The sequence below is a fragment of the Zosterops lateralis genome (assembly GCF_965231275.1).
Source record: "Zosterops lateralis genome assembly, chromosome: 1".
Taxonomy (NCBI): domain Eukaryota; kingdom Metazoa; phylum Chordata; class Aves; order Passeriformes; family Zosteropidae; genus Zosterops; species Zosterops lateralis.
In genome coordinates, this window is record NC_139762.1 from 55,342,883 (window position 1) to 55,631,240 (window position 288,358).

At 38.4% G+C, this 288,358-nt stretch overlaps 1 protein-coding gene across 5 annotated transcripts; it reads left to right on the forward strand.

Annotated features, from left to right (window-relative positions):
• The first annotated feature begins 27,328 nt into the window (after nucleotides 1–27,328).
• TNS3 (tensin 3) lies at nucleotides 27,329–182,433 on the forward strand. Of its 5 annotated transcripts, XM_083856218.1 has the most exons (32): nucleotides 27,329–27,468; nucleotides 40,997–41,041; nucleotides 53,905–54,019; nucleotides 68,204–68,241; nucleotides 89,011–89,052; nucleotides 96,514–96,566; nucleotides 97,329–97,500; nucleotides 100,426–100,476; nucleotides 101,688–101,810; nucleotides 103,310–103,374; nucleotides 107,021–107,104; nucleotides 110,115–110,227; nucleotides 111,852–111,912; nucleotides 112,067–112,142; nucleotides 124,681–124,810; nucleotides 125,781–125,846; nucleotides 126,879–126,983; nucleotides 129,472–130,722; nucleotides 140,205–140,383; nucleotides 140,724–140,841; nucleotides 140,945–141,028; nucleotides 161,871–162,042; nucleotides 164,381–165,018; nucleotides 165,645–165,731; nucleotides 167,344–167,472; nucleotides 169,767–169,862; nucleotides 173,243–173,320; nucleotides 175,036–175,113; nucleotides 179,195–179,363; nucleotides 180,335–180,403; nucleotides 180,542–180,568; nucleotides 181,536–182,433. In XM_083856218.1, the coding sequence occupies exons 7-32, from the start codon at nucleotides 97,351–97,353 to the stop codon at nucleotides 181,678–181,680; spliced, it is 4,344 nt and encodes a 1,447-aa protein (XP_083712344.1). In that variant the 5' UTR covers nucleotides 27,329–27,468; nucleotides 40,997–41,041; nucleotides 53,905–54,019; nucleotides 68,204–68,241; nucleotides 89,011–89,052; nucleotides 96,514–96,566; nucleotides 97,329–97,350; the 3' UTR covers nucleotides 181,681–182,433. The 5 variants fall into 5 exon arrangements, with proteins under 5 accessions (XP_083712344.1, XP_083712345.1, XP_083712341.1 ...); XM_083856219.1 differs by lacking the exon at nucleotides 40,997–41,041; XM_083856215.1 differs by lacking the exons at nucleotides 27,329–27,468; nucleotides 40,997–41,041 and adding an exon at nucleotides 43,192–43,296.
• Nucleotides 182,434–288,358: the final 105,925 nt, after the last annotated feature.

Genomic DNA, 288,358 nt, shown 5'->3' on the forward strand with positions numbered 1-288,358 from the left:
ATCTTCAAGACAGGCAAGAAGGAGGAGCCAAGGAACTACAGGCCAGTTAGCCTCACTTTGATCCCTAGGAAAGTGATACTGGAAAACATTTTCATCCTGCCAACCATTTCAAGGTGCTTGAAGGACAAGAATCTCCTCAGCAGCAATCAGCATGTTTCACTAGAGGGAAGTCCCCAGCCCAGTAACATTCTACAATGAACTGATGTGTCTGGTAAATAATGGGAGAGGAGTAGCTACTGTCTGACAGGCCTCAGGAAGGTCTCTGACACTGTGTCATGTAACAGTCACATAGACCCTCAGGTAGGTGCTTCAGAGGCTGGATGGGAGGTGGATTGAAAACTGGCTGAATGGCCATGCCCTGAGGGTGGTCATGAACAACGGAGAGTCTAGTTGGAGAATAGTAGTGTCAATACTAAAAGTCAATTCTAGGTGAATCCTGTTTAACAACTTTGATAGTGATCTTCATGATGGGACAGAGTGATTTTACTGATGACACAAAGTTGGGAAGAATGGCTTTTGGGCCAGATGGGCATGTTATCATCCAGCACAAGCTTGACAGGCTGAAGAAATGGGCAGACAAAAACCTTGGGAAGTTCAGAAAAGAGAAGTTCAAAGCCCTGTACCTGGTGAGGAACAATTCTATACATCACAATATGCTGAGGGTCACCCAGTTGGAAAGCAACTTGTCAGAAAAGGATCTGGGAGTCCTGATGGATGCCAAGCTGGATATGAGCAAATGATATACATGTTGCAGCAAAGAAGGCTACTAGAATCCTGGTTTGCATTAAGCAAAGTATTGTCAGCAGGCACAAGGCAGATTCTGCTCTGATTTGTTTTTTTGGTTAGTTGGTTGTTTTTTTGGGGGGGTTTTATTTGTTAATTTGCTTGGTTGGTTGGTTTTTTTGTTCTTCCTGGTGCTCCAGAGGTGATTGTTTCCAGTGAGTTTCTCTCGGGGTTTAATCTGATTGTTTCTCACCCGAGATTCCAAAGCTGGCTGGTGGTTCGTGTGGGCATGAAGGGAGTGATTTTCCCTCTTGACCTCTGAAGGATTTAGGGTCTGCTGTCTGACTCTGTGTCTCTGTGTTCTGTGCTCAGCTCGATGCTCGGTGTTCGGCGCGAGAATGATGAGGAGTCTCAAGGTCTTGCTTTTCTGGTTTCTCGCGTTGTTTATTAGTTCTTATCTTACTTTTCTCTGTGTCCAGCCATGGTGTTCTCAGCAGCCTGGACACGAGGCGACTCCCCTTCCCCTGTGTCTGGCCAAGATGTTCTCAACAGCTCGGACACAAGGCGACTCCCCTCCTGTGATGGGAGGTCACTACCTCTTATACAGATAACTACGTACCCGTTGTTTACAATTCTATGCCAATGTCTATCACCTATACTAACAGGGTCATTTCTACTTTGATCCAATCCACTGAAACTACTTTGTGCCCACGTCACTGCAGAAGATGGATGCCAAGGGAGAAGAAGAAGAACCCAGGGCACCGCCCTAAAATCACCATCTTGTCCCTTTGCATCTACATTCTAGAAATCCATAACTACAAAATCTTCTGCACAGTGATAAACTACACTATTCTCTGTAACACCTTTGTGACTTGCAATTCTTCTCTGTGTTAGATGTTTTTCTCATGGACCAAAATCAAAGACTGTGTCTTCCTGGGCTCTGTGCCAGGCAAACCCCCCTGCACAGAGCCCAGACCCTCTTTCTTGGGTCCCAGGCCTCTCTACCGAGGTCTGTGACTTCCCAGGGCGCCCAGAGGGATGCTCTGGACTCCAACAAGTTTCTACACTGTTCAGGTCCCCCCTTACCACCCCTTCCACTGGAGCGGGGACCCAAGAAGCAGCTCCACCAACACTGGCGGAGTCCAGCGGGTGTCAGAAGGTGGCAACACTGACCCCACACACTCTTGGCAATTCCTATCTGCCACTAAAAAGGCTCCTACCTGTTTGTTTTTTGTTTGTTTGTTTGTTTGGGTTTTTTTTTTTTTACATGGTTGCTGGTGGTGGGGATCATCCTGAGGAAGTAGGGTACTTCTCAATTTTGCTTCTCTTTGTTCCTGGAGAGTTCCAAAGACTTAAAAATTTTGTATCTAGTGATTATTTACTGTTATTTTTTTGCCTGTTGCTGTTCAGCTTCTTAGTAAATTGCTCTTTTTCCCACTTTTATCTACACATATTTATTTCTCCTTAGTGGTGTAAAGGGAATGGTTAAAAGTGTAAGGAGGAGTAAGTAATTTTAGATTGTCCACCTCTGAAATTGTCTTAAACTAAGATAAGTCATTAGGCTCTAGAAGTGATCTATGTTATGAATGCCAGGAGACCAACTCCTTAGTGATTTCAGCTTTATTAGAGCAGTCTGGGAAGGGGGCCCGTAGGGTGTGCACACACCACTGCTGCTCCCAATATGGCCTGGAGGAGGATGTCAGCTCTGTCATCGGGCAGATCTGGGTCCTCCTTCATCACAGGAGTCCCCAAGAAGGTTCCTGCTGGTGTCAGGTTCAGGGTCCCCATGTCACCCCTGGCTCACTTTGGTTAGGGTGACTAAGGTGAGGGATCCTGACTAGAGCTTTGATGTCGTCCAATGTTCCTTCTGGTTAGAAGTGCTACTTCTACCTGCATGGTGGCTCGTGGCTCCTTGTTTTTACGGGTCTCCACTAGGTGAATTCCCTCTCCACTAAGTCCTGTGGGAATGTGACATTTTTATACTAGGTGATGTCATCCTCCTCCTCATGGTCTCAGGTAGTTCACTCTCTTGGAGGAGAAGGGAGCAGCAGAGACCATACCTGATGGTAAGGGAATTTACACAACAACTCAATCAACCAAAAACTTATTATCCTCATTAATTTATAACATTGGAACTTTGCATCAACTTTCTAACAACTTATTCTCTACAATCTATGTCATAGTTTCAAATTTTCAGGAAAATTAATCCACAAACACCAGAGGTTTATGTCCAAAAAGGAGACAGAGGACTCCTGTAACTTTATTTGAATAAAGGGAGAAGCCATGGGGCATTTCCTCAGGGGTCTTTCAAATTTTTGGAAGACACAGCCTGTTTTTTATCCTAATTCCTGACTGCATGTCCCTCTCTCTGCATTGGCTGAGGTACTTGAAAGGTACAGATTCCCCGAAATGCCTAATATCTAAGACCCCCTTCTAACATATAAATCCCCTGCCTTTGTCTTTTCCTTGTATCAATTAGTGGTATTCTTTATGGAATTTATGGGTCTTCCCATTGTTTCATTTGATGCCTATGAAACTTAGGTCAAAGTTACAAGGTGCTTATATAGCTTGAGTTATAAGATATCAATATAACTTGATACATCTATATAACCTGCTATCAATATTACCTGAATTATAGCTTTTTATATATATAAATATATACATATATAACCTGATACCTATATAACCTGAATCATAGATTTTTTATACCTGTATAACCTGAATCATAACTTTTATGCCTATATAACCTCATATAAATAATTTTTCATACAATGTAATGGCTAGTATATGGTTAACTAATTGCTTAATGCTGAATAGACAAAAAAAAAAAAAAAAAGAAAAAACTTGCCAGGTGCATAGCTTTTGATATAGATAAGTGTAGTACTAGTGAAAAATTGGCAAGTGCAAAGACAGTAATTCACAAAACAAAGAATTTAGGCCGGTAAAGAGCAAGGAACACCATAACTGCAGATGCTCTGAAGACAAAGTTGAAAATTTCAGATGCAAAGAAGACCTTGGAAGCCTTAATCAAAGACCCCTAATTAGCCCCGAACTGGGGAGACACAAGCACAGTGCAAAAGAACTCTCTAATAACCATGAGATCATACTATCTAAATTAGTTCTGGTGTGTATGTGATGATGTTGTAGTGACATAGTGATACTAAGCAATACTTAGTGTATAAATATACCACAGCACTTGACAAAGGTGGGTGAGTTAGGTGGAGATATCCCCCTCACCACCAGTGCTGCAATAAACAAATACCTGCTCTATAGACATCTGTCAATGGGGATTTATTTACAGCCTACCTTTTGGGCATCAGTTTCATCTCTCAGTATTCAATTTTATTTACCAGCAGACCCACAGTTTGTTTGCAAAGGCAAGTCCCTCATTCCTTTCAAAATCATTACATGTCTATGCATTTTTTGTTACTTCTTTCCCCATACTTCTCAGGCTACCAGGGTAGCACTGGTTTATACCTTTTCCTTTGTTGCACTGGAGGAAACTCAGTAACCCAAAGAGAAAGGTTTTGCCCACAATCCCTTAATTATAGTACCAAGAGTTAACCAGAGTAAGGGCCTTAGATTCTGGTGGCAGTTGCAGATTCTCAGCAGTGTGGGTAAAGCAGCTATGCCTTTCCTAAAGCTGGAGATTCAAGAATTAAAATATGTAAAATTATAGCATATTTCTGCTAACTTACGTTGCACAGGGCAGGAAACACTTTTTGACAAAGAAAGAAACATAGTCTCTGTCATTAAGCTTACAGTGCCATGCGTCCACCACATGGTTATCCTTTCTGCTTCTTAGCAGTCTGCATCCTTTCACAGGCAGGGAAAAGAGGTATCTGAAAAACTAAATTGAAACAATTAATCTACACAGGCGGGCAGATTACACAAAGAAGCAGGAAATTCCTGTAGGTTCTCCCCTTCTGAAACTGTTTTCAAAGTCATTAGTGGTGTCAACTTTGCCTGGTTTTCAGTCTCGAGTTACTCGGGTACTATCAGCTTACTTTAGGGGCAGACTGCTGGGAAATTTGCTTTTCTTTGCACAAAAGCATCGCAGCCTCCGCAGCAGACCGCATTGCAAGTTACTGGTTTTGTTGTTATTGAATCCACACTACTCAGTGACCCAAAAGCCCTCCCACCAGGGTAGGGAAGGCTAAATTTGTCCAGCTGGAGACAGAGATTTCCACAGCGTCTCCCTGATTTGTCTCTTTTTTGTTGTCCAAGAATGAGAATGGGTTGACAATCCTGAAGTACACATACTGGCTTTTAATGGGTATGAAAGTCTGATCAACGCTAAATAATTCTGGTTTTGAGTGATGGATTCCCTTTGATTTTATGACAATGGACAAAAACAGAGAAACTGACAAAACAGCAGATTCAAGGCACAACTGGAAATAGGAACTTACCAGAAATCTGTAGAGCATTATCCGTAGAGAGTCTCAAGCCACTCATTCCAGAGGCTCATTCAATCATCTTTGGTTGTGGTTTGCTAAGCAAAGTTCTGGACCTTTGAAGTTTCATGCGCCTCCTTCTGGGTTACTTCTGGAAGTCGGATTCAACAACAGACTTAAATTAATTTTAAGCACATGTTTAAATATTTTTGCTGACTTGTGTTCAGCTTAGCAGTCTTTCTCTCATTTTGCGTATTTAAGGAAGCAACCTCCTCCATTCAAATTCTTTCTGAAAACATCCCATTTCTATTGTACCCTTTTAGGGTTTGTTTCCCAGAAATTAATGGACAATACAACACACAGGTATATAGTATGCACTCAGTAATCTTTACTGGTTTCAAGCTTCCTTTGACCATCTCATGTGTGCACTCTATCTGTGAAAATATCTCCATCACTCTTGTGTCTAACATTTCAACCAAGTAGCTTCAAATAGCCATTTTATTATAAAAAATTGCCAAAGGAATTGCTGAGTCTATGTTTTTCTGCCAGAGTTGCTTTCCTCTGAAGCTATTCACAGTAGACAAGTGAGTCCTTTAAAGGGCTGAATTTTTGCCATCTCTCAGAATTAGAAGAATGAGTGTGATTCCATTTGAAAGCATATACAATGATCTCCAGCGATCTCTTGATAAGCATCATCACAATATTAAATCTGAAAATCATAATTCTACATTTGAAAGAAAAATTAATGCAACAAACCTTTTTCAGGGATTGTTAAATATCAGCTTTCAAGTAACTCTTAGCTCCAGCACTGTGAGTCTGATTTTAGAATCTTAATGAAAGTGGAGGGAAGAGTACTCTTAGTCATGTGCAGTGACTCAGTTGGCACCAGGGTCCCAATTTTGTTGGATAGTCTTGAAACACATATAGAGAAGGCACCACTCTGTGTGACTTTGGGAGCAAAGATCTCGTTCTCTTTTTCATACCAGCACTTATATTACTAGAACTTAGGGATGGGTAACCCTGTCACGCTGCTGTGGTACCTGTTCACCATGACAGTTTTGTCCCAATGTACTTAGCTTCTTCTCTTTGTGGATGCCTGGGGACACTAATTGAGAATCTGCTGCTCAGATGGCTCTCTAGGTATCAATGTTACTCCTTTTAAGCTAGGTTTTGCTTTCATGTTTGTTCTTGATTCTTCCTTTCCTTTTTTAAGATATCCTGAAGGGTCGAGTGAACCTAGCTGTAAGAGAACAAGTCTTTTTTTATGTGACATTTAAAAGGACAGGGGAAGTAACATCAAACAAGAAGATAATGAAATCTCATAGTTTCCTTAGCACTGGTCTACAGGGATGGAGCAGGGGCTGGCTGAGGTTAAGCTGAGTTTACTATAAACTGGAGTAAGCTGAGCTCACCACCCTCATACAAGGTTTACATGAAACGAATGGTCTGCATTTTTCTCTTATTACATGTCATTATAAATCAAGAGTTTCTTCTTTGAAAGAAGCAGTTGCATTTCTTCAGTTTTAAATTAGCATGAGTGATGAAGCAGAGCTAGTAATTCTCAAATTATTAGTTATAAAACAAGTTCAGATGGTGGAGTGGTCTAAAAAGCTGGCGTAGACTCCAGTTTATGCTGCTACTATAGGATAGAAATCATGTGAGCAAGTTGTATTAGTATCAGTGGCTTTATTTTACCTCTGGAACATGAAAAAGGAGGCAACAAACAATAGCTTAAAAATTAGCTTTCTACATTGTTCTTGATCTTTCTTTTCCAGCAGGAAGATACGTAATTATAAAATAGACCATCTGAATTTCTATCACTGGGTGTTTGAAATAATTGTAACATTAGACATTCTGTCTCAGAATATGCTAAAAGGTTTTAACATATATTTGAAGGGAAAATAGCATGATTTTGACTCTAAGAAAATGTTCTAAAGACTTAGGAAGGGGTAGATTTTTCCAGTATGATTACATTAGACAAGTATTTTTCGCTTGGAAAAAAAATGGAATTAAATTGACTTAAAATTACTACTAATGCCAGAGCTTTGCAGTTATGCTATTTTGTTAGGCCTCATCCTTGGGTGTTTTATCAGCTTTCTGTGAGAGGCTGCTGTGACACTGACTATTTAATTCCCTCTTCAGTCCGAAATGGGGTCAGAATTGAATGCAAGGACCAGCCATGACTCAATTTCTGTAGGTAATTCTTCCTCAGCACATCCTAGTGTTACCTGAAAACTCATTGTTTTAATCTTTACTTTTTAACCTCCTCTTTATATTGTGATTCCTTTGGGTGTAATATTGTAAGGGAGGTCAAACTCTCTGAACAAACTTTTGCGAGATCAGACTTTATTGAGAAGCCATTTTTGTGATCTTTTTGGTTTGGGATTTTTTTTGCCCTTGGAAGTTGACTGTAGGAGACATGAAATTGTTCACATATGATTTCTGATAACTTCGGTTCAATGTCCGGTGTTTTTATAGCTCATAATGTTTTATGATAATAAACACCTGTGTTTTGTATTGCTGAAAGAAGAGAAAGGTGTATCAGTCCTGCTGTCTTACATCAGCAAAAAACCAGAGTGAAAACTGAAGTGCAAAGTAAAGCAAATAAAGTAATTTTTTTCAGAGTTGCTTAGTAAATACATAAAAGGCCTTAGGTTTTCCGATCCTCACTGTAATGCTTTTCCACTGAAGCACATTACTTTTTAAGTAACAAGTTATCACTTGTGCAAAGCAAGGAAAGAGTCCAAATGTATCTCTGTAGCATTTTCCCTTGTACAGTAGGCTTCTGTAATGTAACTTAGTATCTCTGATACTATAAGAAAATGTGCAAATGTGAATATTGTACATTAGAGCACAATATTATGCAGTCCATAATCTCCCTGCAGCGATATTCTGACTTCTGGTATGGATAACCTATTTGTACACGTAGAAAGAATAGGAAGAAAAGTAGTTCATCCAGGGAAAAAAAAAATTAGAGGGTTTATGGATTGAATAACAAGCAAATAGCTGCTTTGGCTCAAAATGTTCACATGTCCATAAGTCTTTTCATGGCATAGTGTTTTGCAACAGAAGAGTCAGAATAAACCAGCAAGTCAGGTTAATTCATGTAATGGTGTCCCTGTTACTAATGTTATTAAGTATACATGACACTCTTGGGGAAAATGGGAGTTAGACTAATACAGATTACACTAATACAGATTAATGACCAAGAAGGGGGAAAAGCTTTTTAAAACTTCAAGCAATTTTAGCTGCTTTCTGTTAAGTTTCCAAGTGGTCTCAGACAGGTGAAGTACAACGAAACAGTGATGGCTGTTACTTGAAAGAATTACATACATCTTCAGTATCCATCCTTCTGTCTGACAGCTACAATCAGTCTGGTGGAAAATAGCGTGTTTAGTCTTCAATCAGTATAATCCACTTTAATAGCAGTTTTCAGCAAGAGGGAAATATTTTTTATTTTAGGAAAATAAATGCAGCCTCAAAGCTTGAAAAAAAAATAATCTTAGAGGAACTGATAAGTGAAGAAGATGTAAAACATTTTACTTCCAGAAGAACATTAAGTGAACAGTAGTGTCTTAGGTTACAATGTAAAATGTAACCAAAAGTATGTATTCTATTACCATCTGTTAAAACCAGGTGAGGCAGTGTTCTTTATCTCTTCCATGACCCATCCTCCCTCCAGGAGGATATCTTCTGTTAATGGGCCATTGAGTCTCACTGCAGGACTGATAAAATTATATCATCCCAGTGAGATACTCCACCCAGGGGGAGGAACCAAGCATTCTTACCTTGACATATAATCTGAGGTTTGGAACACCACAAGCAGCCTTATCCACTGAATTCCCAGAGGAAAAGAGCTCCATAACCACCACTGGACTTTCAGAGGAAGATCAAACCCTTCTACAGGATCACCTCTTCAACAGAACCAGATCTGTCGCTCCAAGAGGACTGCAGTCACCATTTAATTGGACTGCTACCAACACCCTGACCAACAGGATGTCAGGTTGTATTCCATTTCTGTCAGTGTTTCTGTATTATTGCAGTTATTTTAATTTTCCTATTAAATTGGTTTTTTAACTTGGGATCTCCCATTGGTTTGCTTTCAAACTAGTACAAGTAGGAAAAAGAAAGTTCCCCCAATGCCTGGGTTACTGCTCGCAAGAGATATTAAACCCACTTGGTTTAACAGTTCATGAAAGATGGTGATAGAATAAATACTTTGTGTACATCCTACACTGCAACCCAGGACACCCATCAAATGGTTATTTGGGTAGAGAACTGCAGACAAGAGAGCCTAGTCCGGCAAAGGAGGTGGGCCAGAGAGCCTGGATGACCGGACAACTCATGGCAATAGGGACACCAGCCCTAGGTGAGTGACTGGGAAACATAATAATGGGGGCTCAAATGTCCTCAGAAGAGGAATCTGTTCTGGACATTCTGCTGTGAATTTTACAGAGGAAGGATGTTAAGTGTGAGGAACGGGCACTGCACACCTTGCTCATTTGGTGTATAAACAATGGCATGAGAGTGAATGCACAGACTGCCTTAGTTGTTGAGACATGGGAAGAAGCACGGTGTGTGTTGTGGAAGGCAGCTAGGAGGGGGACAAAATAGCAACAGAGTTGTTTATGATGTGGTGCTTAGTTTGGGACTCATTGCTACAGATACAATTCGATACAGAGGCAGCATCTACAGGCACCGCCACCACTGCTTCCCCAGTCCAGGTGTCCTGGTTTAGGATAAATTAGGGGAGAACCTCTAAAAGGAGTCCCCTAAAAAACAAACCTCCACCACTCCTCCCCTCCCAGCCCTGGGTTTGGGAAGGAAATTCCTTGGAGGAAAAGTGGAAAAAACCAGTTTATTGGCAAATGAAAAAACACTCACCAACACAAGGGAAAAGGAAAAAACAATGTTCAAGTTACTGTGAAGGGGAAAGTGCAGAGCTTCTTTCGCAGGCCCCAGAGATTCCCAGAATTCTCAGGTCAGGTCCAGAGCCGGTCCAAATCTGTGCGGGGGGGGGGAGGTGGGGGGGTGGAGGGAAGGGGAAAAGAAAAGGGAAAAAAAACCCGGAATGCACCGAAAGCCGGCAGGCAGCAGAGAGAGAAGCAGAGGGAGAAGCAGCAGCCAAGAGACAGCAGCAAAGTGGCAGCCCTTGCCTTGGCGGGGGCGGGAGGGCAGCTGTTAGACATAACAATGTAGTCCACTGTATGGGATAGGAGGCACCGTCAACCCAGAACACCAGGCTACAGCCACAGCTCCACAGCCCGCCCGGGTTTCTGGGGAGGCGCCGCTGGTGCCGCAGCTTCCCTTGGGAGGTAATGACCTCTGCCCATGTGGGGCTGGCGTGGGGCTGACCGAGGGCTGCTCCCGGGCGCTGCCAGGCCCCAGGAGACCTGGCGGGGTTGTGGCAGCACCATCGGGCAGCCCCTGGTGCGCTCTGCGGGGCGCTGTGGTGGGCGCTGCTGATGGGTGAGTGCGCTCCCCACAGACAGGAGCTGCTGGTGAATATCGTCCACCACTCGAGCTTGATTCGACACAATACCAGATAGAGCAGCTGCAGGGCAGGTCACTGGATTTGTGCAGGTTTCCAAGAGTTGTTTTCGGTGTGGTCAGGGAAGGCATTTCAGGGGCATTTCAGCCTTGCAGCTGTTCAGCGCCGGGGAACGGCAGGCTGCGCGCTTTGCTTATTTGGAATAAAAGAAACAGAGTGAGGCTACGCATCCTCTTTATTTGCTATAAAGAAGACGGGCTGAAGCCGCACACTTTGCCTATTGGTATAAAGGAGGTGGCGTGGGGGCAAACATACAAGCTGCCTTTTTATTTAAATGTGGGAGAGTGCGGGCTGCGCTTTCACTCGTGCCGCTGCTCCCTGTAGGCGGGTGGAGCGAGCCCTGCATCCCCCTGCCCGGGTACAGCCGCACCCCGGCGGGTCCGGGGGCCGGGCCAGGTTCCCCTCGGCTGTCACAGAGCACAGCGGTGCCCTGGTAGCACGACAAGACACGGAGGAGGCGGCTGGAGCAGCGGTGGCGCAGGTGGAGAGGCTGCTGGGTGGGAAGGGAGAGCCTGGAGAGAGCAGTGGGAGCGGCGGTGGCTCAGGGCGCCAGGAGAGCCCCCAGGGCGCCAGGAGAGCCCCCAGGGCGCCAGGAGAGCCCTCAGGGTGCCAGGAGAGCCCTCAGGGTGCAGCACAGCCCGCGGAGAGAGCAGGAGAGTTTGCTGAGCCACGGCTGCACCAGCACTGGAACTAAAGCAGCGCGGAGCTCCAGAGGCGGAGTCGGAGCGGCACAAAAGGGATGTAAGAGAAGCTTGGAATAACCAACTAATGCAGCGAAACAGAAAAGAGGTGACTGAACTCAAAAAGCAGAAACGTTATGAAAACGAATATGAAACTGCCCGAGGGGAAGCGTCGAAAAGAACAAGACAAGAGGGAGAGAAGCAGCAAGCAGAGGCGTTGCTTCAGCAAATAGAAGAACTGAAATTGCAGAAGACAAAAGCAACAAAAGCTGAAAAAGGAACAAATGAATTTATTAAAGCAGCAGTGGGAGCTGGAGACAGAGGAGCTCTATTATTCAGTACAATGTGTTTGTTTGCTGGTGAAACATATACATTGTATTTATAAATTGCAGCTTTGTTAATGTTCCATAGGCATAAGTGTAAAAGTTAATATTCCGTGGGTACAGGTGTAAAGACTTTGATATGTGTTTGTTAATGTCTCATAGGCATACGTGTGAAGATTGGGATGATGTGTGCTGTGTGAATTTAGGAAATAAATCAAGGCCACACAAGAGATGCTTGTACTGTGTTTACTTTCTTCTGCAAAGGGCCCTGCAGAGAATGGTAACCATGGCATTTAGAGGGATGTGGGAAGACGTCTGAGCAGCTGGATTGGTTCAGCCACGTTATTTGGAATGGTTTATGAAAGGCCTATGGTTGATGTTCTAGATAGTTAAAAGCGAAATTAAACCAAACAAAAAGAGAGGGTTAACAATTAATGAGAAAGGAATGCAGAATGAATTGGAAAAGGTTATGCCACTGTAAACTTTCTCTGAGTCTACATCTTGAATAACACAGGTAACCCATCTGAAGAAAGATACAAAGTACATGGCAGCAAGAGAGTTTTAACTTAAAGTTTCATATGTGAGGAAAAACTTAAGTAGTGAAATAAGACTCTTGGCTCTGAAGAAAGGTGAAGATCCAATTAATTTAAATGAGCTCTATGATGTTCTTACTGTGACGTGTTGCCTAAAGATTTGTATAACTGTTAATTCTATGTGAAGTATGTGAATGTGTCATAATGTCAATTTACTTGAACGTGGCTTTCTGGAGATGCTGCAACTTTGTAATTAAAAGAAAAGTGGGGGAGTTGTGGGAGAATGGATTGTAAAGGAATATAGTGCTGCAGGCAATCTTGCAAAGTTGCAGCTATAAGACAGGTGAACAGCACTGAAGGATAAGAAGCATGGAATGCTGATGTGTATTTACCAATCACAAAAGAGTAAAAGGACACACAAGTGTTATGTGTATGACAGATGGTATAAAAAGTTGTACTGGAGAATAATAATGTGCTGATGCTTGAAACAATTCTTGGTGTCAGTTGTGTGTCCTCAGTCAGTGAAATGTTTTAGAGAGTCAATTGACACTATGGTTTATCAGAGTTGTTTAAAATATGGGGAGAAAAAGCTGGATAATGCCAGAGCTTTTCATGATGATAGGGTAAAGTGAAGTTTATATCAAAGTCCTTGAGATTTCTACTTATTCTTAGCCAGAAAGTACATTTTTTTGTAAGGACTCCTTCAGACCTCAAGAATTTGCTGTGACAAGAATGACCACCCTAAATCATGATGATCAGGATGTGGTTGTCTGGTATGTCTGAACTGGCTTTTGAAAGCAGAGTTCATTGCTAAACCCTATGTGATGACCAGCTTTGAGTATGACTTGCTCCCTGAGAACCCTGTTGTTAATTCAAGTATATTGTGCTGCTGTACTTGGTTTGTAGATTTTCCCACTAACCCTCATACAGCTGGTCATGGATGCCCTTTCTCAGGAAGGGTTAACACTTATTTGATCCCACTTTTTTTGATTCTGGCTTCAGCCATCTGGTAATATAAGGAACAGTGATTATATAAAAGTGATATTGAGATCTTTAGTTTGTTTTGTAAACCACTTTTCAACCCTGTGGTCTTTAAGAAAACGTACTTACATCCTAGATCCCTTTCAAAGTCACCAAAGCTAGGACTTCTCTGTTACTTCTTGGGCACTTAAGCTATAATAGTAATCTTAATTGTACCTTTACTGCCTGTGTATGAATATGAGCAGTTTCAGTAGCAAGAGTTAAATTAATGCATATGTTTTCACAAAATCCAGCACTTAATCTTTATGTGAGAGTACATTTATGAATGTATTCACACTGGTTGTTACTCATATCTCAAGTTACTTCTGAACCCCAGAATGCATTTTAACACATGGCTAAACTGGTTGTGTATTAATTTTAAATAATGCAGCATTAAGCATTAAATTATGATGATAGTGGATCTAGGGCATACCACAGAGCTGCTCCTTTCCTTAGGTCATGGTATTTACGAGTTTAATTATGCTGTTAGATATGCTGCCTTACACACAGACTGAAGTCAGTAACTTTTTCAGGAGTTGTCACGTATAGAGCAGGATGTATCTTTTTGATTCCCATATGGATTTCAGGATGAAGGCTGGTCATGACTAACTATGGGACAATTAATTGCAATGTATTAAAGTGATAATTCCAGTTCTCACAGCTAGTTGGCTTTGGCTCTTTGATATGTTCTGCCCTGTAGATTGTCATCTACAAACCTTCTCAGCTCTAACTCTTGTCTATGTGTCTAGTTGATGAGGAGGTGTTAGGTGTTATTGAGAAAAAGTATTGTGCCTGGTATAACTGCTTCCTGGCCATGGTATTATGGTGACTGGAAAAGCACCTCCAAATATTGATTATAATACTATCTCATGGGCTGCTGGACTATATATTGAGGCACACTTATTCTGACTTTCATTGACTGACCTCTTTTTATCAACTGGAAAGATGTCATGCAGAGACCTACATGAGAAACAAATTACTTTAGAACAAGGTACAGAACAACATATGGGATCATAACTTGTTTTGTTTTTCTTTTTAATCACACATATAAATGTTTAACACCATGAACTGTGGAATACGTGTGAACCTAGTTCTCACAGCTGAATGCCATGCAGAGTGTGGGAAAACTAGAAAGTTTGCTATAGAGAGAGGCCTCTTCTGAGCCAAACGGATGACATCTGAGATACCAGAATAATGCGCAAGGGGAGGAAAGAGTTGATGATTACAATGTCAGATACATCCAGCTCTCAGGACATGACAGAAATCATAGGTTGCAGATGTAATTGGCAGAGTGCACCCAAAAGTAAGTGCACAGGGACATATTTAATTCTGTGCAAATAGCATGAGGCTAACTGCTTTAGTTGAAGTACTAATCAGGAGTAGAGTTCAGGCTTTCAAGATTATATGGTGCTGTCAATTGCAAAAACTGCAAAAGGTAGCATTGTGTCATGCTTTCAGACAGACTGAAGATAAAATTTGGTGCAGCAATTTGGTTTACTGTATTTATTGTATATTCTTGAAACACTGTCCTTGGGAGCTGAATAGTTGATATCAGCAAAGAAATGCTCTGGCTTTTCTCCTCTGACTTTTCCTGCCTTAGTGCATATTGCATAAGTTCTCCTAGTGTTGTGACCATCTGAAAGGATAGGTGTACAAAAATAAATTTCAAGGAGATGACAATTTTATTTTTTAGCTTCTACCAAAACTAGCTAGAAGATAAACACAAAGATCAAGGGCAGGAAATCCTGACTCCTCCCCAGAGCTGCACATCACTGCTTGGGGTTGCTAGACCCAGAACATCAACCCTAGACCTTTCATTAGGAAAAAAACCCCTGTAATTTGTTCTCTCCCTTCTGGTTGTTGCCAGTGTTACTGATCTGGATATCCCTCAATAGTTGTGGTATCTATTTGCAACATGCATCGTTGGTAGTGAAAGTTTTGCATTGCTAGGAATTGGAGATATGATTGAGAAAGCTGTTTTCCTTGTGAAACCAGAGGGGTGTGGTATTTGCAGCAGCCAGCAATTTTAACCAGCATGGGTCCAGCACTAGGGCCAAATTTGGAAGCCCCACAACCAAATATGGCCACATGGTGCTATTTGGAATTGCCATGCATGTTTGCATCTGGGACACTTTTATATAAGCTATGGCTTCTTACTACATGTTGCAGAAATTATATTTTTAATATATTTGCTCCCATTTCTCCATTAGATTCCAGATAGATGTAGCAGGGAGTTGGTGGGTTAAGAGCCAATTCCAAGGCTACCGATCTAGAAGCACCTAATACTAGAAAGCACCAGGTGAAAACAGCAAATTAATTCTAAGAAAGACTTGCTCCTTACAAGTGGATGAAAGTAAGTAAATCCTAACAAGATTGTTTTCCAACATTTCAGCTCATGATAAAGACATCCTAATTAAGATGAAGTATCAAAAGAAGAAAAGTAAACAGCAGAGTTATGGTTAAATAGGGCCACTGAAGACTGTACCATTTTCCCAGCTTTTGGGATGAAGTTTGCTCTAACCAAACCCTATGGAAATGGTAGGTGAAGAGAAATAACCGTACAAACAAATATTGAAGTCTTCTGGAGTTTTAGTTACCTCTAATACACAGCCATGACAGTTTGGTCAGTGAAGAACAAAGGAAAACTAGTCCCATTGGTGCCTTCTTCCTACAGTTCAGCCTTTCTCCTGTCCCTTGCAATGCACACATTGTTGTTACGGGATACCTGGTTGTGATAGAGAAATGAGTTGCTATGAGAAGTTAAAAGGTGTCCCTGTGAAACTGATTTTGGAATCATGAGAAATATTTCACTGACATTCTGATAATTTATGAAAAGATAGCCTCTTGCTGTAGTAAGAGAGGGAAGGAGAACAAAATCCACAATGTATTAATAAACCAGGAGGAATAAAGAAGTTGCTCTGTTTCTAATTTTTATAATAACTTTTTCTTTCTTTACACCCTGTTCCAGCAGACTTGAATATTTGTAAAAAAACCACTTTAATAATTTCCTTCCTTTTCGGTTGTTGTAACTGTACTCTGTGATTTACTACAGGAAAGGTATTTTATTTCTGACTTCCACAACAGCCTGCAAGCAGATCTAGTGTAATCTGATGCCCTCCTGAAAGGCACAATTTTGGTTGCTGGTCCACCCAGCCATGCTTAATTTATATAAACAAGTTTTATATATCTAAAGATGCCAGAGAAGCAGATGTTTTATGTTTACTGATGTCTTTTGTCATCAGGCACTGGAGAACACATCCAAAGCCACATACCCTTTAAAATTATACCTTTATTAGACTTGCTTAAGAATCACCCTTTTGTCAAGCAAGAAATTTTACTGCTTAAATTACTGATTGGTAGCAGTGCAAGCAGACTCAGTCCTGATTATCTTTTCAGCTCTTAACAGAAGGAGAAACTGATCTTTAGCAGATATTCCTGTTCCCTCTGCTTGTACCCCTGTGTGTAATGAAACTTCTTGATTACTCTCTTGACTTTAAACCTTCAGTGACTGGGAGAGAGTAATGGAGAGAGAGGCTAGAGTAGTGGGGACTCAGAAGTAGGAGGCATGTTTGTATGTGGCAATTCAAAGAGGAAGGCAGAGAGCAAAGAGACCTTGAACAGTGTTGTAGTGTGTAATTTTGCATTAAATATACTATGGTGTATTCTTTCCCCCCACCCCTGGGGTAGTGGTTTAGCCTGGATTGTCTGTCTTCTCTGATACCTACCCCTATTCCCAAATGTTCCCTGCCAATCCTTCCTGGTACCAGCCGCTGTCTGGACCGTCTTTTGGGGGAATCCCCTATTCCTCAAGGCCCCATTGGTCTGTTTATTTAAATCCCATCATATTAGCTTCCCATTTGGTTTATGTTTTGTAAACTTCACTTTGTGCCCCTCCCTGGTCTTCTCCCTCTTGGCCCCTTTACCGCAAACTCCACCCTGATTCTGTCCCTTAAAACCCATGGTCTAGCCTTTGTTCCCCGTCTTCATGTCTGCACGGTATTTGAGTTAATAAAGAAATCTCAGACTGCATGTGAAGCCCACTTTGCTCCTTATTACACTGACCAACAGTGACCACTTAGACAATAGAACCCCTGGGGTCCTAGATTCCTAAGTGCCATATCTCCAGGCACGAGGCTACACAACAGGAAGCACCAAAAGTTGGATGTGAAGGCAGGAGCTTCAAAGAAAAGTGTCAGAGAAGTGAAACAAAAATAGCTGAGTAAATTAAAGATGTGGTGAGAAAGAGACAGGGAGATTGAGCAAAAGATGAAAACCTAAGAAAAGATAACTTACCTCAAGCTGCATAAATTTTTGTAATATGTATATGTTGGCTTAAATTGATGTTTATCTAGAAGTTATGCATCTAGGCTTCCTACTTAAGTATTCCAGAAGATAATGTATTCAACCCATTTTATAACTGGATGCTGCTGTTTGCTGACTACAGAAGGAGCTCAGTTTAAACTTGAAAGACCAGCTTATAGCTGGCTCATACTTGGCAAAATGATTTCTACATAGTGTATTAGAGCTGGAATTTTTTTAAGAGTAAAAAATGTGACTTTCTTAGAAATAACTTGGCATTCTTATAGGATCAGGATGCAACTTGAATCAAACTTACTTGGTCAGCAAACTTACTTGGTGGGGAAGAAAAACTGTATCAAAATAATTTAGCTTGACACATACATTCTTTTTCTTCACCCACGTGTAAGGACTATAACAGTGTTTGGTTTGTGTTTTGCTTTGTATATAGCTACAGAATGAACTCTATTAGCATTTTAGAGATCTTGCCAAATTGTTAGGGTGTAAATATAAGTATAGGAAAGGTGTCTGAGCAGAGCACCTTAGAATGGAGAAAAAAGGTTGTGATTATATAAAAAACTTAATTCTCTTAATAAGCTGTCCCAGTCTTGACACTTGTAATTATGATCTCCCAAAATTTCACTTGCCATAAATGAGAATAGAAACATGAGTTACTCTTATTCAAGGTGAATTAAAGGATCTAAATACATTTCTTTGTCTTCTGATTTCTTATCGAGCAGCACTGAAAGCTATGGCCTTGTCTTCCAATTGAGAAGGAGGAAGTATTGCTGTGAATTCAGTTTTCTTAATCCTGAATACTTATGGAAAAAAAACACTGCTAATTGTTTTTGAGGGGAGAAATGAAGAACTTTTCACATGCACATGCTTTTCCCATGTTTAAAGGTCTGTCTGTAGAGGCAAGTGTTTCTCAGTCCTCTTGTTTCAAAATGGAATATTATGAACTTTTCTTTTTACTTCCTCAAAGAAGTCTTGAGTAGGGACCCACTAAAAAATGAATATAAATAATTTTGTTAAAATGTGGCAAATAGTGTTGGGCACTTAGGACCATCACAGGATTTAGGTTCAGTTGTGCACCTTCTTACTTGCAAAGTCAGAAATATATGTTAATGTTTGCCTCAGCTAAGTAAAGGCAAAAAACCCAATGTAGTTATTTTGCATGTGGGAAAGATTAAAACACATAAAAAAAGAAACAGCATGTAGAATACTTCCATGGGAAATGAATGGAACAGCATGTAAAGTTTCACATTGGAAAGAACTAATCACTGAAATAGATGGCCTTGGGATTAAATGTTTTGTCTTCTTCCCTCTATCACTGAAGACTGAAATGTGCAAATGAAATTTGTACAGTACATTGTGACACAGATAGCTAAATGCAATTTCTGTGTTTTCTGCATGACTCCACATCTGTGCTAAGTGATTTTTATTATGAAATCTGTAAAAAGTGAAATGTATGAATTTGTGCTTGATTCTCCAAACTGAAGCTTTATGTAACCATTTCTCTGGACACTGCTGCAGCATGCTCCAGTACTCCTTGTTATGTGTGTCCTGTTTGAGCAGCCAGCATCTTCATGCTGACTGAAGCTGTGGCAGTGTTTTCTGTTGCTCAGAACAGCATCAAATTTTGTATGAACATGTCAGGTGCCAACACACTGACCTAATCCTGAAGGGAATAAAAATTTATAGTAGTTATTAATCAGTTAATTATATTTAGTTATATAAAATAATAATAATCATTCTAATTAGTTATCAGTAAGTAGGACCTCTGTCTAACATGTGTTAAGAAGAGAGTACATGCTTTTTTCAGGATTAGTGTACCATCTGTCATCTGTTGTTGTAGGGGACAAATGCAGAAGGGTCATCCCTGGCTGCAAGCCAGCAGTGAGTGGGTGCTTGCTGTCATGGAAGGACACTGCAATCCTCTTGCTGCATTGGCACTCCTGAGGCAGGGCCACATTTCTGGGAAATATTTTAAAGTTTCAGGAAGAAGCTTGAAATTTTTACTTTTTTTTTTTTTTTTTTTAAAACATCAAAAAGCTCGTCATTTTAGGACTAATAAAGTAACTTCTCATTTTTATTGTATTCCAGCATGTAGGTGTTTACAATGTTTCATAGCAGTTACCCAAGAAAGTTTGTGGCTTGATCATCTTTCACTATTACTCCATCCTTTTCACTCTCTATAATTAACTATCAATGCCTTTCATTTCCCTGTGTATACTTTCACACTCCCCTTTATCCTTATTTTTCAGGGTGACTGTGCATTATTTTATTTATTGTAACCAAAACAGAAGACCAAAACCATAACACAATCATATACAAACCACCTATAGATAACCTTTATGTAAGTCAAGAAAAGGCAATAGTAAGAATGGCCATGCAAAGAACCCAAAGGAAAGCAAAACCAAACTAAACTCACCACCAAGAACAGATGCAAATATAGCCTTTAGTGTATTTAGAGTTGTTTGAGATTTTGTGGTACCTTTTTTTATGGGGGCTGTTTAAAATAGAACCTTAGAAGTCTACCAAGTTTCTTTTTCTAGACCCTCTCTCCTCCACTTAATGCATTTTTTCAGTAAGTGTTGGGGAAAAAAGGGAAAAACAGTCACAAAAATCTGAGTCATGCAGTTAGGCTACCACTGTAGCCCATAACAATATCTGTTTGATATTGGAGTAGGCATAGGAATGATCCAAAATAACTATAAACTTGATCAAATTTGAAAGAGAAATTCCTATATTGTGAAAGAAATTTGAAGGAGGGATAACATTCCTTATTTTAAATTTAGTTCTGTTCTCTTTACTGAAGAGAAAAAAGCACTGTACCTAGTTCATTTCAGAGGTGCTGTTTTTGGAATAATGTGAGATCAGGAAGATCTGTCAGTATGTAAATTTGATTTACATCAGCTATTCTGGTGACATAGATATGTCTTGGCCATAGCAAGATGTTCCAGGTAACATCTTCTGCTCATAGCTTTGAGAAAGTGGATATTTTTTGCCTGAACTGTTTATTTTATCTTGAATCTTGAAATAATTTGGTGTATTTATAATGTTCTGAAAATAAGTAAATAATACATTAATCCTGGTTTTCTTTATTATAAGGAAAGTTCCTGGTTTGGGATAAAGGCTTGAAAATATGAACTCTCCAGGCTGACAAAACAGATAGCAAAGAAAGAGAATTAAAATGAATCATGGATAAAGGGGAATTCATCTCAGAATTTTGTCTTGCTCTACATTTTAAAGTTGCAAAGTTGGACTGGCACAGCCATGTCAAATGGGCGTCCTTTCAGGGAAAATACCTTTTTCAAAGTTGATGGAGCACTGCTGACACAGCCTCAGTGGAGATGGAAGCCTCCCAGCAGAAGGGTAATTCTCTGTGTGTGGGACATTTTATCTGAGCAGGTGAGATGGCTGTAGTGGCAAAAGACATCCTGTAGACCAGTGCAAAGTAAGTCTGTGGTACAAAGCTGTGTCAGCATAAATGGGCAAAAAGTGTGGGACAGCACCCGTAAGTGGTTCCTAAGCTTTCATCAAGAAGTAAAGGGCTTTCACAGGTGGCTGAGTGAACCTAGAAACAGCTCATGCTAGTGCTTCCTGCCACTTGTCATAAATGACTTACCAGTATGTCTGCTTGTGTAAGACTGGCATAATCTAACAGGTAGGCAGAAAGCAGCTTTTCATAAATGACAAATTGTAAGAAGGTTTCTGTTTTGTTTTTGTTTGTTTGGCTTATTTTTTTCTTCAGTGAGAACCATGAGACAATTTGAGCACCAAAGATGCAATGAATCCTCCATCCCTCTAACAGATTTCAATGAAGACTTTCATTGTGTTTTATCCTAGATTTTTCTTGACTGGATACTATGCTGAGGTTTGGTATTGAATAAGTAGGTAATGTGATTTCCATGTGCATTATAATTGTCACTACGCTAGAAGTTTTCCTCCTCATTCAACAAGTTATAGTTTTGGTTTGTCAAGCAGAGTTGAATGTAAGCTCTGGGAAAATACAACAGGCTGATTTGTGTCTCGTGTTCACTCAGGGCAATGTTGTTCCTCTGTTCTATTTTATTATAGCAAATTGAATGTATTTTCCTAATTCATGTGGCTACGGTTATGTTATTGCAAATCTTCTGATGTTACTGGACAGCATACGCCCACACCAAACTCAAAATTTGTGTTTTCCTTTCTCCCCATATGACTCAAGCTAGGGAGAAAAAGACTATTTTGATTTATAAACTGGAGTGGAAGGGAAAAGATACAGGAGTTTGAAATAGAATTGGGTACCTGGAGCCTGGAGGCAGACATGTCTCAACTGAGAGGAAGGTGTTTGATAAAAAAGTTTTGTTTTGCTGCATCCCACCATCATATTATATATTTGCAGGTTAGATTCTATTCCTTGGGGTCTATTCTTTTAATCATATCATTATGAATTAAAAAGAAGACATCATATTCCCTGAGAAGAGTAACTAACTACCAGACCTATGATTTATGTGAATCATAGATGAGCCATTCAAATCTTTAAAGATTTTTGTACAGCAGACATTATAATGAAAGTTTAGGGATCTTCCTTAAACTGGAGATGGTATGTAGGGTTGTAAAAAGCAGCCAGGAGTTGAATCACTGGACAAAAATTTCAGCTCCTTGGGGCACAGCCATTGGTTTTACATATTACAGAGCTATGTCTCTGTAATATATAAAAGAAGGGATAATTATTACTGTATTTCATTAAACAATTTTCCTGTTTATAGTATTATCCTGCTTCCAGCTAGGACAGGGCTAATTTTTCCAGTAGGCAGGAGGGGGCATGGCTAGGACCATGAGGTTATTCAATACCACCTCATTACCTAGAATGTGGGAAGGAATTCTTCGAATCACTCTCTATTTTGTGCACTTCTGTTATTAGGACTGTTACTGTTTGTTTTCTTATTTCATTGCTGTCTCCAGTATTTTTTCTTATTTGATATTTATTTTTTGTGCCTCCAAGTCTGCTCTCCAGCTGCCAGATGGAGAGGCGGAGTGGGACCGAGTAGAGCAGTGCCTGGGTTTTGGTGGGAATACTAAAGTGGGGAATACCATTCCTAAACCACAATAGGTATTTAAGGAGTGTGGCTCTATCTACCCTTATCTAAAGAATCTCAATGTCAAATTAATGGCTGGAAAGTGAGTTGTCTGTCTCCACATTCTACAAAATAGTGGTGGCTAACTTGCAGTCCGTGAAGGTTTTAAATGGACATGTAAAATCACGGCTACTCATCTGTGAGGTGCTGTATGATTTCACCAATAATTGGTAGCTGATACTTCTGGACCATAACTAGGAGGTAGGATGCTCTGCACAGGCTTGAAGAAAGCTTGCTTTCTCTTCAGTTAAAGGAAATCCTCCCATCTCCACTAATAACTAGTGTACACACAATACTAATGTTATTCATAGACACTAAACATGTACAGCAGATTCTGTCTCAGAGCTGATATCCCTACAGATTGTTCTGTTGGGCCCTGTTTCACTGTACGAAAAAGGGAGGTGGAGGAAGAGAAATACATTCTTTTTGAAGCTCCTGTGCCATAAAAACTCCTCAGTAACCAATGCTTAGAATACATGGAGCAACGTGCTGAGATTTGAGGAGGCATGTTGCAACATCATGCTTTAGCTACTCTGTTTTTTGTTTTTTTTTAACTTTGTGTAGCAAATTACAGAAAATTTTGTATGTTCTGCACTAAATTTCCAGTCACGTTGCACTTAGCATATGATACATGGCATTTGATTCAGTTGCATCCCATCACAGGAGTTGAAGAATTGTGCAATTGATCACTGTGTGTGGAACTTCTGTTTGAGTCCTATGACAGAACTGATTTGAGTTTTGTGAAGAGTAAAAGGCAGCAACTGTTTTACTGTTTATTTAGTTCTCTTTCCTCTGTATCAAATAACACAACTTCACTCACTCAGCATCACCAGACTTTCCTTGAAAACACTTCTGGAGTTGTTATTTTTATTTTCTGGGCTACAGTTGTGCTAGTATATGTTAAAAAAAGCATCAATTACACAATATATTAGAGGCTTTTCTGCAGTATTTCTCTCTAGTTTCTTCTTAATGCTATTTAATCCAAGGGAAAAAAAAAAAAAAAAGGAGCACTTCTAGGAAACTGGAGAATAGCAAAATGTTTACTGGAATAGTAAAGTACCAGGCATTTTTTGTTATATCACAAGGCATCAAGTATTGGATTACATGAATACACATATAGTGCTAATTGTATCATAATAATATAAATGAGCCAACCTTAAAATTGCATAGTCCTGTACAATTATGTTCAGCATGAATATACTGTCTTGTAGTGGGTGATGTAGACATGAATTTACAAGGGCTTGCCTTGAAAGCTGATAACCTGCAAAAATGTAATAATTTATTAGGAATGTGATGAATCAGTACAGGGAGAAAATGTTATAAATACTGAGCAAGATTCTTGTTCTTGTCCATTTTTTATTAAAGAATCAGAGTACCAATAAGAATCAGATAATTGACAGATTTTTCTGCAGCACACTGTAGGTATGGACTGAAGTTATTCACAGTTTAGAGATTTTGTATTTCTCTTTTGATTTTGTACCAACTGAACATTTCAGAAGGTTAATGTAGATTGATGTTTCATTGCTGCAATTGTGACACAATCATGGGTGTGTTTGATAAGTCAGAAGAGTTAACATTAGCTTTTTTACCACCACAGATACCATGTATCTTCTGTACCAGTAAGTCAGTGATGGAAAATAGGTCAGGTGGGTTCATTCCTAGAACACAGAACATGGGGTTAAATATGGTCAGTTGGTTTGGTAGCTTGAAAATTTATGAAATGGTGATTTAGTGCCCAAAGCTGACATATACAGGGGCAATTCATAAATCATAGAATGGTGCGGGTTGTAAGGAACCATACAGATCACCAGTTCTATCAACAGTGCATGAATGAGATTATTATTACTTGTACAGCACTGCAGCTATAAGGATTTGTTTTGCTGAAAATGAAAAGAAACAATAAAGCCAGTTACCAGAGAACTGCTTTTTTTCTTGTTGCAAATAAAAACGTAGTGGCTGTTCATGGCAGGATACAGAGCTGATCTGAGAGACATTTATGAAACACTGTAAATTCTTTTGCTGCTATTTATGTTACATTTGGAGCTACTTAAAGTTAGTGATCTCTAAGACTGAAGTCAGTCTTAGACTTCTTGTTTAATTTATATTAAATACCCTAATTTGAAAGAGTGTACCAAGTTTTAGGAGACTTGCCCAAGGGAAACTTGGTATCTATCAAGTACTCTTGATGCAAATGTGATCTATATATATATATATGCCTTAGGAGTGGTTATAAACAGCATATACCATCACTGTATGTATTTTATGCACATGAAAGACTACTGTTCTGGTTTGTATTTGTGTTATTTAAGCAAAATAGCAATAAGACTGAAATAATTTTTCTGTGCCCTGATTTCTGCATAACTTTCTCTCCAAGTTCTTGGTTGCTGGTAAGAATAGATGGTTAGTTTCAACACAGCAATAACTGACCAAGCAATCCCTCTTCCTTCTGATATAAAAACTTTATTCATTCACCTGATACATTACTCAAATTTGGTTGCTTCTGTAGAAAACAGTGAGAATAAAGCACATCAGGGCAAGTGGTAACCCTGTACGTAAAAAGTATGAGTCACTACCATAACTACTCTTACTCTATTATTTGGAATATTTAATAGTGTTTGTGATGTCATTAAAGTAGAAGGCAAGACTATTTTGATAGCAGCTTAGCATAGCACACAACAGGTTTCTTGACTCAGAAAATTTGTGTCTGAGATGAATGTTTAACGTAGTCAGTGGCAACATCTCTAGGCAGGTTAAAAAACACTGAAACATCTTTAAAACACAGACACAGATTTTCTCCTTTCCTATCCTTCCCCACTCCTAGGAAAAAGCAATGAAGGGAGGAATGCACAATATAGAGGTGATAATTACAGCTGTAAACATATAAGAAGATATTATTTACGACAGACATACTATAAAATGTAAAGAACATTTATGCTAGGCTAACAGTGTAGTATAAATCTTACACACTGAACTCCCTGGTACTGACCCTTCACATTGCAGATGTTGTGCAAAAATATGTTTTTTCTTTGGCTAATGTAGTATGTAAAATATGTGCATCTGTAAGCTGGTATTTGCATATATGTGAAGTTGCCTAAGTTTGCCTAAGTGCAAGCATTTCAAAACCATGTGTCAGAGAGCTAAATCATAATAGTTTAAATTTTAAAAAATGTAGTCATTTCTGCCTTCTTTCCTTGGAGGTCAAGTTTTGAAACTTTTGCTCGAAAGCTAGAAGGGGATTGTAGTTCTGCTTTTGTTTTGTTGGTGTTGCAGACACTTTGACTGTCTATTCCCATAATGTGAAGCATTGCAAAAAACAGACTTAGCTTTGAACTTTGAAATCCATCCCTGGGATCTCTAGAGATCTGTGTTTCTTGGTGGTCCTTTGTCCTCTATGCAACAGAATTGCAAATATTAGCCACTGTATTGCCTAAATCAGCCAGGAGAAGTGCTTAGTGCTAGAATAGGCTGGTTGTAAATCTAGCCTCTAAGAGTAATAAAGTAAGGTGTTTATTATTGCTTATCACTTCTATGAGCTTGTTTCTGGAACAAGCTACAGCAAGGTCATATCAGTGTGGACACTGTTTACAACTGGGTCCTAGTCATATGAAGCATGTTCAAATTCTTTCCTTTGTCACTAGTAATATGCATTCACCTCAAGAGAGGCCTCAGTTACCATCTGATAGTGTGGTGTGTGTTAGCAAACCCAACTCTATTAATTAAATTCCCTTCTGCTTCAGTTAATATTTGATTAAATATATATATGCAAGGAATGGCCTCAGGTTATACCTGTTTCAGCTAAATTTCAAGGTACCTTTAGGGCATGAAATTCTACACCAAAGGAAAGACAAGAACTCTTTTTTTTTTTTTTTTTTTTTTTTTTTTTTTTTTTTTTAAATCTGGGGTAAAACCTCTGCTTTCTGAAATGTGGATCAAATGGACAGTAGTACTTCTGTTTCCACCCTGCCCTTCCTGTGTTATGTTAAGGAAGTCACTCCTTATGCAAGTGGCAGCGGCTGTGAAGCAGCAGGTACAGAGAACAGCGCCCTGTGTGTGTCCTGCAGGAACTCCAGGTGTGGAGCTGCCCTTACCTGAGCCACTTCAGGGGAAAGGTAATTCTTGGTGAGCAAATAGCATAAATATCAGCGCAGTGAAGAACTGTATTTGCATAAACATGTGCACACAGGGAATCTACAGCCTTAGGCAGCATCTTAGCAATGATTTTAGGGATCACCTTTGCACCTCTGGTGCCGCGCTGGGAGACCAACAGGTGCAGACAATTGATTTTGGTCTCCTCACTGTGGAGCTTTGCCTGTGGCTGCTCGCGGGTGTGTCAGCCTCCCTCCTCTGCCGGCGGCCACGCCGAGCGTCCCGGGGAGGGGGAAACGCTCTTGTTCCCGAAGCTGCAGCTCCCAGCCTCGCACTTGAGCCCAAACCCGCCGGGGTCCAGGGAGGGCAGCCAGCCCCGCAGATCCCTGGGGTGGCGGTGCTCTCCTGGCCCGCAGATCCCCCAGCCCCTCCCGCAGGAGGTGGTGAGGCTGCCGGGGGGATGGCACCGGGTCCCGGGGCCGGGCAGGGGGCCGGTGTCCCCGCCTCGGGGTGAGCAGCCCCGGGCTCGGCTGGGCCCCGCTCCTCCCGCCCGGCCCGGCCCGCGCCAGGCGCCTCTTCCCCGCCTCCTCCTCCTCCTCAGCTCCATCGGAGGCTGCTGGCGGCGGGAGGGAGCGCATGGAATAAAAACAAGCGTGTGTGGCGCTGGGGGAGGGGGATCTCTGCTCCCGCTCACCGGCCCAGCCGCCTTGTCCCGTCGCGGAGCCGGGAAAACCAGGTAAACTTTGTTGGGCCGGCGGGATCGGCGGGCACAGGGCACAGGAGCGGCGGGCGGCGCGGGGCTTTGTTCTGGCGGGGCGGGGGAGCAGAGCCGGCCGCGGGACGGGAAGGGGCCGCTGCACTGGGGACTGGGGGGATGCGCGGCCCCGCATTGCCGGGCCCTGGGCTCTGTGTGCTCTGTGTGCTCCCCGGCCTGGAGCGGGGCCGGGCGGGAAGGGCGCGGGGCCCGGGGCCGGGGATGGGGAGCGCCGTGCGCCGGGACAGTGTTGGTGAATCCGTGTTACCGGGGGGGCAGAGGCGGCGGAGCCGTGCCGCAGGGAAGGCGGGATGGCGCCGGGGCCCAGGGCCGTGCCAGGCTCCCGCCGAGGGCCGGGAAGGCGCTCCTGTGTCTCTCTGGCCCGGCCGGGTCCCCCCATGCTGGGCTGCTTACGGTGGGCAGGCTCTTCTCTCTTGGGAAGTTCCTCCAGTCTGTGGGTTTGTCAGGCAGGAGGACTCCCGGCCTGGGGCTGATGTGCCTCAGGCAGCGCGGAGCCGCCTCCACAGGGCTGGCTCCCAGGGCTGAGGCTGCCCTACAGCACAAGTTTTTGGTGTGTGCGATAAATGGTCTCGTCCTTGGTACCCATCCAGATCTGTTCCGATGCCCGGCTTGTCTGAACTGTTGGCAGAGTCTTGGCCATCACTGGTTAAAATTCCCAGCTGCTCGAAACTTTCTGGTGCCTGTTTTAGATAAATTATCCTTACTGAGGATTGAGATTCAGGATTTTTGTGTGTCCTCTGGCAAACGTCTGGGTTTTAAACAGCTTTTGGCATTGGTGCTGGCCAATAGCACAGGCTGGATGGCTCCGGCTCCACAGCTGTGATCCTCCCTGTAGGGTGCTCTCCTCAATGTTAAGGAGTTACACCTTAACCAATAGTCAAATTTCCGAGCCTAGGATTAGGTGAAACTGACAGTATTTTCTGTAACTTGATTTTTTTTGTTTTGGAATGTTACTTATATGTTTTACAGCCTTTTTTTTTTTTTTTAATGCTGAGAAGTGGTTGGTGGTAGCCATTACATTTGTAATTGCAGTGTTTACTTTCCACTAGTTATGAAACGAAACAGTAGCCAGAGCTACAAAGGCTTTGAGACTATTTTATGTGATATTTGATAGGAAATTTCTGTATGCTGCTCTACTTGGACTGATTATAGATGTCTTAAGCTGGCTAACTTTTAAAATAAACAGCTACAGTTAGTCTAGGCTAAGCAGGACTTGCTTAAACTAATGAGATTTCTGATGAGTTTGAAGCTGTGAAAGAGAACCGCTGAAGTATTGAAAGTGAGTTTTTCATCCTACATAGTCAGAATCAGCTTCTTTTTTTGTGTAACTAAATCGATTATTTCTAATACCTAACGTTTATTGGAAGGTTTAATTAGTGATGTAATTTATTGGGAGTACACGTGCTCATGAATCAGGGCTGCATTGCCAAGAGTTAAAACATTACATGATTCAGCTTAGAGTGTGTGTGTGTAATTATTTAGAGAAGGCAGTGGCAACAAGTAGATTAATCAGTGTTCCTTGCAATCTCTGATGTAATCCAGAGTGTATTTCTGCAGGTCACACTTTGTTTTACTAAAACAGCTGTGATATTTTGGGATATCATCATCATTGGCATTGCCTTCTTTGGCCTGCTCTTGTTTTCTGGTCATTCAGAAAATATTTATACCTGGAACACATAATCCACAAAAGGGATCTTTTTCCTTCTCTCTCAGGGCTGCTTGCAGGGTGGCCTGTGAGTCCATTCCTCAGGCTTATCTGCCTCTGACTATAAGCTCTATGGCAGATCAGAAGATACCACTGAGATAGAAATATAATAATCCAGAATATTGGAAAAATACAGCAATTTCTTTTGCATTAGACAAAGCTGATGGGGAGTCTCTTAATCTCTGTTGGCTGACTTTCCTCCTCTGGAAGTGACCATTATGGCAGAGAATGAGTGTGTATTTGTGAGAGATGGGTGGCACTTATTTGGGTAAAACCTTGTTAGTATAATTGCCTCTGTGTCTCCTAAAATATACTCTTTAACAAAAAGAGAGATGGTAACTAGAATAGAGCAGTTCTGAAATTGCAGGACAGGTGTAATGAAGGAAAACCAATATAAGGAAATTATTTTGGAAGTCAGTAAGAATACTATAGAAAGTTAATAATTGGTTAGCATTTAATGTTAGGGCCTACAGGTCAGTTTTATTCCTGGTGAGAATGTCTACTGGCGTTTTTCTGGCTGCCAGTTGAATAACAGGATTATTAACTCATTTGCATTTTGGAAGTATCTTCTGGTCCTTACTGAGTACCTATTGAGAATATACAATTTCTCCTGTAGTAGTCAGCAGTGAATGTGCTTTATGTATCAGCTTCACAAAACTTGTCAGAAATTTACAGCTTTATTTATTTGCCACAATTTTGCTCTTTCAGTGCAATTTAAAATATTGCATGGTTCAGTTTGTGTCCTAATTTTGGCACTGGCATTGGCATCTGGGGTTGAGCAAAATTAGGAAGATCACAATGGAAGTGTTTATATATTAAGTAAGGTACTCATGTTAATGATTTGAGAGTGAAAACATTTGAGTGAAATGGCACTGTAGAGCAATTCTTTACCATCCTGAAATGTCTGACATTTTTAGCACTAAGTGTGGATCTATAAGCTAAACCTGACCAGCAACAAGGAAGTGAAGCCTAGAAAAGAAGAACCTTTGCAGGTCAAGTTAATCTTGGTTCCTGTGCCTCCATGCAGAGGGCTCAAAACAGGACTGAAAGTAACCAGAAGTTACCATGTCATAATGACAGTCTGTGTATCAGCTACACCCCTGAGCTATTGCTGAAGAGTCTCTTGGAAAATATCGAATATCTCTTGATTGACTCTCCAGCTGAGAAGGAATATGTGTGACAGACGAGGTGGGAGACAGAGAGTGAAGTGATTCAGGGTTTTTTTTTTTAATTTTATTTTATTTTATTTATTTATTTATTTAAAGTTTTGTTTTGGTTGGACTGGGTTTTGAATTTTTTGTTCTGTTGTTTCTCCTGGTGTTAGTACCTTTGTGGGTAGAAGGTGGGAAGCAAACCAGGTGACTGGATAGCCTCTCTGAAAGTTTGGTTCCTGCTTAGTTATTTCTTACACAGCAGGCCTGTAACGGGGATTCCTGTGTAAGTGTTTGCAGGTGTTTGTCAGCAAATTATTTTAGTGAGGGGTAGGGAAAGCAAGCATCTGGGAAATGTCAAAGCTATTAAAGGTTTTAGTAGGCCAAGGTCCCCAAAATGAAGCCTGCCATTTGCTGATGAATAAAAACTGAGTTTTAGAAAAACAGCCTGCAGTATTATATTTTACTCCTAGGGATAGAGCAGGGTCTGTTTCTGATAAATGGGAGTTTGAGGTTTTCTTGTGTTTACAGTAGTGTGAGGGAGTCTGCAGTGATAATGGTAATACACTTAATGCGTGTAAGTGCCCCCTCACCCTTTTGTCCCACTTGATTTGGTAGTCTTCTGTATTGATGCATTTCACAGTGTAACTGTGCTTTTACAGTTGCTATTTTTTTTTCACAGCTCAAGAATATAACTGGATTTCCATTTGTTAACTTCTGGAAAAGAGTATAGCTTTTCTGTGCTTGATATATCAAGCCAGAATTTTCACAGTCTGCAGGGTCTCTTGTAGTGATCTGCCAGTGATAGGAAATCAACATTGCCTTGCTTCACAGGGATTATGTGTCCACCTTCCTTTTTTCTTTTGCTCACTGCTCCCTCTCTCACCTTGCCCACCCCACCATGCTACTGTCTAATTACCCTGCAGGTACAGACCTGTGTGATAACAGAATTGAGATAATGAATTGCTTGAGGCATAAGGTGGCAGATAGATATGCAGCAATCTAATGAAAACTGATGTGTTGATGCAGGCTGCTTTCAGTGTACATCCACTGAAAAGGATCTGAGGAAATTAGGCACTACCTTGTTGTGGTGGTTTAGCATGAATGTGAAGAGTTTTATTTTCCTAAAGAAGTCACAGCATGAATTAACGGCTTGGCTGACGAATCAGTGTTGTACACGCCTCTAGAGACCCAGTCTTAAATCAAAAGTCCCAAGTGACTCAGCCCTTTTCCTTTTCCAGCTGGCAAGGAGTTAACATCACCTTGTAAGTCAGAAGTTCAGGCCAGGCCCCCGGGCCAGGGGAGCCGCTGCCCTGGGAGAGCTGCTTGGGCTGGCAGTGTCCCCTCTCTCTCTCCCGGCTCTCCCGTGGGGACAGGAGGGGGATTGCAGATCCACAGTGCTGGTCCTGCTCTTGGCTTGGCTGTCAGACCCTCTGGTCCGAGGGAGGAGAAAATCTTTAGACTCTTTCTCCAGAGCTCCAGGGAGCTGATCCAAGTTTGAGTTACTTTAGATCTGACCAGGGGTGGAAAAAAAGTCATCCCTCATGCTCCCTCTCCCCCTTCCTCCCCCCATCACCTGCAGCCTTGAAGTTCCTAAAGTCAGCTAGGAAAAAAAAAAAAAAAAAAAAAAAAGACTCTAAGCAAAGACATTAACCCTTTCCCCTCCTCCATGGAAGACAGAGTAATTTAAAATGTAGAAAGAGCATTGAAACAAAGTCAATTAAAGAACTAATAAAAACTGTTAGAAGAAGAGATGGAAAAAGTAGACGTTTCTGACCAAACTCCTCTAGATGTAAATGATGAAGAAATAAACTGTTTCTTGTAATATTATAATGCTGTTTGGAAGAATGCAAGTTCTAGACAAAAAGTTATGTGTACTGATATAAATGAAATTTAATTAAGAATTAATTAAATGTCCCCGGCTCCTGGGAAAAAATAAGGAAGGCTCAGCCTTTGAGACAAAGATGATTCTGGAGAGGAAGTAATTAGGCCTCAGCTCCTGGGCATAAAAAAAAGTCTCTGTTTCTTTTGAGATAAAGACAATTTTATAGATAAAAAAAGAAAACCTTTGCTTTGTACTAAAAAAGCATTTTAAAACAGTACTCCAAACATGCAGAAGCCCATAAGCAGCTTGAAAAACTCTTAAATGAGTAAAACTGCACAGAATCTGCAAAATTCCGAGCAGTTGCAGGTTTGTGACATTGAGAGCCACCAAACCTTTTCTCCATAAACTCTAAAGAGGCTCCTCTCCCAAAGCAATGCAAAATTGTGTTTAAATAGTTGCAACTGACTAAAAAAAATTCATAGTTTTCTCTCTGTATTGAATAAAAGATAAACAGTTTGTAGGGGGGAGGAAGTGTTTAAGTGTCTCATTTTTTTTCTTTCTTTCTTTTCTTAGTGTATGTTAATAAAATCTATCTGTTTTACTTTCAAGTTGAACCTGCTTCACTTTTTTTCTCCCAAAATCCTGTCTCCTACTTAGTAAACAAAATTTAGCAAATGTAAAGCTACTACATAAATAGTGCATTAACCAAAAAATTCAAACCAAAACCACTGCACTTGTGTATACTTGTGTATTTCTCAGACTCTATGCTTTGTAAGCATATTATCATTGATCAATAGAAGAAGCGTGTTTACAGCTGTCTTTTTAGTTGAAGTAAAATAGGTGGCCTTCCTTCTTCCATAGGTCTTTCTGTAATTATCCTTTTTCTGCAGCTAGTACTACTAAAATTATTTTGAGAAGATAAGGTAAAAAGATCACTAGTGTGTAATTTGATGAAGGATATTTTTATTTGTGTAATATTGCCTTGTTGGATACCAGGGTCTCTGCTGAAATATTTTCTCTGTCAGTGTTTCTTTGGGCCATATAAAGCATGTTGCACCTTTTTTGGCAGACAAAAACTTCAAGTTTTTGCAAGGCATCTTGGTTGCAAAAATAGGACATTTTTGTGTCCTAATCATCCTTATTCATTTTGATTAGTGCATTTTGGGCCTTTTTCTGTGCACTCAGGTTTCCATATCTCTTATTTTGGTGATTCAGCAAGTTGCTGCAGTTGAAAGTGACTCAGAGGAGACTTTCATCTGACTTGCCACGTGTTCTCTTTAGAGGATGAGGAGAGCCCAGAGAACTGTGATCTGCATTCTGCACCTTCTTTCATGCTGCTGGTCTGCATCAGGATGCTTCTGGTGCTTCTTGTTTTGCAGAAGTGGCTATATCTTCTTTCTCCATTCCTCTGGCAGCAGTAGTGTCAGTGGCTCAATCCTCTGAGATACCAAGTTTTTTTTCCTGTTTTTTTGGCTGTGGTTGTGTTTGTAGTGGTTAGCAGAGATAGCTGGCTGCTCTTAGACAGCTAAGTTGGTAGTTTAGTAGAATAGGGGGATTTGAGGGCAACCCACTGTGAAGAAGTGGGGTAAAACCAGTGTTGGAATCTGAGACTAGACCATTGTGGTAAATAATCCAGTATTCAGAGAGCCAAGAAGAGATAGATACCACAGATACTGTGTTCGGGATGCTCATCTGCAGTCTGGAAGAAAAGGTGGGAAGGAGGTTGAAGATGAGCCTTCCACATCAGAGAACAGTGTACTGGCTTAGAGGTCTTCCAGTCTTGGCTCTTTGTGTGCTGCACATGCAGATTATCCTCTTCCTGCTTCAGTGCTTTATTATGAAGTGCAATTGCTGTAACAGGAGAGACTGAGATATGCTCAGGTCAGGCATTCCTGGCTGCTTTAAACCAACCACAAGCCAGTGGATTACTCTGTTAGAGGTTTCTTTCAGAGCTGGGTGGTTTGTAATGCTTGGCTTTAGCACTGTTAGGTTCTGTACCACATCGTGAGCATCCTTGTTTTCTGCCTCTCGTGGAGCTGGTGAAGAGGGAGACATTATCTGTGTTCCACAGCCTGGTGTGACTTTTTCCCTAATTGTAAATGAGTTAGTCATGGAAATACAACCTTTGTACATGCAAGCTTTTGATGAATGGGTGATAGTGACTTGTTACAGGATACTTTTCTAAGAGTGTCCTGGGAACAGTAGCTATAAAGAATATCTTTGTGGGTATTGTGTACTTCTGGGAATATCTAATTTTCTGAAAATATGTGCTAGGTTTTGTTTACCTGGCGGATCTGAACTTTTCTGTAGTGTTTGCAATTGAAATGTAATTTTTAACAAATTGTTGATGTTGTGCATCTGCCAGGTTATGGATGATTTGCCATTTTAAAATTTATTATATATACATGAAGAAACTTCAGCTGCCTGGATTTTGGTAAAAAACTGTTCCCTCTGGCTTTGATGAATGAGTTGTTACCTGATTATAGCTAATAAACACATAGACTCTTGTAGTGGTCAAGAAATGAGAACCTAGGTCTGTGGTTTAATTAGTTGCTGTTGATTTTAGTTTGTTTAATTTGTGCTTGAAAAACCTTTGAAAACGCTTCCTTTAAGAACACAAAGTATTTCACTAAGTTAGAAATAAGTCATTCCTGAAGCATGCTGTCTTTTTTAAAAGTCATTCAACTATTCTTGTAGTTGTCAGCCACACTCAGTCTTTAGGACTACTTTTATTTTCAGTTGAGATGGATTTGATTTGGAAGACAAAAAGTCAAGTACCACCTGTTACTGCAGGTTCTGGGAAACCTGGCATTTCCAGTGATAAATTCCGTATATTAAGGTGTTTAAGATTAAACTCTGGGGGAAAAAGTAGGGTTTTTTAGTAGTAGATTGGATTTTAAGTAATCAGTGTTTAGATTAGTAGATTTCAATGGCACACTGAGATTGTTATTAGCCTATTTCCTAAAATTTCTCTCTGTTTTGTCTGGTCTAGCCCAAATATTGGATTTTTTTTTTATCTGTAACGTTATAAGCATTGAAAAAACCCCTGCTATTCTATTATTATAGCTGCTCTTGCTCTTTGAGTATGGTTTGTTGAAATAAAAACTCTTTCAAATATCAGCAATATGCATGTTTTAGAAGTGTATCTTCAAGCCATAAGTAAAATATAGCACATAAATATGGGCAAGTCTTACATACTTTATGACTGTGTAAAGAAATGACTGATGATTCTGTAGTTGTTTTCCAAGGAGTTGCATGTTTTGTGCTTTTTGTAACCTTGCAGGTGTTCCCTTTCAGCAGATATTCAGCAGTGGCCTTGCTGCAGTTGATTCCAGCTGTTCTGTGTTATTTTGATAGCTTTTTGTGTTCTGCAGTATTTTATGGATGCTAATATTCTTTTACTTGTCTAATTTCTTTCTGTCTTATATACTGTGATTACATAAAATATTTTGGTGCTGTCCTACTGCTTCTTTGCTGCCTGCCTTCCAAAAGTACATTTAAATGTGTTAGCTTGAATCTTATGTTAAGATTTGTCTGTCTGTATTAAATTACATGTGTGTTTAAAGACACTTAATGATGGGGTAGAGGAGGAAATAGGTTTAGTTCTGGCTTGACACTTAATATTCTTCCACAGAGTTCTTGCCTTTTGCAGCTTAAAAAGTCTTCATTTTCAGTCTAATATTTTGCTTTTACTTCTGTACTGCTTTCTGAACGTGCTTTATTTGTGATATTTTCTCCCCCCTTCCCCCACCCCTAGCCCTGATAAGCACTGGACTTTGCTCCAAGCAGTAGCTTTGCTGAAGCACAATAGTTTTATTGTTAGCGTTGATAAAGTGCATCATGGGATTTATAGTTCCATCTAGGAAATGAACCTCTAGAGGAGTTATGCCAGAAGCCAGTTAAAACTCCATTCCCCAGAAAGTGCAAGTGTAGCATGTCAAAATCTTTTAGCTTTTGCTGGTAGTATCCTTTTGTTTAATGCCTGCTCTCTCTGCTGTGCAAAGGTACTTTGAAGAAAGCGAATTTAAAAAAAATGCAGTTTTAACTTTTTAATTCTGAAACACTTTGACTGTTCCCTGTGTGTATACATGCTGTTACTCTATTTTGTTTTGAAATGCAGATGCTCATTCTGCCGTGAAAAGAGAATAGCTGTTCTCTTTGTATGTTAGGGTCATAGTGGGTCAACAAAGTGACCTTTCCTGAAAGCTGGATACTAGTTAATGAGGCGCTCCAGCTTTCATTATGGCCTGCAGGAGATGGTATAGTGCTTACCAAGAAAGAGGATTTGGGGGCTAATTGGGAAAGGGTGGCTGTGTTCAGCTGTGACATCTTGAATCCAAAAGTACAGAACAGTACTTCTGTGGAAATCCAGGACTGAAACATTGATTCTCAGTCTACTTTAAGACAATAGATTCAAAATGGTCAATGATCATATGCTACAAGATCACATGTTGCTAGAAAGAACTGATAAATAATCAGAAGAATATTTGAGAATTACTTTCTGATGGCTTGTGCTCAATTGTGAAGAAGGGAGCCCCTAGTTCAGTGAATTAACACTTCATGTAAAGACTGAGTTGTCCTGGTTAGTGCTTTTATATGTGTGCTTTTAAGTGACACTATGTCCCCTGCAGGTATGAGATCTTGTGAAAATATAGTTATTCTGCTTGATGCAGAAAACTTGGTTAGACTGAGCTGGATTGAAATGTGAATAAAGTTGCGTTGGTTGTGCATGGCTTGGTTTTTGGTAGCAGGGGATCACCCAGGTGCTTTCTATGAGAAGCTGCTAGAAGTTTCCACCATGTCCAGCAGAGCCAATCCCTGATGGGTCTGAAGATAGATATGTTGCTGGCCAAAGTTGGGCCAATTAGGGATAATGGTAATGCCTCTGTGATAACTTATTTAAGAAGAAAATCAAAACAAAGTGGGGGCACAATGTTTTTATATCCAGAGACGAGGAGAAGGTGAGAACATGTGAGGGAAACAACATGGAGACACCAAGGTCAGTAGAGAAGGAGGGGCAGGAGCTGCTCCAGGTGCTGGAGCTGAGATTCCTCTGCAGGCTGTGGTGAAGCAGCTGTGCCCCTGCAGCCCATGGGAATCCACGGGGGATGCAGAGATCCACCTGCAGCTCATGGTGGGGGAGGTGCCCATGCCAGGGCAGGTGGATGCCTGGAGGAGGCTGGGATCCAGCGGGTGGCCCAATGGAGAGGAGTCCGGCTTCCAGGCTGGAGCAGCCTGTCCTTGGAGGACTGCACCCTGTGGAACAATGCCATATGCTGCAGCAGTTTTGGGAGGACTGTTTGCCTGTGGGAGGGACTCACATTTGGGAATACTTCTGCCCATGAGATTGGAGAAGTTCCCAGAGAACTGTTTCCTGTGGGAAGGGATCCCAAGGTTTTACAGGGGAAGGACTTCTCTCCCTGAGCAGTGGAAGAAGATCTGGAGTGACAAACTGACCAAAACCTCCACCCTTCTTGTGCCTCTAAGTGGAGGCCATTTTGCCCTTGGGGTGTCTTCTTCTGGTCCTTATCTCGGCTCATGAACCTTTTGTTAATTTTTTTCTCTCCTCTGCCCAGCTGTAGCAGGGGAGGGTGTGTGAACGGCTTTCATGGGTGTCAAACCACAACAGTATTCTGGGTAATCATTCTAATTTTAAAGACTTCGACTTTTTGCTCTGGGAGGGACTGGAGGGATATAGTATGTGTGGATGGGAGGTGGTGCACATTCCTGGAGGGGATTAATTTTGAGGTGACTTAGATGCTTTGATCCTTTCCATCTGCAGGTTGGCTTGTTTTAGCTTGCTAATATAGGGATAGCAAGTTCCCGCCTTCCCTTTATGTTTGGAAAATTGCTTATAGCCCACACATGACTCTGTAAATGGGGAGAAATTGTTCATTCTTGCCTGTAGGAAGGCATTTCTCTGTCTGCTGACATGGAGTTCCAGACTAGATAGGGGGAATGCAAGAAGAATGTCGATGGGAAGCAGGGCTGCACAACTCCTAAGCTGCAATTCTTGAAGGAATTTACACTAATTGTCCAGAACAACATCATGTATTCTGCAGGATGAGAGAAGTAAAATTGCTCAGTAGCACTCTGAGCCTCCTCTGTGTCTCAGTGTATAATGTCATGGTTACTGTGTAGAAACTTTAGTGAGTTTAGGAATAATTTATTTATTGAGAGTCCACATTAGTTCACTCTCATGAATACGTTTTTCTTGTTTATTTCAACTTCACACCTCTTAATATGAGTAGAAGGGATCATGTACATTTAGGTGACCTGAAAATAGACAAGGTGCTGGTGATAGCAAATTTTGTGCTCTGCTTCTCAACCAAACATCTTAAATACTGTTAAGCTTGTTCTCTGTTGAACTTGTGTTATCCTGCCTCCTCTCCAGCTGTTCTTTTAAGTCAAGATTTTCCTAGAGAATGAGGATTTTCTTTGTGTTGTATTTTCTCAGAATTCTGCTTGGGTGCTTATTCTGCAGGTAAGATAGCACTGGTTGGGTTATAGAGAGATTTAATCCCCTCCCTTTTCCCCACTCCAGAAGACATTTTGAAAAGTTTTGTATGTGCACATGTGTCATTTGGAACTTTTTGTCTCTCTGAGGATGTTTATTTCTTATTAAGATAGAAACTAGTATGTAAATCAGAGTCCTGGCATAAGCTTATAATCTTTTTTTAGTGGAATTTCTCTCAGTGTTGCTTCTACATTTAAAGATTTTAGAAATTTGTTTTGGATTGGGATCACTCTGATTATTTTAAGATCTCACAGAATTTTGTTCAGAAATGTGTCTGATAAATGCTATGTTCTAGGATGAATAAATGTAATCTGTCCAGCTTTGATTAGGTGACTTACCTTGATGTTTCGTAGTTTGTGGCTCATTCTAGATGCATTGAGGTCCTAAGGAAAGACTATTAAGCATTCTTGTCACTCACCTCACAGAGGTATTTTTTAAAGAAACCAGGGGCAGCTGGTACCTCCTGAACTCACAGTGACTGTCACCTGCTGGTAGCTGGGCGTCTAAAACAGGAGATTGTGTATTTGAGGTTAAATTGGAGTAAACTGAATAAAGCATGGGGGTTTCCTGTGTTTGAGAAATCTTGGGTGATATAGTAGTAAAAAAAAAAAAAAAAAAGAATTGGCAATTCTGCCATCTGCTCCCATTTTTCAGGAGCAGTAAGTGGTTTCTAGTAATTGAATTGCTTTCTTAACAAATGTCACTGAGAAAAGAAGCTGATGACTACAGGAAGTTGAGTGAGTCAAAGAAAATCAATTGTGCAATACCTGTAAAAATGATTTTTGTGAGGACTGTGGTAGGTATTGGAACCTATTATATGAAGACCTTTGGGGGACCTTGGAAGCTAATTGTTTGTTGCAGTCTCTGTGGGAGTATTTGCTTCTAGATTTAGATACGTCAGTTAGTGGTGAAGACGAAGTCTTAGCATAGGTCATAATGCAAGTAAGCATTGGAGTAGATTATAAACTATACAAGTTTATGATGACTGGGATGCATCAAAATGATGACATGAGTTGGATAACTAGAAGTCTAAATTCCAGGTCATCTGATTCTGCTAGAAATTTTCACTTAGATGACCTTGTAGGATCACCTTGCTTTCCTGAGACTGAGCTCACTGGAACACTGCGTTACATGAATGAAATCTTAATCTCAGTTCAGGCAGCCTAATGTTTGGAGGATACTTCACATAAACCAAGAAGTCTTTCAGGGGTTCTCTGCTTTTCACAAAGCTCATTCAGTCACAGAGAGACAGTTAAACACAGCCATCCTTCAAGAGGCAGAGTAATAGAAAGATAATAAATTTTCTGCAAAATGTTACTATGACAAGACATACCATTTAGTCTGAAGACATCTGTCTGTACTTGCAGCACCTGCAAGCAGTAAGAGCAAAAAGGGCATCTGTATGTTGTGGTAAAGGAATTATACAATTGATAGGTTTTGTATATGTACATGTTTTGCATGGAAAAAAAAATTGTCACGGTTGAGTGAATAGAATACAGTAGTTCAGATTACTAAACTGCAGAATTTGGTTTGGCTTAACTTTAAAGAATTTTATCACTTATTCTAAGAAAAATACTTCATTTTTTATTTGCTTGCAAAATGGTATTTCTTTGTTTAAAAATATCCATGCTGATATTTATGTCTTACTACCTGTTCTATCAGCAGTACATTTTGATTTCCAGAGTCCAAGTTGCTCTCATATGTAAACACAGTATGATTGTGACTGTATGGAGAACGTTGTGGGGGAGTGTCAGGTGCACATGGTGAACTGTGGTGTCTTAGGTTGTTAAGGCAGTGAAACAATAACTGGAAAACAAAAAGGTTGGCAGTTGCAGGTAGGGCAAGGTGACAGTTGCAGTCAGTGTAATAACAGGCTGTGAATTGAACTTAAGCTGAACTAAAACTGGTTTGAACAGCTGTCTGACATTTTGTTTTCCTTTACGCATTACCCCGTGCCACCACCCTTCCTTCTGCCCTCTGTAAAAAAATTCAGGCCTAGTGGGATCTGATACAGGTCTGAAATGAAATGTTGCCTTAATTTCTGATAATAATATCAGAGAAGCTTTTTCAGATGCTTTAGTAAACATTTTTATTTCTCGCTTAACTGCTTTTTTGATGTACAGAGGACAAATAGATATACTTAGAGCATACCTATGTGGCTATATAGGGGTTAAGTGCTATTTAAAAATTGTGAGGGGAAGAAGTTTTCTAACTGTAGTGAAGTATTTTTGGAATTTGCCCTGTCAGTTAGTAATATTTCACTAATTAAAGCATCCCTTTATTTAAAACAGGCTCACAGCAGTTCATCTGTAGAGTTGGCTTGTGGGCAAACTGAGGTATGTTCGTTCATCAGTGATTCAACATATTTTATATGCTGATGTTTCTGAAGTAATGCTTTTAACTTGGAAGAAAGTAATCGCATCTGTGCATTCCTTGTGGTTTCTCTACTGCTGAGCGTTGCAGCTTATAAAAAAATTTACTGCCCTACAATCTTGTGTGTAGTGAAAATTAACAAATGAAACAAGCATATAGTCAGTAGCCTCTCTTTGGCTGTTAGTATCAGGTTTGTTTGGCAACATTAAGGTGTTATAAATCTTTGCTGAAAGAGCATTATGAAGGCGTAGTTCTCTCTTTTCCCCTTTCCCTTATGTACACTCTTGCTTAGGAGAACAGTGTGTATTCTGACTGTAGTTTGCTCGATGTGCTTATAAGTGTTTGTAGTAAGTGAGTTCTTGTTTGGAAATTCTACTTTTGCTGTAAAGGAAAGAACAGGGTCTATGTTGATGTACAGTGACAGTTGAAAAATTTAATAAATTTTCCTGCCCTGAACTGCATTGTACAAAGAAAGTCTAAAAGGTCAACGTACAAATCCTGAGTAGCTAACTGTACACTTCCAGGTGGTGTTTTGCCAGTACTGCAGAATCACTGCTTGCTCTTAGTTGCTTGGTTTTATCAAATGGCTTGCTACTTGTTAAGAAGTCTACTTTGCCAGATAAAAATTTTTTGAGAGAGTAAAACTTCTAACCAGCCGGCATTTTGGGTGAAATCTGTTGAGTGATGAAGCCCTGCCAATACTTTTGGCTGGACTGAGACTTGGTAGGTTTTTTTTTTTTTTTTTTTTTTTTTTTTTTTTTTTTTTTTTTTTTTGGTAAAGATTACTTCTTTGTTAATAGATGATTGCAGACATACTTCAGGTTTTGACAAAACAATATTTGTGCTTTCCATTAACAATATTTATAAAAATACCAGCCTGCAGACCTGCCTCATCAACAGACCTGTAAACAAACATGTCCAGGCAATAAAGATGCTTCAGAAGTTTTAGTTGATTTCAACAGCAATATTGATATACTGCATGATGTACTCTGTAATAATGAAAATGTTACTGGAATAATTGGATGTCAAAACTAACTAAGCCTTTTAACTAAGCATTCTGTGGTCTCACATGGTTTTTTGTTATAAATTCCCATGAAATTTCAGATTTTGGTAAGTGTATCATGGGGCTATTGCTTTTGTCAGTTGCTGTGATCTAGAACATTACTTCATTTGAAGAACCTATTCTAGAAGTGCTGTTTTTTTTTTTTTTTTTTTTTTTTTTTCCTGAGGGGGAGGAGGAGTAGTAATGACCTGATAATGAATGAAACCCTCCAAAAAATGCAAGAAAAAAAATCCAGTCTGTGATAAAGTAGAAATTATGAAGCCTTTAAAGGAAACTTGTTTTCTGAGAAAAGAGTAAAAAAGCAGAATACTTCTTCAATATGCCGATATGAAAGTACCCATAGTGCTATAGATGTGAATGGAAACTGAAGATCCCTGATGAAGTGATACTGATGAAATTGGAGAGTATTTGGTAAGAAGAGTGAGGGTTTGTGGGGCTTTGTGGTTGGTAGAAGGAAGAGGTTGGTGTTTCAAGTGGATTCTTTGGGCTGTTGAAAAGGATCATGAATGTCAAGTTAAGCATGTGTCTTGGTGAGTTTTTGTTTACTTGCTGTGATGAGAGATCCTGATTTTAGTGACAGAGAAGTAAATAGGATAGCTATTTAGACGTTTAAACTGCATGGTTTTTTGAGCCAAAAGCAAAGAGCACCTTGGTTGAGTTAAGCAACAGTTGCATTTTATGTAATTGTTTTTTTCTTTATGTAATAGTTTAACTATTTGTCCTTGGGTGAGTGTCCAAGTTAATCAGCTACAGAGCAGGCACTGTATAATAACTCTATAAATGTCTGTTGTGTTTGATTTCCATTTCCGGAAGAGCTTTAGGTCTTGTAGCTGAATGTTATCCTTGTACTTAAGCCATTTTACATTATTCTAGTTCATTCATATGGCAGAGAAATTAAAGTTCCAAGCCTCAGGCCAGTAGCAACAAATCTTTTCCTGGCTGGATGAGAACATGGAGTGGTCCCAGTTGGTTGCAGCCTGCACCTGAATTTATGAAATTTGTCAAGATGGCTATTTTCTTGTACTCTTGCTAGAGGTAAACATTTGAATGGGAATAGCTAACTGAAAAGGTGGAGACCATTTGGGCAGGCTGGCAAAGGTGTTATCCTATCTCCAGCCTATGACTGAAGTGACTGTGAAAAGGATTATTAATAAGGTGGGAATAAGGTTTACTTAATTAAAATTATTTTATGTATAGAAATTTGAGGTTCAGCAGAAGTAGGTATAATTATGATTATTAGCTTGCTACTGATGCATTCTTTTACCATAACATGGTGTGCTTTGCTGCTAAATTTTTCTTATATTTGCTCTCTGAAATAAAAGTAAAGCTTTAACCTGACATGGCAAGTGCTTTCCCTTTCTGTATGACAAAACATGAGTGCATCTTGTGCTTGGCATGTCTGCCAAAGCCTGAACAGCCTACTTTCCATAGTACTGATGCAGGTACCAGAGTATAAAGGATGGTTAGAGCTGGAAGCAGTGTGCAGATTGGAAGAGGAGCCTTATTTTGCTGTTTATCACAGTGAGCAATATGTCTGTTACTATCCCCCTTAGCATTTTTAAAAACTTGCGCATCATGAAAATGTTGTCGTAATATGAATGATAGTTTTAACCAGGAAGTTTTGACACTAGTGCTTGCTGGTTTTTGTTTGTTTGGGTGTGAGTGGTGGTGTGTTTTTTTTTTTTTTTTTTAAATCTTTTTTTTTCCTTTTGTTTTTTCTTTTGTTTTGTTTTTTGTTTTTGTGTGTGTGTATCATTCATGTTCTTCAGTAAAAATACAACCTTCCTAGTACCTGCACTGTTTCAAAGTTTCCTCTGATTTGTTTAGGTGGTGAGTGTGGGTTCTGTATATTATCTGTGGTTAGCAGCAAAAAGGGAATAATCAAGGCTTTGATCCAATATACAGCTTTAATATGAAACACTTGTGTTCAGTGGTTGGTACCACCAATTTTATAATATCAAAAATAAAAAAAATAGAATGTATGCAAAATCTACAGTTGCAAGTAGCATGTTTTTCATCAGCTTGTGTTTTCAAAGACCACACAAGAATACCGGGATAAGTTCAAAATAAATTACTAACCACAAGTTGTCTGCTCTCCAGTGAAACTAATGTATTTGCATCCTGGAGTTAGGATTATTGAGTAAACATTTCTGATTTTTGGAGTGGCACTTATCCTATAAATTTTTTTTGTAGAAGTCTGTGTAATACTAGTTAGATTCTGTTTCCTGAAAAATGGTTGATTATCACTTTATGGAAAAAACTGTCAAAGCTTCAGTAAAAGAGCAGAAAGAAGTGAAACTAGATGTTATGAAAGAAATTAAGCTTTACCCAAAAGTGCACAATGGAGATTTTAATTTTCCACGTGAGGTTCTCTCCTGCTTCTGGAATTACTGAATTCAAAATTTTGTAAGCCAAAAATTTTGAGTCCTCATGCTTAATGAAGTGCCAAAAATGTTTCTATTTTAAGTTGTTATATAAAATATGTTGGTTTAGATTACAGTTTGGAACAGCCGTCACTACATTAAATAAGATAAATTTATAAAAAGAGGAAATAGGCAAGGACATAATTACAGGCATATACACAGAGTGTTCTTTTCAATATGAGTTACTATCATTAGTGCAGATGGTAATTAACTACAGCTGTTTACACACTGAAATAGGAGCATTTGGAAAACCATACCATACCATACCATACCATACTCTGACCTAGAGGAATAAACTGAAGTACCTGCTTTGGTGTGGAGAGACATAGGTGTTAAGTTAATGTTTTGGCCACATATGCTGGTGTGCACTCTGTTCCTTGTTTAGTGTAACACCAGCCTTTCAAAGTGTAACAACCAGGTAGACTTCATGCAGTCATTAATACTGTCTGTGTCAGTAGGTCCTATGAGCAATGCTGATAGTCTGGTTTAAAATAAAGTAGGTAAATAAGGGTATATGTGGGGGGAGGAGGAAACTGATCTGAGATTGCCATTTCTTCATCCTGCTGAATACCTTTAGTGAGATCTTCCTGCAGACTTGGAAAGCTTGTTATCTTCCGCTTTTGAAGATGTAATAACCTCTGACTGATGACCTCCCTGATAAATGCACTTTCAGTGTTTATGCTTCCTTGCCTTAGTGCAGCAGCTGCCGAATGCACATATATATGCAGTGTGCAATTGTCAACTTCCTTACCTGTGTACTTCTGTCCTGGATGTGGATTTTTTTCTGGAGGATAGTGGGTAGAAAAGATATATCTGAAAGATACCACTTCTGTGCTGCACACATTACCTGCTTGAAGTGCTAAAAACTTCATGTCATTAATCAACTTCAACAAGTAGCACACTTGCCTCAAGCAGGATTGTCAGGATAGGAGAGAAAATTCAGGCTGGAGAGAAAATTCAGGCTGTGAGCCTAAATTAAGTGGGTAAAAATACTCACTGCATTAGTATCAGTAATATTTCTTCTATTTCTTAGTGATTGATTTAGTGACATACATCTGCATTCCTCTCAGCTATTTTTTTTTTCTGTCCAGTGTTCTGACACATAGCTACTTCTGTCTGTCCTTCTTCTAGTGCAGGTCTGATCTCTTTTTTTGCTTTCTCTTCCTTCTTTGCAGAATTTGGTAAATTTCCTGGTTGTTCCTTGTTAGATTGCTCCTAGTTGTTTTGTTGGTAGATGTCCTGGTTGGTGGTGCAATTTTTTTTTTTTTTTTTTTTTTTTTTTTTTTTTTTTTTTTTTTTTTTTTTTTTTGTGTGTGTGTTTGTTGTTTTTTTGCTTTAAATTATTGATTTGTTTGTTTTTAATACTGGTTCTTACCACATCAGAAATTGCTACAAGAGAACTCTTGATAGCTCTTTGGTATTTGGCCTTGTATCTGCATTGTGTCACAGGAGGGTTAGGTTGCACATTGCTGCAGTCCTTTGTTACTTCTGGAAACGAGGGAGGAAACACGCATATAAACTCAATGTGTTTGTGTACCTGCACGAATTCATCTGCAGTGGGAAAAGATTCGATTGGAGATTCTTTGTGTAAGATGATTAAAAAACCCCCAAAACATTAGCTGGCAGCATTTTGAGGATAGATGCCTGATGTATCTGAATTTTAATTTTTCTTATGCTCTTAATTTTTTTCTTCTGTGAACAGAATAAATCAAGTATGATCAGATATAGCCTTCTTTCACTGTTATTTAAATAATTGAATTCTAGTCTTCAGCTGTCTAGTTCCAACTATGTGGGAGTTCCAGTCATTATGTAATAAAAGCAGTGTTATAGTCTCAGAGAAAACAAGGTCAGTTCATTTAACAAAGAAGAAAAATAGCCACTGACAAACACTGCACTTTTGTGAAAAGCAAAAGACAGTCCTTTGCTGCTTTCAGACATTTCCTTTCTGTGGTATTTTCCCATACAGAACAAAGTGTTGGTTTACCAATAAGAAGAGGATAAAATAGACAAGTTTTTCATTGTGTGAAGTAATGATTGTCTTAATGGACTGTCCGTCTGTCTCCTAATTGCTATTCCACTTATACAGATGCATGAGCAGGGGAGAAATGGAGGTGTTGAAACAAAAATGTAAAGAAGTGATGAAATGAAAAGATGTGAGATCTGCTGCTATTTTATGTGAGAGGAATGAACTTCAGGCTTCCCTGTTTGTTCCTGTTGGGAGGAGAGGGAGTGAACCATTGCTCTATACAGGTGACTGATTCCTAGGGATGTTAAGATAAAAGACAGCAATGAGGATTTGGCTGGAAAAAGGCAAGAAGGTTGTGTGTCTCCAGCAGATGTGGCACTGCCTTCATTCTGTTGGAAGGAATGTTGGGCTACTGATGGGCATGCATTCAGACAACCCTGGGTGCTGTTTATCTTCAGCAGGTATTACCCACCTCTGTGCAGATCTGGACCTATTATTTTCTGGGCTGAAATCTCAGCCAGATCATAAGGGGAAGAACTTTTTGGAAAATTGCAAACATGATGAAGTTTCTATTTGTTGTTTAAAGCTGGAGATGGTCAGCTTCAAAGTTTAAAAAGGGGAAAGAAATTTATCTAGTTATCAGCCTTTTTCAAAAAATTTATTTTCTTATATTACCTTTGCCTGTTGTAGAACTCATTTTTTCAAAGAAAGCTGATAGAGCTTTGTCTCAAGATTTTAAAACTTTGAGAAGAGCACCTGCGATTGATGAAGGACCTAGTTGGCCTAGGTGAAGGACCTCCTCTGGGGTGAACTGTCTACATAGAACAACTATGAATGAAAGAATAGTACATGAGGCATAGATCTTCTCTCCTATTAGGAAGCAGTGGAGTTATTTCAGCCAGTATAAAAATACTTTGGTGTTCTAATTCTTTTGCCACCATCCCATATTCTTGTCACGTAGATAGGTTCTGCAGTATTTATATATTCACTGGTGATACTGGTGGATGTACTTAAATGTGCATGATAGGTTCAGTTAATGTCATTTGGCTAAAATGCAGTGCTACTTTTGAAGCAGTAATATGTTTTCCAAGAGATTCTCATAAATGGCAGCTACAGAGAATCTCATTTGCTATGCTCTTTGCTATTTCTGGGAAGTTCCTCATTGTATGTTCATGTTATACTTGTGTGAGGCTTTTGGCATAATCACTTTTTATAGTCACCAAGAAGTTGTGGTCAGCTCTGTTCTAAAGACCAGGTTTAAGGGGGAGATGAATATATATTACTTGGACTGTATGCACAGTAGGCATTCTTAAATATTTTTCTAGAAATGAAACCTGCATCAGATGGAGGAGTTCAGGTTCAGGAGGAGGAAAGTTAAAAAATGCTCTCTTACTGTGTGGAGAGTAGAGAAACTCAAAACTATTTTGTTTCATTGGTATAATACCAACCTGTATTCTGGGCCACTCTATCTCATCAGTATTTGTGTGAGGAATGCTAGTTATGAGGAAATGTGGGTAACCTGAAGGGATTTTATTATTTGATTTTTCCCTGGGATCTTTAAGTAACTGGGCAGAAATCATGCAACTTCTGTGGTGCACTTCACGTAAGAAGGAATAGAGAAAGTGGAGAAGTAACACTGAGCAAACTGAACAGAAAGAGCTGAGAGGTGACATTCCTCTGATTGGTGTGCTGGTTTTTTGTTACTCATGTGATTTATTTATATACCTCAGCTTTGCACAGGTTTCGTTTCTTGAACTGGGGCTGACCCTTTTCATGAAGTCTTCTTTCAGTTATGTCTTATCTGAACCTTTCTTTTGGACATTTCTATAGCCTACAAAAGGTGGTGAAATACTTATCTGATTCTATCACCTATGGACATTTCTATAGCCTATAAAAGGTGGTGAAATACCTATTATGCTAATACATTGCTAGGCCCTCCCTCCATGTATTTAAAATAATAGTTGTAAGCATTATATCATCCAGTGCATTTAAAGCTGCCTTGGAGAGTAGAAGAATGCACAAGGAGAGTCCTAGGAAATTGCAGTGTAGGTTGTTGGTAAGTTAGAGGATAAGGAAAAGGAATTTTTATGGCCATAGGTGGGAAGTGAACAAAATATATTTTTGCTTTATATGATTCTGCTGTTATGCTAAGAGGTCATGTAAAATTCAGCAGAGCTAGAGCCTGCCATAGGGAAAGCTAATAGGGATTTGTATGTATAATTTTCTTTTAGCTGGAATGTGGCATGGATTTTAACAAGTTTTGGAAATGGAGAAATAATGTGCAGACAGGCTTTGGCTTCCTCATCAACACAGAGTAACACCTGAAATAAATGGTTTAATTTCAAAAGTAATAATTTTTTTGCAATTTGTATTTTCTCGTAAATACAACTTAGTCACTGCCTGGATGACTTTGTAGGGAACCAATTCTGTTCAGCTAAGTGCCTTTTTTTTGTTTGTTTGTTTTTAGTGGAGCATGTATGTGTGTGAGTATGGTTATATAGTTTTCTTGAAGATTATTTGAAAAGGTTTAATTTTAAAATATTTTCTTGATTATTTAATAGAGGATAGAAACCCTCTGACTGCCTCTTTAAAAAATGAACTGTTATCACAATTGCAGTTTACACGTTGGAAACATGAACTTGAAAAAAACGAATGTTTCTTAGGCCTGTTATTCATTGAAACATTAACTGTTATGTTGTGCTATGATATTTGGGAATAGTATTAGGACTACCTCTTCTATAGGTGTAATGAACCAGTGCTAAGTTTCTGTCAAGAAGGGATGGTTGTATTGGTATTGCCAAAACCAAAGTTGTGGATCTTGACTGTTTTAATCTCAATTGGTTTAATTTCAGTCTGGAGAGTTTTTTGTGTAAACTGCCTTTGACAGAGTTGCTGTGAATTTTGCATATGATGATGTTTAGCCTGTAGCTATGTAATGAAAATGCTCTGTCATGAGTAGTATTTGAAATTCATCATAGCTGAGGATGCATCTGTAAGTTTTTACACAGTCTGCAGAGTTGCATTGATGTAAGTCTGGGACAGAGTTCCAGCTTCATTAGATTTCTGCATGCCACAGAGAGCACAGCAAAATATTTCCAGAATAATTTTCATAATGCTGTCAACTGACACCACATGTAATTACAGCTTTTTCTTTGGGCAAAACCAGAGTCTGGGGCCTGTGGTTCTGCATTGTTTTCTTCCAGGTTTTGTTCCTGTCTTTTTTCCTTGGTGTCTTTCTTTGTGGTTCTCCACTAAAGCTATACCAAGTGACAACAAAGAAACCTTTGTCTAGGCTTTTGTAGATTTCACAGTAGGTTATGCTGAGTTCTTGTATAAGGAGACTGTAAGTGGTGGATACTGAATTTCCTAGATGAACTGTTTAACTGAATTGCTTGGAAAGCCCATAGAGGAATGTACCTAAAATGAACAATAAGGAACAAAATAAACACATTTTAAAATGCAGATGCCAAGACTGCAATGCAGAATATTTCCTAAATGTCACAGAGAAAAGTTGCATTTCATGTTGATGTTATAAATTAAATGGATAGATTGACTAGTTGATCAACTAATGTCAAGACCTACTTACACTGTACTCCAGTATATAAACTGTGGATGATGACAATTGTCTTTCTTTATAATAGTGTAGGTGCCAAGGTTTGCAAAGAATTGTTTGTTAGGTAGTAGATAAGGAGAAGCAGGCCTAGCTAAGGAATAAATGTACAGTGCAGTTTATCCATTAATTTCTTCAAAAGTGCAAGCTCTGCTAAACTCATTTTCAGAAATAGTGACAAACTTGTCCAAAAAGTGGAAAGCTCTTTATGTTGGGTTAGAGAAGTTACCTGCATGCAATGACACTTCTTCCTCCTAGACCTCTGTCTCCTTAAAAGCATCCTCTGTAGTTTCAAAGGCAAAAATAACAATCATGGCAGAGATTTTTCAAAACTAATAACTTTGATGTTTGCCATCAGCTATGTTCCTATGTAATTCTGGAGTTCAGCTGTTCTTTTTCTTTATTTTTTATTTTTGATATTGTCCTGGTTTAGGGCAAGTTTGGGAGGAAACCTCTGAATGGGGTTCCTCTGGAGAGCAAACCCAAATGGCCCCTCCCCCCCCCAGCCAGTCCGGGAAAAGAACTTCCTTGGAGAAAAGTGGAAAAAACTACTTATTTAACAAACAAACTGCCCACAAGCATAAGAAATGAATAATATGAAACAATAAAACCTCCTGCTGCTCTGAAGAGAGATGGCAAAACTGAGAGTCCTTGCTGGGAGTCAGCTCAGCTCTCTCAGTCTCTTATCAGTCCGAGTCCCTTTGGCGCTGGAAAATGCTGAGGTCCAGGCCTGGTGGGCCACAGGTGCAGCTCCTGGTGCTCCTCTGGGTTTTTCAGTCCCGAGCAGACTTAAACAGTCCCAAGAAAAAGGAAAAAACAGTCCAGGAAGCTTCTTTGCCTCAGCTAGCTAGACTAACTAAAAGGGAAAAAAAACCTCTCTGGCCGCTGTCCGTGCATCCGATGAACACACAGTCCAAGGACAAAGAGAAGATGCAGAGGAGTGAACAGTTTTTCAAAACAAACTGCGTGCTGCTTCTTTCCCTGCTCACTCTCAGAACCAGTCTTAAAGGTACAGAATACACAGCACACACAGAACAGACGACTGGGGATACAGGCATCATAGTCACCCTAGGACAGATATGAATCATTTGTTTGACAACTTCTTCCAATTTAACCTGAAGTAACATGCTGCACATTTCATACAGGGGAATCTGTGCCTTAGATTTCTGCAAGGAGTGATCGAAGTGTCTAATTTATCCTGGTTTTAGCTAGGGTAGAGTTAATTTGTTGTCAGTAGCTGTGCTGTACTGTTACTGTGCTGTGTTTTTGATTTGGTATCAAATGGTGTTGGTAACACACTGATGTTTTGTGTTTTGCCAAGTTGTGTTTATACTAAGTCAAGGACTTCTTTCTCCTCCTTGTCTCATGCTCTGCTGGTGAGGAGGTGAGCAAAACAATCTGGGAGAGTGTGTAGCTGGGACTGGTGACCTGAACTGACCAAAAAGATATGTCACACCATAAAACATCATGTTCTATATATATAAAATGGGATGAATTACTGAAAGGATGGTCGATCTGCATTCAGGGACTGACTGCCCACTGGCATCTGTCAGTGGGTAGTGAGCAATTGCATTGTGCATCACTTACTATTTCCTTTTTATAATTATTATTATTTACCATTGAAAATAAAGTAAAGTACAATAATAATTATTAATAAATTATTCTTATCTCAACATACAAGTCGCACATCAAAGAAGGGACCTAGCAGCTGTGTGGCACTTAATTTCCATCTGGGCTTAAATCACAGCAGACCCCTTTCTGGGTTTAGCACCAAAAAGACTGTAATGGGTTGACCCTGACTGGAGAACAGGCACCCACCAAAGCTTCTCTATCACTTTTCTCTCCAACTGGATAGGGAAGGGCTCATGAGTTGAGATAAGGACATAGCAAGGTGACTCACCAAATGCCATCATGGGCAAACTAGGCTCAAATTACAGATGTTAATTGAATTTATTGTTAACAAAATGAGAGCAGGCTAATGAAAAATAAAGTTAGACCTTAAAAATACCTTTCCCCACACCTACCTCCTCCCCCCACAGCAGTCCAAGGACACTGCCCACCAAAGCCTGGTCATGCAAACCCAATACAGTGTGAAGCACTGTATGCAATTCAGTTTTATTTCTCAAATGTTTCATCCCCTGTTTCAGACTTCCAAGGATGTGGACTAGTATATTATTTCTCTCACTAATTTCTGCTGATTAATACACTTTACAATTGGAAAGATTTTCCTGAAAGTCCAGACTAAGGTTTATTCCTGTAGTCTCTAATTTATTGTTTATGGACGTAAGTCAATTATCTTGGCTTTACACTGTGGGTAAGACCAACAATATTTCCTGAAGCTATTCTTAAGATCAAGCTGACTGTGAACCCCCAATGAGCATAGACTCTGAGCCCCTAGGCTGCTCAGTGTGGTCACTTGCTGCAATTTGTGTTCCTTGGGGCTTCTGTGGAGTTTTGGGTAGGCGGTACTTGAAAAGTGTAATTGATTTTTATGACTGTTCTTGTGCCTGTCAGGTACTTGTGTTGTAGTTATTTTTGGAGTCAGTAAACCTTTTGCCTAGAGCCGTGGTGAATTGCTTAAAGCCACAAAGAAATCTTGTGATACCTCTTTACCATGTTACGTTGTGAGTCATACCATGCTGGGAAATGTTCTCAATTGACAGACAGGTGGAAGTCTGGTGGTGCAATGGTCCAGCCATGGGACAGCTTTCTGCTTCTTAGACACTTGTGCTGCTAAGGCTCAGCACAGGTGTTAGTGTTGAATGCAGGATTGTTTGCAGTATTTTAAGGACAGAGAGGTGCAAATGTGAAATGAAAATGAAGAAATGTGAAAAGCGTTTGGAGGTTTTCATGGTCTGGTAAAATGTATTTTTATTTCTGTGTAGGTAACTGATATTTCCAAAAAGTCTGCCAATGAACGTGAATGTTGTTCTGTACCTTCTAGAAAAGATAATTGCTGTCAAAGGCTTTTGGTTGCCTCCTCTGCTTTTCTAATTGTTTTCTAAGTTGTAGAAGCTATAAAATACCCATTGCAGATATGGTATTAACTTTTTGAATTCTGTCCCCAGTTAGAAATTATGTAATTGCATTGTATTTCAATATGATATTTCAGCTACAGTGGAAATAATGCTACTTTAAACTAGTGTATGTTTCTTATGCAAGGAAGAAACAAAGGGATTTTTCAGTTAGCTTTAGTTAAATTGGCTATTGTGATAGGGCAGTACTTATGATATTTTTAACCAGTTTAAACTGAACCAATGCTAGTTTTTATATAGATAAGACCTTAGGTCAGAAGACTGCTGGGTCATATTGTAGACATTATTTTGTATTTCATCTTAAAAGATGAATTATAGACTGAATTGTGAAATTATAAAAAAAAATGAATTGCAGTGGCCATGTCCTGATGTGAACGAGGTTTCTCACATTCTGTTTTCTCCCACACTTGAGAATGGAAAGCTTAGTTATAGAACAAGAGTGAGGATGAGAGAGCACTTTCAATAGCACTACTATTATACTGCTAAATATAACATGACTGTTAAATTGTACTATATACAAAAGTATACTATTTAATTATTTTATATATATATGTATGCTACTACATATAACAAGACTGTTACTTTTATTTTAGAAAATTTTTAGAATTTTAAAATAACTTTTTAAAATTATTTTAGTTATTAGAAATTTTAATTATATTTGTATTTCCCTTAAAATTAAACTTATGACTCAAAAGCTGAGTGAAGTTCTGATGTTTTTCTTGCTTCCAGCTGCAAGAAACAGAGACTTCAAGGTCTCAGACCTTCAAAAATAAATCTTCTAAGAAATCCAGTATATGTGGAATCTGCAAACAAGTAACTGATAGCCAAGAAATTTCCTGCAGAGGTGAGTAATCCTTTCTTGTTTTGTTAAGAAAATTAGTTTAATATTAATGTTAAGGTTTCTAGGAATACATGTTTCTTGTGATTCCCCTTGAACTAAGTTACCTTTGGTTTATTTCCTTCATTTTTACAGTAATGTTCCCTGCTACTGTCAGGGAATAGGGTGTTGTAGGTAATTGGACTTGTATAATCACGTTCTTTTACTAGTCTGCTGTTCAGACAGAATGAGGCAGTGCCTGCCGAAGATCTGTAAGAGGCATGTAAGTGAAATGTGCACAGTGGATGACACATGGCTCTGGAATTCAGTCTACAAATGAGGAAGTATGTGACCCTTGCTCCCTGAGGCATGAAGGATTTATCTATGTTAATTTGCAAAAAAAACCCCCAAAAACCCCACAAGAGCAGTTGTCTATGTACTTTAATTTTTCTATTTTGCATTATGCTCTGTCTAATCCTTAGTCCTTCAGTCTAATCACTCACAGAAAGAATGAAGATCTCCTGGATAACACAGACTAGAGATTTTCTGCCTGCAGCATTCCTGCCTGCACCTTACTGCTGTTTTCCCTCACTCTTCTACCTTGTTGTGTAGAATTGCACATCCTTTCCTCTTCTCCATGGGATACCTGTGATAAAATTAAATATTGGGAAAGCTATCTTGGTTTGGAAAGTCTGCCAGGGAAAGCTGGAGTTTCTCTTGGAATGGAGAATGCAAACTACACCCCCCCCCCCCCCCCCCCCCCTTTTCCAATTATAAATTTGCAGTTAGAGGCTTTCAGGCAAATATTTGGGGGTAGGAATAACAATTCTTTACTGGTAAGTATAACAAAGCAAACAAAACCAACAACTACATTAATAACAAAACTGTACCAAGAACCTTGAGGGCTTTGCTTCATAAAAAACCCAGGGCAGTTTGGTCTCAGTGCAGGAATTCTTGGAACACCAAGCTGGGAACAGTGGAGAGTCCCGGGCTGGCAGCTGAATGGCAGGATGTCCCCAGCAGGCAGGGGCAGGGTGTCCCAGCAGGGCAGGAGGAGGAGCTCAGAATTCCAGGGCAGGTGAGCAGGTGATGGCAGACCTCCCAGGACTGGACCCCTCCAGTGACAGTGAACTCCTCTCTCAGCCAGCAGCAACCCAGCCATTCTCTTTCCCTGGATGCTAAAAAACCAGAGAGCGAAGCTGCCTTCAGCTCCATCCTTTACCTGCCCCAAAACTCCCGTTATCTCCCCCTCCGAGCTTTGGCCACCTCTTTGTTTTGGTCAAGCACTCTTTAAGTACCCAACGCTTAGTCTCCTTGGTAACTTATGGGGAAAAAATTCTTTAGAATTAAAAAAAAAAAAAAGGAACTAACCTAATCCCCAACAGAAGCTCAATAGGGCTTTTCTGCAAGCTGTCCAGGGATAAGGCTTTTGATCCCCTGATTCTGCCTGGTTAATGTTTGACTCCTGTTATTCTAGGTTAATCAAACAGTTTCTTTACTTGCTATATGCATGATTTACTTCCCAGAATGAGAATGTTATTGTCTGCTCATTTAAAAAATAGTTGCTGTTTTCACTTAGAAGTGTTTGCACCAACTTCAGGTTCTAGTTGGATCTTCTTCTCCCATCTCCCCCCTTCCATATTCTTCAGACGCCTTATGATCCCTCTGAGGGTTTGAGAGGGAAGTGTGAGAGGATGTGGAAGGGATGTGGCCATTTTTTGAGCTATGGTGCAGACTGCAGGTGAACAGCTCTATATTCAGCATTATAGCTATCATCATAGGAGTGGTAATTATGTATGCATTTCTTTAAAAATTTCTTCTGTCTGTCCTTTCGGAGGTTGGTTCCAGTGTTCTCAGGATTTAGTTGTTTTCAATTTAGCAGAAATAGTATTTTTGGAAGGAAGACTGTTTAGTGGAGGAACTGCCCAAAGACCCTCTTAGTCAGATTCAGTGTAAAAAGTAGTGTACTAGGAGAGGACCAGAACTTTGATTCATAGACCTACTTAGGCTGCTAAAGACCTCTGACCTCAAGTCCAAGTGTTAACCCATCACTTCCAAGTGTAAGACTGAACCATGTCCCAGAGGGCCACGTCTATATGTTACCCCTGCCTTTAGAGGGGTAACAAGTTACGACGTGGTGCGGACTCTCACAGAGGACAGCATGCAGCAGCAGGGTCAAACATAGAAGGCTCTTTATTATCTGACTTTAATAACTTATATACATTCTGTACAGAGGGCCAGCATTGGCCCAAGGAGGTTACAACATCCTGACTTTATTGGTCACTATGACCATCAGTTAAATTCTTCTCTCAGAGAACAACTATGCAAAATATACAGATAAGTTCTAAAAATACAATATTGTTTACATGAAGCAGCGTGAGAAAGCTGCTGCATAGGTTCAAACACTCGAAAGCAAAAAATGCAGGGGCGATATCTTTTATCTTATAAAAAGTGTCTTTTAAATGCCACTTCCTTCCAACACACTCCTCATTTAAATACATCCATGTCTATGATGCATCTGTGTCTAACTCAGTTTGGGATAACCTTCTCTAGGTTTCTGGGTGCAGTTTCCAGAAGGACTCCCTTGACTTTATTACCTAGCCTCTTTTGTTGATGTGAGCGTCAGGCAGACCCACCATTCTTCTTTGCTGCTGTTACATTTTGATTGATTGTTGTTTGATACTTACCTGTGGGATGGGAGTGCACAGAAGTTAAACAGTGAAGAGATGATTCCAAGTAGTTTCAATTTAATAAGAAACCATTTGTATTTTAACTTACAGCATGTACTGCATAACGGATCATTTTGGAAAAAAAAGAACTAAAAGTTGTCTCTTTCCTTGCTAACACTGCAGGTACTTGAAACATATCCTAATACTCTGAAATTCTTACTAATCTGAAGAAAAATAAACTAGCTGTTTCAGAGCCAAAACCTGGTGCTGTTCTTCTGCTTCTAATAAATTGTCCTTGATACTGCAAGTTGGCATTTCAGGGAGGGGAGGAAGAAGAAAAGCTTATAGTTAAGAAATAGTTTCTTTGTCTATTAAAGAGAAAATCTTCCCTTTTAATAGTTTCTTCTCAAAAAATGACAACTCTTTGTACAGATTGGAGGTTCCTTTCAGATTATATCTTACCAGTTAAAGGAAAGTTACATTTAAGTTTTTAATAGTATGTGGTAGTCATTTTGAGGGTGTGTTTTTTAGCCTTGTTTTGCAAATGTGGTGTGTGAAAACTTACTGTGGGCAATGAACATTTGAATGAAAGGTACCCTTGAATGATGTCCCTTTATCCTTTCATACTTCATTCCATCACAGTAAAGCATACTCAGTTACAGGTTTTCTAAAAAAGCAGGGACAAAATGAAGAGAGTTCAAGAAGGGGAAGCTCCTGGCTCTTTTTCTACATGATAAGGATGTTTGTCTTTGATACAGATTCTCATTATGAATCAACAGCTGTTGATTGATTTCGACAGTACCTGCATATCCTGCAGTAAGCCAAGGACCACATGACTCCCCATGTGTCTATTCAGCACTACCTCAAACTTGAATGCTCTGGTTTGATTTTCCCTGAAGTACAGTGTAATTCAATTCACGGCTAAGCAAATAATACATAATAATATTGTGCATTTACATGGTTAGCGAGAGGCCACTGCAGTTACAGAAGTATTTTGTTTTTTTTTAAAAGCTACTTTCTCTAAATGTTGAATGTTCAGCATTATACCTTATTTGTAAGCAAGCTGTTGTAAGGATGTAATTTCTGTCTTTAACTGTGAATTTCTGTTTTATTTTTATTTTTTATTTTATATATATAAAATAGATGTTAAAAATTTCTTTCATTTTCCTTTCCTTATAAAAATTGTTATTTACCTTTGCTGTGTTGTGATTAAATAATTTTTAGTGTAGAACAGAGAGCTCTGAATCTCTAGACTTCCTGGCAATTAAAGAAAACTGGAGATCAGATTTCGGAGATTTGAGTAATTTTAAATAAGAAAGTATAATTTCACAGCTCATAGAACATTGATGTGATGGGTGAAATATGTGTGAAAAGTTGAAGTACTGTACAGGTGTCTTTGATGAAACTCACCTTACCTGCAGTTGACAATTAAGTTACCTAGTTTAGGTTTAGCTGCTAGTGAGGCCTTACATGCAATACAGAGCATTCCAAGAAGTAATTTTTGGACTTAAAGCAATTAATAGTTGTCTGAATTAATTGAGTATCTGTTTATTAATGTAATGTAGCTGTGAATGTTGGTTTTGGAAATATATATGTTGGAGTGATCCAAATAGGAGATCTTGTAGAATTTTAGTTTCTCTTTTTTTTTTTTTTTTTTTTTTCTGTAGACGTTTTTCCTTGATGCTTTGACTACATTTAAGTTTTGCTTTCTTCCTTTGAAACTTTCTTACTTTAAACCATGTATAAATGTTAGCCAGAGGTGGCAAATTATATTGGCATGTGCTACTAACTGTATTGTGAGCAGAGAAATGCTTACCATGATATTATATGCAAGCCGAGTGTAATAAAGAATACAATTAATTTTCTTGTCTTATTTGTAAGATATTATACATCTGTAAATAGAAATTGTAAATTGTGTTAATAGATGTTTCGTTCAGTTGTTAACTGGTTTAAGTAAATAAGTCCTGGACTGTTTAATTGAGCAGGTTAATGATAGAAACTATGTTCTCATCAATTTGAAATATCTGTGTTTAATCAAGTGCTTTCACATGCTTACAGATAATAGATCAAGATTTGAAAACAGTTGGAGCTATTTTTCCTCTTTAAGAGGTTTGATATTTTCCTTTGAAAGTCACCGGCTTGTTTGTGACTGTGCTTGTGATTGGCTAGTGATCCACTTAATATCTCAATTTTGGGTTAGTTGGAGTTACTCAACTGAAAAAGCCCTCTGTATTTAATCCAATTCATTGCTTATGGCAAGTCAAAAGACGTTTTCATATTAAGACTCATATGGAGATGACAATTTGTTTGGGCATACCGTGTGTGTAAATATATGCGTATTTAATTTTATAGGATTATATTACAGGTGATTTTTTTATATTCTGTTTTTCAGTAAGCGCTAAGACCAGTAACAACTTATGAGCATCTTCATAATGGGCAAAGCATCTCTCTTGTTACAGTCCTGGCAGACAAACTAGAAAGCTTGAAATTTAATTTGGATTAACAAACTAGAAAACTAGAATTTGTATCCTGCTTGGGCTAGTGGCATTACAGCTGGCTCTAAATGGCAGAGTGTGTAATGCAATAGGAGTATTTGTGTCAGCGTGATTTCCACTGAGTAATCCTTGTGAAATAAGATCCTGTAAGGTGCTTACATGGCTGTATTATGAGATTGATCTATCTATCTAGTATATATATACATACACTGCAAGTTCAACATAACTAAACCATCTTCTAGTTAATTATGGCAATGGACATTGGTTGATTAACCATAAGATCATAAATTATGGCAACCCATCTGCTCATGTCAATGTTATAACGTGGGAAGTCTTTGAGAAAATGAAAAGATTGTCATCAAATTAAAGGGGATTTTCATCATATCACTATTTGCTCTCTGTGTGGTGTTTGTACACTTACATGTTCTCTTGAGGATTGATCCAGCAAATCATACTGTCTTCTGTGGGACTGTTTTAAGATGGCTTTGGATCTCTTATGTGTGGTTTAGACTCACCAAGAAACAGCAGAAAACAAACCAGAAAACCATACTATTTTCCTAAGTAATTAACTGCAATTTACCTCCAAATTTAAAGCAGGATATGCAGGTCATAGGATCAAATTGACATGATCTGTTGCTGTCCCTAGAGCACTTTAATAACTTATAGCTTTGGTGAACTCTAAGGAAGAGAGATTAAAAATTGCTTGAGTAAGGCTGAGTTAGGTAGGGACTCAGGCTCTTGCTGTAAAATTTAATTTGACTGTCAGTCTTGTTTGTGAGGATATCCAAGTGAGACTGCATTAATTGAAAAAGAGAAGTCTTTTTAGTGACCCCTCAGAAATGGGGGGATGTTTACCTGGATATGAGTGACACAGAGTATACTGTCCTGGAAAGGAGGAGAGTGGAAAAAGAAATGTGGACTGCAGCCCATCTGTGGCATTGGAACCTTGGGATTGTCAGCCCCTCTTCTCTAGACAGAAGGTGCACACGGTAAATAGCAAGTTCCACTGGATTAGTGACAGGTACTCTAACACAACTCTAAAAGATACGCATTAATATTTCAGTGCAGAGCTTAGCTAGTGAGACATGGAAACTGTGCATCATGGGAGTTATGTGTGTAACAACAGCAGAGACATTCAAGAGGAGGAAGATTTAGACTTACTGGAGCATATAGAGATACAAAAGAAGCCACTGTAATCAGTAGGCTACATAAGGTACATAAGGATTCTGACTGAACGCACCCACTCTGGAGCAGAGAGAGACAGTAAAATTGACATCCTTTGATGGCATATTGTTACCTTAGTGAGAACTTGGGGAGAGAGGAGAAATACAGGCAGAAATCTCTAAGGTAAGTTAATACTAACCAAAAAAAACAACAAAAAAAATACACAGTATAGGATATGGGATTATAATAGTTAAAGTTATTAAGGCTTATAGAAGGCCCTGTAAGAAGGCACAACTGCAGGTTGGACAGGTGGAGGGTGAGAGATAGTTGACTCATGGACAGCACACTGCAGCTGAGCCAGCCAATGGGTATTCTTCTCCTGTTATGTTTGGGCTTTGTCTGGTTGAGATTAAAGATATAAAAGGAGAGTAACTTCTACGATATAGGGATTCCTTTTGCATGCACAAGAGGGTCTGTGCCTTTGTTTCCCATTGCTACAACAAAAGGCAGAGACCTCTATGGGATGTTTAATGTTCACAGCTGTTACATGATGCTGCAGAAAGTTGTCTGTAGAATCTGAGTTCCCTATTTGCTTACCTCAGAAGCACCAAATTATAATCATACCAGACTTTGATCTGTAATTATTAATTTTTTTTAAGTTAACATTTAAATCTTACTTTTAACCTTAGTGCTCCTAAGGTTTCTAAAAAGCTGCAACTTCTTCTTATGGCTAATAAATAATTACATAAAAAGTAAATTTGGTCCCCCCCACCCTACAGTTTTTGCCAGCAAAGCCAATGACTGCTATTTCATCTGATATTCCTGCAATTTTATAAGCTTAGCTCACTTGAAGGGAATGTAAAATTCCTAAGGATATGTGGAAATTAGAATTATCTGCTCTAATGGGAAAATCTGAAATGAAAGTATCTTTAGAGTATATAATTTGATTGTGATGAAATTGATATGCTATGTGAGGAGAGGAACCTCTAAGTAAATATTGATGCATTTCAAAAACAACTTATCCTTCTCATTGGCTTCAAAACAGGGGGTGGGGCAGGGGGAACAACTACCATGGGAGACAGAAATAATGTATAGGAAGATAAAATTTATTTAAAGAAAAGATGGGTGAAGAAAATTTTAATACTGAAGAGTTGGTTTTGCTATGTGAAGAAAACTTCGAGACACTAAGGCAGGTTGCAGGCATAACTCCTAGATACAATCAGGATCTGAACCCTATAAATAGGTAAGAGGAAGAGTTGTTAACAGATTTTGTGCAGCATTTCCATCTCTTGTCATTAATGAGATTTAAAAAATACATTTAGAAAGCATGCCTACAACTAAGTACTTACTCATATCATATTGATGATATTCAGATCATATTGATGATTTCTTTTTCATAGTCTATATTATGTTCTTATCCGGTGATGGTTTTTGTCACGTTTTCTGTAGGAGCTTAGGAGCAACTGTGAATCAGAACTTCCAGGCCCATAAGGTTTTACCCACAAAATCTAGCAACATCTGCCTTCTTACTTATTTTGGAGATCACCCATTTTAAGCTGATCTCTTCTTATTTTTATTTGATCCTTGCTCTTAGCATAATTTATGCAGGATATGTTTTCAAGTGTCATCACAGAAATGCAAGTTCTGGAGATCTTACACTGTCTGCAGCTGAAGATAGAAGAAAAACCTGGAGACAGTCCAGCCATTTTTTGGGTTTCATGTGGGTTGCTGTCTACAGTAAACCACAGTCTGGTTGAAATGGTTTTATGGATGAAATGTTGCAGCATGGGGTTATCTTTTTAGCTGGAGGGAGAAAGTCTCAAAATAACTTTTGTTTCTAAACTGGAGTGAGGTTTAACAATTTCCTAACTGACTGGCAAGTGTAGCTTAAAATGATGGGAGAAGTTTACTGTATGAGTATTTTTAAAAATGTGGAAACATTTCCATTGTTGGTAGTGTTCTGCCTTTATAAACCTTTTGTGGTCAAGATTTTTCTACAAGACAGGAAGAAAGTGGGAATAAAGGAAAAGAAAGGACATGCTATTGCAGCTGTAGAGCCAAAATATTTTTCTCTTAATAAAGATTTTCCACTGTTGTTCTTGACAACAGCAAGTGGAATATTTCATCTGTGGCAAGGCTCATTCATAACACTGTATTTTCTCGCCCCCACAACAAAATGCTGAAACTCTGCAGAAATTTCCCATAAATGTCTGTTACCCTTCATCTTCAAAAACAATGTCACTGTCATGAAGTAGTGGGAGCAATATTCATATGAGGAAACAATGGTTGGCTGAAGATGAGAAAAAGAACAAAATAAAATCAAGGGTAATATTTGAAGCACAGGAAATGCACCAGCAGATGTTGTTGCTGTAATGTGGCTGTTAGACTTGTGACATCTTTGGCATATGACTTTGGTAACTTCTTAAAAATAGAAGTGTTTACTTCTGCATCTAAAGACTAATATTTCCAGCAAGGATACACTTCTTCCACCCCCTACACAAAGTGAGGTGGGGGAAGAAATGCACAAAACTGCCTCACATGAAATTGTGTACCAGCTTATTTTTAATGCTGCAGTTAATTTCTGTGTGTATGATTTTCATGCTGCTTTCCTTTTGACTTTTTTCTTGAGTTGAATTGTTGCAAAGTTGGTATGAATAGGTCAGCAAAAAAAATGTGGTGGTGTGAATTTTTTCTAATAATCTGATCACAGCATTATTAAACACTTGTTGAAATAAAAATAGCCAGTAGCAACATTTCATCCACAAAGTCATTTCAACCAGACTGGTTTACTGTACACAGTAGCCATTTGGGAGATTTTGGTCATAGACAGCCTCCTCTCCTCCTCTGCCCCAAGGAGATCCTGTTGTGGTAGTTGTACTTTTTCAGAAACCAAATCAAGGTATTTTAACAAAAAGAAAATATATTTTCTTCAGAACAGATGACAGGCCTGATATTTTGTGCAGGACATTTCCTACATGAGTGAGCTGTTCGTCAGTAGTATCACTAGCCTAGATATTAAAATAGCTGGGCTCTACCACTTCTGTTACCCTCTGACACCCATTTTCCTGATATTAAGAGAGAAGTCTGGAATTGAGAACTATAAAACTTAAGTCTTGATTACAAAAATCTTTTTGCATGCTTGGTTTAGATTACATTCGGTTGTGAATTTTCAAGGCCTCTTCTATTACTGTCAAAAGCTATCTTTAATAGCATGTGTCTTTCTTTGAGTTGGAGATGCTGAGGGAAAGAAAGCATCTTTCAAACATCTAAGCCTGTGATTTGGTATTTATTTTGTCACCAGGAAGATAAAAATTAATATCCAGGCCTGTACAGTGTATGTTTTTGGAACAAATATTTTATCTTAGGGATTGGAAAGGCATTATACTGGATTACATCTCTTCGATTCTCTATTTATATGCAACTTTCTACCCCAAGAGTACTCCTGAATTATCTCTTTTCTACCCTTGCCATACACGATGTTACTTAAAAACAAACACACAAAAACTTATCACAGAGAATCACTTGATAAAAGCTGTGGTTAAGTGCAAGGTTGTCTTTATAAACAGCCATATTCACTATGTGTGGAGTGTGATGGAATAGATGAAACATACTGCCATAACCTATGTCCTATAAATGCTTAGATATGTCAAGGTGCAGAGCCCTTACCAGACAGAGAAAAGGTTAAGCTCTTTATCCTGGTAAACCATAAATCATTCTGCAGTTAGTTTACAGCAGTAGTTTCTTACTTTGTAAATACATTGCTACTGATTTTCAGAGAGCTTCTTAAACACAAGAACGTAAGAATCAGAACTTTCATTTTACAAAACCTTTGGAGCTTAAGTCTAAAAAATATGATTCACTATGCTTTATCCTTTTCTCTTTACCTTGGCAGCAATATTGGTAACTTGCAGGAGTAAATGCATCTTCATTTTGACACAAGGAAATGTCTCACCCTTACTCCCTTTTTCTCCCTATTGTTTAGGAACTGTTTTGAAGTGCAGTAAATTGACTAAATATGGCTTGGTCTCCATGTTACTACCAACCAGAGTAGGACAGTTGTTCTTGGAGCTGATGCCAGAATCCTTGAACATAAATTTGGAATTCTGGTATTTGATGAGAGCTTGTGTGTGGGATGCAGACATTGAGCTGTTTTGCCAAAGAACTGAAGTAGCCTTGCAGAGTGTGGCTTTAAGTCCTTTGGACTGTTTCAGGCACAGTTTAGAATTGGGATACAGTTAGGCTGTAGTCCTGTGAAGAGCTGAGTGCCATTTCACTTGTAAGTTTTCCCTGAAGAATGCCAGCATTCAATATAACCTGCTTGCTGAGATCTTTTAAATGTAAGTTGTATGTATTTTCCTTAGCATGCTATCAGCACACCGGTTGTTCAGTTATTAATAGGATTTTATATTGCATGTTTGTTGCACTGAAAAGATGTGGGTTGCACGACTGTGGTATAATACTGCTCTTTTGGCCTTTGAAAGTAAACGCCTAGGCCAAGGTAAAACCAGCGTTGATCTGAAAGGGTGCAATCATTCAGGCAACACAGTTTTTTTGATGTAACAGAATTCATTGTATTTAGAATTCATCATAGCTGTGGCACAATGAATTCTAAATAATGAAACATCAAGCAAATAAATTTCTCTCTATGGGTAAATGCTTAATTTGCTAGTGTTGGTGAGGAAGGGATCTCTCACTGTTCATGATGCTAGCAGCTGTAATGGAGAAACTCATATGAATTGCATTGTGAAAGGATATGCCTGGAAAGGCAATGATGCTTCTCTCCAGTACTTGTCTATGCTCAGAAACTTGACCTCTGCAACATGGCCTTATTTCACTCTTTCTTGATGTGCCTATATGCTTCCTTACAGCCAGTTAATAGAACTTTCTTAATATCTTCATCTCTTTCAAATGCTGCTGCTACTTCTCCTGCCCTGCCACCCTCTGCACCCCATTTCCCGTGTGTGTACGTGTTTTGTTTTGTTTTGGTGTTTTTTTTGCCTTTTTTTTTAAGGTTGGTTTTAGCCACTGAGTGTATGTTTACTAAAAACAAGACTTCTGTGTTTTTGGAGTATGTGTATATATGTGTTTCTATATTTGTTGCATATGTTCAAGATATATATATCTGTAAATGTCTACACACACATATATAGAACCTTGTATTCCTAAGAATAGTACCTTACCAGCAAAGAAAAACTTGTGATGCTTGCTGTACCTCAGTATGTAAATTACATAATATGTTTTGAACACTTGAGCATCTGGTAAATGCGAAGAAAAGTCCATTAAAATGGGCCCAGTCATTTAAAGTTTTGTTGTTCTGGGCAGAAATTAGTGAAACTCAGACCTGAGTTACCTACAAGAAAAGGTAATTAGGGTTTGGATCAGTTGTGCCTGGGGATCCATTTCTGTTGTTGGGATGTAGCTGGTGTGCCTTTTAGGAGCAATGTATGCAACTTATGAGCAGTTTGAGATTCTCCTGAGAGGGAAGATAGAGAACCTCCTTTCTGCATCTGAGCACAAAGGAATGCTTTGTTTGCTCCCAGGATCTGCACTGTCAGTGATCTCATTTTGGAATGCTTATTTCTATCCATTTTTGTTATCATAATCAGCTTTTCTAGCTAGTGAAGAAGAGAAGGTAAACTCAGTCTAATCCATGCAAGTACTGAATTTAGATATTATTAGAGTATTTCTGGATGCTGAGGAGGAGTGAAGCAGTCTTTGCGAATCAGGTCTCTATGCTCAGAATGTTATAAACACCTGAAAAAACACACGGTTTGTTTTAGTCAGAGAGCTTTGCCTGACTGTATTTAACTAATCACCTCTGGAAGCTTTAGTCTTTGTTTCCTTTGAATCTCATAAATATGGCAATATAGCTTTGTAAGATGTTGTCATTTTAATTATGTATCAAGTGTCTATGCAGTATTTCTGTGTTTCTTATGAATTTGAATGAGATGTTCCTGAAAGACTCAGTTTTGAAGTTGTTGTCCCAGTTAAGTTCACATCTGACTTGAGTGATTTGTTTCCAGAAAAACTGTAAGAACTGTTGTGTTACACAAGTACAGAAAACAATGATTTTCTTATACATGAAAACTATTAAAAAAAGGGAAAAAAAATCTATGCTTGCATTTACAGTTATCAACATCTTTAATAGCAGTTTTGTGTTTTGGTGATATTTACGATTTGGTTTTATGTGAATCAGTAGCAAAATCATGGAAGTTGTCATGGAATGAAATTTGTTTTGTATTTCATCTTGCCTCACAGAAATCTAGGTTTAAGCATCTATAAAATAGATGAGACCTTGTCTGTAATATCAGGGCTTTCTGACAGATTTACCATTTTATTCTTTACTTTATTTCTGGTTATCTTTGTTTTTGGAGGATATCTCAAAGTAGCTTATAGAATAAACAGACAGTATGTGTCTTTTTAGAGCATCTGTTAGCCTTTTGCAAAGTTAAAGCTAATCACACTGATTTGAAGTATGGATTCTACTAAATAGACAATTTTGATATGTGAAATCACTTCATGAATTTAGCCATTTATCTCCTATGCTGTCATGCAAGAAAATTAAGTTTTTCCTCGTGGGTTAAAAACAGTCTTCCATTTGCTTTAAGGTTGATAGAGTTTTTAAGTGGTGTAGATCATTATCAATGCTAATAGTGTATTTGTGTGAATGGTAATTCAAATGTATTTTGAGAATAAAGAAACTTGATCCTGTAAAGCACTATGAACAAAGAACTTGCTCCTGACTTACAAGTGAGGAAAATAAGTGAACATAGCATGTACAAGATAGAATAGAAAATGTGTCAGTAAGCCTTACTTTTGTTTTCCCCTAAGCAGTGACTGGAGCATGAGGGCTTTTCATTCAGCAGTTAATGCACTTGAATGTGAAATGAGTATGAGAATTTGCTGACCTCACACCTTGGTAGTTCTATCTTTCCTGTTGGGTCAGGCTGCTGTGCAAGCACCAAGAAACAAGCATGGATTTCAACCTCAGTGGTCTGAGGTTACACCCCCCAGTTAATCTTCCAATTGAACCTCCATGGTATTCTGCAGTTTACTGATCTTGGAGACTGAATAAGTAAATTTTTCCTGAATTTAAAATACAAGTTGGCTCATGGTTAATTCATGGATAGACACTGCTTGGGATTAAAGCAAATTTCAGAGTAAAGGAGGAAGTGCATGTGGAAAATCAAATAAAAACCAGCTTGTGTCAGATTCTAGCTATTGTGCTTCATAGTTACTATTGTGCATCATAGTTACATTGCTACTCATCTGGCTGCTTTTAAAGTTAAATGCTGTTTCCTGAATCTAAAATTGTTGGTACAATTCATCCTTCCCTGCTCTTAGTAAGAAGGAATTTAAAAAAAATCAAGTGCTTACCTCTTGAAAGTAATGTCTGCAACACTGTATAACCTGAATTTCATAATCAGAAATTACAGTCTGGCCAGTATTAGTTGCCTGTGAGTTTGAAGTCAATCTGCTTTTCTTAAATCTCTGGGGCTGCTGATATGACTAAGATTCAGAGGTTACACTAGGAACAATTTGATCTTACTATCTGTACTATCTAAATGGTAACACTTCTGGTATATGTGGAGCTTTAAAGGTAAGTGTCAAGATATTCAGCCCATGATGTTTAACCAGACATATGGTATCATGAGGTGATAGAATGCACAGATCTGATAACACTGCTGTAATTAACTAATCTTTCAGGAATGGCTGAAAACTAAATGTTTAGTTTAGTTTTGTTTTGAAATATTTAAATATTTTTATAGTTACAGACTTGAGTTTGGCCAGATCTCTTGTAGAAAGCTGATCAAAAGAAAAGGAGGGGACAATCCACCTACTCTTTTAGTAATATATTTTGTTTTTGCTTTTTTTTTTTTTAGTTTGCAAATATGCCTGCCACAGGAAATGTGAAGAAAAGGTAAGCATGCTTTTTTTGCCTCCCTTCTTGCTGTTGATCTACATGTATTCAAGGTTGAGACAACAAAATCTGTATGAACTAATTAAGAATAAGATAGCTAGCTAATGTTCTTGCCATTAATTAAAAAAAAATAAAATAAAAATCCTACTATAGTTGAAAGATTTGCACCAGTGGTTGAGTTTCTCATTCTTCCCACAGGAAGAGATGTTTAAGTTGAAAACATCAAGTGGGTGAAATACAAACCACACAGTTCTGCTAGAAAAAAAACTGTATCTGAATGAATGAGGTATACATGCTGTTACAATCTGGTTTAAACCCAGAAAGGTAAAGAAAACTAAGTCTCTGTGTATAAACTGGGAAGAACTTGGAAGGTTCAAAATATACCCAAAAACGAGATTAAAACCAAACAACGTTAGATGTTGGTGCCAAAGAATTGTTGTATTTTATTTAATAATAGAAGAGGCAAAGAGAAGGAAAGAGAAAAGAGAAAGAGAAAAATAAGTGTTTATATATAATATGCATATAATATTTCAGTCTCTGGCACATGCACACTTGTATATCAGCCCCCGTGCGTGTGTGTATACACACATCTATACAAATATATAAAATTTGTACAGCAATAGAGACTTAAAGGCAAACTTTTCACATTGGATTATAAAAAGTATAAGCATATTATTAATTTTCAGTGATTACTGTAGATTCCCCCAGTTCAGTTTCATTACTAGATCTTTGTTACTTTAGAAAATCTTCAAGTTCCTTTCACATGAGATCAGTAGTTCCATGGTCTCATGTGACTTACTTTTTCCATTGTAAGATTGGTGTAAATCAGAGACACAGATTCAGTCTAAATCTAGCAGTCTTGGAGAGCTTTATTTTTCCAGAAGCACTTTTGTGGGGTAATATTCCCATCTTTTAACTTAAACTTTGGACTAGTCCTTGTTATCTATTAAGACAGCATATTTTATATTCTCTTCTGGAGGCCAAAGATTTAGACCTAATATCTGTGTTCTTACCTTGATGTTTGGTTTGGTGGATCCAAGATGCATAGCTAAATTCAACAGAAGAATCTTTGCTTTGTGAGGAACTTAGAGATTTTTCAGGACATTTTGGGAAATTCTAGTAAATACAGGTGTCAGTTGGCTGAGCAGCTCCCATTTTGAGTAAAGATGCTACATGTGCATTTGAAAATCGCTGTGTTGTGTGGTATGCTGGGTAAATGCAGAATTCTGGGGTTTTTAATGAGATAAGATGATAAAATACACAGTGGTAATTAAATTTTTATGTAAGGTATTACCTTTTAAAAGGTTTCATCACCTAATACATTCAATAATGATTAGTAATAATACTATAGTAGTGGTGGCCTATTGGTAGAAATGGAACAGTTTAGAAGAAATATGTACTTTTTGTTAGACAGATAATGTAATTGATCCCTCTTTGCACAATAGCTTTGGTTCTCCAGATAGTACTTGCAGTATGGAATTCTGCCAGTTGTATAAGAAAGAATCTGCTTTGTAGATCACATTGATAGCTCACAGATTTACTTGGGTAGGTGCTACATAGAACTAGAGTTTCCAGAAATGATGATATTTAAATGATTTTGGGAACTGTTGTGATTCTTTAAACTTGTTTTGGAGAGAAATAATTTCATATGTGTGCCTTATGTTTAAAACAAGAAACTCTTATGTCAGCTCTCAGCCATTTGAATGTTGACTGTTGAAGAGTAGTATGTGAAGTGCCAAAAGTATATAATAGTCTAACATCAAGATACTGACTGGCATGTTTTATGATTTTTGAATAACTGAAATGAAATTATTAGCATTTTTTATAGAATTCAAAAAACCCCTATGAAAATCAGACCAAATTCAATAATCAATTATTTCTCACAAGAGGCTTATTTTCTGATTTTCAGAGAAGTAGTCAGTCAGCACATAGCTTAAATTCAGAATTTTTCTATGAGTATTTATTTTTTTTTCTGGTTACTCTCTAAAGCTCATGACTTCTGCACCCATCAGTGTATGTAGCTTTAGGTAGTTGGTTGTATAGTGTAAGACTCAGCTGGTACATTGTCTTGGTTTAAAGGACAACTGTCTGCCGAAGAAGGTGGGAACCTCGATTGGAATGGGAAATGTGACCCTCTCCCCTCCAAATTATTGTAACTTTGAACTTTCAAACAAAGATAAGGGAAAAAGAATAACAGTTCTTTACTAGAATATATATATATATATATATACACACACACACATATATACAATTATATACACAAATATATACACACATGTATATATATAACAATGCAAACAAGAACAACAGCAGCAACAATAAACAGAAAATCCCCCCAGAAACCCAGGGACAGCCCTCTCTCGGCCATCAAGCCCGTTCCCCTTTGGTGCAGTTCCGGTCAGGGCCGGCAGGGGCGCTGGTGGCTCCTGGCCGGGCAGGGCAGGTGCGATGATTCCCCCATGGCTGCAGGACACACTGCGGCACAAGCTCAGCTCCCTCTCTCTACATGGGTAATGACAGCTCAGCCAGCAGGAGAGATAGATGAGGGGCTTTCTTTACAATCTCACAGGAGGGGCAGCTGATCCAGGTGCCCCTGGATGCTGAAATGGTAGCTGGTAGCAGGAACCTCAGAGCAGCAGGATAGAACAGCAGAGACAGGCACACCCAGGGTGGCAAACAAAGTGTAGCAAATTCCGAAGCCATAGCAGGAGCCACAGAGTGTCCCTGCAGATGCAGGGTGTCAGATTAAAGTGTAGCAAAAAAAGAAAAAAAAAAAAAAGAAAAAAAAAGGCAAAATAATGGCAGAAAACAAAACAGTGGGGCTGGGCAGTGGCAGCCGGGTTCCCACAAACAGACGGGAGACACTCCCTCCGGAGGTGGGAGGGGATCAGGGTCCCAGCTTTCCCCTGCCGCACCCAGCAGATGGTGGTGTGTTGTGTGACTGTGTGTTGAAAAGGTCCCAGTTCAACAGTTGTCTTAAGAGCTAAGGCTCACTCTTGGTAAGGAGAAGCTGTGCAGGACAGAATTCCATAGTGGCAGTGAATTCTTCCTGCAGCAACAGTCCCACCCACACTAAGACCAGACTGTCTTCCCACTAATCCCAAGAGAAAGCTGCCCAGTTAAGAGACGGTAGCAAACTTCACCCTTCCCCCTCCTCCTCCTCTCATCCACATCTTTTTTGTCCTAAGTGTTGTAGTTGCCATCTCTTAGGCAACACAGAGGAGAAAACTCCCTGAGAGAAATGAAAGGAAAAAAAAAGAAGGAAAAATTCTAACCTCCAACAGCAAGGAGTTGCCTTACTGGCTTGATAGAAGATTGAAAACTGAATGACAGACATCATGAATAACCACAATTTGGTGGAAACAGAATGACAGTATTATCTGTTATGAACATTGAGATTTAACCCAGCAGTTCTGACTGTTTTTTATCAGCAAGCTGAAATGTCTGAGCTTTATTAGAATTTGCTTTTACTACTTCTGTGTGATAATACAGCATTTAATAGTATTTTACTAGTAATTATTTCTAAAGGCCTGCTACCCTGGTCTTGTTCTGTGTAGCTGAGGAAAGCATTTAAAATACTTCCTACTGTTAAAGCGTAATAAAGCAATTTTGTTCTTAGTCTGGGAAGGTTAGTTTTGATGATAAAATATGTATTTAAATGTCATTCTGTACCATTTTATTGCATTATCTCTTTTATGAAAAGGTGGAAAACCAGAAGATACATTTGGAATGTAAATGTTTAAGATTTTATTCTAATGTGTTTTGAGAGAAGGGAAGTTTTTTTAAATTGCTAGAGAGCTATTAAAGTCAGTATTGTGATATATGAAAGTTAGAAATAAATACCATAAATTTCAAGTGTTTCCACGTCAACTTCCAACAAAATGCTCTCAATCTCAAAAATAGGGCGAATTGTGTCCTCACAAAGGGGACTGTGTCTTTACAACATGGCATTTTCCTGCTTTTTGTGGGAAAGTTGAAGGGTCCTGCTTCGTTCACAACTCTTTGGGCTAATTTAGCCTCCTTTGGCTTGCTAAGCAGCATATTCCAGAAGTGTTTGCAAATGTTTTCTGTAAACTTCCTGCTGGAGATGTTACTGCCTTTGGTGTGAAACTTGCAGACCTTCTGTAACAGATTGAAATCAGGTCTGTGCTAAATTGCTGTATGCATCTTAGTATTGCCTGAGGCAAAGAGCTATTTTTCCTTCTTATGATTTAATGCATTTAAGCCTTAAATTTACCTTAGGGAGATGCCAAGAGTCATCCTGTAGATGGATGGTTTTCAACTGTAGGGAGATAAAGAAAAAAACCAAAATGACCCCCAAACTAATTCTTTGATTTTTGCTTTTTTACCATCAAGTTTGACATGTGTCTTCTGCTTTCATATCTTTCTGTGATGTTGGGTAAAAAAGACTGACATTCTGCCTTCTGGTGCCCTTCTCTACCACATTCCTTTTTTCCCTGTAATATGTATTAAAAAAACCCACAAAACCAAACCACACTTCTCCCACATTTTAACCTATGCTTATTGTTTAAATATTGCTTTAATTTTATCTTTCATCCTTTTATTTGATGGGCATAGATCTGTCCCAGGTCTCAGATGTACACTAGATATGGTGAAATCTGTGGGCTGAGCAGTGATATCTGCAGTTTGTTGTGACAAAACTCCTGTCTCCTCACCCTAAAACTTCTGATACTGTTGACTGAAGTGCCATTTATGACCATAGGAACCATAATGCCTGTAACTCTTACCACTATCACTCAGATGTTGGAAGCAGACTGAAACCCTGAGAAACCAGACCAATACTTATGTTCTAGGTCCAGAATTCTGAGATACAACCAGTCTGGTACACAGTGTGTTTCCGTTCAAGAAAATTCAGTCCATGCTGGTAGTTTGTTCCTTTGGGAGAGGAAAATCTTTGCAGAACAAAGAACCCCTCTGGTTCCTGCCCCACTCCCTATCTGGTAATGCTGCAAGTTTTGTTTGGCTTTCAAATGAAGAATGTTTCTAGTGGGGGATTATACCAAAATATGTACACATGGAATCCCTAAAGGGTAGCATAGTTCCCTGAGTAATCTATGCCTCATAAAGCTTTGAGAGGTCAGATTGCACACAAAGAAAGGAGAAGTTAAGTCTCAAACACATACATACAATTGTCAAAATTAGGATTTTTTTTTAGCTGAAGAAGCAGCAAAAGGAGACATTTTGAGCAGCTATACTATATTTTTGCTCTTATTTGTGTCAAATAATATCAAACTATTTTATAAAGCTCTTTCATCTGTTACACAGATTAAATCAGGTGGGGCACTAGCTGGTATTTAGAGTTCAGGTTGGCAAATTAAACCACAGTGCAGAGGCCTAGTGCAAAGTCCAGTAAAATCTAGTTTTAAGGTCTTGGTTCCTGCTGTCTGGTTTAATCCCTCTTGGCAACATCCAAATTCTGACTTTCTTTTCCTTTGTTTCTGAAGTCATTTGCAACTAATTCCATGATTTGAAGAAGAAAGGGACTTCATCTCTGTTTACTAGTTTACACTTATCAAGGGAAACTCATCAATTTTTGCTTTTAAGTACCTTCTTTTTTATTATAGGATTTTTTAAAACCTTTTCCCCAAATAACCCATGTACCAAGTGTCTTTGCCTTGTATGTATTCTTCAGGGAATTGAAGAACTTTCATGATGTAGGTCAGGACTGTGACGTTGCAAAATGTAATAACACAGCATGGAAGAAAGCCAGCATTTCTCATGAGTGTTTTGGAGGGTAGGTTGAAAAAGGAGAATGATAACTGGCAGGGATGCCAGAAGAAGAAAACTAAGCAGAAAAATATGTTTTTCCAGACTTAGCTCCAAAGGTGTAGATTGGAATAAACAGGTGTGTGTGTTTTTTGTAAAAAAAAGAAAAGGTAAGAAAAAAAAGATGTGTGTGTATAAGTGTGTATCTGTGTGTATGTATATATATTAATTCATATTAAATGTGCCCATGAGTTTACCATATAGACTTCTGACAGTCATCTTTGTAACATTCAGAAAACCTCCTAATGTGACTAGAACTTCGTGCTGTTTGTAGGATATGAGTGACTTCATTTTGCTAGTCTTTTCACCCTTTCTCCTCAGTTTTGTAGCATAAGTAGTGAACTAGAGTGAACAGGTTTTTTGGTAGGTTACTTTATAGGTGAAGATTCTTCCCCCTGCAAAAAGGTTTTGTTACACTTAACCTGTGGCAAGCATGCCAGAATTTCTTACTTGATAAAACTGTAGGTTGAAAGAAAGTGATTCTTTCAACTTTTCACTTTTCACTGAAAAAAAGTGGTATAGCTATGTGGTTGAATTGCTTTTGCAAAAGCAATATAAGAGTGTTTGAGATTTGGACTTTGAAATGCAGCTTTCATAATAACTGACTCATTCTTTGAAGATGGTCCTTCCTTTGAAAAATCACATACTTCTTGCAAAAGAAGAATAAAAAGGAAGGAAGATAAAAATGAAATATGCATCTGGAAGTGAAAAAAAAATCATTGAAATGTAACTATTGGTTATCCCAGCCAATGTGCTGTTGTGTGTTGAGGGGGAATTATTGTGTTGCTGTTAAGAGCAAGCGGGGACAGATTCTATTTCCCCAGTGCCAGATATCCTGCCATTTGTTGACTTTCATTTGTTTGTTTGACTTAACATTTATCTCATATTAATCAGTTACTCATTAACTGATGTGACTGATGCTACAGTCATATGAAGAAAAATTATCTGCAGATTCATTGGAATCAGAATTCTTAATTAAAAAATATATTTTTAATCTTTTTTTCATCAATATGGGACTTTTTCAAATTAAGGCTCAATGCAGGAAATACCACACCAGGGAACTGTTTTCATATTAACTGTGTATGCAAGAACAGGTAATTTGTCTTTAAAATAGTTGCTTGATTATTTGTGAATAGACTAACAATGTACCTCTATGTCTATGTGCTGGGCACCAAAGAGGTAACTATTTCTGAAAGTAGGTAAAGCATTCATACATTCTGATATTGCTTGTTGATATGTGAATGTACAGAAGCTAAATCCACCTTGGTGTGGAGCTATGAAATAGTACACTAAAGCATATGCAGTACATTTCTCACAAGAATAAAGAAAGCTGACAAACCAGATTATTGTAGATGTCTTTAAGATTAGCTGTAGCTTCAGTAGGTAGACCAGGAAAGTCTTTCTGAAGTTTGTTGTCTTTGCAGTTGATACACTATGTGTAACTTTTTAAACCAATGGCTGAGACTATTATACTTGGTTTTCTACTTCTGCATTGTCACTGGATTTAAGTCTTGCTGTTGTGCTTTTTAGCTCTGTACTGTTTCTCTAAAGCTTATTTTTTAGTATGTCCCTGACCTTTGAAAACTAGGAAAAAGAATTAGAGCCTCTCATATATTCTCAACCTAGATTGTTAGGATGTCATAATATCCTCTGTTATCTGTTAACAGATAACAAAAGTTTAAAAACTGTGTCTGGATTAACAGTAGAACTTGCTTCAACTGCTCATGAGAACTAAAGTTGGGATACAGCAAGATCTTGACTATTTTGCTTCATCTGGGAAGAAATCTGCTATTTGTATATGGAGTTAGAAGAAAAAAAGTCAGTGCATCTTGGGTGGATCATTGAGTTTCATAGCTCAAAACCAGCAGCAGGACATCAAAGTTTTTAACATGGGTCTTGATTTCTGTAAAAAAGAAGTGCAGAAGACACAGAACCAGAAAAAGATGAAATTTTTTTGTGGAGTCAGTTTGCTATATGTAGCTGTTTCAGGTATGGAGGAGCTTGGGGAAGAAAAAAGTCAAGTGTTATTTTTACTGTTAGCTCTCATCTTCTCATAGACCTGCGGTGTCTGAATAAGATGCCACAAATCTGCAGGGATCTGCAATTCTCTTCTGAAGTTCTTGTCCACTGGATGTCCCCAGTGTTCTTGTGTTAGAAAAAGGGATTTTTCTTAGGCAGTGAATTGGCTGCAATTAGCAAGCACATTACTGCAGAACTGTGTTTTCGTTAGCCAAAGAGGTAAAGATATGCTTGATTCCTCAAGAGTTTTGATCAGTGGATGGGAGAGAGCAGATATTATATTTATGTATGTCAGTGATGACAACTTTATTCCCTAGTGGTTCCAGTTATTAATTACATGAGCATATAAGGTTAGTTCATCTCTTCTACTGCACCACTCAGCCAGCCTGCCAACTCCTTTGGTGCTTCCACTAATTCTTTCTTCCTAGTATATGCAGTGAGTGGAAAGTAATTGTAATTTGATGTTTATCTATTTTAACCTTAGGTGTTGCTAATGAGAACACTAGCAATATCAGTTTATGAGGTAATCACATGGTCAGGACAACTGAGGACAGTCTTTCCTCCCTCGATGCAGGTGTTGGCTGCTTGTGGTGGTGGTGCAGGGTGCATGTGGCTTTGATTCTTTCAGCTGGGCACTCTTCTGAGTGGTGATTTGTCACTTTGGCTTGAAAGGAGAGTTGGTGGTTGTAATTCAAGGTGGCATATGAAGTTTTAGATGCTATATTAGGCAAGAGGACACCAAGGCAGATGATGTCCTTGCTTCCAGCAGTCGGCATGCTATTATCACAGCTTAGTTAACATCTTCCATATATGGAAGTATGCATGTTTGATTGGATAGAGTAGTGAATCATCAGTGGCAGTCACATAATGAGCTGCTGTGATGCAACATATTAAAACCTCTCACTTGCAAGCCCACTGAGGAGTCAGAGAGTAGAGCAGACAAACTGCAAGAGTTCAGTCTGTCCTATTTTCTTTAGGGGTAGTCTAGACATCATGAGCGAGCTGGGACTTGAAGAAAAAAGTGCAACTCTTTTTTTTTCCCTTTTGATACATAATTTATGATTTAAGAACCATTGAGAATTGGAGATAAATCTTTTTCATAACCATTTAGGGAGGAAAATGCTGTCTCTTCCATGCTACTGATGTTAAAAGCTGCTCCTGAGTGTTTAAACTGGAGTGGGTTGTCCTTGTGTAGGCAGGTAGTAGCCCCTTTGACACAGCCTGTGCTGTGTACAGATCTAATATTTTTTTTTGTTCTTGCATCTTGCTCTGTAGCATGGGCTGCATTTTCTTTTTATTATTCTAAGGATTACAAATGACATGAGGCATGAGGCCTCCTCTGCTCAGTGACCCACTCTGTGTACCATGAATTGAGTCATCATAGGACTCAGCTGCTGTTCTGAAAGAGAACTCCACCTTTGTTGTCCAGGTGTGCTGCAGAGTTTCTGGGTCCACTCTACTGGCTGAGAGGCAAATCTGTCCTGGAGAGCCATAATTTTGAAGGTGAACATGTTAAATGAAACAGTTTTCACTGGGGTTAACCTCAAGGTACTTGTTAAAGTGAGCATGCATAATGAGTACTACTGAAGCTCAGCTAAGTGGTGTAAATGGATGAACCTACAGTCTTATGGCTCTGTGTGTGAGATTTGAGGGTGTCTGCTATATGAGATCGTAGAAATAATCTAACACTTGGTTTCCTCTAGGTCATCATGTAATCCAAGTTAGTCATGCTTTCCCTGGCTTTCTTTATGTTTTGGTTTCTGAACATCAAAATAAGGTTTGGGTTTTTTTTTTGTTTGTGATGTATACAGATTGTGTTCTTCATAGGAAGTGTTTTTAATTTGGAGACAAATCTCTGAAGATATGTGAGTCCACAGAATATCTACTCTGCTTGCTCTGCTAAACTCATGACCCAAAGTCAGTTCCAGAACAAGGGTAAGGTGTTGGGAACTCCTGAAGTTCTGGATTTCTTGAAAAACAGAATACTTACTCATTAACTAAAACTAAAGTGATGCTTAAAGAATGTTATAAAGGATAGAGGAAAGGACAAAACCCTTCATGTTTCCATGCATATGTGACATGAAGGAAGGCATTACTTTTCAGTGATTCTGTTTCAGTGATTAGAATATGTGAGCAGGACACTGAGTTTGCATTGAGCTAGTGCTAACCTTTTAGGAAGCTGAAAGTAGATAACACAGCTGAGAGCAGCAGTAGATACTCAGGTTCTGTGCATGATCTGGTTGGTGCCTCTTTGACTGGACAGAGTCAATGCAGCTCAAACCATGCCGCTGGGACATCTCCAAGGGTAGTATCTTTTTTTCCTTATTTTGTCAGAATTTTTTATTCCAGGTTGTGACACTCTGCTTTTTTCTAAGCATCTATGAGCCAGTTAGTGTTTTTGGCACTACTGATATCCATCACGTTTTATTAGGTTATAGGTCAGATTATTCTTGTAGTCTACTATAACCTCTTACTATTTCAGTACTGTGCTACCACCTTTCCTTTCTGGAGGCTTGGCAAATCGAGGGTCTGAAGCTTGTTACTGTGTCTTGTCCCATGCAGGAATCCACGTTTTATGCTTTTATTTGTGTGTTTTAAATATTAAAAAACCTCTCAGTAATTATTTGTTTCAACATGATGTCTCATGTCAGTTTGGAAATACAAGTAGTGTTGTTTAGGACCTGTTATTTTTTGTTGCTGGTGGAATCCATGCTTGGTCAGGATAGGAAAACCTTAAGCCTTTTCTGGCTTACATGGCTATATTTGGTTGTTTTAGCTCCAAGGGTAATATGAGGGATGCCAGGAAGATGAATTGTAACAGTTACTTATTGAACCAGAGCTGGCAGCTGCTAGTGTCCTTACTATGACTAAGCAGCCAACAGCTGATGCACAAGTGTCAGCCAAGAGCTCTGTGTATTGTAGGTAAGTGATACAACCACTGGGAATTAGAAATCCTACATCTCACTTCTGCACTGCTGTGTGAATTGGCCAAGTCACTTTGTACATTTTTGTGTCTTGATTTCCCTGCTGGAACGATAGAGGTAAGTACCATTACCTTATGAACCACAGAAGTCAAAAAGGTGCTTTAAAAATAATCCTGTAGAGCAAAGCTGGGAAACCTAAATCAGGAATTTCTGGTATCATGAGGAATGTATCAACTCATTGGAGGTCTCTCCTAGATTTGACCCAGTTATTTTATGAATTAACCCATGTCAGAGTCTGCTGACTCTGCTAAAATTATAAATAGAAAAGAAACCTTTTCTTTTGTTTGTAGCTCACAGTATTAGGGGCATATTGGCAACTGCAGTTGCTTTCTTTTGTGCTGTGCACACAACCCAAGTATTGATTCTGTAATGGTTATTGTGGTTCAGAAAAAAGTTTAAACATACAGCAACCTGTGGGATATGTTACTAGCCATTAATAATTCTGATTGAACTTGGCTTATGTGAACTTGGTTTATGTGTAGGTGGGGCAATGCTGATAATGTAGTCCCAACTGACTCTGTGACCTGCCCTAACCATAAAGCTCTGAATACTTTTTGTTTCATCTATTACTTAAGATAAAAATTAAAAGGAAAGCCAATGAAAGGCTATTATTTTAGAGATCATTTTTAGATTCCAGGAAATAGTCTAGGATAGCATAAGATGCTTCAAAAGGGCAGTAAGCTAGTCTTCTTCACTGATTTTTTTTTGTCCTTCATGATAGTGTATCTTTGAAAAGAATAAAGCAAACTAAGTCTTAATTCCTCAGAGTCCCATCATCTATGCTGCCAACTTTCTTGCAGTAATAAAGTGTTGTGTGAAGGCCCAAATCTCTTATGTACATGGATTCTTATCTTAAAATTACTTAATTGATGAATGAAGTAATGACTGCATGACTTGTCAGTTTTATGACACATTTAAATAGTGATTCAGCACTGTAATTTCTGATTTAACCTTAATAGCCTTTCTTCTTTCCCCTCTCCATTTTTTTTCTTTTTTTTCTCAAATGATTACCAAAGAATTCTGCATGCCTCTAGTCTGCCATTTAAATATTTCTTTTCATAAGTAGCTGTTATAATGCAGACAGATTAAATGGACACTTACCTGTACTGTACATTTTACCATAACAGTCACTTCAAGCTGAAGTTTGTTTAGCTGTTTTGCTAAGTCTTGAGTAGAAGCTTGATCATTTAGAAACCAGGGAAGAGTGTAAATGATTCTGATTCCCACCCCCCTCTCCTTAATTATGCAAGCCTCTTTTTTGCCTGTAGAAAGAAAAATCAAAGACTTGAACATTCAGGCCCCTCCTAACAAACTAAAACCTGATTTTGAACATTGAGTCAGATTGTGTTCTGTAGTGTTTCAAAATAGGAGGAGAACGGAATAAAGGTAATTGTGGGAGAAATGGAGATTTTTTTTTTTTTTTTTTTTTTTTTTTTTTTTTTTTTTTTTTTTTTTTTTTTTTTGGTATATGTGTTCTTAATTTAGTTTTTTAAAACGAGCAGGAGCATACCTTGAAAAAATTGCTGAAGAAGTGAGTGTGACGTCACAAAGGCCTCATTTTAATTGCCTATCTCATTTTTTACTTGAAATCCATAGTAGTTTATATACACACCTACATACATTCAACCTAGTACCAATATTTTCTAAAAAGAGTTAAATAATTAAAACCTAAGAACTGAAAATACATGTTGATACATAAAAGTAAAACCAAACTCCTAGCTATGTATGAGTAAAGTGAGGAAGAGAACAGGAAACTTTAGGAATATTCAGTACTCTTAACAGTGTTTGAAAGAATGCTTGTCCCCTGTGGCAAAAAAACCCCCTCCTTCCTTTTTTTCATGCGGTTGAATGCAACCCTCTCCAGAAGCTTTGTATGAGAAAGATCATTGAATATGAAAAAATGAATTTTTATCCCTACTGCATTCATTTTTAACATATGTTTTGAGAAAAACAATGTGAGATGATTTGCTGTTTCCATGGAACACAGTCCATCTGTTTTTAATGTGAGCATGAAAGAGATTTTTTGCAAAATGGGAAGTTGAATAATTGTTTGTGGTATTGGGAAAGTGTGCATGTAGATGGCATTCTCCAATTTCATTTTAAGTGGTGTCTCATTATTACTAGAAGATACAATATGTTAAATTTGATTAGTCAGGCATGACCTCCAAACACAGTGGAATATGATGACAGTAACTAAACTGAGCTAGAAACTGACATATAAAATGATTTTGCTCTGCCAGCTCTGGCTTAAATCGGTAAAAGCTTTTGTGAAAAAATTATAAAGTGGGTTTGGTTTGTAATAAGTGTCTGTGACTAATGGCTGATGTTTTCCTGTCTTTCTTCTTTCAAGAAATAGCATGGAAAGCTTATGGAAAACTAGGAACATGCCCAGCTCCATTATTTAGGGAAACTTCCTTTTTTTGCCTATATGCTACATTCAAATTTTAGCTCACAAGACCTGTGAGATGCATGCAAAGCAAGTGTTTTATGCATATAGTAGGCATGATTTAGTGAAGGACATGCTAAATCTACCAGACTTTTTCCCATTACTATGAACTTTCCTGGCTCCTTTCAAGACTGTCCCCAGAGCAGTTCTTAGGAGAGTGCTGCAGACTATAGCTGCCTGTCTTGTGCATGTGTCTACACATCATGGGAAGGGAAATACAACAGCCTTGTTCTGTTCTCTGGCTTGTTTGCAAAGGGTGGGAATACCTGGTGGAGGTTTGTATTTGCCTGTTCAGTTCCTGTTCTGTCACCATCCAGAACCATAGTGTTCATGTCTCCATGAAAACTGTGGGCTTTGGAGAAAGGTTTGTGGAGGGATGTTTCTTCACTTCTGCTTCATACAGCTTTCCTGAACTCACAAGGAAGCAAAGGTGCCTTGAAACGTTTTTTTTTAAGCTCTCTCTGTCTTGCTGTTCAGTTTTACTTTATTAAATTTTGGTCTGTGCTTTTCTCTTCCTTTACTTTTTTTTTTCTTTCAGCTTCTTAAAAAAAAATTCTAATTTTCTTAGTTTCTTGAAGAAGAATAGACTGATGAGACACTCTCTTGAAAAAACCTGTGAGCCCGATTTGAAATACTTGACATGATTATGTTTAAATCTTTTTTTGGATTCTATTCTCCAGAAGAGGGCTAGTGTGGGCCTCTTTGTAATGCATTTCTATGGGGTTTGTTTTTTAGTTTTAGATTTCAACTGCTTACCAGAATAAGGCCATGGACCCCAGGGACGTACAGAGTTGAGGTTCTAAAATGCTGTTTTAAGTGCAGTCAGTGCCTTGTTTGTAAATGACTCTGACTTAGTCATAAGAGGGCACAGAGAAAAAAACTGCATGAATTGACTAACCAAATCCCTCATATTAATGAAATGCAGTGATCCTGAATTGAACTATGCAAGGCACACTAAATTCAAAAGCTGGTCATTGCATTTGCCAGGAGGGAGGGCTCACGTAGTTTCTAGGAATATTAGAGAGTTACAAGAGTTAATAGGAATTTGAAGTCCTGTTATAATACAGTATGTTCAGTTCCAGGCGTTCATCCAAAATGAAATGAAAAGCAGGCTTGCTTTGAACAATCTGCAGAAACAGGGAATCAGCAAGAGGGAAAGGTTTGGTTATTTCCAGAGCCAAGTTTGCCTGCTTGTTTATTTTCTCCAAATTGACTTCAAACGTTTCTGAGTGTGATGCTTTTGCAAGGCATCTGCTTTTCAGAAGTGTGACACTAATTACTATAGCAGATAAATCCATAAGTGCAATGTTCTTCCAAGGTATAGCATGCTTCTTTCTGCCTTTCCAGCTTTCTTTTTCTAAAGAAAAATTAATCCGTGTTTCAGATTCTTCAGTATTGATAGTTTTCAGATGGCATAGAAACCTTTCTTACGTGTTTGACTTCACTAAAAAGGAAATGGGCTTGCATAGGTTCTGCTTGACAGCTCACACTGGAAAAGGGTAATACTCACTACAGGGTGTATTTTTTCCGGTTATCTGCCTACTTTTCTATTCTTTCCTAGCTTATCCTGAGAGTGACAGATCTTATGTCCCTTGTGGAAATGCCTCTGGTTAATCTTTGAAAATGCTTTCTCAACACTGAAATGGGTAAATGGGTAGGACAGTACTAAGGCCATCACTATAAGTAAATGCTAGTCAAACATTGAAATAATAAATGACTGTGATATTAGTTATTACTATGTAATCAAGGACTTTGACTTGTCTTTCAAAAGGAAAAGAGAGTCTTTTAATGTTAATTTAAAAATCAGTTTTTCTTATAGTCAGAATTCATTATAATAAGCACAATGAATCCTGTATCTATGTGGACCTTTCTCTTCAGAGACAACAATGAAGCAAGTGCAACACTTTAGGTAAAATTCTGATGTTTGGTCTGACTGCTATATAATGGTGGTTTCTGTTTGTTAATTGCTTAACTAAACTTCAGTCTCTGGCATGCCATTCCATTTTAGTTCTCTATCATTTCACAAATCATACTTGTTTAATTTAATTTAGGTTTTTCGCATAGGTGCAAAAATTTAGTACTTGCTCATAAGTAAAATAGTGTGGCAGAAACATTGCATATGAACTTGCTTTTGATCCTTTTCATTTAATGTCATTAAATGCTGGAGTCAAACTTCAGGCCTGTTTCTTGGAGAAATGTCACACCGCCACCTGGCAGACTTTGAGGGTGGAAAGGGGGAATTAATTGGGTTTTGCATGTGTTTAAAGTGCAATCCAAATGAGAAGCATTCAGGGCAAGGTGGCCCTACCGATGAGCAAAACAAAGTTAACAAAAGTGAAGAAACTATAAATGGTGTCATTTTATCTTTTGCTATAATGACTTTATTTTTCTTTCAGAGAGGCTGTTTTTAGGGAGTCATTGTCAGAAATCTGTGATGGTTTTCTTTAAAAATGGTAAGAGAGGGAGGTGGGATAATTAGTTTTGGAATGATTTTAGCTCGTTCCATGGAAAAGTTTTTTTTGTTTCTAACCATGTCAATCTAATTTCCTTTGAACTGTCTTTATTGAGGGGTGTCAACAAGGATGTTTTGTTGTATTTGATATTGAAATGCTCTGATCAGTGAGATGTGGAAGTAAAACCATAGAATCACATGATAGTTTGGTTGGAAGGGACCTTAAAACATTGTCTAATTTCTACACCACGGCCATGGGCACAGACACCTTGCACTAGACCAGGTTGCTCAGAGCCTCATCCAGCCTGGAATTGAACTCTTCCAGGGATGGGGTATTCACAGCTTCTCTGGGCAGCCTGTTTCAGTGCCTCGCTACCCTCACAGTAAAGAATTTCTTCCTAATAACTAATCTGAAACTATTGTCGTTCAGTTAAAGCCATTCCCCAGTGTCCTATCACTGCATACGTGGACTTGTAAAAGTCCCTCTCCAGTCTCCACCTTTGGGTACTGGAAGGCTGCTTTAAGGTCTCTCTGGAGTCTTTTCTTCTGCAGGCTAAACAACCCCATCTCTCTCACCCTATTTTCATAGGAGAGGTAATCATCTTCATAGCCCTTCTCTGGAATCTGCTCCAGTGGGTCCACATCTTTCCTCTATTGGGGCCCCCAGAGCTGGATGCAGCACTCCAGGTGGGTACTCACAAGAGCAGAGGGGCAGTCTGCCTTGACCTGCTGGCCATGCTGCTTTTGATGCCGGGATATGGTTGGCTTTCTCAACTGTAAGCACACATTGTTGAGACATGTCAAGCTTCTTGTTCACCAGCACTCCCAAGTCCTTCTTCCGAGGGTTGCTCTTGGTCTGTTCTTGGCCCAGGCTGTATTTGTGCTTGGGACTGTCCCAACCCAGGCACAGAACTTTGGATTTGACCTTGCTGAACTTCATGAAGTTTCACACAGACCTACTTCTCAAGCCTGTCTAGGTCCCTGTGCATGATATCCTTTCCCTCCAGTATGCTCATCACACCAGACAGCTTGGTGTCATTGCCAAACCCTTGCTGAGAGTGCACTTGATCCCACTCTCCATGTCACTGACAAAGATGTTACAGTGCCAGTCCCAATAGCCACCTAAGGAATGCCACTGGTCTCCACTTGTACATTAGGCCATTGGCTGCAACACTGACTATCCAGCCAATTCTTCATCCACCAAGTGGTCTGTCTGTGAAAAATGTCTCTCCAATTTAAAGACAAGGATGCTGTTTGGGACAATGTCAAATGCAATGCATAGGGCCAGGTAGATGATGTCAGTCACTTTTCCCTCATCTGTCAGTTCTGTAATGCTGTCACAGAAGGCCACCAAATTTGTCAGGCAAGATTTGCCATTAGTGAAGCCATGTTGGCTGTCAACAATCACCTTATTTTCCATGTGCCTTAGCTTAGCTTCCAGGAGGATCTGCTCCATGATCTTGCCAGACACTGAGGTGAAACTGACTGGTTTGTAGTTCCCTGGATCTTTCCTATTTCCCTTTATAAAAATGGGGGTTATGTTTCATTTTCTACCAGTCAGTGGGAACTTCAGTGGAATGCTATGACTTCTCAAATGTGATGGATAGTAACTTAAACACTTCCTCAGCCAGTTCCCTCAGGACCCATGAATGTATCTCATCATGTCCCATGGACCTCTGCTCCTTCAGGTTCCTTAAATGGCCTTGGGCCTTGTGATCATTGAGTACCTCAGCCTTTTCCATGTCCTAGGTCACCAGGTCTCTCATATCCTTCCTGAGAAAACCCACATTTTCTATAGTCTTTCTTTCATCTTTTTGTTACTTTGATGCTCTTGGCCAGATTTAATTGTGTCAGTCCCCTGGCTGCTCAGACATTTTTTCTTCTTATGCTATCTGTCTCTACCTTCACCTTTTAGAGGGTACCCTTTTATGTTTGAGTTTGTCCAGGAGCAACTTGTTCATCCATGCAGGCCTCTTGGAATTTATGCCCAATTTGTTCTTTGTAGGGATGCATTGCTCTTGAGCCAGGAGGAGATGTTCCTTGAATTTTATCCAGCTTTCTTGAACCCCTCTTCCCTCCAGGGCTTTAAGCCCACAGCATTTTACCAAGGAGATCCCTGAAGGGGGCCCAGTCTGCTCTTCTGAATTCCAGGGTAGTGAGCTTGGAGTGCATGCTCCTCACTATCCCAAGGATCTGAAACTTCACTGCTTTGTGGTCACTGCAGCATAGGCGTCCTTTGAGCTGCATGTTCCCCACCACCCCCTCCTTGCTGGTGAAAACAAGATCCAGCATAGTGCTTCTCCTTGTTGGCTCATCTGGCTCATCCATCACTTGGAGAAGGAAGGGATCAGTGTGTTCCAGGAGCCTGCTTGATTGCCTGTGTCCTGCTTTGCCATCCTTCCAACAGATCCTGGGTTGTTCGAAGTCCCCCATGAGGACCAGGGCTTGTGACCCTTGAGGCCATTCTGTTTTACTGCAGAAAGCCTCATCAGCTTGGCCTTCCTGGTCAAGTGGCCTGTAGCAGGTCTGCACTGTAATGTCATGTGTTTCTGCCCTCCCCTTTCATCCTGACGTGTAAACTTTCAATCAGCTTCTCATCTATCACAAGGTAGAGCTCCATGCTCATTCACAGAGAGGGCAACACCACCTCCTCATCATTCCTGCCTGTCCTTCTTAAAGAGCCTGTACCCTTCCATTACAAAACTCCAGTCATAGGAGTTTTCCCAGTATGTTTCCATGATGTCAGTAAGGTCATAAGCATGTGTGTTATTCATGTGTTCTCCTTAAGTCCTAGGGTGACTTCATGATGCTTGTATCTCCAGTTGTCTGTTCTGCTTATGCTGGATATTAAGTTCTGCACCATTAAGACTGGTTCTGAGAGCAAATGGGGGGAAAAGAAGTGTGCAGTTTGTTTTTTCCACTTTTCTGCAAGGAAATCGTTCCCTGAACCAGTATGGGGAGGGGCTGCTTGAATCTGCTTTCTAAAGGGACACCTTTGGAAGTTTCCTCCCAAATTTGCCCTAAACCAGGACAGCATATTAGCCATAATATGCTGAGTATACTATTATCATGGTGTTTAATATCTTATATTGAGTCAAAGTATAATGATGGTACATGGGGCTAATGAAATGTGATAGGTATCAAATCTCCTGTTTTTTCTGATTTCTAGTTTTACATGTGGAAAATAATTCTCTTAATACACATCACAGTTTCCCCATGGAAACCTCCTTTTACACATAGTATTAGGAAAAAACACCCCAAAAATGATGTGGTGAGATATTTCAATATTTGGTGATGTTTTCTGTGTGAGATATCAGATCTTTTGCCTATAGAAGAGTATGTCTTCCAAATAGAAGAGAACTCGGAAACTGGAAACAGCATCCATGAGATGAATAGGGAAGGAGGGAAGGGAGGACTTGCACAGCTTTTTACAGGAATTGTAAAATCAGTTTGGCAGTTCTGGTTATTTATTTTAATTTTTTTTTCTTTTTTCACTTGGGTGTCCTACAGATTTATATGTGATCTCTTTGGTGTTTTTTAGGATTTAAAACCAGAAAGATTTATAATTGGCACAGCTATCTCATAGAGTGGTCACCCCATGCCAATGTAGTAAATAATGTTGAAGTTTCAAAAGAAATGTTAAGCCTTTGCTAAAACTTTAGGAATTTGAAGTTTAAGTCTTCAATCTCAATGGGGCTGATAGTCTTGGTTAAGATCTTTAGCTTGAATATTAGAATATACTTTCAAAGCCCCTCTTCATATTTGTCCAGTCAGAGACTTGAAGCTGGATTGTCCACATCTCAAACAAATGTACCACAATAGTTAGCCAGTGAAGGAGTTAATTTGTAATTTTAGTCCTAGTGCTGATGAATAGGCAGCAGGAATATTATTTGGCTTGGGGCAACCATTTTAAAACCGTGAAGAGAACATATGAAAACTTGAGTGTGATCCCGTATTACATTCATCCGTACAGACACTCTGTGTGTATACAAACTCATCTGTTTACCTGAGATGATTCTTTCAGCATAACTTATTTCACCAGTCTTCCCCTTAAGTCAGAAGAAAAAGGAAATAGTGTGATCCTGCAAGTTGGAATAGTTATGCCAAGCCCTGTGCTTTTAGCACTCTGTGTTTCCTCTCAGTACTAAAGTGGAGAGAGCTGTTGCTTCTAGCAGATTGAGAGAATATGAGACATTTCAGTAAAAGCTTGACAAACTGTAGAACAAATTCAAAATGTTAAAAAAGAAAGAAAAGAGCTTCTTGCTTTTTATTCCATGTTCCACCTTATAGCTATCTGAGAAAACTTGCAGACTACACAAATCCAATGCCAAACTGAGAAATGCATGGACAAAACCCCTTTTAACTGTCACACATTTTTTGTAAACCTCATTTATGTCTCTATATGCAACTACACAAATAGCCTACTTAGTTGTTGTGGAAGGGTGGGTGCTAAGTTCAGTTTAAGTATGAACTTTCTGGTGAAGGGCCAAAGTGGGGTGGGCAGTGTGTTTTCCCAAGTGTTCTGCTTGTGCACCTCATGAAATCTCTTTGTACGGAGATCTCCAAGTGAATCCAGAAACCATATTTTGTGTGTTTTGCCTTTTGCTATTTGGATCTGTGTATTTTTGTTAAGTAGCTGTGAATACGCTAAGACTGAAATAATAGTAACTAAAGTTATAGTAATACAGTTGTTTGCCCTATCTATCACCTTTAATCTGCTGAGAAAAACCTTGAAGGTTCAAACAATCCTTGCAATTGGGTAAAAATGCAAAAGAGAGTAGAGTAAGTGGTTAGCAATGTACATCTCCATGGATATTATACCTTGGAATAAACACTCTCAGTAGCTGAGTACTGTCATAGAGACCTGAATATGCAGGATGATAATGCAAAATTAATTTATTTTCTGTATCTGTTTGAAAGGTAGTTAGCTTATTAGTACTGTAGAATGAATATGTACTTCTGAATGATTTTTGTGTGTGTGTATATATGTATGTATGTGCTGTTAGGAGGGGATTTCTTAGAACGTACTTAAACTATCTGGAGAATTAAAGTAATTTGTGTTAACTTTTTTCCTTTTGCAGGCTAATAACTCTGAGGTGGTTAAAAATCATGTAACCAGAAGTGTAAGTAATTTAATTTTATTTATTCTTTTCTCTTTTACTTGGCCTGATTTATTTTCTGGCTCGTGGCTGCTTATTTGCATCACATCTTCACAAAGCATTTGTTGCTAGCCATTTTCAAAGTACGCACTTTGGTTTCTTTACTGTGTGAAATTAGCTTCTCATTAGGACCATTAGAGTTTTTTTCCACCACTGAGTTTTTTTTAGAAACAATGAAATTAACTCTGCATTGCTTGTTTTTAAATCAAGTAGGGGAGAAATAAAGGGAAATACTGTAATCTTCATAGACTGAAGTGTATTCAAAGGCATTCAGAAAGTCAAGAGATCTTTTTTTCAGCAGGGATAGTATTAATTCTTGTATTGTGTTCAATTTGGAATCGATCTTTTAGCTTACATTTATTCCAGTTGCTATGCCATTTCCATTTTCTTATATTTAAAGGGCTTCCTCATGGAATGTTATTTTATTCTTAATATTAACATATTTAAAACAAATACACTGAGTTCCTTGTTTCAGCTAAAGGCTGGCAGAAATGATTCTGCTAGACTCTAGGACTTTATGAGGACATGTGAATGAGGACACTTTCTATTCAAGAGGTTTTTGTGTGCATATAATCTTCTGTTAGTTAACAGGTGCTCTAAATTTGTGGCAAAAGTTTTACTTCAGTTTTGATCACTTGCATCTTAACTAAGTCTGAGAGAAACTCAGGAAATCTACTCTGAAGGCTTTCTCTCTGCTGCTACCTTTTTTTTCTTTCTGGTGTGCACATAACTATCTCTTTAGAGTAAATAGACCACATACATACAAAAACTTTGTGTTAGGTGCTTCTTGGTCATGCCATACAGTATTTCTACAGAGCCTCACAATGTGGTAGGTGTAAATTAATGCAGAAACCTTTACACTCTGCTGTGTCTGTTGTTCTTAATTACATTGCCTGTGGATAGTATTCATTCAGGAAGCTATTTCAAAGCTCTATCATAATTATGAAACTATGCTACAATTGGAGCTGGAGCACACAGATTATTTCAGTCAGCTGAGGCAAGCTCCTTTCCTAATACTTTAGTAGTACTTACATATGGATATAATAATTTTCCCCATGGATTTCTAGTGGAACACAGTAATTTATTTGAGTGTTGACACAACTCTGATTTACTCAGGCAGGTGTGCAAAAGCCAATAGTGCTGATTAGGGCTAGATGCTAACCTCACAAAGCTTTGTGTGAACTCCTACTCTTGAGATATTGTAGAAGTAAGGCTCCAGAAATACAATTTTCTAAATGCGATCATATATACCTGTAAAATTTTACACTAAGTAAGACACAATTACGCCTCATTCTCACGTGAATGAGAGACATGAATGACTTTACATGCATTTAGTATTTTCTCCTAAAGAGTTCTTAGCAGCAGAAATGTGCTATGTGCCTTCTCTCTGTTATGAAAAGAGACCGAATGATGGATAGAGAGCCCAACTGTACAAGGAACTTCCAGGCCATAAGCAGGGCTGCTTTCTTGAATCTAAGTAAGTTGAAAATAATCTTTCAGCCCTGGTTAGTTCCTTCTTGCCCTGGCAGGTTGGTAGAACTCTATAGGAAGAACTCTATATCTAAGGGCCCAACAAACTTGTTAAAATTGAGGTGGATTACAGAGCCCTACAGTGAACTCATTTGCGGAGCCTGGAAGTTTTGGCTGAAATGTTGTATGAAAGAATCATGGGAGCAGCTCTTCCAGCAGCTGAGAGTCAGAGAGAAAGCAAGCTGGGATTTGTAAGTTCTGCAGACACTGCTACTTGCAAAGGTCACATCTGTCTGGACTCCTGCTGTTACACTACACAGGGGAACAGATCAGGATTTTTATGGATCACAGTATACAAAACAAAACTATATTTGCTCTCAAACAAAAAGCTACTGGCAGTAGAAATAAATCTCTTACATAGAGTCAACTAAAACAATATTTTAAATTAATATTTACTGCAGGAATTGATACACAATAGCACAGAGACATTTTTATTTACAAAGCATGAGTATTTTCTGCACTTAGAAATGTTCTAAAGCCAGAGGCCAAAAGATTATGCAAATTCTGGTTCTCATCCAAAATATCCAAACATGTTTCATTTTGTCAGTAGGAATTATTATGGTGCTCAGCCCAATGATCAGTGTAGTTCATTGCCCTGTCTTTTTCTGCAGTCTGCTGGAATGTGTAGAACTGTTACACTGTGCCTTGGAATAGGTTGGGAAATTTCTTCTGATTTCTGTCCATGACTTGAGAAATGAAAGTACATCACAGATCTGATTCAAATGCATTCAGGTATCCTGCTGACAAGTCTTTCTATTGGTATTTTTATTTATGCTGTTTGAATGGTGAACAATCACATGAGAAAAAAAGTTTCATAAAATGAAAATAATCTGTGTAAAGCCCATATAATTTTATACATCTTAGCTAATCAAATTATCTTTCGCTTATAGCAACATTAAAAACAGGCACAAATAAAATACTTATATCCAAAGTAGATACATGTCATTCTTTTAAAATGTCCTCTGACACCTTTAAGTCACAGATGCATCACTGATTTACATTTCAGATAGTTGTAGTTTCTACTCATTGATCCTTGTATCTGTTAATGCTTTCATTCAAGAAGGAGCCCAGGAGAGAAACAGATGAGTTATGTGAGTGCATGTCAGATCTTGTAGCTCTGGGTTTTCAGTCGTGCAGTTTATCAAAGGAGCAATATATATAGTTGATGTACAGCTGACTCAGCTGTTTAGACCAACCCAGTCCTTGAAGCCAGGTTTTCTTATATTCTGCTGAGATAACTTTTAAGCAGATGCTGTATCATTCAACAATACTACTGTATTTTAGTTCAATGCCAGTAACAGGGTCTTAGGAAAGGCAACTGCTTGATTTTTCATTTGGCTTCCTTAGCCTGTCTTTGATTCTAGTCTCAAAAGGGGCAAGTCATAATCCCACATAGTGTTTTTAAGCCCATGCGTGGCCTACATTTCTAGTTTTACTTTGATATTGGAAACTAGTAGTTCACATATTAGGTTTTTGATTTACTTACTATTCCAGAGCTATGTAGTACCTCAGTGTACTGCAGAAATGCAGATGAATTTGTCTGGAGCACAACTGAACTCCCTTTATCTTTTGTCCTTTTCATAATTGTCCTGGTGTCAGAAGCTTTACTACAGAGAACTTTAACCTATGAAACATATAAACCTAGTGAGTTATGTAAGCCAACTGGCTGTAACCCAAGTTTCCTTATTTTGTTCTGGGAAAAGTTGAGAATGATCATCTAGCTGAGATGATGACTTTTTTTACAGATAACTTTTTTTTTTTAAAGACGTTATTTTTTTACTCCATTTTCTCAATTTCTATGAGAGACAGCCTTTCATCATAGGGCAGGGGATGCAGTTAGCAGAAAGGTTATTTCTTACTTCTTCAGTTTCTGGACTTGTGGAGAAGTTGTCTCAATGCCATCTCTGGGCCACATGGTGTGATATGGCCTGTACATGATCTTTGTCATGTTTTTGCTCTGAAGCTATGAAGTGTCTCAAAGTAAGATTATAAAGGTATGAGATACTGTTTGCTGCGTGGGACAAGTATAAGCTTGCTATTTGAGGCAAGCCAGGTAATCCATGATGAAATTCACCCTCTTTGGTGTTAGAAGAAGGTGAATAAACAGGGCTGATCTCAAAAGTCTTTTGTTCAATCTGTGCTTTAGTTTAATTGGTCTGCTTAGCCCACTTTCTATGCTTGCATTGGCAACAGGCTGTACTGGGAAACTTAGGTCTAGTGTCTTCTGACCTGGTGAAAATTATTCAGAATTCAGTATGGGACTGTTTCTTAGCTTCAGTAACATACCTCAGCTGTAGGGGACTCGGGGATGGCGTTGAGGTTTGACACTGGCCCAACGCCAGGCACTAACATGAGTCACTTGCTCACCCTCCCCTTCCACAGCTGGGCAGAGGAGAGGGAACATAAAGTTAACAAAGGCTTCAAGAGTTGAGATAAGGACCAGGAGAAAACACTTCAAGGGCAAAACAGGGTCAACTTAAGGTTGCAAAGTGAAATTTATTACTAACAGAATCCAGTGAGGATAATGAGAAGTAAAATAAACCATCGTTTCCCCCCAGCCCCTCCCTCTTTCCCACCAGCAGTGCATGGAGACAGAGCATGGGGATTTTGGTTAGTTCAGATATTTTGTTCTGCTGCTCTGGGAGAGGAGTCCTTCCCCATGAGAATATGGGGTCCCTCCTGTGGGAGACAGTTCTCCATGAACTTCTCTGGCATGGGTCCACTCTCACAAGCAGCAGCCCTGCACCTGCTGCAATGTGAGTCCCTCCAATGTGCAAACAGTCCTCCCAAAACTGCTGTGGCGTGTGTCTCTCTTTCCATGGGATGCATCATCCAGGGACAGCCTGCTCCAGTGTGGAAGCAAGGGCTCTCTCTCTCCACTGGGTCTCCCACTGGGTCACAGCCCCTTCCAGGCATCTACCTGCTCTGGCATGGGCACCTCCCCCATGGACTATGGGTGGATCTCTGCATCCTCCATGAACTGCAGGGGCACAGCTGCTTCACCATGGTATTCACCGTGGGAAGGGGGGAATCTCGGCTCCAGCACCCGGAGCACCTTCACCCCCCTCCTTCTCCACTGACCTTGGCATTGCCATGTTGTTTTCCTTCACATGTTCTCCCTTCCTTCTCTGACTAGGCGCAAAACTTGTGACTTTTCCAGCAGCTTCCCAGAGGAGCCATCTTTATGGCCCCCTGCTACCAAAAACCAGGCTGTGCAAAACAGATGGTTTTGTCTGAGGACTTAATTTTTGAGAAAGTTGGCATAACAAGCTCTGTTATGAGCCCAGTACTAGGTGCAGGAGCCAATGGTGCTAAAAGAAGCAGTACAGAGTGTGTCAAAGGAGATAGCTGTATGGTTTGAATTTATACTGGAAAAGGGCAATGACACAGTACTTTGGATGCCATGAATTTGCTTATTAATACAAATCTGTGAATAGAAAGAAGATAGTTGTTAGAGAAGCTATTGCCTCTACCTGCTGGCCTTCATACAACTGCAAATATTTGGTCAAGTACAAATTTGAGCAAAAGGTTCCTTGCATTTACTTACGTAGGGATAACATCTATATGGTATTGTTCGGAATATAAAAGTTACTTAAAACAGAATAAACAGGTAAATAGAATGTGTTTACTTTTTTGAAAACTGTTCCTTATGTGTCTGGTTATACTATTGAGTGTACTTGCTACAACAGCATTGCCAGGCAGTCCCAGGAAACAGGTGAACAAGAATCGTTGGGAGAAGTTAACAGAAGAATAATCTCAGGGTGGTCTGTCCCACTCACAACATACCAAGCACTAGTTTCACTGAGTCTATCGTAGTTACAACTCTAAATTTTTAGCCAGGTGTGCTTAAAACACCCTATATGAAACCACTGTTTTTCATTGCCCTGAATCTTTCTACTGCTGTTAGTTGTCAGGAAATTAAAATCATACCTAGTTTTGTGAGATTTTCAGTGTAATTGTCCATTCTAAGATATGCCAGATGGCATTTGCTGTCTTGGAAGATAAGTCAAAATTGTTTTTGCCATTATCCCTCCAGAGTATAGCAAGCAGTAAATAGTGTTTGTTTTCATTTGGATGGAGGTGATTTGCCTTTATGGATGGTCTGCCCTGTGCTGCTGAATCCAGTTTGAAGTTTGGGGAAACTTGTATTCTGATGGTGTGGTGACACAGCATGCATACAGTAAATATATATCTCACTAATTTTTTTTTTTTTTTTTTTTTTTTTTTTGCTAGTGGATTGCATTACCTAATTCTTCATATGCTTATACACTGCATGCTACTAGGATTTATGCTAGTTTATATGGCACAACAGAGAGAATGATTTTATCACTAATTTTCTTACCAGAGGAAGCTGTTTGAAGTGTCTGATTATTCAGGATACATGACAGTTTAGTCATCAAATTTGTAGTGAATGCTAGAAATACTTCTTAAGCAATGGATATATCTGTGACCAACAGAAACCAAGGAAGTGTAGAGTCCTGCTTCCAATGGCTTTCTATTTATAAAACCAAAACAAAATATGCTGAAAGCTATGTCTTGAATTTCAGTTGTTGTTATTTATTTGTTTTGGCACCCATGGTGTATTATCTAAGGCCTTTAAAATTATAAGAAGGGATTTGGTAAAAAGAGGGTGAAAATACCATGAAGTTTCCTCATCTTCTGTTTTCTAAGTAAAGACAGAAACTAGTGAAACTGGGAACAAACACTTACATGAGGTGCACCTTATGCCATCAGTTGTGCTTTAAAATTTGCCAGAACAGTTCACTTCCAGAAATTCTGAAAGAATATATGCCGCTTTCATGCTTGTATGTGTCCTAGCTATTCCCAGATTTTGATACACAGCATCATTTTATGGAAAGTTTTAAGGCATCTTCCATTCAAACACAGCTTATTTGGTTTGGGAACACTTGTTGTGTGTGGCCAAAATAGTTTATCAGTTTTCCAGCTCTAACCCTTAATCAACAAGCTTTATGTGCATGTGTCTGTATATTCAGGGCAGGGAGAGGAGGGAGTACTCTTTCATTTATTGATTTACTGATGTGTGATTCTAAATTTAATTTCTGATTTTCTATATCAAGACATACATATCTAAGTGCTAAATTAAAAAAACCCCACCAAAATACATGAATTAAAAATAAATAAAATAAATATACACAAGCTAAAAATATATAGAGAGATGTCTAAATGTAAAGTGAATATTATTATTTCTTTTTGTTTAATGTTTGTTTAGTAGTAGCTGTCTTTTTGTAGTTTTTTTTTCTTTTCAAACCTATCCTGGAGGGAAGGGATATTGCCCCCTCCAGATGTCTCTTTCTCTCTGTTGCATACAGAGTTTGGGTGGCAATCACATTGGAGCTTAAATCTGAGACAGTTATGATTAGGTGAGACAAATTCTGTTACTATGGTTCATGAGGGAGAATATTTTTACACTTTTTCATTCATAGTTACTATTACTGAACAAATGGAAATACAAAAATAAACTACTCCACATTCTCAGGATAAAATTCTCAGGAGTCTGATACAGAAGTGTAAATTTCAATATTGCCATAAGAAAATCTGTGGAGAGGAACTTACTTTTGCAGGTCTATACAAAAATTCAAGTTACATATTCTCAAAGCCCGTTATGTTTTCTCTAATCTTAATGCAGTTACTAAGAAGAGCACACAAAATGTCACAAAAGACTTTTCTGGCAGCAGTGAGTTGGAAGAGGTAGTAGGAAGTTAGACAAAACCTAGGCATAACCACCATGTTTGCATTCAAAACACAGGGCAATGATCCTCTTGTATCCTCTTGTTATAGTCTTTCAAATCATAAACGAAGAAAAAAGGCAGAAATGTTGACATGGGTGACAGCAAGTAGGGTTCTGGATTGATTTTTCTGCTTTCTTTGTTCCAGAATTCCAGCAGTGCTTTGAAGAACTCCTCTTTCAGTTGTGACAAAATATCACGGCAAGTATTTATTTATTTTATGTAGCAGTGTCATGTGGTGCAGAGGTGGGTTTAGGCTTTGTTATTTGTGGTTGTGATTTCTGTGAGTTCAGTCTTCTGCTATCCAAGTACCATTTTTACAATGCCTTTATGAGAAAACAACTAGGCATAGTTACTGAGCTGATCTTCTGGTATTTTATTAAGAAGGACAAAGTTGTGCCCATCACCTGGAAAAGAAATAGAAGTATTTGTAGACTAACCAGTGAAATTAATTGAATTACATTCATGTCTGTTGTACTTTGGGGTCTGGTTTTAGATTCACTTCAGTTTTACTCAGAGCAGGCTTCAAGATCTGCAGTGTTTTACAGATCACTGGTCAAGCTTCCAATTTGTAAAGCATTTGAGGAATTCTACCGAGAGATGTGTACAGACAGAAGTACCTAGACATTTATATTTGACTCATAAATTTATTGTATTCAAGTATTATTGTATTCAAGTATTATAGTATTTGTCAAATTGCTTGTATTCATAATTCAAAATGAATTATTGGTTGCAGAGATTTTTTCACTACACTTTTGATGTAAAGAATTCTGGTGAAGAGCTCCATTTGTGTTCTGAACTGAATACTTTGAGCTCTGTAGGTGTTTAATGAGTTGTAACTGTAATGAAATTATTGCAAACATCTGATGCATAGCTGTAGGATTCTAATTCTTCTCATTAATGTGCCATGTTTCTTCTTGGCTGCATTGCTCTGAACTACTATCACATCTAATTTCTTTCCAGAAGTGCAGACTTCGATCACATTATGGAGGAAGGCTATGAACTTGACCTCACTTACATCACAGAGCGGATTATTGCTGTATCCTTCCCTGCTGGCTGTTCTGAGGAAATTTACCTCCACAATCTACAAGAAGTAACACAAATGCTCAAGTCCAAACATGGTGATAATTACTTGGTACGTCAGCCATTTGTGATGGATCTTTTGTCATGCAGGAAGACTACTTTATGTCCACATAAACCATTATAAACTAAAAGTGACTCTTTGGTCCATCTTTACAGCCTTGTAAGCAAGTGCAAGATTTTAGTTGTGTTTTAAGCTGCTAGATATTGAAAACACTTTTTTTTGCTGAGGCAGTGCAGTCTCTGTGGTGATGTGGTGATTAGATGTAGTCAAATGCTGAAGAATAATTGCACTGACCATTTTCATTGTCCAAAGCATGCTCTTAAAAATTCACACCCTGTAATGTGGAGTCTGTTCTTTTGTAGCAGCGAGCTACGGCTGGGTTCTCAGGTGGGCATCTGATAGTTTGTCACTGTCATCTCTTCGCTTGTGAAAGCAACATGTAAAAGTTGGGTTGCTGTTGATGTGTTCTGTCCAACTTTTTCTCATTAACTTGTTTTAGGTGCATTTTTTGTGCCATTTAGTTTTCTGGAAATGAAGCAAATGTATAGTGAGCTCTGTGTGCAGATTTTTTTTAAATTTTTTTTTAAAATGTTGACAACAAGCTGGTAATCTCCTGTACTGTTTTCTGGATAGTGCCATTGCATGTATTGTCTCACCTTGTTCCAGGAAGGTGTGGTAGTTTAGCACAGATGTGAGGTGTTGTTTTTTTTTTCTTAGGAAGTTATAGCAGATGTTGACAGCTTGGCTGACCAATTAAAGAGTTAGTTATGCCTCTGGGGACCCCAGGCGGTTGGGGCCGTGTCCTGGCCGGCTGCTGGCGGCATGCTTCCTCCCACCCTATCCCCCATCACCTGCACAGCTTTGAAGTTCAACACCAAGAGCCAGCTCGAGAGAAAAAAAGACTCTGGGCAAAACCATTAACCCTTTCCTCCATGGAAGACAGAGTGATTTAAAATGTAGAGAGACAGCATGAGACGAAGTCAGTGAAAGAACCAATAAAGATTATTGGAAGAAGGTATAGAAGAAGTGGACATTTTTGACTGGACTTCTCTGGATGTAAACCATGGAGAAATGAACAATTTCCTGTAATATCATAATGCTGTTTGGGGAAATGCAGGTTCTAGTCAAAGGTTGTGTGTACTGATATAATTGAGATTTAATTGAGAATTTTGAATGCCCCACCTCCTGGGTAAATAAAGAAGTCTCAGCTTTTCAGATGAAGATTATTCTAGAAAGAAAGTGATTTGAAGCCCTGGCTCCTGGGCTAATAGGAGGTCTCTATTTCTTTTAAGATAGAGACCATTTTAGACATAAAAGAAGAGAATCCTTGTTTTATACTAGAAGAAGCATTCTTAAATAATACTCCAGATATGCTGAGAAACCCACAAGTAGCCAGAGAAAAGCTACTGATGAGTGGGACTGCACAAATCTGCAAAATTCCGTGCGGTTGCAGATTTGGGACATTGAGAGCCAACAGATTTTTTCTTGTAACAAGTGTCTCCATAAAACTCTAGAGAGACTTCTCTCCCAAAGTAAAGGAAGATTATGTTTAGATGATTGCAACTGAGTGAAGATCATAGTTTTCTCTCTATGTTGTGTGGGAAAGTGAACAATTTGTAGTAGGAGAAAGGGTTAGTTTAGAACTTTCATTTGGTTTTTTTTCCTTTTTTCTTTTTCTTAGTGTGTGTTAATAAAACTATCTGTTTACCTTAAGTTGAGCCTGTTTTGCCTTTTTATCCCAAATCCTCTCTCTCAGAGGGAAAAGAGAGTAGACACTCAAACCACTACACTCAATTTGGCAAAACAGAATTTGGTGAACGTGAAACCAGTATATAAGGTGAATTAAAAACAAGGCCAGTATTTTATTTATTTTTTTTTTCTTTTACTGTTTTTTTAGGTAGTATGTGTAAACTGTTAGAATTAAATCCAGGACTTCAAGAACATGAACTTTAGTCACAGTAGAAATTAGTTACTAGAGAGATTCCACTAATGATTTAAACACATTATCTTCTTCTCACAAACTGAGATGTCATAGGTGCATGTGACATGGACTGATAACCTCAGAATGCTGCCTTGGTGCCCTTGGCTTCCCTTGTAATGGTAGCTTATAAGGCACACAGTAGTAATAGTTTGAAGGTGACCTGTGTGTAAAGCTTTAACGGTTCAAATTCACTTGTTCTCTGGCCTTTTCCATGCAATAACAGTGTAAGCTTGCAGTCTCTTCAGTGAAATACCACTTAGTACTTGTTTGTATTACAAAAATCTGATATAATGTAAGTCTGGTTTAGTGTCTGAGAAGGACTGTAGTGTCTGTCTCTGAGAGGGATTGTAGTCAGTTTCTTGTGCACCGTTGAGATTTTTGTTATTTTTTGGTTTAGTTTTGTTCTATTAATTTATTTTCTAATGGGTACTTTGGAAATCAGCTGTCTTGATAAATAGAAAGCTTGGTGCCATCAACTTCAAATATGTTTCTGCAAATTTGCAAGATAACCTGACAAACCAAAGCCAGGTTAGATTGTAGAGAGCTTGTTTTCAAACTACCTTTTGTTTCTCATGTTTTGAATACCTCTTCAGCCTGCTCAAGAGGCACATGTATATCAGCGGTATTAACACTGTACCAGCCTCCCAGACTTGTCACTGTTACTTCTTATGCTCTGCATTATATTGCATGGTAGCCAGGTCTCTCAGCATACCTCTGACTCAAAGCCATGCAAAATAAATTAGATGTAATAGAATTTTAATTGTCATTTTTCAAAATGTGCATTTAGGTTTAGCTTTAGTTTTATTGTAAAATAACTAAATATCTGAAATACATTTGCTAGTGCTGCCTGACGTCAAATGTTAGTTTAGTTTAGTAGAACAGTGGGCAAATCATATCATTGTAGCTTCTTGTAATTTTTATATTTCATATATATCTATTTACCATATAAATTATAGAGTCTTGATGGTTAATATTTTTTCTTTCTTTCTGAACAGGTATTGAACCTCTCTGAAAAGAGGTATGACCTTGCCAAGCTTAACCCAAAGGTATCAACTGTCTTCTATAACATTGCTTTCTAGAGTTAAATACAACTTAAATGGCCTGATAAGCCCCGTAGCTATGCAAGTGTTGATATACAAAGTAAGAGAAGACGTTTTGGAAGATACTAAAAAAACACATACACATCCCTTTTAATTTTTTCTCAAGTTCTGTTTTGTATCTGTTAGATCTGTGTTTTACACAGCTATTCCTGTTGATTTTTTGGACTTTACATACAGGACCAGAAGCCTGTTGTGATTTCTGAAAAACTTCTGTTGGATTATACAAATTGTACTTCAAGTATACTTTCTTTGTGCAGTCACAGGATACTGGAGTTGTATATTGTAATGTACAGTAATGTAATGTAAAAGGATTTCCTTTTGTATTATCTTTGAGTAGTCGCTTCTCTGCCCAGTAGAGGCATAAAGAATGTCAGAATGATCGATGTCTGACTCTTGTTCCTTCTCACCAACTGATGTGTTTGTTGTAAGAAATGGTGTGCAGGTTCACTTCAGCATCTGTTATAAGGCCAGACAGAATAGCACAGATGTGTATTTACAGCAGTAGGTTTACAGAGATAAGCTACCTGAGAAAAGTACTAAAACTCCTCTTAATTTTAATTTTTTGCATTCTTTACTGATCATGAAGGATGTGTTTTTTAATATTAGGCATATGTTGAATGCATTATATGTATGTATTGCATATATTTTGTTAGTAAATATGCATATAATAAAAATAGGCTTGGTAAACTGTACTATATAGTAAATAGAAAATCTGAACAAAATTTTGACATGACTGTAATCATGTTGCACATGAAGAAAACAGATTGAAAATAAAACTAAAGCCATCAAAAATCATTCTTTGTTCTAATTCTGATTGTATTTACTGTTATAAAATACCAGAAATTCTAACTGAAAAATCTTTTAAGAAATCAAGCCCTTCAGAGATATTGTAATTTTTAAGTGGTTGTTGAGGTTGGGATGGAGCGAGGAGGAGGAAGTTTTTTGTTTATTTGTTTTTATAAAAGTACTAGTATCTTAAAAAACAACAAATTCCCTCTTCCACTTAAGAGCCCTGTAAGCATCATGATAATTGCATGATTGTGTGAGAAGGGAAAAGTTATGAGGGCTTTTAACCATGACAATTATTTGAATCCAGATTTTAGTATGTGATACTGGGGTCAAGGTGTCTCTCATAAATGTTACTTGTTTAATTGCAGCTTATGGATGTGGGGTGGCCTGATCTCCATGCTCCACTTCTGGATAAATTGTGCACCATCTGCAAGGCTATGGAGTCCTGGCTGGACAATGACCCTCAACACGTGGTGGTGATCCATTGCAGAGTAAGTGCAGTAGATGAGTTTGTATTCATTTTCAAAAACCTTGTCCTTTACTCTTCTCATTTTAAAAATTAAAAAGTTAGATCTGTTTTCAATGTTGGCAACAGTGTGCCAGATGTTCTGTTGATGTGAGTAAGCTTAAATCCATTGACCTTTCATGCTTGGTAAAGATTTCTTTTTTATTACTGAAGTCCTAGCCCTTGCTGCAGGTATATCATGAATTGATGTTACTTCATCCTTCAAAGGTCACTGTTACTTCTGTGAATGTATTTAGAAGCTTAAGATTTTTCCAGTTTGATGGAAAACTCTCCATATTCCATGACACTCATGAATTTTGTTGCCGGATAAGAATAAGCCCTGTATAGCGGATCATCTCTTTAGACTGTGTATGGTTGAAGGAAATGAGGTCATTAAGGATTTTCTGGATACTTTTGAAAGGCTTTAATTGACAGCATCATTGCAGTGCCTTAGAGCAAAGCTACCAGTGTGCTGTGTTGCCTCCTCCTACTTGCTCACAATAAACAGAAATAAAGAAAAACCTTAGTTAAATTTGGATGAAATGAATACAGAACTGGATTGGTAGCTCTGCTTGTGACACTTGAGGCAAACTTATCTCTGTATCACTGGTAGATGTTACTCTAAACAAAATGGTGTTGTTAATGGGATGGAAACTTCTCTACAAGTTGTGTAATCTCTAGTCCAAAATTTCTTCCAGGCAGAGTGTCATTATTGTACGAAATACTTGAAATTTTACTAGTTGCAGGAATGCAGCCAGGAGAACGGCTCAGACATGGGGCAAAAGAAAAATGAACAAAATATTTCTAGGTGGACAATCATATACAAATTGATAATGCACATTCTTGAATAATGCCTTTTGTTGATATAGGTTTCCAACCACAGAGATAGATACAGCCAACAGCTATCAGCTGAGATACTGAAAGTATTTTGAAATCTGTGAGAATTTTTTCTTGTTAAATTTTAATCCATTTCTCATGTAAATTATATAAAAATAGTTTAGAACGTTGTTTAAATTATCCATAGAAAATCAGTTACAATAAATCTCAGGTGTTGGAGAGGTCAAAATGAGAAAACCTGGCAGAAAGGCCTATTCTTTCTAAAATAGGTATTTTATAGCATTTCATCCTGGGAATTGCAACATTGTCTAGACTTGTGAATGATCTCTGGAAAAAAAAATACAAAATGGGACTAGTTAATCCATTTTTTTTTCTTTTTTTTTTTTCCAGTGATTCCTCTTAATTGGTAAGATTTGACAGGCATGCACATAGAAATCCTACTTAGTGATTTTTTATGTCATTTGTCAGCCAGCTTACAGTAACAGATAAGCTGCTGCCCATTATTTCCACCTTTCCATCAACACAGGGTGCATGAGCAAAAGGACTCTGAATCACTTGTCTTTAAATTGTATTTAGCATGGGTCTTAAATATAATGCCCAATAATGTAATACATAATATAAGTTGTCATTCCCTTTTTCCTAATACAGGGAGGAAAAGGAAGGATAGGTGTAGTCATATCATCGTATATGCACTTTACCAATGTTTCTGCAAGGTAAGTGTGAATAATGCATATTGTATGTTGTTTTTACAATAAACATTGAGAAAAATGCCTTTTAGTTGATTACTGTCTATCAGCTTACCATTTGTCAGGTTTTCTTCTGAAAGAGTTTTGGAGCGTGTCCTTCTTAATAGTCTGCTTTCATGATACTTTTCTTATAATTGTTCTTCCAGCAGGAGATTGGATTAGGTGACAACCTCAGGTCCCTTTGAAACTGAGATCGTACTGGTTTGCAGAAAATTTTTCTAATGGATGTTTTCAGATGAATGATAGAATGTGCAAGAAACCATTTTTATGTAATGATACTATCTATATTCTATTAAACCTATCTATTTGCCACATCCATCAAATGGCCTCTTAAATCAGTGAGAAATTATTCCTTAAGTACTTAAGGAAAACTGTTATTAGAATCTGGAAACAGTGTTTGAATAGAGAATTCTTAAACATTGATCCAAGTGCAGAATGAAGTGTAAGAAATAATCTAGACTTTATTTTGCAGTCAGTTCAAACAGTAGGTGTCTGATTACTTGGTTTTAATTGTTTCTTTTGGAGTGCTCAAATTATGAAATGACAATTGACAATTTATATCAGAAAAGATACAATTTAATAAACGGTGTCAAAAAGGATGAAATGCATTTTGGAACTTCTTGTTGGATTTCTAAACACATTGTTTTCTCTTTTTTTTTTTTTAATATTTATATGCATACATAAATATATTAAAATAAGAATAGACTCTAAATGCCATGGTTAAATCAATTTTGGTCCTGAATTCACACTAGCCTGTCAGTAATAGATTTGATCCACTCCTGTATTTTCTGGAGTCTTGAATCGCTAGAGCTTGATGGCAAATTACTTGTGGATGTCAGTCAAACTAGAATCCTGGAAAATAATTTGTGTTCATTGGGGGAAACCAAATTTATAAGTAATTGTGGACCAAGAAACCAAGTGCATTGTGTACACCAATATGTGCTGAAAAAACCCACTTGCCTCAGTGATTGCCACAATTTCATATTTTGTTGAGAAGTATTGTGAATGACGAAACCTGTCAAGTAAGGGTAGTACAGCTGTTGTGGGGTAATTTCAGCGTTGCATGTGTATTATATGTATTATGCAGTGTTCAGTGTTATTATATAGTCCTTAAAGGTGGTACCTGGCTATAAATATGTTTTAGTAACACCATTACAGTCACATTCAGGTGTAGTTTTGTTAAGCCCAGCAATGAAAGGTATCACCTTTAACCCCTAACGAATTCAGGATTCCTCCAGTGAAGTTGCAGGAGAGGAGAAAACTTGGAAAGCTCTCTTTAAGTTTCTGGTATCTGGCAGCTGCTATCCAAAACTCAACTTTTCTGTGTAAGAATGAGGTTGGGGTTTTCCCAACTAGGATTTGTATATCCCTAGCATTATCAAGACTCGTGAAAATGGTACACAGCAACCTTGCAGAAATTACTGCAGATGCTGCTGTAAGGGTGCCATCTACTGTGTCTGAAATGGTACTTAGAAGACCTTGAAGATGTTCACACTAAAGAAAGTTCATAATTGTCAGCATCCATAGATGTCCTAGTTCTGGCCAGGACAGGTTTTTTTTTTTTTTTTTTTTCAGTAGGCTTGAGGGAATGTGGCCAGTACCCAAAGGTTATTCTATACCACCTTATGTCATTCCTGAGGGTGGGTGGAAGGGGATCCTTCAAGGGAGAAGGGTTGAGAAAGTGTGGCAGAGGGAGCCATCCAGCATTGTCAATTGTTGGGGGTTTCCACAATGAGTGATAATGTTTCCTTTCTTCTACTGTCTGTCATTAGTATTGTTGTTCTTACTACTCATTTTTTTTATCTCATTCCTGTGTCCAATAAATTGTCCTTATTCAAAGATCAAAACCTGTGGCCTTTGTCTTTGTGCCTCCAATTCTCCTCTTGATCCCACTGCAGGGGAAGGGGAGAGGAGGGAGGGAGAAAACAGCTGTGTGATTTGGAGAGTGTCAGTAGGAGCATTAAATTAGGCAATTCCATTCCTGAACCACAACAACATGCCAAAAAAATCAAGGCTTAGTGAAAATCTGTGAATTTATTCTTAGCATCTCTGCTGTAAAGACAGGCTAAAGATTAGGGTTGGGGTTGTTCAGTCTGAAAGAAGAGTAGGCTCTAAGGAGACCTTCTGATGGTCCTCCAGTACCTAAAGGAGGCCTACAAGATGGGAGGACTGGGACTTTCTCAAAGTAAAGCAGTGATATGACAAGGAGGGGATGGCTGTAGATTGAAGGAGGGTAGATTTAGATTAGATATTAAATATAAAGAATAAATACTTTACTGGTAGGGTGGTGAGACACTGGAACAGGTTTGTCCAGAGAAGTTGTGAATGCCTGGAATTTCTGGAAGTGCTCAAGGCTAGGTTGGATGGGGCTTGGAGTAACCTGGTCTGGTGAAAGGAGTTCTGCTCATGGCAGGAGAGTTGGAACAAGATGATCTTTAAGGTCGTTTCCAAGCTAAACCATTCTATGAAAAATCCTTATTGATGTAACCTTTCTTTAGTTGTATGTTGTAGTATCAAATTTTCTCATTTAGGAAGGAATAATGTGCCATCAAATTTAGTGAGGTCAAACAGAGCTCTTTGCAATTGTTGGTACATTCTATTTTAACAAGCAAAGTGCTAGCAGTTTTTGGCCAGTTAGGAATGGGCTGCCCAAATTCTGGATGGCAATGTAGGTGAAGATGTATGGAGATTCATGGTGGATTGTGTGAGAAAGAGCTTTTGGGTCAAGAATATTTAAAATACACACTAAGTAATTTTTAGCACCCATGAAGAAAAGGCTTGACTTTATATTCTGATCCAGCTCCCTGTCAAGACAATTGGCAGATTTCAATTAATTTTTGGAAAGGCATAAATTTCATTTTTATCCTGATATCACCATAGCATGTTACTTGGCATATGTGATTAACAGCATTCATACTGATTTTTGGTACTTCTTTTTCTTTTTTTCTGTAGCCTCTTGCCTTCCTTCACCCAAAAAAGACCCATAAAAGAGGCATTCTGGATAGAGAATAGAGGAAAATGTCTTTTTTGGAATATGTTGCTCCTTGATTGTGTTTTTGAAGAGTTTGTGGTTGTCTGATGTAAAATAGTTCTTTTTCAAAGACAGTCTCTTCCTTGATGGCTCAGGGTACATGAAATAAAGGCTGAATGAATTATTGACTGCTTAAATTAATCTCTATCCTGGTACTACAGTTCTTTCTGAAAAAGAAAATATATTTGTATTTTATAGAGAGAACTCCCCAGTGGCACATTCAAGAAATTATGGCAAGTATCCTTCTTTGGGAGCCTGAGCTGTTTGGTTTTGCCAAAGTTTTTTGCATTCTGATTTCAATATATTCATGTTGGAAGTATGCAATTCAGTTAATTGAATAAGGAAGAAGGTGCTTTTCTCAGGAAGGAAACTATCTTAAGGTATTGAATGAGAAGGTGTCAGTGGAATAAACACTGTCCACAATGTCCAAATTACTACCTAGTTAGGTGCTTCTTTTTTTAATTTCTTTTTTTTTTACTTCCCTCCTTTTTTTCTTCCAAATATTTTTGCATATTTCAAGCAGTAACCTGCTGAATTTTCAAGATAACACTGAAGCAGAATAACGTGTCTTTTTCTTCACAGTGCTGATCAGGCTCTAGACAGATTTGCTATGAAGAAATTCTTTGATGATAAAGTTTCAGCTTTAATGCAGCCGTCCCAAAGAAGGTATTCAATTTATTTTTAATTTATATCAATAGGAAATGTCATCATTATCTTCTGCTCCCATGTCTTACTCCCTTCCCAGCTATGTGAAGGCATTTCCACAAGATCCTCCAGTGCTTCCTGAATTCTCAGCATTGTATCTTATATTAATATTCTTTGATTGATGAGATCTCTCCTCCTGCGTGTGGTCCCAGAAAGGCAAGACCTTTTGTACCACACTGTTACTAAATGAGTTCTTTGTTTGTTAACAAAAAGATGTCACAATCTTGATTGTTCCAAGGTAAATATAAACTCATTTTTCTGTGGCATAATGATGAGTATGGAATGTGTGCTGATTAGTGTGCAATGAAGATATTTTTACTGCTTGTTTAGAGGGTCTGCAGATTATGCACTTGCCCCATGTCAATGCTAGTGAATGTTTGTCAAAGCATGCAATATTCATTATGTTTATCTGTGTTACCTTTTCAGTCTCTCTGTTTGACAAAGATTGAGTTAGGATTCAAAATAATAAGTACTTTGGAAAGTGAACAGTTCGGGGGTTCACTGTGTAGCTTGTTTTGATGACAGGTAATTGAAAGATTCAGTACCAAAAGAGACTGATATCCATCAGACAAGTAATTGTGATATAAGCGAATCTTTTAGAAATATAAAACATCATCTGGGTTTGATTTAGTAATTACTGTGGGGGTTTTTTTTGTCTTAATACATGCGTATGCAGTAGGTTGTTTAGAAGTTGCTTAAATTATAAGAACTTGCTAGTAATTAAAACAGAAAAATCAGTAATAATAACCAGTGTAAGGTGTTTGGTTCTGTTAATCTCTAAATAAAAATTTACCAGTTACTTTTTTAATCCATTAGGTGACATGCACCTTTTAACTTGAAAAATAATAACACAACATTGTGTTAGACTTGAGATAAACTTTTCCTAAGTAGAAGTTGACTGGCCTTTTTCTGTTTCAGTTTTATGCTTGCATATATGTGTATTGCATTTGAATAATAAGGATTTGAGAACGCTGCCTAGCAGACAGAAAAGTGTGAACCATAGCAGCAAAAAGAAATTGTTTTTCCTTTTATTGTTAATCTTCCCATCCAGAAACCCTAGACAGCAGGCATTTTTCATTGAGAGCCTGTGAATTTTGCATCAGGGCAGTTCTTCAACCATGTTGACGGGAAGCTTCAGTAGCTACTAACTTAAGTGAGCTGTATGTGAGCCCTAAAGCTAGGCATTAAATAGGTATAAATGGTTGGATCTGTTTTTCCAACACACCCCCTTCAAGAGCACTTGCTTAGTTCTTCTGGGGAGAACTGCGGGGGAGGGCCTCAGAGATACTCAGTTTGCTTCTTGATTGATGGAATTAACATCTTTGCTCACCACTGCTGAACTTGAGCTGCCCTTACCATCTTCAGACATACACATATACTTTGGAGTATCTCATTTCTCATGAGAACAGAGGTGATTTTCCAAAGAGTTTGTCAGAACTGTCCTCCTAAATTTCACTTGTCCTACCTTTGCGTGGCCGGGCAGTGGCCACTAATCTTATTGCACAGAAAGGAAAACCAACTGTCTTAATATTTGTGGATAATTTTATACTCCTTTGTTCCCATTCTGATTGGTCAGTGGCCTTTTAATATACTTTTTCTCAGAAACAAGTGCTGGGTAATTAATTAGTGATATCCTTGTTAAAACCCAGTTGATTTATAAATGGGTGTAATTTAAGTGGATCTCTAAATTGTAAAATATGAAAATACACCCATTTTTCACATTCTGAAACCTTTTCTGTGCTAAATCTTGTCCAGGTAAAAATAAATTGTGGCCATTAAGTTACTTAGCTTTTCCATACTGCTAGTTGGGTACTGTAACAATGGCAAGAAAAGTAACTACAGACCAGATCTATTTTAAATCCATTCTCAGATAAGCAGCTGAAGATTTGTCCAAATGAGAAATGCAGATAGAGACCCTTCCTATGAAAGAAATTTCTCATAAACCTTCAGGATAAATCTTTGAATGTTCTTCTCAAAAATAAGCCAACTGCCTATAGGCCCCTTGAGTATACTGCCTTGAGAAAGGTTTTCAAAAATTCAGTCAGATTTTTGTAATAATTAAAACCTAAATTTTGTAATAATTAAAACAACAACAAAAAAAGTTGTCTTTTCTTAACATTTAAATAAATTGAACTTTGCAAGCTTTCTGTAAAATGAAACCTGTTTTAAATCACCACAGCCCCCATTCTAGGGTAGTAAAGCTGTTGTTACCTGGCAGGATATCCTTAATTATGATGTTACCAGAAATTCAGTTAATGAGATCTGTGCAGAAAGGTGAAAAAGAGATGATTTTCCTCTATACATTCCTGAAAATAAAGTTAAATGAAGGTCTTCTTATAGGCATGGAAGAAAAAAGGACTCAAAGCCAGTGGAAAAATTAAATTCTCTGCAGTGATGTTTACTTGCATGTATTTGCTAATGAGCTTGTGACTAAGCCATGCATTAAATCGTAGAAACAGAATAATGTTCACATAGCTGTGGTAGTTTTCTTCTTGTTTTGTGCTGAATTGAGATCACTTCTCATTATGAAGATGTTATTTGACTGCATTGCCCTTAATGTTGAGATTAATGACAAGGGCACTTCTTGCTTTTGTTTTAATGAAGATGATTTCACTGTAAATTGGATGGGACCCATATCATGCTGCTGTGAAAGACACTTAACACTACAGTTGTAACTAGGAATGTGTACCAAAACAATTGACTTCACTGTCTCTTCTACTTTGTTTCTTACTTAGAATAGTAATTCAAACCACTAAGAGATATCAACAGTAGCAATGTGACAGCCATGGATTTAATACAGTGGTAAATTGAAGTGTCTTTTCATGCTGTTTTGTGAAGATTATTATTTTGGAGTTATGTGCATTGTCACAATGCTATTTATTACCCATAATCTGGAAATACCATTGTGTAAATTATGTATTTCCCTGGTATTAGTGGTTTTATATAATTCAGATAAACTTTCTGTTTTCAGATATGTGCAGTTCTTAAGTGGCCTTCTATCTGGATCTGTGAAAATGAATGCAACCCCTCTTTTCCTGCACTATGTTATCCTTCATGACATCCCAAACTTAGATGCTGGGGGAGGTAAGTTACCTAATTTTTTCTATTCAGGTGTAGGATCAAATCTTGTTTCATTTTGGAACCTTCTAGAAAGCCTACATGAGTCTCAAAATAAAATTAATATCTTCTTGATATTCATCCAAATATTCCCGATAAAGTAACCAGGAGAGAAGCATTCTTAGAGTAAAAATTGGAGCAGGTGAAATCAATTTCCTGTTCTTTGTTAAATTAATAGCTGATACTATTCATGTCTGCCTATCTCTGAATAGTTGTGGTCCCTGTTACTGCAGAGGATCTGAGAACCTGGTCAGGTTTTACAGTCATTTCCCCTTTGTTTTGGGAAATGATAAAAAATATAATCTCTTTTCTGTTTTGAGATTGGATTTTGGAAAAGCTGTTCGGCTAGGGTGTGCTTACAGAATTACACAGAATCATTTAGTTTGGAAAAGGACCTCCCAAGATCATCAAGTCCAGCCTTTGATGCATTATCACTTTGTCGACTAGATCACGGCACTAAGTGCCATGTCCAGTCGTTTCTTGAACACCTACAGGGATGGTGACTCCACCACCTCCCTGGGCATTCCATTCCAAAATTTAACAACCCTTTCAGTGAAAAAATTCTTCCTGCTGTCCAAAAGGAACCTTTTCTGTGCAGCTTGAGGCTATGTTCTTTTATTGTATCATTAGTTGCCCAAGAGAAGAGGCTGACTCCCACCTTGCTACAACCTCCTTTCTGGCAGTTATAGGGAGTGATAAGGTCTCCCTGAACCTCCTTTTGTCCAGGTTAAAAAACCCAGCTCTCTCAGTTTCTCAGAGAAACCCATGGACATGCGTGGAGACTCTTCACCAGCTCCCTTGACCTTTTTCTGACACACTACCACACTCCAGTGTCTTTCTTGAAGTGAATGGCACAGAACTGACACAGTAGTTGAGGTGTGCCTTCACCAGTGCTACTAACATGGCTGGCTATCCTAAGTAGCTTTAAAATTAAAATGATAAAATGAGATAATGTGTCAGAGCATGGTAAAGGAATCCAACTTAAATGTTGGACTTGATGAACTTAGAGGTCTTAAAGATTTATGATTAAATAACAGTTTTGTGTTTCTGCATTTTTATTATCTGAAGGCTTTTTGTATTATAATTAGCATGAATTTGCAATGATTATATTGTAGTTGTTTAGTTGGATTTTATTTCTAAAGTAACTGTTTTAATAAAGTTAGAGTATTGTTTGTTCTAGGTAGAAATTTAAAGGCCTTATTAATTTTGAAACAAAACTGAAGATCAAATAATTTGTTTTGAAAATGTTTTTATTTTCTTTTGGGGATTTGCTTTCTTTTGGCCATTATCATTCTTCCTTTAATAATTTCGTTTTCTTGCAGAATTTGTTTTCTTCCTTACTAGAATAATTTAAAATCCCTCCCTATTTAATTCAGAATTAGTCTAAAATAAAATAAAATAAAGTAAAATAAAATAAAACAAAATAAAATACCTTTTAGCTAATCTTGCTTTGAAGGGTATTTTGACTCTTTCAGGATTGCCACTTGTGTGCTGTTTTGCTCAGTCTGGATGTGCATGAACCTTCCTAGTTGTAATTGTTTTCCTATATCTGAGTGTTACAAAACACTGTTTTGTGTTGGCTTCTTTTCAGCTTGTCGACCTTTTCTGAAGTTATACCAGGCTATGCAACCAGTTTATACATCTGGAATATAGTAAGTTGTAAGCATTTTCCATTATGTTTGAATTTAGGTTTTAATTTTCACAATTGCAGAATTACATAGTTGTTTTTAGTTTTGTTTGTGGGTTTCTTGTCTGTTTTGTGTTTTTGTGTCTTTAAATCATGTATTTTTTTTTTCTCCTGTCAAGTAGCGTAGGGTCAGAAAATCAAAGTCGAATCTGCATTGCTATAGACCCTGCCCAGCTTTTGAAGGGAGATATTATGGTGAGTTAATTGTATGGAATGAATGAAAATCTATTGACATGACAATTAGTTTACAGTCTCTGACCTGTTTTGTGTTCTTGTAAAAAAAAAAATTACTTGTTGAAATGCCTGGAGATATTGCAGAATTATTTAGGTTAATTTAGTCATCATCTTTGGCTTTCATGAGAATAAAAACTCTTGTAAAAGGTTTTTAGAAGCAAAATTGTTTTCAAAACAATTGGTCTCAGCATTCTCTTTTTATAGTATTGCCAAGTCCAATAAGGCCTGTATTGTTCTTTTCTTTATAAAGATTACTGTGCGGAGTATTTGTAATTCGGCATTAAAATATCTTGTCCTATAATTTGTCAGGCAGTGTGCACAATTGTAAAACTATCTACTATAAAGAAAATACCTAAGCAATTCTAAATTCTTCTGGCACTCAAGAAAGTGCGATACCAAATAAGGGATAGATAATGTCCAAGGCTGGCTGGCATAGGGTTAAATTTTGCAGTAGCCAGATGGGACATCGTTTGGACCCAAAGGTTATTTTGTACCAACTCATGACATTTTTCAGGGACAGGAGAAGGGCTTTCTTTCTGGTCAGGTAGCCTGGTGGAGGGAGTGCTTGGGTATTGCTGGGGTTTCTGGGAGGTAGGGAGGAAGAAGAAGGGGAGAGGTCTGTGAGCAATCATGTGTGAATTGTCTGGGTTTTGTTTAATTGTACCCTCTGTCGTTTGTATTGTTGCTGTTCCTGTTTGTGCATCCAATTCTCCTCTCCAACCTGCTGCACGGGAGAGGGGGAGGGGTAGTGGCTGAGCAGTGTGTGTGGTTTGGAGTGTTTCAGTGGGAACACTAAATTGGAGAACACAGTTCCTGAACCACAATACCATTATTTGGCACTCAGTGTGAGGTAAGAAGGGTTAGGATAGCAACAGGTTTGCCCAAAATGAGTTTGAAACAAATTTCATCTAGGCATTTTGTTGCATTAGGTCCAGAGCCACTGGTTACAATGTTCCTTGATTTGTCCATGTGGTATGGTACCTTAACTGTATCTATTTCCATACCTCATGATATTTTTCAGATCAGGGGGAAGGATCGGGATTGTTTTGTGATGTACTATGTGATACCATCTTATGATACAGTAACAAGGACAATGAGGGTCATTTGGGATGTGTATTGAGTGCTGCTCTCCTGCCCTTACCTCCAGCTCTACCTTTAGGAGTCCATTAATAATCATACCCAGTTTGTTGGGGGAACAGGAGAGAATGATTTCCCCCAGCTTTTCACCTCCTTTTTCTCTTTCAGACCTGTTAAAACAGTTTTTGAGAACTTTGAATTTCCCTTGGATATTTAGGAAAGCATGTTCTTGTGGCTAGGTCTGCCAGCTCTCCTCAGTCTGGTCCATGCCGTGTCAAGAGTTACAGGAGATTTTTAGGAAGGTGTTCTGGTTTGGGTTGAATTAGGGGAGAACCTCCAAGGAATCCCCTAATAGCAAAACCTCTACCACCCCTCCCCCAACCCTGGGTTTGGGAAGGAATCTCTCGAACAAAAAGTGGAAAAAAACGGTTTATTAACAAATAAATAAACACCCCCCGACACAAGGGAAAAAAAAGAAAAGAAAAAGCTCAGGTTACTGTGAGGGGGAGGGCGCAGAGCTTCTTTCACAAGCCCCGGAGATCCTCCTCGGACTCCTCCAGCCAGATCAGCTCCAGGTGCTGGTCCTAAATCTTAAAAAGGTTGGGGGGGGAAGGGGAGAAGAGGGAAAGGAAAAAAAACAAACAAACAGAGCACAGAGGCGGCAGAAAGAAAGAAAGAAAAAACAAAAGAATGAAAGGGCAAGAAAATAGCAGAAATTGCAAGGCAGCGAAGCACGCCTAAAAGCCAGGAAGCCAAAGCAAAAGCCGCGCCAGAGCGAGAGAGCAGAGCCAGCCCACAGTGCCCGCCCAGCTACAGGGAAGGAACAACTGTTAGACATAACAAAGGAGTCTACGATGTGGGATAGAGAGCACTGTCAGCCCAGGACAGAAGGTCTTTCAAAGGTCTGCTCCAAGGATGGGTTGTCATGAGTGGCATGCAAGGTAGGAGAAAATGGGCCAGTTTCTGAAGGACTATTCTGCTCCAATGGTTTGAACTTCACCCCTGAACAACTACAAGACTCTGTTGAAGTGATAAAATATGCAAAAGAAGAAATGCTGTGGCACTTCCAGAAAGGCATGAAGTTATGCAATGTGCTGGGCTCTGGCTACTGTTTATTGGACATTGCTCATTGCCAGACAGCACCCTTAGGGGGAAGGGAGGAAAGCAGATCAGTAGACACTGCGGCCACTCAAACTGCAGCTGAACCAGGGGAACAACATGTGCTGGTAGCAGTTGCTCCTATACAGAAGAAGAAATCCAAGACCGAATCGGCATAATGAGAGATAAAGAGGCAGTAGGGCACTCCACAAGAGGAAGAAGCAGGGCTAGAGATAATCACCTGATCCCTGTCCCTGGGTGAGCTATGAACTATGGGTAAGGATTTCAGCCACCAGCTGGGTAGCCCCTGGTGACATGGCTGGTCTGACGCTGGGATATTGTGGCCGATGATGTGAAACCAGAGTGATTTCATGGTAGTGAAGCCAAGCAACTGAGATCCCTGTCCTGGAATTTGTACATCGGGATTGGGAAGAGGACAGCATTTCAGCCTCTGGAGGTGACTCCTGTCAAGTGTAAGGAGTGTCTTGTATCTTAACAAGGGTGATCTATTACTGCACTAAGACAAGTGGAACAGGTGGAGAAAAATCCAAAACTTGAGAGAACTAGCTGTCCTGGAGGTACTTTATAAGGATGAAAATAATGAACAATTCCCTATAAATCCAGATGTTGTCCAGTGTACACAAACACCACATCTGGGGGAAGTTCCCAGAAAGGAACCATTGCTGTGTATGAACTCATTGGCAGTGGTGTCATGGAAAGAAGGTGAACAATAAGTGGATAATTTGGTTACCAAACTCCAACTATATGAAGAAAGTATCTCTTCCTCCCTATGGGCCTGCATCATGTCTGTGAAAAGACTGTCCCAGGACCTCCTGCAATTTAAAGAGGACTACCAGCAATTTAAAGAAGTGTCCCACGCCCTGCCAGTACAGACCAGTCTCTGCTATTAGGAATAAGCATTGTCCTGCTCAAGAGAGAGGGTACACACCACAAAGTAACCTGTGGTTTTGTCACTGTTCAAGGAGACAGGGCATTAACACACTGAAGATCATGCAACAACAGCCCCGTTTATTTGGGTAATTAATAGCAACAGCCCTGTTGTTCGGCAGCTCCTTTTATAGGGCTTTCAAATTTCCCACGCTTACATGATTGGTCAAGGGTCTCAACTCCACCTTCCTCCCAGGCCAATGATATGGGTGTATCCATGCTTCAAAAGAGTTGGCTGAAGTCCTCTGTCTGAGTTTGAATTCGACCTATCATCGTTGTGTCCAGGGACTTTAATTGAACTAGGCTGGTCAAGCTGGTATGTATTAAGCTAAGTCATCTGTGCATAGTCCAGCTATATCTGTCACAGTTTCCCCTTCTCAGTTTTAATAAAAATGCAAAGTGTTCTCTCTAGTCTTACCTGCAAGTAAGTTACTTTTGCAGGTAAGATGACAGGACAGCATGATGACACATGATTCTACCTATCTAGGTAGAATCATGACAGCATGATTCTACCTAACTGAACAAACCTAGCCTCTCTTAGCCAGTGATGCATCCCATATAACATTGGAAATATTACATCCATTCCCAGCAGCTGTCAGGCAGGATTACCAACAATACAAACATTCAAATTGGCACAGTGCAGGCTTATTACTTGGTAGTTACAAACTTACAATTTAACTCTATGAACAAGAAACATTTAAACTTTAGAACAGTGGGAAAATCAAGTAACTGGGAAAGCAGCTTATACAGTTCAGGTTTTGTCTTAAATTAACTTCTAATCTCAAAAAGATCCCAGATCACTATGTATCAATTGAGTGTTTAACTCACTGCTCCCTTACATCTGCTGGAGCTTCATCAGGAAGATACTGTCTCTAGTCCTGAGCAAGATGCCGAGCAGGGCAAACACACCTGATGGGTATCCATCCTGTTCTGGCATCCATGGAAACACAGGCATACCCATAGCCCCATGTAATGAGGTCCCATGGACCTTCCCCCTTTGTTCATGATAATATCTTTTACCATTACTTTAGGTTTAGGTGATTGGGCATCTCCAGATGATAGGAAATGACTTAAGATTACTGGGTTTTGAGATTGTTCTGGTACTGTGAAGTGATTCAAGGTGTAAACAGCTTTCACTACTCTGCTCTGGGGGGTTTCACTCCACATCCTTTCTTTTGTTTATCTAAGATGCGTTTTAAAGCGCCATGTGCACATTTGATGATGGCCTGTCCAGTTGATAAAGGAAACAAAACCAACTACAGCATTAATAACAAAACAGTACCAAGAACCTTGAGGGCTTTGCTTTGCAAAAAAACCCAGGGTAGTTTGGTCTCAGTGCCCCTGCAGGAATTCTCAGAACACCAAGCTGGGAACAGTGGAAAGTCTCAGGCTGGTAGCTGAATGGCAGGATGTCCTCAGCAGGCAGGGGCAGGGTGTCTCATCAGGGCAGGGGTGGGGACAGGGTCACACTGTAGCAAAAAGAGCAGCACCAAAGAAGCCATGGCGGGACAGGGCTGGCCCAGCTCCAGCAAGGCTGGCAGAGAAGCTCAGAATTCCAGGGCAGGCGAGCAGATGATGGCAGACCTCCCAGGACTGGACCCCTCCAGCGACAGTGAACTCCTCCTACAGGCAGCGGCAACCCAGCCATTCTCTTTCTCCAAATGCCAAAAAACCCCCAGAGAGCGAAGCTGCCTCCAGCTCCATCCTTTACCTGCCCCAAAACTCGTGTTATCTCCCCCTCTGAACTTTGGCCACCTCTTTGTTTTGGTCAAGCACTCTTTAAGTACCCAACACTTAATTTCCTTAGTAACTTATAGGGGAAAAATTCTTTAGAGTAAAAAAGAAAAAAACCTAACCCCCAACACCTGCGTAACCATGGAGAGGATGTATGGAGGTGGGATGGAAAACCCATCTCTGTCCTAGTAGCGCTAGTCTGTGAGTTGAGAGGAAGCACAGCTACTGCAGGAAAACCTTCAAGGATAAATCCTGCTGAAGTTTCCAGTGAGTAAGTCCTCAGACAGAATAGGAGGACTGATGCTATTTCCAATGCTCTTGAAGGGACCTCCATACTTAAAAGAAATGAGCAATAAGTACTGTTACCAGGAGGGGCCCTACCTTCAGCCAGGTGGAAGAAAGGGACAGTCTGATTTCTTGGACTGCATTGACCCCATGGCCTGGCACGTCAGACCCACGTGAGTGTAAGGTTTTAGTTGACACCAGTGCACAATGTACCCTGATGCCATCGAGATATGTAGGGACAGAATCGGACAGAATCTTTTGCAGTTTCTGTGGTGACAGCTGTCTGTAACGAAAGTTGTAGTGAGCTTACTGGAAATGAAGGGCAAAAACACCCAACTGTGACTGGTCCAGAGACCAATCTATGCATCCTTGGTATAGATTACCTCTGGAGAGGGTATTTTGAGGACCCAAAAGGTTGTCGCTGGGCTTTTGGGATAGCTGCTGTGGAGACAGAGGAAATTGGACAGCTGAACACCTTGCCTGGTCTCTCAGAGGGCCCTTCTTGTTTGGGACTTCTGAGAGTCAAGAAACAATAGGTACTGATCACAACCGCAATAATGTACCCTTGACAGTACTGCAATAAACTGGGACACCATGATCCACATACATGAAATGGTTTATCTACTGGAGAGCCAGGGAGTGGTCAGCAAGACTTGCTCACCCTTTATTAGTCCTGTATGGCCAGTGCATAAGTCCATTGGAGAGTGGAGACCACCTCTGAGTGCTACACTGCTGGACATGCTGGAACTTCACTTGGACATGCTGTCCAAGGCAGCCAAGTGACATCACCCTTTCACATTGCTAATGCATTTTTCTCCATTTGTTTAGCAGCAGAGTGCAGGTGACAGTTTGATTTTACCTGGAGGGGTGTCCAGTACACCTGGGACAGACTGCCCCGGGACTGGAAACAGCCCCTCTATTTGTCATGTACTGATCCAGACTAAACTGGAAAAGGGCAAGGCTCTAGAATACTTGCAGCACATTGGTGATGTCATTCTGTGGGGTTACACAGTAGAGGATGTTTTTGAGAAGGGTAAGAAGATAATCCAGGTCCTCTTGAAGGCCAGTTGTGCCATAAAGCAGAGTAAGGTCAAGAGACCTGCCCAGGAAATTCAAATTTTAGGACTAAAATGGCAAGATCAGTGGTGTCAGAGTCCAATGGATGTGGTCAAAACAATAGCAGCTAATAACCTCACCAACCAGCAAGAAGGAAACACAGGCTTTCCTAGCCATTGTAAGTTTTTGGAGGATGTAGTTTTCAGATTTCAGTTAGATTGTAAGGCCTCTTCATGAAGTGACCTGGAAGAATATATGTTGTCCTGAACAACAACAAGCTTTTGAACAAATCAAACAAAAGATTGCTCATGCAGCAGCCCTTGGGCCAGTTAGGACAGGATAAGATGTGAAAAGTGGGCTCTACACTGCAGCTGGGGAGAATGGTTCTTCCTGGAGTGTCTGGCAAAAGGTACCCAGGAAGACCTGAGGACAAGCCCTGGGGTCAGGATCCGAGGCCTGCTATACCCCTTCTGAGAAAGAGATCCTGGCAGCTTATGAAAGGGTTTGAGCTGCTTCAGAAGTGATGGACACCAAAGCACAGTTCCTCCTGGCACCTCAACTGCCAGTGCTGGGTTGGATGTTCAAAGGATGTTTCATACATGCCACTGATGCTTCATGGAGTGAGTCATGCTGATCACAGAGTTAGCTTGAATAGGAAACTCTGATTGCCCAGGGATCTTGGAAGTCAACACAAACTGGCCTGAAGGCAAAAATTTTGTATTGACATCAGAGAAGCAGGAGGAGAAGGTGAAGTGCTGAGAAGGCCTCACTATATAATCAGCACCAGAAAATGAAAAGCAGTATCTCTTTACCAACAGTTCCTTCTGTATTGTAGACATACATTGAAAACAGCAGCTATATGGAGTCCTGACAAGTCACAGAAGCTATTGAGGGACAAGGTGGATCAAGTCAGGTCACAGAGCTGAAAGGCATCAGTTAGCTTTAGATATCACTGAATGAGAGAAATGGCCAGCACTCTACCTGTGCACTGACTCATGGACAGTGGGAAGTGCTCTGTGGGGGTGTCTGTACCGGTGGAAAAAGATTAATTGGTAGTACAGAGATAAATGTATCTGGGCTGTTGAATTATAGCAAGACATTGCTACCTGGATAGAGAAGTTGGCTGCAAAGTACCTCATGTAGAAGCACACATACTGAAGAGTCAGGCTATCGAAGAATGTTGCAACAACAGATGGATCAAGCTGCCAAGATTAAAGTGTCTCAGGTGGATCTGGACTGGCAACATAAGGGTGAATTATTTCTGGCTAGGTGGGCCCATGACACCTCAGATCATGAGGGAAGACATGCAACATACAGATGGGCTCGTGATCGAGCAGAGCATTTAACCGTGGGCGCTGTCTCTCAGGTTATCCGTAGCTGTGAAATGTGCTGCAATCAAGCAGGACAAGCAGGTAAAGCCTCTGTAATATGGGGGACTGTTGTGAGCCCAGGGCTGTGAGCAAGGGGGACTGTGACACTTCCCCCAGAGCTCCTGAGTGTCCTTGACACTCACCAGACAATCAGGGTAGGAAATCACAAGACAGACTCCACATGCCTCTCTGAGTCACATGTTTATTCACAGAAACTCAAAGGCTTGGCGGGGGTGGAGCTCTGAGGCCGGCCTCACAGGCACTGATATGCAGGGAGATCTCAGGGGGGGATACAAACACAATGATCAATGGGAACGAAGGGGACAGGGTCAAGGTGAACCCAAAGTGAGAGTGACGAGCACAGAGTAGGATGGACAAGGAGGGGGGCGGGTAGAGGAAGGATGGAGGAGTACAAGGAGTGAGTGACCTCAGCACACAGGAATGTAGCTGGGATCAAACTAACCACATAAGGAAGGAGAGGGGGGAATTACAGAATAAACCATTTGAGGGAATAAAATTATGAAAAACACATCACAATAGGGGACAATGGTCAAAATATAAATATGAGGAGGTCTGGAAGATTGCTTGCATCACACTCAGGCAAACCCACCAAGGCAAGTGCTACGTTCTTAAAATGGTGGAAATAATCACTGGTTGGCTGGAGGTGTACCCTGTGCTTCATGCCACTGCCAGGAGCACCATCTTAGGCTTTGAAAAGCAAGTCCTGTGGAGACATGCCATCCGAGAAAGAAGTGAGTTGGACAAGGGGACTCATTTCAAAAATCGCCTCATAAGTGCCTGACCCAGGGAGTGTGATATGGAGTGGGTGTATCATACTCTTTGCCATGCACCAACCTCTGGGTAAACTGGAAGTTACAATGGACTGTTAAAAACCATATTGAAAGCAATGGATGGTGGGACCTTCAAACATTGGGATGTAGCGGAGGTCACCTGGTTAGTTAACTCTAGAACTCTACCAATTGAGTCTGGTCCTGCCCAATGAAAACCTCCATATACTGCAGAAGAGAATAAAGACCCTGTGGTGCATGAGGAATATGTTAGGGAAGACAGTTTGAATTAGTTCTCCTTCAAGCAAAGGCAAACCCATCCATGGAATTGTTTTTACTCAAGGACCTGGGTGCACTGGGTGCACATTACCTGTTGTGTAATGCAGAGACAGGAAAATGTGATGTGTACCTCAAGGGGATTTGATTTTTGTGTGAGAACAGTTGTAATTCTAAATTGTATAATGTTGGTTGCTGAATGGCACTGCCACTGTATCCCATAACTGCCATGAACAATGAGAATGGACTGTTCCAGAAACACCAGTTATGAGCTCCTGATTCAGCTTGCAACCACTCCACAGCACACCAGCCCTTTTGCCCCAGAGGACACCTAGGACAGATGGAATTCACAATCATGAACTGAATGAACTCAGCAGACATCTTGAAGGGATTGGGCCAGTGGCTATGGAAATGACACCTGTGCTCTTGTGTGCGTGTATATACACATATATATATATGTATATAAATGTGTATATAGATGTATATAAATGTGTATCTATATGTATTTAAATGTGTATATTTAGAATCTGTGGGATTTGGGCATGATACAGATTGCATAGAATAAGGGGTGGATAACGTCGTGGTCCTGACCAGGACAGGTTTAATTTTTGCAGTAGCCAAGAGGGACATGGCTAGGACACAGAGGTTATTCTATACCACCTCGTTTCATTTTTTGGGGATGAGGAAGGGCTTCCTTCTAGTTTGGATTGCATGGTGGAAGGAGCAGTTGGGCACTTTTGGGGTTTCTGGGGGTTTCTGTGAGGGGGAGGTTTGAGCAATCGTATGTAACTCTTTTTTTGGTTTTGTGTGGGGTTTTTTTTCTTCTCTTGGACACTGTTCTTAGTATTGTTGCTGTTACTGTTCATTGTTTTATTTCTATGCTGTTTTCAGTAAATTGTTTTTATCTCAGCCTGCGATCTTTACCTTTTGTGCCTCCAATTCTCTTCAGGCTGCTGCAGGGGAGAGGGCAAGGGGGTGTGGTCGAGTGGTGTGTGCTTTGAAGTGTTTCAGTGGGAACACTGAATTTGGGAATACCATTCCTAAACCACGACAGTGTCTTTGATATCAGATTCTTTTTTTTATCTTCCCTCCCCATTCAGTTCTGTATATTGTTCTTTTGTTCTTTCCCTGGAAAATGGAGAAACAATTTTAAAATATACTATTATAAATTGGCATACTCTGAAAGTTTTGAGACAGTTTCAAATTAAGGACACTATTACTTTCTGAAGGATGGTTGGTGCATAAGGAAATGGAATAGATCTCAACAGAAATCAGTCTGAGATAAACTCAGTATCTCTCAAATGAGGTTTTAGAATGAAAAAAGAGCACGTAGCTTTTCTGCAATGTATCATTTTTAAAGAGGTAATCTTCTTTAATCTCATGCTATTATTTGAGATAATTCTGAGCAAACCGGTGTCTTTTTGAGCAGTTCAGTATTTCCTAAACAAAGACTTCACTTAAGTTATGAATTTTTTTTAATTATGTCTAAGCAAAAACTTGAGTGGTATGAGACAAAAATAATGATCTGTAAGATGTTTCACCTCCAATTCCAAAAGGTTTAGCTACTTGGAATGTTTGTTTGTTTGCTTGTTTGTTTTAAAAGGTAAATAAAATATCCTTTCTTGCCTTAGCTTTAGGGAATTTGTTAACACAGTGTGAATAGCATGTGGTGATATGGAAGAGATGCAGCTGTTGAAAAGCTGCACTGACATCTGTAAATACATATAGGAATTTCCCAGCACATTACAATGGCTTGCATTAATTTTTGATTATGGCATCAAAAGGTAGTGTGTGGGGTCAGGACTCAGTTACACTTGGAGTTCCTTGAAAGCTTATTATGCATACTGAGTACTAAAAGATTTTTTTCAGTCTATGAATATGGAGGTAAAAAATTACTAATTGTAAGAGAGGACAGATTTTAATTAAAAATTACAATTCTCTGTAGGTAAGTTTTTCAGGGCTTACATTAATTTAATTTTAAATCAATTTAAAATTTTAATTATTTAATTTTAAGTTAATCTAGGTTAAATCCAAGGCTGGTACTTTGAATTACGAAGTAGAAAAAAGGAGAAACTCCTTCTCTCATTCAGCATTTTTATAAATGAAATTATGTAAAAGACAGTGTATTTTGAGTAAATCCAACAACTGTGCAAAGCCACAACTTAAATTGTGGATGAATGTATATAAACTTAAAGAAGCTATTTTCAAATATTTCTGCTTACAAAGTACAATTAAATGGAATTATCACAGTTACTTTCATACCAATTCTGTATTTTGGAGCAGGTTAGTTCTAATATCTGTCATCAGGGCTCTCTTAATTCTGTTGCTGTCCATTTTTCTCATCTGGGCAACTTGCCTTTTTCATCCTTTATGATGGTGTTTTGCCTTTACAGAGTTGCTCGACATATTTGAGACTGAGCATTTGTTTATTGACTCAAGCAGTTAAACTGTTACTCATACCTTACTTTTTAGTAATTAAAGTAGTGAAATAATGCTGGTAGTTGTGTTGGACTAAAAGGAAGTCTATCCCTTCAGGGATAGACAGGGATGTGTACACAATGTTCCTATTAGTGCATGTAAAGCATTGCCTAAAAAAAAGAAGCAAATACTATTTTACATGATATTGCCAATATACTGTCGGGGATTCTCTTAAAACAAAGAAAGAAAGAAACAAGCAACCTCCTCGCTTTCAGATAAAATAGAGATTACATGCATAGAGAATCTCCCAGCCCTTATAATGGGTTAGGAATATGTGATTTGCATACAGAATGCTTGAAAAAACATTTCTGGTATACGGGCTGAAATATTTCAAAAGTTGTCCTGTGTGCCAGGTCAGTGCTGATTAATTTCTGGAATTTAGGGTATCATGCGGTTACTAGAATGAAGGCTAGATAGTAACATCTTATGTTAGATTTTTCAAGTTCTGTAGTGAAAAGAATTTCATAACTGTGTTTTAATTCCAACTTTCAGAAGCATCCCTCATAAACTCCTACATCTTTCTTGCATTATTTCATTTGAATAACTCTATGCTCTTCAATTGTTTGGCATTTTCTATCTAGGATCTTTTCTTATTCTGACTTAAATAAAAGTGGTAATTGTTTTCTTTTTAATGCATTCCAGTAATATCTGCTTTATCATAAATTCCTGATATAATCAGGATAGTATAACATAATTTTCAGTCCTGTGATTAAGGTTGCCAAAATTTTTACATATTCCTGTAAGAATGATGAGTGCCTTGTATTATAGTAGACTCAGAGAATTAGTAGGTAAAATATCCATAGGTTTAGTCTAAGGGAAGCTGGTGTTAGAGAATAGGTATAGTGTTCACTTTCAGCTACTGAAATTCCTACTACATGTTTCTGTAGAGTTCTGTGTTCTAGCCAAGATATCAAAACTACTATCAACTTCCTGCAGTTATTTAAAATAAGATCCTGTCATCATTAGAGCAGTTTTTTTACAAGTCCTAAAATAGATATAATCATCTGGTGGGCTTGCTTTGAAAAAGTCCTCATATTCTTCAGTTATTTTTAAATGGATGTTCTGAAATTCATTAATTTGATAGGGAAGAAGTCTGTGTACAGGTCAGCATTTCAATATTGTACTGCCAGATATTGTGATTGTGTCTTACAGCCTACTGGTTGGTGACTGATAATAATGAAAATAGTGATTATTATTTTTTACATATCTACAACCATCCTTTGGCCTTGTAATTTTGAAGGATTGAATAATGCATACTTTGCTTCTTCCAACATCAGAAGTGTCTACAATAAATTGTGTTGTGCTGCTTCAATTAGCAACTAATATATACACACATTTTGTCCGAATTGTAAGAAAATACTTTCTGACATAAAATGTTGCTCTTTCTAGATGAAGTGTTATCACAAAAAATACAAGTCAGCTACTCGTGATGTGATTTTTCGCCTTCAATTTCACACGGGAGCTATTCAAGGCCATGGCTTGGTGTTTGGCAAAGAAGATTTGGATAATGCCAACAAAGGTACTTGTCTTCCGTGGTTGGTTGGATGTGTATATGTGCAGGTGTGCAAGCATTTGCACGTGATGATATTTTTCAGCATCTGCCTTCAAAGAGATTTTTTTTTTCTTATTTTTATTTTTGGGGAAAGGGAGACTGCTTTGAGTTAGTTAAATTGTAGTGTGTAACACTAGTAAAACCCTAATGACAGGAAAAGCTCTTCAAGCGAGTTAATTGTCAGAATAATTCAGATACTCCTACATAGTCCTTATCACCTTCTCTCACATTTATAAAAACAAAAGACATTCATATAAATGGTGACTCTCTTAATCACCATTGAAGGAAATAAGATAAGCTAAATAATTCCCTTTTCTAGTTAGTGAAAACGGTCATGAAGTCTGATAATGTGCTTGTGACATAGTCTGAGTCATTTAATATGCTTCAGAATATCAAAGATGGACACAAAGTTTTCAGACACACTTGAAAATGTGTCACACTAGTCCTCATATTTTCCAAATCATATAGTCAGTTTTATTGGTTATATGCAAGACTGGAACTTCCTCAGCCTATGTTACTAGCAAACTAAAATCAAACAAATTTTGCTGCAACATACAACATAAGGCTAACAAAAGTTTTGTGGTCAAGTATTTGTGGTTTAGCCAATATAGGGAACAATTTTAATTTTCCTGGGTGTGTTTTCTTTATAAGCCACATCTGTCTAGTATCTAGAGAGGGGGTTAGGAACTGTACATCTCTTCTACTTTTGACTGTTCTAGAAAGCAAGCAAAACGCCAGCTGGCATTTGTGTGGTCTTTTCTGAAGAATATGTGGCACAAAGGATGTGGCTTTTAAAAGAAGACCACTAAGCTGCAAATGGGAAGAGAAGAATGATGAGGATACATGTATAGATAGCTATAGAGAATCCTGATTTCTGAGTGCTCTGAAACTGCTCTCTTGGGAAACATCTTGCTGAAATCCTGTCCTTTGTTCTCAGATGACCGTTTCCCTGATTACAGCAAGGTGGAATTAGTGTTTTCAGGAACTCCAGAAAAAATTCAAGGTGAGCACAGAGAACCAAAAATATGCTTAATTTGAAACTAAATCATATTGAAATATGCATTAAAAAAACACAACCTTTTCTCCTCTTTTATTCCACTTCTCTTGTAAAAAATCCTACTTTTTCATTAAAATGTATGTTACTGATTTAAATTTGAAAAAGTTAATAAAGATTCTGCATTTATATCAGCATAGACGTCACCAGATTTTGTTTTAAAACTATACCAGAACATTTCCTACAACTAGTAGAAAACATTTATGTATCTGTGTAGACCATGGATAGTAGGTGGTTTGGCTCAAAGCCAAGTTCAATGTAATGAATTCTTGATGCCTGTGCTTTGCTTTTGAACCACTGGACTATGCCTAAATTCCTCACTTTATCGATTTAAAACCTGAACATTATTTAATGCCTTGTTAAGGGCATAAAAACATGGGTTACTGCTGAAAATTCCAGGTATGTTCAGCAGAGCACACTTAAATGCAGCAAAACACATTGACAGCCAGCTGTCTAGTCTCGGATTCTGCAGAGCTGCCACCTTAGGGGAACTGGAAGGGACATGAAGTCACAGTTTTCAGCTCTCCCTCTTCATCTGTAGTGATAAATTGCTCTGGTATCAGAATGATAATCTATATGAATCAGAATGAAATTTGTAATAAAGTCTAGTTTTATCATTCCTTTAGAACCATCTCCTTATAGATACTCATGGTTTCTTTCTCAAAAGCTCTTTATCATGGCTGACCCTCTAGGGTTGGGTGGATCATCTGTGTTAGTTGTATTTAGGGACTGATCCAAGTTATTAGACTACATCATAATCAAAAAGCTCAAGATAAAGTTCTCTGAATGATAAATTAAGTGCTTTTAAAAAAACTGTTTTATTTAACCTTTCTTCCCCTCTTGCTGCTTCTTACATTTCAGAATAGGGTGTTACCATTCAGGGAGCAAACATCTGTTAGAAGGCTACATACATACATCTGTGTCTGTATATAATTAGGTATGTGACTGATAATTTTTGGTCTCAAACACGTTTCATTTTAGGATGTGAGCACCTTCAGAATGACCACGGAGTAATCGTTGATTACAATACATCAGACCCACTAATACGCTGGGATTCCTATGAAAATATGAACCCTGATGGGGAACGTGAGTAATTTTGTCACATTAGAAAAGAGCAAAATCTTTTGCAACTGTTCCAGAATGTTTGAGAGAAGAAAGGAGACCTGATTTGCTTGAAGCTAATGCTGCTTTACTGATGTGTAAAGTAGCTGTCTACCCTTCCCTATTTAGCATTAGTGTTAATACACAGAATGAACTGAATGCAACTGATTGATACAAATTACTATTTGTAAATTTACCTACAGACATTTTTATTTGCTCAAAAGTTTCTAGTTGGAATTCTAATATAGAATTTTAAGAACAGCAAAAGTATATGGTGAGTTTGTAGATTTTGGTTACTATGTTACCTGGAATATTTCAGAACATGCACTAGGCTGTTAATAAACAAACAGTAAAGAATGTGCTTATTTTCATATCTTCCTTTGTAACTGTACCCATTTTCAGGGTTTTTAGATTTTTTTTCAGTAATCAGATGGCATGTGCAAAAGATGAAAACCTCCAGTAGATACTGACTCCAGTGTAAATGCTGTCCTGATGTTTTGCTTGAGTAAATGCTGTGCTTTTAATGGATGTAGTTTTCATATAAGGACTCAGAATGTTAAGCCTATGGCTGCACACCTCAGTGCATGTGCAAGCCCGACTTGATGCAAATAAAAATGTGAGATAAGGTATTGAATAGATGCCAAAGTTCTTGTTTTTACAATTTGCCTGTTATCAAATGAGACACATGAAGCTAGGATACCTAGTTAGCTGCTCTCTAGGTTCAGTTTCAATTGGTTTTTATAATCTCGATTTAGCATTGACCATCTAATGACCACATCAGTGAGGGCAGAAGCTTACTGGGAGCTTGACCTTTTTCCACTGCCTCACTCTTGTAATAAGAGTATTTCCTAATGCACATCAGACTCTAATCTGCAGAAAACTGGGGGAATAGAGGGTGGAAAGAGAAGTCGTTACATGCAGCAGGTAGACCACTCCATAGGGAGTCATCAGAGTTGGATGAGACTGTGCAGTGTATTTTAGAAGTAATATCAGAGAGAATCTTGACTGGAGGTGATGTCTTAATTCCTACCCATGATGTTTCCATATAATTTATGATTTCTTTCCTTTCCTCCCCCTGCCATCCTGTCCCCTTTCCTTTCTATATACCTAACCCTGAACAAGCAATGCATTGATGTAATTTATTTTCTAATTGCTGAGATTGATTGGCTAGATGGATCTGACCTTCCCATCTACAGTGCATTGCACTGTAGGTAACTGCAACAGTACAGGAAGTTGAAAGCAGAGATAAACATGCAGGCAAGCACTCTTTTGGAAGATACAGAACTGTATGGTGCTCATGGCTTCAATTAGAGTTGGTCAGAGGTTATCTACAAGTAGAACTAGCTTGTTTGCCTGCTGTTCAGAAGTCATATACCCTATTTAATAGATTTTTATATCTAATTTGTGTGCAGGGTATTTTTAAAAGTACCTGAGATAGAACAAAAATATGATGCAATAGCACAGATACTGAGAATTTCATTGTATATCTGCAAAAAACCCCACTTGAGTTTAAGCTAGACAATATACTATAAGAATAGTTGTATCTAGTTATTATTTTCTCTAGTAAATATTAATGAGGCAAACTGTTACCCTAAGATATTCAATAAGGGAATTGCAGGCAGAGCAATGTCTCTTTGCATAGGCTGGGCAATAGATCATGAGGAGCACATACAGAGGCAACAGCTGTATTTTTCTCTTAAAGATGGGGTCTACTTAATACAAGTTTGAGCTTGTCTTCTGCTTAAGGTAAATATAGTGCAGTTAAGTCATCTTCTGTGTAAGATCTATAAACACCAGGACAAACTTCTCTCTATGGTTTGTGCAAATGTTTAGTATCACGCTTATATGTTAAAAACATGTATTGTATCCTAGTTTTCACTACAGGTGAGAGACCATTAAGAGGAGATGCTGATTTCACATCCAGAATGTGATCAAAGTCAAAAACCTTAGAATATGAGGCCTTTAGCTCTAATCCTGAAGTCTGAGAGAGAATCTTTTCTGTACTTCAGAAAATATTAAGGTGCAATTAACAGTAGTGATAGGTTTAAGGTGCAGGGAACTCTCATACAGAGCACCTTTTTCAGTTCCACTTAACATTAAGTTAAACCCCTAGCCTTATGTAAGAGCTAGTCTTCATGGTTTTACTTGTACCTGTTTTCCTCTAGTGCTGTAATAGTGGGATTCTTTAAATTAGTATGAAGAGTTTGTGGAGCCATAAACATGCACTTGAAACAGCATAAAAAGAGAGGATTTTATTTGATCTTGAGCTACAAATGGCATATTGTATTCCCATCAAGAAAAATGTTTCAAAATTAAAGAAAATAATGTCATTGGTATTTTCTGTAGTTAGAGAGTCGATTTAGTTTTGCAGAATCAGTACTCTTAGTGTTAACAATACTTGTGGCATGACACTAGTCAAAGCCCTTATATGATGCCTTGTTTATATCTTTCCTTTTTACTTATATCTCCACAGTGCTGCATACCCAAGGTCCCATTGATGGCAGTCTTTATGCAAAAGTGAGAAAGAAGAGCTCTTCAGACAGCAGCATCCCTGGTGTTGCTCAGGGTGTTCATGTTACAGGCAATCCTGATCACAGTGATTATACCCTGTCTGTCAGTAGTGATTCAGGACACTCCACAGCTTCCATCAGAACAGACAAGACTGAGGAACACCTTGTCCCAGGAGCTAAACGGGGTCTGAGCCCACAGGAGAAGGCAGAACTGGACCAGCTACTTAGTGGCTTTGGTCTAGAGGATTCTGTCAGCACCACCAAGGATATGACTGCTGCTCAAAGCAAGTACTGTGCTACTCATCACATAGTGCCAGCTCAAGTTCACATGGATGAAGCCACTAAAATGAAGGACAGGGAGACTGATATTCTGGATGATGAAATGCCTAATCATGACCTTCACAGTGTGGACAGCATTGGGACTTTGTCTTCCTCAGAAGGGCAGCACTCCACCCACCTAGGGAACTTCAGTTGCCACAAGAGCAGTCAGAACTCACTTCTTTCAGACTGCTTTGGAAGTAATTCTGGGGAAGAGCATCACAATGCTTTTGCTGCAGACCTGGGAATTGGTGTCGATTCCCTCTATGAGAGATCATTTGGAAGCGCTGAGCCAAAGTCAATTGAGCAATTCCAGCAGAATCCTTCTGTCCAATGCCATCCACAAGCTTATGGCCCAAGTAACTACTCTACTCAGACCTGGGTACGCCAGCAGCAGATGGTCACTGCTCACCAATATGGTTTTTCCCCAGAGAATGAAATTAGGGTTGGCATTTGTAACAAGGTGGAGAATTTGGGCAGTGTGCAATGCCAATCCCAAGTCCCAGATGCCCCAACACGTGGCTCTAGCAGCAGAGATGCTGTGCAGAGAGGGCTAGGAAGCATGCTAGAAGCTGAAGAACATGCAAGTGCTGACAGTTTTAAGTCAAGGCCAATGCCTCAGAGGAACACAAATGGCCTGGGTCTAGGACAAAATGCTGGGGACTTGTCAGCTTCTCCAACTTTGGATATTGATCAGTCCATTGAACAACTGAACAGGCTGATCTTGGACTTAGACCCTACATTTGAACCTATCCCAACCCGCATTAACACTCTCACCAGTGACAGAAATAAAGTAAAGGGCTTCAACAGCCTTGATGCACACATGGAAGAGCTTAATAGTAGTTCTGGCTTCCATGACAAATTAGAGGTCACAAACAGGAGTCCCTCTGGGCATGGTAAGCTGTAATACTTTTTGAAAATAATACTCTTTCTAGCACCTGTGTGTTCATTATATGGTACAGCAGGACCCTCAGGTCATTACTTAAAACTTTGACAATTATCAAGGGATTATTTCTGATGCCCTCTTTACATAATCATCCAATATATGGAATCAAATTGATGTAAGATAAGTGAGTTTTGCAGATACTTGCCTTTTTGCTTGAAAAATGTACTGTTCAGCAATTTCTTGCCTATTATAGATAATCTGTTGGGTTTTTTTGCTGATGTGAGTTTAAGTTATAAGGGAGCAGAATTTGTACATTGAGATATTTTTAGAAAGCATCAGTAGTATATGTTTTTCCTTATTACTATTTCCATTTAAATTAGGAGAAAAAGTTTCAACAACTTTATCTTCAAATATAGTGTAATGATGCTGGCATTAAATTTCTATGCAAATGTTTTCACAAATAATGTAATATTTGCCAGTAAAGTATTTTAAAACATGCTCTTTTGGAAAGTTTTCTGTTTAGAAATTCACAAGTCACAGTGCTTGTTTGTTATCTCTGACTCTGAAATGATTACAGCTGGTGGAATTAAATTTGCAACACTTGTTGACTGTGTTGCCTAAGTAATGCTACTAGAACTAGCAGCTTTGCAAAAGGATGAGTAGTCTGCCTCTGGCTAAGTCCACTAAACCTATTATTAATGGTCTACCTAAAATTTGTGACAAATAAGCTCTTGCCTGTCCTACTGTCATGTTTGAAAATTTTATGTGGTCTAATTTCTCTGGCAAAACAGGCAAAACATATGCCCTTACCTCTCTTTCTCCCCGTCTGTCTTCCTCTTCTTCCTCTTCCTGTCTCCGGTTATGGTGCAATGAAAGACTTGCTTGTGTCCACAGGATTTGATTGAGTATTAGCCAACATGACAGAAGATGTGCCCATGGCCTCACTGGACACAAATGAGTTGCTTCAGCTCAAGCCCAGTAGGATATGCTAAACCATTCAATGGTGAATGTGCCCAACTAGTGTGTGGTGTCTGTTCATGGGCAGTCCTATGTGGTCAAGGATGGTGATTCTTGTGGGGAAGGTAAAATCACAGTTCTGTGTTTAGGAGGGTAACCAAAGACAAAAGAAGTCCAAAAATTCATGACGAATAAATGTGAGATGCCTCGCTGCTTATTTTTAATAGGCAACATGTGTTTTGTGCCATTAGTTTGTGATTCTCTTGAATCATTCCAAATTATTAGCTGATGGACAAATTGAGATTTTTCCAGTAGAAGAGAACTCTTATCCTTATATACAGTAAATCTAGTGAAGGGAATAAAGAGATAATTTAGAATAAACCACCTTTTACAGTTCTATGCTTGAATATATGAAGCTTAAAAGAGATACTTGAAATTTTCTCACAGATTCTGGTCATCTCAAAGAAAGTAGGAGTCACTTTAATTTCCCTTGCATTTTTTACATCAGGTAAATAAAGACCAGTAAAAATAAGTTTACTTGAGGAATGATCTAGAAGAGGATTTGTTTTAAAGAAATAAAATACGAAATTTTTGTATTTAAGGGAATCAAATATAAATATATAGACAGCATTTAAAATCCTGGATATTTGAGGGGAGGTATCAGGGCACAGTAGAAGAGGAAAGACTTTAGTAGTCAAGAACCATAATAAAATAAAATTTAAAAGATAAATTGTATAGCTTTAGAACAGTAATAATTTTTTAAGTTTGTCTTTATGCCAAGTGCTAAAACATTCCATTTCTGACTTCTGCAAGTAATACTCAATTTATACTAACAAGACCTTGATTTTAAAACTACTCAGGGTTCCAGAAGTAAAAGAACACATATATGTGGCATGCTGCCACTTCTGCTTGAGATTAGGAGGTCACCAGCATGCACTGATTTTTCCAAGTGCTGTAGATTTATTTATTTACATATCTGGACTTGCCCCAATGAAATATACAGAATCATACATTTATTCATGCCTGATGTGCACAAACCAGCATGGGGAAAAAGCAATTTACCTAAATGAATATTAAGAATGAGGAACACTGGAAAGTTTTTCCCTATATACACCACTGCTCTGCATCATTGGATTGAGAACTGGCTGCATGTCAGGTCTCAGAAGGTTGTGGTCAGTGGCACAGTCTACAGATGCCTGTAGTTCAGGGGTCTAAATCCAGTCTTATTTAACTTATTAATCACTTGCATGAAGGGGTAGAATGCCTCCTCAGCAAGTTTGCTGATGCATAAAGCTGTGAGGAGTGGCCACACTCCAGAATGTATTGAATGTGGTTTATCTTACCTTGGAGTAGACTTGTAGAATTTCATAGAATTAGGATAGGCAGGGGAACAGCCAAGGCATTTAATTAGCTGTTGAAACTAGTGCAGTACAGGAGCTGCAACTGATAGTACAAAGAAATGCTGGCTGCCATGGGAATGAAGAAATATCCATTAATAATGGACAGCCGAAACAACAGTTGCTCACAATGGCTGATCTTACAGAGTCAGGTTTTAGAGGGAGCTCTGTTCTCTGTGACTTAAACAGTCCTTGACCTAACAAGTATGTTAATAGAATTAATTGGCCTGTGATAAAGAGAGTTGGCAGATCAGGACTGAATGGTCTGAGTGAGGTTGATTGGATGAATGAGACATCCTGCATGAATCTCTCTGTCATGAGGAGTGACCAGTGCTGGAGGTGAATGGGGTCAATGTGATGCATGGTGTGCATGCGTCTAACTTGAGGGTTGTGTTACAGGAGGATGGTGGAATTATCTGATTTCCTGCATGAGTGTGCAAAAAACATATGCTTAAAAGGCATGTGCATGTTTCCAGTGCCCTCCAAAGCTGGAGGATTGTGCGTAAGAATTAAATGTGTGCATCAGCTGGGATGTGCATTATGGTGCATTCTTGTTTCTGTTTGCTCAAATGATTGTGCACGGATTGACAGATAGGCAACTACCTCTCCTTACATGTTTCTTCCGAGATGTTTTTACACACATGTATCCTTAACATAGGTCAACATGGCACAAACTACTGACTGCCCAAGCAGCAGAGTTCTGGGTTCTGTCTGAAATCATGTCTTGTGTTAAGTGCTTAGCATTTTTGGATCATTGAATTTCTTTTTGCTAGGATGTATCTTTATGAACCATGCAGAACAAGAGTTGGTGACCTCTTGTCTCCTTCAGTGTCATGTGTGTTGCTTATCAGAGGTGAATCACTGCACTGTTTATTAAAAATTTTCCACTTTTTATCTTTTACTTGAGCTGAGTTATGGAGAGATGAGTTTCTGGTAGTCAATGAAGCTGCTGTTTGCTAATAACACAGTGCTGTGGTAGTGCTTCATTTTAAAAGATGGGAAGTTTGTAACATGAAGAAATTTTGATGTGTATATTAGCTTTTCTCTGCAGCCTTACCCATTCACTCTCTGTACATTCTTTTATGCCTAATAACACATGACCTCTACTGCTAAAGATATTTGTAAAACTCATTTTCTCACATCCACTATCTTTTACCACAAGGCTTATGCTTATTCAGTAAACAAAGAAAGCTAAATCAATGTTTTGCTTCAACCAATTACAAAACTGTAAAAGTAAGAATCTGTTAATAAATGTAGAGAACAGAAAGGTTTTTACCCATTCTCATTATAACCTGCCATCATTATCACCATGTCTCATCTGTGTACCCCACCTTTTTGCTGTTAAAATGCTACAATTTTCATCTTTAGAAAAATATTAGGTGGAGGTGAGGAATTATGTGATCAAGCAAAGGCAGAACACAGAAATGCATTCAGTATTTGGGGCAGCCTGTTTCAATTACTATGACCAAGAGATGCACTTCTATCTAAATTTGCCAGTGTGAAGAAGAGAGGGACTGTATTTTCTGAAAGGTTGAAATTATATTATTGCTCTCAGGTAATTCTAATTCTTCTTCACGCATGAGTTATGGCGTTTGAAATTACTATCTCAAAACTTCCCTAGGTTACCTATGGTAGTTACAACACATAAACAATTCATACAGCCTTATATTTCGCTTGGAGTTTATCAGCTCAACACAGAATTGAGCATTAAACGAGGCCTCCCTCTCTCAAAAAAATAATGCAAAGTGAATAAAACTGACATGTCTTAGCATCAGATTACATGTCTGGAATGCCTTCACAGATCTTTCCTCTATCAAAAATAAACTTTGGAGATGGTCCAAGATACAGTATCATAAATCATACTACAGTGTCTCTGCAGACAAGGGAGAGAGGAAGAAATCCTTTTTGCATACCTTATTAAATAATACTTTTTAAAAGCATTGAACTGTTACAGATGTTCCCATTTACTGTGCTGTTCTGTGGGTAAGCACAGTCCCTCTGAAATAAGTTGTGAATTGAGAGAAAAATTAAGCTTGTCCAACTTCTCACCCACCTTATTTGTATGTACAATGTACTACAAAACTTGTAGTGTCCATTGTGCAGGAAAATTTTGGTGCCTGACTTGGGAATTAATTTTACAGTGGTTAACAGTACATTTGAGTTTTTAGATAAATTAAAAATAGATATTGAAGTTTTAATTTATAACTGAACTAGATTCAATTTTTAAACTAAATTAAATAAATAAATTTTAAAGCTACAGTTAAAATTTGAATTTTAATTACATTTTGTAGCACAATAGTTTTTAATTTATGTCATGTACCTTCTCCACAAATTTTTATCAGTTTTTTAATTTCCAGCATGTGGGCCTAAATGTACCATCATTATGAACTCTCTCTAAGGGTTTGGAGATACCAGTTTGGATTTTGCACCAGGCTTGCTTCCCATTCCTAGCATAATGAAACTAAAGTGACAGACCTGCAAAGCTGCTGTTTCCTATGCTTGATGGTCTGCTTGAATTTGGGTTAGAGTTTAGACCTTTTCATTTGCTTTTTAGACTAATTGATTGCAAGGAGTTTACACTCCTAGTCTACTAGCTGTTAAAAACTGGGGTAAAAATAATAGTTTGCTTGTTAATATTGCTAGTTATTTGGTATTTTTTCAAGAATAAAGGGATTTTCTGACTTCAGCAGCACTTTGTGTAACATTTTAGAAAGGTTAAAGCATTGAATGTATCACAGGCACAGCATAGTTGGTTTTTGTTCTAATTACTATCTCTGAAGCAGTGTTCCTATAGATCTGGAAATCTGAAAGTTTGAGCATATCAAGATCCTTGTTTAGTACTTGCATCACAAATGACCACCAAGGTTATGGGTTCAATCTTCATACGTCACTTAAGATTTAGACTTGGTAATCCTGCTGTGTCTCTTTCAGCTCAGAATATTCTGTGATTTTGTTTTTCAACTGGGTATATATTTGATTATCCTTTTTCCACCACAGCAATGTTTAGCTCAAGTTTTGTCTTGCTGTCTTTGAAGACACTTTTTCTGTCAGTATTTAATAGTGGTTGTAAAGGTGATTCTAAATTCTTAAAGTAGATTTGCTATGGTTTAAGCATAAAGTTGTCTTGAAAGCTTGATCATTACATGCCTTCTTTAAAAATCTTAAACTTTGTAGAAGATAAATGGTGGCAGAGGAGATCACTTCTGGTTTGGATAGTGTTGTTGGTAACATTCTTAGTATGTGGGATAGTCCCTGAAGATAGTCCTCTGTTAGAAGTTAACTTATGGACTTTCTTTTTCCTTACTGCATTCTTAAGCCTCATGTTGGATTGAATCCCCTTGTTTCACAGTAATTGATAGGTCTTTTTAAACTGCTGCGTAGGCATTGACATCTGGCATTTCTGCACTGCTAACACAGTTTTCCCCAGAGTGTTAATTCAGCCTTCATGGCTTCTGCTGAGGTCTGTGAAAGGGACACTGGAAAAACAGCTTTGTGGAAATTTTCACTGTTCCTTTCACAAGAGAGCCCTGCATTTCATTGCCCTGTGGGTAGAACTGGTAGAGCTTCTTATGTCATGCTAACTTTCCACGTGAGTTGGAGCTGTGGTAGGATGCTCACTTGAAGTGCAAGCACTTTGTCTTTTCCTCTCTGTGTGTAACATGCTTGTACACAGCAATGAATTCCAGCTTGTCTATCTGCAAAGTCTGTTAAGTTGTGTTGATTGGTAAAGCGTGCATCCCAGTAAGTTTGCCTTCTGTTTCTTCAAACAATAGATAATTTTCTTAATCCACCTGAAAGTTTGTCAGAATTTCTTGAATGTATAGATGTTGCCTGTTTCCTCTTGTGAAAGTGTTAGAATTAAAATGAATTGCAGATTCCAAATATCCTGCTAGGCAATAAATGAAGTTAAGTAAGTGAGGATCTGCCCATGAAATAATATAGTTAACATTGCTTAAGCTATATCCAGAGAAAATGATCTTGACTGTTGCTTAAGTATGGATTGAAATTCAAGTGGTTAAAATCAGTTTTACAAGCTCAGACATTTATATTTCAGTGCTGTAACAAGGAACAATGTTTGCAACTAGCTGGATAATTTGCTAATAAATGAGATACAGCACTGGTATTGACAAGCCACTGGAGACAAGATTTTAAGCTTAGTGTTGTTTTCTTTCTAATAGTTACAAATACTTCTCAATAGTAGTCGAGGAAAGCTATGGAGTTAAAGAAACCAAACAGTGATTAACCTTTAACCACTGGCCATGCTTCTATTAGCTGTAGCTTTTTGCATGGTGATAACCATCTGATGAGGTAAGTGCCTGATGTTGTTCTGATGCAAATCTGTTGGAATGTTTTTATTTGTTCATCAGGGAAAACAAAATTACTTTTGTAGGGAAAAATTACTTTTCACATGGGAAAAGAGAGAAAGGAGAGTATACAAAATGCTTTCAAATAAATAAATATGTGCTCCTGGGATATTTATGAAGCTCTGCCAAAAACTTTAAGCTGCATTACAAGAACAAAAATGAATTTTATAACTTCTAGGAAGTCTTGGCAACTGACACATTACACTGTAAAAGGTTCCTTTTAAATTAGAATGTCTAAAACATCTCTTTGAAGTACATTTTTAAAGCTAATGAACTAAGTAGAAGTAATTTTCTGCTCACTCCTTCACTTAATTTTAATCTCTTAGATTTATTTGCTTTAAGCTTTACTGAAATATATCAGCTCAACTTCTCCCCTCTGCTGTCCAGCATCTGATGATAATTTGGTATGTAAAGCACTTTTAGTCTATTTAAGGAAAATGTCCTTTTTCCCAGAGAGACCTGTTTGTAGCTTTCTGAGGACTACATTAATTTGTAGAAATTACAAGCTTCACGAATGTATCAATATTATTGATGATGAAATCCTCTCATTAGTGTGACAAGCAAAACTTGCATTAAACTTTAAAGGTCTGTTTTGACCCATCCAAAAGAAATTCTTTATCATAATGTAGTCTACAAGGCCATGTTAACTAAGCAAAATATTCTGAAAGAAATTGTCTATACCTTTGTAACTTGATTACAAATGGAGGGAAATGCTTGTATGCTGTTCCTGGCTCCTGCTGCCTCCTGTGGAGAAGTGGTGGACTGCGAGTGTCTGGTCTCAGATGATCTGAGATTTTGCAGTGATTCCCACTCATTTTACAAAAAATATAAATAAAAAAGAAATCCAAATCAAAAAGTTGGTAAATGCTGGAATAGTATGAACTCAGTCTACATTCTAAAATGTCTCCAAGCTCAATAGAATTCACCATGACTTTTTAGAATCATGTAAGATGTTTAGAAGATATTTGTGATTTCATATCCTTTTCTGGCTTTGAAAGTCTTGAGTGATGCATCTAGTTTTCTTACAATGTCTTCAGTAAATACTCTTTCCATAAATGAAAGACCACACATAAAGATTCAAGTCAAGGGAAGAATAGTTAAATATGGACACTGGAAATGTTCTTGAGTTTTCAAAGTTTCACTATAAAAACAGAATTTCAGTTGTGTCTTTTTCAAAATGTGCTAGGTTTATAAATACTGAATTGATAAAATTAATAACTGGCTGTATTTGGATCCTGAAATTGGTGGAATTTTCAAAAGTACTAACATGATTTTATTTATTTTTTTATTTATTGGCTTCTATAGTAGTTATTATCACACTGGCTTTGATGCTTAGCAGAGATGCATTTTTTGGAAGTGTCTAATTCTGTAGTTTACCAAGCGATTTATTAATATTTTTAGGATAAGCCACTACTTGCTAGCAAGTTACTCAGGTTGATACATACATATGTCAATGCAGAATCACTTAAGTACCATAGATTTTAGTCTAAAATCCCTGCCTCTGTTTCAAGCATGAATAGAAACTGTTCCACTATACAGTTACATATTTGTGCATTAATATTCTATAATTGTGTGGTGTAATCAATGTGAAATGTCTATAACAGAGACTCTTATGCTGCATGCCAGATTTTACACCTTAGTTCTATCAGCTACTTCAGATTAGGAAATTGATGTGTGTGTAAGGTAGATGCTATCATTTTTCTCTACCCAAGTTGTTGATTCAGTTGATTCAGCTGGTTTAGATGAAGGACACACTTGGGACTCCTAGTGTTACGGCTCCACGGTCAGGATCTGTAGGAGATGTGCTTGAACAACACGTATTTACAGCTGGAAATGACTGTAAAAGATAAAATGACACCAAGCAATTAAATAACTTCTTATGGAAATACTCAGCTCTTTTAAGAGAGAAAAATAATCATCAACAATTTTTTGCATATATATATAGACCATAGAAGCTCTCAGAGGAGTGTCTGAAAAGTTGATATGCATGTGGTTGTTTTTGTGACTACTCAGTAAGTTCTACAGATCCTTATTGTTGACATAAGAAGGGTAGAAAAAGAAATTGTTGGAGGAGTGATCTGGAAGTGCTTGCTGTTAGGAATGGATGACCATGTATAAAATCCTGCTAATCATAACTCTGCATCTAGTGACGTGCTCTTAATAACGTCTTTGTAAACAAATACTGCTTTATATCCTTGAATATCCTGGATTGTTCTGCTGGTTTAATTTACTCTTCTGTGCTGTTCCTCAAAAGGATTACAGCTTCTGTGTGTAGTTGATACCTATTTCTTGTGATTAAGTGTAATTGCTATGTGTGTCTCAAAGGGTGTGCAGTGAACTGAGTTTATAAAGGCCAGGGCCTGTTTTAGCTAAAAGTAATCTGCTTTTGGGAGGAGAATGGCGGGGGGGAAACCGCAGCCCTGGACGGCAGAATGGTTTTTCTGCCAAGAGCCGCTGTGTGTCAGAAATGGCAAGAGAGGCTTCTCATTGGAGTGCCCATAGCGGCCCCTGCTGGCACTGGGGGTGATCGCTTCAAAAATGAGCATCAAGAGAAACGTGCTGCTTCACTGACTCCTCCAGAACAAAGGGGACTGAGAATATTTTCCAGCTGGTGTCAGCAAAGAAACTACAACTGGTATCTTTTCCCCACCTATGTGGTTTTGTAAAACAGTTTGAACATTCTCGATTATAATCACTACACATAATAGTGAAGTTTGTTTTAACAATTCTAACTGAAAAAAAAATAGTTTCTTAATCAGCTTGCCTGTTTTCAGCAGCAGGTATGCAAGACGATGATGCAACAGGGAAAAAGCTCAGAAAGTCAAGCGTTGGGCAGTATGACAATGATGTTCCTGGGGAGCCATCATATAACAGGTGTGGATGGATGAAGTCTCCTACTACTCACCACACTGTAATTCCAGGATCACGGGTTGCTGGAGAGAAAACCAAGGAGGTAAACAATCAAGAATTTTTCAGTAAATACTGAAGTGAGTGGCCAGTAGGAAGTCTTATGTTCTGTGTCCAAAATTAATGTGAAGCAATTGGGCAGTTGCATCATGGCAATAAGAACAAATAACTGCATTTACATCAGAAATGCAATTCAATGTTTAAGGATGGTCTTGTCTGTTCTGTGTTTTCATGTTTTCAGTGTTCCAAGATCTCTCTGCTGGAACAGTAGATCACATTATATCCGATTACAGAAACCTGTAATTTGATAAAGAATGTCCCACTGTGTCATAGGGTTAAGTGAGAATTATCACACTGTAATTTTGCTTTTTTGTGTCTTCTCTTAGAGGGTCGCTGTACATTACCAAGATGAAATAGATGGGGGAATCTTCTCCACAATAAAAAATAGAAATGAAGCTGTCACATTTACATCAGCTTTTCCTCTGTCACCAGAGATGACATATGGTAAGAAAATGTCTGTCTCTATTTACGTATTTATTTGTTTTAATAGCACTATTGACATTTTAGCTGTTACTGAAAAGGAACTGCCTTTTTCCCTCTCTCCTAGTGACAACACCTCCATTATATCATCAGCAGATTCCCTCCAGCCAAAAGGTCAACAGCCCATCTGAGCTGTACAGAACCATTTCTGGTAAGGTACTCCTCTTTCCTAAATAATGTGAAAATGAACTGTGTGTGAAGGCAACTAGCACAACAGTGGTTTATAAATGGGACATCTAAATGGTGAATTTAGACGTGCGAGTCAGAGAAACGGATTTTAGCACTTCTGTTTTGATCACACCAAAAACAAGTGAGTAATGAAGAATTATCCAAGAAATATCTAATGCCTTCCAGATTTTAATGGCCAACAGGGAGTTCCCATGTTCACATTCATTGTGCAAATTCAGTGCAGAGCAATTAGGCAGCTGCATCACAGAAATAAGAGGAAATGCAGCTCAGTGTTTGAGGTTATCCTGCTCTTGTTCTTGCTATCTGTTTGCGTGGTTTCAATGTTCCTCAATCTTTCTGCTGATATTTGATGATGCCAAAATACTCCTATCAGGAGATTTGAGGTTTTTGTGATTTTAAGCAGGTTTTGTCTCTGTCTCAGGAAAGCCAGGTAATATCCATGTTGTCATCTTTCCAGGCAAGTGAAGCTGACAATAGACCTTGCCAGTAGCTATGCTCAAGTCAAGGACATCCTTAACCAGAGGAATGGATGTTCTGGAGGGCTTTTATTGCCATGATACAGTTTGTAAATGCGCAACCATAGGAAAGTACTTGGTAGTAGATGATTACTTATTTAAAGATTTAATATGATCTAGCTGTGCTTTTTTATAATAAAGGATGATTTTCAATGCCTTAATTCTTTGCTACCAAAACCAGCAGCTAAGCTACTGTTACCTGCTACCTTTTTTTGTGCAAAATTATTTGAAAACACTAGGATTTAAAAGAAAAAATATTTCTAGACTGCATCAGAAAGTGCTGGACATAGTAGGAAGCCAGCTAATGTATTTAAAACCTGAATAAAAATCACAGGCATTCATTTTATGCATTACATGACATTCAAATGAAAATACATGTATATTATGTATAGTTTTACTGCTTAGGCTATGACTATCTTCTCCAGGAGGATCTTGATAGTAGACTTTTCAATAAATTTGATTATGGGTTTTGATGCAATAATAGTTAGTGTTTCAGTTTTAACTTAAAAAAGGCCTTTATGTTTAATTTGCCTCACTTATCAAAAGCAAATGACATCAACACAGACTAAAATTAGCTATAGAAAAATCTTTTACCCAGTTCAAGACATCTCTTTATGGTTCTCCCTACTTCTAAGTAATTAGTAGCACATAACCTCCTAGGGACTTCATCAATTGAATTATAGGTTGAACACTTTGTTGTTAAATGGTTTCTATTAATTTTGCTAAGAGCTAAGACTTGCCCTGGAAAAATATTTCTCTATTTTGATTCTCCTGCTTAATTCTAAATGCTGTCATCTCTCAAATGCTGGTTTTAGATACTCAGCTATTCTTCCTTTGAGTGCCTGTTTCAAAATGAGGCTCAAGGTGTACTGAATACTACAGGCTAAGTGCTCATCTCCATGCAGTTTTGGTTTTAGCTGTAAACATAATGTACTTTGACATTAAAGGTGTTAGTTGTTAGTTAAAGGTTAAAAGTGTATGAGGTGAGTCAGCTAGAAAACACGAAAAATACCTGTTAGCAGGCATCTCTTAGAGATGTTAATTGGGTGACTTTCCCATCAGAGCACAGAAACTTCTATTGTCAGAGGCAAGTAAGAATCATACTTTAAATGTTTTAAAATTTTCTCTTTTTCTTTCACTTCTACTATATTATTGCCTGTATCTACAGTATCTACTGTATCTACTTGCTTCTGTGTCTTCTGATTTCTTTGGCAAGAAGCTCTTCTTATTTCTGCTACCAATCCCTAGTTCATGCCCAGAGCAAGAGTGTTAGGTTTTGTGTGTTGAAGAGGCCAAGAATCTGAAGGGAACCGACACAGCTGTTTCTGTGGTTGAGATTGCTTTAATACACATGCCATAAAGGTGACTCTAACAGTGTGCACTTTCCAAGAGTTCTTAACAGTCTCAATTTTTAGTATTTTCCCTTGCAGCCTAGCTCTTTTTTTGAATGCTTACATCATCTTTATTTTGGTAAAAGTCAGGAAACCTACTGACTTCTTCAGAAATTTTCAACAGCGTGAAGCCTTTTGAGTCATGGACTCTGGAGTCTTAATTTCTGCCATTAAGATATTACCACTTTTGTCTCAGTTCAGATCACCCTTGCTTTGTTCTGCATCTCAGCTTTGCTGTTCATCTGCTTTTTAAGTTACCAGTGAGGATGCTGTAAACTGGTTACCAATTATCTAGACGTATTACTCTTTTATTTCCTCCCTGTTTCCTTGTGGAGAATAGCCTTCAGTGTAATTAGCAGTTACCATATCAAGGGATTCTGTTGTGCTTTTAGGAAAGTACAAAATATATATTTTAAAAGAAAAAACACACTGTCTCGTGTATGTTATAGTCAAGAATTGCAATGACATCCAGTCCTTATGTATTAAAAAAAAAATTTAAAATTCTCTCTTAAGTTATTCCTGTAAAGTGTGTATCTAGTATCTTGGATGCATCTGATTTTTAACCTGTTTACCTAAGGATGCTGTCTTTAATAAAGTCTTATAAAACGGAGCTCTGTTATCCCTAGAAATCTTAATTTTTCTTTCCAGGTAAACCACTTTGCTGGGGAAGTCAGTCTAGTAGTGTTACCTATCTGTCTCCCTTACATTAGCTATGCCCTAATTCTTCATTCTTGCTGTACATTTATTGGAGATGTCCTACCCGCAGGATTTCTTTTCAGAGCCTTGTTCTTTATCAAACAGGTGTAAATTTAACTTCCCTCGGTCTGTATGCATGAGGCATGCAGTCAATTTTGTGTCAGCACTGCTGCTCCAGTGATCACTTGCTGCCATGGTTTTGTGCCCCTTTTCTTCACTTTACGTAGCTTGAAAGTAATACAGCACCCACAGAGTACATTCTGAATTATCTTTGAAAGACCCGTTTCTTGAGATGAACCTAAGGGGTCTGTAAATTGGTTAGTTTTATAAATACCCCTCAAAAAATAGGGCTGCTCCAGATAGAACCCGGATATAGCCCTCTGGAATAGCTGATGTATATTCCATGGGAGGGAGAGTCCCACAGTATCAGCGAAGGAACTGAAGCTCTCTTTGTAGGCCATTTTGAAACTTACAAAGGCTCTTTTGTCTCAGACAGCAGACAGCTAATTCAAGTCCCTTTGTACATAGAAGTAACAAATAAATGCCCAGCAAGCTCTTTGCCAGGGGACTGAATGCTGGCTAGCTGCCCTGCCACTCTGCCCCTGAGGCTAGATGTGAAGAACTGCCCCTTCTTCAGCCCTGGTCAAAGCATAGACAGAAGTTTGCAGAAGGTCTGCATTCACAAACAGGCACTGTCTTACACAGAAGGCAAGAATCTGTGGAGCAAGGGAAGGTTGTCTAAAATCCTTTATCAATGTACTGACAAAGAGAAGACATGATACCACTTTTTTCCATCTTTTCTGAACAGCCTAACTAGACTTGCGTTGTTCAAGCAGTGCAAATGATGGAATGAAAGCTTTGCTGCCAGTATAAGGAATCTCTGAGCCTTGAACCATGTGTAAAGCTTTGACTTTTCATCTCTTCCATGGAGCTTAGCCAATGTACTGTACTCAAAACTTGTGTATGAGAGCTGCATCTATTCTAAAAATTTTAGAAAGGGCAGCTTTTCTCCTGATGCCATCATGGAACTCTTTAAGACCACACACTAGGATATTTTCACAATTTTTCTCATACAGACTCTGTTTTTATCTGACAGAGACATTGTAGCCCTGAATTCCCCTCATTGACTAACACAGAGTTACTCTATTACATCATCCAGTAGAGTGATAAGTATTTAAAAAACGTATGGGAAGGCAAACCTAGAACCTAACAGCCTCATTATTGCATAATTCTATTACCGATTAGAATTTTATACTGTTGTGGTTTCATACTATTACTCCAGGATTGTGATTTCTTCCAGTCACTGAGTTGAAAGGGAAGTGATACATACTGCTTAATTTTTTTATTAAAAATGTCAGGGTTCTAAACTGAGAGTCAGTTTGGGAATAAAAGCAAAACTAATTTGTGAAAGGGAAAAATTCCCCATTTATGATGGGCAAAATTTTTCTCTACAATGTGAAAAGCTTTCATATAATATTCATTTATACCTGTCTTTCTCTCCTCCTCTTACCTGTTTATGTAAGCTGCACATGTCCAAAGCAAGTAATAAGTGCAGAACTTTTCCAGTTCTGTGTTCATTTGCTTACAATATAAGTGCATCCACTTATGTGGATGGTTATCATAAGCTCCATCCTCCTGGAAACACGTGCATTTTCATCTTTGCTATTGCAATTTTTGTGTTTAGGTTTTTTTGGATGTCTTGTTTATTTTAGTGGTTTTTCATTTGTTTGTTTGTGAGGCTATCATTGAAAAATAAAAAAAATACAAGTAGAGAGAGGAAATTTCTGATTTAATGCAAAGCAGATACAGCAGATTTCTGTTACATTTTCCATTGTCCTGCAATTGCCTTTGACAGGTTTATGTTGTGGCTGAATACAATATTTTCATCTACACGTCTACACAATATTTTATAATTAAACACCTAATGTTTCTTAATTATTATAAAATACACCATTTACTATTGCATAAGAAGCCTCTATAGGCTTCAAGGAGCAAGCAGGAAATGACTTGGATCTCCTGTTGGGATTCTACCAGCATGAACTTAATGAGGGCTTCCAGAAAGACCATTTGGAATGCTGTAAAGTAAAATCATAATTGTTCAGAGATCACTTCTTGGTTGTTGTAAGCACTGAAGTCAATATAATGTACTATGATCTATCACACTTTTCCATCTCTGGGTTACTTTCATTGAGACATTCAGCTCAGCAAAACTAATCTTTATACAAAGTTTAATTGCAGGAACGTTGGAGATAACTTGATAGGTTTTCAAGTCTTTAGTGTCAGAGATCTCCTTCCCTTTGTGCCACTGATTATAATACAGTTCTTAACATATCTTTCAAATACAATCATGGAAGTGTTTGGCCTGCAGAGAAATAAGCAATGCTTATTACCAGTAATTTCACTCTGGTAGTGAAATTCAAAGCAAAAGTAATAATATTCCATCTCATATGCTGAAAAGCTTAGCCATTTAATTTAGTTTATATTAATCTGAAGGGTGGAAAGTATCTTGTAACAGTGGAGTAAAATTGAAACTGAAAATAACTTAAAATACTTGTAGTCTATGCCTGCCACTCTTTACTGAGTGGTATTAACCAAAATCCTTACAGTATAAATGTCTACAACTGAGCTATTTGGTAATCAGCTGTAATTGAGGTTTTTTTTTTTCCCCACTCAGTCTGGCTAAGATTTTCATGGGAGGAACTTTCCCAGTCTATTAACTTCCCAAAGCTTTAGAGATTAAATGATTTAGAGTTTAGTCCATTTAGCTAGCTGTATATGGACAGGTTTTGTTTACAGCTGTTACAGGTTTCTACATAAAACTTTAAAACATCTGTACATATTTTAGCCACTTGGTATTCTAATGTGTCATTGATTCAGACGAGAAAGGAATATAATTATACCTAACTGAATATAAAAAGCTAGGATGTGCCAAGTCCATGGCATAGAATATGTGATGGTAAACCAGTGGGAAAATATTGTGTGTTTTCTTTGGCTGATACAATAAAGCTGACAAAATAGGCCACTCTTGTCACTGGATTTTCATAAGAAAACTCATTCTCTAAAATATACTCTCTTTTCCACTGGTTTTGGATACTCTAGGGTGATAAAATATTCTGGAACATGAATACATTTTGTTTTGTAGCCAGTGTTGTATCTGATCACAGACCAAATTTTTTTTTCAAATTTGATGCTTATGTAAAGACAAAGATATTTCATGATGAATTGTTCTTACAATTGTTCTTACAATTCAATCTGAGCTGAACTTCTGCAAAGGGACATGGTCGGCTGTGACCTACATGTTGAACATGAGAAAAATTCACATGCTACAGATGGTAATGGAAAATACTGTGCTCACAGAATGCATAATCTAGTGCACATGTATGTAATTCCATGTGCAGCTTCTCTATAATACTGAAGAATTTGAAGGAAAAAAAAAAAGATAAATTCTTCAGACATTATGTGGAAGAGATGTTGTCAAACTATTCACGGTCTCCTCTTCCTACCCCCCTTGCTTTTGTAGCAGGATTTGCATCTGGACAGAAACACTGTGATCATAGATCAGAATGGGGCTTAAACCATATCCTGCCCTGTTAAAATTGCTTTGGAAAAATAATCAGATAATGATTTGAAAAGACTCTGGTTTATGCTGTGTGTTTAATTTTCTGTGCAAATATTTACATTGCTTTTTTTGTTTGTTTGTTTTAGTGGACGACTTTTCATTCCACATAGGCAAAGTGCTGATAGATATGTAGGTCAGAGAACTGAGACTGTTCCCCTAAAAATGGCCCTCTCAGAGGTCCTTTGGCACTTGCCTGCATTATCCATTTGAACCAAGACACTTCTGAAAAGTTACATGGAGTCTTCTGCCTAAAACAGCAAATGTGAATTAAGTTTTCTCACAGAGAGATGAGTATCCAAGTGGTAGAGACCCTAAATACAGAAAGAGTCTCTCTACTTTCTCATCCACTCATTTTGTCCTGAATTCAAATGCTGAACTACATTAAAGGAGTGGCAGATCCTGTGACAAAAGAGTTTTCCTACTGGAATTCTTATGAAATAAGGTTTTTAGCTTGGGACATCTTTAAAGTCTCTTGCATGTTATGTATTTTTCATCAATGATACCTCAACAAGTCTGACTGATCCTTGATCCCTCACTAGTAGCATTAAATCAAGCAACTGCTGATAGGTTCTTCATCCAGAACCCACCCACCCTGTAAGCGCTTCCCTTATTTGGGGCACCGTACTTTAATCCAGTCTGTCTGTTACTTGTTTTTGTCTTGACTAACTTTTCATATCACTGTGAACTGAAAATGGAACAACTGCCTTATTCCAAAAGGATTTAGAAACAGAGAAGAATCTTGAAGTTTTGCATAAGGTACATTATTGCTGGTTGCAGTTTCCATTCAGGAACCAATACATCTGAAAGTTTAATTGTGCAGCCTGCAGCTCACATCCTTCCTGTAGCTCTAGTCCAAAGGCATCTTCTCTTGAGAGAAACCAATAGCATTATCTGGTGGTTTTTTTTTGGTGGTGTTTTTTTTTTTTTTTTTTTTTTTTTTTTTTTTTTTTTTTTTTTTTTTTAATACTTTCCATCCAAGACAACTGACTATACTGGGAATATGCATTTATTAGTTGAAAAGATTATGACATTTCCAAGGGTGCTGAACAGTTACTTGTTATGTTTACTAGTATTTGTGAGAGCTCAAAAATTCTAAAATTCAGGCAATAAAACAAGCTGTATAATTCTATGTTCCAAATGCCAAAAAAAGTTGTTTATATAATCAAATACTACTTGGGAAAAATGTGTTTATACAGTACTTCAATGTTGTTACTTGATCATGGTCTCAAAGCATATGTGCCTCTTCAGTTACATTTGAAATACACCCTGATAATACACTGGTGGGTGGTGGTGGTTTGGTTTTGGTTTTCCCCTCTTTTTTCATGCTAAGATCCACTGAAAAAGTGATTACTTGAGAGGTTTTTAAAGCATTCTATTTTAGAGAATTTGGTTTCTCTTTTTTTCCCTTTCCACAGGAAAAAGTAATGCATTTCCCCAACTAAATCAGTCATTCGATAAATAACTATCTTTGTATATATTCATAGAAATATAGATAAATAATATCTTACACATATATAAAAAACCAAAAGAATCTGAAGATGAGAAATCCATAACTAATATTTGATTCTTTTTGAAGATGCAAAAAATAAGCCATTGACAGAAACTTAAAAACAATTTAATAGAAATACAGGGTTGGATAAGCAGGCAGTCTGGCAGATGAGTTTGTTTTTACACATACCTGAGGTTGCTTGTTTGCAGTGCGTGTGCATAGCATGCATTTTTGAGATATCACTAGTCACTTGATCCTGGAAGAGGTTAAATTAACAAAAAGCCATGGGAACAACTGCTGCTCTTGCTATGATTCTAAGAATTTTTTTTGACTTTTTCAGGAGCAGGCCTCCTACTATATGACATGGCACTTAATGACTGTATGTGCTGGAGTAATCCATGTAGTTTGAGGGAAGGCTGGAGAAGAAAGCTCCAAAAAATCAAAGTAGAGCTGTGAGCATGCTTTTTCAAAAAAACTGCAGTTTTAAAATGATCCTGTGTTTGAGTGTCTGGGAGGGTTTGTCTATTGCATTCACTTCCAGTGTTGAGTGGGAACAGAGAGGAAATACACATTCAGTTCCACTTAATTGTTTATAGTCTAGAGGTCATATTGCTCTTTGTTTTTGAAGATGCTGTTCTCCCCTATGTTAATTCTCTTCATTTTTATTCCCTCTTGCAGAGGAGGAGAAAACCAAATTAATCTGTGTTTTTCTATGCCTGAGTTAGGCATGTTATTTCACACAGCCATTTATATTCAGGCACCTTGTGGACAAAATCTGAAATGAACAATCTACTTGACATTGACTCCCACATTTCTGTCAATCAGAGTAGCAGGGAAACGCATGGCATTCCTTTACAAATTGTGTAGTTTGCTGAATTTGTATGAAGGACACGGCATAGCCACTCTGCTGCAGGGGTTCTTATTAGAGAAAGGTGCCTGTTACAATTCAAGCTCTATATTTTAAACTATTTTGGATAGATTTTGCAGTGTGATGGTTCTGATCAAACCAGGAATCTTATATACTATATCTAGGAGAACTGTACACTGCTACCATCTAGCAGAGATTGAAAGACCTGATCCTGATGGCTGTGCTGTGCCTGGAACAGCCGTGGAACCAATTCTTCTTGCCAAATAACAGACTTACTCCTTGTGACATGCCAGTGTCTTACACACTGTGCAGACCTAAACCAAATGAGTTTCTCACCCATGACATCCAACACTGCCTTTCCTTCTTTTCCTAACTCTTCTTTTCCTAACTCTTCTTTTGTGTAGCATCAGCCTTGCCCTTTCTATCTTCTGGCTTTAGTTTCAGACTTTTTTTTCTTTCTTGGAGAAGAAAATCTCATCTGGTTGAAATTTGAATTTGTGACAGAAAGAGAAGCAAAAGGTGAGATTATTGTTATGTACCCTTTTGTTATTAACTGTCCATGTCAGAGGGATTTTCTTGATAAGTAGTCTCTTAAGTATAACTGAGTCTGTTAGAAGGATCTCTGCAAAAATATCTTAAGACAGGGTGAATTTGATAAATGCTGACAAAACTCAAGTATATTAATACTTTTAATTACATGATTTCTGCTTACATTACATCCTTACAATACTTTGGAAAGTAAGTTTCTTACTTAATCACTTACTTCTTCATATGTCATCTCAGAACAATGTTATCTTCTTTGTTAAAGGTTGCTATTCTTGTTCCCTTCTAATTCAGCAAGTATAAATAGCCAAACAAGCAAAGCTTTCAAGATTTGAAAATAAGGAAAGAAACAAGATATCGAAAGGTCCTGTGATTAGAGTGCTTTTTATGCAGAGACAGAGATGCTTTCTATGGTGAGAAATTTTCTCTAATCGTTATTGTTTACAGGAGTGTAAAGACTCTGACTGTATCTGGCTCTGCCAAAAAGTCTAGTTGTATAATAAATTAATCTAAGTAACTGATGTCAGTTCTGAACTGCTGCATAATAATCTCTTCTGACCTTGTGGCAAGGATTTTCCCTTCTTTTCACCTAATAGTTGTGATAATATGGTGTATATCACAACTAACCTTTGCTGTTTGGTTCTTCTGAGTGCAATCTTTATGCAACATGTTTAATAGGAGCAGCTGCTATGAAGGAAAACAGTGGTAGGAATGAATATTCTTATCAAGGAATAGTTTGATTTACATTAGGGTCGTGGAAGAAAGCAAAATGTTATTTTACCAGTACTCATCTCTATAACCAAGCCAGCTTGTGTATTTTAATATTATCAAAATGGTTTTGTACACATCTACGGGTAGAAATTTGAAAGCAATAGAATAATTCATTATGGGAAAGTTTTAAATGGTTGTATTTGTTTCTGTCTGGATCTAGTAATTTCCTGCAGTCATCCTCTCAGAAAATACGGTGTCCTGGGCACTGAAGAACAATCTGAAAAGGAAATGTGCTGCTCATTGTGGAGCTGCAGTGTTTCCACTCGTTTTCCTGACCTGTAAATAAAACCTGCTCAGAAACAATGCCGGGGGGATGTTCAATGCAACACAGTGAGCCTACACGTGTTTTGTGATCTTGGGAAGTGAGTAAAACTTTATTTAGAGCTCTCGATGCTAAGTTTATCCCAGAGTTTTGAGCTAGTTTGGTGTAACAGAGTAGCTGCGTTTTGGTCAACATAAAAAAGCACTTTAATCTGACAGATTTCGGTTCCGTGTCTTGCATCTCTCTGAAAGAAACAAGTAAGGTTAAATGAAGTGGTGGGGGAAGAACAACAACACCCGGCCCCCAACACTCAAAAAAACCCCCCAAAAAACCCAAATCAGCCAAATACCACCCCTGTGCCGGCCCAGCCCCTGTTGGGCCCTCGCTCTCCGCCCCCGGGCGGGCCCCGCTGCTGGGCAGGGCCGGGCGGGGAAAAGGAAAAGCGGGGAAAAGCCGGGGGGAACGAGTCGGACGGGAATGACGTGGAGTCAGCACAGCAGTCACACACTGAATGGGCAGCCGAGCTGAGGAGCGAGCGGGAAGCCTGATCCAACAATTATCGGGGAGTTATTTCTGTGATCTCTGGCTGTTCTTCATCTGGGCGGCTGTGTTGAGACGGGCGAGCCTGTGCTGCTCTCCCCGGAGACACAGGAACGCAGTGAACTTGCGGTGGAGTTCTAACACTTGGGGGAGAGCGGAGAGCGCCGGCAGATGCGGGAAATGGCTTTTCCCGAGTCTCTGCGCTGGGCCCGGTGAGCCACGGGCGGCACCGGGGGAGGGAAGGGCCATTTCCCACAGCCCCGCGCCAGAGGAGCTGTCACCATGGCTTCCATAGGTAGGTTTGTGTCCCCTGGGCCCGTGTTCTGTGCGCGTTCCTAAGGCTGAAAACTCGGTTTGTGGGTTGGTCTGGTGTTTGGCCGGTGGCGCCGGCCGGGGCGATGGGTGACCCCGGGCAGAGGGGAGGGCGGGGGAGTTCTCTAAAGAGAACCGGCCTCACCAAAGAGAACCGGCCTCACAGAGCGAGCCGGGCTCAGCCCGCGGCCCCCGGGGCCGCTCCCTGGCGGGGCGGGGGCTGGGAGCTGCGGCCTGCTGCTGCTGCTGCTGCTGCTGCCAGCTCCATGGAAATCCAGTGGGAGGAAGAGTTATACGCCTTTTGTAGTCGTGCAATAACTTCGGGAGTCTGCGCAGAACTAAGGTTTGCAGACAAGGAGTTCTGTCAGTAATGAGAGTTTTGTGCAATTTTTTTTTTTTTCTGTGTCTTGGTGGGTCTTTTTGGAAGTAGAAAAAAATGAGGGCTTCCTGGAGTATACATTATTTCTGTCTACGTAGAAAAAAAATTGTCCAGACTGAGTGTTTTTCCTCCCCTGAGGAGTTTTTAATAATGCTATAGTAGCTCTAAATTTCTTTTCAAAAACATAAAAGGCATAAGATTTTGTAAACACGAATCTTTCCTAAATGAGGAATGTGGCATAGTTTTTCTCCTTTCTTGGTTAATGAGAAAAACACTTTATTGTGCCATTAGCACTGGAAGGGTAATTGGTCTAATTTGTGCATCCAAGACAAAGTGTATTTCTGTAATACATGTAAAACACTCTCACTTTCTTACTTAAGATCTGAATGTGACATGAAAATATAATAGAGTCTTAGAGCAGCCAACTATTACATGGTACAGTGTACAGGATGCACCAGAATAAAGAGCCTGGTTCCTACTGCCTTAATGCAAACAATTCTTCTATTCAGGCAGCACATGCTTGGGTAAGGACTGCAACCCTAAAAGGAGAGTTACTGAATCACAGTTCTCCAGAGAAAGATCAAGAAAAAAATTGCAAGAGCTTCACTTCTCAGTCGTGTGTTTTGTAATCCTGAAGATAAACTGAACTGAGTTTATTTTTACCAGTTTCAATTCCAGGTTATTAAAAGCAGGCTTTGAAAAGTCAGTTTTTTTCTGGTTTTAAAATAAAATGGTTTAGGTGTACTACTTGAAAATCAAAAAGCAGTCTTCGCTTTTGTTATTCAGGCAGCAGTGAACCCAGTGAGCTGGGTTCAACTTTTCATTGCAGGCAAGTGACTAGAAAAGAGAACAAACTGAAGATTGTCACATTTAGGCAGAATTTTTCTTAAAGCAGAAGAACAGGACCAAAGTGAGAGTTTTGATAGAAGGTCCAAGCATCAGTGTGATTGCTTCCATTTCTTATGCCTCAGACATCAAAGGCTGCATTAGTAGGATCTCTCTGGTTCCTCTTGGCACCAGGGAACTGGACTGAGACAGGAAAAGGGGAGTTTAAACTCCTCCTTTCCCTCTCTTTCACCTGAGGGAAAGTATATAGGGTCATAACACAAAATAGAAAATGTCACTGAATCTTTGTGCTTGCTTCTCAGAAGTGTCAGAAAGTCAGGCCCAAGGTCTGTCCCTTCTTTCCCTCAGTTTGCCCCCTCTACCTTCATCCTTGCCTCCTTTCCTTTGGCTTTGCAGTGTATTTGTCAGCAGATATGAGTGGCACTTTGCAGTTCAGCACAGACGTCTTAGACCTGCATCTCCAACATTTCAAGCAATTTTAATAGATCATGAACTTTGGAGCACAAGGCTGATATTGTACTCTTTCCTTGGAAGATGCTTGGTCTTTCAGTGCATTCTGCCTGAAAAAAATATTACTGTTCATTGGAAGGTACCATTTATTTGCATATTTCATAGGTTATTTTCTTTTTCTTCTCTAAAACGATTGCAATTTTATTTTACAGTTTGATGAAAATTGTCACATTCAACAATGTGAATGTCTGAAATTCCATTATGACATAAACCATAAGAATGGAATTGTCTGTCTAAAGCCATTTTGCTAATTTGCTGTGTAAACTTAGTGTGGACATGTTAATAATTGTGTTCTAATTGTTTTATTGGTTTAATTTTTTTTCACCACTGAATGATCTGTGCGTAGAGATGGAATAGGGGTTCTCTTGTTTGTGCATTATGTACTGATAGTGATTCTCTCCTAAGAAGTGTTTTAGTAAATGTCACATTTTATGTGTGATCTGGAAGTCTTGAGGACATGCCTCTGCAGCTGATTTGCATTCCTAAGACAGCAAAGCTTGCTTAAAATCAGTAGCACAGCATCTGCAGGATCTTTAAAAATACGTGAAAAGACATATGCAACTGATTGCTTTAGTCCTTGGAGAAGTTTCATTTTTTCCCCTGATACTACTTGGGAGAAGGAAATGAATTAGTATAAGAAAGCCTTTCAGAAGGCTTTTAATAATAAGGATTTTATTGCTTTGAAAATGCTGGATTGTTAATTCTGTTCAGCAAATAGCAGTTATTTCTATTTTGGTGTTTGACTGAACGTATGATACCAAGTTACCTGTAAAACGGTCTAGTTATTTTCTCAGAAAAGAAGTCATATAGTACAGGCTTTACAGCCTTAGGGTGGGGCAGAGTGTGGTCTGCTAAATCATCCTTTTGATTCTGATCGATGGGCAGAGGGTAGGTGTAGTTCATTGTGTCAGCCCGTGGTTGCCTGGAGATGAACTGACACCTGGCACAGCTTCAGACGGTGCCTTTGGCTGTTATTGCCGCGCTGTTACGGGAGCTACAAGTTGCAGAACACAGGAATGTACAAATACACGCCCACCTTTGGCATGCATCTTGCCTGCAGACCAGTCTCCCCTGACGGTGGTGAAATGCCAGCCTTCCTCACCCAGTGCTTGCTGGGGAGGGCTGCTGTGCCAGTGATATTTCCCCAAGAGGTGCCATGGATGATTTACAGCTCTTGTTAAGGTACAAGGCAAGAATGATTTTAGGTTTTTTTTTAATTCTAAATACATTTGAAAGGCTCCCAGAACACAGTGAACCCTTTCTAAATGCACACAGTAAATTATTGGATGAAGTTAAAAACCTTCAATAAAGTGTACATCACATTTAATTACTAGCAGTTTGGGTTCTAACTGTTGAATATAAATTTTTTTTCCACCAAATAAATGTCTCTGAGAAATACTTCACCGCCTTTCCAGATGTGCTGTTTTATTTTCGAGATTGTCAGCAACTCCACTGTTGTATTTTCTGTAATATCTAAGCATGTAATACGTATTCCACTGAGATTCTTCTCAGATGAAGCAACTGCAGCTGATCTTTTTTTGTGCAGAGAGGTTAATACCTGGGTGCTAGAGCCACTGTCTTAATGACTTGCCCCAGTTTCAGCCTGACTGATGACTTGCAAAGAGAGTTCGTCCACTCAAATAGGCATTAGCAGAATCTCCAAACAATAGTAATTTTAATAGTGTCTTGTTCTTCACAGACATGAAAAATCCTGTTGCATTTTCTCTGCTTGGTACTAGTGGGGTTTTGAGAAGTGTGGGAACCCCAAGTGTCTCCATGTTGGTACATGACATGTATTTCTTTTAAATGAGAAGTGGAACTACTTATGTTGAATAGGAAAGCATGTACTGTGCAAAAGACACAATAAAGTTAATCCATTCCCTCACATCTGAAGTTGTAAAAGACAAGACTTTAGGCATCCTTTATTGATTTCTACATATTCTGTGAAAAGGAAGGAGCGGTGTGACCAAAATTGATGGGTTTGATATGTGGGAATAATTTGGTTCACTGTATTTTTGTGAAATTGAAAGCAGGATGTAACATGTTTAAAAGGTCAGAATTTCAGTAAATTTAATACTTTGACTGAAAGCAAGATGGAGTTTTGGTCTCTCTTACTAAATCTGGCACCTTTGTATTTGGAAAAGCAAGGGAGTGAAAAGGAAGATATAGTCTGTAAGAATCTTACAGTGCAAATAGGCTTGGAAAACTGGCTCAAATGATCCATTACTTTGGCTTTCTTCAGAGCAGTGTTTGTTTTCTCTGTCCATTTGGCTCTTTTGCTAGCCTCAGATAATTGTGAGGTAGTGAGCTCAGCGTTTTGGAAGCAGAACACTGAGTTAAAGCTCTCTTCCCCCAAAAGATGTAACTGAGAATCTTGATTTGAGTTTTCAAGCTGATATGATCCACATTAACTATCACCTTCTCATGAAAGGGCTACAAAGTTTGAAATGTATGAGAACCTACTAAAATAAAAGGTATGGTAGTGAAATGACTACTTTTCCTTCCCTGCTGTTGTTGGATGGTTGTTTCTAAAGGTGTGGGGTGATTGTGCCCTTCAGTTCCTGCAAGAAAAGAAAACATTTTTACCTGTCTTTTATCTGGACATGGTGTTGGTTAAGTGGTAGGGTTGGTGTTTTTTTTTTTTTTTTGTTTTTTTTTTTTTTTTTTTTTTTTTTTTTTTTTTTTTTTTTGAAGGGGGTGGGTGGGTGAGGGGCAGGTTCCTTTTTCTTCTTTGTTTCAATATGTTTAGTGGATTAAAATACAGGTTGATCTGTAAGGTCTTACTTTATATGGCTGTGTCATAGGCACACCCTGTGGTTTCTGCTTACAACTGAAAAAAGCCTGCAGCTTTTAGAGGATTTACCTGTTGCTGCCAAGTAGAAGAGTGAGTTGGATATTTTTGTACCTTACATGTTGGCACAATTAGTATTAATTTTTTTCCTTAATGTCATTTTTCAGTAGTGTGTGGTGCAAAGAGTCCAGCTCCTTTCTAAGATCCTGCCTTGAAAGTTGATCATCAGTGATAGTAAATGTAGGTCTGACCAGGGTGCTTGAAGAGCACATGAATATGACATGAACATACAAACATGAATGATCCTGGCTTTGTCACGTCACTTCTTGAAGTGGGGACCGACACTTTCACATTGTCAGTGTTTTCACAGCTGTAAATGGCATGGTAGGGGGCTCTGAACCAAGACGCACTGATGCTTTGCTTTCTTGTCAAATGTGGCAGGGGAATTAATTCTGTAGAAGCTATGAAATTGCAGAATTATTGATTCTGTGAGATAAAGGGTTAACAGCTGACCAGTGAACTCTACATCAGACAATGAGAGGACATAGCTGAAATATCCAGAAGGTTTGTTTTTAATTGAAGTAAAAACAAGGCTGCTTTCATGGGAAGTTCCTTTAAGATATACTTGTTTCTAGCCTGGGAAGAGTTGTACCAAGTTTGTGTTTTTTCTGCAGTTTTCATGCCTGGCTGTCAGTGGCTTTTCACTCCATGTTTAGTATTTTACACTTGTGAAAATGGGGTGTGAAATGTATCTGTGAGCATGACAGCGGTCCTTCCCTGGTGCAGTGAATGGAGCTCTAAAGGTAATAGCAGCAATCCAAGGCCCTAAACAGGGAAGAATCTAGCCTTGGTCCTTTAATTCAAGCAAATGCTGTGGAAGAAGGAGTGGAATTTGCTGTGTAAGTCTGTTACATTAATTCTTATGCGCGTAGTTGAGATTGTATTAGAGTGGGAGATTTTAAGCTATTTCAGAAGGAGTGCCACTCCCCTTCTTGTCTCCCGACTCTTGGTAACTGGATTCCAGTGACTCCCCAGTGTAGTCTGGTATCAGGAGAAAAGACACAGAGGCATGAAAACAAGCAATCATATGGAGATACACCTGGGATTTTAATTCCTATTCCTGTGGGGAATGCATTAACATCTTGCATTCAGAAGCAGAATCATCTCAACCTGCAGTGTAATTGGGAAGCATCTGAGCAAGTTCATGTGCAGAGGTGAGATGCCTGTTGCACTTGAGATTCTTTGTCAAATGCTGGTCTCTGGAGATGGGTCAAGTTGTGTTTCTGGAGAGGCTCTAGTAGTCTTCATATGTCAATTTAACCAGCATACCTTGACCAACATGGGTTTGTTTCTGACTCTGTACCAGTATGACGATGACTGTAATGTAGCTGATCTGGTAGAAAAATACAGATTCAGATGTCTGTAGCTTTTTCACACTAAACATTTCTGTAGTATTTCCTTAAAGTTCACTTCTATGGCTGTTATGAATATAGTTAAAGTCATGGTATGGTTAAAAGACAGTTTCTGTTAAAAGGCAGTTTTCTGTTTCCCTCATCCAGTTAAATGTTTGCTCTGTACAATGTGTGCTGTGCAGTGAATTCAGATGGTTTATAATCAGGGCACTAACTTGCAGATTATCTTGTTTCAGACATAAGTTTTAAGTACCTTGCACACTCCTCATTCAAGTAACAGCAGAACCAAACTCTGCCATGAATTGAAAGGAAAACAATATTCATTTTGATTTGTTTTCAGTGGCTTTTTAGGACGATTAAGACATTAGGAAGATTTCCTTATGGAAAAGATGCATTAGTGTGATCTTAACTCTTTGTAGGAATGGAACTGTTCCATGGCATCCTTGGTTTTTGGTTCTTTTCCCCCCTCCCTTATTCTTTGGAAGTGTATCAACTTGAAAGATAGTAATTAGAGATTGTTTCATCTTTGATTGTCTTACTGGCTTTCAGTAATGCCAGTGTTGAGGTCAGTAGGACTATTCAGGTGAATGAAGCTATTCAGATGCATGAGCATTTGTAGTATTATAGTCTTCTGTCATGGAAAACAGTGTGGTTGAGCCTGGACCTATGTGAATAGATGTTGGCTTTTTAATACTAATATAGAATAATTAAATGTAGTCCTCATTAGAGCTTGACTGGCTATTTAGGTGTACCTCTAAAAAATGAGGTGAAGCTGTTCCTGTATAAAGCAGTAATAGCATGCACATTAATCCTCATCTAAATGCATCTGTTTAACTATATCCTATAATTTTATGTCTAGTGTAATTAAGTTGAAGTTATTTTGTATTTCAGTCAGTTTAGAAACCAGTTACTCTAGTGCTGTTTGCAGACTACTAGAAAATAAAGGTTACAGTTGTTTTGCTTCTTTGTCTGTGTGGTGTGGACAAAGTCACACCTGAAAACTGTAGCTGCACAGGTGTCACAGTTTAAGCCCTGCCAGCAGCCAAGCCCAATGCAGTCACTTGCTCACTCTCCAACCCCTGGCACTGGAGAAAGAATTGGAAGGGTAAAAGATAGAAAACTCTTGGGTTGAGATGAAGGCAGCTTAAGAGGGAAAAGCAAAATCCCCATGCACAAAACCAACAAAAACAAGGAATTAATTTACTTCTTCCCATGGGAAGCCAGATGTTCAGCCATCCTCAGGAGAGCAGAGCCTATTACATATAATAGTCACTTAGGAAGACAAACACCATCACTCCAAATGTCCCCTCTCTCCTCCGTCCTCCCCCCACTTCGTATACTGACCATGATGTCATGTGGGCTGGAATATCCCTCTGGTCAGTTGGGGTCACCTGTCCTGGCTCTGTCTCTTCCCAACCTCCCATGCACCTCCAACTGCCTTGCCAGTGTGGCACTATGAAAAGCAGAAAAGGCCTTGGCTCTGTGTAAGCTCTGCTCAGCAATAACAAAAATATCTCTGTATTATCATTACTGTGTTAAGCACAAATCCAAAACAGCCACATACCAGCCACTGTGAAGAAAGTTAACTCTACCCTGGCCAAAACCAGCTCAACAGGTAAACCATGTGCTGTGCTGTGCTGCTAAACTACCTTTCAACCCCAGTTGTGTCTTTTTCTTGTCCTGTGAGCTGAAGGCACTCATGCCTTCCCATCAGGTCTATATACACACTGATAATATATCCCTGATCTTTCTTTTCTCCAGGCCATACAGTCCAAGCTGTCTGACACTCAGCCCCTGCTCCTGTAAAAGATGCTTCAGTCCCAGTCATGGTGTCTTTGTGACCTTGTGCGGGGTTTGTTTAAGCAAATCCCTGTCTTTCTTGTACTGAGGAGCCCATAAATAGGCACAGAGCTTCATTTGTGGCCTCTAATGCTAAGCAGAGAGAAAGGATCACCTCCCATGACGTGCTGACAACACTCTGTGATGCAGGCTGGGATACTACTGCCCACCTTTGCCATGGAGTTTTAGTGCTGGCTCATGGTCAGCTCATTGTCGATGAGAACCACCGAGTCTTTCTCCACAGAACTGTCTCCAGCCAGTCAGCCCCCAACATGGGCTGGTGCCACCAGTTATTCCTTCTCAGTTGCAGGAGTTTGTATTTCCACTTGTTGAATTTAAGAGTCTTTTTGTCCCATTTCTCCCACTTCTAAATAGCAGCACAACCATCTGGTTTGCCAGTGACTCCTCACAGTCTTCTGTTGTCTGCAAAACTTGCTGATGAAAATTTATCCCATTATGAATGTTGTCAGTGAAGGATGTTGAAGACTGCTGATCCTAGTAACAGTCCTGGGGTATAAAGCTATGACTTGCCTTTTAGTGGACTTGCTGCAGCTGATCACAAACCTCTAGGCCCAGATATTCACCCAGTTTTTATTAGCTCTCACTTCCACTTATCCAATCCCTGTTTTGTCAGCATGTTTTTGAGGATGTTATGGAAGACCAAAATAAAAGCCTTACTGAAGTCATTATAAGGAACATCCACTGCTCTTCCCTTAGCCACTAAGCTAGTCAGTTCACTAGAGAAAGTTATCTCAGTGGATATGTATGATTCCTCCTTTGTAAATTCATGCTGACAACTCTCAATCCTTTTTCTGCCATGTGTTTGGAAGTGGTTTCTAGGATTAGTTACTCCATCACCTTTCCAGAAATTGAGGTTATGTAAACCAAGCCTGCAGTTCCCTGGATTATCCTTCATGCCTTTCTTGGAGGAATGAGTGATACTTGTGCCCTTCTTGTTCTTAAGAATCTCTCCCAGTCATTGAGACCTTTTAAAGATCATTGAGAATGGTCATGCAGGGTATCAACCAGCTCCCCCTCAGCTTTGTGTGTTCAACCTCCCAGTCCCCAATGGACTCAAATATGTCCAGTTTGTTTTATATCTCCTTTGCTTAGTTCTCCTCCTGACAGTATGTTTTGATCCAAAATTTTTTCTGTGGTCTCAGGGCCTTGAGGTTCCCAAAGGCCTGTCTTACTGATAAAGACTGATATGAAGAAGGTTGTGTGTACCTCAGCGTCATCTGTGTCCTTATCCACCAGGTCCCCTGCCCCGTTCAGCAAGTGGGCTGAATGGGCTGGCAGAATTAAAAAGTGAAGATTGTGGGTTGGGATAAGAACAATTTACTGAAAAGAGCAATGAGATGAGAAAATAAACACTAAGAACAACAATACTAACATGCAAAAATGCACACCAAAGAGACCCTCCAACTTGCTACTGCCACCACCTCACTGTGCTGGTGTCACCTTTCTTCTGCCGTGCTTTCTTAACCAGAAGGGACCCTTTCTCCCTGGAAGAGACTCCCTTCCCCCACCCCCAGCAATGACATGAGCTGGTATACAATAACTCCAGGTGCTGGCCATGCCCCCTACCGCGTACTGCAGAAATGAGCTCTGTTGTGGCTGGGACCAGGACTCCCAATTTTCTACTGGTATTTTAAGTGCAAATGGTGCACTCGACTAGACATACCTGATTAACACTGTGGACTGTGAAATGAGAAACATCTTGGAACAAATGGTCCATTCTCCTCTTTAGGGCTAGAGAATGTATTCTGGAGAACTGATCAAACAGTTTGAGTGTAGCAATTCTGTAATCTCTATTCCCTCTGCTATTTGACCTGGTGGATGTTTTCAGCAATCAACATAATTTTGTGAAATAATACCTACTGTTCAAACAAACAAAAACTCTTCCTTATAATCTTATTAAGAGAAAACCAGACTATTTTACAAACACTTGTTTTCAGTACAAGGTTCATAAAAATGCATGTTGTTTTTAAATTTGCATTTCCTTTTTTTCTTGGCTGCAGAATCTCAAAGTTACACGGAAGCCATTAACCTCTCTATGATGATGTCTGACAGCACCGTGGGCACTAACTCGTCTTTGCTGAGGGCCAACATGCAGACTGATCCCTCCTTTCAGCAATGCTTTACATCTTCATGTACTGTTGCAAGTAGCAGTCCTATTCCAGGGGCAGAAAGGTAGGAAAATATTCTCCTACATGATTGTTTACTTCTCATAATGACAATTCCCAGCCAAGATGTTATGCTTGCATCTTCATTGCAGACTGTTTTCCAAGAACTTTGAGGTGGGTTGTGACATTTAATGTTGATGTTGTCCATTTGCTGGATTTTAGCCCATACACAGGTGTTACTTTTATATCAGGGACACAGATGGCTTTGAAGATAAGTGGGAACAAAAATAAATAGAATTTTATAGCTCAGTTATGTTATTTGTGCTAGCATAAGCTCATATATATTTTTCTGTGTGTTTAACTGGCTTCTTTGATGTTTTACTTAAAGCTGTGTCATTAAATTTCACATTGGAATAAGGTGTATATGAGAGAAGAGGAGCACTCTTCTCACTGCCAACATATGTTTTTAGTCAGTAAAATGTCAGTAGATTTGCTTTGGTGGTGTGTAGCTGATTCCCTTGCAACTGCTCAGCAGGCTTAGAAATTTTTATTTTTTTATACTTACATTGTGGTAAACATGTAGGGCTCTGGACAAGAGTGTGAATAGTGTAAATGTATGAAGTAATCCTTGTCCAAAGGAGCTTACAGCATAAGCTAAGAAATGGCAAGAAACAGCAAACAAGGAGTCCCTAGTTACTTTTAGAATGTTCAGAAGACAATGCATGGTCAGGCATTAGCTGTGTGCTGTATTTACTCAAAAGGCAAGGTGGTACATTACATGTGAAGAAGTTACCTTTTCTATCACTCTGCAAAAACATCCCTTTCTGGCTAATAGTCCTTTTCTTGTTTTTGGTTATTTGGCTACTTTTTCACAGTAAATATTTGGAAATACTTCTGATGGGAGTTGTCAGAGTGTCAGTGAGAATTTCAAGCATGTTATTACCTATTTATCTTTTATTTATCTTCCAATCCAATTGGCTTAATTTTCAATCAGTGCTGACACTGTGAAAGAATGTTTTGGTTTTGTGATTACGAATGTGAACTGTAAGACAGAACAAAATATGTTGGTATTTGCTGCAGAGGAGGCAATGTAACAGTTACAAGTGGATATGTATTCAAAGCTTATCAAAGCAATTCAGTCATTATCAAGTTTACATTCCTACTTCAGACTTTATCTAGAAAATTTTGTTCCCTTCTTTCTAAATACTTTTTCTATTTTTTTTTTAATTTCACCTAGGAGATAGCTACAGCTCTAGACTTTTTTTTTTCTTGCAATGAAGTCTTCTTCAATTTGCTTCCATTTCTTTAATGGCCTTTCTAATTTGAGCTGTTTAAATCTACTAGCATTCATTTCCACAGCTCTCTTTTAAGTAAAAATCCTTTATTTTTTGATATGTATCTTATGTCAGCTTTTTGCCTTTGCATTTCCCAATGAATTCGTTCTCTCTGGATTTGGTAATATTAGTAATATTTTCCAGCTACAGCCTAAGGGCATTTCATTTTTAAAAGCAATGAGACAACAAACTTTTATTAGATGATTTAATCAAGAGCTTAGTTTCTCTTGTTTGGAAGGACTTTCTTTTATTTTTTACTTGAAAAGGTAGAATTGCTACTCAGTAGACAAACAGAATGTTTACTGTTGAATTTTTCCATTGTCAAATAAATTAACCACTGGACCTGCCTCCTTCTTTTTTTTTAATTTAATTTTATTTTTTTTAATATATATAAATAGTATTAAAATAGACATGGTCTGCAAGTTATTCTGTGTGAACTGTGTTCTTACCATTATCATAGTTAGTGATTTATTGTGTGGTGGTGCATAACCGCCTCAGGCCATTTCTTTTCATTTTTATTCTAGTGAGCATGAGACACTCTGCATGTAAGAACTCGTATGGCCATGTCAGGTTTCTTCCATAAATCTCTATTTCTATGCAGCTTTGGCCTAAGAAATTGTTGCCTTCTGCTATTTTTCAGGTAGCACTTTTGCTCATCAGGACCACTGTTCGTGAAGCAGTGCTGCAAACTAAACTGATTCGTATCAAAACTAACCCCCTCAAATAGGGAGATGGAGAAGTATTTTTAAATGTCATTAATTTCATGGACTGGTTTACAGTGCAAACTCAGAAACTATCCCATCAACGTGGCTAGGTGGAGGGTGAGATAAGGCAGAACATAATGACCTGCATTGAAGGAGTGACTGGTCAGGATAAGGCTGGAATCTCTTGATCCAGCTGCATTACCCGGTCCAGCATTTTTTCAAAGAGCACCCTGAGGTTTTTGTCCTGGGTGTGATATTTCATTGCTTTCAATGATCACTGAAGTATGGGTTGTATGGTAACATTTTAAGGGAGTGATTTGGCTGTGGTTTTATTTTCGAGTTTAATTTTTGTCTTTTTTTTTGACAGCTCTTCTGCAGCAGAATGTCCTTGGCTTGAAAGCAGCTCTAAAGCTTCCCTGTCAACCCAGTATTCAATGGGAAACACCAGGCAGCCAGGAGGTTACCTTGTGCCCTCTGAATTTTCAAGTGCTGTGCAGGATGTCTCCCTCCTGTCTCATTTCCAAACTCCAGGACTGCAAGTTGTCACTCTGAGCAACCTGGAGAGTTCACCAGCAGAGCCACACCAAGAACATCTTAGCAGCAGCAGTACCCGTGCCTACCTGAGCTATAGTGGTCCCAGGGACAGTAGCTCCCTCCGAGAGGAGACACAAGCTACTTGCATAGGCAATGCTAGCACGTCTGAAACCCTGACCTCGCCAGTGGCAAGTGCTGATGACAATGACTTTTTGACACAAAACTTTCTTACAGCGGCGTCTGGACACAACAGCCAGAACAGTGCAGTTCTGCATCACCATGGAGGGAACCTACATGCTCAACCTCCTCTTCCAGAGAAGAAGAGGTCCTCTGAAGGAGAACGTTCCTTTGCCTCTGTCTCACCTTCTTCAACTGGCTTCTCTAGCCCTAACAGTGGAAGCACAATCAGCATTCCCTTCCCAAATGTCCTCCCAGATTTCTCAAAAATGTTAAGCCCTTCCCCAGTGCCAGGTAGGTTCTGTATCAGAGAAATGCAAAATACATTAGATTTTACATGGGTTTCTAAAAAGAATTTTTAGGGTTTTAAAAGTGGAGAGGAAAAAAGGTAGTGGAATGAAAATGGCACAGAGGACTTGAATGATTGCAGTAAATGGTGTGAGTTCACTGGTTTTGGATGCATTATTCAGAAAACAAGGCTTCAGATTTCTTCCTGTGCTTCCTAGAAGTCAGTCACTGAGCAGCTGACCTTTTCAGCTATCAGACTACAGTGGACCAGTGCTGAGTCCAATTTCTTTTAAAAAGGACTGGCTTCTCTGCACCTTTTAGATTTGTGCAGAGAAGAGTTAAAAATGTACATGTGTGTTCATTGGGCCCTGTTGAGAAATTTGTATTTAATACAGCTTTATAACTAAAAGTTTTTAATATTTTATGGATTTTGCAAAATGAAACTTCAAACATGCTTTCAGAATTTTAGTGTGTGTTGTTATATTTGCTGGTTCTAAAAGAGCTCAGTTTCTCTAAATTGTCCTAATAATGAGTTTTTTGAGTAATCATGGTGATTAGAAATTGTAAAGAAAAGTAAAAGCACTTCCATATTTAAAAGAAATTCTTGACTTTTTTTCCCTTTTATTTCACAGAAAACACAGCTGATAAACATGTGACTGTAAAATTCGTTCAGGACACATCCAAGTTCTGGTATAAGCCAGATATTTCAAGAGAACAAGGTATGTCAGTTGATACGTATTCTGGCATATCCATTTGTGGAAAAGCTAGTTGGTGAAGTCTCAATTTTAGATTCCTACCTGATCTGTAAAAGAAATATTAAACCTAGAAGGGTCACAGACAACCCCTCTTAGTTTCTTTTGTTGAAAGGCTGAAGTTAAGTGTGGAGGGCAGTCAAATAGTCCTGAAAAATAAGTCTTTAAATGTGAAGAAAAATACCTGACATGATGTATGTCTAGAGAGGGAAGTGGATATAAAGCAATTTTAAACCTAACAGATTGAAGAAATGAAACAAAGATCTTCCCAAACTTTTAATATGTCTCTTTTCATCCTTGAAATAAAACCTATTTTTAAAAGTGTTTTAAGGTACTGCTGCTGAGGAAGGGAGCATTTGTTCTTTTTTCCCAGTGTTTAATAGACTGCTCCTGTGACAAATCATGACTGTATCCCTTTGTATTTTGAAGTATTACGTACTGCTTCATTGCAGGGATCTGTATATTCATCCTTGTCCTCTCTAAACAAAACATATTGTGAAAAAAGATTCTTTCCTTTGCCATGTGACAGATGAAGAATAGAATGCATACATGTTTGCTTTACTCATTTTGACAGAAGAGATAATTATGTCTGCATTTTCCTGATTTTTTTTTTTACTTCCCCCTTTTTCATGAAAAGAAACTTTGCTTTGTAAACATCACTCAGGCCTTGCAAAATATGCCTTGGTGCCCATATGTGTAATATCCACGTTCTGTGTTAACAGTCAGTTAGAGTCCAGTGTCAAATTTGGTCTTTTTCTAGGGCTTCTCTGAAGGTGTGCTGATGGTTGGAAATCCTAGAAACAAAGTAAACTGGTATAAACAAGTATTTCTAAGAAGTTTTTGGGGGGAGGAAAGAAAGCAAAGTACAAAGATTTTATTAAGATCAATCGTTAGATTAACTTTCTGTCTGTTTTCAAAATAAGTTTAAAATTTTGGGCTACTAGATTTCATGGACTGCAATTGACATGTGCAAAGCAGCAGCAATGTCCCTGAAAGTGTTTCTTCTTGGAGAGGACTTCATATTGCACTTTCAAAAAGATCCCAAAATACAGATAAAAATATTTCAAAGTCAAAGAGCAAAATAAAACATTCCTGCCTTTAAAACTCCTAAGGCAGTAAGGTGGCTTTGCAGAGACGAAGTTGGTGATGGATGAAAATGAATCTATTCTGCCTGTTGAGGCTGAATAGGAAGTGAAAAACAACACTGTCTAGTCAGTATGGGGATCGCAGAGAGCTGTGCAGTCTTTTAACAAATTGACAAAATCTAAGCAGAAGTGGACTTGCACTGGTTGTAGGAATTCTGGTGGGACCTGAGCACTCTTCTCAGTTCAAAAATCAGTGAAAATCATGATTCTTCAGACTTCTTTTATAATAAGTATCTGTGAGATTTGGACAAGATGTTTCCACTCAGGTCCCCCAAATATGTTTGATTGTGTTCTGTTTTACAACAATGAGAATAAAGGAAAATATCTTACTTCTTCTGGTGTCCTATTCATTATACATTTGCACTTCTGTACTTTTTGAGTGTGTGTATTGTTCTTGAACTGTTTTTCTCACTCTTTGCTGGAATCTCTTGCAGCCATTGCTGTTCTCAAGGAAAAGGAACCTGGGTCTTTCATTGTTCGAGACAGTCATTCTTTCCGGGGGGCCTATGGGCTAGCAATGAAAGTTGCCACACCACCTCCTTCTGTGCTACAGTTAAAGAAAGGTACTTCTATATGTTATTAAACAAGCTATATATAGTAGGTAATCCTTATTGGTGGGTAGTAATCTGTTGGAATCTTCCCCTCTTCTCATAAGTGCAACTTGAATTGCAGGCTACATTTGATGTGTTCTTAAATGAGACTGGATACGATGCCTGTTGTACTGTATGGTTTCACCATGACTTGTGTATTGTGGCTGTGCATGTGTTTTACCTCATCAACCTAATAAAAAATCAGTGTCATCTTAGCAATTGGTCTTCCCTAGCAATCAGAAATCTGCATCGCATTCACAGGCTACAATTGGCTGGAGTGCTGAATATTTTTGATCCCAAAATTTTGTTTCAAGACAGTTCTATTTCAGATATAAATCTGAGGAGATTCCTAAGGATAATTGTTTAAAAGAAGTGGTGATTTATATACCTACTCTGTCAGCTCCAATGCCTCCATATTTAACTTGTGCCTGATGGTTGTGAAACATAACATGAGAAGAACATGCAGAAATCATTAATTGGTATATGGAAACTCAGCAGCCAACATCTGTAGTGTTCTTGGTTCCATTTGTACTACTGCAAGGTTAGTGGAGTGGTTTTTATTGCTGCTGGTTTTCTTTTACAAAGCTTATTGTGTTTCATTAGTACATAATGACTGGTGAGGTCAAGCAACTAAGATTACAGGAAAGTGTTTATTCTTAGTGCTGTTTTTATGGAAGTATGGTTTTGGCTGTTTTGGTTTGGGGTTTTTTTTGTTTGGCTGTTGGTTTGGATTTGCTTATTCTGGGGCAAGGTTAGCAGTTCACCTCTGTTACAGTAACACTTTAAATCTGTTTTAATCTGGTATCCTGAAACAATTTTTTAATAACGACTTGCCATGTAGTCTTTTTGTTGCCAGTAAACATCAACAGAACCACTCCAATGGCTTACTTAATGAACTCAATGTAGGTGTGCTGGGGTGATGATAACAACAACTAGGAGACTAACTGAAAGTGGCTGCTAGGTGTTTTTAGTAGTCTTTTCTTATCATCATTGGTGAAGTCCAGGAAGACATGAAAGCTCAAACTCTGCCAGCCTTTCAGAGACAGTTTATGTTAGTAGTAGTAAGACTAACATTCTTCCACTTCTCACTTCATGATACTTAGCTTTTTTGATTTCCACTGTTAATCCCAGAAGGCACAGATTGGTTCTGTTCCCTGTAGTGTTTCTAACTCCAGGCTTCCCTTTCCCACATACCTTGTAGTCATTTGTTTTTAATTTGGTGAGAGCATAACAGCAAACAGTATGCTGTTTGAGAAAGTGATCAGTGCAATATTTTCTTGTGTAGCAGATTCTGCTGTCCATATTAATGCATTCATTTGTATTGGCCTGAAAGTCAATCCTTGAGGGGTTTCCTGGTAGATCAAAGTGAGCACATGTGTTTTTTTAACTTTTTGTTAAGGTTTGAATGGTTTGATAGTTTCATCTTGTTGGTATGGAATAACCTTTTAATTATTTTGAGAAGGATTCGTTTTGTGCTCAGGTATGAAATACTGTGAATCCATCTTTCAAGAAATACTTAAGTTGTCTTAATTATATGTCTACATATATATGTATATGTTTAAAAGGATGTTAAATCTTGAGGGAATTTTTACATGTCCCTTGGACTTGGAATCTCCTCTTTTCATCCAACTCTGCAATTTTGGTTTGTCTTAGATTTCTGAGATTAAAACTGTCTTAAAATCTAGTGAAACCTTAGTGCTTCACGTAAATGTTTGTTTTCAGGAGCAGAGACTTAGCATAAAACTGCAGAAATTTGGAAATTTAAAAATTCGCTGAGGGAATTCCCATCATTACCTTTGTGTAGCTACATCTACTCTTTTAATCTGGAAAACTTCTGTGAACAGATATGTCACTAGAAATTGGAATATTTTTTCATACTTTAACTTTCTTGTCACTTTGGATACAAGTTCTTTTAATGGGCAAATGCATCAAAATTTCTAACCATTCATTTTCCAAATTTCTGTTCCTGTGTGTAGCTGGGACCATACTTGGACTTTCTTGGACAACAGTGTATATTTGGATGTCAGTCACTTCTGAATATAAAACCATTTCCTCTGGCTGTCTAAAGTGAGCTGTTTGCATATTTGTTTTTTGCAAAATGGCCTTTTAAGTACATCTTATAACTCGCAGAGTAGGTCTAATTGTATTCTTTGCATTTTGTATATAAAACATTTAGTGGTAATGTGGAAAAACTGCTTCATAAAGATCTAGTTTGTGAAATGTGTCTGTTAATTGCCTATTTTCATGAGCTTTCTTTTTCGACACAGTTGGAGATTTGTCAAATGAACTTGTAAGGCATTTTCTGATTGAATGTACTCAGAAGGGGGTACGCTTGAAAGGATGCCCAAATGAGCCATATTTTGGTAAGTACTATGCATCACAGGGACAGAGAAAATGGAGATAGTTGGCATTTGCCAGTGCTGACTTGAATGGAATACAAATGAGAGACTACTTTGTTTGAGTCCTAATGACTTCTGTAGGAACCCATTCCAAGCCCTTTTACATTAGGCAAATATGCAGGGCACAGATGCACATGACCAAGCTTCAAACAGTCAAACTTTTGTTTGTCTACTACTACCAATGTTGCTGCAGAAAGCTGAGCTAAATCATTCTTATCATCCTAATTGATTCAGGACCTTTTGTTCTGTGTTACACTTATGCTGCATATCAGGTGGCTAAAAATGACACCTGAGTGAGATAGTTGCAAAGTACATTATGCTATGTCAGCCTACCTAGTGTAATATGATGGAAGTACAATACCTGTAATGGCAAACAGCCAGAGACCTACCTAGCTGTTCACTCATTTGCTTTCCACTCATTTGGGGTAGCAGGGGAAAATAGAGTAGGAAAGCTTATGGGTTGAGATGAAAACAGGGAGATGCTAACCAGTTACAGGGCAAAAGAAACTCAACTTAGGAAAAAATATTTTAATGTTTTTCCAATTAAAATTGATATTTAGGTAGTCAGATGTTGAGGGTTACATTCAGTGAAGGTAGCTGGGTTTGCAAGCTGGAAGTGCAAACTGCAGATTGATCTATGGGTGTCCCAGGCAAGAGGCTTTGCATAACAAAGGGTCCAGGGACCTGTGTGGCCTGGTGACCAGATACTCAAGAGGTGCAGCAGCAGCCAACCCCCAGATTTCTTGCCCTTAGACTGTAAGGGTATCTCTTCTTGTAGGCACCCAGTTTGAGCTGTTATTGTGTTACTAAGTTGTTGCACCAGAATTAAATTAGGGATCTGGAAGTCTGAGACTCTGCTAAGGGAAACCTGGGAATGAGTTTGTGAGAAAACATCTGACTTTAAGTGTGGGGTGTGTAGCTGTGAAGTGGCTTTGAGTACCAGCTCAGGTTGGTGCTAGAGTGACTGCCAGAGTGCCTCCTGGATGGTTAGACTGGGAAGTTCCCTTAACATGAGAAACAAAAACAAGTATTAAATAACACTTTTCCTTCCCCTTTTCCAAGCTCAATTTCACTGCTTCCTTCCAGACTCCTCATGCCCACTGCAGTGGGTGTGACAGCATACGGTCATTACAGAACAGTTCCTCTGCTTCATCCCTCTCCCAGTTTTTCCTTCCTGGGGTGTTGCCTTTCCCTGTAGGTTGCCATCCTGCAAGAAAAAATCTGCTTCAGCATGTGGTCTCTGTCAACCACAGAAAATGTCCCATCTGTTCCAATGTGAGCTCCTCCTGAGGTTACAGAGTGGGGGGTGGCAACTTTGGTACCCAGAGCATCTCCTTCTCCTCTGTCCATGGCATTCCCTCTGCTGTGTCTCACTCAGCCTTTTTTCCACAGGTGTCCTGCAGTGGGTCTGCTGGAATGGGCTGTGTTTGGCATAAAAAGCCCCTGAATTCTACCCAGAGGTCATCCTGTAGCCTTCCTACCCCCCGTTACAGGCCTTGTCACATACACTAAATACACCTGTGAAAGGGTCATCTACCGTAAAATTAACAGATTAAAATTAAAGTTGAAATTAAAGTTGTATTTAAAATAAAGGTGGATTGAAGTTTATCAATATTTGGCATGAGACTTATCTTAAATCAGATTTTTTAGTCCGTTCCTACTTCAGTCTTGAATTCCATGTTTAGGCACCTATGTGGCCCTACTAGTCACTTACTTTGAGCATCTCCTAGTCTTTCAATGTGTGCAGCCCGTGCTGGTTTGAAAATAAACCAGAGTGAGAGATGAACCCCACACAAATACCTTGAGAGCAGGTTGGAGTAACAATTTAATAAAAAATATTAGACTAAATGCAGTGATACAGAAAAACTGGCTTAAACTCACAAAATCAGAGTACAGCCTTGAGCCCTGTTGGTCAGGGTGGTGGTCACAATCTGATTAAGCACTGGTTGCAGTCCTGCTGAGGTGATGATTGCAGTCTTGTTGAAAGTGATGGTCCTGTGAAAGGTCTAGTCCTCCTCTGAGTCTGTTGAGCAATGGTGGTGGTGCCCCAAGTCCCCAAAACCAGAGATGATACACAGGCTATGATTGATACAGGGGCTACCTCCCTCAGGATGGGGAGTTTCACAATGGAATGATGCAATACTCGTGTCCATGGTGGCCCCTGAGGAGAGACAACTCCCTCAGGATGGGTGTAGTTACCACAGCTGAGTTCATTGTGAAAACCAGGAAACATTGCCTTGCAGGATTTGCCTCTTTTCCCTTATCTCACACCCAGCCTGCAGTCTGTGGAGTTGGGTGGGCACTGGGCAGCTGTTAAAAACAACCCACTGTTAACACTTTATCAAGAATTATGTAGTAGAATACATGGCTTGGTTACACCCCACTTTGTAACCCAGGACACAGCCTCAAAACTGCTTCACAAAGTAGGTGAACAGGCACTATTACACATGTTTATGGGTAAGATAGTGAAGGACTAATAGTATCAATCTGTCTTTGAATTTCTGTAAGACCATTGTAGAACTGGGTCATCTTTCCGTTTCAAAGAAATTTTTGGTGTAAAGATGAGGTTGGTTTTGGTTCAACTGAGATTTTTCTCCAGCACATGATTATAATGTTTGCTGCTTTTAGTAAATGGTATTGAAGGATGGCTTTTTGTACAGATTGATGAATATTATGTCTTCCTCTCACTCTTTAAAGTCTCACATGCTAGTATCAAAGATAACTAAGGTTGAATTACTTCAGTTACGCCGAGACCAAATTGCAAGAATGAATAAAAAAGAAGAATCATTTAATAGAGAATGCTATGTACATCACTGCTGCATTGAATGGAAGAGATTTTACCTGGACTGTCTTTTATACTTTCTGAAGTACAAAATAGAGGAGCTTATAGACAGAACATTAGATGAAGAAGACTAGGTGGTTAAGAGGTAGAAGTTGCTTTTCTTACCTCATGTGCTCTTACCACCTTCATAAGAATTTACTACAATTAGTGTAGCAGAAGTTGAGAGCATCGAAAAGAATTTATTGACTTCTGTATTTGTACTGATTTTGTCATTTTTGTGCTTTCTTCATTTGAAGCACAGACATTTAGGTTAGGATCTAAGCAGTGTATTTAAGAGGGAAAGGGAACATATAATTGTGATTAATGAGTTCAAGAAGATCTTGGCTTAGGTCCCAAGAGATTTTTAAAGGGCAGTGGGGGCTCTTAGTCTGTAAAACACTTGAGAGCAAACTTCACTTAACTTAACTTAACTTAACTTAACTTAACTTAACTTAACTTAACTTAAGTGTTCTTGTTGTCTACCAAGTTAACTGTGCATGTCTTGTTACTCTTCTTACCACAGGGAGTTTGACAGCTCTGGTGTATCAGCATTCCATCACTCCACTGGCATTGCCCTGCAAGTTGCTCATCCCAGACAGAGGTATGCTTGTTGAAGTACAGAAGATATATTCCCAGCCAAGTTTTGCTTCAAAGTGTCAGTGTCTGAAGGCAGGTGAATGTATTGCAAGTTGAGATCTAAGCAAAAATGCACCGAGGAGGAAGCTATGTTGTTGTCTTCAGTATTGGTGATGACCATTATCTAGAGTGTTTTTGAGCATGCTGGTACTGTGATATTCCAGTCATAAACATATATTCATCATGGAAATCCATGCACTAATTTACCATGTGGGAAGACAAATGTACTTCTTAGACATGACATTATGCCAAGTGTATGGTTAAGTTTAACCACTCATTCAGGTGTGAATAGCAAAAGGACAAGTATATAAAGAATAGGTGGTGCCCTGAGTGCGGCACTGGCAGGAAGAGTGTAGCAAATTGCACAGGTTAAAATATTGTTTAAATGATAAAAAAGCCTATGTTGCTTCATGTGTTTATGATTCTAATTTTGTTTATACTGATTTCATAAACCACTCTGTGACAAAAAACCAAAATGCTCATGCTTGTGCAGTAAGCCAGTTGTCTGATATTCTCCCACATGAAGTTAACTCCAGACACATTATTGAAATACTAAATGTTCTTGTAGTTTATGACTTTAAAGGGTTTTTTGAACCCTTTAAACTTTTGTTACAGACCATATGTTAATGTATAAAAATAGCATTTGATTTATGCGAATACATCAGTGAAACCATTTTAGTACAAAAATATGCCGTGGTAGATGTGACAAGAGATCTCATGCATTTATATGGCGAAACATCATGGTAGTTGGCTTTTTCTCTTTATCTCACTCACCTAAAGATGGAAAACTTACTCTGTTTTTCCAGAGGTACAGGACTGGAACATTTGCCTTGTCTTGAATAAACATACCACAGTGATTTTTTTTTTAAAATTTATTTATCAGTCTGATTTGATCGTGCATTTTAAGATGGTCTTCTGTAGTTAATGACAAGATACAGTGCCTGGAGTATTTAAAATGTTTGGATAACTGTAACTCTAGCCATATGAATAGTCACAAACTGTATTATGGCTCTCTTCTTCATTTGATTATATTCAAAGATGGCATGCCTCATGCTAAATGCAGTAGCAAGTGAGATCTTTTTACATGCATTTATATACCTGAAATAACATGTTAGTAGACAGTTTTCTTACTACTTTTAACAATCAGTTGGGAAGTAAATGTTCCACTGCTGTCTTAATAGGCCAGATGGGTTTTTTTCAGCTTAAGAAGAAAGTTGTGTTGTCATCCTCTGAATCAAAATATAATTAATTTATTTCATCATGGTTACACAAAGTCTTTCTGTATAAATTAGTGTAAATAATACAAATCAAATTACATAATTAAAATCATACTATTAAAGATACTTTCAGGCTGTAGTGAGGAAATATACCCATAAATATTGTCTTAATGTGTCATTGTGTGAGTTCCTCCAGCATATTCCTTTGTTATGTCTTTTATTGTTAAAAAATAAAGGTTAAGCATCCCACTTGCAGTGCTTGAGGAAAAAAAACAAAACCTGATGCAGCACAAAACTTACATAAATTATTATAATTGCAGATAAAAGGTGGTTTCATGTTTCTGGCCAAGAGTTGTCCAGTAGATGACATCACAGTTACAATGGCTAAGCTCATACATGAGTGTGGACTTCGATTTGTTGATTCAGGTCCATACATGACATGGACAGTGTTTTCTGTTTGCAGATCCCTTGGAAGAGAAAGCAGAAACTTCTCCACAAACTGCTGCAAACTCAGCTGCGGAGCTTCTCAAACAGGGTGCAGGTCTGTTGAACTTTTATCCTTGTATTTGACTGTTACCAAAGTTTGTATCTTACAGGCTGGGAGAAGCCAAAGCTTAGACTGGATTAAAGGATATGTAAAGGTAACAGTTAAATTTATTGTGCTAGGTAGAAGTGTAAAGGGCACTGTGAGGATAAGTATCAGTTTTTTTCTGTTTTCTGAAACCAGCTCCTATGTTCTACAACCCTGTATTTGGTTTTCAGTCGTGTCTCGTGAGAATATGAGGTATACGTAGGTTACTTCAAACATGGCAATTTTTAAGCAGGACATTGCTTTCATAACTCATAAACTTTGAGAGGATATTTTCAGCCTGTGGTTGGAGAGGTTCAAGAGCTACGTGTGAGGTCTGCAAAAGCCACCTAAGGAAGGTGTTCAGTTAGGGTTAAGTTCTTATCAAGGGGTTAACAATACCACTACAAAATGCTTACTGTTGCATCAACCTGAAAAAAAAAAATTAAAGAAAAGTTCTCTGTACTTCACTCGGTGCTGCATATTATTAGGAAATGTCATGTGTCTTTTTCACTGGATGCTTTTATGGATTCTTGTGTATAGCGCAGCACCCATTCTGGCAAGTTGAATTGTGTTACTGCAAGCTTATTTGATGTGACAGAAGAACCATGACCAGAGTATCTCCAAATGATGTGATGCTATGCACTGTTACCATCTCTATGGCTCCCAAACTGGGGTGTTTGAAACAGCTGGGTAGAAGTGTGTTCTGCTTCTTGTCTGCTTTGTTAGTGTCCACAGAGCTAATTGAACAGCCTGTCTGAAAAAGTGTGGTGGCATCCTAACTCACCATATATTGGACAAGGCTCTAAGTACTCCAGAATAATCTTAAAGTTGTCCTTAGTAGAAATCCAGCCCACTGTGTTATTCTGCTGTACAGTGGGCTTGTCCACGAGATCCTGCCCATGTTCTCCCATGGTCCTTGATTTTCAGGTTGCTGTGCATTCTCCCCAAAAGCCACCCAATTAGTGCCATTAGAGCACAGGAATACGCTACATTTGCCACTTTCTTGTGAGTTTAGCCTACCACTGGATCCACAAGTGAGTGTTGTGGCAAGGCATGCATTTCTAACAACGCTGCCTCATTACCCCTCATGCATTTTAGAGCACTTCTGAAGGGGCAGTTGTCAAGCTGGCCAGCTCTGGAGATAGTGTTTCTCCTTGCTTGTGCAGCAATCTGCTTTGACTTTAAAATTTGAAGCACCACTTCGAGTGCTGTAATTGAGCAGACATGCATAGCTGGGGCAATGGCAAACCTTTGTGAGGCTGTGCTGTGAGTGAGTAAATGTTGGCTCACTAGTTGGTGTTTGTTGTGGCCAACAGGGAAAAAAATCTTTTTGTAGATTAAAAAAAGTTAATTTTTGTAGAACTTTACTTCTTAGAAAAGCCATCAAAAGGAGCATATATTGTCTTCCAAGAAATACTGGTTTCTCCTTCCTCAGACAATGCTTTTCAAAAAAAAAGAAATAATGTTTTCTTTAGCTGGGGTAGTAGTCAGATAAGTCTTTATGGGAGCTTTCATATCATGGATCATTTAGGGTATTTAGTACATTTGGTTTTAACCTGTTTTGTTGTTTTTGTTGTTTTTAAACAAAGATTTGGAACCCGAATATATAAATTAGCTATGAGAGGTTCTCAGAGGGTTTTTTTTGCCTTGATACATTAGGGGTCCCTTTCCAGTCACAGAGGCATTCAAGTTGTGGAGTTCTACACTGAAGTGCAAACTCAAAACATGTAAATTGAGTATTTTCAAAGAAACTTTGAAGTAGATACACTTTCTCCCTGTCCTTCTATACCCACACTTCTCTCACTCCACATGCAAAAAATTATGTACTTTCCTAGAATGATTATTTTTTATAGTTGCCTGGAAAACCTAATGAGCATTTCCGGGTTCTAAGTGCCGACCTGACTAGAAATCCTTTACTTCTTAGACACTGACAATAGAAGACTAGAAACCATACAGGTAAGAGGCTTTTCCATAGAATACACCTTGCTTTCTCTTCAGCACCAAAGTTTTCTGCCCGAATAAATTGCAGTTCTTAATTTCTCTTAATACCAATCAAGTCAAGAAACTAAGCATTCTGAACAAAGGACATTCCCAGTCTATAAGCAGCATTGTTAAGCTGTTGCTGGTGGCACAGATGTGCTCCAGAATGTCACCTCTGAGAGACAAGAGCAGCAACATTGCAGGTCAGCTGCACTGAACAAAACAAACTGAACTTCCTTTTGTTCTAGCTTGGAGTATGGTTTCTCTGGGATTACTGTTCTCGATGCTTTATTAGATCATGCTGATGTTCTTAAATGAGAAATCTTTCAGTGTTTCTCATCACCTTTCCTCTCCTTTTTAAGCTGACATTTTCACTTTGCAACACTTTCGTACAAGTTTCCATTTATTATTTTCTGTGCTACAGAAGCAAAGGAATCTACTGTATTGGATAACTTCTGTTTGAACTATCACTTTGAGGGCAATCTAGATAAAATGTTTGGAAATTTCATTTAGAAACAAAACCTCAGTCTGTTGACAGCAATGCACTGTGTGGCAGAAGAGGAAGGGACTCTGATGTGTGTGGCTGTGAAAGAAGGGAAGCTTCCTGTTCTGGGAAAAGACCCACAGAATAGTGAGGAACTTTAGATCTGTACCAAACATACACAGTAATGAGAGAAGAAGAAGAGAGCTTATGGTTTGGAATGTTCATTACAGTTTTACTCGTCATCTTAAGTCCCTCTGTGCATGAATTGTAATTGATTCAAGCAAAAGTTACTGAAACTTTCACAGCAGTGCACAAATACATTTTTTATATTTTACTCTTGCGAATCAATTTATTGAAATCTCAGGATCCCTTCTTTCACTGATGGACTCCAGAGTTTGAAGTTACTGGGCTGATCATGATGCTGGAATCGAACTTGGGCTTATGCAGTTTTTAACTGTATGATTACTTGGTTGTTTTGAAAGTGCCAGTGTCTAGCTCTATAATTTATGTAGATAGTCGTAGGAGAAATCTTTAGACAGATTACAGAATAGCTAAATAAAAAGAGAAACTGTTAGATGTAATTTAATCTTTGCTTTCATAGTAATGTTGGCAAGCCAAACAAAACTGCTGAACAAATGAAATGTAACCATGGTAATTTGTATGTGTCAACTGACACAGTTGTAAATTTTGTCCTGGATACCTACACAAGTGTTTTTACCAATCACAGAATCTCTTGTGCTAGTGTTCAGCTATGGATGTGCATAATCATTCTTGCTTGTTCTTAATTTGTTTGTATATTTGACTTTGTACCACAGTCCCATAGTAAGCATGTGAATAATTCTGTTAATTCTATATAATAGTTCATACTTTAGATGGCACTGTACTATGTAGTATTATACAGTAGTACAGTACTACTATATAATGCTATATAATGTTAATATATATTTTTGCTAGTGCTCACTGCAGATTTGATATGAAACCATGTAAAAAAAGTAACTTTGGTAGCCTTAGAAACCAGTGGACATCTGTTTTATAGAGATATTTCAAAAGTTGCTAATATTTCTAGAAGAGGAATAGTTCTTTTAGAAGTAAGTGCATGCTGAAATAAAGAAAAGGTCTAAAAATATATGTCAGTAATTTTTATCAATGTGGAAATTGTTTTACTAGCCATGAAATTATTAAATATGCAGAATACTATGGAATGAATGAGAAATGAGCTTTGAAATAACCCTCAGTTCTTTTTGCTGTGAAAACATTCTTGTCTTGCCAATCAATTGAATGGTTTCCTTTGAATATAGTTTAAATATTTGAAACTGTAGAATGTATGAATGTATGCTGCAAATGTGCATTTTCTTACTGGTTGATGTATTTGAACTTAAAAGCAAAATATCCCCATTCTTTCAGGAATGCCTTTGCTCCAGTACTACCTACAAGTGTACTCTCGTGCTGTCTTGTATTTATTTAAATTTCAGGATATCTGTGGGTAATAGAGAAGTACAGTCATTGGCTTTGATGTAAAAGTATTAAAACCAAAGGGAGAGCAAAAGGCCTATGACCTCTCAAAATCTTTCCCCTCTTTCATTACAGCTTGTAATGTTTGGTACCTGAATTCAGTGGAGATGGAGTCCCTCACAGGCTGCCAGGCAGTACAGAAAGCCTTGAGCCTGACACTGATGCAAGATCCTTCTCCTGTCTCAACTGTTGTCCATTTCAAGGTGTCTGCTCAGGGAATCACACTGACAGATAATCAAAGAAAGTAAGCAAAAGAAGGATGGCAAGACAGTATCGGGCCCTGTCCCCCTCAGGTGTTGGCCACTGTTGATTTGATGTTCCTATTTACATTTTGCAATATCTGTTTCAGAGGAAACTAGGATTGTGGGAATGATGGTGACTGTGTAAAGTGGCTGCAGTACAGAGAAATACATTTTTTAAGCTGTGGACTTTATTTCCATATGGCATATTCTACCTTTGGAAGGTCACTTTGATATGACATTTTTTATTGTTATTTCTTATAAAAAGGGAAAGTAATGGCTTTGCTGACATTTGATATTGAACCTATACAGTGAAATTATTTATCTTCATGATGTCTTTCACCAGTATCACTGAACAGAGCCAATTTAAGTAGAAGATGTGTCTCTCCAGGACCTGAAACAGTGTTTTGGATAGCCTGTAAAAACCTGTGATAAAAAGTTAATTTATATTAACCTTTTTCTAAATGCTAGTTAGGTTACCACAAACTCTTTCAATTAGAAAAATTACAATAACAAAGGAAGGACAACAGAAATTCATTATAGGTTAAAAAAAGAAGTGCCAGACTTCTTAATTCTATTGGGTTTGCAATCATTTGTAGCAGGTCACAGAACCTTTACCTTAGTTGTAGTGCCTGGGAGTGTGTATATTTTGAAACGTAATACGATCAAATTATTCACAAGTTCCACAAAGTTGTCTGTCCAGCTAAAGTAGTATCTAAAAAATACATTTCATACTCCTAGCTCTTAGCTTGAGAATCAGTTTTCTTATAGTTTGAAAACTTGATGTTAGTGTTTTAAACACATATTTATTGGAATGGAGCAGTTGAGGTGGCCTTCAAAGTAACTCAGAAATAGCAAAAGATATTGTCTGTATTAAATTAAAATTAAATATAATTTATTTCTCAGATTAGTTTATTGCTTAGAATTCTAAGCATCTTTGCTGTTTCTGAAATTTCTTTTATTTCTTCCTGTCCAGACTCTTTTTTCGGCGACATTATTCAGTCAACACTGTTATTTTCTGTGCTTTGGATCCACAGGACAGAAAGTAAGTATGACAAACAGTATTTTTAATGTGTTATTTGTATTGTTCTACCAAAAACCCCAAACAAACAAACCAAAATTAACATAGGTTTAATTTTTATTTCTCCATTCTGTGTTTTTTACTGCTTTCTTAATGGACAAGGTGGACGAAAGATGGCCTTTCTGCAAAGTAAGTGGAGTCTTTTCTAACTGCATTGTTTAAGAATATCATTAAAGTGCTCAGTTTCTTGGTGTTCTAAATTACTTTTGTCTGAGATGTGGAAGGGAAAGCCATTGTTTAGAGACAGAACTCTCAGCCCTCTGTAATTAGACATTAGTTACTTTATCTACACCTCTGCAAGCTGGGGCCTAATTACGTGATGGGTGGTGGTGGGATGTCTGGAGCCAGAGCTAGCATGGTTTATTTAGATTGCAGGTCTGTGATTTGACTGGTTTCAGACATTAGAGATATTTGTCTCTCAGTTTTGTGTACTGCCTGTCCAGCACAACTTAACATAAACTTCTCTCACTTAGACTGATAGCTTTAAAAAAATCCCTCTCCTAGTACATAGATGAAAACACTCCTAGTAATATTAGTATTAGCATAAATACATGATTAGTATAATACATGATTACCTCTGGATTGCAAAGTGTTTTCTATTGAAGGCAAATGTTGTCACCCTTTAATGAAAAGAAATAACTTAAACAGAGAGGGTCAGCACTTGTTTCTGGAAAGGAATAGAAATAGATGGCTTAAATCCTTTTCCGATACTCTGTCCACCAAGATATGTGGCCCTCAAAACCCTCTCTTTGGGCAATCCCTGACACAGCATACCACATGCCCCCCCAAACTAGGTAAGAAAACAGCAGTATCAAATCAGATTAAATATATCTCCAGGGTCAGCAGCATGTCTGACAGCAAACAGTACAGGATTCCATATGGACAGAGTAGAAGGAAAGGGACAGTCTCTCTGATTCTCTCCTGAGCTGGCTGGTCCATCTGGACCACTGTGTTTTGCACTCACATGGAACCTTGTCCATCAGAACAGAGAAGTCTGCTATATGTGCTTGGTTTCTGCCCCATCTTTTCTGTTTTATGAAGTGAGGCAATGCCTATCTGTCAGTTCTCTGACATACTGTGATTGCTGCCCTTGCAGAGTGTTTGGGTTCATTGCCAGGAAGCAAGGCAGTGCCACAGACAACGTATGCCACCTCTTTGCAGAGCATGATCCAGAACAACCTGCCAGTGCCATTGTAAACTTTGTATCAAAAGTCATGATTGGATCCCAGAAGAAGATCTGATGCCTTTTCATCCTTCAATCAGAGCTCTTCGCTGACTTCACCGAAGGAAATCACTATGAGAGGGAGAAACGCTTTTCCGTTCAGCAGAAATGTCTGAATATTGTCATTCCTAATAAGAAAAGCAGAGGATGATCTGTCTGTTGTGTTCGTGAGAGCTCAGGGGTTTATTTCACAGTGCCTCACAAAGCATTATTTCTTCGTTTTTGTATCAGAGGACAAAACAAAAGAAGATGGGTGCCACCCAAAACCACGTAGCCTTACCGGAATGAAGCATAAATGAAGAGCTTTCCTTCTGATGGGTTTCTAATATATCTTCATAAACTGTTTCTCATAATTTATTTAAGCAGAAATACTTACTAGATTGCGCTGCTTTTTTTGTTCAGAAAGTGTTATGTAAAACCTCCACAAAGGCACTTGCCAGGGTTGTATCAATGGTAGTTATAGGCCTTTCAAACATGCTTTTAGGAGACTGATCATCTGAGGTAAACTATTTGCTCTTCCCTATGTCTTTGTGATTCATGATGAGAACTGAATGGAGACAGGGCAAGATGTATGTCAAGAGGTTTGTGCAAGTGTTTTCTGGTAAGAAAGGAGTGGCAATGTGGAATATTCAGGAAGATTGCTCTATGTTTAGTGTCAAGAAGGCTGAGCTGTTTTAGTTTGAAAATTTTTCAATAGAGCAGAAGTGGCAGAACAAAAAAAAAGTGTGAAAATCTGTTCTATAATTCTGGGTTTTTTGTATTTTTTTAAAAACAGAACAGGGAAGATTAAGCTTTTTAGTAATTAGAGGATAAAAATGAGGGAAAAGCAAAGAGGATGCATTTTTACTTGTGACAGGTTATTTATAGTGGATCTCAGATCTTGGTATGTCATAGAGATAATTCTTAAACTAGACCATTGTTGAGCTTTACCTCTAGCACTATTTTGTGTAAGTTAATGTGTGTGTAGCCCGTGCCTTGCTAGAGACAATAGTCTGGTATTTTGTTTTTTTCTCTTACAGTGACAAGACATGTCCCATTTTCTGCCTCTGCAATCCTTTTTTTTCCCTACATAGTATGTAATTGTATTTATGGATTCTTTTACCCCATTATTTTGCTGGAGTTTTGAGGACTTTTTTTTTTTTAGGAACTATATTTGATTTGTTATTCCTTAAGTTAGGGAATCTGAAAGTGAATGGGATTTATTTTGTTACTTTGTCCCACTTCTTGAGAGCATTTATGTCATGATTTCTACATCCATCACACTTGTACTTATCTCTCTATCTTTCTTAACACATTGATATTTGAAATGCATAAGAAAGTGCTATTTAGCTTTACAGAAGAGTGATGCAGTAGGTTACAGTGGAAGTCTGCACAAGGAGATTAAGGCACTGAGATCTCCTGTGTAGTTCCCTGTGTGCACTCAAAAAGAGCACTACTAGACCCCTGTGTGAAAACTGATGGTCATAATGCAACTTCAGTGTGGCAAGTGCTGAAAAATGCATTGCTTCTATTTCTTTTGTGTGTTGTTGTCAACATTACATTAATAACTTGAGGAATAAAATAACATTCTATATTTGCCACTTAACATTCTATATGAGCCACTTTATCCACTTGTAGATTTTAATCCTTTTATTCACCAAATTGAACAATGTTTGTCCTGTATAAAATACGGGGTTTTAACAGCTCTCTTCGTATTTCCTGAAGTATTAGGATCATGTCAAACCTTACTCAGTGGCCATAGCTGAAGTGTTACCAAATTATTTGTGTAACTACCAATTTTGTATAAACAACTTTATGCTTTTTAAAAGGAAGATGGTGAGGAAGAGAGAGAGAGAAGAAATATCTGAAGTTTAATGTATTTGGACCAGAAAGTGGTTTATTACTAGCAGTGGGCATTGGGCATCTGTAGAAGGGTGAAGCAATCCAAAGTGCAGAATTCAATAGCTACCATTGAAGCAACAAAGGCAAGTATCTCTGATTAGTAACATCTAATTATGTTCTTTTGGCACAGAGGTATATTACTTAAATATGTACCATGTATTACTTAAATATGGTGTTTATGTACCATCCAAAAAAAAAAAAAAAGAATGCAGTTGTTACTTCTAGGAGCTTTTCTCCTTTCATAAAATGTGGGAACAAGTTTTAAGATTCTTTTTGGTATACAAAGATTCCAGTTGCCTAATCTCATTACCCTGTTGGAGCCCAGAGAATTTCTTCAGCTGACATTTCAAGTAGATTTAAGTCTCAATTAGATTTTCATCTGATGTGTTGTAAGCATTGAAATGAGGAGGATTTTTTTACTATATTTTTTCACTTTTGTAGATAGTAAATTTTAGTGTGTCTTCTTAGACACTAAGTGTTGGCCTTTGGGCTGAAAATAAAATGTCCTTTTTTTCCTGTGTATTGTCATTTCCATTCAGGACCTTATTTTTTATTCCTTGTGCTTTCTCAAGGTCTGCTGAATTTGCAGGCATGAGGGATTGCATGCTGACACTCCTGGTGGTGTTTTCTGGGAGTTCAGCTCTACTTACTAAGTGGGAAAAAAGAAGTTACCCTCTTTCTAAGGGAGATTTTCTGTCTTACATTCCTTTGGATGGTATATTGCTATGTGCATTTGCTTTTTATGAATTAAAAAATGCACAAAGCAAGATAGTTTAGTATGTATGATTATGTAGTATGTGTAGAAAAATATTCATGGAACTTATATGTCCATGACAAAAACAAGATTGATCTTTATATAGCACTTTCTTTCAAAATTTTTGGTAGATGTGTATATGCAATTTCATAACTGATGGCAGCAAGTTGACACATATATTTAGCCAGATTCCTGTTAAGGTGGTAAGTAAATATACTAATATAATCATACAGTGTTAAACTACAAAAATGCTAAAAGCTGAGTTTTTAATTAAACAGTTTCACTGTATCCAACAGTATGTTTAAATATTTAATGTTTCTTTCTTGGTTTTTTCCTACTAGTGAAAATTTTCACTTTTTTCTTGAAACTGTAAAAAAGTATCTAAAGGTCTTCTTCAGTATATAAATGAATGTTTTATAAATTCTTTGTATAGTCATTTTCTCTGCTCTTCAGATACCATCTCTCTCAGATTATAATAAAATTACAAATATGAAATTCTACCACACAATGTCACAGTGCAGTCTGTTCTGAATGAAAGTTAACTTCTGGCATTCAAAATTGGCTAATAAGCAAAACCTTCTTCAGGAATTAAGAATAATTTGGGTACTGGGGTTTAGTTGTAAGAAATGTTGGAGATTTCTTTCAAGGACTTCACATGAGCCTCTGTTAGTGATTTGAGACAGTTAAAGCATATGATTTTCCTAGTTAATTTGGTGGTTGTAATGGTGTAAAAATATATGTTGCCTGCATTGCATGTTTCAGTGTAAGAAGGAAAAATATGGTATCATCCTCTGAGATACTGTAACCATTTATTTGTGCTTCCACAGTGCTTCCACTGGAAAACCTTCCAGAAGGGGGTGAGAAATTTAAGCCCTGGCTGAAACAGGTACTGAATCAGTGCATCAGACACACAGTAAAGGTTGAGTTATATACATGCTTATCAGGATTATTTCTGAGACTGCTAAACCCTGGTATGTCATGCTTATGCCTTTTCTGTGAGGCATACATGGGCAGGAATTTTTCATTCGGTGTGCTTGACTGTCATTCATCACTACAGGCCATTGTGAGGTTTATGCATGGTTGTAAAATGACAGTTATTAATGAAAAATGTTGGTCTTTTATTAGAACAAATTATAATGGGGAACAGATGACAAGGATGCAAAAGTAAAATGGTTCTTCTGTGTCAAGAGTCCAGTCTCTCCTATTAAACTCTTGTCCTTGAACCTGGATGCGATTGTGTATGTGCTGCTGTTGAGTCTCTGGAGTCTCTTTGCTCCAGTGGAAGAAAGTCTGCTTTCAGGATTCATCCTACATATATTTACAACTAGTTTATATGCAGTTATTCCTTTGCCAGTGTTCTCTTGGTATGAATAACTGTTCTCTCTGTTGAGGTATTTATAGGCAGGATATCTGCTCCTCCTTGTGTCCCTCAGTCTTCTTTTGGCAAGGCTAAACAGGCCAGCACTTGGCCTTCATGTGTCTTTTGTGTTTGAAAGGCTGTTTTTTTGTCAGTTATGTAATTTCTTTGGAGACACCTTTAAGTACACAGACAGACTCTTTATAAAAGAGGCAAGGGCTGCTGCCTTGTAATTTTTAAAATGTTTGTATTAGAAAACTCTTGGAACAAGAAAACTTGGCCCACAAGATAGACAGAGTAAATCCCTCATCTGCTTCTGCTCTTGATACCTAAAATAAATATCTGGCAATGTGGACAAAGGAAATTTACAAGGGCAAGTAGCTAAAGAAGTTCTTAAAAGCTGAAGTCAGAAACAGGAAGCTTGTAGGAGACTTTGCACATCTGGCAAACTACCAAGAGGGCAAAGGGGACCTTTTTAGAGAATTAAAGGATCTTGCTGAATAGCTGAGAAGGGATTTGCATTAGATGTCACTACAAGATATATCAAACTGGAACTATTCCCTTCCTTTTAAGACATTTAGTGTCTCACAATATACAGATGTTTGGACCAATTTTAATGTTTTATTATTTGCAGAATTACAGAGTGGTTGAGGGTGGAAGGGACATAAAGAGATCATCTAGTCCAACTCCATTGTTTAAAGAGGGACATCCAGAGCCATTTGCCCAAACAGCTTTGTTGGAGTTCAGGACATCCCTTTGGATGACCTGGGACCTGGGAAAGAGAATTTGAGCCCTGGACAGGGGGGTTGGAAACCTTGGCACAGAGCCCAGGAAGACACTGAGTTTGATCTTAGCCCATGGGAGAAACTTCCAGCATTAGGAGAGGAATTGCAAATCACCAGGAAGTGAAAATAGTAGTTTAGCACAGTAGAACATGCAAAATTCAGTAGTTTTAGTATTCTTAGAATAGAGGTAAATGGGGGACAAGATGGTGGAATTTGGGTGGTACCTTGTGTCCCTCTCCTTCTTCCTCGTCCTCCATCTTCTGGGGTGGTGATGATGTAAGGTAGTTAGAGTGGATTGGGTCAAAGTAGAAGTGACCCTCTTAGTGTAAGCACTAGACATTGGTGTGAAATAGTAAATAACCTATACGTAATTATCTGTATAAATGTAAGGTGATGTCCCATCGGTGGGCAGTCGCCTCGTGTCCCAGCTGCTGTCCGGACCTTGGCTGGGAGCGGAGAAAAACTCTGTGATATCAAATAATAAACAACCCGAGAAACCAGAAAACAAGGCCTTGAAGACTCCACTTCTTTGTACCAACGCGACTCGGGGCTTTTAGAGGGCCAAGGACTTTAAACAACTTGAATCTTGGGTGAGAAAACCAACCTGAGAATTGGTGTCCCTGATTACCTGGACAAGAAGCTTGAATTCACCACGGATAGAATCTCCACAGTCTCCCTGGTCAATCAGTGGTAGTTCTTAGTCACCCTCACAGTGTTTCTTGATATTCAGAGGTAATCTCCTGAGTTTGTTTGTGCAAATCACCTCTTGCCCTGTTATAAGGCACCTCTGGAAAGAGCCTGGCACCCTCCCTGTATTTATACACATTGATGAGCTCCCCATGAGCCATCTTTGCCAGGCTGCACAGCTTCCAAGCCTCAGTTTTGTGTCACTGACAAACTCACTGAGGATACACTCTGCCTGGTCATCCAGATCATCAATTAATATATTATAAAGACCGAACCCAATATCAACCCCTGGGGTAGACCACTGGTTACTGGCCTCCAACTAGACCTTGCACTGCTCATCAGCACTCAGTCAGTGCCCAGCTATGCAGGCAGTTTTCAATCCACTTTACTGTCAGCCCATCTAGCTACATCAACAGCTTGTCTCTGAAGGTGTTAGCCAAGACAATGTCAAAGGCCATAATGAAGTCCAGGAAGACAATATCTACTGGTATCCCTTGAGCCAAGCTGGTCATTTCATCAAAGAAGGTTGATCAACGATGACTTCCCCTTAGTGAAGCTGTGCTGACTCCATGGAGGTGGTCAGAGGGCTGGAGCACCTCCCCTATGAAGACAGGCTGAGTGAGTTTGGATGGTTTGGCTTAATTAAGTGAAGGCTCCAGGGTGACCACAGCCTTCCTGTACTTAAGGAAGGCCTACAGCAAAGATGAGGAGGGTCTCTTTATCAGGCAGTGTAGTGATCAGATGATGGGTAGCTGAGTAATGGTTTTAAACAGAAAGAGGATAAGTTTAGAGGAGGAAATTCTTCAATTCAAGGGGGTAGTGAGGCACAGGCACAGGTTGCCCAGAGAAGCTGGGGATGCCCCATCCCTGCACCTGTTCAAGGCCAGGTTGGATTGGGCTTTAAGCAACTCGATCTAGTGGAATGTCTTCCTGCCCTTGTGAAGATCTTTTAGATCCTTCCCAACTCAAAACCATTCTATGATTCTGTGACGCACAAACAGATGGTGCTTTGCCTTGTGAAGATTTCTTCTCTAGGTAATACAATTTTGGCAGTCTTTTATGGAAGGTGTTCCGGCTTGCAGCTAACCACTGGTGCCTTTACAGTAAGATAAGCAGTGTTTACAAATAGATTAACTTCAAATTTCTGCATGACCTATTAAAAAAACTAAGTCTTTAAAATCATTAAAATACGTTTTCATAATTGTAAAAATCTTCTAATATCTTTGGTAGAATTATTTGAAGAGTTGTTTAAAAAGCAGAACTAACTTTTTATGTAACAATCACTTATTTTCTGTTATATACTGTCCTCAAATTTTGTTTTAAATATCTACAACTATTTGTATCCAGTCTAATTAAATCTGACTCTTGGATTTTTTTCTGTTGCCGCCTGTATTATACAAGTCATGATTTGTTTGTAAAGCAGAAGGCAGGTATGAAAGAAAATACAGAAAAATGAACTTGGATTAAATGCTCTATGGGGAATCAAAATGTGGAATGGAATTGGCCCAGGAAACCTGCATGCTTGTGTTAATTGCAGTAGAATAATTCAGCTTTAAAAACAAGCAGAACTACGTTGATCGAAGTACTAGTTTCAAGCCTTTCTGTTTGCAAGCTAAGGTGAAACTCCCACTGAAGTGCATGGTAATTGTTTATACCTAGGATATGCGAGTGATGAGAAGAGGCTCTCAGATTTCGGCAGGAGGCTTCACAGCACACAAATTTCTCCCTGTTTATGGAAATAGTTAAAATGCACTCCTATAACTTAGTTCTACAGCAAACTTGGAGTCATGTTCTCATGTATAAGCATGTTTTGTTTCAACTGACAAAAAGACAGCAACCCCTGAAAGTAACTGTTACATGGAATAATTTTTCTTGTTGGAGCACTCAAACAACTTTTGACCACTTCAGTCTCTTTCCATAAAGAGTACCAGGCACCAGGTATTTGAAATAGCACTTAGAAGTCTGTTAAGGATTTTTATGAGGAAATATAGCTTAACATGTGTGAGTATGTTTTGTCACAAGGCAGTTAAGGAAAAAAAAATCCCTAAAGGTGGTATTGATCATGTAGTGGCATAACTACAGTATATGGTATATACATGTCCTGAAACCTGTATGTGATTTTGTTCCTGTCAAGTACATATTTGATCTCACACCAACTGGAGAACATCCAGATTTGATTTTTTTTCTGTATTACTTCTTACATGGCATTCATCCATACCTATTTCTCAGCAAAAATGGAATAAACAAGGTGTCCTAGGGTAACTTACGATACTTGTATCTCAAATTTTCTGTTCTGTTTATGCTGCATATTAAGTTCTGCACCATTAAAACTGGTTCCAAGACTAAAAGGGAAGGAGAAGAAGTGTGCAATTTGTTTTCAGAAACTGCACTTGCTCCCCCTCATTCTCTCTTGGGGACTGCAGCATGTACAGCGGGAGGGAGCTCTTCTTTGCTTTTAGTTTAGTTGCTTTTAGCTAGCTGAAGCAGAGAAGTTCTCTGGACTGTGGCTTTTCAATTTCTTGGAATTGATCAGCCCCGCTCTGGACTGAAAACACAGAGCTCACACCTGTGGCCCACTGAGGCCTGGGATGCAACATTTTCCAATGCAGAGGAGACTGATTAGAAACTGAGCGAGCCAAGCTACACCCCACAACAAGGGCTTTCTGAATTTGCCATCTCTTCACAACAGCAAGAGGTTTTATTGTTTAATATTACTCCTTTTTATGCTTGTGAATACTTTGCTTGTTTAATAAACAGGTTTTTTTCCACTTTTCTCCAAATAAATCTTTTCCTGAACCAGTATGCTTGAATCTGCTTTCTAGAGGAACCCCTTTGGAAGTTTCCTCCCAAATTCGCCCCAAACCAGGAGAAATACATTTTATTGGTGCCCAGTGCGTGGCTTGAGAAAGTGGAAAAAAATATACTGATTGCATTTTGGTTTCACTTACTCTGTATTGGGATTAAGCAGTCAGTAGCCATGTTGCTTGAATTCATAATGTCTCTCTGGGTGGAGGCCTTCATCTGTTTCTGGTCCCCAGGCTTTTTTGAGGTTTTAATGCCTTTCTGGTCCCTAGGCTTATTTGCTTATCTGGAGAAAGCTCCAGTATTGTCCCTAACATGTAGTTTTTACAGTAGAGTGGCACAGATTAGAATAGCTATTTTGTTGGGTGTGATGATAATGATTTATAAGGAGTTTACAAAGGTACTGGAGTTTTTTCCAGATATGTATGGTTTATGGTTTCTTCTTCCTATCCTGTGTCCTAGTTCCAATAGCATATTTTGGGGGTTTATCAGTAATTACACCCAGTTTGTTAGAGGAGGAGCAGGGGATGAAGCCTTTCCTTCTCCTTTGAATCTGTTACGTCACTTTTGGAGAATGTTCAGTTTCCCCTGACTGTTAAAGAGACCACCTTCCTGGTATTTCATCTGGTAAACTTCCTCTATATAGTCTGCAGTGTGTCCAGAGTAAGGTATGTCCAGAAGAGCTGATGGGATCCCTGACCCAGGAGTAGACATAGGCATGGAAAATCCTGAGTAGTGTGGGGAATGGGAGGATATAGGCCAACCCCCCCCTCAAATTTTCTGACCCTATAGCTTGGGACTTTCCACATAAACAAATACAGAACCCAGCTGAACTGGGGAAATACCTGAAAGAAAAGTGCCACAATGATTCTAAAAAGCTCATTACAACAAGATGGGCCCTAGCATATGCTTATCACATACTGCTAGATACTGTAGGGCAGCAGATAGAGGCCAGGGGGCAGGGAGATAAATCAGCAGGTACCCCAGTCACTCAGGCTGCAGCCAACACGACAGTCGCTCAGGCTGTAGCTAAACCAGACAGCAAAACCAGACACAGTGAGTCTAAGCCACTGGCAGTCACGACCCTGGGAAAGAAGCACAAAACCAAAACTGATTGGCCAGTGGACAATGGTAATCCAGGAGAAACCCTCAAAGCCAGCTCCAGCAACTGACTCAAAATCAGAAGTCACTATTGAGTCATTTTCCCTGAAGGACCTTTGTGGCCTGAGAATGGATTACACTCAACAACCTAATGAATTTACAAGTAGTTAGTCCACCTTTGGGATGCTGCAGGTGAGGCTACAGTTCTGGAAGGTACTGAAGCAAGGCATTTGGGATCCCTGTCACATGATCCAGTTGTAGACCAAAGAATGATGAGGAAGGCTAACCCTCACAGTCTCTGGGCACAGATCTTGGGAACTGTGGGACAAAAATATCTCTGTGCAGATGATCTCTATATGCAACAAGCCCAGTGGAAAACCATAGAAAAAACAATTCAACACTTGAGAGAAATGGCAGTGACAAAGATTGTCTTCTTGGATGACCTAAAAACTGAAAATCCAGACGTGGTACCGTGTACATCCATGATGTGGTGTAAACTTGTATGACTTAGGCCACAAGAATACACTTCTGCTTTAGCAATAATAAAGTGGGTTGACAGGGAGGAGACCATGCTTGATATGGTAAAGAAACTGAACATATGCATATGAGTATGGCCCAGCACATGCAAGAATGGCAACTGTGAAAACACGTCTGCAGAAATTAGAAAATAAGATAGAAGAGAATCACAAGAAACTCAGGAGATTAAAGAGGGCCTTCTCCAAATCTCAGCAATACAGATCAAAAGTTCTGGTACCAAACGCAGACGTCCTCCAGACAGGTCAAGAAAGCATACCCCTCAAGGTAAGCTGTGATTCTTCCTGCATGATTGTGAGGAAAACATGAAGAAGTGGGATAGAAAACCCACTGCTGCTCTGGCACAATGGGTGAGTGAATTGAAGGAAGGCAAAACTCAGAGGAAGTTTCTCCCAAAAAAAAGCAACTCCAGTTGCTCATAGCTGAACTGCCAAATATGATGATGACATGTCTGATCCCCTTGAAGAAACTTCTAAGACATATACCCAGGAAGAAAAAGATGACCAAGCTTAGAGGGGCCTTGCCTCTAGCCCGGTGGAGGCTAAATAAAACCATGTCTTTCAGACTGTGTGAATTCGTTGGCGTGACACATGAGAACCACTAAGTATGAAGCCTTGGTTGACACTGGTGCCCAGTGCACATTATTCCCATCAAAACTTGTGGGGGCAAAATCTGTTTCTATTGCTGGCGTAACAGGGGAATCACAAAATTTGACTTTAATGAAAGTTCATGTGAACCTAACTGGAAATGAGTGGAAGAAACACTCTATTGTGACTGGCCCAGAGGCCCCATGTGTTTTGCACATAGACTTCCTCCTAAGTGAGTATTTCAAAGACCCAAAAGGACTCAAGTAGGTATTTGAGATAGCAGCTGTAAAGACAGAAGGTGTTAAGCAATTGAACACATTGCCTGAATTATCAGAGAACCCATCTGCAATAAAACTTCCAAAGGGAGAAGAGCAACGAATTCCAATTGCTACTTCAACAGTACATCACCGACACTACAGAACAACTTGAAATACTGTGATTCCCATCTGTGAGCTAGAAAGCCAAAGAGTAGTCAACCCATTCACTCTTCAACAGTCTCATTTGGCCTGTGTGCAAATCTGAAGAATGGAGATGGACTGTGGACTATTGTGCTTTAAGTGAAGTGACTCCACTGCTGAGTGCTGCTGTGCCAAACATGTTGGAGCTCCAGTATGAGCTGGAGTCCAAGGTAGTGAAGTGGTATGCCACTGTTGACAATGCTAATTCATTTTTCTGCATTCTTTTGGCAGCAAAATGCAAGCCTCAGTTTGCCATTACCTGGAGAGGAGTGTAGTACATCTGGAACTGATTGCCCCAGAAGTGGGAGCACAGTCCTACCATCTGCCATGGGCTGATTCAAACTGCACAAAAACAAAGTGAAGCTCTAAAACATCTGCAGTACATTGTATAGGGGAACACAGCAGCAAAAGTATTTGAAAAAAGAGAAAAAAATCATTCAAATTCTCCTGAAAGCTGATGGCGCCATCAAAAACAACAAAGTTAAGGGATGTCCTCAAAAGGTCCAGTTCTGGGGAGTCAAGTGGCAAGATGGATGGCGTCAGATTCCCACCAACATCATCAATAAAGTCACAGCAGTATCTCCACCAACCAACAAGAAAGAAACACAAACTTTCTTAAGTGTCATAGGCTTTTAAAAAATGCATATTCCTGAGTACAACCAAATTGTGAGCCCTCTTTACCTAGTTACCCACAAAAAAGCCACTTTCAGCATTTAAGAGTCATTTGGGCAATGCCATTGATAACATGCTTTAATCTTTGGTCAGCCCTGAAGTGGTCAGGCACTTGGACTGGATGATCAGTATGGGTCCCTTCCAACTGAGATAGTTTATTTTATTCCCATATGTACATGAAATAGACAAATAAAAAACTGGAACATGGTCAAATTTCACCTTAGCAGAATTAAATACTGTCTTACTGCTCCTCATGACAGTTGTGACTAGAAGTTGAAGTTTTTTGATGACCTCACAGTTCATTTTTGTACACATTTTGTGTTGAAGTAAAATTTTCTCATTCAGAGCATTTCCCATCATGATGTGAAGAATCTTTTTCCCTTCACTTTACTAGAACAATATAAAAGATTTTTCAGTTCTCATTTGAGTTCCACTACAAGCAATGAACCAAGATGAACTTCACTTCCACCTGTTGATGAGCCTGTAATATAGCATGTAGCTGGTTACTGAGTTGTAGTATACTTCAGGAGTGTTGTTTGAATACAACAGCTTCTGTGCTCCCTGTTCAGTAAGTTGTTTTATTTTTCATACCCTAACTCACCAACAAAGAAGACTCAACCCTTCCTCCCATGCCAATCCTCCCAAACCCTAAGTGTTAGTGAAACATCCAGTCTATCCTGTAAAGTGCTTTGTCACCTATGGACTGTTGAAATGGGCTAAACTGTGTTTGCCACAGATAAATTATACAGATGCAATTTCACCACTGAAAACTTGAGTTTCTTCACAGTGAAGCCATCAGTACTGCTGGGCCTCTTGGACTTCTCTGAAGAGCTGGCCATCATTTGTTGGTTGTGAGTTTTTAAAGCTTCAAGATCTGGAATCAAGTAAGTGGCTTACTTTCCTTTCTTGTTCAAAAGAAAGGTTATAGCTTTACAATTTTCAGTGAAAACCTCAGTATTTGAGTTTTGGAAATAATTTATAAATGCTGGACATGCCATGAAATTGTGTATTTCAAAATACTATTTAGGAAAAATACATATTCTGATACATATTCTTGTACATATTCTTTCCAAATCTAATTGTTATAGGCACTGAAAAGTGAGGTGTTTATTAAGATAGGAGATTATATCAAAGACTGGATATGTATTATGATTAAATGTGCCATGCATAGCTGTGTATCTTAACGCTTAAAAACAGAAAAAAAAGAACTTTGAAGAATTATTGTTAGATTTTTAAAAAGATGACATTCATGCTTTGAAAAATATGCAATTGCTTTCTGAACATTAGCATAATGAAATCTGAAAATACACTTACATGGGTAAAAATTAACCCAATGAAGTTCTTCATAAGTACATGAAGAAGTCATCCTTCCCAGGTGAAGGGAAATGGTCCCTGGCCACCAGCCCTGACCCTGCACTGGCTGTTTGCCTAACAAAGGGCATGGAGACCTGTGGCACCAGACAGAGAGGGGTGTGTGGCAGTCACTAAGGGACTCTGTAGGACCCAGATAAACAAAGAGGGGACTCCAGACCAATTACCATGACCAAGTGGCACAAATAAGGGGCACAAAGTATGTGTGAGGAACATATCCACAGACCATAGGGATACAAAAGCCTAGAGATCCCTTTGTTTGGGGTCGCTCCCAGAGCCATCAGCTCGAGCTGGTCTGTTCTAAGATTCCATGTTTTAAAACTCTAAAGCCCACTTGCATCTTACTTGCAGTGAGATAGGGAACTTACAACTAAATTTAAACATTATAATTTGCTGTGTTATCATGTTAAAAACAGATAGTCCTTTGCTATACAAAAACAGGACCTTGCCCATTTGCTTAAGATTGATAAGCAGAAACCAGTGCTCAAAAACTAGGAAAAACTGGATTTGTGGTTTAAACTATGCCCAGGAGCCTTGGAGGACAGTGAGAGAATTGTGCTTAGGAATTTTAAAGACACTGATTCTTGCTTAAAGGCCTTTGGAATTAAGCAGCCATGAAGAAATTCTCCATGGTGAGGTCAGGCTGGCTAACTGGTATTCCATTACCTCCCAGCACTGTCAACCCTTTCATCTCTTTTTTCAGCAGTGGTTGAATGTTTCCCAAAATGCCCAGGTTGCTGTGATGTTTTTGCTGATAGCTGAAAATTTCTGCCCAGCAGGTGGCGCATTTGTACAGTGCCTGAGACGTGCTTGAGCATGTAAAACTAAATCTCCGATCTTGAGCTTTGCTTCATGCTGTTTAGATTACACAGAGTGATTGCACAGTGGTATGTACACTTTTTGCTCCACAGAAAAGAAGGGGCATATTGTATCCTTGAAGGAAATGGTTCTTTTGAACAGTGTAAGTTGTTCATCTTTGTTTTCTTCTAAAGCTGAAGCCGTTCTGTTTAAACTGAATGGTGCCACTTTGTTTCTAAAATGCAGGAAATGATCGAGGTGATTTTGGTGAATGTGGGCAATGAAGAGTATCTAAATGGGGTTTAGAAACCTACCAGGGAGCATGCTGACCTCTTAGTACCCCTCTCCTGGGAATTGTACCTCCACGTCCCCACCATGGCCCCTCTGATAGCTCACTATGCCTCCTTCCTGCTGCTCAGCATTAGACTTAGAAGTTTCCAGAGGGAAATATGAAGAATTGTGAGTGAGACAGCATATCACCCTTACCTGCTGTATCACTAACATCTATCCTGGACTATATCAGCATACCCTGACACAGACATTTCTTTCCTTTAAGCCATTAGTTTAGCTAATTTCTGAGTGAATTTGACAGTTATCTAAAAATAACACATTGTAAGTGAATTTCTAGCAAAATTTGTGCATCGTGTTATTCTAAAATGCTTGTATTCTATTGTGCAATTAGAAACCAATTATGAACTTGCGTATTCCATGTGTAGTTACCATTGAAAAAGCATAATGTGGTTCCAGTGTCTTAAGGCTTAGATGAAATCAACTCAAATCTGCTGCTAATGGCTGTTCCCTAGACAAGCTTTTTTTCTTTGTCTGGTAAGGATTTTGTGGCATTGTTTGTTGGGGTTATTTTGTAGGTTTTTTGGGTTGGTGGCTTTGGGTGGGTTTAAGGGGGTCTTTTTGGTTGGTTGGGTTTTTGTTCTGTTTTGGTTTTTTTCCCATGAGAATATCCAGATATGATAACGGATTTGGACTATGAAGAGAAATATTAACAAGTATCTTAGTACATTGATGCTGAAATGAAGAAACTGAAACTTGCTCCCAATTATACAAGCAGGCCTTTATAACCACATCTTTGAACTCTTATGTAAGAACTGTCTCTCACTCTTGAAACTGGAAAGTTTGAGTATCCTTGCATAAGGCTTGTTTCTTTTATCAGTTACTATTTCTAATGACTTTACAGTAATGGTATCTAAATATGACAATTATGGAAATCTGTGGGAAACTTGAAAAGCTGATATTTAGTCAAAGGCTTTTTACCTTGGATTGCTCCTTGATTATGTTTATATTTGCCATCTACATGGATTGGAGTAAATATTTTCATTTGATTTTGCAAATATTTTGAGGTGCTTTATATTAACTATGGAATTACAAATATAAAAAACTGCTCGTGGCTATCATAGACATTTTCCTTCTTCACCTGTGCCCTGTATAGTGCCCTGTATAGCAAACTTGTGGGAAGTAGAGAAATGCTCTATGAAGAATCCAACTTCTGCCTTTTGTTGCTTTTCTTGAAAGAAATAGGGAAATAGTAAACTTCCTCAACAGTGGACTCATAACATTGAAATTACTGTTCACTGACTCCTCTCATCTGTGAGGATAGATTCAGATCGTAAATGCAGATGCATGAGTGGAACTTTTCCAGCTTTGTCACGTCTAAAAAATTGTAGCAGAGCACTCTAGTCTGAGCCACATCCCTACATCCCTACCCAATTTCTACGGTTCCCTCACAGAAGATGTCTGTACAATCTGTGGTTAAATGAAGGATAAAAGCTGTGCTGTTACTACATAACATTTCTTGCTGAGCTTTTCAGAGAATGCTTGTGCTGATACTGCAAGTCCATGATCAAGCCCAGAAGATAATCAGATTTGATAGTCAGAATGATAAGTATCACTGAAAAAGCTATCAAATATCCTGGTTACAGGGAAGTCTTTAATTTTGGATGTACTCACATGCTGCAGACTAGTATGTGTTAGATGCAGAGTCATTATTCCACTTCACCCAAACAGCAGGGGTAGAGGAGTTGCACCAGAGGAGAATTTACTCTGCTTGAAAATATAACTGCACCGTCCACATCAAAAAATTACCCTTGGTTGCAGCTGTCCAACAGTGCCTCGTGAATTGGCTTCATTTTTATACATCTACATTCTTGTACATGTTTTAGGTTAAAATAACTCAGCATCTATTAATCTTTGTAATGGACCCTTAGAGATCTGCTTCAAAGCTGCCTCATCTTGTTCTTGTTTTCTGTTAAATCCATGGCATTGTCTTTAGAAGACATTTTCCTAATCCTCTCTTGGATTTTAAGTTTGTTTTCTTTGTACTGTATCGAGCTCCAAGTTGGAGGAGAATTACTGTTGTTTGCTTGATGAGTTACTCATCTGCCAGGAAGCTCAGTGAAATCAGATCACTTTCTCCTATAGTTGCTCATTCAGCCATGCACAGAAGCTGAGTCATGACATCTTCAGCTACAAGGAGTTAGAATAGTACTTTGTATAACTTTTGGAATAGTTTAATAAATAATTTTCAAAACTAGACAAGCCAAATCACCATTACTAGAAGTTTCTATGCCAAGAAAACCTTATTAAAAAAAACACATAGAGCCATAGATGGTCATCCGTTTGTTTAATGGGATCTTAGAGCTGGTGTTCCTAATGAGGAAACTTTGGCTGACTTAATTTGTTCTGGAATGGAGATCAGTAGAGCTTAAAACCCAGTTAGTGTAGTCCTCCGGTCTGAAGCTACTCTGCTGATTGGTACAAGTCTCCTGATGTTAGGTGCAACCTCTTGCTTGAAATACTTTTGCCTTGCCATTCAGCCTAACAGGCCAGGAAAGGACATTTACCTACCAATGGACAACTTTGCTAATGTTTATACTTTTGAGGATCAAATGCACAATTCTAATGTTTGCTCTAGAGAGTGAAATGAAAGGTCTTTGTATTCCACATAGCCCCACCTCTAAATGCCTTGCTTTTTCTTTCAGAGGAAACACAGGAACAAGTGTTGGGATTAAAAAGGTGATTTGGCAAGTTGCCAGCTTAGAGATTTTTGTCCCTTCTCATCTAGCTATGTCTGCAGAAGTACTCTTAATTAAATAGCACTCTTGTTTTTGCACCTGTGAACTTGCCTGGTAATGGTAAAATTACTGGATGTTTCTTTGGCAACCAGGCTGCACAGCTAACTGCTCCTGGGACTGTTGCAGCTTTTGCCATTGAGTGTTGCTGCAGATGCTTTTCTCAATCTGGTTCCCAGTTTGAGCTGTAGTGGAAGTATTTCCACTCACTTCATGCAACAATGGATCAGACCTTAATGAATAATGAAAAGGCCACAGTAATAGATTTTTTTTGCATTTTCATTTGCATTTGCACGAAAGTTCTGATATAAAAGGTGTCCTAGTATGACTTTATGATGCTTGTATCCCCAGTTATTTGTTCTGTGTGTGCTGTATATTGAGTTCTGTGCCTTTAAGACTGGTTCTGAGAATGAAGCAGGGAAAGAAGAAGTGCACAGTTTGTTTTGAAAAACGGCGTTCACTCCTCTGCATTTTTTTTTCCTCTGGACTCAGTGTTTGTCAGAGGCATGGACAGCACTGGGACAGAGATCTCCTGTGCTTTTAGTTAGTTTTAGCTAGCTGAGGCAGGTCAGTTCCCTGGACTGCTTTTTTCCTTTTTCATGGGACTGTTTAAATCTGCTCTGGATTGAAAACCCAGAGGAGGACTGAGGGCTCCCACCTGCAGCCCACCAGAGCCTGCACCTCTGGAGTGACTGGGACTGGTGGGAGGCTGAATGAGCTGAGCTGCACCCATGGCAAGGACTTCCTCAGTTTTGCCATCTCTCTTTGGAGTGGCGAGAGGTTTTATTGTTTCATATTATTCATCCTTTATGCTTGTGGGCATTTTGTTTGTCAAATAGTTTTTTCCACTTGTCTCTGGGGAAGTTCTTTTCCCAGACTGGCTGGGAGGAGGGGCTGTTTGGGTTTGCTTTCCAGGAGCCCAATTTGGAGGTTTCCTCCCAAATTTGCCCTAAACCAGGACAACAGGTTTCTAACGTTGTTACTGAGATTCACTCTTCTCTCAGGTACATTAAGCAAATTCTTTTATGTGGCTTGATTCTCTTTAAGGTAGTGGCATGACGCCTATCTATCTGATGTGCCACTTTCTGGGAGGTGTATATTTCCAGTATCTTTTGGAGATGAAGAAAAACTATTTGGACTGAGTTAGACTTAATAGTTGTTTTTCTTGAGAGCTGTTATAAATGAGACAGCCAGATTTGAAAAATAAAATAAAAAACCAAAATTTATTTTTCGCATAACAGCGAACACGGAAAGCCATGATAAAAAGACAGCTCCAACCCTGGGATCAAGACTTGGTGAACGTATGGACAGGCCTCTATCACACCAGTCCTGCCTCGTTCACGAATCCCACCACCATGAGTCCAGTTTTTATACTGTTTATTTTCCCCCAGGCAGGGTTCCTTTGTCCACATTTGCTCAGAGTCATGAGTCATGTTTTGAAACATGAGTCCTCTTTTGAAACAGTTTTTCTTCTGAATAGATTTTCGGGCAGAGCCTGATGAATTGATGAATTTTCTGGGAAGGCAGCATCGGGAGTGCCCAGTCCTTGAGGCTTATCTGATTTGGCTTGTCCTTGATTAATCACCGTTAATGGTCCATCTCCAAGGCCAAGACACTCTTTTCAGGTGTTGATTTCTTTTCTTCTTTTGCCAGAGCCACCCATCCCTGAATGCAAACCTAGTTTTCCCGGAACTTGTATCTGCTTATTGCTTTTTATTTTTTCTTTATTTCAGCACGAATTATTTGATACAGTATGTTTCCCACAACAGAGCTAAGGAAATTAGGCTTTCAAAAATATGGCTTCAAAGTCATTAAACAACTGTTTTTCCAGAAATATGGGCATTTATTTGTGAAGACTTGACACAAAACTTGAATTACAAGATGTATCAAGTAGCGTAAACTGGTCCTTATAGGTAATGTAGAATGATTTTCTTCCTATTCTGCCTAAAATTGAAAATTTAATAATCTTGAAACAAACTTTTTATTTCAGCTTGTAAGAGATATCAACTTGTGAGTATAACTTTATTAAACTCTTTATCTTAAAAGGGAAGGCAAACATACTGAGAGTATAAGTCACATGAAAATTAATTACTTTATTTGTACAAAAAATTTGAAAAGTATTAAGGTTTTAGGTAAATACTCTTCATTTGATAAAATTAGTTAAAATCCATCAGCAAAGAAAATCACAGAAAATCATCATATTTACTTTTTCAGATGTGCCTGATGGAAGAATGGTGTTATAGCCATTAGACTACAGTATTTTGTCCAGTGGTACTTTAAATTCAGTGAAGTTTTTACAACCTCCAGAGGAAGGTTTCAGCTGTCCAGTTTTTGAAAGCTGTAAATGTTGTCTGATTGCTCATACTTGTGGCACACTGTAGGTGAGTTAGTGGATGTGGCTGGTCGATGTGTAACAGCAATCAAAAATGACAGTTTGCAAAGTAGTGCAATGAAGGAGTTATAGATCCCGTATGGAATTAGAGAGTTGACTCTTTAATTCCATCCTCAATGCAGAACTGGACATTTCATTTTCAAAGGCATACAGCAGAAGCTAAGGAATTTCAATAAAAAGGCAGTGAGGCGACAACAGACATTATAATCTTGCCCTTGCTTTTTTTTCCAAAGAGATGACTGAGGTGTAAGAGAAGAAAAGCTCTAAACAATAGGACAATTGTTGTAGTTCAAAATGATACTTTGATGTGGGTTTATATTACAAAATATTGCTCAAATGATACTTTATAATTTTTAGCTTTTATGCTTGAATATCCCCCATTATACAAGGTAAAGAACTCCTATTATAAAGTGCAGCATCTTGAGGACTCACAAAAACATTTACTATGAGAAGATTCTTCAGTTATACAATAGTGCATAGAATGCAATTGGGGGGATAGCAGCATTTATCTTTTAGTATAAACTGGGTCAGAGTTGTCTGTGGCAATTTTATTATTGTAAAATGCTTCTTTATTGTAAGTAGCAGTTGGTCATGCTGTTTACTGGTAAACAGAAGGTATCATGTCTACTGACTTCCTAAAATTAATTCATTCACATCCTTTCTTTTCCCCAGAATAACTGTTTTACTACAAATGATAGCAAATGTGCTTTGCATTGGAATAAGAACTCTAAATATCATTGTTGGGGATTAGGTTTGCTCCTTTTTTACTCTAAAGAATTTTTTCCCCATAAGTTACTAAGGAGACTAAGTATTGGATGCTTAAGGGTACTTGACCAAAACAAAGAGGTGGCTGAAAGCTCAGGGTGGGAGATAACGTGAGTTTTGGGCAGGTAAAGGATGGAGCTGGAGGCAGCTTCATTCGCTTGCTCTCGGCATTGCATCGGAGAGGAGATGGCCAGGCTGCTGCTTGCTGTGAGAGGAGTTCACTGTCACCAGAAAGTCTGGTCCTGGGAAATCTACCATCACCTACTCAAGTGCCTTGGAATTCTGAGCTCCTCCTCCTGCCCTGCTGGAGCTGGGCCAGCCCTGTCCTGCCATCAGGGCTTCTTTGGCCCTGCTCTTTCTGCTACAGTGTGACCCTGCAGCTCCTTGCCCTGCTGGGACATCCTGCCCCTGCCTGCTGGGGACATCCTGCCATTCAGCTGCAAGCCCAGGACTTTCTACTGTTTCCAGGTTGGTGTTCTCAGAATTCCTGCAGGGGCACTGAGACCAAACTGCCCTGGGTTTTTTGTGAAGGAAAGCCCTCGAGGTTCTTGGTACTGTTTTGTTATTAATGCTGTAGTTGTTGTTTGCTTTGTTATATGTACTAGTAAAGAACTAGTATCCTAGTAACTAGGAAAGTTATTCCTATCCCCAAATCTTTTCCTGAAACCTTCTAACTGCAAGTTTATAATTGGAAAAGCTGGGAGTGGGGGGAGGGTGGGTGTGGTCTACATTCTCCATTCCAAGGGAAACTCCAGCTTTCCCTGGCAGATACCTGTGTTCCCAAAGCTGAATATAAACTGGCTGAGGTCCACTGAAGATCTGCCAGTATGCAGATTTGGTCCAAAGCATTTGATGAAGCTAAAGGAATGCCAAATGTGTTCTTCAAAGGGTTCCCTTCCCCAGGATTACATATTTGGTGGAATTCATTAGAGATTAGAACAAATGAACTGATTATCATAATAGCAAAGTACAAACAAGAAAACAAACAATGCCCTCAAATCACATGTTTTCCATTATATTCCTTTTCAATGCCAATCTTCTCTACTGCTCTACTACTCTTGCAGCTGATTAAGTAGGCCGTAATAAAATTTCATTACAATAATTTTTGTAAAAGATGAATGTTGTTTTTCCAAGAATAATGTGTCCCAGTGCTCTATGCATAGTGACAATAGGGCTTTCCCTCTTCTTCCAAGTTCACTTGAAAGCAACTATGAGAGCATGGACTCTAATGTGTAAGTACCTCATTAGAAATAAATGCAGTTCAGGTAAGGTGGAGACCAGCCCAAGACTACTGGTCTTACCACAGAAAAGTCAATATAAGATATTTTAATTAAAGCTGCTCAACTTTGCCCTTATTTGACAAACTTTAAAAATGTATTCACCACCACCACCACCTTTCTTTTCCCATTTGCAATCTTTTTGAAAGTACTATTCTCAGAATTCATTGCAATGATTAATTCTTCATCCATCTTATTTGCACAAAGAAAGAATTGGACAGTATACATCAGCACAGGGATGGCATGTTGCAATTAAAGAAGAATGTACATGTCATTGTAATAAATTAATAAGGATTTCTAGGGAAAAAATGACATCTTTGTTGTTTCTTCTTCAATGGCTAAGATAAAATTTATTCTTAGCTGTAGGTTGAAAAATATTTGGTTTTGCCAGAGCCTGTTTGAATGTCAGTTTTAGAGAAATATGTTAAAGCAAGGCAATTAACCCAACAATTTCCTGAAGCCTGTGTTCAGACAGCACAGTAAATATCAAGAAGGAGGTGAAGTAACTCATGGAGAGTTGATCTGAAAATCAGTTAATACAGACTCAAATGACTTTGGTCTCATACAGGTTCTTCTGCTGATTCTGTATGTGTCATATGCAAGTCTGGGACATCGATCACTTCCAAAAGGTAATGATTTCAGTTGAAAAATAGTCACTAAGTCCTCAGGGTTGGCTGCAGGCCTGTTGGTACTGGTGGCTTTACTTTTATATCAAAGGCTGAACAAGACCTCTCTTGTGATAAACTGGCATGTGGTTGGGGTTGTGCTTTAGATTTTTACAAGAGCCTTAATTTCTGAAGCTTTGCTTCAATTTAGTGAGCCAGTCTATATTTCATTTTTATGCATAATTTTCTTAATATCTGCTTTTGACCTCCATGCATGCCTCTAGCTTTCACCATTATATTTACCACTCATTGCTAATGTATCGTGGGAGAGATTTTCAGTTGCACTGCTGAAGGAGAATCAAATCTTAGTGTTAGTACCCTACAACTTCCATAGAAATAGCAACTTTCCCATTTGAGAGACTTATGTAGCCATGGGACTTTAAAAAATCTCAGGCTTGTGGCCCACTGGGGCCCGGTACCCGACATTTCCAGCACAGGAGGGACTAGGAGACTGAGAAAGCCAAGCTACACCCCACGAAAAGGACTCACTCTCTGCATTTGCCATCTCTTCAGAACAATGAGAGGTTCCATTGTTTAATGTTATTCATTTTTCCATGTTTGTGAATATTTGTTTATTAAATAAACAGGTTTTTTCCACTTTTCTCAAAGGAGATTTGTCTCCTGAGATGGTGGGGAGGAGAGGCCGCTTGAATTTGCTTTCTAGAGGGACCCCTTCAGAGATTTTCTCCCAAAATTTGCTCTAAACCAGGACAAATACTTCTTTTGCACCCAATGTGGGGCAATGTCCTAGCGAAAAGTATTTATATATATATATATATATATTTGTATATGTGTATATATTTAGCAAGGCAAACAGATAACAGCAAGAGCAGCAACAACAAACAAAAAACCCAGAAATGCAGTGACAGCCTTCTCTGGGCCACGGGCACTTTCCCCTTTGGAGCAGTTCCGGTCACGGCCGGCAGGGGCGCTGGTGGCTCCTGGCCGGGCAGGGCAGGTGCGATGATCCCTCCCAGCTGCAGGGGGCGCTGTGGTGTGAGCACTGCTGCCTCTCCACTGGTTAATGGCAGCTCAGCCAGTGGGAGAGATAGAAAAGGGTTTTGTTTGCCACCTCCCGGGAACAACCAGTCTCAGTGCTCCTCCAGGTCATGAAATGGGCTGTAGCAGGAACCTTGGAGTAGGCTGGAACAGCAGAGGCACCCGGGGTGGCAAAAAAGTGTAGCAAAAACTCCGAAGCTGTGCCGGGAGCCGCAAGGGGTAATGGGGTGTCAGGTTAAATTATAGCAAAAAAGCCCAAAGCAGTGGCAGAAAACAGTGAAGCTGGGCTCCTGCAAGCAGATAGGAGATGTTCCCTCCAGAGGGGGTTGGGAGTTGGGGGTTGAGGTCCTGGGTTTTCCCCTGAGGCACCCAAGTAGATAATGAGGGGCCTTTCCCATGAGATCAGATGCTGAACAGGTTCAGTGGCCACTCTATTGAGCTAGGGTTCACCCATGTGTGAAAAACGAGGTTCACTTTCCTGGTAAAATTTAAAAGTTTAATAAAGGACAATAGGAGACAAAGACAATAAAACAAAGTTTTTAGCGGCTGTGTGCTTGGCATTCAGCCCAGAGCACACCTGCTGTTTCAGAGACACCGTTTAAATACCTTTTCTATTGCATCATCCTATTGCATAGTCATAAGTCAATATGCATATTCAAACTTTACCACAAACTAGTTTGCATATTCTAGGAACCATTTAGCATTGCCCTCTCCTTGGGTCCACCTTTTTAGAGCATGTGTGTTTCTTGGTTGTGCACTTAGTCTATCTTCAGTATTGCCTCCAGTCTGGGCTTTGGTCCATACTTTCCATAGACAGTAGTTGTTGATAGTTGGCATATCAGTAGCAGACTCCTCATCATATGTTCACTGGATGTTATCCCAGCCAAGCAGACAGTTCAAACATAACTGTATCAGCTATCACTACTCCGTCTAAGTTTTGTTAATAGCAGAAATAAAAACTATATCCATACAGCAAAGTTATTTTAACATTATATATACAGCATTCATCTTAATGTTTGTGAAAAGCCAATAAAGCCAATAATATAATATGTATTTATAACACATGGTAAGGAGAAGCTCTATGCAGGACAAAAACTGTGCAGTGGCAGCAAATCCTCTGGGTAGCAATGGTCCAGCACCAAAACCCCACCTGTCCCCAGTCCTACCCCAAGAGCAAGAGAGGGAGTGAGGGCCGAGCCTACCCCTCACCCTGCAGCTAAAATCTCATACTTCTGCACTTTCCAAGGCTGCCCAGTTAAGAGATAGCAGCAAACTGCACTCTTCCCCCTCCATCTTCTCCCTACCACATCTTTTGTCTCTTAAGTGTCATAGTTATCACCTCTTAAGCAACACATGGAAGAAAATTCCCTGAAAGGAAAAAAAATAGGAAAAATCCCAACCTTCAACACACAGATATCTTTCCAGGACATTACAAATAGGTCAGATGATGAAAAGTAGCACTGACTACTTCTCCAGAAATTAAAAAGTGAACTAAACTGAAAAAAAAAAAAAAAGTTTTAATGAATTTTTTTTCCATGGAACACATTTTAGCCAGCTGAACTGCTCCCATTCCACCCCCATTTGTTTTTGGCAGTCAGCAGTCTGAAGCACTTAGAAAGCAGAAGACTTTTTTTTTTTTAATACAAATAATTTCCTAGCAAGTTACCATTATAAAAATATTTTGAAGTCAACAAAGAATATTGTAAATTAACCCAAGCAAGAAACCCTCTCCCCATGCCTTTTTTAATACCTGCTTCTATGATTTTGATACTGTCAGAATTTGAGGTTAAAAGAACAGCTAATCAAAGCAATGGCAGTAGATGAAAGACAGAGGGCTTTTGAGTCCAGGCAAAACTCCTACTAAGTATTCTCTTATGTGAGCAATTGGCTGTCATGTTATTCCTATGAGAGCCTTTGTGTGGAATTTGATTACAAGGGAAAGGCAATTTTGAAATGAGGGAATTATCAGCAAACTTTCTCGTAGTTCACTTTTTCTTTTCAAATTAATTCATACAATACAGGGGCACGATCCCAATTTCAGAGAGAGAAGCAACTTTTTTTATTCCTTGGGTTACATTTATCTTCATTTAGAGAAATATTCCAAAAGTGAAAAAAAGTAGAAAACTTCAGGTGTTTGTCAGTTAGCTTCTCTCAATCTACCATGTGGCAATACGTAGTTTTAACTTTCATGGGATCTTGTTCACTCTTCTTGGTGGCAGATTGCTACACAGCTGTGCTTATTTGTGTAAATTCCAATCCTGAATCACTTGTCTTTTTTGCCTTATTTTCTTCAGTAAATACTACTCCATTTTCCCCCCCAGTATTCAAATTTCAGGTAGCTGAACAGAACTGGATGCTGCTACTTTAAATTAGTGTTTAAAAAATGCTCTACCACAGGATTTATCTACAATTGTGAGTGAATAAATGAGCAAGACAGGAAAAGAACCATGTCTTTTTTAAAAATAAATTTTTAACTGCACAATAAGGCATCAGAGCAAAAGTATATCTGATGGGTATATCTGATTTTGCTTCTTCAGAAAGGTGAGGGGAGGGGTTTATTTGCCAAAGCAAATTAGAGTAGATGTAGTTTCACATTTCTGCACAGACAGATCGCACTGGAGCAAGTCAGAAACACACTTATTTATGCTTAAGCATTCCTTAATTTGATTTACTCTAAAATAAACATTTTGTCCCTGTTTGTGTGGTCATGGCAGCATGGAGGCAGTGGGGGGAGAGCTGTGGCTGGGATCAAACTCAACTATTATAAATGCTAAGTATGTAAATAGACTATACTTTTGACTATAAATGGGAAGTTGTAAGGATGCCTATGAGGTTCAGGCTTAAAACAGTGGCTTGGCAGAAAAGTGGGTTTTAGTTTTTAACTCTACCATAAATTTCCTGAGTGAAACAGTGTTTCCTTTGGGTTTCTTTTCTCTTACCACGTATGTAAGAAATAATCAGATTTTGTTTATTTTAAAAGATTATTATGAAAAGAAGATCACTGCTTTATTCAAATGACTTTGTTATTAGATACAGTAAACTCAGAACCCATATAACGTTGAAATGGGTAGTCACAAAGCTCAGCCTTAGTGAAATGAAATTGATAGCATATTATTTAGCATTTGAAAAAACATAGCTAAATCATACAGATGTTACCAGAAGACAAAGCAGAGTTGGGAGGAAGAAGGTTTACAAACTAGAAAGAATTGATTCTAGCTGTCTTCCTCTTTGGGATCAGACTAACTTTGAATTAATTCATTAAGTAAGTGACACTGTTGTATGGTAATACTGTTGATTGATGAATTAATTGTTTTTCAGACACTGTTCAACTTGACTGCACAAAGTGTGCACAACATTGCACAGAGACTTATGGACAAAGGCTCTTATTACTGACAACCTAAAATAATTAGGTTAAAATAAAATAACACTAAGCAAGTGATTGTCTGTTTTATGTTTTGCCTATTTGTGTTTTTTTTTTTTTTTTTTTTTTTTTTTTTTTTTTTTTTTTTGTTGTTGTTTTTTTTTTGTTGTTGTCACTGAATCACCATTTATTTCTTCTCATAGAAATTTAGTTAAATGCCTTAAACTTTTGTTAGCAGTACTGATTGGCATAATGGATGTCACAGAAAATGAACTGCCTACAGGTCTGGTTAATTTCAGTCATTAAACAAATGTAGGACACTGGCTTTTCAAGGAGTAGTTATGCCAGACACAAACCATAAAATACGACTTAGTAAGTGAATAAACTGGCTGGATCTAATACATGCACAGCTTGAGGTACTGTGATCCATGCTGTGAACATATGTGAGCAAACAGCACCCAGCAGCCTTTGCTTCAGAATGGTGTACAACAGGAATACTATTCCTGGAATAAGTGACTTAAGTTCTTAGAAATCTGTGGTTCTGGACATATTTTTCCCTTGTGGTACACATAATATGATATCCAACATCTGGCAGTAGACAGGTTGCTAGTTGAGTTTTGTGTCCCAAAACACTCAGATCTGGGAAAGAAGAGATAATGACTGCTTCAGAAACCTCTATGGGAAAACACATTTTCAGAAAAACATGAACAAAATGAAAACAAAGTTTACAGACATCTAAGAAACATTTGATATAATAAAAGGAAAAACAAACAAACAAATCATCAGCAGCTGATAAATGAGTCAGAAGTCAGTGACCTCCTATTGCAAAAATAAGGGTGAGACTAGGCCAACTCTGGCTTGTTTTTGGTACATGAGTCTGAGACTTGACCTTGCATTGAAGGGTGGGTAGCTGCACATATGTAGGTTAATGTTCTCTGGGCTAGAACCCTTGCAACCTCATTTATATGATGATTAAAACAGCAAGCACCAACAGGCCCTAGTGAAGTTCTGACCAAATCATTGAGAGTGATCAGAAAAACTGTGAAGAAATTTCTGCAGTTTTTCAAAGGAGGGCTAAAACTATGCAGAGAGTAATGTGTTTTCCATCTTTAATTTGTTGTACAATTACTTACAGTAAATTAGTAAACCAAAAATCACTAGTAAAATAGAAAAAAAATATAATTAGTGGACATAATTTTCACTCTGGAAAAGTAAAAATATGCAGTACAGTTAATAGAAATTGCTATGTGGCTTCCCATCTACCCAGTGAAGAATGACATTTGTTTTTAAATAGTGTATGAAGTGCCTTGCTGTAAATCTCAAGCAAAGGAATGTTTATTGTTTCCTTCCCAAACACTAGGAAGTGAAAGCATTTTAGCTATTGAGTTTTACTCTCCCTTTCCAATTATTCCACAAATTATATTTTCAGCTGAGATATACAAGACTCTCTGCTGTCTTGTTCTATGACCTGAAGAAGAGTGGGCATCCCCAAAATGGAGACTTTCCTTATTGCAAGGGCTTCATATCTTCTGCACCAAACACATCTAATACAGCTGCTTTTATGCTAAACACTTGTTTCATTGTTAACCTTGTTTTCCCAAATCACATTTCTTTGTTTAAGCCCATCTGCCTGTCTGACAAGGCAATTGCAAACCTTCTGAGGCTGGGAATTGTGTGTATCTAGTGATCTGCATAATGCCTAGGACATTCCATTTGCCACTTTTGACCAGACATTTATGCACAGCAGCTTAATTTAAGAATATAATAGTTAATTCTTCCTCCTTTTGTTACAGAACAAGAGCTATAGGGATGGCTGGCAGCTAACTGTATACTGTACTTCTTTCTACAAATTGGGAGCTTTCTTGCTTTTCTTCAGTTAATTTGTGGTGTGTTTGGTACTTAGTGGTTACAGTCATGCCAATCTGAATAAGTTATGCAATTTACTCAGTGTAAGCTTGCCTCAGATATTTAATTTTAAGAGGAAATCACCTATTCTTTGATACATGACCTTTTTTCTCTAGTCTTAGAGATCCATACTTGCTGATCATTGTTCTTGAAGTATGGACTTAATAACTGTAATGTCAGAAACCTGGAAGACATTAGCATCACATGAGGCCTTCTTCTTTTATTCTGACTAAGCATTAATATAATTGCACACATGGCTCTCTGGACCATGTACAAAACAATGGCTTTCCTCTCTAATATCAATTTTCCAGTTAGGCTTATGTTTTGGTAACTGTTGGTGTCAGTCCTCCTCCTAATCTAAAATCTGGTAAAGCATTTCCCTTTCCTTTTACTTCAGTAGTTTCTTCCTTTGTCTATTCTTTGAGTATTGAATTTTCTTTTTAAACTCATAATTTAAAACCAAAATAGTTCTTTTAGCAACCCTGGCAAATAGCTGTTGATCTGCTTCTATGTGTACATGTAGTGTAGCACTGGCTTTTTAATAAAGAATCATTTTATTAGATAATCAATTGTTTCAATAGTTATTTTTTACATTGCCTGGCTGCCAAATCCTCATCCAGCTGTTCCTTTTTGTGCATCCTCCTTAACTAGATAAGGGCGCAAAATGAAAGAAAATATTGTGGGTCAAGGCAATGACAAGGTCTAGTACTAATTAGTATCACAGGCAAAACAGATGTGACCTGGGGAAAGTTAATTCAACCTGTTTCTTCCTCTTCCTTCACTACTCCCCTGCTGGGCAGTTCTCTGCCCATTCTCAGTGGTGCTTCCCTTGTGGAGCTCAAGGCTGGAGAGCTGAGAGGGACTGGGGCCACTGGAGCTGTCCAGAACAGTCATGTTTGGCCTGGGGTAGCACAGACCTCTCTTCTCCCAAAGAGCACATCTGGCCACTTGCACATGGTAAATACCACTAGCAGATTTGTGTGTCTGTTTCCTCTTAAACAGTAGAAAACAGAACTGAGCTTCTATTTGTAATGTAAATGACAGCTTAGCACAGACATTTTCTGACTTGGCTCAATCAGAGCTAACTCTAAATGTTAAAAAAGCCCAACTGTGGCAAATTAACTTACCTGTGATGTGCATTAGCATTGATACTCACGCTGACTTCTCTAAAGTTGCATTGGTTAATTCATATTGTCCTCAGTACAGACCTGTTTTTGACTCACTGAGACAGAGAGTACAGAATAACTGTACTGTATCTGTTGTTTTCTTTCTTACTATGAAATCTTGACAGGATGCTGAAATAAGAGACATTCAGTATTAATACAGACAAAGGTTAAAGGAAGCTGAGCCTTAGAGCTCCATCTAGATTTGAAGAGAAGCCAGGCATCAGGCTGTATTCCTTAGTGAAGCCATAGACTAATGAAGTATGTATTTCTTGCTTGCCACTGAGAAGATTTTAAATGTTATTTTTAATTTCTTTTTACCCATGGGTAAATATCTGTTTTATAGTGAACAGGCTCACGGCTTCAGTAATGCCAAAGAACTACATAAGTTCCTACTTACAGTAGATAGATATCCACTGTGTTTCCCTGGGGTATGCTGATCATTCTGGCTGCCAAAAATTATGGTTGTCTGGAGAAAAAAGAATATTTCCTTTTGATTGCAGGTTTATAAGCATAACAATGCCACATATTTAAAACTTGTTCTGCAGCAACATACCCTTCAATGCAAAATTATAGAAGCCCAACTCTACCTGACAGAACAAAAGGAACTTAGTAATTAACAGGCTTTGAAGGTCAGGGAAAATGCTGAATTATAGATTAATGTCATTGTTAGATTTAGTTTTAGGTCGTCAGTAATAAGAGCCTTTGTACAAAAGTCTCTGTGCAAAGTTGTGTACACTTTGTGCAGTGGAGTTCAAGTGCAATACTAAGCATGGAAATACCAAGGACCAGAGCACTTACGGAACCTGGAGAGGCTTTTATCTTTTGCTGGTAATCTGATGAGGAGCAGGCAGTGGGGAGTTTGCAAAGCAAGGTGACTGTGGCTGAAAAAACCCATTTTGGTCATATCAGAAGAGAGTTGGGATGTAGCATTGAGATAAATCTGGTACATAAGAATCTTGTTCAAGCTATCAGGTCAGTGAATATCCTGTCTCTTGCATTTCAAATCTGAGTTGAAACCTATATTGGAATGTACAGAATAAAGCTATAAAGCCAAGGTGGAAAAAGAAAAAAACTTTCTAAAACTGTATGGTCATTTTGTTTGTGCTTGCTTCAATAGATGTTATATTACAAAGCAACTATTATTATAGTGGTAATGATCAGTTAATCTCAGAGTATCTAAATTAATCTAAGAGTATCTAATCTTAATCTTGGAAGCTAAATAATTGCATACTAGAGTAGGGTATTCAGAAAAATAAGCTTTGGACTGCTGTCTCTGTTCTGTGCATGTTCCTTTGGCTTTTCTTCAAAGAAGTAACACCATCCAGTAGAATTGCAAGTCATGAAGCAGATAATGGAATGTTAATCATACTGAAAGGAGATGAAAAAATTCACCCATCATTTCTATACAGGTCTTAGTTGACCTTCTAGCCAATAAAAACTCTGTGCCTCCATTGCTTTTCTTCTGCTCTTCTTCACAAGTTGCTTACTTTTACACAGCCACTAGTGGACTTGCAACAAAAATAGATTTCCACATAGTTATTTTATTGACATTGGCACAATGTTGTTTGGACAAGATGTTTTTCATATTTAATATGAGATATCATGAGGCCTAGGATTCTGACCTCTGATGTGATTGAAATTCCTCGACTGGACCAAGTTTCTCAGAAATACACAGTCAAGAAATATTAGATTAAAATGAATTATTTATCAGAACACTGAACAGAATATGTTTTCCAGTGAGTACATGTTGATATAAAGTTGTTATTGTGTGAGTTCTTAGAAGTTATATTACTTGCTCAGAGTTTACTGGGGGGGTTGAAAACAGTCATCACTTTCAGTCCTAATCAAGTACCTTAACCAAGATATCAATCCTCACCTTTAATGTACTATTAAAGCAGGGAACATGAATGATAAGTCAGTGGACATGTTTTGTGACTTACGGAATAATTGTAAAATGCTATTTAAGTTGGAATCTATTTTTTCTGTCTAGTTTGTAATTCTTACCATTTGTAATACCTCTTACCCCCAACTAGACTTTTTAATGTAGTTTTATTTACTTTATGTTGTGGCAAATTTAACTGAAGTAAATGTAAATGAAAGGAGATTTTTGATTCTTGCAGCTCGCTTGAGGATGAAGGGAACATAAACTGCTCTTGCAGTTTTTTGTAGCATGTTCCCCTGAGGCAATGTGCGGATGAGCTGAACACAATTCTTGGGCTTTTGCATTAAAGTTCCTTCATCTAAAGGATGGGAATAAAAATGATTACTCAGTGTTTTGCCATTCTCTTTGAATAGAGCTAAACTTTCTCTGCCAGATACAGCTCATCTCTTAAAGTTCATAAAAATACTTAGGAGCATTTCTTCTGTTTCCCTTTGGAATGACCTTGCACAAACTGGCAAACATTTAAAAATATGCTGTGAGAAGACATTCAAGTATTGTCATTAAATCTTAACTTCTCCTCTGTCTAAAGTATCATGGTTCTAAAATGTGCTATTTTTAGGCGCAGCTGTATTTTTCATAAGTATAAAATCTAAAATAATTGCTAAATGATACCACTTCCTTTCAGTTTAACTTTCACAGATTAATTTTTGGGGCAATTGACCTTGGAGAAATGGACCTTTACTGCCTGATGTTCAACTGATGATAGAAAGCTTTAAAAAAGAGATTTTATTCCTTTAAAAAGATATACTATTTTTTCTTGTAAATGAAAAAATACAAAAATAGCTGTTTATGTACTTATTTATAATTTCTACTAAAAGAGAAACTGTAATTTAATCACTACCTTATGATAATTGTTGTTAAAGTCTTGGAAACTTTTGCATTTATATAGATGAAGAGAAGCAGCCTGATCTACCTGCTCGATGTTTTGGTGCTCCTTGTTAGCCTGACTCTTGGGGATATGGGCATCAACATGACAGACTTTCACTGGTAGCTTCTCTACCCAAGTGGCAATGTCTTTCCACTCATCAGCAGCCCAGACTGGTTTTCCCCTATACTGCCAGTTGGCCTTTTTTGTTCACCTTTCCAGCCAGCCCCACAGAGCATTTGCTACCATCCACGAATCAGTGTAGAGGTAGAGCTTTGGCCACTTCTCTCTTTTGACAATGTCCAGGCCCAACTGAATGGCTTTGAGTTCAGCAAGTTGACTTGATCCACCTTCCTCAGTAGCTTCTCTGGGACTCCTAAGCTGTTTTCCACTTCCAGTTCATTCCTACAATGCGACTGGAACCGTCAGTGAAAAGAGTGTAGCGTGTTTCTTCTGCTGGAACTTGGTTTTACGGTGGAGCTTCTTCAGCACATGTCACTTGCTCTTGTTCCTCTTCATGAATGAGACCAAAGTTTTCAACTTCCGGCCAGTTTGTAATTATTTCCACAATCCCAGGGTGATTTGGGATTGGGTGAATGGGTTTCCAGTGTGGGTGTGCTTGTGTGATGAGGGCAATCCATTTGCTCCATGTGGTGTCGGTGGCATGGTGAGTAGAGGGAACTTTTCCTTTAAACATCCACCCCAGCACCAGTAATGGGGGTGCCAGGAGGAGTTGTGCTTCTGTGCCAATCACTTCTGAGGCAGCTTGAACTCCTTCATAGGTGGCCAAGATCTCCTTCTCTGTGGGAGTGTAGTTGGCTTCGGAGCCTCTGTAACCCCGACTCCAGAATCCCACTGGTTGTCCTCAAGTCTCCCCAGGCACCTTCTGCCAAAGGCTCCAGGACAAGTTTTTGTTCCTGGCTGCAGAGTACAGCACATTCTTTACCTCTGGTCCTGTTCTCACGAGGCCAAGGGCTACTGTATGAGTGATCTCCTTCTTAATCTGGGTGAAGGCATATTGCTGTTCAGGGCCCCAGTGGAAATCATTCTTCTTGCAGATGACCAGGTAGACAGGACTCACACTTAGGGACATAATTTAATGGTGGATTTGGCAGTGGTAGGTTTAAGATGGACTCTATGATCTTATGGGTCTTTTCTAACCTTAAATATTTCTAAGAGTATATATGACTGCACAATTTTTGAGAAGCAGGCAATTTTCTGCAGAGGATGGAGGACTGAGAAGTTACTTCAAGCTTTAATTTTTTTCTAGTTTCTGAGAGCAAAATATATCTACCTAATTTAACAGTATCTTCAAAAAAGAATAATCTCCAGTCTGAAGGCATAACTGAGTAATTTTTTCCTCAATCTCCTCTGGCTCATCTATTAGTTGACCAAAGTGTTTACAGAAGTCTTGGCATCAAATTGTAGTATCACAAATGGGGCATAATGACTGGGTCAAATCAAAGGTCATGGAAGGGGATTTACAGGTCTACAATTAAATGTTTTCACAAATAATTGTAAAATTGCGAAGTCAGTATCATAAAAGTGTGAGAACCTTGTCTATTTAGGAGGTGGTAAATGTTGCTATCATTGTGTAAAACTACACAGCAGCAGAGCCAATGTTTTAGCACTGTAAAATATAGTCATGGTGCCTCCATTGTACGGGAGAACAGATTGTCATCATTTTACCAGAGTTTTCACAGTCTTAAGTATTCCCTTAGAAATCAAAACTGACAATAGCCCAGCATATACTTCCTAGAAAGTTGCAAATTTTTTTGCCCTCTGGGGAGTAACACATAAGATTGAGATTCCACATTCCTCCACAGGTCGATCCATAATTGAACAAGCTCATAGCTCACTCAAGTGTCTTTTATTACAACAAAGAAAGGGGAAGGGGGAACGCCCCCCCTGCCAAATGCTTACAGAAGGCACTGTATGTTTTTAAATGTTTGGACTGCTTCTTGATGGATCCTAATCCTCCAGTTGTCAGACATTTCCGCAGTAGTCTGCAATTACAGTGCAAACAGAAACCCCCAATGTAAGGGATCTAGAGATGGGTAAAATTGTGGGACCTTACCCCCTTGTGAGGTCGAGGTTATGCTTGTGTTTCCACAGAAGTTAGATTGGAGTAGATTCTGGCAAGGAACGTGAAGCCTTTCAGAGAATCCTTGGTGACATCACCTGAGAATCCAGCCCTGCCATCAACCTAATCTTCTGCTCTATGCCCAGAAATGATTGCTGTAGCTTTAAGGTGGGTCCTGGGGAGGGGTGGGAGCCTTGGGGGCTTTTTGCGTGGGTTTTGTTCCAAGCTTCTTTCCGGGCATGGTTGATGCTATGTGGACTAGTGTCACTTTGTTGTTTAGCTAGCTTGGGTTTTTTTGTTAGCCTAAGCAAGAAGTTTCTTTCCCCTTTTCCCTGGCCTTGGAGATTGCAATGCTTTTGTTTTTTCCTTTAACTGTTCAGTTTGGTTTTGGTCTGAGATCAGAGAGGCGATGGGCCAGGGATCTGTGGAGAGCCGTGAGAAGCTGCTCTGTCCCAGCCTCAGACCTCAGGAAAAGCCGACACAGCAAAAGAAAGAACCTTGAACCCACTGACTTTGTCTCTTGTGGAGGAGGAGATCAACACTGGAGATTTACCAGATTCTCATCTATTTTTCTTTTTTCTGGAGATTCTGCATGAACTTTTTTGCCTTCCCCAAGACAAAAGCTTGGCACCAGATTGTTCCTGCCTGCCAGGTGGCCAGCCAGTTTTTCTTCCCTGGCATTTTGTTGTTTTTTGTTGTTTCAGTGTGCACGTGTAGGGGGAATAAGGCTCTGACATTTCAATATCTAGCATTTATTTTTTTTTTGTGTGCCATATGGGCACTTTGTCAATAAACAATTGAGGTTTTTTTCACTTTCATGCACTAATACTAATTTATTATTAGTGAGAAGGGATTGGTGAAACCCTTTTCTTTAGAGGAAACACTACTTCCAGCGTGTTGGCTCCCAAACTTATCTCTAAACCAAGAGTTTGCTTAGTTCCTAAATAGTTACTGTTTTCCTTAAAATATTTTCTGTGCAAATATTTGCATTTCACAGATAAATCTATTTCTCTTAATTTTAAATACAGTTCTTACCAACTGACCAATACAGGAAAATTCTAGTTGTCTATAAATCTGAGGAAATAACTTCTTTACTTTTTTTTTTTTTTTTTTTTTTTTTTTTTTTTAACCAGAAAACATTCACTGTGTAAGGAGTAGGATTTCTTTATTATAGTTATGTTAAATATAGGAAAATGTTTGTATATATTTTGTTGCAGCATGAGAGGTCTAAGAGAAAGATAGGAAACACAATTACTACCTTGAATATTTTATTGTGAAACAAATATTATTTGGGAATCTCTGATATTGCTTTTACCCAGTGACTAAATGAAGTCTGTATAACTGTGTTTCCTACAATATCTGTCTATAAAATGTTCTTTCTTATGAAATAAGGCACAGAAACCTGCAATGACATTCTGATATTTCATTTGTCTAGCCATTTGGACCACCAGGCATGATAAAATATAGTTCTATGAGCTATACATTCTCTTTGCCTGGCTTTTTGTTGTTTTTGTTGTTGTTTTGTTGATTTTTGTTTGGGTTTTTTTAATTATTTTTTTTTTCCCCAGCAACTTGCTGTAGGTGAGATACCTTGACAGATTTGCCTTAAAGGTCTAGGTCTAGTTCATTTGGGGCTCTATCACATGTTATTGCTGTCATCAATGAGATGGTCATTGCACAGATGAACTCCATGTCTGGTTTTTTTGCTGTTTTTAGTAGAGAAGAGTAGATCTCAAAACTTTTATATTGCATGCTTGCCTGGCACATTATACAGTAGTTTCTCTTAGCCTCCATCCCTTAGATGGAAGAATGGAAAGGAGGACCCCTGTGGGATCTCACAGGGAAATTATGAGTATAAATTCACTAGGAAGTGCTCTGCCAGTGTGTATGACTGTGCATGTGTGTATGAGTCTGCACATGCTGTGCTATGTGTGCCAGTATGTATAGCTCTGTGTGCGCACACAGTTGCTGGGATGTATGTGTATTTCAATGTGTGAAGCTGCATGCATGTGTGTTTTCTAGTGTGCCCAGATATTAGTGTACACATCTCACTTTGCACAGCTACTGATATGCTAGTATGAACAGCACCGACCAAGGAGTGCTGTTTCTTTTTTTCATGCACACTAATATGTTGTTGTGGTTTTGAAAGCAAAATGAATGAGAGGCTCCAAGTCAGAGATATAATTTAATAAGAAGAAAGGTAAAAAGGTAAAAGTAAAATAAAATAAATACAATAACACAAAGGATCACTGACAGAGTCAGAATACAACCTGAGCAGGATGGTGGAAGCAGTCCAGGTGAGGTGCTCTTCCTGAAGCAGTGATCCTGTAGAGAGGTCTGGGAGCTCTGCTCCTCTGGGAATCCAGTGGGTAAGTGCCCACTGCACTGTCCCAAATCCCAGCTTATATCCAGGTGAGAATGCTTGGCTCCTCCCCCTGGGCAGAGCATCTCACAATAGCATGAGAAGTGTGAAATGTGTCCTTGATGGCCCATTAACAGAGATAACCCCTGGAGGGAGTTACCTGTGACTCATGGGCCATTAGCAGGAGACACCCCAGAAGTCATTAGCAGAAAACACCCCAAAGGCGTTAATGGGCCATTAGCAGAAAAGGGCAGGGGGCTTGGGAAAACACTAGCCCACCTGGTTTCAACAGTTCATGAAGATGGTGATAGAATAAATACTTTGTGTACATCCTACACTGCAACCCAGGACATATGTGTGACACTTGTGATGTCATGAATGCATATTATAAAGTTGGCTTTTGCAAATATTAAATGAACGCTTTATGTGCAATATAGGAAGGTTTTACTATATTTTCTGTTATTATTAACAGAAGTTTAGAAATGCGATGAATGTATATTTTGTTTGAGTCATAACATAGTAAAGACCTTTTTGTAACATCTAAAAACCGGAGGGGGGATCCTCCTGCATTCCTGAATTAAACTGGATCAAGATAGCAGTGAACTAAAGACTACAAGAGGGAATTTATTGATCTTCTGGTATCAGAAGAGCAAACCATAAGATGACGAAAAGCGCCAACAGGAACTTCATCTACACAATGTAATAAAATGTTAATTTGGTGATATGAGACAAGCTGGGGGGACTGAAACCAAGAAAACATCTGAATTCAAAGGAATATTTGAATAATGCATTAAGGACTATTGAATATTGAAATAAATGAAAAGCTAGACTTGACAATGCATCAAGTAATAAAGCTAATTTATTAATTTGTTTGATATAGAGAGTGAGCAAGTCTGGGTGCATGAGGGGTCTCTGCCCCAAGCAACGCACAAGTTCAGCTGCCAAATGGTGGTCATACCATTCTAGGCACTTCATTTCCCCAAGGTTTCAGTTGTTTTCTACTTGCTTTTCTTCATAATCAGCAGTTGTGGTTTTTGAAGATCTGTTGGGGAGGTGGTCCAAGGTGATTTTCTGATGTCTCTCCAGTTTCCTATTCTTTTTAAAATACCTTTTCCCACTAGCATTATTTTTGGTTATATAGTTTGCTTAAGCAAGCATATATATTTTGTTAGTCAGCATACATTTTGCAAGCCTCCTCTTAACTATTTCACAACTTCAAAGTGCAACATGCCTTAACACCTGTCATGGGCCCCTCTCTCTCAGCTGTTACAAAACCCCAAAGTCAGCATGTTTCCAAAATATCTTTATAAAGCCCCTCTGTTTGTTAGTCCCACTTCCCCTTGTTAAAGGATTGAAAATTCTTCTATACTAACAAAACAATTTATAACTTATACAAAGGGTAGTTTAAAACTTATACTACAAGGTGGTTTAAGGTTTACATTGCAAATTACAAGTTTGTTGTTGAAACAAGCTGTTAGTAAAAGCCTGTTGTATAGTTGCCTTGTTAAACCCCACTTCCATGACTTACTTAGGATTTTTTTTCTTAAAAGTCTTCTTTATAATAATCCCATCATCTCTGTCCACATGCCCACAGACACACATGCTATTTGATTGACATGAATCACAATATATAACATATAGATCCTCGAAAACAAAGGATATGAAGGTGTGATCTGTGCTGGCTGTCTGTCTGCCAGGCACCCTCAGCCGAGAACAATTTGCTTTATTTCTGCCTCCTAATTGTCTCTTTATTTTTTTATTAAACTGATAAATTTTTCTAAGAAGGTGAACCTTATTTTTCACATGTGGATTGTATGTGGAGTGCTGTGCACAAATTCAGGTCAAAAGACAGGCAGGGAAAAACTGGAGCAAGTCCAAGTGGATGGCTGCCAGCATATGGTAAAGGAGTCTAAGATATCAAACTCCCTTCTGCCTTAGGAAGAGAAGGCTAAAGACAGATCTTATTGATGTCTATACATACCTGCAAAGAAGATACAAAGACAGATTATTCTCAAGAGTGTTTCTTGATAGTACAAGAAGCAGTAGATGCAAGCTGCAACATGGTAAATTCCAGTTAGAGAGAAAAAGTTCACCATGATGGTTGTCAAACACCATAGTAGTTTGCCCAGTTAGGCTGTAGTAATTAGAACTCATTAGAACTCATTAGAACAGGGCCCTGAGCAACCTGCTTTAGCAGGATGTGAATTTGACTTAGATGACCTCCAGACATGCCTTTGTTGGGAGTTAAATTTCTTCCTTTTTTTTACTTATGGAATTTTTCCCACGAGTTGCTAGGAGACTAACTGCTGGGTACTTGTGGGTGCTTGACCAAAACAAAGAGTGGCCAAAGGTTTGGAGAGTGTAGCATCAGGTTACACTTCTTTTGTCTCTGGGAGTTTCCCTCAGAGGGGAAATATACTGAGTTTTGGGGGGTGGGTAAAGGACAGGGCTGGGGGCAGCTGCACTCTCTCGCTCACTCTTGGCATCAGAAGGAGCACAGCTGAGCTGTTGTTTACTGTGGGGAGAATTCACTGTCACCACCGAAGTCCAGTCCTACCTAGGGAATCTATCACCATCTGCTTGTGTGTCCAGGAATTCTGAGCTCGCCTTCTCCTCCCTTGCTGGAGATAGGCCACCACTGTCTTGCTCCAGCTGCTCCTCCAGCACTGCTCTGGGTCTTTCTGCACTGCCCCTCAACCCCTGCCCGCCGGTACGTTCCACATTTCCAGCTACCACCACAGAACTTCTGATACATCTCATCCACCAGCCCGGGATTCCTGCTCATTCCTGCCATTCCAGCTTGGTGCTCCTCAGAGTCCTGCAGGGGCACAGGGATCAGACTGCCCTAGGGTTTTGTGAAGCAAAGCTTCTCCTCCATCCCTCCCTGTCTTGGCCAAGAAGGCTGTCACAAGGTTCCCGGTTCTGTTTTGTTGTTAATGCCATAGTTATTGTTTGTTTGCCCTGTTACACACACTAGTAAAGAACTGTTTTTCCTGTCCCCATACCTTTGCTTGAGAGCCCATTAATTTCAAAATTATAATAATTTGGAGGGAGGGGGTTTACATTCTCCATTCCAAGGGAGGCTCCAGCTTTCCCCGGCAGACGCCTGTCTTTCCAAACCGAGACAGCCTTCCAACCTTGTGTGAGAGCCTGGAAAGATTGATGTCTCTAGACATTTTGGCATGCATGTGTGTAGGGGAAGGGGCAGGTTGGGCCTTGCCCTGGTGAGGCAGCTATCTGCCCTCTACACCCCCACCCCTATAGCCTATATCCCATCCTAGCAGTGGCTGCCAATCATGGAACACCAGAGACAATGCCCCACACTCTTCTAACCCAGCTTCTAAGAGGCCAAATGACTAGAATTCCATCCTGGGGGAAGGGACCAAGAAGGCCAAGGGATATTTAAGGCTAACCATGGGACCATCACTTTGCCTGGACCTTACCTCCTTTTGGAGTTTCTACTGTGATGGGAAAATGGGAGCTGGTATTTATATGTGTGCTTTTCTGTATCTTTATTGTCCTTCTCTTTTTCTTCTTCAATTCCCTATTGGAATTCTTGAGTGACTTGTAATTGAACAGGCTTAGAATTTGCTAACTTGAGTGGGCTAAATTAATGCTTTGAGAAGTCTTTTATATTGATTGAATATTGCACTAAACCTTTTGCCAAAGCTTCCTTGATTTTCTAAAGTTGCCAGTATAGTTGTTTTTTGTTTTTTTTGACCTCTTGATAATATCTTGTCAGTATTTCTACCGTGCATCTAACTCAGTGTACCTGAACAATTTGTAAGCCATGTTAAAAATCTTGTCAACCAAGTCTAACAACTTGTTAGGGCCCTACAACCCTACACCACCATGAACTGGAAATCAACTGGAGATGAAGCTCCTTTCTAAGAGAGCTTTGATATAGTAAGCCTAAAAATGAAATGAAACTATATTTGAATGAAAAGTAAGTCTTGACTTTGCTCACTTCTCTGTTGACTACTTCTCCAAATAGGAAAATGAGATTAATTTTCTGATAGCTCACTTGTTTCCAGTACAAACTTCACTTTGATTCAACTGAGGACTTTGAAGGCAAAAACAATATATTGCTTGCCTTTTCTTAAGCACTACCCCCCTCCCCCTGCCCCCTTCCCCCCTTTCTTTTAAAGGAAGATGTGGTTGGTTTAAAGTTCAGTTTTCTGGAATAAAAGGTTATGGAACTCCAGGGAAATGTGAATTTTTTAATGGTGTATTTTGTCCAGTAGGTGTCCCTCATTCATAAAGAATCTTAAAAGGATTTTTCCACTGCCAGACTGTAGATAAATGAAGAAAAAGGCTTTAAAAACAATTACCTGCCTTATCATTTGCCCGTTTAAAATAAGGTACAAATTACTTGTATATTACTTGTATATACTGTATATTACTGGACTTTGAAAGGAAGGAATATTCACAAGAAGTAGCTCCTATTCTGACTCTAGTTCAGTCTGATCAAAAACAATGGGAAGCATTGTAGCAAGAAAAGGCAGGGGAACTGGCATGGTGGTGATTCACAGCCATTAGGTAATCCTGATGTGGTTTGAGCAAGGCTTCTCTGATGAATGGTCACCTGGAAACAGCTTTAAAAATATTTTTTTGTATCTACTTCCTTTGTTTTTCAAACAAAACCCTTATCTTCTCAGTGTCCTGTTGAAAGACTATTATTTCTTTTACCTCAGCCAGCTTTAACATTTCCAGGGGGTGCTGGAGAAATTAGGTGAAGGCTTGATGGTGTAAGAAACGGAAGCACTGTGTCTTTGGCTCGCTATTGGCAGCTGTGCTTCTGGCAAAATCTAATGTTTTTAGGATGGAAGAAGAAATTGTGCTTGCTAAAGGGCACCCAGCTGCCTCACAACTGTTTATCTCCTTTATAAATTTAAAACTTAAAAGCTATACATTTTTACTGTAAGTGCAGGGAGCACGAAAAATAACTGCAACAGCATGAATGAACTGCAAATGCCATGATGACTGGATTGAGCTAGGAAGGGTCTAGGATATGGGGGAAGCTATGGTTTCTAGGAGTACTTTTAGAAGAATAGGAATGTTTGAGTAATATGTTTTAATTGTAATTAAAGAATGTGAATATCCTTGTGCTACATCTGCTTGATTCAAATAATCTCAAATCAGTAACAGGTCTTCAATTAACCCCATGGACAACACACTGCTTCAAATGATGCTTCAGCATTTGGTTCTGGGTATCTAAATGTAACTAACTTGTTATAGACTGGGAACCATTGTATTAGAAAGTAATCAAGAGACCTGCTCAGTTCCTGCTTTAATCCATGCATTGGGGAAGTAAAGAATATGTGGTTAAATGGAATAAATAGTGACAATCTTCTGGAGGCTGACCCCCAAGTTTGTACTTGAAATACAGAAAGTGAAGAAGGAGGTCTTTTTGCTCTGGCCTGGAAACTGGGCCATGTGCACCTCCTTTCCCCATACAGTAATAACCACGAAATTAGGAAAGGTGACCGTACTTCATATATTGGCAAGCCACACTAGAGCAGCTAGGCACAGCAGAAAAAAATCAGTGAGACAAAGGGAAATGGTCTTTGAGAAGTTCTGTCTCCTGTAGCCTTATTGAGCACCTGATTGCAAAGGACTCACAAAACCATTGGGGTAACAATCTGTTCTCCCTTTAACTTTTTTCATAGTACAGCAATCCAAATCAACGTCTTACTGATTTGGGGAAGTCAAAATAACTAGAACAACAGAAAATACCTGTAATTCTTTATCTAGCATTGAAAAGTATCTTCAAAAAAATTGCTATTTTGAATGGCAAATCACAGCTGTCTATTATATGCTTCAGATTTTGATTTTCTACTAGCCTTTTATTGGAGAAGAAATGGTCAATATTTTTTGGTGGGTTTTTGTTTATTTGTTTGTGTTTGTTTTTGTTTATTTGCTTTGTTTGTTTGTCTTGGGGTTTTTGTTGTTTTTTTGACTCTGCCATTAATTCATGCTTTTAGTTAGTTTTAAAGGTTTAAAAGTTGCTTTGTGGCATCATATTTCTAATTCTGCAAGTAATTTAGGCAGCTGTCCTGCCCTTTCTTCTCTTCTCCTCCTCCTCCTCTTCCTCATTCTTGTTGATCTTGTTCTTCGACTGTTCTTATCTCAACCTTTTATTTCTTTTCCCCTTCGATTCTCCTCCCCACTGGGTTTGCATCAGGGAGTGTGTGAGCAGCTGCATGTTAAACACAGTTTCTAGCTGTGATTAAACCACAACAGCAAGATAAACCCTCAATTCTTCAGTGATCTTTATATTCTAGGTAATAGTGCATGGGTGCTTAGAGAGATGAGCGTTCATGGCTGCCAACTTGGTTGAACTGCTGGGAACTAGGATTGCAAGGATCATGTTTATCTCACTCTTCTATAAGACTAAGATATGGAGGATTTGTAAAGAACTCTTTAGGATCAGGTCCTAACACTTTCCAAGTCTGCATTTTCCTAACCAAGTATCAAGCAGCATTGCCAACAGTAATACAGTTTCTTGTTCAGAGGGTCGAGTCACACATTAGTACATGCCATTTTGGAGGATAAAATGTAGGTGTGATACCACCACCATGGTCTTACTGAATTTGTAGTTGCCATCTTGTTTTCTGCTCAAAGACCAGAGGAGGAAAAAGAAGAAAGGATCACGGTTCCCCTGCCCTCATCTCTTCTTTTCTACTACTAGATCCTAAAGAAGGTATTAGAACATTTTTCTTAGCGTTTTCCCAACATGATGATATTTTTATCTTGTATTTATGTCTCATAGTTGCCAAGTTAGCTGACTCAGGAACACATGTCTGGTCTACTCCCTCGACAGATCACACTGCTATCTCTGCCAGTCAGGAAGTGGTAAATGCACATGAGGATTAGGGTAGGACCACTAGTAAACATTAGTAGCATATTTGTTAATCAACAGGAAATTGCCAGTATGATATATAGCTGGAATGAAATATGGTCTCTCTGGGTTTTGAGCTCTGAGACGTTAAGAAAACACAGCAAGTAATATGAAAAGGACATTGATTTTCTGCCATGAGTTCTAACAGAGAACTACCTAGTCACAGCAAAAAAGAGTCCCTGCACAGCAAATCCTAGGAATTTAGCCTGAAGCCTCAGACTCTGGAGAGGGGCCAGCTATAAAGCTCCCCTCAAGTTAAGACTTGAGTCCATTCACTTGGACACAGGGGCTATTTACAGATGCTAAATTTTACTTGGTGACGATGTTGCATAAACCAAAAATAAATCTATTTGTTTTTTCAACTTCACAAATGTAGTTCACATTTTTTTAAAGCTATGATTCCCAGGCCTGCCAGTGACTCCAAGGTAAGATATTTTTGAAAATAGAATAATAACCTTAGCAGGCTTTTGTGTAACACATCTGTTGACACATGCAAATGATGGACACTGTAGTACATTTTGGTGTACAACTATACTAATCTTCTCTGACCAATGAAGTGGTAACCTTTTAAGAAAAGAAATAGCCATGCTTCTAAGTGTCTCCTTTACTTTGAGTACAGAATGCCCATTATTTCATCTTGCTGCATAATATAGGTATTTATTTTGTTCTTTACCTGAAAGACTGTGGTTGGAAAATATTTGGTGAAATCAGTAGTTCCAGGTTAAAGGAGGAATAAACCATCTAGAAACTTATATATCTGTTGAGATATAATTATTTAAATAATTTGCATTATATTGTAGTAATTTCTTCAACTTCCTATTGTAGAAAAATAGTTCTTTCTGGACATCATGTCACTCAAATAATTACATATCTATATTAATGGGGAGCTTGGATATGCCAGGAAATATAAGGGATGCAATCTAGAAACTACACTGGGATTTGTGACTTTAAGCATCAAAAATTATGCAGCATACAGAATAAAAGGGAAAGAATTTTTTACCATGCCTTATCTGACATATTTAATAAAGTTAACTTTGGTGGAATTGCATATGAAGAAAAAGAAATGGAACAACATTCCTATTTTGCAGATATTTTTTTCTTGAAATTCTTTTCACTTTCTTTGATTAACTAACACACATAATAGTGTTTAAGGCTTGATCAACAATGCAGTTTATCTCACAATTGCTACTACATAAAATATTTTGGTTCATATCCTGAAACATGGAGTCTTGGAGTGCAGGAACTACTTCTTTCCTCCTTTCCTCCTGCTCCATCCCCCTGCCCCCTCAAGCTATATCAAAAAATGTGCTCCAAAAGTACACCTAATGCACTTTAATTACTAACAGGTGCCCAGTCTATGTGGTCAGACTAAAGCTACTCCAAAATAAAGGCTCCAACTGCATGAAGTCCTCAGCACTAGGTGCTGTGCTGTACAAAACTGCGTTTATTGTGCTGTACTGTTTCCTAATGCAGTCAAAAACTGTGATGTCATAAAAAAATAAGAACAAAATAGAGTAGAATTGCAGAGTATTTGGGTAAAATAATTTTCAAAGTTTTACACATCTTAGTGGGGAAGGTATTAGATTTTAAGCTGATGAATTGAGACAGGGAAAAGCATCTTTCTGTTGTTTTAGCTAGCAGTTCTTATGTCTGAGGTTGTGGCCTGCTATATCTGCATATGGTTGAAGAATACACTCAGTGCAAGCAGCTCAGTGAGCAGCTGCAGTGCAAATTGCAGGTTGTGCCCTGGGAAATGGCTGGCCTCAGCAATGAGCCGTGACCTGGAACCAACCCTTTGCACAGCTGAGGGTATGGGGGCTTTGGGGGCAGGCTGGCCCATCACTCGGGGACTCTGGCAACAAATGAAGGACAAGAAGATTCCAGACCCCAAATCACCATTGGAACACATGCACAGACCGTAAGGAAACAAAAGCCCAAGGATTTCTTTGTTTGAGGTTCCTCCCGGGCAACACAAGCTTGTTGTTGTGCTGCTGCACCACAATAAAAGGCTCAACATAACTTAAAGGAACTAGACATCTGTGACTTCTAACAGGAACCCTGGGGCTGAACCAGTGAGGGAAACCTGTCTGTTCGTGTAGAGAGTCAAGCAAGGCACCCATTTATTCACTGAACCCACCATGTTGCGATGGGGTTTCGTTCCCAGTGGTAACAGTCTTAGGCGGTGCAAATGTGACTGCCAGAGCGGCTCCTGGATGGTCAGACAAGAAAGTTCCTTCAACATTAGCATCATCTAGTGCATACAAAGGAACCTCATGTTCAGGCTGGTTAGAACATGTGGTATTGCCACTGAAAACCAGGAAATATAGTCTCTAACTAGCTCGTTAGGCTAGAAAGTCAACTTTATTCAGCGTTGAGCTATATGGGGCTCCCTCCACAAATCATGTACATCAGTTATCAAAGCTTTTAACTATTTATAGATTTTAGCAAACAAAGGAATTAGTGTTCATTGACTAACAAGTTATTCTGTCTTCTATTGGTAATTGATTTCTTGCTTCTCATGCCAATCAGTCCACATTTTCCATCTTTTTATTAACCTTTTCCCAGATAGGGAGAATCCCAGTAATTGTCTTAGTTTCCTCTTCATGTCTGGTTTCTGTAACTTGTCTTTGTGCTTTATAAGTTCTGCATCCTTGGTGCCCAGGTCTCAACAATAAATTTCACTCTTAGGATTTGTTTATTTCCTCTCCCAGGTTTGAAGCATGACAGACCCTAAATATTTTTCTAACACGTGGATATCACCCAGAGCTTGCTTCTTAACTGCTATCTATTTCATGGAATAAATCACCCTTCTTGTTGATTGTGTACTAACATTTTCCCCCACTGCTGAATAGGGCCCTTTAAAAAGAAATATAACTTGTTTGGTAACAATCTATCTATTTATTTGCTTAGTTATTATATTTCAGAGGAATGACTATAATGATGACAAGGGCTGAAGTTTTGATGTACAGAGTAGCCCAGTATGATTTCCTCTTACTAAGAGCAGAAAAAATATTTTGCAAACATCTAAGTGAAGTCAAATATTTTTATGACATCTTATATTGTGGCTTAGCCTCAGCTAACAGGCAAAATCCCAGCCAGCTACTTGTTCATCCCCTGTCTTTGCCCCAAGATGGGGCAGAAAATGAAAAGAGCAGGAATGAGGAAGCTTGAGGATATGTATAAAGACAAAGAGATTGCTTGTAACTCAGTTTTGTGGGCAAAAAAGACTTCTTTTGGGTAAAATAACTTAATTACCAATTAAAATAAAAACATAATCACTAGTTGGAGTAGTGGGAAATAAAGACAAACTTTAAAATAGCACCTTTCCTTACCCATTTCTCAGACACAGTATCACTACTTCACTCTAGTTTCCTGCTAGACCCCTCCTCCCCTTCAAGTAATGCAGGCAGAGGGGAAATGGTGTGCTGCAGTCATGCTGTAACAGCTGTTACTCCTTCCTCCTCACCCTTTAGCCCTACAACAGTGAGAGGGTTCTTTTAGGCTGCAGTTCCTGTCAAGCAAATACACAGTGGTACAAGTTCTACGCTGGCTGCCGTTCCCTCAGTAATATCCATTTGCTCCTGCAGAGGGTTGTCCATGGATGGCAGTGACTATCTGCACTGGTAGATGTCCTCCATGGACTGCAGGGAGCATCTTCTCTGGCACCTAGAGCACCTCGTCCTTCCTCTCCTCTTTCTCTGACCCTGATATTCTGTCTTGTGGTGTTGTTTTTTTTTTTTTTTTTTTTTTTTTTTTAAGGGGTGTGTTTGAGAGGTTTTTTTTTTTTTTTTTTTTTTTTTTTTTGGTCCTCTCTTCCTCTCTCTGATGTTTTCTGTATTTCTGTCTTTTCTTACATACATTTTCACAAATGCATCTCAAACTTTACTGGTAGAGTCTTCTCTGGTCTGCAATGGGTCTCACTGGAGTTTGCTGTAACTGGCCCAAGCCAGCACAGTACCTGTCTACCATTGCAGCCCTCCTGCTGCCAACATCTTGCACCTACTCCAAAGACTCTTTTGTTTATTTGAAACTTGCAGAGTGACTAACAAAGCAAAATTTATAAATCTTGACTGACTCATTTATTCTAACCCACAGATTACGAGTGTGGTACCTATCAGCCAGCAGGTAGGAAGGAAGCAGAAAGAGATTATTATATTCTATTACTGTAAATGGGTTTTAAAAATTATAGAAGATGCACATAGAATAAAAGAAAATTTATACAGTATCTTTACTGGCCTGTTTCTACTTTGCCTGCCTTTGGACATTTCACTTACATTAGGGTGAGGTGAGTAGTAAAGTTATGTTAATGGCATGCGATTATAAGAACTTTAGACAATATGAAATTTCTTAGAAAGTGAGCAGGAATTTTTGGCCAGAAAACAAAAATGCTGCTTTAGCCTGAACAAGTATTGGAGTCTGAGATTAAAATACTAATATATTATATTAGGATTTATTGTATGGCCCAACATGGACAAAAATAAAATGCACTAAAATGATGCCTTAAGTCATACAGGGAAAGTCTTGTTCTGTGTTGGAATTTCACAGAACGTCATCACTGCCAAGGGACTTCTCACTCAGACCATATATACTGTATATTTGGGAGGGGAATAATTAACTGTGAGACTCTTTAAATTTGAGGTATCTGGTAGGAAATAGGACTTAGCCTTCTTGCAGAGTAACTAACAGAAGTAGAAGAAAGAGTTTATCCTTATCTTTTTAATTTACAGTAATTCTCTTTGGTAGTTTGTCATTAATGGTTCCACATGGTCTTCTCAGCTTTGAAAATTTGAGAACAATAGAAACAAAGAAAGATGATCTATTCACAGGTGTATGTTAATGTGCTTATTTTTAGGGAGGCCAGTGACCATGAAAGCTGATTTACAGACTTAAAAATATCTGTCTCTACTACCATACAGTGAAAGAAATAGTGTAAATTCTGTATTTTTCCCCCCAGCATACCTCAGTTGAGCCTCTGTCATTATCATGACATTGATAGCTCATGATTCTTTAGGTCCAGATCTAAACCTTTGGAATGAGGGTTAAGCATGAAAATTAAGCATCAAAACACGTTAAGCATGTGAGACTGAGCAAATCTACATCTTCATGGTTTTGCTTCTTCTTCTTTTTAAGCACATTTACACTTATGCATGGTAGTGTAGTCGTAGAACATCCAGACTAGAGACACTATAATTGTCTCAGCAACATACATTTATTTAGGAGCATCATATTGCTAACCCAGATGTTATGGGCTAACCCTGACACACAGTTGAACCCCATAGAGCCACTCACTCATTCCCCCATGGTGAGAATATAAAAATAGGAAAATGAATGGCTTGAGATTAGATGTCTAAATAGGTACAGCAAAAACTGTGTGCTAAAGCAGAACAAAAAAGTTAATTTAGTACTTCCCATCTACAGACAGACATTTAGCCATTGCTTGGAAATTAGGGCTTCATCATGTGTAACAGTTACTTGAGAAGACAGAGTCCATAACTCCCAGTATCCCCCATCTTTTTTTTCCCTCCAGCTTTGCAAGCAGAGCATGATAGTATATATCTGGTTACTTTTCAAATTTGTTGTCATTTTGCCTTCTTAGCCCATTGAGGAACACTTTATTAATGACTGAGAAGTTCATAGAAGCGATACATAATATAAGGAAATACAGGAAATAAAGAAATGTATGGTAAGTGCTATAAATACCTAACACTATCAGCCCTATTGAAATAATCAATTTGAATCCTCTACAGGACACTTTCTATACCTGGAATAGATAATTTCTATTGTTTGTGTAATTTGTTCAGTTCTTTCTGCAGGACTTTTCAAGGTTCTGGAAATCCACTTCAGATTAATCTGGCTATTTCAATTTTTTATTTTTAACCCTGTCCACCATACTGCTCTACTCACAGAAATTAAAAGTATCAAAACTATATACTGTTCAAAAAGTTTGGCTATTGGAACAGTTGAGGAGTTCTTTGCATCAGAGACTGAAATGTTATAGTTGATGACTTAAACATTTTCATGAAGGACTTTTAAAACTGTATTACAAAAGCTGCAAAGAAGACGATCACACCCTGAATGTGTGTGGCCACCCACACTCTGGGTGGCCCTAAACTCGTTTGCTGATGAAGATAGGATGAAGTAACAACTCAGGGCTGGGAAGATTCACAAAGCACAAGCCTAATACCTTTAAGGTGGAGACCACAGGGCCAGGGCTATCAGCTGCCAAGCTTCACACAGACCCTAGCACCAAAGGGTGGGGGGACAGAGGCTTTGGGCATATATTGGAAAAACCTCTGGTCAGAGGCACAGTGATCTCCCATCCTCCGATGTGCATACCAGCTCAGCTGCGGGGCCCTTCACCCACGGAAAGCTGCATCCATGTGAAGGACAGCAGAGTGGATGTCATGGCCTGTCAAAGGCCCCCCACAAAGAGGTCCCCAGATCATACACCAGAGGTGATGCAACAGACCCTCAGTGTTGGAAGGGACAGTGTCAAACTGCCCCCCTGCAGGGGAGGCATGTGGGCGTTCCCACCTGGCCCAAGCATATGTTTACCTGAAGGATTCTATCTTCTTTGGCATGTGGTGGCTTGGTGGTGGCAACGGGGAGCTCTCACCACCAAGAAGACCAGATAAAGGCGTGCAACGAGATGTCATTGGGATCCATGGAGTGCTGGTAATTTCCTTATTCTTTCTTTCTTTCTTTCTTTCTTTCTTTCTTTCTTTCTTTCTTTCTTTCTTTCTTTCTTTCTTTCTTTCTTTCTTTCTTTCTTTCTTTCTTTCTTTCTTTCTTTCTTTCTTTCTTTTCTTCTCTCTCTTTCTCCCTCTCTCTTTTTTTTTTTTTTTTTCTCTCTTCCTCTCTTTCTTTTTATTAGCCTCTATTGCTATTAAATATATCAAATTTAGGTACCAACATCTTATCTTGTTAGGTTTGAATCTCGTTTTTGGACATATTTTAAACATTTAAATTTCCTTCTCTTTTATATAGAGTCTTAATTTTTTTTTTCTCTTCTGAGTTTAAACTAGAATGCAACACCTTTTTAAATATTTAAGGAAAGAGGAAATAGCAGATTAGTTTGAAGACTCTCAAGGTTGTTTTTGTGGAAAAGATAGAATAGTAGCTCCCAAAATCATTCTCTTTAAACAAACAAACAAACAAACAAACAAACAAACAAGTATTTATCTGTGAGAACAAATTCCAACAAGGATGCGTGGGAAATTTATTAGCTTGTCATGACAATATAAAGTTTACTTTTTGAACTCTGTTTTATTTGAATTGTCTGGAGGTTTGGGAATCCTTTAGAGTTAGGGTTATTCATTCTAAGTTATAGCAAACATTATAGTATTTCTTTAATATAGAAATTTGATACAAAAATTATCAAGAACGAGGTATGTCATGAGTTTGTCAGTACTCCCTAGATCAGATTGAGTTGGGAACTTCCGCAAGAACATCCTTTTTTGTAGTATTAAGGCATTTCTTTCTTGCTGAAATGGAAAATCTAAAATATACTCTTTGAAATTAAAAAAACCCAAACAAAACAACCCAAATTAAACCACAAAACTCTAAGAAATTCTGAAACTCTGAACTTAAAAAGTTTTATGCTGTTGTTAAAGGGTAAGTAAAAACTTTGAGGTAATTCCAATTTCATTGTCCTCAGACTCAGGTCGATTTTTTTTTTTTTTTGAATGCTATGGGAGAAAGTGGAGGATTCATGGATTATAAGACCTATTTCTTTTGATCTCAAAGGAAATTTCAAGAGACATCATGGTAATTTCCCAATACTTCATATGAAATCTGTAACAGAAGCCTGTAATTCCTGAGATCTAAGCCAATGCTTTAAAAACATGGCTGTTTTTTACATCTTATGCCCATCTGCTGCCTCTCCAAGCAAAATCTTGTGATTTTGAGCCAATTTCAACCAAGGACAATGTCTGCTTTCACTTGGCTGAGTATAGACATAAGTGGTGGTGTAAATTACCAGTTGAATATATCTTGATTATAAAATTTGCCAGATTAAGTGGTAATGAACTTCTACATTCAACCATAAGTGTATATTTGTTATAAGAGTAATCAAGTTAAAATATTAAGAAAGAAAAAATAACATTTGTCACCAATAAGTGAATGGAAAATTTGAAAAGACTGGTAGATTTAGTCTGCATTTATATTTGCTGCTGAAGACAGACACACCTTAAAAATCCTTCATTTTTATCTTGCTCACATCAAGTGACATGAAAACTATGATAACAGCTTCTGTAGGTAGTAGACATCTCATCCCATAGTACTGTTTCTTGCAGAATTACTAGTACTTTATTTTTCTCTTGTGTGTGTGTGATTCATATATCTACTGGAGAATGGAGAATATGCTTGAAATTATATTTATATACCTATATATTAAAGAAAACTCTTAGAAGCGATGGAAAAAAGTGAAAGCTTTGGCACTCCTTTGTATTAGAATGCCTGCCACTAACTGCAGTACATGAAATATAAATTCATTTTAGCTTTGATGGAAAAATAATTTTGGCTTTGTTAGAGGTACTAAGGGAAGGGAGAACAGAAGAAACAAGAGTATGGTGACCTGTAGGTGTAGATTTCAAAAGTATCTAAGGGATTTCAAAAGCATCTAAGGGATTTCAGTAAATAACTTTCAAGTGTCAAAATCAACTGAAATTGTGTGTCCTTAAACATTTTTTTAAAAATGATACCTTACTTCACTGAAGTCCTGATTTGTAAAGCAAAGATGGTTTATTAAAGTGCTAATAGTATTGATTTTTGGTCTTAATACTATTACTACTTCCCTATCCTCAAGGAAATTTCACTTACTGAAGACTTACATTTATTACCTTCATATTTTTGACCAGTATTTGTGTGTGATTTTGTGTGTGATTTCTTTAGACACTGTGAATTTTCCTATCCAGTATTCACTGTGAAATCAGAAATGTATGTGACCTTCCAGTCAATATCTTTCAGTCCTGTTCAATATTGATGATCTGGAAGAGGGGATTGAGTGCACCTGTAGTAAATTTGCAGATGACACCAACCTGGATGAGAGTGTTGATCTGCTGTAGGAAGGCTCTGCAGAGGGATGTGGATAGGCTGGATTAAAGGGCTGAGACCAATGGTATGAGGTTCAGCAAGACAAATGCTAGGTCCTACACTTTAGCCACAACAACCTCATGCAGTGTTACAGGCTTGGGGAAGAGTAGCTGGAAAGATGCTTATCATAAAAGGACATGGGGGTTCTGGTTGGCAGCCAGTTGAATGTGAGCCAGTGTGCCCAAGTGGCCAAGAAGGTTGATGACATCTTGACCTGTATCAGTAGGTCTAGGGAAGTGATTCTCCCCCTGTACTCAGACTGGTTAGGCCACACCTTGAGTAACTCTGTCCATTTTTGAGCCCCTCACTGCAAGAAGGACATTGAGGTGCTGGAGTGTTTCCAGAGGAGAGCAATGGACAGCAATGGAGCTGAAAGCACGTCTATATGGTAAGCCCTATGAAGAACAGCTAAGGGAGCTTAGGATTGTTTATTCTGGAGAAAAGGATGCCCAGGGGTGACCTTATCACTCTCTACAACTGCCTGAAAGGAGGTTGTAGCCACAGGGGAATTAGCCTCTTCTCCAGGTAACAAGTGAGAAGACAAGAGGAGCCTTATGCTGTGCAGGGAAGGTTCAGGCTGGACATTGGGAAGAATTTCTTCTCAGAGGGAGTAATCAAGCATTGCAACCAGCTGCTCAGGGCCGAGTCACTGTCCTTAAAGCTGTGTAAGTACAGAATGGACATGACACTTAGTGCCCATGGTCTAGCTGATGTCAAGGTGATGTGCAGTCAAATGTTGGTATCCATGATCTCCGAAGTCTTTTCCAACATAATTGATTCTGTGATTCTGTGATTCTTCAGCATTTCAGTTTACAGTCTCATCAGATTGATCCAGCTAGTCTGACTGTGAAGCTCTTGAACTACCATAGTGTTACAATCTATATTAATACAGAAGACCAAAGGAAACTAAGCCTCTATGAATAAAGTGGATGGAACTCAAAAACTCAAAAAACATGGCTATAACCAAACAAGGTTAGATGTTGGTGCCAAAGAACTTAAAATATTTTATTTAATAGTAAAAGAAGCAAAGAGAAAGAAAGACAGGAGAAATAGAGAGGGAGAGAAAGAGGGAGGGAAAGAGAGAGAGGGGGAAGGAAGGAAGGAAGGAAGGAAGGAAGGAAGGAAGGAAGGAAGGAAGGAAGGAAGGAAGGAAGGAAGGAAGGAAGGAAGGAAGGAAGGAAGGAAGGAAGGAAGGAAGGAAGTGCCTTGGATAGGGAGAAAGTGACATGGGTTAGGTAGAAAGATATCACCATTCTGTGAATCCCAATGACATCTTGTTGCTCCCCTCCATCTGGCCTTCTTGGTGGTGAGGGTCCCCCAGCTGCTGCTGCCAAAGAGTATAGAATTCAATTGATTAATATACATTTGGGCCAGGCAGAAACACCCACGTACCTCCCGTGCAGGGAGCCAGTTTGACACTGTCCCTTGCGACACTGCATCTGTTGCATCATGTTTTAGTGCTCTGGTGCAGGGTCTGGGGACTACTTTGGGGGCGGTCCTTTGATGGATCACAACACCCCTTCTGCTGTCCTTCATGTGGATGTGGCTTTTCCTGGGGTGAAGGGGCCCCAGAGCTGAGCTCCTCTGCACAACAGAGGATGGGTGTTCACTTCCTCTGGCCAGAGGCTATTTATCACCCAAAACTTCTCCTCCCCACCCCACTCCTTTAGTGTAGAGGTCTGTTAAAAGTGTGGCAGCTGATAGTCCTGGGGCTGTGGTCTCTGCCTTGAGGGTGCAAAGCTTGATCCCTGTGTGAATGTATTTTTCTTCCCCCAGCCCAGACTTCAGTCACTTTATCTTTTCTCCATCAAGGCACAGTGTAAGGCCTTAGTCAGGGCTTGGTGGTCTTCAGTTTCTGTTACACAGTTTTGCTGTAATAGGCAAAAGTCCTTCATGAAGATATTTAAGCCATAACTTACAACATTTCAGTCTTCAACCCATCATTGCATGCCAGTTGGGCTAGACAAAGAAAAGGTCAAGTGGGAAAAGCGTATCCCTTATTTGGTGGTATTTTTCTGTTTTGTTAGGCCACACTCACCAGCTTTGATTGAAAATATAGCTTTATATTTTTAAACGTGTTTGGACTATGAACCAATAAGAAATTTACAGAAATTAAATCTACACAAGATTTATAGAAAATTCTCACAAAAATATTTTTAAAAATTTGTGGGGTGCTTAGATTCATGTTGCAAGTTGGTTTTGGTTTTTTGTTTCCTTCCCAATATCAGAAGTCAATGAGAAGGCAGATGTAGTATGTGCTTTTTAAAGCTTATTTAATTTTCCCTTAATGAAAATCAGAATCTTATTTGAATGACTAATCAGCAAAAAAAACCCCCAAGTAGATTATCATACAATGGATACGGATAGTATGGACACTTAACTTTATAATCCAGAATGCCTCTGAGTGATTTAGAGCACTACATTCTGTAGCAGGGGGTCTTGCTGCATGTTGCCCAGTGGGTCATGCTGACCCTTATAAAGTAGGAAAGGCAGGAGCTGCAGCCATTTTCTTACTGTATTGGAGACAATATGATGCTAGACCATCCTGAGATCTATTTTAATTGGTGAACAGCATTAAACATAGTAAATATTCTAATTAATATTCTAATTAATATTTTAAAAATACTTATTAAAAAACCCTTAACTGGGAAAGTTTGGTCCTTTTAGTATACCTCTCTCCATATTCCTTCATGCAGGACTAACCACAATACAGCCCTTATTTTGGACAAATCAGAGCCTAAATACTCTCCTTCTACTTCAGAGTATTTTCTTCATTATTTTCACTCCAGTCAGGCATTTTGTCATCTAAAATTCTTCCTCATGTATCTCATGCCAATATCTTCATAATGGTAGAATATCTTTCAGAGATTCTCCCACAGCAGATGAACTCTGAAAGGTGACTTCCTAAAGAATTCTACCTACAATGGAATTTTGTGATTTTTCTGTATTTTTTTTTTCTTAATGACCTTTCTTGCACACCAAGCCTTGAGATCTAAGCCTTTCTGGATTGTGCTTTAGTATAGATTCCACAACAGCAGCTTAGTAAGGAATTCTGTGAGTAGTTGGTAAAACAGAATAACAACTCCTGTACATTCTGAGGAGGAAAACAAATATTTGTCATGCCTGTATGGGCACGTTTCACTTAGACTAGCCTGAAATGCTAAGAGCTAAAAGGTATTTGTACACATTGATTTAGGCTAATGAGTTGTTTAAACACGAGTCATGAAAACATGAGCCTACTGTTTTCATGAATTTAAATTTTCACAGACTATCCCATCGCCTGGATTATTTCCACACAGCCATGCAGTACATTCAGGAGTACTTCTGCAAGTTTAGGGACCATATTTGCAGGTCTGCATCCCCTATAAAGGTCGGACAGAGGGCTGTGTGGAAGCAATAGTGCTATATGCACACAGATATGCTCAGATCAGCTTTTACAAAGTACCACAAGCAGAATGGACAGAAGATGAACACTTCATGCAATGTATAGTGGCATACATTTTTCTGCTATTAATCTCACAAGTAGAAATAATCTAGGTAGCTCATTTGGACATTGCAGTGAACACCTGAGACAGAACAGGGAATTTGCCATGGTTTTGTATTATCCTAAGTTTTAGCTTTCATATTTTTCAGATTCTGTGCCCCCTAAGGGTGTAGTTCTGAGCCTCATATTAAGTGAGCTTTCTTCACAGAGTATGTGGACAACACAAATCCTTTTTCTGATGAAGACCAAGGACAAGAGTACAAGTTTCGGGCCCAAAAGCATGAACAATAGTGGGCTGAAAAGAGAAAACAAGAAGGATGAGACTTCATAATCTGAAGGTGCAATTGGACAATTAAACTCCAATATGCAAATGGACCAAAACTTATAAAAGTGTCAGACCTTGTGACTGGTGGTCCATTTTGTGACCATTTGAAGCACACTTTGGGTGTAGCCCTGGCCAGGCTCTTGTACTACCTAAGGTGTATCCTTAAAGGCCTTTTAATAAACATTTACTTTATTCTCTGGCTCTGTCCAGTCTCTGTTCCAGGTCAGCCTTCCCAAGGCATCAATTCTAAATACTTATTATTCCAAGCACATTACCTTATCCACCTTCTTTATTTTATTTTTTTTTCTCTTCTGTCTTCAAAGGGGTCAAAGACATGGATTCTCTATATATGCAGAATTGACATGAGTTCATGTTTTTGGGTTTTTTTTTTTGCTATGGAGATTACCAAATATGCTTTCACATACATAGTGATTGGGAAGAAAGACATGGACTCCCTTATGCATGCAAAGGGAATCACTTTATTGTAGAAGTTATCCCCCTTTTATACCTTTAATCTCAGCCAGACAAAGCCCAAACTTAACAGAAGAGCACCCATTGGCTGGCTCAGCTGCAGTGTGCTGTCCATGAGTCATAACTATCTCTAACTCTCCAACTGACCTCCAATTGTCCAGCCTGCAGTTGTGCCTTCCTACAGGACCTTCTGGTAAACATGAGCCTTAATAACTAACAATTACAGCCCTGTACGCTACAAGTGATCAGCTCCATTTACTTGCCAAGGAAGTGCTGTTGTTGGTAACCATTTTTCAGTGCAGAACTTCTCTGATATTTGTTGGTTTCCTGTGTTGCCAGTTAGCTTTGCCGTTTAGTCAAAGCTTTACTATGCTGTTTCTCTCATACTGTGAGTGAAAACACTGTGCTAACCATGTCCAAAGATTTAATTGAGCATATTTCCAAATTAATTCCTGTATTGAACCTTTCCATTAAGACTGTTACGTTGTATCACTGCATGTATTCCTAAATGAAATGTGGGTAGTTAAGGCAAATGCCACAACAGCATGGAGCTATTTGTATACTGGGTGTGTGGGATGGTGGTCAGGGAACAGAGGTCACATAGTGTATATATTTTCTGGGTATTTGGTTTTATGGCTAATCAATTTTATAACTGAAAGATCTGTGTTTAGAGCAAGTTGCAATTCATGAAAAAGTAGTTTTAATACATTATTCCAAGTGGACAAAATTAACCTATTTAGACAGCATATTTAAACAAGCAAAAAAAGCCAATTGAAGAGATTTTCTTGATTACTTTGCCATACATGAGTAAAATGTTGATTCTAACTTAGACATTAATGAAGAAATAATTCAAACCATATTTGTTGTAATTGCTATTAAAAAAAATTAAAACATGTTTGAGGGCATGACTTCAACAGAAACATAAGAGAATTGTTCTTATTACATTATCAGTATTTCTGTAGAATGGCCAATTCTTGGCCATAGCCATACCAGACTGTCCTAAATTTAAACGTGATTCTGTGCAATATTTGACAAGGATGTTAGGATTGTAACTGATTACACTACACTCTACTTGCACAGTTACCACATACTATGTCTACCAGTGGACTTAATAATGTAAACTTTTCTTGGAGATTTAGATAAAGCAAAAAGTGATTTTATTCTGTGTCTTGTGCTGTAATGAATCACATTCCATCATATCAGTAACCACAGACATCATAGAAGTAATTAATTCTAGTTCCTGCTTAAGAGTATTACACTGCATATGTAGATAGTGCTTAATTTATTTCCTGTTACAGCACCCTAATTTAAACATCCCAAATCTTCTGTAATTACTAGGCCTGATAGAAATATTCCTACTCTTTCAGAGAAAGTTAAAGACAAGGAGACTAAATTTTCAGACATATTTAAACTTTATTTGTGTTATAGAACCACTACAACTTTTAATTTCAAGAAAAATTGATCTATACTTCAAAGCTGCTAGATTAAAATTGGAAATCTAAAAGTACATCCATTTAAGGTTCTTCTCTGGAATCCATAAGAATTATAGCTTCTAAAGCAATGACTCAAAATATTGATTAAATACCATTCCAACCTGTTCCTCACCCCTAGTAAAGAATTAGGTTCCTTTTAGCCTTTACCCCCAACAAGAAGGCAAAGTAGGATACAGAACTTCTAAGTTCTACTCTACCATCCTCTTGATACATTTCCTATTTGTGAGAAATTTGCTGTCTGACGCTTAAGTTTTTTTTAGGTGACTTATTTTCCCCCCTCCAATGACTAAATGGCCTAAACACCAAAATGGCCTATTGAGCACTTGTGAATTTTTGCTCAACTGCTGCTTAGATTTTGGCTAAGCTAGCTCATGCCAAGACTTGATGGATACCAGGACCAGTGCCACTAGGTCAAAGCAGGAGCATCGTGTAGGCAAGACAGGTGGCCAGAAAGAGTTACAGGGCCATTGTGCAGCAATTGTCTCCTGCAAGATTGTTGTCTCCTCTGGAAATTATGTTTTCCCTGATAGCATCATCAGAATCCACCAACTTATGGAAATGGTAGATACCAGTCCTCTAAACTGGAAGGTAAAAAATGTCAGCTAGCCTGGAAAGTTTTTGAAGTGGATCTAACAGCGGCTAGACTACTGAGGTTTTTGTGCTTCCTGGTGTCACCCAGAGGACATCTGCATTGTGGCAAAGATGGAAGGATAAACATAGCTAAGTAAATAATTCCTTTTTTTATCCACATAAGTGCATGATCTTAAGGGTTATAGGTTACAAGTTATGAAACCCTATGACTTGACATGGTGAATAACTGAATTCATGTGATATACTCCTCTGAAAAAAGGAAAATGAGCTGCTGTTTATCATGTTTAGTTTCTGTGTTTCTTAATGAGTTCATGAAATAAAGTTTAAATCACAGAGTAGACTGTGCTATAAATTGGAGAGATTCAAATGGACCAGGACTGCAATTTCAAACTAAACATTAAAAGATCATAACCCAAAAGGAAGCCACTTCCCATAAGATATTTTCATATCTACTCAATATCTACTCATCTACTGTTTAATAAACAGTCCATGAATAAGAATAATTACTCCGTTACTATTTGAAATTGAATTCTGAATAAATTTAACATAATTTGAGATTTGAGTGAAAATTAGCCTAATGGCACTGAAAAAATAATAAGGAAATGTGTTAATTGCATGTTTTTTCAAACCATATATTGATTAAAAGAATTTAAAAGTAGAACTTCAGAGTGTTGCTTTTATATAACAAGAAAATTAAAGCTAATGAGAAAGCCAATATAAAACATTTTTCCTATGTATGTTGAAATAAATAGGAAACTATTACAGAGCCTCCCAGGCTATCTGTAAATTTTCACTGGAACCAGAGTCAACTTAGTTATGTCATAAACTACCAGGTGTGACTCTGTTTATTTCAAGTTGAAATAAAAAAAAAAAAATGAACCACTATTCTATTGCTTTACGTATTTATCTTTTAAAATGATGTGTGCACACATAATCTGATCATCAGGACTGAATAGTTCTTATTCCTTGTTTTAAGGGAAGACATGTTTTGCAAACAGGGTATTTTTACAGGGTATTTATTTGGGTTAAATCATAGTATATTCCAAGACTGAAAGAAAGTAAGATTTTTTAAGACTTAAGGAGGTAACTGCAAATTCAGCTGACATTTCTGACCTTTTCAATAACCCGATTTTACTCTTGATCCACTTTTGTGAGAATCAGAGGTGCCTGAGACCAAAGTCTTACAAATGTAAATACTTGGGAAATAAACGATAAAATGATAATGTCTTCATTTGGATAATGTGTAAATTGTGCATATGTGGAATTAAATGGATTATTTACTTCCTCTATTAGTTACAGTTCCCTGAAGCAACCCTGAGAGGTGAATATTATGATGGAGATAGTGAAGTTCTGCCTGCTCCTTGCTTGTTCCTGAATAAAAATAATTTATTGTTTTATTTTTTTATCTTACTGCTAATACCAATTCATATTGAGCCAAGAGAAACATTTCTGGCAAAATGAACTTTCATCAAAGATTGCTATTTTGTCATAACATAAACATTTGATTCAATTCACATATTTTGTGAACACACTCTAAACATAATTCAAAACTCAAAGTTTGTAGCAAGAAAGAACCAACTCTGCTTGTGTCTGCTGTTGTGCTTTTCTGTTTGTAATTTTTCTTACATCATACACTGCCCATTTTGGGTTGAGGAGGGGTGAAGAGAAAATGGGGCTTTTTCTACCGACATATAAAAATTGTCTGGTGCCCTCCTTGCATTTAATCCTCAGACACTGATATTTCATTGCAGAATTATGGCCTTCAGAGAAAGAATAATAAAGATTTTTTTTTCCCTTTTAATATTGATTTAGTAAAATCAGAAGGAGAAATCAGCTGCCTTGAGTTCAGGAGGCTGGAAGAATGAGTCTTAAAAATCTTGATATTCTTCCAGGATTTAAAAAAGCTGTTTATTGGAAGCTATGTGTAGGGCAGAGTGGGATTCATTTCTGCTTCTGAGAGAAAAGTTCGAGAGAAGTCATATGGAGAATTTGCTAGTTAGGAGGTTGGAAATCATGATATAGTCTGTACTATGAATACTGCCTGTAGGGGAATCTTGGAATGACATATTGAATCATAAAAGATATAGTAGAACCCACATGTCTGTATAAAGTTTTCTTCCAAGCTTTGTCTTTTCAATAGAAAATAATTTATTTGTATTTTGAGCCTTAAATACAAACATTTGTTGGATAGAGTTAAACACTCTATCAGCTAACCTTCCCATTTCCTTCAGCTTTTTTTTAACTTTTCTCTGGGCCTTGGGGCTGCTTGCAAGAACTTTCTGACCCAAAGCTTTTTCTGCTTCTTAGTGGTTAAAAATCATCTGGAGTTGCTGTGACAGTGATTTCTGTTTTTTTAGTTAATCTGAAAAGTGGTTTCATATTAAATCACAGTTTTCTGGATAAAAATAGTCGCAAATCCCTGCATGCAAATTAGAAAATGTGAAATTTGGGTGTAAATTCTATGATTTGGACCTGTATTTTTACAGTATCCCTGACCGGGCAGAAATCTAAGCTGTATATAGTGTATGTAGTGTATAGTATATGAAGAAATGTGTGAACTAAGCATAGGAAAATATCCAGGTCCTACACTTGGGTCACAACAAGCCCTGTGCAGCACTACAGACTTAGGACAGAGCGGTTGGAAAATTGCCCATCAGAAAATGACTTGGGGGGACTGGTTAATGGCAGCTGAACATGTGACAACGTATGCCCAGGTATCTAAGGCCAATGGCATCCTGGCCTGTCAGCAATAGTGTGCCCAGCAGGACCAAGGGAGTGACTGTACCCCTGTACTTGGCACTGGGGAGGATGCACCTGAAATCTGGTGTTCGTTTCTGGATCCATCACTACAAGAAAGACATTGAAGTGCTGTAGGGTCACCAGAGAAGGGTAATGGAGCTGGTGAAAGGTTTGGAACACAAGTGTTATGAGGAGTGTCTGAGGGAGCTTGGGGTTGTTTAGCCTGGAGGAGTTTCAGAGCAGACCTTGTTGCCCTCTACAACTGGCTGAAAGGAGGTTGTAGACACATGGGAGTCTATGTCTTCTCCCAGATCAAGTGACAGGACAAGACAAAATGGCTTCAAGTTGCTCCAGGGGAATTTTAGAATGGATATTAGGAAAAATTTCTTCATTTAACAGGTTATCCACTGGATAACACCCATGGTAACAAAGTTGCTCAAGGACATCGTTGAGTCACCATTCCTAGAGGTAATTTTAAAAAGTGTAGCTACGGTACTTAGGGACATTATTTAGTGTTGGACTTGGTAGTACTAAGTAACTTAGTATTAATTTAATGGTTGGACTTGAGGATCTTATAAATCTTATTCAAACTAAATGTTTTTATGATTCTGTATAACCTCCTAAAGGCTCCTTCATTCATGTGTTCCCTGGTCCTCTTCTAAAAGGCCTTTTAAATTAAGAGAAGTTGTGTTGCATTAAGCAAACAATACTCCAGGGCTGCTCATCAAGTTTTTTTTTTTCTGTATTAGCATGACCATGAAGATGGGCATTTGCTACAGAGAAGACTAACCTGGATACTAATTGTATATAAGACAAAAATCAAATGGTCTTTGATTCAAGATTTGGTTGTTCAGCCAACAACATTTCAGAAACATTTGCTGGCTTCATAGTTAGCTGCAGAAACTGGTTATGGGCTACAAGACCCCAAAAATCTCACTTGATGAGACTTTTAAAAGATCTTACAGTTGTTCATGTACCCTGAGTTAGACCCACAAAAGAAATACAAGATATTCTCAAGAAGCCAAAACAAGAAAAACTTTACCAGTAACTATAGAAAATCAAGGAAACTTTTGTAAAATGTTTAATGCAACATTCAATCAACATAAAATGCTTCTCAAAGCATTAACTTTGCCCATTCAACTTAGCAAACGCAAAGCCTGTTTAAGTTCTTTTTCAAAAGTGTCTGAATTGTTAAAACTTAATGCTGTTTTTTTGCACCCTGGCATACAATTAAAGTAGTCAGGCTTAATGAATTTCTTAATGCATGCTGTCAGCTGTGGCAACAGCACAGAATGGAAACTCTGTTTTTTATTTCAGACATGATGCCTGTTTTTCTGAGTCTTCTGAAATTCTATCATGAATATGTCCTTTTGAGGGGGAGTAGGTGATGTTTGCTCTTTTTGCAGCTAAAACAAGTAATTGAATTATTTTCTTACATGCAGAGAAGTCTTTTCCTTCAATTAGGCCAATGCTTTTGTCATGAAGGTTAAATTCAGCAACATTTACTGGCGATTCTGCTGCATAGTCTTCACAATGAGAATGAGGCTTCAGGATTGTATTTGTTTCCAATTCTGTTTCCAGGATCTCTGTCTTATCCAGAAGTACAATTGTGTGCAGGAGGGACATAGTATTTGCACATTAATATGACTTTATTGAAAATTCCTCACAAGCAGAAAAGAAAGCATACCACTAAAGTGATCCTGCCCCTCTATTCAGCCCTGGTGAGGCCACATCTGGATTGCTGTGTCCAGTTCTGGGCTGTTCAGTACAAGACAGACAATGAGATCCTGAAGCAAGTCCAGAGGAACTCAGTGAAGAATATGAGGGCACTGGAACATCTCACTTATGAGGAAAAGTCCACTTCTGAAGGAGATGGACCTGTTTAGCCTGGAGGATAAAGGACTGAGAGGGAATCTTATCAATATCTATAAGTATCTGGAATATTTGAAGAGAGGATGTCAAGAGGATGGAGCCAGGCAGTTCTCAGTGGTGCTGGAATGAGAGATAATGGGCAAAAACTGATGCACAGGAAGTTTTATCTGAACATGAGGAAGAACTTCTTTACTGTGAGGGTGACTGAGCACTGAAACAGGTTGCCCAGAGAGGTTGTGGAGTCTACTTCCCTGAGGATATTCAAAAACCATCTGGACACAACCCTGAGTATCATGCTGTAGGGGACCCTATCTGAGCAGGGAAGCTGGACTAGATGACCCACTGTGATTCCTTCCTACCTTAATCATTTTGTGATTCTTTAATCATGACTGTGACAGTGACTAAAGAGTCTGTTCCAGCTGTGGACTATAGGATATATATTTTTTAAAGCGCACTCTAAGCACATATAAGATGAATGTACATTGATGCAAGGCAGTGGAAACCCCAACTAGCCCTTCACTCTGGCCCACGTCACTCTGGCCACCCCCAGGCCACAAACGGTCTGAGTGATGGTAAAAAGAGCAGAGATGCTGCTGCTCTCTATGGCTCTGTGCTGGTGGAGCAGTGAAGATCAAGGCAAAGAACAGGGAGGGATCCTTTGTGTGGTTCTCCAGGTAGTTGATTATCCAGAGAGGGTCACAAACAAGTCGAATACGGCTTGACACTAATTTTTAAATGGAGGTGGAACAAGGGCTGGGTACAATCCAGTACCTAATCAGGGAAACATCAGGGAGGAGTTTAAGGAGGAGTCATAATGTAACAACCAATGGGGGATACCAAGGGGAGGATACACCTTAAAACAACCAATGGGACATTGAAGAACACAGAAACTTGTAGATCTAAAGGCTGGGTCTACTAGGGATTGACAACATTAGTGGGGCAGGGTTAGGGGACCGACAGGGAGCTTTCTAGGGCAAAGGGCAGGGATTAGGGAGGACTGATGCTTGGGTAGGTGGGGTAATAAGCAGTTTAGGGAGTAACAGACAACTCAGAGAGGGAGGAGAAAACTTTGGGTAAAACTATCCACTTGAGGAGAAAAACAGGAACAAACCATTCAAAAGGTCTCACAAGAATACAGATCAAGAAAAACACACCACCACAGCACATGGATTTAGCCAAAGTATAACTTTCATTTTGGTGAATCAAATAATTGGATAATTATTAATAACCTATTTTGAATGTGTACGCTATCTTTACAACAGAAAGTGGGCAACCATAGTAGTTAGGCCTTTTCCAACATCTGGTTAGTATTTGGCAGTGTCTTGGTTTAGAAAGACAGGTGTCTGCCAGGAAAAGCTGGAGCTTCCCTTGAAATGGAGAATGTAAAACCCCCTCCCTCCAAATTATTGTAATTGAAATTAGAGGCTTTCAGGCAAAGATATGGGAATAGGAATAACAGTTTTGGTCAAGTACCCATAAATACCCAGTAGTTAGCCTACTAGCAACTTATGGGAAAAAATTCTGTAAGTAAAAAAGAGACAAATCTAACCCTCAACAGGCAGGATCACTACAGTAAATGTTGCTTTAACATCTTGCTTTGACAGACTTGGTGTTGCAGAGTTCATGTGCTGATGGAAGGAAATAGCACTGATTATCCTCTGCCAGATACCTGTTGCAGAGACAAATGAGCTAAATGAGCCAGCTCTTTAGTCCAGAAAAATCTAGACAACAAAATGCAGCTAGATTTCTAATCCCTGCCCCCCTGTTTTGGATCTAGGAGTAGGATTATGTGACAAAGCTGTTTTATTTTCCTAGTAAATGCCAGCCTTTCATTGCTAACTGGCTGGCCTCTTGGTGCAATGTGTTATTGTTCTGTCACAAATGAAAGCACACTGTATGGAATTAGGAATGTGGGGCTAAGTGCCAAGGAAAACATTTCTGTGGCCTAAAAACCTGCCACCACTCAGCACCTGTCTGGGCATGAATTGAACATTGTAGCACTTGATCCATAGCAGTCAGATCGAGAGATGTGTGAAATTTTTAGCAGTCCTATTCTCAGTACTTGAACACCCTTCTGGGAAAAAAAACACAAAGCACATTAGCTTAACCCTTTTTGTGGAAAGTAGGCAGCCAAAAGTGAGGCTTGCTCACTTACTTTTCCACCTCATTTGTGGAAAATGGGTAGAAGTAAAACACTTGCAAATCAATGCAAATTCTAACCTCTGTTAAGTTAGAGGCACTGGAGGATGATGGAAACTGGGGAAATAGGGAAAGAATGGGAGAAAGATGGATTTCAGCCTAGAAGTGCACATTATATTCAGTTCAGGATAATACTTCAGTTAGCATTTACTTCTTACAAAGAAATTCTATTTGTAACTGCTCAGCTGTGGTAATTTGTGACAGAAGAATGATTTTGAACAGAGGGAGGGAAAGGAGGCCTGGTTGCAAGGAGTTAAAGTGGCTGAAAGCAGGAATGCCAGAGACATAACAGACTCCTTGCAAGAGTCTTGCAGGGGTGCGGTGCTGCTTTCAGGGAACTGGCGTCTCGTTTTCCGGCTAGCTCTAGCACTGAGCTCGCATCAAAAGGTACAGTTTGGTATGCTGAGATACATTCCTGATCCTGTGAGTCTTTGCCTTGGGCAGAAGTGTGGCAGTGGTGAGGAAGAAGAGAGGACTCTTGTGAGATGTTCCACTGAAGTTTATTCCACCCAGAGGGGGAACCCGCAAAAGGGAGTTCCCCTCTCTGACCCTCCCTTACATATGGGGGTGGGGAAAGGGGAAGGGGACAGCCTGGAACCAATCCAGAAGCAAGGGGGACAAGGAAGTGACCCAGAACACAAAGGACAGTCAATACAACCAATCAATCAAATTGAAGGAGTGGGAGAACAGGGACTCTACCTATCACTCGACAGCCTTCTTGGAATTTTCCAGACACAGGGCAAGGCTGTAAAATGATGGACAGGACCCATCAAAGGGAGAAACCAAAAAAAGGGTTTACCATGGGGTACATAGGACAAACCATTGTAAAACAAAAAACAGAAGAATGCAGAAACTTGGTAAAACCCAAAATGCACACCACAACACTCCATGAATTGTCTTGTAGATCATCCTGGAGTCTGAGCATTCAGAGTCCAAGCCAACAGTCACCTTTGGGCAACAAAATTGGGGTGGGGGATAGGTCAAGGGCTGGGCTGACTTGTCACATGCAACTGCACTCTGGATTGGTGCTGCTGCAAATCTGTATATGAAATATACTTGTGACACATCTTTGCAGACTCTCTGTAGAACTGCATATTGCAGTAGGACTCTGCTCAATGCAATGTTCATTAAAATTTTATATTTCAGCCCAAATGTGTGTGTAATTTTCTTCAAGAGGTACCATTATATTTCCCCAATAATTCCCTTCCTTATTTTGATTCTTTCTGGTACAGTTACTCAGCACTAAACGAACAGTAAATAATATGCAGAAAAAATTTGGAGTTTCAGACAATGTAGTTTCACTTGTCTGATCACAATTTAAGATTCCTAATGGACCTGAAATTATCTACAGGTGTCAGCCATTCCCCATGAAAGTCTGTAATAGAACTGCTTTAAAGAAAACTGTTAAGTAAAATAGAAAACAAATTATGTAAGTGCTAAGATTAAGTGCTTAATTAAGTGATGGGTAGATTGCTTGCATTGCACATGAACTCTCATCCTTGCTCTCACTCCAAACATGATCTGAACTCTGAAAGTTTAAAACTCAGTTTGACTAACTGGTACATATACACATTCCTTTATATTTTTTATTTTCACTTCTTGAATTACTCTGAAAGCAGAAAACAAGTGTGGAATCCTTCCATTTCAAAATAGCTGAAATCTGATCTTACTCTCCTTATCCAAACACTAGACTCCTCCCCTGCAACACCTGATAAAACCCTACCACCTTGCCCCTGTGGGCCTCTTGCCCTCTCTCGCTTTGCCTTCTCCTCCCTCCCTGGCTTGGGGTGGGAGTGGGAAATAAAATGGACTCTTGAGCTTAACAAAACAGAGACTTGTTTCGTCTGTTTCCCTGCCGGCGTCTGTACCTCCCTGGACATGATGAACTCTGTTGCCACGCGATGCAAAACACAAGAAATAGAGAACAAGATATTTTTCTATCTCTAAAGCGGCCCAAGGCAGGATAGAAAATAAGTACACAAAATATTTAATCTCATATTTCATCTCATAAATTTTGAGATGAAAGTGCACATTCATGAAAGATCTCTGGTCAGTTGCACAACTTCAGAATACAGTCTTCATATATTTGGGTCATATAGTCTGAATTTTAAAAACTAAACTTTCTATGAGTTTTCAGTGAACTTATGAGCTCATCATTGAGGCTTAAGCTTGGCAACCCAATAGAACCCTCCATCTGTCTCAAGTCAGACATGAGCTTTCACTTTGCCTTTGGAGAAGCACCTGTTATTTAGCTGTTCATTGACAGCTTAACATAATTAGCCTCTACACGAAAAATGTAGACTCTATGAAACCATTTCCCCTTGCCTTATTTTTGTATGGTTGCATCATTTGGAAGAGACTTTCTTGTTATCTACCTACATGGTAGGTGAAATGGAGAAAGAAGTTTTTTCTTCATTTCACTGGTAAGTCCAACCCCTGTCCATGTTCAAGGCCGGGTTGGATAGGGCTTTGCTCAGCCTGGTCTATGGCCCACAGCAGGGAGATTGGGACTAGATGATCTCTGAAGTCCTCTCCAACCCAAACTATTCTAGGATTCTATAATTCTAAAAGTTTAGCAGCCTTTGCTAGATGGTAGCATTGCCTCTTGTCATAGGTTAACACTGTTTTTTTGGTTAATGGAATATTGCTCTGCCAGGAGCTGACACTTTGTTATAGAAAAGACAGAGACTTATCAGAGGGCAGTTCTTTCTATTAGCAATATGGTTTGATCACCGAGAGAGTTGAAGGCGACTTTTGGTAATACCCATATAAAGCTGAGTGTGCCCAAGACAACCCCATTTTTTTTCTGCAGCCAGAGGAGAAGGTGACACAGCCCTGAGGGGAGGCCTGGGCTGGCCAGACCCCACTGCTCCCTCCCTGCACGAGGGGAGCTTTCCCTGGTCTGGCCGTGCCTCCAGCCCCCCATCGGGGGTGGAGGCTGCAGTTTAACCTCTAGTGAACTTTTAAAGCGTCTCCCTGAGCCAGCCGAGACCACGGGAGATGTTCCTTTTCTTCCCCCATGAGAGCAGGGGTGGGCAGGAGGCCCCCCTGTGATTGTGCCTGCTGAGATCCCTGACTGCCCGAGCTGCTCCCGTCTCTTGGAGTGAGTTTCTCCCTGCCTTCTCCATCAGTGTGGCCTTGAAGTCAGACACAGCCGGGAGAAAAGAGGACCTGGAAATAATTTGACTCTTTCTTAGCACAGATGAAATTTCCAAAGCCTTAACTTTTTCCTTAGTGAGAGAGAGTGCCAAGTTAGAGACATGTAAAAAGACAATATAGAGATCTCAAAGTTAGTAAAAGAAGAGTGACCTCTTAGGTAGAAGAAATAACAAGTTGCCTTGGTTCTAGGCTGAAAAATCTTTGAGTTATGGTAACAGACTGTGATGTGAATATGCTAAAGTATTCCTTTAACTCGTGGACAATATAAATTGGGGAGATGATTTGTAAATTTATGCGCAATGGTATATCTGTGATTAACTGAGTGAATATTGAATTAAAAAATGTGATTTGGTGATCCCGTAAAAGGTTTGAACAGAGAAAGACATGAAGAAGCCACCTGTGCCAGCAAAAGAAATAATAAGAGATCTCTCTTCCCTGAGATGAAGAATCCTTTGCCTTTTAAGTTGTTTATCTTTAAAAAAGTGCCACCCCAATATATATGTGTGAGTCTACGACCCATACGTAGTCACAGGAAAGACTACATGATATGGGAGGTTCCACAATGGCAGAAGTTTTCCTGGACAGGCTGCTTTTGTGTGAGTTAGAAGCCACAAGCAGACTGTTTCTCTTGTAGAAAGTTACCAAACGACAGGAGAGACTCTCTCTCAAAGAATGAAAGACTGTTTTATAACTGGTACTGAACTGGAGTTCTGAATTTTGCCTTTTTACATTGTTTGTAGAAAACGAACAGTTTGTGGCGGGAGAAAAGGTTGGTTTAGAAATTTCATTTGTTTTTTGTCTTTTCTTATTTTCTTCTTCTTACGGTGTGTTAATAAAATATATCTGTTTACTTTTAAGTTAGGCCTATTTTGCCTTTTGCTCCCAATTCCTGTCTCCCAGAAAAAAAAGAGAGTGGATATTCAAACCACTACACTAAATTTAGTAAACAGAATTCAGCAAACATGAAACCACTACACCTCTACATTATTCTAGGCAACAGTGAAGGCAGCTATTGTGAGACATGGTAAAAGAAATTTGTTACTTTCTCAGTAGGTGGAAGGCAAAATGTACAATAGTAATATGCTAATATTGAGATGGAGAAATGTAGTAGAGTATTTCTTGACCCAGTTGTTGAGCCATCAATAGGGAAAACACTGGGGAAGTGTCATAGCCAACACTCACAAATGCCAACCCATTTTTTTGCTGATGAGGAAGAGAAAATCCCCACCTTGCTCTTTAAAATTAATCACTGACATTGTGCTTCAGGCTTAATGAATTTGTTAGGTATATTTTCTAACTAGTAAAGTTACAATGCTATTAAAACAAAAGCAAACATTTTCTTTTACAAATTTTGCCATTCATAAGTGAATTATTCTTTTTATGGGGAAGAAGCAATTTTATTTATATATTTTTTCTTTGTAGTTTGATTGACTGTCCCCTTGTTCTTCTCTTCTAAGGAAACAAAGACAGATCAGCAACTCTGTTTGCAATTATTTTTTTAAAGCCTTTGATATCAGAGTTAAGTCAGTTCCTGTTTCTCTTCTCTCTCAGAACTTTTTTTTTTTTATAATTCTAAGTAATCAATCTGAGCGTGTTTTTATTTAGGAAAAATTTTCTATTATTTTTCTGTGAACACTTGTCTCTTTCTCATAGTATTCAAATCCCTTGCTGATAACAATCTATCTAGTTTATAAAATTTGCACTTGTATCTACTAAGGAAAAAGTGCAAACACTTTGACTGGGAGCAGAGACTTGGATTTTTTTCCCCTCCCATATTCAGCACAAATCAGCATTATTGATTGCATTTGGATAAACCTTTACCATATTTTCAGATGCTTCACTGTTTATTCAGCATGCAGAAGAGAAAGTTTTCTCTTTAGGACAATGGGCAAGCTCATTTACATCTCAGGGATGTAAAACTGCTGTGTTCAAGTCTGGTTGCTACACTATTACACATTAGTATGAAAGCAAGCACGCACTTAGTGTTTGTTGTGCCTGCTCCCCATCCCTTAGTTTTAAACCTGAAACCTTTTCTTGGATCTAAAAAATATTTATCAAGAGAAAGCCCACTAATTCCCAGAGAGGATGGGTCTTGCCAAATAATTGTTAAAATTATAAGAAAGATCTGCTGGGAGAATGTCTTAGCAGCTTTCATTTGCAACATAATTCTTGGGGTTTTTTTAGAAGGAAAAGAAATATAGTTTACAAGAAGATGAGCATGCTCTCCTTTCTTTTGCACTAGTTGCAGAACCAAGACTGTGAGAATGGTAGCTGTGTCTTTCTTCAACTTGTGGTTCTTTCCCGTCATGCTTTCTGTTGTGGTCCACTATGGAAAAATAATAAAGTACAACAACAAAAAAGTCTTTCACTTTAATGTGGTTACAGTGGTTTCCTTTGCAGATTTAGCTTCCTTTCAAGTGTGGCCTCCATGCAGAACATCAACAAATAGAATATTTATTGCAGATTTAGCTCAACAAAACAATGCATTATCTCCAACAGATATAATTATTTTCTTTCGAATGTAAGCCAAATATGTTTGCTTTTTCAATTGGGTAATCAGAATAACAAGACTGAGGAGACATGGTAGTAGTTTATTTCTCCCTCTTTCCTAAAACAACCATGAAAAAAAGCAATTTCAGCTGGTGCATTACAACACCATGAATGAATGCAGAAAAGGTCTAACATGCATTAGCTGGCAACCTATGATTCCTTGCAAGAAAAAGTGGCTGCTTCAGTGCTTATAAGGTATTTCTTCAGATTGTCCTATCATGATACTTGCATGTCATTGCCACATATTTGGCAACTGTCTTCCTAGTATTATCGATTCTATCACAACTTATGCTTCTAAGCAAAAGGAATGTGAAAATGTCACTCACATCAAATTAATTTTAATATAATCTTGACTAAAGGCATCTGTAATCTGTCTTTATGTGGGCTGATTTCAATCACTGATGAGTTTGTATTTCAACTAGAGTTTGGTGTATAGTAATCAAGGTTGTAATATTTCAGGACAAGATAGCAATATAATTCTGTATTAGAAGTGGATTTTTTCTCTATCTCATGCCAAATTAGCTTTTCTTGAAGTACAGTACACAGAACACAGCATAGTGATAGAGTGTAACAACCATGAATTAAAAGAACAATATTCTGGCCTCTTACTTTACATTGCTTTCATGTCTAACTGAAACATCTTAGTTTCGATTATTTGCTTTATGAATGAACATTCTTGTTTTTAGACACTGCTGTAATACTTTTCTTCCTCCGTAAATAGGAAATAAAACCAAAAAGTACTGATGAGCTCTAGAATTTAAATTTACAAAAAATATCACCAGTTACTCCTCAAAAGGTGTCTTAGCTATATTAGAATGTATGCTTTGATGTTTGTCAATATATAATGCAAGCCTTTGAAAGAAATATTAAAGAAGTCTTAGTTTCTGAAACAGTTTATAAGATCAGAGTTCAAAAGAATGTATAAACTACTTAGACTTAATACTAGACTACTAACATTTTGCTAAAATTATAGAGTACTGTAGATTATAGAGTACCTTTTCCCATCCTGAAATATAAACCAATTTCTTTCCTTTGTTTTTATAATCCCCATCTTAGGATTCTATCTCTTTTGAATGAGTGCAAAAAGCCAGGATTTTAATCAGCGTTTTAGCTAAATATTTTGCACAGAAATATTGCTTAGTTTGTGGTTGAAATTGTTAAAAGAACTATATTTAAATATTAAAAAACTGTCAGGAGAAATGGAAATCTACTCCTTAATTCAAATTATTTCCTCAAAGTCTTTGAAAATTGACTGAAGAAATCTTTTAATCAGCCCTTCCATGTTTTCTCCTTTTTAAATTTAGCTTTGATTTGGTTTTGCACATTCTTTCCCATCAGTTGTTTTTCCAATATGGTTAATATCACAAACATGATTTTTTTTTTCCTGCTCAAGGAAGGAATGGCAGTGGGCCAAAGAGAATGACATCACTTAAAAAAAAAAAAAAAAAACCAACAAAAAAACAGGTTCCTGAAAATTCAGCCGGAGAATATCCATCACCATTCCACATCTCTAAAAGATCACCATATTTTTTTTCCTCCAGGATATCAACTGCTATGTAATGCATCAAGATCAATGGATTTTCATTCTTCCAGATTTCACAGTAACAGAAATAATAATGACTTACAGGATGTGGGTTTTATGTAGGTTTTGTAATGGTGGTTTTGAAAACTGTCTATAAAATATGGTTTGTACTACCCCTTGCAGAAAAAAGATAGTTGAAAGTTCATAGGCATCAAAGCCACTTAGAGGTCTTAATGGTGAAGACAAAACTCAAACAGAAGTATTTAAAAAGTATTGGAAGAAAAAACCATAATTCTTATTTTAAGAAATGTACCTTGGAGTATAAAAACACCTCTATACCTGGGGGTAGCTATCCTCAGAGTGCTAGGCTGTGTCTTGCTGGTATTAAGTATAGATATATGTAGTTATATTCTTCAGCAAGATTGGGTGCCTATGTCCAGGATAGCAACCTTTTTGTTCAAGCAAGCTGAATTGGTTCCATTAGAAATATATTTGAAAAAAACCCTAACATTTATAATTCATTCAATTGCTAAATGCTGCTTTATTTGCATGCTTTAAAAAGATGGCTGACAATTGGACAAATTTCTACAGCATTGCAGGGATTTAGTTTTTCCCAGTACTAATGGTATCCCACTTCTTCTCACAACTCTACGCATGTGATTCTCCTCCAAAGAAGATGCAGAGCTAGAGTTGCACTAGTTGTTTTTAAGCTTATCCAAGAAAGCATTCATTTACCTTTAGCAGCAAATTAACTTTCTTTAATTTTCTGATTTCCAATTGTTTTTTGGTTTTTTTTTGTAACAGATGTAAGTGGGCTAGTTGCTCTAACATTATCTACATAAAGCCCTGTCTCTGAGGTCAAGGAACAATACACTACTGGCTTCTATGTTGATTGACAGTGAATTTCTTCTGATTATAAAATTCACAGAAATTCTATATTTGATGTCACAAAGGAATCTCAATTTGGTGTTATATGAGAGAACCAACTTTCAGAAGTCAGAGTGTACAGCAGCTCTAAGCTACTTCATTTTGGGAAGTTTCTATTTTTATGCATTGTTATGGCTTTTGATTTCTCACAGTAGTTTAGTTAATCATCTTACTTATGTTGACTGTTTACCAATTCCACTGTATACCTGCAAAACTGAGATATAATAATATTTGTAAACCTAAGTCAGGTCTAGAAAAATTGACTGCTAGATATTCCTTGTAGGATAAATCTTTGCAACATACTACAAGAAGAAATAAGAGCACAAGGCATGGCGTGAAGATGAAAGGGAATGTGGACTGAAGATTGGTGGGGAATGCCAGAACAGCTGTCATAAAGAAAGGCCTCTTGCAGCACTGTGGTCTGCATATATTAAAGGCATAGCCACAATGATATTAAGTTAATTCTGTAACTCAATCCGCAGTTAATCCATGTAACTCATTTGCATTCATTGATAACTTATACAGTTACACTTTTAGCAAAAAGATGACTGGATGGTTTTCTGACATGGAGGCCCATGCCTATTGTAAGAACTCTTAGCTTCCAAAACAGGCTAGCTATATGCAAACTATCCCCCAGGAATACTTTCTATCTGTGAAATGATTACTTGGATTTGTTAGGGAGAATGTTAGTTGCCGTGAAATCATTCAAGGGATTGTTCTCCCAATAAATATAACCAAGAAAATATTGATTCATAATTAGCAGCCTATCTGGATGTTTTTTTTGTAGTTTAGTAAGTTTAAGTGAGGTTTGAATTAATAGACTTCAGAAACTTATGTAATAAGGAATATTCATTTCACTTAAGAGAGAACCAAGGACCTTTGTCTTCAAATGGGCTAAGTTCCTAAATATAATTTTTAAGTACAATTTGCCACTTGCTCAGCTCAGCTACCATTAACAATGGAAATGCCTAATTTGCAGCAAGTTGAATCATCTAAGCACCCTTTTTTCAGCTTTGATTAAGTTTAAAATCACCAAATTGGTTGGTGATGGTGCCAAATTGTTCCACATAAAAAGACATAAAAATCTGTGATTTGTCATCCCTGTACTATACCTGTTCTTTGAAAGTCTGGACCTTGAGACTCCCAGAGTAATACCCTAGCAGCTAGGTTTAACATTCATTTTATTTAATTTTATAAATTAAGAAATATGCCATTATTTTACACAGAGTTGTATTTCTTCAGGAGCAAGAGAGTCTATAAAAGCCCCATAGTTTTCACATATTTGTGACCAATGAACATTAAAGAAGACCAAAGAAGGATTTTAGATCATTTGTATCACATTTCATTTGGGTATGCAGAGCACTGTTACACTGGGTGTAAAATGGGACTGAAGGAAGAGCATCTCTTCAGGTTGTTTTCTTGAGCTAGGGTGGATGTAATTTTCATACATGTTTAAGATTCTGTATTCTGCAGGTATGAAAGTGGAGTTGTTGACAGAGGTTGCTAGTTAGTTCAGGTGACTTTGTACTGGACTTGGTGAATCCCATTCTCTGACTCCCAGCTGATCTTACACATTTTGTACACTTGACTTGGGGTTTTATTTTCCAGTATAACAGATCTTTTACAAGTTAGGTGTCCCAAGATTCAACATAATTTCTAATTTTTTCACTTAATCTAAGATGACTAAAAATAATGTGTTTAAACTATTGTGCAACTTCATGCAAATCATTAATATTTGCACGTGACTTTTCTTGTATTTACATACTATGGTAATCACCTTGAACCTTGTTCATAGACTTGTTTAGCAAATTCTAATGCTGAAGAGCTTTCATGCCGAACTAGACCAGAAATTCACATAACTGAGCTGTGAACTTATTTAAAAATACTTCTTAATGCTAATTTTGCAGAAATACAATAATGTCGTTTTGTTCGTACATGAGTTTTATATGTCTAGAAGAAGTATTTTTATTAAATTGATTGCAAACTTTTTAGGTATTAGAATATCTGTGACTTTATAAATAAAAAAATGTAAAGGAAAAAGGTGGTAGACTTACTGTAAGAAGAATGTCCCCTTAGCACTTAGATAATGGCCACCCAAGTTTTGTGTGCTTACAGCAAAGTTAAATGGAAGCAGAAAATCATAGATACTGATGGTATAACTTTATTTATTGCATCCACTTTTTCAGGGAAGTGAAAATTTTCAGTCTCATAGCTTGGCCTTATAATCATTGCAGACACAAAGGCATGCAGATGTATTACAGATGCAGTAAACAGGATAAAAATAGTGGACTTATGTGTGTTCATTCTGAGTAAGTGATAATGATAGCATATAAATTTAACACAAGATTTAATTTAAAATCATTTGAATACCACTATGGTAAAATGTATGGCAGAGTATGCTGAGATCTGTTGGGAAAGCATGTACTCACATTCTATCTACATGTGGACTTTGTTGCACTTGGGGACAAGAACTTTTCTTTTCTTAGAAGGCTTTGGAATCAGACATCATTTAGCCTGACAGAAGTTTTATTAATCCTCTGGCACGTAGTTCAAAATGCATGAATTATGCTCATTTTTAATTAGAAGTAACACAGATATTTGTAGGAAGTTGTAGAGCCTGAAGTGTTTATTCATTGATCAAAATGCATATTCATCTGATTGCTTTGCTCTTTTCCCCTACTTACGACAATGATCCATTTCATATCATACTGCAGTGTATTATTTGATCATCAGTTTTCAAAGACTACAGCAGGTACTATTTTTGTTTGTAGGCTGCTTGGTGACTTTGAAAGACACTGCAATGTAGTAAATGTTTTTCTCAGACACCACCTGCTAGATCAAGCGGTGAGTTCATATAGGGATTAAAGCTCTACAAATGTTTTCTCAATGTTTTTGAAGCTCCTGTCATAAACTGAGTAGCACAAAGAATATAAAATTCTACTAGTTTGTCCCGAATATCGTAAAATACTTTGCTCACTCAGGCTCTTTTGAAGAATACTTGAATGATCTTCCACCACTGGTGCTCTTTAACACTTCTTGAGTGTGGATAAATGAGAGCTGATATTAGGTTGCTCTAAATATGTCATAAACAATAGTAAGATTTAAAAATTTATATTCAAGTAGTGTCCATCCATATTTCTAAGCTTCTTTGAAATTAATTGCAAAAAGGAATGCTAGTAAAAGCAATGATAATAGTTGTCTATATTTCTTCTTACTGTTTTAACCATGTTTGAATCTAATCCATCATCCCAGTATTACCAACCTAATATAGCCTGAAAACTGACATTTAATATTATCTCCTAACATATTGTTAATCTAATTGCATCAGTGTGTCTTCAAAATGTGGAGACACTGGGACACCACAAAGGTATAACAAAATTAAAACATAATGGAATTAATCAGCTGGTGAGTGTTGCAAAAATGCTTGAGATTTTCTTTTTAAGAGAGAACAGGAATACATTAAGATGTTTTGTTAATTTTTTTGCCATGTTTCTCATCTCATTGACATGAACCATTTGCCTGTATGGCCTCTAAACTAAATCCTGTTATGAAGATCTATACCAAAAAGCATGATCAGTCTGCATTTCACCATAGGTGCACTAGTATTTAAGAGCACACTCTTACACAGCATAGATTAACACTGCAGAGTGTCGATGCTTACACTAGATTTAAACACACTAGAAAAGACTAGCTTAGGTGGGCTGTTTGTTAATGGTTTTCCTTTGAGAAACACGTCAACATCCCACATCCCACAGTCAGCTAAGCCGCTTTCTTAAGTTGTTTCAGATAGTCTTAAATCTACAACAAAGTTCTGTCTAGCTGTATCTCCTGGTTGTTGCTTGGAGTGCTATGGTTGCTGAGTTTTCATTTATTCTGTTTTCACAAATGGGAACTCATACTAGTTATTGTTTGGGTTGTTTTTAAAAATTCTCTCATATTCTTATTTCTCCTTCATACCTTGAAGCTTTGTCTACACATAGTAATATTCCAGTAATATTCAGTAGATTTTTGTTAGGGAGTGTTGGCTCAGATATAACCTGTGGAACAGATTTGATATACTATTTTTGGTAATGTGGTTACAGTTGGCCTTGTCTGTAACCTGATCCATGACCCACACCACTGAGTGTGTTGGCTCATAACAGTTATGCTTGATTTCATTGTAGGACCGTACAGTCCAAGTGAGATAGACTTTAGCAGGGAGGAGCAATTATTTTTGAAATTAAAGCTTGTGCCCTTAAGGCTTCTAGAAGTCTGTTACTGCTATCTGGTCTGGAGTACTGTGAGGTTATGTACTTTGTCACACATGCTTATTGCAAATAAAATACCTTACGACAATGATTTAAGGCCATTTCATACCTTATGCAGTTTTTCCTTTTCCTTCTGATGTTTTATCAGTTTGTTCTGAATGTGGGGAAAACTGCTTGCATATATTCTAATAGCTAATGAGATAAAATATGCACTATTTAAATGCTAGCATGTAACTTCAAGTATATATTTAGTTAACTGGAGGACTGATGGAAAAAAAAATTCAGGTGGTTTTCCATTAAAAAAACATGTTTTCTCTATTTTCATGGTTTAGGAGTTGTACTCCTCAAATCAGTGCCCCCACTATGATTCTTCAAACCATATTACTTCCATCTGTGAGCAAAAAGAGAAAAGCAACCCACAGTGCATTATCTTTCCCAACTGCAAAAAGGGCATTTTTGATACCTCATGGGTATGTTTCAGTCTGTGGTAACAGCATGATGAAAGGGGCTCACCTGGCATACACACTACTGTTTTACAGTGAAAAAAGATGCAATGATGACAGAAAAATATATAGGTTTAAATTTCTGGGGTCTCCTTTTAGTTTGGTTTGGTTTTTCTGGGATTTTTAAAATTAAAAAAACCAGATGTGATGGTTTGATAAAAACATTCTCTTCCATTGTTAATTCCTGTGCTGTCAGAGTTTTTGAGGAAGGCAAGAAACCTATCTTGTTGCTGAAATGAGTCAATTACTTGCCTGCTGACCTGATGGGGGGGTGGGACAGAAGGGAAGAATTGTCTGGGAAATAATACTTATGTAAATTTATAAGGCCTGAACTATTTTTCTAATAAAATTAATGGTGTCTCTTAGAAGCTTTGTTTAGTATTAGTGTAAGTGAAACTATAAATTTGGAAAAAACCCTATAATTTAAAACAAAAACAAATTAAACTAAGGCTTATTAATGCAAATTAAAGCTTTAAGAGGAAACAATACTAGGTGTCACAGAAGTTGCAGTTATAATATTTTTGAAGTTTATAGATTATTAGGTTCTGCCATCCCAATGTAAATGGGTATCTATCTTATTTAGATGATTTTTGATGAACTAAGTGATTGTTGTAGGTTACATCTAACTAAACTGTTCTAGTCTAAATCCCACCAAGGCTGTTAATTATGTGATTTGTCTCACTTCAAAGTTAGGTATCTTGGCCAAGTTTGTTATCTAGATTTTTTTCAGGATATTGTGAAAAAGTTAACTCTAGACAGCATTTTATCTACAGGTTTTAATTAATTCTTCCAGAAGGTATCTTCCTCTCTGCCTCCCTGTCTCTTTCTCTCATCCCCACCTCTCTCTCACTCTAATACTCTCTCCTTTCCTCTTCCTCTCCTTTCTCATCTTCTACTTCCTCTCCCATCTTTCCTTCATCTCTTTCTCTTCTTTCCCGTTGCCTTTTTTCCTTCTCCTAGTCCCCTTCTTTCTCCCCCTATTCTTCTCCTCCTCTCTTCCTTTCAATCTCTCCCAGCCTACTTGCTCTCTGCAACCTCTCCCCATACTGTCTCGGCTCCTCCCTCTCTCAAAGAAATGTAGGCGAATCTCTTACAAAGACATGTTTGAACCATGCAGACTTAAATGAGATGCTGCTGTAATTGTGTGCTGATCAAAATAATCAAAGTTATGCCTTTATCATAAAATAGCAAGAGGAAGGAGGAGCTGGTACACAGTGTGAAACAGTATAGAGACTCAAGTAAGAATATTTTATACAAGTTTTGAGAATTTCTCCTAATTTAGACCAGCTATGGTTTGGTCCCAGGGAATGCAATTCCCCAGGTAACTGGACCAAACTGTGGTTGGATTCTTGGATTATTCCTGTTGATTTAGTTTCATCCAAAGGAATTCGGTTTACATGCTGTGAAACTACTTCATGATGGAAAGAAACTGCAGGAAGAGGGGACTGAGGGAGATTAGCTTCAGAAAAGCACTCCTGATCCAAACTAAATTTGCATGTTTGCAAATGCAACATAATAGATTAGTGGAACCAGAATTTAGTAACCTATAAATTAGGGTAAGAGCTGTACATGCTGATTATAGAATTTAATACTGATCAATGTCATATCTTTGTTTAAGACATGAAACTGTATGAAAAAGTAAGTTCTTTGCCAGGATTTGGGTTGCAGCAAAGTAGTTCTGCTCCATTTGAAGTTAAGGAGAATCAAGGTCTGACAGATTACTTCCTTTGTTTTATAACAGGAACATAGCATGCTTAAATATCTTTGAAGCTTTTGTGCAAGACTGGGACATATAGGGAGACGTAAAATTATACTGCTCATCAGTTAGAGACTTTTTTCCCCAGTAAGAATGCCTACAGGTAAGACTCATATTTTGAGTGAAATAGTAATTTGATCATAAATAGTATTTACTGTAAGAACAGGAACTGATGAATTATAAGGAAAAAATTATTCATCCAGTAATGGCTCATAATAAAGTCTTAGTCTACAGATTTATGGATGCATCTATGTTGAAATAAGCTATTTAAAAAAAAAAAAGATTGCTTAGCCTTGGAAGTCACAACATGAGGTATTGCAAATACTAAGGTTAAAACAGTTAATGATCTGATCCTTCTGCTATTTGAGGCATAAACATTACATGCTAAAGTGTGTGAAAAATTACCAGACAGTGAATTAATCACAGAATCACATAATAGTTGGTGTTAGAAGAGGTCTCTGAAGATCATCTTGACTAGCCCCTGTGGTAAAGCAGGCTCATTTCCTCCAACATTAACTGTATTTTGGTCTGTTAAGAAAAGCTGCCATCTGTAATAATGGGTGTGTCTTCTATTTATCCTATCCTTAAAACCAGATATTCCCAGATATGTTTCTAGTTTACGTTTGTCTGCTTTTCCCTCGTGACTTCCCAGCCCACTGTGGGTGGGCTCATCAACTTGAAAGCAATTGTTAGTGAGGAAAGGAAAAACATACTATAGCCATACAAATCAGCCTGGTTTGTGGGTATTTATTCAAGCTTTTATGTTAGATTATTAGCTGTCTTGAGCAGTTCCTGGGCAAGCCCACAAAAATGTATTTGTTGACCATTTTGTTGACCAAAAATAAGCATGCTTTATTTGGAAATTTGCAATATAATACTGTTCCTGTGATTTTTTAGAGGTTTGAGCTGCAGTGTTTAAAGTAGGTATATGTTTAAAGATTATTTAGTTCTTTTCTGTTACCTTTGGAAAGGAATATATGGGAATGATTTAACTGATTTTAAAATGAAAAATAGCAGTGAGCATCACCAAGAAATATATCTGTTTAGTCTCCATGGGAGTCAGATCCTTAATTTATGGAAATCAGCAGTGAAATGCTGCATATTTACACCCTCTAAGAAAATGTATTCCTACTTTCTGCAGACCACAGATAATGCCTTAATAGCCAAATTAGGCCACTCAATTTACAGAATATAGACTTTGTACTATATTCACCATGATCTTAAGTACTGTTTCCACTGTATTAAATACTTCCAAAACCTCATTTTGTTACTTTTTAAAACCTGCCAAAGTTTAATAAATAAACATTTCTTAAGATCCTCAAATACAGCTAATTTTGCCAGCAAAATGGAAGAGTAAATTTCTTATTACCTAATAATTTTTTTTTGCTAGGAGATTCTTATTTATATGGATAATGCCTTGCTTTTCTAATTAATGTATAACTTACTTTAATTACTGAATTAATTTTTAATTCTGATTACAGACATTTTCAAATACTAAACCACATTTCAAGTTTTGCTGTTCTTTCCATTTTGAGAAAAATAATCTTGCAACAGTACCTGTTTTTTTCCGTGAGAAAGCTTATATACATAAACAGAAGGACTGTCACTAAGAAATAATAATATTTTTCTACTTACATCCATTATGTACCTAATTGTAATCAAGGCTATATTGTACCATATATGACTACTGTAAGTACCTTTCAGACTCTTTGCACAAGAAAATGTTAGACATTCTCTCTAACCTTGTAAAAGCAAAAGAAAGCATGTAGAACTTGAGTCTAAACTTCGGTGAACCAGGCAAGTACAGGTTGTGAAGGGACTGGAAGAAGTCTGAGCTAGTAGATATGCTGAACTGCTCAAATCTCTTTGGTAAAGAAGCAAAATACTTGAGAGTGCTGTTAAAAAGGTGGAACTTTTTAATTCATGGAAGATTCTTTGCCATCAAAGACAAACTACCCACAATATATTGCAAGTTATGCCTTAAAAAAACTTTCAATATGTTGAAAACAATTTCTAATCTTGCTTGCTTTGTAAGGTTATCAAGAAGTCAATGTGAAAAACTGTTTTCTTCCTACAGTAACTCCAATGCCTTTTCACTTAGTTTCAGACTTTTTCATAATGTGGGAGGCAGCAGCCATTGAGCTGATGGCTAGCAAGCTGCTGAGAGAGTTCAAATTAGGATATGAATACTGTTACATACATCTGTAAACACTGCAGTCAAAGGCTCTGCAGCCTTTGACTTTATTGACTATGATGCTTTTAAGACTTCAAAGAAAAGCTGATAATATTTGCATAGCTAAAGACAATTGTTTACGTTAAATAAACTCTTTTGACCGTACTTTGAGAATAAATAACTGCTTTTACAAATTTACCCTCAAGCTATGGCTGTACTTTTTGTATCAATGGTATTATCAGAACAAATAAATATTTACTTCAGAAGTATCCTATTGGCTTTAGAACAAAAAGTAGTGTTTAGTTCTCTTTGAAATATGTGTCTAGATGACAGAGATATCTAATTGCTGTTATGACATGAATATAATGTTTTAATGTGACCAAAGAGGTAGGTCTTGTTTCAAATAAGAAGAGATACAGGCCAAAATTTCCATGAACAGTAAACAAAGTTCTTTTCTGAGAGCCAAAAACTTTCATATTTGTAATTTTTTCAGTTCCATTGCACAGAAAGCGTGTCAAGAAAGCAAAAATATGAACATTTTATTTGTATGTTATCCAAGAGTTTATTTTTTTAATTACTTTTTTCTAGTTTTTGTAGAAAGTCAGTTGGGACGAATTCTGACTGTTGAACTACTGAACTACATAACAATTGGAGTGGTTATGGCATCATAGAATCCTGTATATTGAAAAAGACCTCTAATACCATGTGAAAAACTGGAAAGATTGATGTCTTAAGACATTTTGGGATACATATGTTTGGGAGGAGGGGGCCTTGTTCTGATGAGGCATTGCACTGCCCTGTGAACCTCCACCCCTACAGCCTGTATCACAGTGTACCAGTGGCTGACAATGCCTGGCACATCAGAGGCAATGCTCCACACCTGACTCTGGAGCACCAACCTAGCTCCTGAGACGCCATATGACTGGAAATCCCACCTGAAGGAACACCAGAAGAAGGCCAAGGGATATTTAAGGCTGAACATGAGACAAGCATGTGTCTTGACCCTACCTTCCCTTGAAATTTCTTTTGGTAAGCCATGTAAATCAAATGCAAACAAGTAGACAATTAGAAAGACAAAATACAATCTTCAGCATTTCAAATGCATAAAATAAAGTTTTAAAAAATAATTTACAGAGAGGTTAGATAACCCAGTAAACTAGATCCACATATGCAGTTGGATCAAGAGAAACAACTTTCAAAGCAGGGTCCAGAGTGAGAAGTTTCTGTGTTAATGAGAAGTAAGGAAAGTAATGCTAAAAAATTCAGGAGAGATTTCTTATGAAATCCTGACGAATTTCTGTAGCTCAGAAAAATAATGTGTCGAGTAGTAGACAACAAGTAGACAGTAGATGAAATATGTTCATGCTTGAGGGGAGAAATCTGAGGATAACACAGAAGAATATAACAAAAACAAACATGATAGTCCTTCATTAGAAGGTTAACACAAAATTTTGCTGAAATGTATAGAAATTAAGATTTTAAATTTGGATGCTTATAAGAGCATATATACTGTAGTGCAAGTAAATGACTGTCAAATGAACAGTCATACACAGGTAGATGTGAACAGGTTTGAGAATAGTTAGCTGAACATATTACGACACACACATATACATATTATGACACTCTGTTCCTACTTAGCTACAAGGCAAAAATTTGACCCTTGGACAGATTCTAGTGTTGCTGGAAGGCTTGCTTGGCTATGCCTATATAGTCTGAATTGTATTTCTGATTTACAGCAAAAAATGTCATTCTTGTTTGTAACTTAGGCCATGATATACTGATATGTGCACACACTGAGCAAGGTAACAGATGTTCTGAACTGGAGCCACAATGTTCACTGTCTTTTTGTAATATGACAAAGGACTTTGGTTTTTTCCTTTGTTCTGAAGTGTAAGAGAAAGTGCCATTACCCTCAAATTGATTCAACTACCATATATTGGTGATCTCCAGCTGTGAAATGCTATATAAATATTAAGCAAATTTTATTACAATGAGTGGTTTAATTGCATTTCCACAATTCCTTTTCATTTGCATATGTTTTATGTTTTCATTAGCACTGTTGCTGCTTCAGAAATGTGGCGGAGTAAATAACAAGCAACAGTGTTCAAAGAACTCATACTCGATTCTAAGTGGTTTTGCAGTTTGATTGTGCTTGGGCCTTTTTTCCCAATAAACCCAGACAGTCTAAAGAAGCTCTTTAGAACCCACTCTAGACTCTGCATTTCGAAAATTACAGGCATAGCTTCTAATAAGTCAAACAGTACTCTTATTTCTGCTGCTGATAAATAGATGCTCCAAAATAGTTGGTTGGATAACTCATGGAACTGACTGCTTGCTAAAGAGATAAAAGGGTATGCAGTTCAGTGCTTTACAAGTAGTGTCAGTGGTTATTGTTGCTTTGCTAGTGAGCAATCTGTTGAATTAGGCTTCACTGAACTATAATTCTGATAACGAGCATGGATTCCTGGTCAGGTTTATATCTGAAATCTTGGTGTTTATGTTAACCAATCTCTGTGCTTCTTTTCTGTGCAAGACACTGAGCATGATAGAGGGAGAATAATGAAGCCTTACCTCTTCACACTGAGTTGGTGGGATATCTATCAGCTAGTAGATGAAAGAAATAGGCTAGTGAAGTGTGGTTCATGATATCTTATGTAAACTGTTTTAGAACCAAGGAAAGCAGCACTTAGTTCCTAACTGCCTTGTCGCTGTCTGGGGTTTGGTTTCAGAAGGCTATGGAAAGGGAAGACAAGTGGAAGATGACAATGAGGTTAGAACTCTATGAAAGATCCCTTTTGAAAATAACAGTAAATTCATCACTCTTTGAATTTAAAGATTAATCTTGTTTTTGTTTGTGCAGATGCATACTAACCCTCAATGCAAAATACTGAAAAACTGGAACATACCACCCTACAGTGCACTTGCTCAAAGGAGTATGACTATGTCCAATGTGTAAAATCAGTGTCCATGATCATATTTGCATTTAGGTAGTAAGGATGTAAAGAGTGCAGGTAAGCGGTTCCTCTACTGCAGCACAGTTACTTTCAGAGAAAAGAATGTGGCAGATACAGACTTTGTGACAGTTTTTTCTCATTTTGGGGACTAGGACATCTCTGAAGACAAGTGTCCCCTCCATATTTTCCAGGGACAGTGCAACAATAAAACTAATCATCTATATCAGCAATAGTCTTGCTCCTGAAAAAATCTGCCAGGCTAACAGAAACTACACTCAACGTATTTAAAAATATATTCCTTTCAGTGGATGCTGCTGAAGGGAGAGACAGTCCTTGCTAGTTCTAAAAGTTAAACAAGGGTTGAAAATAAATTAAAAGAAAAAATGTGTACTTATGGAATAGAAGCACACAGTTGTAATAATATCATCTTGAAAAGTTGTTTCTGTGTATACTGAGAACTCTAGTATCATATTTGCAAGGAAGAAATTATTCTAGAATTGGGGATACCTGAAAATGCAACTTCTTAAAAGTCCCTATTAATCATGACTTCCTATTTCCATACTATACGTACTTTCGATATTCTGAGGCCCCTGATGCATGCCATGAAATCAGTAAGTTGTTTTCCTTTGTATCTTGACCTGCTCCATTTAGAAAATAACTTTCTGGGTCTGCTTTGAAAATGAATTAAGGATCTTCAGGGCCTCCAATGGTCAGCAACTTGTAGGAAGGTATAAGAATCTTCTATTGTTTACTGTGGTTCAGATTTTGCCTTTATAAACAGTACTGAGTACATTTTGTACCATCTTAGGAGTAGTCCAATACAGTTGATGAAAAGGTTCTCCTTGGTTTCTTCATTGGCCTTAGATGTCAGCATAATCAGGAGAAGATTGGCATCCTATTCTTAAACTGGCTCAGCTCTTTTGAAACAATTAGATAGCAAACAACTTTCCTACTGGTCTTTATGTAGGGGATATAACATACTCTGAAATCATTGACCAACTGACAGCTCAAGTCACTTTAATTGTGAGCCATAGCTGTGTTGAAGGGGAGAGTTAAAACCAAAGGAAGTTTTTGTATGTATTTGAACATGTTTATACATTAACTGATGTTTATGTTTATCATAGATTGATTTTAAAACAATTTTAAAAATCAAGGAAACTTTATCAAATTTCCACAGTTTGGACTAGGTGCATATGATCTACAGAGTAAGGCATTCTCTCAGTATATTTTGTAGGATGGGTAATATTGTGAATCATCTACGTGACCAGCAGCCTGAACTTTGTATAAAGTATGGGACATTGTTCCTGATAACATTTAAAAGGAAATTGTCTGGAACTAAAAATATTGCTATGTATCTTGGTTTGACTTACATTTTATTCTTCTTAACTGTAATTTTCTCTATGAACACTAGATGAAGCCCTGATGCTTCCACACAATAGGAAAAAAGAATTCCATAAACTAGGTTGTGTGTATTGAGTTCCTGACTTCTGCTAAGCCAAAACAAGCAGATTTTTTTTTTTTCTGGTCTGTTCTTCTGTTGTACAGAGGAGTTTCTCTAAGCTCAAAATGTTCCCAGTAAGGGTAACTTAATAATCAAATAAAGAGGCCTTATGCTTCCTTTTATTTTCAAAATATCTTTTAATTGTATTTCCTTTCTTTCTTTAGGCTTGTCTTTTTGAGAAGTTTAAAAAAAGTGGTATAAATATATTTAATAATCTAACTTCAAAATGGTGTTTAAATTTCTGTTCAGAAAAGTAACTGTTTGGTTTACTGACATTTGTCAAAGACCCGTCAGATTTCAGTGGTTTGAAAACAATTAAGAAGCTGAATGGTTTTTTCTCCTGCTGCATTCCAGCATGAGTAAGATCAAATCAAAAAGAAGATATGAAAAAAACAGGGGACAGTAATGGGAAGCCAGAGGCAGAACCCACACTCTAGTCTCACAGATGATGAAAAAGAATCAAAATGATGGGGATGTAGGAAGTTATTGATGCTTTTTTCATTAATAAAGCTTTAATACCTGTACTGTAATAATCTAAGAAGATCTAAGAGACTAAAGCTGTGTAGTAGGTCAAATACTGGCCAAATGCCCATGCACCCCCTAGAAATTATTTACTCTTTTCCTTCTCTGAGGCATGGACCAGGAGGAGGAGGAAAAAGCAGGCTGAAAACTTTGAAGGCTATAAAGAAAACTTTATTAACAGAATTAAAAGAAAAATGATAAGAAAAAAATCAGAATAAACCTTCAGAACATTTCTCTTCTTCCCATACCCTCTTTTCTTTCCTGCTGACAACGTAAAGAGACAAAACCTGAACTTTCAGTCAGTTTACCACCTCTGAAATAATTTTTCTTCAGTTCACTTAGGGAGAGGAGTCTGTCTTGCCATGCCATGGAGATTTCTCCACAAGCAACAGTTCTCTTGTAGTTTCAATGTCACAGAAAATCAGCTGCCTGGGAAAGGAAAATCTCTTTGCAGTGTGAAAAGTCCCTCCCATGTCTTGCAGCTTTCCCAAAGCTGCTTTAATGGGTCATGTCAACTTGTGGGGTATTATTTTAAGTATGAGCTGTTTTAACATAAAAACGAAAGTTCTTTTAGTTCTGGGAATAGAGGTTTTTTTCTTCTTCTGTCCCTGGGGCAAAACTTCTCATCTTTCTCATCTTTCTCTGTTCAAGTTTCTCATTGGATTACAGCTTTTCAGCATCCACACACTCCAGCAAGAGTGCCTTTTTCTCATGGGCTGCAGGTGAATGCTGCATTCCTCCATGCACTTCATGAATTTCATGAGTCCACTTTTTTAGACACGTAAGAAATGGATTTAATAAAAATGAAACAGTTGAAAGTTATAGTAAACACATTATACTTCTGCTGCAATGACAAAACTCATCTGTGGAGAAGGCTGAAATTTAAGGATCAATATCATGTTATGAAAGGTTTAAGGATTAAGGGTTATCACATCTAAATATGCTCCAAAATGAAATGATCTTTCTTTGAGTTTGTTTTCTATGACTAAAATAGCAACATGTATGTATAGTATAGTTTAGTACCACCTAAAACCCTGATAAATTTTAATTTCTACTTTTTCTTTATCCTCAGTTTGTTTAGCTATTGGAAGCCAATATCTGCCATATTTACACTAAAAATGCTCTGTATATCTATGCTCTGTGTATGTATGTTTTCTTACCCTCTGCATTTTCTTACCTCTGAAATACCCTATTTAGTTCAATAGAAATATTAGCTCAAAGCAAAAGCAGTAGAATCAATAACTGGAAGAACCATGTAAGGCCAACTGTCTACTTTTCATAACAAAGTACTTAGTTACTGGTTTCCTGACCCACTGCCATGATACTAGCGCCATGATACTTACTATAATTAATGACATCACAGCTTGGTTAATAGCATTAAATTGCTCATGAATTTAAATAATTCACTCAGCAGTTTAGATTAGAGATTTTGCAGTGTTTAATAGCCTTTTTCTATATGGATTTGATTGACCACTACTAGTACATTTAACCACCAGGTGACACTTCGGTTGTACTACGGTGCAGAACTGGACATATTTTATCAGGCCGAAAAAAACCCATTAACTTTCAGAAATGGAAGTTTTACAAAATTAGAAATTTAGATTTCCCACATTTGTTCTGTCTTTTTCAGGTTTTTTTCCTAGTCCCATCTTGAGGCTCAGATGCAGCAAAGTTTAGATACATAAATTTTTAAAACTGTATTACTCATTTTAATTTCTCAAAGGAAGTGCCATCAGATTTCATTTCAGAAGGAATTTCTTTCAGAAACATGCCTTTCAGTTTTATATTAGACATGATCATGGAATCATAGAATAATTAAATATCTTCAGTTGGAAAGAACCCATAAGGATCATCTAGTTCAACTCCTGGCAGTGTGCGGGACACCCCAAGAATCATACCATGTGCCTGAGATCTCTTTTGTCTGATAAGAGTTTTCTAGTGACATGCAATTTTACATATGAATATTTGTTTTTTTAAATGGTGTCATTTTTCTGGATGTAGGGGATGAGGGGAGGATGGGCATGTAACTGACATGACGAGATTTGTGTCATTCCCTCAAGCAAAGCAATGCAAACAACTGTGTGTCAGAAAAGAAAAAAAAAAAAAGAAAGAAAGAAAGAATGACCTTCTTTCAGACCTTCCTTCAGACCTTCTCTCAAAGTTTTTTCTGTGATAGATTCACTGCAAATCATAGAATCATGGGTTTATAGAATATTTCAGGTTGGAATGATCTTTGAGTCCAACGCCTTGCTCCTTGCAGGACTACTTAAAACTAAACCATTTGAGTAAGAGCATTGACCAACTTGTCCTTGAATTTTGACAGCTCTGTGACCTGAAAGGCATCCAGTTAACTTCAGGTATCGCTGAATGAAAGCAATGACCAGCACTCTACCTGTACACTGACACATGGACAGTGGCAAGTGCTCTGTGGGAGTGTCTGTACCGGTGGAAAAAGATTAATTGGTAGCACAGAGGTAAACGTATCTGGGCTGTTGAACTATAGCAAGACATTGTTACCTGGATAGAGAAGTTGGCTGCAAAAGTACCTCAGGTATAAGCACACATACTCAAGAGTCAGGCTACCAAAGAACATTGCAACAACAGGTGGATCAAGCTGCCAAGATGAAAGTGTCTCAGGTGGATCTGGAGTGGCAACATAAGGGTGAATTACTTCTGGCTTGGTGGGACCATGATGTTGTGGTGTGTTCCCAACTTCCCCCTGAATCCCCATAAAGTTCATCTGACCCTGCAGATGCTCCATCCCCTTTACCTGCCAGTTAAGTTAACCCTACCCATTCTTCTAGATTCCTCCATGTTAATCCCTAGTTGTCCCAACCCCTTACCTGCCAGTCAAGGCTTGCCCCTTCCCCTTATTTCAAAGAATTCCTGTGTTCAGTTGGCTCATTAACTTTGTACCCTCCCCTTTGTATCTCCCTATTGGCAGTGACCCTTTGTACCACCCCATGCAATCCCCACCCACTGTGTTACCACTAGTTGTTGCATTGTACCATCCCTTGTTCCACCCCCTGTTTAAAAGCTGCTACATAGCAATGTTAGTTGCTCTCTCTCCCTGACTGCTTCAACCAGAGTAAAACTCCTGTTGGAATCTCATATGGAGAGCCTCCCTCTACTCCTTCACCTGGATCCTTCTTGTTGCCTCCTTTGCCTGGCTTGGGGATGCACACCCCAGAGGTTCTGCAGCAGACACTGTCTGTGTCCCTGCAGTTCCCCACGCTCGTTGTAGAGCTCCCACCCTACAGCTAGCTGGAGCTCTGGAAGCCCGAAAGGGAGCTTACATCACATGACACCTCTGATTGTGAGAGAAGGGATGAGACATACAGATGCGCTTGTGATCGAGAGGTGGATTTAACCATGGGTGCTGTTTCTCAGGTTATACATAACTGTGAAATGTGCTGCAATCAAGCAGGCCAGGTGGGTAAAACCTCTGCAGTATGGGTGTTAATGGTTGAAATATAAATATGGGAGGGTCTGGTAGATTGATTGTGCAAACCCACCGAGGCAAGTGCTATGTTTTTACAATGGTGGAATCAACCACTGGATGGCTGGAGATGTACCCTGTGTTTCACACCACTGCCAGGAGCACCATCTTGTGCTTTGAAAAGCAAGTCCTATGGAGAAATAAGACCCCAGAAAGAAGTGGGTCAAAAAATGAGACTTATTTCAAAAGCATCATAGACTGTTGGGCCAGAGAGCACAGTACTGAGGAGTGCCTCATACTCCCTCTCATGCACCAGCCTCTGGAACAATTGAATGGTACAATGGACTGTAAAAAAACAGATTGAGAGCAATGAGTGGTGGAACCTTCAAACATTGGGGTCAAGATTTCGCAAAGACCACCAGGTTAATTAACACTAGAGGTTCTATCAAGCTAGCCCTATCCAGCAAAGGTCTGCACACACCATAGAAGGAGATTAAGTCCCTATGGTGCATATGAGGAATGTGCTAGGGAAGACACTTTGAGTTAGTCCTGACTCAATCAAAGACATCTGTGGGATTTATTTTTTGCTCAAGGACCTGTGTGCACATGGTGGGTAAAGCAGAGGGATGTGGAAGCACAATGTGTACCTCAAGGGGATTTGATATTTGGATGAGAACAGTCTGTAACATTGAATTGTATATTACATGATTTTGGTTGCTGAATGACACTGCTGCTGTATGCCATAACTGCCATGGACAGTGAGGATGGACGGCTCCAGATACACCAGGTGTAAACTCCTGATGCAGCTTGCAACCACCCAACAGCACACCAGCCCTTCTGCCCTGGAAGACATCTAGGATGTATATATTTGGAAGGTGTAGGATCTGGGAATGACATAAATGGCATAGAATAAGGGGTGAATAATGTCCTGGTTTCAGCCAAGACCAGGGTTTACCTTTTTGCGGTAGTTGAGAGGGGGTGGAGCCTGGAGCCTCTGGGCATATCTAGGTTTTTATTCTACACCACTCATGTTATTGCTAAGTGGCAGAGATAAGGGCTTCTCACTTCTGAGAAGAAGCCAGAGTGGATTTGGGTGGTAGAAAAAAGGTCTCATGGAGAAGTTCTGCAATGATTTTATCCTTTTCCATGAAAGCAGACAAGAGGCAGAGTGGTGGAGTGGTGCTGATCTTGATTGGGGCATTTGTCTGCCGTGTTTTTTCATTGTTTCAGGCTTAAGGGGAAAAGCATGGTGGAGGGAGCAATGGGGTAGTGACAGCTGAAGTCATGTCTTGTTAGACTTGGTGAGCATTTTGCATGTAATCACTCTCTTTTATACACTGTTATTATTGCTATTGCCATTACTGTTAATTTTCTTGTCTCATTTTCTTGCTGTTTCTAGTAAATTGTTAACCTCAACCCGTAATCTCTGCCTTTGTCTCTTTCTTTTGTCAGAGGGAGGAGAGCAGTAGGGTGGGGCTTCACTTCCAGATGGGCTTAAAATATGATGTCTTCTTAGAAGTACTGGCAATCCTTGTACTCTGGAAGAGTTCTTAGTGGTAAACCATATGTGATCATACAAGTAATCTTTCATCTTATGCACCACCAAGAACAAGTTGAAGTATGTAAGTCTTTGTTCTTTTAAATGACTGATTCAATCTAGTTGAAATGTTTATCCTAAGGCAGGGAAATTTCAATTTAGGTGATAAATATTTGGCATAGATACAAATAACTCAAACCTGAGTGACTAATGACAAAAATTTGGGAGCAATCATAATAGATGTTGCTACTTTTAATTATGGGTAAATATTAGATGATGCTTGTCCAAAGAATTTTATTTAATACATTCTCAGAAGTAAAGAATTTCATCCTTAAATGTGATGTGTGGGGAAGTTTGTTTCATGTTGTTTATGTTATTTAACTGATTTTAATGCAATTCTTTTAGATAATAGACTTCTGAAATTTCTTATACTGAAAGAAGAGTACTTTGGAATTGCCCTAATTCCAAAGTCTTGTTTAAGTGAGCTACATATTTTCCTTGCTATTTTGATGATTTCATAGTTTCATGGAAGTTGAATGTATTTCTATGTTATGATATTGTTCTGGAAATGAGGAAATACGAAGTTCCTACATGAGTTTTGGGGAGAGGCTGGATTGATTATTTACCAAGTTCTATGAACTTGTCGAATGTATTCAGACAAAATTATATCATTTAACTTATATTGGTTTAATTTTAATCGTATACTTAGAACAAACGGTAATAGTTAACCTTTAATCTTAAGTACATGCCAATGGAGGAAAAATTCAATAAGGAAAAATTGAGGTTGACTGGTAATTACAGAGGTAACAGTTCACACCTCTATATTTAAAGTCACTGCTCCCATATAAAGTGGGCTTCTTATTCACTTATTTATTCAGAAACTGTGAGGTCATCTCTTAAGGGCAATTCTTTTAATAGATGATGGGTGAATTCCAATTGTAGCAATGAAAAGAAATATACTTTTCACAAGCAAAACACAAATCTGTCAGAAACTAAAAAAATCCTTAACTGATTGATGTGAAATTTTTGGGCGCAAGTACAAAACCAATGTTGCATGAGGAAATCTTTGCAAAAATATTAAAATATTCAAAATAAACCTGTTCTAGTGATATCCTATAATGTGAGTTATGCTGATTAGTTCCAGTTCACCCAACTGTACTGCATTGCCTTTGATGTACTAATAGCATTCTGATAACTCCTACTCTTAACCAGATTAGAGTAATTAATATGCCATAGGTAATGTAGTTTGAAAATGTGTTCATAACAGAGCAAAATGTTTCATAGTGAAGTGATTGCCTTGATTTTAGATTATTCCATGTTAAAGTTACCTCCATAAACTATATCTTCACTTATTTATGTGTTTATTAATGTATATATTAATTTTAAAACAGTGATTAGGAAAACTGAAGTATTTGAAATCGAAACTCAGGCTCAAAAAAAGTCTGAAAGTTGGTATTTGTTTGATTTGATTGTACTCTTCAAAGTGTCATTGGGCTAAAAGCCTGACAGTATTGTGTTTTGTTTGGTACAGTGAAGATTCTTGGATTGTAATAGCTGCAGTTAGAATCACATATATTCAATATCTTTCAGTCCTAAGAGCTGCCTATACTGACAATTTTTTTTTAACAACAAATGAAGCAATATTTTCTATGTATATAAGACAAAAAACTGGAAGAGACTATTTCAGAGGGGATGGTGATAATAACACAAACAGACTAAGTTTAAACTTTAGTTAATACATGAAGGTGGGATTGTTTTTATTTGAGAGGCTCACAGAATTTAGGTTGAAGAATCAGGAAATTCTTGAGTTTCAAATTTAATTCAAAACTTAATTAGAAAGATAATTACTAGTGCTATTTATCCTTCACTGTTTTAAGGCATTTTTTAAATAATGAAATTATCAACACTTCTTAAAACTGTTGTAGCGTCTTTATGGAACAAGATCTCTGAGCAACCTGTCCTACTGAAAGGTGTCTTTGCTCCTGGCAGAGGGTTGGAACTAGATGATCTTTAAGGTCCCCTCCAACCCAGGTAATATTATGATTCTATGATATTACCCATATCTCAACGAGCTTACCTTTTAGTTTAGGTATGACTCAATGAATGAGAATAATAAACTGTTCGGAGGTGTTGAACATGAAAATAACAAGGCTTGCAGCAGTATGCTTAGGCAATGATTTGATTTTGATATTTAGAGACACAATGACTTAATTTTAGATTGTTGGGGTGTTTATCCCTGAGTGATCTTGCACATTAGTTTAAGAAGGGAGTGGTAGGAGATATTTGAATGAAAAAATGAGGGATTTTGTAAGCCAGAAATTCAAGTAAGCTGAATGCACCAGTATACCAACACACAGAGAGGCTGAGGAGAAATGGGAGATAAAGACGATGACATAATTGTCAGAATGGATGACTGACAAGACACTGAAATAATTGTCTATTTGTATTTATTATTACATGTTAAGGACTCAGTCCTCTAATATGCAGCGGATTTACCAGTGCAGTTAAGCATGTGCTTTAGTAATACAGATGTGCAGTTACAGATTGTTTAGCCTATGTTTTAATTTATAGCCTAGGCATTTTAGGAAATATTAGCTCTTGGATTTTCTTGCAAGTTCCAAACATGTAGTTTATGTTTCATTTACTCTGGCTTTACCTCAGTTTCTTCTTTTTTCTCTTGCTGCATTTATATTTTTCATGACTTTGTATTTTGTTCATGAATGAGGAATACACTAATTTTATCAAATATGGTGCTAGCTATTTCTATATTTGTTGTGTGTTCTTTATCTCTTTGAAGGGCTCTCCTCTCTGCATTATGAATATACATTTAGTTGTCAGATCTTACCATTTAATAAATTAACCAAGTCTGACTTCCGATTGGAAATGCCATAAATGTACACATACTGTCTCTTAGTGTGGGAAATATTCCCTAAGTAAATGAGAGGGGTGTGGAAAGGGTATGGAATGAATGTTAATGCCCAAAGCTCCTGTGGAACAGTTGAGGATGAACCAGATTGTACCTGTTAGAGGCACACACTCTAGAGCAGTAACCTCACCACACTTGGAGGAAGAGACAGCCTAGTTCCTCATCCAGGCTGTGACACTTGCAGAGTGGAACAGGCATTGAGGCCAAGACTCAATTAATCTAGTTCAAAGCCCTGCAGAAAGAGAGAGATAAGTATTTTATGCCCTAAGGAAATATAGGAAAAAAAAAAAAAAAAAAAAAAGCTAAAGCATTTATATATTTATATTGATATAATGAAGTATATGTGTGTGTTTATACAATCCATCAATAAAAGCCATGCAGTGTTTTGTTGCTGTTGCATTTCTTGTAGGTCATCATCCTTAACAGAAGGCGGAGATACAAGTACCAGGGTTGTGGTTCCATTAAATAACTTACTAGAAGGACGTGGATCAATTTATCAGCTAAGATCTGGAGTTTAAGCTTGTAGAAGACCTTTGTAAAGAATGGGGTGACAGACTAGTGTTGATGTGGAATAGGAGACAGGGACATGACAACAAAACACTGGGTTCGTGCAGCGACTACTCATGTTTATTGTCTGGCAGCTCCTTTTATAGAGCTTTTAAATTTCCAGTGCTTACAGACCTCATTGGTCACGGGTCCAACTACGCCCAGCTCACTGTCCAATGATATGGGTGTATCCATGCTTCAAAGGTGTTGGCTGAGGTCCTCTGTCTGGATTTGAATCCAGCCTATCGTTATCGTGTCGGAGGACTTGTTTACTTAGAGCTAGGCTGGTCCAGCTGGTATCTGTTAAGGTAAATCATCTGTGCAAATATAGTCCAGCTATATCTGTCACAGACTAGAATCATCCTGTAGCTCTTATTTAATGTTACGCTGCACAACTGTCAATGTGTAACTAAAAAATAGACCTCTCTCAACACTATCTGAACTATCAGAGGCCATAAAAATGAGGTGTGAAGAAACAATTTAGTTTTGAATTGTCTCAACACTGATTGTCAGAGGCATGTAGGAGAGGAGCTGCACATATGCCACTTGCAGGAGTCAACTAGGAGAAAATGGGAGAAAGCCTTCTTTCTGGGGAGACTTTGCCTGGCAACCATTTCATGTCTCACATGGGACAGTCAGCAGAGAAACACCAAAGACACTGCACCCTCCAGAGAAGCTTCTACAATCAGATGGTGAAAGTTCTCCACCAATGGACTGCAGTGGGAGGTTGGACTGGGCCAATGGTCTCCTGTCAGCAGGCAGACTTTGGGAGGAGCCAGGAAGTATAAAAGTAACTGCATCAGAAGCTGTGGGGGCTTTTGGGTCTTGTGCATTTTGCAGCTTGATGACTTTGGGATTTGTTTTATTTTTTGAGACTTGCTTTTTTCCTTGGGCTTTTTGAATTTGGGATTTTTGAGTCTGGGGGCCTTTTGGGTCTCACATTTTTTTGCTTTAGCTCCTGCCTGTTGAGGTTGGCTTCTTGCCCTGGCTCTAGCTTGTTTTGTGCTTTTTGCCCTAGGTCCAGTCTGGCTTTTGGGTCTTCTGCCCTCACTGGCTCTTGCTCGCCCTCCCATCTGTCCTGCCTCCCTGTGTCCCTGACTGTCACCCTGCTGCTTCATTCCTGCACCCCTGCCTGAGCCACCTGTGTCCAACCCTTCCTGCCTCTGAGCCAGCCCTCCACCAGAATCCCTGGTGCAACCTTGTCCAGGATTCTGGACCTCCTGCCCAAGCACCCCCTCACTTACTGCATGTGTAGCCACCTATCACTGCAGTGGAGCTGTGCCTGTGGATCTGCACCTCTCTGAGAGCTGTGCAGCCTCCCCAACAGGCATAGTGCACACGCACCCCCCATGGCATAGATGTTGATGGCACTTCTTGATCCTCTGGTGGTAATGCCTGCTTTTTCTGTCTCCTGTCCCTCTATTTCTCTCCCCTCATTCCTTTTCCATTTTCCTTCCTTCTTTACTGTCTTTTCTAGCTATCTTTAGTAGGGCAACTCCTTTTTTTTTTTTTTTTTTTTTTTTTTTTTGTTATCAATAAATGGTTCTCTACAAGGTTGATACAAGACACAAGGCTGTCTTGGTTGATTTAATTTTGTTCCAGACCATTTATTTAAAAAAAAAATTAAAGTTTGCCAGTTTTCTATAGAGTTTTTTCAAGAGCCAGGTAGAATTAGCTCTGCTAGGGTTCAATACCTCTGAGGGTGTCCAGCACCTTACAGAAAATGGCTTAAAGAATTTAGTGAGATGGCATGGTTGAGTATGTCTTGAAAAAGCAAAAAGGTTTTAATAAAATAAGAAAATAATGCAAAACAAAGAACAAAGCTGAGCACAGTATAGGGACAGGTCCCATACACTTGCTACAACACCTCAAAAATGCCTTGAGCACCTTCGTTCTCTCTTGTCTACATAATGACCGAGGAAGGTTCTATTGGCAAACTGCCAACAGAAACAGCTACACGTTTTGAAGAACATTTAGAAAATCCAACAGATCCTTCTGTTCTGGCACCAACAAATTGCCATCAGAAGGGCATGGAAAGTTCTAGTTGAACTTCCTAAAATGTCTAGAGATAAACTGAAACTCCTTTCCTTATACAGAAATGCCCACTTGGGTATGGGGGATGCCTTCCCCCAGTTCCCCACAGTGGAATGTGACAGGAGTGAATCACTTTAACAAAATAAAGTAGAAACTCCTCAGAAAGCAAATCTATATTGATGAATTGGTTGCTTCATTCAAATGTACATGAGGAATGAATGGTGGTAAAGTTGTGAGGAACATTTTGTAGGCTCTAATCAGCTGCAAATTTGGACGTGATTCAGGTGCCAGGGAGGCATGTAAAGAGAAGTTTTATCATCTAGCTTCACATAATATTATGCAGGAACCACACGTAACAAAAATATCTTATTTGTGATGAAAAACTTAAATGTGTTGCATAAGCAGTTGTGCAAGGATTTTTTTTTTTAATTTTTTACAATGTGAAATCTGAATGTCATGCCAAGATTTCTCACATGCCTTGAAAAGCAACAGTCTTAAACTAGTCTGAGCTACTGTGTTGCTTCTGCTGACTGCATTGTCTGAGAAGACATTGAGACCCTATCTTTTCACATTGAGCCAATCCCAACACAGAAGTCTACTGGGTTTTATTTTACAGCTTATGGCTAGGTTTCAGGTAACTGGAACATGAGAAATTTGCACAATTGACTGTAGGGAAATCTGATGTTTATACCAAGAAATGGTATTTTGGGAATACAAGAAAGTAAGAAGTGCCACAAGTACAATCTTTCTTCACACTGACATAGAGTTTACTGCAAAAGTAATGAGCTACAGTTTTATAATACAATAACAAAGACAAGTTCCCAATCTAGTGGCCAGTACAGATTCATAAAACTGGCATAGATACATGTACTCAGTATCATGAAGTGTAAGCCAAGAAGGCATATGAATGTTTGGCTCATTAATGTGATACAGAGCTGAAGATAGACTTCAAAGACATTATGCACAATATTAAAACCGGTTCCTTGCTTACGCCCCTAAAAGTTATTCATCTGGAAGTGGAACAACAGAGCTTAGCAAAGGCCACACAGCAGGAACTGGCTGCCCTTTCTTCCCAATGCAACTGGCAAATAAAATTTGGAGGAGTTTATGGGTGATGATATCTGTAACTCCTAGATTTGGCCAATAGCCTCTTTACCTGGGAAAATCAGCATTGATACAGAAAACATTTCAGTCCTTGATGACATGGAAAACCTGGCTACTTTCTTCACTTGTCAAGTGAAGACAAGGCGGATTTGGGGAGGGAGACTACTTTATGAACTTAAGACCAAAAAATAAAAAGAAATTTAAAATTGCACATTAGCATTCAATTGCCTATATTATTTGACTTATTTAGAGGATAGAGCACGTATTACAATATTTCTCAGTACCAGTTTGCTCTTTGTGTACAAGTCATATAGCACAGGCTTTCAAAATTACAGTACAGATAAAGTTGTTGAGATACGTTTTCTTGACTCGATATGATTAGTCATATAATACTAGGATTGCATTTGAAATCTATGAAGCTGTGTGTGAGCATTTTTTTAACCAAGTATTTCTCCAGAAGAATTGATGACCAAGGTGAGTAAAGTTTTCCAACCTTCACTTTCTTAATGAGAAGTTCAGACCACAAGAAACATTCAAAATGCTTAGTAAAGCTATACATGATTTCTCTGTCTTAAGGGAAAAAAAAATTCTATGAGAGTATTTGTATGAGAAATACCATGGCCATTTTTCAGTGGATAGATTATTCAAGGATAGAGAAAATGAGGAATTAATTTTAATGTAAATAAATTCTTAACAATACTTTGACAAAAATAAGATAATTAATCCCTGATGTATCTGGATGTATTTTTAAATGCTATCCATTGTGTGAAATATAATGTATTCAACAAGTTACCTGATTGTATATGCACATAGAAACTCTAATATACGGTGTTGTTGTGGGAAATACTGAAATATTCTTTGTTTGTAAATATTTTGGGATTAACACCCTTGAAATAACTAATTAACTAACTAACTAACTCTAGTGTAATTTTAGCAATAAAATATAAAATTTAATATAAAATTTAATATAAAATTTATCCAACATTATGGTGTCCCAAGGTACTTGCCTTCAAGGCATTGGAGCATTGCAGAAAAAACAATACACAAGTCAGTGATAAATCTCTTGAGTTTCACTACTCTGAACATATCTTCAGAAAAGAATCATACCAGGAATCATAGGGTTGCCTCCCTATATCAGTCTTGTACTATGTAGTAGAAAATATTTCCTTTGAGAAATGTGAATAGAGGTGTCATTTTTGCCATTAAAATATGTGTTTATTTTCATTTTAAAGAGTGTAGTAAAAGGTGAGAAATTTGCTGGATTGAAATGACCACCTGAAGACTGTGCATTGCTGAAATTTTTTTGTCTTGTTACAGCAGGGCTAGTTCAGAATAGCAAACTCAGGCATAGATGGAAGCCTTCAGCCTTAGCAAATAGAGAGTTTTCTAAATGTTTTTTTTTCTGAAATATTATTTCAGAAAATGTATACATAGAAGATCTGAGATGCTTAGCCAAAACCTTCCTCTGCATTTTGAATTTATAATAAAACCTGAGACATTGCAAGTTTAGAATGAATTGGGGAATTTCACTGCAATTACGCATTGGTCTGTCACTACAGCAGCAGTAATGGCATATTGTGCTAGTTATTCATAGTTTCTTATTTACACCCAGGCTTGCGTCATGTACCATGCTGCATACTTCCTTTCTTTTCAAGTATGCTTTTTTTGGACTGTTCTATTGTTGACTGGGAAGTTGAGCTGTTCCCAGTGTATTCCTAAGGAAACATCCTGTACAGGGAGATTTGTTTTATTTTACATACAGCTGCCAATATACTTTAAAGTGGATGGTGTCCTCACTATTTTTTTCTTTCCTTCCTAAACAAAATTGATGTTTAGGCTTAGTTCATAAGTCAGGCCTTCTTAGACAAGGTCACCTGAGGCTCACAGAAATTACTCTAATTAGAAAGAGTTTTAAAAGTTCCTCTTAATCAAGAAGTTTAAGACATCTACTTAGTGATCTGTATGTAACTAAAATGCATCAAAGCCCCAAATACAAACTAACTATGCTCTTCTTATTTTGCTAATATGAACAGCTACATTACAACATAAGAGGTAGCCATGTACTTTAGAAGGTGATGTCAAAGCTCCTGTGAGATTAAAGTTCTGCTTCCAGAGATGTCACAGACAAGAGTTTCTACTGACAAAAAACCCCATAGGACTCACAAATATATCACCATATTGTTACTAGAATGCTATTTTTTAACCTAAATTCTCTATCTCCTTCCAGCTTGCTACAGATCCTTCATGTCAATATGCAATTTTTTTCTTGCCATTCATGAGAGTGTGATGAGCTGAAGCTTATTTCTTCATCATCAGACAGGGTGGGGAAGAAAACCATGATATTCTGATACTGTACCTAAAATGTCAGCAGAAAATCTTTTGCTGTTGCTTTTATATTGTCTCTGAAAAATCAGAGGAATACTGATTCTTCAGGATTATGTACCAGCCATGATAAATTTGAGAGTGATTTTTCTAAAGAGACAACTTTTGAGGCAGAACAAGTACACTTCATCAGCAACACTGTAATACACTCAACTGCCCCAGTACAAAAACTGTTTGAGAGAGTTAAGTTTGAATTGAGAATTTCCTGGACCTGTTAAATCTTGGACACTTTCCTGAAACTTTGAACAATAATACTAGCTATGACAAGATGTTCTCTTTCTGGTGTGAACATGTGTCCAGTGGGGAACTGGACTGGAGATCACGGAAATTAGTGCCAATTAGTTATTAGTTTTCAGAGATGGAACAGTTGGAAGCGTTACCTGAAGAAGTGTTCTTTCTCTTGCAACTAATGCTTATTTCTTAGTGTTCCTTAGGCATAGCATTATTTTTGGTTAACTGAAACTGTTGAAATTGAAAGGTTCCAATTTTATTGTAATGCTTCATTCAGTTTAAGTCAAACAGGATTACTGAACTGAAATAATTACAAAAAATAGTTTTTATAGAGACCTGTTCAGATAATATTGCATTTTGCAGTTTTCTGTAACTCTTTACACATTAATGGATTTTTCATGCAAACAAAATATCCCTGTCTATAATTTTAGAAGTGCATATTTAGCAATATTGCATTTTTATGCAGATCACAAATAACAGCTTTTGCATCTGTGCAAAATGCTAGACCTAGCTTTCCTTTTCTTAGGGCATTTTATGGGCTTGGTTTATGGTACTTTGCTGTAATATGTATTTTATTTCTTGATACAGGGAAAAGTACAAACCAACAACACAGCCATTAAACGAGTATTACCAGAACTGAGAAAATAAGTTGTTCACAAAACACTCAATAATCACTTTGATTGGGATTTAATTTTAAAATCGGGAATTACATTATAAGTGTTGTCATTTTGCAGTCTTTTATTAATCACATCACTATTATCCAGAAAGTGTAGCTGCTTCAGAAAGTTTAGTCAGAATTCATATGCCTCTGAAAATCTGTTTGTTGAAGAAAAATATAAGATAATACATTGGCTGGTATTTATTTTCTGGCTTTCTAAACCATTCCATTGCTATTCAAGGATTTGCATTATATGTAGCTCATATCCATTGCAGTGAGTTTATGTGGAAGAGTACTTCTAGATTCTCAGTTGTGTAGGACAACAGTGATTTGTCATCACAGACCTGATTTGACCATTCTGTCAACCAAGCAAGAACTTCTCTGACTAGGTAACCAGTACAGCTGCAGTATATGGCACTGGTGTTTCTGTATGACAGGAATGGCCTGCTGTGTATGGATTTTATAGACAGTCACTTTGCAGTCAATGTCTATTTGTACATCAGTTCAACAAGTTGTGGATTTATTGCATATGAGATGACCTACTGCACTGAACATGTCATGGGGTGAAAAAAACCAACCCAAAATAGATTTATATTTGTAGAAAAGAGAGCTTTATTTGTGCAAGAGAAGTCTGTGCAATGGCTATGGCCGTGTAGCCCTCATTTCACTTAGGTGGAAGCTACATTTTTCTCACTATTAACTAGGTTTGATGTGATTGGGAAACACTAGAGATACTGTGTATGTCTGTGCTGGCAGAAGTGAATAGGCAGTTTTCCAGAAAATAATAAACCACATACTTTTCTTAAATTATAGCCTTATACTGCAGAAAAGCAGTAGGAGCAGGAGCAACCAGTTAAATACAGCTGGATTCTTTAGTCCTGTATTTTGTTCGCTTCTGTGTGAAATTACATCTGCAGAATGTTTAGCAATCCATTCCTCACTCCCAGGCAGGTTACTTCAGCCTCCTGCTTATTATCCACCATCATAATCTCCCATAAAAGTACTGGCACATATTTTTCTACCTTTTCACAAAAATACCAAGTTTCTTCTGCAGACTTTGATATACTGTAAATTAATTGATGTGCATTGCATGGATCAGGGAATACTAAATATCCTACAGTTGTTTAACATCATAAATATTATGAGCATAAAGACTCCAAGTTACTTATAAATTATTTATAATATGAAAGCAAACCAAGCCAAAAACCCCAAACCAACTCAAGGTTGTATTACTGTTCTTTCCTTATACTGCATTTAGTTCTGGTTTTATGTCTTTATGTTTGCTGTGAGCACAATTATTTTCTAGCATGCAGAGGTGCTTTTGTGTTTATATTTTTTGACCATAACTGGGAGGACAAGTTTAGAAAATTCAGCTCAATGTCTGATTGACAACATTAAAGAAAATGCTGCCAGCTGGCCTTTTTGTATCAGTAATCATGTGAGTAAAATGATTTTTTCACTTTCAACTTCCGTCTCATCCTGCTTTTTCATAAAAGGGATAATGAGTCTTCACATCAGTTTCTATGCCAAAATAAACTACCACATAATAATTTGATAATTAATTATTATAATTACTGCAGCTAACCAGTTCAAAAACTAAAATAAATGGGACAATTTTTTTTACTGACTATAATCAGCTTGCACACAGAATATATTTTATGCCCCATATTGTTCTAGTATATTACTAGGCTTTTATAATTGTATTCTCTGCAATTTTCAACATAATAAATCCTCACTGATCTAAATTTGATCAGTGAATATGTTCCATGGGTAATCAGATAAACAAATTTGATGACCCTTCCTTAGTGTGGGGGTTGGACTAAATGATCTCCAGAGGTTCCTTCTAACTAACAGTTCTGTGATTCCTCAGCAGTAATACACACCAGTCTTAAATAACATTCCAATGTAATCATTTTATCATATTGTATTCAGGAATGTAAGTGCTTCAAAAATAATTTCACACTTCATAGCCAAGGGAAGACTAGACAGCCACAGAGTACTCTAAGACGGAAATAGAGTATAAGAAATTTTTTACGTGTAAAAAAATTTGGAAATATTTCTGAAAATGCAACAAGAATGAGTCTAGGATCTGGAAAGTATGCCTTGTAGTGATAAGAAGTTCAATCTCCTTGGATTGGTGTCCTGGTTTAGGGCAAATTTGGGAGAAAACTTCCAAAGGGGCTCCTTCAGAAAGAACATTCAAGCAGACCCTCCCTATACTGGTTCGGGAAAAATTTCCTTGGAGAAAAGTGGAAAACACCCTGTTTATTAAACAAGCAAAGTATTCACAAACATAAAAAATGAGTAATATTAAACAATAAAACTTCTTGCTGTCCTGAAGAGATGGCAAATTCAGAAAGCCCTTGTTGTGGGGTGTAGCTTGGCTCGCTCAGTTTCTTATCAGTCTCCTCTGCATTGGAAAATGCTGCATCCCTGGCCTCAGTGGGCCACAGGTGTGAGCTCTGTGTTTTCAGTCCAGAGCAGGGCCGATCAATTCCAAGAAAAAAGAAAAGCCACAGTCTAGGGAATTTCTATGCCTCAGCTAGCTGAAAATTAACTAAAACCAAAAAAGAGCTCTCTCCCACTGTCCATGCTGTAGACAACACTGTCCATGAGAAGGAATGTGGGAGAGCAAGTGCAGTTTCTGGGTACAAACTATGTGCTTTTTCTTCCTTTTCTTTGCTCTCAGAACCAGTCTTAAAGGTGCAGAACTTAATATCCAGCATAAATAGAACAGGCAACTGGGGATACAAATGTCATAAAGTCACCCTAGGACAATTAGCCAAGAAGAAATTCAGGAAGAGAAGAAATTTCTTGGTGTAAGGATTTCTTGTAGCAAACAACAGTTTATTGTGCCATAAAAAGACATAACAAAACCAATGTTTGGAGACACTTTCAGACAAGATAAGAGGCATTGATTTTAAATAGTGGAAGCAATTTAATTGTGAAAATATGAGGATTCAAATTGATACCGTTCTAGAAGGACACTAATTTCCTCCTAGTCAAACAGAGAAAAAAATTAATAAATTACTGAACTATGTCTACCATGACACAGAAAGCTCTAATTACTTTTTTAGACTCAAAATTTATCAGGCTTTCTCTTTCCTATCTATAGTATTTTCCAGCAATGCCATCTCCCCAACCTGATTGGACTATATGCTTCTTGTACTGATTTACATTCAGTTAATTCAATGAATTTTAGCCAAGAGCTGGCTCCTGATGGTTCCTTTTTCACATGTATTGAATAAAACCAATCGAAGACATCACACAGAGTTGAAATGGACACTGAACATAATCCTGCTAAATTTTAACATGAAAGGTCAGCCATGTGTAGAGAAAATAAAAATATTTTATCTACTGTAAAATATTTTCAGATTACTATATCTAGACTTATAAGTAGGGATAGTATCATTTTATAGGGTTGTTCTAAATATCTTGAGTAACACGAAGTGCACTTTTTTTTTTCCTACTTGCTCAGCTGTGTTATTGGATATAGGCCAGAAAAGCTGAAGCTAGTAGGAGAAGAAATGCAGATTTTTTTTCTGGCAGCAGGTTTGCCTTCTGCAGTGGAAAAATTACTAACTCTGGAATAAGAGTAGGAGCACTTAAAAGACCTGCATATAAACTAATATTTTCTGGTAAATGTGGGACACTTAAAACTTTAGCAGCTGTGCAGGTAGGAACAGTAGGAAAGGTGGGAATGGGAAATACAGAAGGAAAGAGAAAGGGCTGAATTCCAGCACATGTGAAATGGTTGAAGAGAGTCAACAGATCAGACTGAAGGAGAGTAGGTGGCCCATAACATTTGGATTTGTGGTTTTTATTGGGGGTGTTAGGGGGTGGTGTTAATCTGTTTCACAGATTTTTCCTCTTTGTGCACTTTTCATCTCAGGACAAATGGAATAGGCTATATTTTATGGTGCCTTCTCTAAAGAGATGGAAAAATGCCAAACAGTTATTAATTATTTTGAGCTGACAACATTAATTAATTTGAGCCCTGTGAGAAAGAGAAGCATTTACAGGAGAAACTGAGAGGTTTTTTCTCAAGATCACAAAGGCATTTGTGGAAGAGCTGAGAATTGTACCCAAGGCTCCTGGCTCTTAACCTTATGTCTCAGGCATCACACTATCTGGTCTTCAATTCTTTATATGCCTTGTATTATCTACATTGCCACTTCCCACTGACAGATGTATGAACAGCTGCAT

Coding starts and splice junctions, on each gene's coding strand:
- TNS3 (XM_083856215.1), top strand. CDS start 43,261: ATGACTGAAGTGACTGTGAAAAGGATTATTAATAAG. Junction 107,105..110,114: donor ATGCAGCCGTCCCAAAGAAG/GTATTCAATTTA, acceptor TTCTGTTTTCAG/ATATGTGCAGTTCTTAAGTG. Junction 140,384..140,723: donor CTGGAGAGAAAACCAAGGAG/GTAAACAATCAA, acceptor GTCTTCTCTTAG/AGGGTCGCTGTACATTACCA.